General features: G+C 43.9%; 2 protein-coding genes and 1 long non-coding RNA gene across 8 annotated transcripts; 2 read left to right on the top strand and 1 right to left on the bottom strand.

The window, feature by feature from the left end:
• Window positions 1–30,346: 30,346 nt before the first annotated feature.
• LOC130276638 (uncharacterized) lies at window positions 30,347–67,266 on the bottom strand. Of its 2 annotated transcripts, none has more exons than XR_008845198.1 (3): window positions 67,140–67,266; window positions 33,207–33,291; window positions 30,347–31,230 (listed from the first exon to the last, which is right to left on the bottom strand). It is a non-coding gene; the product is annotated as an uncharacterized LOC130276638 (long non-coding RNA). The 2 variants fall into 2 exon arrangements; XR_008845199.1 differs by lacking the exon at window positions 67,140–67,266 and adding an exon at window positions 66,997–67,132.
• Window positions 67,218–136,158, top strand: DNAAF1 (dynein axonemal assembly factor 1). 4 transcript variants are annotated; one of them, XM_056526285.1, is made up of 13 exons: window positions 67,218–67,351; window positions 67,438–67,578; window positions 80,878–80,965; window positions 99,311–99,402; window positions 102,597–102,818; window positions 115,574–115,740; window positions 119,768–119,889; window positions 119,970–120,136; window positions 124,542–124,856; window positions 130,509–130,615; window positions 133,132–133,209; window positions 134,857–135,157; window positions 136,049–136,158. In XM_056526285.1, the coding sequence occupies exons 2-13, from the start codon at window positions 67,476–67,478 to the stop codon at window positions 136,135–136,137; spliced, it is 1,851 nt and encodes a 616-aa protein (XP_056382260.1). In that variant the 5' UTR covers window positions 67,218–67,351; window positions 67,438–67,475; the 3' UTR covers window positions 136,138–136,158. The 4 variants fall into 4 exon arrangements, with proteins under 4 accessions (XP_056382260.1, XP_056382259.1, XP_056382258.1 ...); XM_056526284.1 differs by having other exon boundaries at window positions 115,574–115,809; window positions 134,857–135,127; XM_056526283.1 differs by having other exon boundaries at window positions 115,574–115,809.
• Window positions 136,159–144,945: 8,787 nt separating this feature from the next.
• Window positions 144,946–205,971, top strand: LOC130276633 (5-hydroxytryptamine receptor 3A-like). Of its 2 annotated transcripts, none has more exons than XM_056526277.1 (9): window positions 144,946–145,401; window positions 162,804–162,949; window positions 171,225–171,269; window positions 176,263–176,372; window positions 186,154–186,326; window positions 191,540–191,700; window positions 200,271–200,478; window positions 203,715–203,921; window positions 203,995–205,971. In XM_056526277.1, the coding sequence occupies exons 1-9, from the start codon at window positions 145,332–145,334 to the stop codon at window positions 204,264–204,266; spliced, it is 1,392 nt and encodes a 463-aa protein (XP_056382252.1). In that variant the 5' UTR covers window positions 144,946–145,331; the 3' UTR covers window positions 204,267–205,971. The 2 variants fall into 2 exon arrangements, with proteins under 2 accessions (XP_056382252.1, XP_056382253.1); XM_056526278.1 differs by having other exon boundaries at window positions 203,976–204,113.
• Window positions 205,972–223,147: the final 17,176 nt, after the last annotated feature.

Raw genomic sequence — 223,147 nt, 5'->3', positions numbered from 1 at the left:
GCTTGCCATGCTTGGAACACTCCAATAAAGCTTCTTTGAATGGTAAGTGCAGTCCTGTCTTCTGTATTTGTATTGCTCCATATATCTATCGGGTCCTGCACCACCGCTGTCAACTTTCTTTTCGGTGTCGCCAACGCACTCCACTACCACATATTTCCAGACAGTCTTAGTCTTGTCAGTGCCGGACCATTCTATCCTCTCCTTTCCAATATACTGACAAGGATGGCAAGATTTTTTGATTTACCAGCTATCAGACCTTTTTACATCTAGCAGGAACAGAAGCCAGCAACAGATTTAGACAGCTGTGGTGTCCCGGTACAGGACTTGGTCCTGTCCCTCTGTCTAAAGTCCACAAAGCCAGAGTCCCTCCATGCTATCAGGGCTCTCCTGGAGGGCTAACCCCTAGTCGCCTCTTAATACTGTGTTTAATGTATATATTTATATATTTTTTCTATTATAGTATATTGATGTACAGGACCTTAGGTCATGTGACTGTTAATAAATTGTGTTATGCTAAGGTTCAAGGACCTTTGGGTCATGTGATATGCCCATAATGCTTCAGGTCAGGACTGACAGGTTTGCTAAACCAATGAGCTTTGATCCTGCCCCCTTCATATATAAGGGGCTGCTGCCACTTAATTCTCTCTCTTAGTTCCTGGTTGCAAAGCAAACAACAACTCTCTTGATTCCTGCTGACCTCTAGAGAAAGCACATCTCAGCACAATTCTCAAGTCAAGTTAGGCCTGAAGCCTATACTTCAGCAGCCATCAAAGTGAGTTAATCCTCCTCAAAACCTACAAATTCTGCGTGACTACTGAACCCAAAACCAACCCTAAATTCAGTGGCACAGCGGATAGCAAAATCCAAGCTCATTCAATTACCAAGTCCCAGCAAACCTGTGAGGAGCCTGAACCACGGTGCTCTTGCAAAAGACTGTATATTATCTGCCCTTGCATAAAATCTGCAGTAAAAATATTCCTGGTTTACTTCAACTCCTGCTGTGGACAATCCTTTATTCCTCCCTATCGTTTGTGGGACAGGTGGCGGTAGGACTAATTGCATTGAGGAAGCCGGTACCCTGGCATCACGACAATCAAGGGTTAATCCAATACCCTACACTACCACTCTGCAACGCCCCTGTTCACCATTACCCCTCAGGCTCACCACCCAGCCATGCGCAGACTGAATGAGCTTTTTGGGCCAAAGAAAAAACATTACAAATAAAAGACATACATTTAGACAGGCCTTGGTCTGGCTAACTGGGTAGAAGGTAAATCCCTGGGTTGGCCACTTAAGAAGTGACGTCCCTACAACTTATTGAAAACCCATTTGCCAGCACCAACAAGCATGGTTATACTGTGCAGTGTGCTTATGTAGAACTAGTACTGTATATGCGCCTTTTGTGGTCACTGTATTATTGTGTTCTGATTTGTAAGCCATTATTTAACAGTTACTTTTATACATTAGATGTCAAATTTATTTAGAGTAATTAGGTTGGTGAAATGAATTGCAATGACTTTGATTGAAACATTTTTAAAAGGGAGGTTATGCATGTGTTTGAGGAACAAGTAATGTTTCCGAGCAGCTTTAAGCTGGGTGCCCAAATCAGTTCTGCTGGTGGGCCCTAGGCACCCTAGTCCCACACAGAGTTTAGACACACAATACAAGAAGAGGGAAAAACCTTTGATGGTTGTTTGGTCAGGATAAAATGTTACGCATAGTCTTGTGATTTTTGTGTCGTAACAGAGGAAATTAGAGATCCAGCCAAATAAAAAAAGGAAACCGCTAAGAAAACTACATCTGATATTTCCTGGACTGAAGAGAGATTACAAGAACCTTTGAACCGCTGGATTTGCATATTGAAAAAAACTGCAGACTAACTTATGAAAATGGGCCAGAAAATCTATCACACAGTGTGTGCCACTGTAATAAATGTATTGTGTCTTCTGACTGTAAAATGTGTTTGTTTTTTTTAACCTGAAACCTTTCCTGTTGTATTGTGCTCCCAAGATGCAGTTTCTGTGGCATTTTATAAAAAAATTGGTGTTTTTGTCTTGTCTTTGGCGCTTTTTTACCTTGCAATTATCTCATGACAATGCATAGCATTTTTATGGTGTTTTTTTTTCCCTCCGACAGACTTCTATCAGAGAAAAAAGCCAAGATTTCTTATGAAAAAAAGCCATAGTCTCAACATTTTGGAGAACTACCACTGAGCCCTAAACCGCACAAAAAACGCCCGAGATGAGGAGGAAAAAAAACGTCTGCTTCTGGCTTTGTTTACTGTGTATGGAGGTGCTGCAGCTCTGGCAAACAGCTGATATGTGGGGCTAATGGGTGTCCTACCTCACTGATAAGATAAGTTGCAGAAATCACCTTTATGGACACGGACAATTTTGTTTATTCTTTTTTTAATCTTCTCCTTTCATAAGTCTTTGTATTTTTCTGCCAACATATCCATTTTTGGGTTTCATTTTGCAGCATTTACTGCCCAATAAAAATAATGTTAGCTTAATCCTGCAGGTCTGCATGATTGGGGCGACAAAATGTATGTAGATTTGCTATGTTTTACTACTGAAAGCAGGATCACCAGCATTCACCTGAATTTACAGGTAAATAGTGTGGGTGATCCTAATGAAAGCACTTTTTACCTTGTTCAAAATGTGAGCAGCCATTCCAGAGACATCCTTATTGCTAATATGCAAAAAAGGAATCTTTAACCCCTTAACGACGCAGGACGTATATTTACGTCCTGCGCCGGCTCCCGCGATATGAAGCGGGATCGCGCCGCGATCCCGCATCATATCGCGTCGGTCCCAGCGCTCATCAACGGATGGGACCCGCGGCTAATACCACACATCGCCGATTGCGGCGATGTGTGGTATTAACCCTTTAGAAGCGGCGGTCAAAGCTGACCGCCGCTTCTAAAGCGAAAGTGAAAGTGACCCGGCTGCTCAGTCGGGCTGTTCGGGACCGCCGCAGTGAAATCGCGGCATCCTGAACAGCTGGCAGGACACTGGGAGGGACCTTACCTGCCTCCCCGGTGTCCGATCGGCGAATGACTGCTCCGTGCCTGAGATCCAGGCAGGAGCAGTCAAGCGCCGATAACACTGATCACAGGCATGTTAATACACGCCTGTGATTGTCACGATTCGGCTGGCTGGAGGTGGATCCTCTGTGCCAGAGAGGGATTGGCGTGGACCGTGTCGGTGGACCGGTTCTAAGTTGCTACTGGTATTCACCAGAGCCCGCCGCAAAGCGGGATGGTCTTGCAGCGGCGGTAGCAACCAGGTCGTATCCATCGGCAACGGCTCAACCTCTCTGACTGCTGACATAAGCGCGATACAAGGGAGTAGACAAGAGCAAGGTCGGACGTAGCAGAAGGTCAGGGCAGGCAGCAAGGATCGTAGTCAGGGGCAACGGCAGGAGGTCTGGAACACAGGCTAGGAACACACAAGGAAACGCTTTCACTGGCACAATGGCAACAAGATCCGGCGAGGGAGTGCAGGGGAAGTGAGGTATAAGTAGGGAGTGCACAGGTGAAGGTACTGATTAAAACCTGCTGCGCCAATCAGTGGCGCACCGGCCCTTTAAATCGCAAAGACCCGGCGCGCGCGCGCCCTAAGGAGCGGGGCCGCGCGCGCCGGGACAGCACAGACGGGGAACGGGTCTGGTAAGGGAATCGAGATGCGCATCGCGAGCGGGCGCGTCCCGCATCGCGAATCGCATCCCGGCTGGGAGCAATATCACAGCGCACCCGGTCGGCAGGTCTGACCGGAGCGCTGTGAATAAGAGAACGCTGTGAGCACTCCGGGGAGGAGCGGGGACCCGGAGCGCTCGGCGTAACAGTGATCTGTGTAAAAGATCAGTGTCTGCAGTGTTATAGGTCCCTATTAAAAAGTGTTAATAAAGGTCATTTAACCCCTTCCCTAATAAAAGTTTGAATCACCCCCCTTTTCCCATAAAAAAAAATAAAACAGTGTAAAAAAAAAAAAAAATAAACATATGTGGTATCGCCGCGTGCGTAAATGTCCGAACTATAAAAATATATCATTAATTAAACCGTACGGTCAATGGCGTACGCGTAAAAAAATTCCAAAGTCAAAAAAAGCGCATTTTTGGTCACTTTTTTATATCATTAAAAAATGAATAAAAAGTGATCAAAATGTCCGATCAAAACAAAAATCATACCGATAAAAACTTCAGATCACGGCGCAAAAAATGAGTCCCCATACCACCCTGTTCGTGGAAAAATAAAAAAGTTATAGGGGTCAGAATATGACATTTTTTTACGTATAAATTTTCCTGCAAGTAGTTATGATTTTTTCCAGAAGTACGACAAAATCAAACCTATATAAGTAGGGAATCATTTTAACTGTATGGACCTACAGAATAATGATAAGGTGTCATTTTTACCGAAATATGCACTGCGTAGAAACGGAAGCCCCCAAAAGTTACAAAATTGCATTTTTTCTTCGATTTTGTCGCACAATGATTTTTTTTCCGTTTCGCCGTGCATTTTTGGGTAAAATGACTAATGTTATTGCAAAGTAGAATTGGCGACGCAAAAAATAAGCCATAATATGGATTTTTAGGTGGAAAATTTAAAGGGTTATGATTTTTAAAAGGTAAGGAGGAAAAAACGAAAGTGCAAAAACAGAAAAACCCTGAGTCCTTAAGGGGTTAAACTGTATTTGATGAAAAGATCTGCAGACACCACTGGATAGCAACCCGCACCTTTCCTGGGGCAGATGTTGCCGAACTTATAAAATCCTTTATCATTTTTAACCAAGTGTCAAGGAGTTGGTGTTGAGCTGCTCAAGTGTTGCAGCCTTGCACACCTTCTCCCCCACCTTCTAACCTCTCCTTAATTATAAGCAGAGATGTAACTTGTAGCTTCAGGGCCCCAATGCAAAATTTGTAATAAGGCCCCATGTCTACTGGGGGTCATTTATAATACTGGTGTTTTCTTATGGGTGTTCAGGGCCAGACTGGCCATGGGGCACTCCGGGCATTTTCCATTTGCATTGACATCTTAAAAACGCGCCTATAGTTACAGTAAATGCGGAGCTCTGCCGATTGATGGAATGAAGAGCCATTGGCTCCTCGCCCTGTCAATCACTCTTGCGGCCCCCGGCAAAACATGGGCGGCCACAAGAGGCCGAATATCTGGCCTTAGTGCTCAGTGCTCTGCACTACAACTACACTACAAGGGGGCTGCTGCACTACAACTACCTGAAGGGGGCTGTCGCACTACAACTACCTGAAGGGGGCTGCCGCACTACAACAACCTGAAAGGAGGCTGTCGTACCACACCTAAGAAGGGGGGCTGCCACTACATCTTCCTAAAGGGGGCCGCTACACAACAACTACATAAAGATGACTGCCACTACAACTACCTAAAGGGGGCTGCTACCACTATCTATCTACCACTATTGCTTCTGCTATATATGGGGAGGGCTGCAACTATATACAGGGGACTACACCTACAAAGAGTAACTATCTATAGGTGGCACCTACCTATCTAGGCCACCTGTGTAACGGGGAAAACTAGATAAAAAGAACCTTTCTACATAATGGGGGACACACACCTACTCTTCCCCTACCGCCTTATCTACCCCCGCTACTGTGTGAGAAACCAAGGGAGTTATTATTACTTTATAGAGAGCTATAGTTGCTGGAAAAGTGCAGAGCCTAAAATGTTTGTCTGGCAGGTTCTGTGGAGTTGTGGCTGGAAGAAATTGTCATGACAGTCTGGGCCAGATGGATAAGAAAAAGGAAAGTGAAGGACTCCAATTAGAGAAGACGTCCCCTGACTGTATGTAATCACTGCAGAGCCTGCGTAGAGCTTATCAACCACTTAATGAATACTGTATGGGGGTAATATTTCTTCCTTGTACACTGGTATTAATGGTAATAATTTTGGTCCTGGTACTCTGGATTTGATCAGTAACAGTATGATGGTAATATGTATGGTGATAATATTCTTCCTTGTATACTGGTATTATTGGTCTCAGTACACAGGATTTGGTCAGTAACAGTATGATGGTAATACGCAAGTTGATAAAATTCTTCCTTGCATACTGGTATTATTGGTAATATTGGTCTCAGTATACAGGATTTGGTCAGTACGATGGTAATATGTACAGTGATAATATTTCCTTCTTGTATACTGCTATTATTAGTCAGTATGCAGGAATTGTCAATAACAATTTAATGGTAAAAAGTATGGTGACAATATTCCTCCTTGTATACTGGCATTATTATTGATTAAATTGGTCTCAGTATACAGGATTTGGTCAATGACAGTATGATGGTAATATGTACGGTGATAATATTTATCCTTGTATTCTGGTATTATTGGTAATATTGGTCAGTATGCAGGTTTTGGTCAGTAACAGTATGGTGACACCTAAAATTAACAGTTGACCCCTGCCGTTTATGGCTCCGCATTTACATAGCCACACCCATGACTGAAATGGGCTGCTTAATATAAAGTGCCCTGGCCTATGGGTTTCCCAGTCCAGCCCTGTGGGTGTTTTATAATGTTGTTTTCTTAAGTTTGGCACCCCCTATCAGCTCCAGAAAAGGTAGTCTGCAGCTCCTAGTAGCAAATAGAGCCAACAGATCTCTCCTGCAGTTAGATTCAGCAGATTATTAAAGAGGACCTGCAACCAACCCCCAAAAAAAGAGACAATTACAGTTAAATAGCGTTGGGGGCCCTTATCACATGTTTTTCCAGTTTCTTGATATGGCCTTTTGTTTCTGAAATATGTGGGTTTATAATTTGTCTGAAAATTCAGGGAATTGGTCAGATGAGACTGGACTTAACGACAATTGGCGTAAATTTACGTCATAATGCAGTGGAACTTAACGCACCATGACGAACATTTACGTCAAGTACATGACGCGCGCACCGGACCGGAAAAAGGAGAAAGTTATAGGTTGTCAAATAGGGCAATTTTCAACATACTAATTTTGTTAAAGAAGTTTAAGATTTTTTTTAAAGCAGTACAATTATAGAAAAGCATATAACATGGGTATCATTTAATCGTATTGACCCACAAAATAAAGAAAACATGTCATTTTACTGTAAAGTGTACTCTGTGAAAATAAAACCTTTCAAAATTAGCTAAATTGCGGTTTTCCTTTCAATTTCCCCACATAAATAATATTTTTTTGGTTGCGCCATACATTTTATGGTAAAATGAGTGATATCATTACAAACTAAAATTGGTCACGCAAAAAACAAGCCCTCATATGGGTCTGTGGATGAAAATATTAAAAAGTTATGATTTTTAGAAGGCGAGGTGGAAAAAACAAAAATGCAAAAATAAAAATTAGCCTGGTCCTTAACCAGTTAAAGACCCAGGGCGTACAGGTACACCCTGACACCCTGGTACTTAAAAACCGAGGACGTACCTGTACGCCCATGGGAATTTCGGTCCCCGCCGTGCGCCGGACGGGGAGTGGACCGGGGTGACTGTGATATCGATCAGCAGGCACCCCGCGCAAATGCCCAGGGGGGTCATCAGACCCCCCCATGTCAGCGATCGCCGCAAATCTCCGGTGAATTCACATCGGCGATTTGTGGCGATTCCGGGTCATATGGGTTTCCGGTGACTCGGAAAATAAGGGGGATCGGGGTTGTCCAAGACACCCACGATCCCCCTGAAGGGATAGGAGTGAGGTGGAAGGGGTGCACCCCTCCTATCCCTGCTATTAATCGTTAAGAAGCGATGACCAATAGCAGATCGGGGGCTGGGGGGTTAACTTTCGGTTCCCCTGTTGTGCCCACCACAGTAGGCTGGGAAGAACAGGGAAACCAACAGGGACCGGCGCCGAAGTCCACTTACCCATCGGCGGCGGCGGAGGCGACGATCATCGGCAGCATGGCGATGCGGCTCCCTGGATCCTACGGAAGCTGATGAGTTGCCTAGCAACATCTGGAGGGCTACAGTTTGGAGACCACTATACAGTGGACTCTAAACTGTAGCCCTCCAGATGTTGCAAAACTACAACTCTCAGCATGCCCAGACAGCTGTTTGCTGTTAGGGCATGCTGGGATTTGAAGTTTTGCAATAGATGGAGGGATACAGTTTGGAGATCACTGTGCAGTGGTCTCTAAACTGTAGCCCTCCAGATGTTGCAAAACTGCAAATCCCAGCATGCCCAAACAGCTGTCTCGGCATGCTGGGAGTAGTAGTTGTGTACCTCCAGCTGTTGCATAACTACATCTCCCAGCATGCCCTTCGGCGATCAGTACATGCTGGGTGTTGTAGTTTTGCAACAGCTGGAGGCACACTGGATGGAAAATACTTTTTATTTTCACAAGCAGTAAAAGGAGAAAAAGACCCCCAAAATTTGTAATGCAATTTCTCCTGAGTACGGAAATACCCCATATGTGGTTGTAAAATGCTCTGCGGGCACACAACAAGACTCAGGAGTGAAAGCGCAGGCCTAAATTGGTGATTTGCACAGGGGTGGCTGATTTTAAAGCGGTTCTGACATAAATGCAAAAAAATAAATACCCACATGTGACCCCATTTTGGAAACTACACGCCTCACGGAATGTAACAAGGGGTATAGTGAGCCTTAACACCCCACAGGTGTTTGAAGAATTTTCATTAAGTTTGAATGGGAAAATGAAAAGAAAAATGTTTTTCATGAAAATGCTGGTATTACCCTAAATTTTTCATTTTCACAGGGGAAAATAGGAAAAAGCCTCCCAAAATTTGTAACCCATTTCTTCTGAGTAAGAACATACCCCATATGTGGATGTAAAGTGCTCTGCTGGCGATCTACAATGCTCAGGAGAGATGGAGCGCCATTGGGCTTTTGAAGAGAAAATTTGTCCGGAATTGAAGGCCACGTGTGTTTACAAAGCCCCTATAGTGCCAGAACATGGGCCCCCCCCCCCCCCCACATGTGACCCCATTTTGGAAACTACATCCCTCATGTAATGTAATAAGTGGTACAGTGAGTAATGTAATAAGGGGTACATGTGGGGGGGGGGGGGTCCACTGTTCTTGCACCACCGAGGGCTTTGTAAAAACACATGGCCCCTTGTTATGTTCCTTGAGGGGTGTAGTTTCCAAAATAGTATGAATAGGAAATTTGCCTTCCAAAAGCCAAATGTGACTCCTCTTCTGAGCATTGTAGTGCGCCAGCAGAGCCCTTTATGTCCACACATGGGGTATTTCCATACTCAGAAGAGATGGGGTTACACATTTTGGAGGCATTTTCTCCTATTACCCTTGTAAATATGTAAAATTTGGAAGAAAACTAGCATTTTAGTGGAAAAAAAACAAAAACAATTACACATCCAATTTACCGAAAAGTCGTCAAACACCTGTGGGGTGTTAAGGCTCACTGTTCCCATTGTTACGTTCCTTGAGGGGTGTAGTTTCCAAAATAGTATGCCATGTGTTTTATTTTTTGCTGTTCTGGCACCATAGAAACATAGAATGTTTCGGCAGATAAGAACTACCGTATATACTCGAGTATAAGCCGAGTTTTTCAGCACGATTTTTCGTGCTGAAAACACCCCCCTCGGCTTATACTCGAGTGAACTCCCCCACCCGCAGTGGTCTTCAACCTGCGGACTTCCAGAGGTTTCAAAACTACAACTCCCAGCAAGCCAGGGCAGCCATCGGCTGTCCGGGCTTGCTGGGAGTTGTAGTTTTGAAACCTCCGGAGGTCCGCAGGTTGAAGACCACTGCGGCCTTCAACATCATCCAGCCCCCTCTCACCCCCTTTAGTTCTGAGTACTCACCTCCGCTCGGCGCTGGTCCGGTCCTGCAGGGCTGTCCGGTAAGGAGGTGGTCCGGTGAGGAGGTGGTCCGGGCTGCTATCTTCACCGGGGAGGCCTCTTCTAAGCGCTTCGGGCCCGGCCTCAGAATAGTCACGTTGCCTTGACAACGACGCAGATACGTCGTTGTCAAGGCAACGGCTCTATTCCGGGCCGGAAGCGCGGAGAAGAGGCGCCCCCGGTGAAGATAGCAGCCCGGACCACCTCCTCACCGGACCACCTCCTCACCGGACCACCTCCTTACCGGACAGCCCTGCAGGACCGGACCAGCGCCGAGCGGAGGTGAGTACTCAGAACTAAAGGGGGTGAGAGGGGGCTGGATGATGTTGAAGGCCGCAGTGGTCTTCAACCTGCGGACCTCCGGAGGTTTCAAAACTACAACTCCCAGCAAGCCCGGACAGCCGATGGCTGCCCGGGCTTGCTGGGAGTTGTAGTTTTGAAACCTCTGGAGGTCCGCAGGTTGAAGACCACTGAGGGCGAATGATGAGAAGAGGATGATGAAGGGGGGGGGGGTGTGGGGATGATGAAGGGGGGTGGGGATGATGAAGGGGGGGGGTGTGGGATGATTACAAGGGGATGATGAAGGGGGGATGTGTGGGATGATAAGGGGATGTGTGGGATGATGACAAGGGGATGATGAAGGGGGGATGTGTGGGATGATGACAAGGGGATGATGAAGGGGGGATGTGTGGGATAAGGGGATGTGTGGGATGATGACAAGGGGATGATGAAGGGGGGATGTGTGGGATAAGGGGATGTGTGGGATGATGACAAGGGGATGATGAAGGGGGGATGTGTGGGATGATGACAAGGGGATGATGAAGGGGGGATGTGTGGGATGATAAGGGGATGTGTGGGATGATGACAAGGGGATGATGAAGGGGGGATGTGTGGGATGATAAGGGGATGTGTGGGATGATGACAAGGGGATGATGAAGGGGGGATGTGTGGGATGATGACAAGGGGATGATGAGGATGTTAATGACGGGTCTGGATGATGACAGGGGGGGATGAGGTATTTCCCACCCTAGGCTTATACTCGAGTCAATAACTTTTCCTGGGATTTTGGGTTGAAATTAGGGGTCTCGGCTTATACTCGGGTCGGCTTATACTCGAGTATATACGGGTATTTGGCCCATCTAGTCTGCCCAATAATCTGAATACTATCAATAGTCCCTGGCCCTATCTTATATGAAGGATAGCCTTATGCCTATCCCATGCGTGTTTAAACTTCTTCACTGTATTTGCAGCACTTCTGAAGGAAGGCTATTCCATGCATCCACTACTCTCTCAGTAAAATAATACTTCCTGATATTACTGTTACGCCTAGCGCTCCGGGTCCCCGCTCCTCCCCGGAGCGCTCACGGCGTCTTTCTCCCTGCAGCGCCCCGGTCAGTCCCGCTGACCGGGAGCGCTGCACTGTCTTGGCCGTTGGGGATGCGATTCGCACAGCGGGACGCGCCCGCTCGCGAATCGCATCCCAGGTCACTTACCCGTCCTGGTCCCCTGCTGTCATGTGCTGGCGCGCGCGGCTCCGCTCTCTAGGGCGCGCGCGCGCCAGCTCTCTGAGACTTAAAGGGCCAGTGCACCAATGATTGGTGCCTGGCCCAATTAGCTTAATTGGCTTCCACCTGCTCCCTGCCTTTATCTGACCTCCTCCCATGCACTCCCTTGCCGGATCTTGTTGCCTTGTGCCAGTGAAAGCGTTTAGTGTGTCCAAAGCCTGTGTACCTGAACTTCTGCTACCCATCCTGACTACGAACCTTGCCGCCTGCCCCCGACCTTCTGCTACGTCTGACCTTGCCTCTGCCTAGTCCTTCTGTCCCACGCCTTCTCAGCAGTCAGCGAGGTAGAGCCGTTGCTAGTGGATACGACCTGGTTGCTACTGCCGCAGCAAGACCATCCCGCTTTGCGGCGGGCTCTGGTGAATACCAGTAGCCTCTTAGAACCGGTCCACTAGCACGGTCCACGCCAATCCCTCGCTGACACAGAGGATCCACTACCTGGAAGCCGAATCGTGACAGTAGATCCGGCCATGGATCCCGCTGAGGTGCCGCTGCCAAGTCTCGCTGATCTTCCCACGGTGGTCGCTCAGCAATCGCAGCAGATTGCCCAACAAGGACAGCAGCTGTCGCAGTTGACCGCCATGTTACAGCAACTTCTGCCTCTGCTACAGCAGCAACCATCTCCTCCGCCAGCTCCTGCACCTCCTCCGCAGCGAGTGGCCGCTCCTAACCTCCGCTTGTCCCTGCCGGACAAATTTGATGGGGACTCTAAACTCTGCCGTGGATTTTTGTCTCAGTGTTCCCTGCATATGGAGATGTTGTCGGACTTGTTTCCTTCAGAACGGTCTAAGGTGGCGTTCGTAGTAAGCCTTCTTTCAGGAAAGGCCTTGTCTTGGGCCACACCGCTCTGGGACCGCAATGATCCTGCCACAGCCACAGTCCAGGCCTTCTTCGCTGAACTCCGGAGTGTCTTCGAGGAGCCAGCCCGAGCTTCTTCTGCCGAGACTGCCCTGTTGAACCTGGTCCAGGGTAATTCTTCAGTGGGCGAGTACGCCATCCAATTTCGTACTCTTGCCTCCGAGTTATCATGGAATAACGAGGCTCTCTGCGCGACCTTTAAAAAAGGCCTATCCAGTCGCATCAAGGATGTGCTGGCCGCACGAGAGATTCCTGCCAATCTGCAAGAACTCATCCATCTAGCTACCCGCATTGACATGCGTTTTTCTGAGCGACACCAAGAGCTCCGCCAGGAAAAAGACTTAGATCTCTGGGCACCTCTCCCACAGTATCCGTTGCAATCTACGCCTGGGCCTCCCGCCGAGGAGGCCATGCAAGTGGATAAGTCTCGCCTGACCCAGGAAGAGAGGAATCGCCGTAGGGAAGAAAATCTCTGTCTTTACTGTGCCAGTACCGAGCATTTCTTGGTGGATTGCCCTATCCGTCCTCCACGCCTGGGAAACGCACGCACGCACGCACCCAGCTCACGTGGGTGTGGCGTCTCTTGGTTCCAAGTCTGCTCCTCCACGTCTCACGGTACCCGTGCGGATTTCTTCTTCAGCCAACTCCTCCCTCTCAGCCGTGGCCTGCTTGGACTCCGGTGCCTCTGGAAATTTTATTTTGGAGTCGTTTGTTAATAAATTCAGCATCCCGGTGACCCGTCTCGTCAAGCCGCTCTACATTTCCGCGGTCAACGGAGCCAGATTGGACTGCACCGTGCGTTACCGCACAGAGCCCCTCCTCATGTCTATTGGACCCCACCTTGAGAGGATTGAGTTCTTCATTCTCCCCAACTGTACCTCTGAGGTCCTCCTCGGTCTGCCTTGGCTCCGGCTTCATTCCCCCACCATTGATTGGACCACCGGGGAGATCAGGAACTGGGACTCTGCCTGCCACAGGAAGTGCCTCTCCCCCCCTCCCAGTCCCGTCAGGCAAGCCTCTGTGCCTCCCCATGGCCCCCGTCCTGGTGTCACACTGCCCCGTGCCAGGCCTCGCCCTCTGCCCTCCCTCCCCATTCCCACTCCTGCTGTACTGCCTGCCGTTGAGGAAACCCTCCATTCTTTCCCGGTGTCCTCATCCCAGGGGAGGCAGTTACCGGACAAAGAGAAGGGGAGACCTAAGGGGGGGGGGTACTGTTACGCCTAGCGCTCCGGGTCCCCGCTCCTCCCCGGAGCGCTCACGGCGTCTTTCTCCCTGCAGCGCCCCGGTCAGTCCCGCTGACCGGGAGCGCTGCACTGTCTTGGCCGTTGGGGATGCGATTCGCACAGCGGGACGCGCCCGCTCGCGAATCGCATCCCAGGTCACTTACCCGTCCTGGTCCCCTGCTGTCATGTGCTGGCGCGCGCGGCTCCGCTCTCTAGGGCGCGCGCGCGCCAGCTCTCTGAGACTTAAAGGGCCAGTGCACCAATGATTGGTGCCTGGCCCAATTAGCTTAATTGGCTTCCACCTGCTCCCTGCCTTTATCTGACCTCCTCCTATGCACTCCCTTGCCGGATCTTGTTGCCTTGTGCCAGTGAAAGCGTTTAGTGTGTCCAAAGCCTGTGTACCTGAACTTCTGCTACCCATCCTGACTACGAACCTTGCCGCCTGCCCCCGACCTTCTGCTACGTCTGACCTTGCCTCTGCCTAGTCCTTCTGTCCCACGCCTTCTCAGCAGTCAGCGAGGTAGAGCCGTTGCTAGTGGATACGACCTGGTTGCTACTGCCGCAGCAAGACCATCCCGCTTTGCGGCGGGCTCTGGTGAATACCAGTAGCCTCTTAGAACCGGTCCACTAGCACGGTCCACGCCAATCCCTCGCTGACACAGAGGATCCACTACCTGGAAGCCGAATCGTGACAATTACTTTTAAACCTTTCCCCTAATTTTAAACTATGTCCTCTTGTGGTAGTTTTTCTTCTTTTAAATATGCTCTCCTCCTGTACCGTGTTGATTCCCTTTATGTATTTAAAAGTTTCTATCATATCCCCTCTGTCTCTTCTTTCTTCCAAGCTATACATGTTAAGGTCCTTTAACCTTTCCTGGTAAGTTTTATCCTGCAATCCATGTACTAGTTTAGTAGCTCTTCTCTGAACTCTCTCTAGAGTATCTATATCCTTTTGGAGATACGGCCTCCAGTACTGTGCACAATACTCCAAGTGAGGTCTCACCAGTGTTCTGTACAGCGGCATGAGCACTTCTCTTTTTCTACTGCTTATACCTTTCCCTATACATCCAAGCATTCTGCTAGCATTTCCTGCTGCTCTATTCCATCTTCCTACCTTTTAAGTCTTCTGAAATAATTACTCCTAAATTCCTCTCCTCAGATACTGAGGTCAGGACTGTGTCAAATATTCTATATTCTGCCCGAGGGTTTTTACGCCCCAGGTGCATTTTCTTGCACTTATCCACATTAAATTTCAGTTGCCAGAGTTCTGACCATTCTTCTAGTTTTCCTAAATTCTTTTCCATTTGGTGTATCCCTCCAGGAACATCAACCCTGTTACATATCTTTGTGTCATCAGCAAAAAGACACACCTTACCATCGAGACCTTTTGCGATATCACCAATAAACATATTAAACAAAATTGGTCCCAGTACAGAACCCTGAGGTACCCCACTGGTAACAAGAACTTGCTCTGAATATACTCCATTGACTACAACCCTATGTTGTCTGTCATTCAGCCACTGTCTAATCCACTCAACAATATGGGAGTCCAAGCTCAATGAATGTAGTATATTGATAAGTCTTCTATGTGGGACAGTGTCAAAAGCCTCACTTGCAATCCATGGGATTTTAGATGTTCCACAATCCTATCCTTTAGTAGGGTTTCCATTAATTTCTCCACTATTGATGTCAGACTATTGATGTTTTCCAGTTTATATCCGGAAGATTGAAGTCTCCCATAATGATAACTTTCATTGTCATTTTAGCTATTTCTTCAACTAGTAGATCATCTAATTCTTTAACTTGGCCAAGTGGTCTATATATCACAGGAAGTTCTTTTCTCCACAGAAGTTCTCTGCTCCACATGAAGTTCTTTTCTTTTAGAATTTCCTTTCTGTCTGACCACAGTGCTCTCTTCTGACACCTATGCCTATTTTAGGAACTGTCCAGAGCAAGATAGGTTTGCTATGGGGATTTTTGTCTACTCTGGACAGTTCCTAAAATGGAAGTGTCAGCAGAGAGCACTGTGGTCAGGCAGAAAGGAAATTCAAAAAGAAAAGAACTTACTTTCTATTATACAACAACTGATAAGTACTGGAAGGATTAAGATTTTTAAATAGAAGTAATTTACAAAACTGTTTAACCAGTTGATTAGAATAATTTTTTTCAGTGGAGTACCCCTTTAAGGGTATGTTCACACTGCGGAATTCCGCGAGTGAATTCAGTGCAGTGAAATTACCATCAGTGTGAATGGGTCTTCCGCAGAACTGTTCACACAGTTGAGGAATTTCAACAGCGGACAATTCCGCCGCTGAAATTGTTCCACGCAAAGTAGTAACATGTTCCTTCTTTGCACGGAAATCCGCGAGCACTGCATAGCCGTCAATGGTGAAGGCGCAGTGCAGTGCGGTCCTACCTCCGAAGTATTTTTAAGCGGCGGCCAGATGGAAACTCCGCTCGTGGATTTCTGTGAGCAGAGATTCCACAGTGTGATCATACCCTAAGTGGTTAAAAGGGCATGTTAAAAATGTAGAATGTGAGCAGACCCTTTATGGCAGTGTTTCTCAAACATGGAGCCTCCGGTCTTTGGCTTTCTGGGAGTGATGGGGGTTGTAGTTAAGCAACAGCTGAAGGCTCCCTGTTTGGGAAACACTGCTTTATACACTCTCCCCACGGGAGAATGTCTAAAATGTACTAACCCATTTTTGATGTTTTATTTTTTTCTTCTCATTTCAGATACATGAATGTGAAAGACTATGAGAGGACAAACATTTTTTTTTCAATAAAATTGTAAACAAGGGCTGTGGGTAAATGTTCTTGTAATAAAAAATGCTTTAACCCCTTAAGAACTCAGCCCATTTTCACCTTAAAGGGGTACTCCTGTGGAAAACTTTTCTTTTTAAATAAACTGGTGACAGAAAGTTAAACAGATTTGTAAATTACTTCTATTAAAAATCTTAGTCCTTCCAGTACTATTAGCTGCTGAATAATACAGAGGAAATTGTTTTCTTTTTGGAACACAGAGCACGGTGGTCATGATGTCAGCAGAGAGCTCTGTGTTCCAAAAAGAAAACCATTTCCTCTGTAGTTTACAGACCCTAAAAAGTACTGGAAAGATTAAGATTTTTTAATAAAAGTAATTTAAAAATCTGTTTAACTTTCTGGCACCAGTTGATTTAAACGAAAATCATAATTTTGCAAATTTGGGGGTTTTCGTTTTCCCACTGTACACTTAACGGTGTACTGCTTTTAAAAAAATCTCAAACTTTTTTGTACAAAATCAGTATGTTTAAAATTGCCCTATTTTCACCACCTCTAACTTTCTTATTTTTCAGTATTTAGGGATGTGTGAGGGCTCATTTTTGCACCATAAACTGTAGTTTGTTTTGGTACCAGATTTGCATATACTGTATGTGACTTTTTGATTATTTTTATTACTTTACTTTTTATTAAATTTTTTGCAGTGTCTGAAATTTTTGACTTTTTTTTTAAACATTTACGCCGTTCGCTGCAGGGGATCATTAACATTATATTTTTTATAGTTCTGACATTTACGCACGCAACGATACCAAATATGTTTATTATTTATCATTATTTTACGCTTTTATGTATTAATATGGGGGAAAAGGGTGATTTCAAACTTTATTTTACATTTATTTTACACTTTTTTAGTCCCCATAGGAGACTATTTATAGCAATCATTAGATTGCAAATACTGTTCTGTGCTATGCATAGGGCATAGCACTGATCAGTATTATCGGTGATCTTCTACTCTGGTCTGCTGGAAGGCAGATCAGTGTAGAAGACCCCAGGAGACGGACGGAGGCAGGTGAGGGGACCTCCGTCCGCCATCTTGGCCGATCTGCTCCCTGCGGCAGTGCCGAGGGCAATCAGATCAGTCATTATGAGTGCCGCACTGCCGCAGATGCAGTGATCTGTATTGATCACGGCACCTGATGGGTTAATGGCAGACATCATCATGATCGCTGATGTCCGCCATTCCCGGCGGGTCCGCAGCTGCTGACAGCCGCCGGCACCTGCCAGGAATGAAGCGGCACCTGCCAGGAATATGCTCGTATCACAGCCACACTGTAAATGTACGGTGCTAAGCGCTAAGAGGTGCTATGCAGCGCCATACATTTATGGCGTATGTCCTTAAGGGGTTAACATGTGTTGTGTTTTTTAAAATGACTTAACAGGCTTAGTAGTGGAAGCTGTCCACGGAGTCCATTACTAAGCTGGAGCTTAGTGTTAGCCTTAAAAACAGCTAGCGCTAACCCTCTATGATTAGCCTGGAATCCATGGCCACAGGGGTACCGGAAAGACCCAGAAGTAGCAGGACAGGGGTGTCATAAATGGCGCTCTTGGGCCTAGTCCTCAGCATTCACATATTGGAAAAGAGAAGAAAAGAAAACACAAAAAAATGGGTTGGTACATTTTGGGCGCTCTCCCCTGGGGAGAGTGTCCATAAAGTGACTAAAGCAGTGTTTTCCAAACAAGGATCCACCAGCTGTTGTAAAACTACAACTCCCACAGCATGCCCAGACAGCCTTTGGCTCTCTGGAAATGCTGGGGGTTGTAGAGTAAGGGCTGGTACCAAAAGGCCAGGAGCATCAAAAATGGCACTCCTGGGCCTAGACAGTAACAAACTAGCGCTATTTGGGGTGGTGAGAGCCATTAACAATGGCCTTTGCCCACCCAGCTAACATCAGGCTGCTACTGCTTAGTTGGTATCTGGCTGATAAAGAAAATAAGCAGAATCCCACACATTTTTTCCAAAAATAAATTTATAGATTTAGAATAAATGTACTTAGAAAACATGTGGGGTTCCCCTAGATTTATTGTCAGCCAGATGCCAACCAAGTAGCAACAGCCTTATGTTACCGGGGTGGGAGAGGGCCATAGTTATTGGCCCTCCCTAGCCTTAATAATACCAACCTGTTTCTGTCTAGGCCATGGAGCACCACCACTCTGGGGGTTAGTGCTAGCTGTTTTTGGGCCTAACGCTAAGCCCCAGCATAGCGCTCAGCCCAGCAAGAGGTTACAGTAAACCAGTGATCTATAAAGATCAATGGTTTACTGTATGTTCTTGCTAGACATGAGCTATACAATGTATATCTCCTCTCCAGCCATAGCTGAGGTGAGTACAGCCATAAAAAACACAATGGATCAAATCAAGTGACTATTTACACATGACTGACAGTGTAAGACATCTGCAAAAGCAAAGTGCACTGGGACACTGCACATGTACAGTCATAGCCGTAAATGTTGGCACCCCTGAAATATTTCTAGAATATGAAGTATTTCTCACAGAAAAGGATGGCAGTAACACATGTTTTGCTATACACATGTTTATTCTCACTGGGGGACATGTATCAAAGATTTTACCCCTGTTTTGTGTGTATTTTTTTGCGCAAAATTTTGCGCAAGCCCTTTTTTTTTGCGCATTTTTTTGCGCACGTTTAGGTAGAGCATATCCTCCAGATGTGGCTGAATCAGGGTACCTTGGAGTGACATCTATAGTACACATTGATTTATTACCTGCGTTCTTTTCCTTTGCACCAAAAATTTGACGCACGTGCGTCTTTTTCCCCATAAATATAAGCCATCTATAACTGCACGTAGCGATCCTTTCTATTTCTGAAGGAAAGTTCTACTAAGGAACCACCAGAATGTTTTAACTTTCCTATCTCAATTCCTCATTTGGTTTGCTTTATATTGCTTTTTACTCCTTGGTTATTCCAAAGCACTTTTTAAATAATTTGCGTATAGAATATTTGTTTCCAGTTCAGTTATTCATTAGATCACTTGTATATTGTTATTTTATGATCCAACAATTTAATACATTTACATAGGAAATGTTTGATAAGTTATCATTGAACAAGCTCCGTCACATTAAATAGCTTTGTAATCCACTTAACACTGTAGATCATTCTCCTTTTATTTTTACAATTTACTGCTTTCCGTTATACTTTTCCCCAGCGCCCGGTAAGATGGTGGCTATCACTGATAGCCAGCCATCTTACCATGTGACCACGGGGGGTTTCATCCCCCCCCCCCCCCAGCGATCGCTGCTATCAGCTAGTCAAATCTGACTAGCTGATAGCAGCGTTTCGCTATGAGAATACTTAGCAGCGCGGTGTGTGAGTCCAGATCACGGGGATCGGGACACACACCGCTCTGCTAAGTGTCCCTTACCCGTCCCCCAGCGTCACTTACCCGGCCATGCGGTGTCCTGAGCAGTCCCGATGCGAGCGGCGTCCTCCAGGCGGTCCCGGGGGTGGTGCGTCCCGGCGGTGAGTTTCCGGCAGCAGTGCGGCATCTTCATTGGCAGCAGTGAGATCGCCGTAAAGCGATCTCACTGCTGCCTCTGGGAGTTTCAAAACTGCAACTCCCAGCATGCCCAGACAGCCTTTGGCTTTCTGGGCATGCTGGGAGTTGTAGTTTTGCAACATCTGGAGGGCCACAGTTTGGAGACCACTGTATAATGGTCTCCAATCTGTGCTCTTCCAGATGTTCCAAAATTACAAATCTCAGCATGCCCACTCTGTCGAGGCATGCTGGGAGTTGTAGTTCTGTAACATCTGGAAGACCACAGATTGGAGACCATTTTACAGTGGTCTACAAACTGTGGACCTCCAGCTGTTGCAAAACTACAACTCCCAGCATGCCCAGACTGCCCAAGCATGCTGGGAGTTGTAGTTCGTCAACATCTGACCCTTCAGATATTGCCGAAATACAACTTCCAGCATGTCTGGCCATGCTGGGAATTATAGTTTTGCAACAGCTGGAGGCACACTAGTTGGGAAACATTGTTCGTTTCCTAACTCTTTTTTCCAACCCGTGTGCCTCCAGCTGTGCCTCCAAACTATAACGCCCAGCATGCACTGACAGATCATGCATGCTGGGAATTGAAGTTGTGCAACAGCTGGAGGCACACTGGTTTGGAAACACTAAGTTAAGTAAAAAACTTTCAAGTGTTTTGCAACCAGTGTGCCTTCAGCTGTTGCATAACTACAAGTTCCAGCATGTCCTTCTGCTGTCACTGCATGCTGAGATTTGAAGTTTTTGCAACAGCTGAAGGCACACTGGTTGCGAAACACTGAGTCTGTTTCCGTGTTTCGCAACCAGTGTGCCTCCAGCAGTTGCAAAACTACAACTCCCAGCATGCACGGACAGCCAAAGGGCATGCTCGGAGTTGTAGTTTTGCAACAGCTGGATGTTTCCCCCCCCCCCCCTCCCCCCAATGTGAATGGACAGGGTACACTCACATGGGCGGAGCTTTACAGGGAGTGCTGCAAGATTGAGATGCAGCAAACTCGCTGTCAACCCCCGCCCGTGTGACTGTACCCTAAAAACACTACACTTAAATAAAATAAGTAAAAAACACGATATATACACATACTGCTACACAGCCCCCCTCCCCTCCCCAATAAATATGAACAACGTCTGGTACGGTACTGTTTCCAAAATGGAGCCTCCAGCTGTTGCAAAACAACAACTCCCAGTATTGCCAGACAGCCATTGACTGTCCAGGCATGTTGGGAGTTTTGCAACAGCTGGAGGCACCCTGTTTGGGAAACACTGGCATAGAATACCCCTATGTCCACCCCTATGCAAAACCCTAATTTAGGCCTCAAATGCGCATGGTGCTCTCACTTTAGAGCCCTGTCGTATTTCAAGGCAACATTTTAGGGTCACATATGGGGTATCGCCGTACTCGGGAGAAATTGCCTTACAGATTTTGGGGGGCTTTTTCTCCTTTTACCCATTATGAAAAGGAACAGTTGGAGTCTGTATGTTAGTGTATAAACATAACCAGTATGTTAGTGTATAAAAATAAAATTATTTACACTGACATGCAGGTGTTGCCGCATACTTTACATTTTCACAGGAGGTAAATGGGAAAAAAGATCCCCATTTTTTGGGACACAATTTAGCCAGAGTACGGAGATACCACATATGTGGGCGCAAAGTGCTCTGCGGGCGCACAACAAGGCCCATAAGGTAGAGTGCACCATGTACATTTGAGGTGATTTGCACAGGGGTGTCACAGATGTTAAATGAAGAATAAGGACATTGGTAGAATTGATGTGTTATAATTGGGTGCAAAAAGTGGTATTATTGTGAGATTAAAACTCTACATAATGAAGAAAAAAATTCTAAAACTAATAACAAGGACACACTTACTGTTTAGGTGCAGATACGCTGCAGACAAAGCTCCTACTAAATAGAGCTGCGGTGTAAATTTATGCTCTGAGGAGAATTCTAAATTTAATTGCAATTCAAGAAAATAGCTGCACAAGAATGATAAATTTAACGCAGTTGCACCAAATTTACACAACAGGCAGAGGGGTAAAAAACTTCTATTATACACTGGAAATGATACATGTTCCCCTTTGTGTGTATTGGAAGTAAACCAAAAAAGGGAGGAAAAACAGCAAATTGGACATTATGTCACACCAAACTCCAAAAATGGTCTGGACAAAATGATTGCCACCCTTTCAAAATTGTGGAAAAATAAGATTGTTTCAAGCATGTGATGCTCCTTTTAACTCACCTGGGACAAAACACAGATGTGGGCAATATAAAAATGACACCTGAAGGCAGATAAAAAGGTGAGAAGTTCACTTAGTCTTTGCATTTTGTGTCTGTGTGTGCCACACTAAGCATGGACAACAGAAAGAGGAGAAGAGAACTGTCTGAGGACTTGAGAACCAAAATTGTGGAAAAATATCAACAATCTCAAGGTTATAAGTCCATCTCCAGAGATCTAGATTTGCCTTCTTCCACAGTGCGCAACATTATCAAGAGGTTTGCAACACATGGCACTGTAGCTAATCTCTCTGGGTATGGACGGAAGAGAAAAATTGATGAAAGGTGTAAACAAAGGATAGTCCGGATGGTGGATAAGCAGCCCCAAACAAGTTCCAAAGATATTCAAGCTGTCCTGCAGGCTCAGGGGGCATCAGTGTTAGCACAAACTATCCGTCGACATTTAAATGAAATGAGACGCTATGGCAGGAGACCCAGGAGGACCCCACTGCTGACACAGAGACATAAAAAAGCAAGACTACATTTTGCCAAAATGAACTTGAGTAAGCCAAAATCCTTCTGAGAAAACGTCTTGTGGACAGATGAGATTTTGGGTCGCACTGTACAGCCAGTGTCAGAAAGCTGGGGTTGAGTCCGAGACCTTGGGTCTTCCAGTAGGACAATGACCCCAGACATACGTCAAAAAGCACCCAGAAATGGATGGAAACGAAGTGCTGGAGAGTTCTGAAGTGGCCAGCAATGAGTCCAGATCTAAATTCCATTGAACACCTGTGGAGGGATCTTAATATTGCTCTTGGGAAAAGGCGCCCTTCCAATTAGAGAGACCTGAGCAGTTTGCAAAGGAAGATTGGTCCAACATTCCGGCTGAGAGGTGTAAGAAGCCTATTGATGGTTATAGGAAGCAACTGATTTCAGTTATTTTTTTCCAAAGCGTATGCAACCAAATATTAAGTTAAGGGTGCCAATAGGTTTGTCCAGACCATTTTTGAAGTTTGTTGTGACATTATGTCCAATTTGCTTTTTTTCCACCCTTTTTTGGTTTAGTTCCAATACACACAAAGGGAGAGATTTATCAAAACCTGTGTAGGGGAAGAGTGGTACAGTTGCCCATGGCAATCAATAAGATTGCTTCTTTCATTTTTCACAGGTCTCTTTGAAAATGAAAGAAGCAATTTGATTGGTTGCCATGGGCAACTGCGCCACTTTTCCCCTACACAGGTTTTGATTAATCTCCCCCAAAGGGAATAAACATGTGTATAGCAAAACACGTGTTACTGCAACCCATTTCTGTGATAAATACTTCATTTTCTAGAAAAATTTCAGGGGTGCCAACATTTACAGCCATGACTGTATGCGTTTAACATCAAGGTCTTTGGTAAGTCTTGAAAAAAAGAACTTTGGGAATGTGACTCATCTGATGTTCAGTGTTTTAAAGGGGTATCATGACTTCACGTTCCGTCCCCTCAAAGCAAGCCTATGGGAGGGGACGTGGCGGCCCTGTGATCGTGATTCATCAGACACAGAGCGATGTTTGCTCCGGAGGCTGATGATAGCGGGCTGCTGCATGAAAGATTGCGGGGGTCACCAGAGGCGGGACCCCCGCGATCAGGCATCTTATCCCCTATCCTTTGGATAGGGGATAAGATGTCTTAGGGCCGGAGTACCCCTTTAAGAAGGAAATTGCACTGATTTTCTGCACTTTCACAATTTTTTTTTTAAGATTATGATAACTTTTTGCAATTCTCTAAAAGATACGTCAGTGGAAAGACTTTAAAGGTTACATAAAGTTCAGTAGACACGTCATGACTTTCTGAAAAAGAGAAGGAAGTCATTGTGCAAATTCGTTGAGGATGAGTCACTTCAAGAGAGGGAGTTATTTCAATGAAACATTAAATAAAACCTAGTAAGTACCGGTACCTAGTAAGATACAGCTCCTTCTTCTACCTGCGCTCTCTAAAGCTGGATTGCAGATATGGCCACGATCCCGATCTTGTTTTAACCCCAGGATTCTAACCTGAGATAGAGCTGTGGCGACTACAAGGATGTTGAGGATGCTAACGATTATGATGAGGGCAGTAATCCCTAATGTTTGTGTCATATAGCTGGATAGAGTTAACCGAATGTTCCTTTTTCATCCCACAAATGTCCTTTTTTTTCTAAATGAAGCTGTTCCTGCATACAAAGCCCAGGATGGAGACCTCTAAAGCCAGTAAACGTTACTGAACTTCTTATGCAAATCCATTAAGACACAGACACTTAAAGGCAGCTTTTTGTAGCATGGACTTGGCATCAGGGAAGGAACAGCGACTTGGTAGCAGGTTACAAATTACCTATCTATAAGGGATGTCTAATATTATTCAGTGTATGCATAAGACTTATGGTGCAAGACAGAAAATTCATTCACAATACAGACATTCATATGCACATATTTAATGTAGATAAACACTTCTGCAATACTATTTAGTACTTAAAGGGGTTATCCAGGAAAAAAAAACTTTTTTTATATATCAACTGACTCCAGAAAGTTAAACAGATTTGTAAATTTCTTCTATTAAAAAAATCTTAATCCTTTCAGTACCTATGAGCTGCTGAAGTCGAGTTGTTATTTTCTGTCTAAATGCTCTCTGATGACACCTGTCTCGAGAACTGTCAAGAGTAGAAGCAAATCCCCATAGTAAACCTCTTCTATTCTGCAGTTCCTGAGACAAGCAGAGATGTCAGCAGAGAGCACTGTTGCCAGACAGAAAAGAACAACTCAACTTTAGCATCTGATAATTATTGGAAGGATTAAGATTTTTTAATAGAAGTAATTTACAAATCTGTTTAACTTTCTGGAGCCAGCTGATATCAAAATAAGTTTTTTTTTCCTGGAATACCCCCTTAATATAAACCAGAAGAATCCAACAAACCTTTAATTATTCAGCCACCTGACAACTCCAATGGATAGCAGCTAAAGATACTGTACTAGGCTACCACAGAGATATTAGTTGCAAGGACATATCTCACACATCCATGGCTGCAAATGTGCCTCCATAAGAAGTTGTTTAAGAGACATTGTTGGCGTAGAAAGAGTTAATTTTCCATGTCACTATTAATATAAAATAAAAATCGAGAAATTATGCCATTTTGTACACTAAACACTGAGCCTCATAATAGCTTGACACTTCTTGTTCTATCAGGAGAAAATCCTTGGTGAACCTCAGGTTGACCTGATCCACGTGAGCGCTTGTAACAGATGAACGTCTGGAGACGGTGCTCCTGGCTGTAAAATGTAAAAATGGTATCTATTCCTGAATGAGAGGACAAGTAACTGGCCGACCAAAGGAAGAGGGCTGGACCCTTAAAATATGTTATCCTCGTTTAAAATAAGCTTTTGTTATTTTTTATTTCCTATTCATTCAGAAGTAGATACCATTTTTAAATTTATGGCCAGGAGTGTTTTCCAGCAGTCTTCTCCTTCTGATTGCATTCACCACCTCAAAATCTCTGAGCTGCAATTGGATGAAGGCTGCTCCAGGCTTCCTGTATATTTACACACCAGTGTGGTGCAAGATGCATTTTGGTGTGTGCCCACAGCACATCAAGGTGAGTGTACTGTAAGGTTTCCACCTTGGGGATAGCTCTGGGATCTTCCTGGACACTGCCACGGGACACGTTTCTTCTCAATAAATCGGCAGACAACAGTTCATGATGCAAGTCTGGCACCTCGCCAGCTTTATTTATACAGGTTGCAGGAAAAAACAAACATAACACAGGAACAAAATAAAATCCTATATCAGCATGCCCTGACTACTAACTGGTGGGCTACCCTCAGCCAGTAAAACATGTGCCTCCTGCAACCTGTTAATATCAGTTCACGCCACATCTTGGACCACTCACAGCTCCAGCTGTGTGTTTCCTCAACAGGGCCCATGTCTCCCCCTTACAGCCAGCTTACTGTTTCCTTGGGAGAGTCTAGATCACACTGAGTCTCTTCCTTATAAAGACCTCCCCTCTCTGCTGACTAATTAATTAGGCCCCAGGTGAAGGTTTCTCCCGAGTGAGCCAAGGAAATACACCCTTTCCTTGCCACTTTATCACATATCCCCCCCTTTGGTCAGACCACCTCGAAGGAGCACTTGTGTTTGAAAGGCAGAGTCCATCTGCCTTTCCTTCTTTTTGGACAACTTTTGTCCAACAGACTCTGGAGTCCTTGACCTCTTTTTTTCCGTACTCTCACCAGCCACCAAGTACAAGTCTCCCGGTCTCCTTTGACCAACTCCCTGCCAGGGGTTCCACTCCGGTCACCCCTCTTCACCACCAGGTTCTTCACCCTGATGTGTGCAGGGCTCTTGCGACTAAGTAGGGAGAAGACAGATGCTCCCAACCTTTGTCTTCTTCTGTCCTCAGCTTGCCGGACCTCTGCTGTTACGTTAGGTCTATGGTCTGCTTCAGTGAATCTTTTGGCCTCAGTGACTTCAATAACTACCGTCCTTAATCGCTGTAGCTTCAGAGGACCTCCCACACGGTTTCACCTCCGTCACAGCCTCAGAGGATTTCCCACATGGTTTCACCTCATTCTTAGCTTCAGAGGATTTCCCACCTGGTTTCACCTCAGTCTTAGCTACAGAGGATTTCCCACCTGGTTTCACCTCAGTCTCAGCTTCAGAAGACTTCTCACATGGTTTCAGCTCATGGCGTTCAGACTCTGCTACTTTTAGAGAAAGCATCCCTGTATCCAGTAGCTTTAGCTTCAGAAGCCTTCTTTAGCCAATTCCACAATAGCTTGGTCTCTGCTCTCTGTTAGGACCTTCATGTCCTCTTCCATCTTTAAATATTCTCACTGCATACTCTTGAGCTTAGCGGAGTTTATCCTCTCACTGTCCAGCAACTCTGTCAAGTCCCTGACAGTATCTTCCAGAGTTAGCAATTGTTCTCTCAACTGCTCATTATCCGCCAGCAGAGCCTATTGTTTGTAGAGTTGCATTCCCAGCAAATCCAGGGCATCTGCATGGAACCTACTGTCCGTTTCGATCTGCGCTTCCAGGCTCTGCACTTTATGAGCCATCATCACTTTCTCTCTCCTGCTCTTCCATGGTTACCAGCTTAGCCTTGTGGTCACACCGTAGAGCCATGTAGAACACTCCCTTCTTCCACCTGGAAGGAGATCTGCTTGGCCAGACTCTCCACTTAATTCTTCTTGCTGGTCACCAGACTCTGGGAGCAGGACAGTTCATCCTGCAGAGCCACAAAATCACTTTTGTGGTGCTCCATGACTTTTTCAAGTTGAAGCTTCGCTTCCTGCTCTTTCTTAAAGTCTGCAAGCATTTTGTCCCTCTCCTCTGTCAAGCGCTGTACCTCTTCTTCTTTCTCGTCAACTTCACAGAAACCATCTGCAGGGTTTCTTCTAGATTCTGGATCTGCTCCAATCTCTTCCCAAGACCAGCTCTTCATTTCCGAGACTTTTTACTCACAGCAGTCTCCTCACTCTCACTGTTGGACCTTGAGACATTCTCTTGTCCTCTGTCAGACACTCGACCCGACTCTTCTCCATCTCTAGGTGAAGTCTCCCCCTTTTTCGGGGTTGCGGTCACTTGGGTCTCCTGGTGACTCCCGAAAAGTTACTCTGAACTGTCTCTGCTCCTTGGCAGACTTTTCTTTCGCCTTGACACAGTCTCTCCACGGCCTGGCAGAAATGGCTAGGGCTCCTGGGTCTGCAACAATATCTGGTCCAGCGGTTCGACCTTCCTGGTTTCGACCTCCTCTCTGGTCCAGATGCCACATCTCCTTCACTTAGGACTCTGTCTGTGACCGTAAGCGCAGCACCCAGCTCCACCTGTACTCTCTTCCGTAGTTTTGGTTTTTCCACAGCCATCTCCGTAGCTTCTTTTCGAGTCACCTTTTTAACTTGACTCACGGACTGTTCTTCAGCTCCCTTAGTGGTCTGGCACACTTGACAATCTTCCCACAACTGTTGAAAAAATGGAAAATCCTTCCCCAGTACTACATCATACTCCAAGGATGGTTCTATTGCAACCTTGTGACCTATAGTACCAAAGGAGTAGAAATACATACATTAACCGTTTTATAACCCCAAATACCGGCTTGTATAGACATTATAGCAGGGAGTGGCTTTCTGCAGCTGGTCTTCACCAGACTCATTACACATGTAAGTTCTAACAAAACCATCATCTTTTTACCTTCTACTGACGGCAGTGCCATCTAGTGGCTATAGAGCACATTTTCATTGGAAACTTTTAATGCAATATAATAAAAGTTATAACTTCAATAGCAATAGAAATAAGGAAGAATCGCACTCACCACGGCAATGATCCCAAGAAAGATGTTCTTTATTCTGAAGAGCAAATAAGGCAGCAGAACATATGAATAAGGCAATTCCAAAGTGCGGGGAGTGAGAGCGGCCGCTCTCAGGATGCAGGGGCACATTCTTGTGTGAAAAGACACAAAAGAAAAGGCAGCAGTAATAATAACTAATTAAAACTCAAATATGTATTAGTAAAAATGTATTAATAAATAACAAATCACATCACCTATCCTAGGACATCTAGGCAGAAATCCATATAAAATTACATAAATATGAAATGGCAGATATGTAACGTATTTAAATAGAATAAATAATTCACATAAAGAATTTATATAGAGTAAAGCTATTACATATATCCCTAGAGTCAAACAAAGTGCAAAGTTAAAAAAACAGATGACAACAGGATATTGTCATGTATCAAAAGAGGCATGGACTCAAGGGACAGGGACATAATACTCCCCCTTTATAAAGCATTGGTACGGCCTCACCTGGAATATGCTGTTCAGTTTTGGTCACCTGTCCATAAAAGGGACACTGCGGAGTTGGAAAGGGTGCAGAGACGCGCGACTAAACTAATATGGGGCATGGAACATCTTAGCTATGAGGAGCGATTAAAGGAGTTACAATTGTTTAGTCTTGAGAAGAGACGTTTAAGGGGGGATATGATAAACGTATATAAGTATATTAATGGCCCATACAAAAAATATGGAGAAAAACTGTTCCAGGTTAAACCCCCCCAAAGGACGAGGGGGCACTCCCTCCGTCTGGAGAAAAAAAAGTTTAGTCTCAAGGGGCGACACGCCTTCTTTACCGTGAGGACTGTGAATTTATGGAACGGTCTACCTCAGGAACTGGTCACAGCAGGAACAATTAACAGCTTTAAAACAGGATTAGATACATTCCTGGAACAAAATAAGATTAATGCTTATGAAGAAATATAAAATCTCATCCCTTCCCCAATATCGCGCCACACCCCTACCCCTTAATTCCCTGGTTGAACTTGATGGACATATGTCTTTTTTCGACCGTACTAACTATGTAACTATGTAACTATGTAACAGGAAAAAAATACAAATGGATTTACTGAAAGTAAACAACTGCTCTGGACAACTGCTCTGAAGCAGAACAAAAAACTATAAGCAACAAAAAAGAACTTCACAAAAAACTTAAAAAATGTAATGTTCACTGTTTAATCAAAAAATACAGCATTTCATAAAATCGAATTTATGAGATTATGGGAACAGAGGAAAGTTAGGTAGTATATTAAGGTAGGCTAGAGTCAAGATACATTATACACACAGAACCAGTTCATGTATTGGTTAACTTAATTAGGATAACCTGATTTGTGGGAGGATTCTTGTCTTTATAAATCCACCTGATCAACATAGGTGCTGTTGGCAGCATGCAAGGTGTCATTGCACCAGATGCTGTGGTCTTGGCGGGAGGTTTGAGTGCATACATTGCAGAGAGGCACTGTTCGCTAGCCTATGTGTCATGGTACCTTTCATGCTGCAGGCTTTGAAGCAGCTACATCTCGCTCCTACAATATGCTGTCTGGTCAGTATGGACCCTCGTTCAGTAAACACATGTAGCTGTGCAGTCTCCAGGGCTCCAGCTCTGACACGCATATTTCAGCCTGAGGTTAACTCTGGCGGAGGTTAATTCCTGCTTCAATCTCTTAGGGCTGGTTCACATCACGTTTTCTCCCATAGAAAGGCATACGGGAGCGTGAGGTTTTAGCTCCCCCCTGCTGTATGCGCTCCCGTATGCCTTTCTATGCGCTCCCGTATGTAATTAATTTCAATGAGCCGGCCGGAGTGAAACGTTCGGTCCGGTTGGCTCATTTTTGCGCTGTATGCGCTTTTTCCCCAGACCTAAAACTGTGGTCAACCACGGTTTTAGGTCCGGTTGTAAAAGTGCATACGGCGCAAAAATGAGCCGGGAGCTCATACGGGAGCACATAGAAAGGCATACATGCGCTCCCGTATGGGAGAAAACGCGATGTGAACCCAGCCTTAGTCTGCAGAGATCACTAGTAGTAGGTCTTTGTAAAGTCAGGAGGTCCCAGCTGTAGCTTAAACATAAAACTGACTGCAGCAGGAGGATGTGTTTGGCCTGACAGAGTGAGTGGCACAGGCTGCTGAATCTCCAGATGTATACATCTTAGCGTTGAGCTCCATATTCCTGCTAAGTGTTGTGTTTTGACTGTGTTCTTACATTCCCGAGATTACCTTTTCCTTTATATGTGACATTTTGTAATCCAGTTTTATGCTCACAACCGCTCTCCATACTGTCCCCTTGCTGGAGACTCTTCTTCTGTGTCCCTGCATCTGTACGCTCTTTCATGCTGCAGCCCAGGATAGAGTTCTATCTCAGACAGCATATCATCCATTTATAGGCCATGTATAAATTGTACATTATACATTGTACTGTTGTACATCACCAGTGCATTTATTTATGTACACCACATTTACAGTACAGACCAAAAGTTTGGACACACCTTCTCATTCAAAGAGTTTTCTTTATTTTCATGACTATGAAAATTATAGATTCACACTGAAGGCATCAAAACTATGAATTAACACATGTGGAATTATAGACATAACAAAAAAGTGTGAAACAACTGGCAATATGTCATATTCTAGGTTCTTCAAAGTAGCCAACTTTTGCTTTGATTACTGCTTTGCACACTCTTGGCATTCTCTTGATGAGCTTCAAGAGGTAGTCACCTGAAATGGTCTTCCAACAGTCTTGAAGGAGTTCCCAGAGATGCTTAGCACTTATTGGGCCTTTTGCCTTCATTGGGTTCAGGTCTGGTGACTGTGGAGGCCAGGTCATCAGGTGCAGCACCCAATCACGCTCGTTCATGGTCAAATAGCCCTTACACAGCCTGGAGGTGTGTTTGAGGTCATTGTCCTGTTGAAAAATAAATGATGGTCCAACTAAACGCAAACTGGATGGAATAGCACGCCGCTGCAAGATGCTGTGGTAGCCATACTGGTTCAGTATGCCTTCAATTTTGAATAAATCCCCAACAGTGTCACCAGCAAAGCACCCCGACACCATCACACCTCTTCCTCAATGCTTCACGGCAGTGGCGTTGCTAGGGTTGGTGTCACCCGGTGCGGTAGAAAATGGTGTCACCCCATACCTACCCCCTCCCCCCAGTAAGTTTTTAGCCTGTTGTGACAGACACCACCTGTTGTAGCGCATTGTGAGAAATTCCAGTATAATAATCAGATATACCAGTTGCCACAGAATAGGAAAGTGTTAAAGAAGTTTTCACCATTTAAATATACAGCTCCCAGAATTACTTAAAGGGGTACTCCACTGGAAAACATTTTCTTTTATATCAACTGGTGCCAGAAAGTTAAACAGATTTTTAAATTACTTCTATTTAAAATCTTAATCCTTACAGTACTTATAAGCTAGTGTATGCTCCACAGGAAGTTGTGTAGTTCTTTCCAGTCTGACCACAGTGCTATTTGCTGACAGCTCTGTCAAGGTCAGGAACTGTCCAGAGCAGGATAGGTTTGCTATGGGGATTTGCTCCTAATATGGACAGTTTTTGACATGGACAGAGGTGTCAGCACAGAGCACTGTGGTCAGACAGAAAATAAATTAAAAAAGAAAATAACTTCCTGTGAATCGCTTATACAGCAGCTAATAAGTACTGGAAGGATTAAGTTTAAATTAGTTTTTAAGTTTAAATTAATTTTTAAATAGAAGTAATTTACAAATCTGTTTAACTTTGTAGCACCAGTTGATTAAAAAAAATGTTTTACAGTAGAGTACCCCTTTGAGCAGTGGTGAGGACATGCTGGGAGTTGTAGTTTCACTCACCATAACTGTAGAACTGACATGCGACTACAGCTCTGATAGGACATAGAGAGGAGAATGTACAATGATATCAGTGACTACAGGTGATGTCTTCTCTAATGAGGAGAATACACAATGATATCAGTGACTACAGGGACGTCTTCTCTATAGTGAGGAGAATACACAATATCAGTGACTACAGGTGATGTCTTCTCTAATGAGGAGAATACACAATGATATCAGTGACTACAGGTGATGTCTTCTCTAATGAGGAGAATACACAATGATATCAGTGACTACAGGTGATGTCTTCTCTAATGAGGAGAATACACAATGATATCAGTGACTACAGGTGACGTCTTCTCTAATGAGGAGAATACACAATGATATCAGTGATTACAGGTGACATCTTCACTATAGTGAGGAGAATACACAATGATATCAGTGATTACAGGTGACGTATTCTCTAATGAGGAGAATACACAATGATATCAGTGATTACAGGTGACGTCTTCTCTATAGTGAGGAGAATACACAATGATATCAGTGATTACAGGTGACGTCTTCTCTATAGTGAGGAGAATACACAATGATATCAGTGATTACAGGTGACGTCTTCTCTATAGTGAGGAGAATACACAATGATATCTGTGACTACAGGTGACGTCTTCTCTATAGTGAGGAGAATACACAATGATATCAGTGATTACAGGTGACGTCTTCTCTATAGTGAGGAGAATACACAATGATATCAGTGACTACAGGTGACGGCTTCTCTATAGTGAGGAGAATACACAATGATATCAGTGATTACAGGTGACATCTTCTCTATAGTGAGGAGAATACACAATGATATCAGTGATTACAGGTGACATCTTCTCTATAGTGAGGAGAATACACAATAATATCAGTGATTACAGGTGACGTCTTCTCTATAGTGAGGAGAATACACAATGATATCAGTGATTACAGGTGACGTCTTCTCTATAGTGAGGAGAATACACAATGATATCAGTGACTACAGGTGACGTCTTCTCTATAGTCTTTCCTTATCTAATTCAGATGGTACATACCGCCTGGACTTGTTTCAGCTAAAACTTCTCTCTGTAGAATGTGACGCCCAGACGTCTCCTCACTATTTCAGCGCATTCTCATCCTCTATATGAAAACAAGTATTATTATAAACCTGCCAGACACTGTATCCTCTAAATATAATACTACTATACACTATACTCTTTGATTATAAACCTTCCATACACCGTACCCACTGAAAATAATACTGCCACACATTGTACATTCTGAATACCAACACATACTGTACCCTCTGAATATAAATCTGCCACATACTGTACCCCTGAATATAATACCGCCACACACTGTACCCACTGAATATAATACTGCCACACACTGTACATTCTGAATATAATACCAACATATATTGTACACTCTGAATATAAATCTGCCACATACTGTGCCCTCTTAATATAAATCTGCCACATACTGTACCCTCTGAATATAATACTACCACCCACTGCGCCCTCTGAATATAATACTTAGAGCTGAGCGAACTTACAGTAAATTCGATTTGTCACGAACTTCTCGGCTCGGCAGTTGATGACTTTTCCTGCATAAATTAGTTCAGCTTTCAGGTGCTCCGGTGGGCTGGAAAAGGTGGATATAGTCCTAGGAGACTCTTTCCTAGGACTGTATCCACCTTTTCCAGCCCACCGGAGCACCTGAAGGCTGAACTAATTTATGCAGGAAAAGTCAGCAACCGCCGAGCCGAGAAGTTCGTGACGAATCAAATTTACTGTAAGTTCGCTCATCTCTAATAATACTACCACAAACTGCGCCCTCTGAATATAACGTTGCCATACAGTGCACCCTCTGAATATAATACCACAACCGCAGTAACACCCCTCAACATCCATTAGCTGATGCTATTACCACGGGAGGGGGGTATTGGTGGTGTTGCTAGTGGATGATGGGGGTGCTACTACTGGGGGGGTGTTGCTGGAGGATGATGAGGGTGCTACTGGCCATCCCCCCTGGCAGTATCACCCCCATCATCCATCCGCAGGATCATCCTCCTGGCAGGAGCACCGCCATCATCCACCATCAGGATCTGCTGATGGAGGTGCTACTGCTGGGGGGGGGGGGGGGGGTTGCTGGTGGATAATGAGGGTGCTACTGCCGGGGGGGGGGGGGAGCATTAGGTAGGCAGCAGTTCCCCCACATTAGGTAGGTAGTAGTTTCCCCACATTACGTAGCATATTTTCCCCACATTAGGCAGCATAGATTCCCCACATTTGGTACCAGTTCCCCCACATTAGGTAGCAATTTCCCCACATTAGGTAGCACAGATTCCCCACATTAGGTAGCAATTTCCCCACATTAGGTAGCAGTTTCCCCATATTAGGTAGCATAGATTCCCCACATTCGGTAGCACAGATTCCCCACATAAGGTAGCTTAGACTCCCCACATTTGGTAGCACAGATTCCCCACATTAGGTAGCAGTTTCCCCACATTAGGTAGCATAGACTCCCCACATTAAGTAGCATAGACTCCGCACATTTGGTAGTAGTTTCCCCACATTAGGCCGCAGGTTCCCCACAATGGGTTAAAGTCTCCCCACATTAGATCGCTGGTTCAACCCTCCCCCCCCCCCCACACACACACACAAAGTCACACAGTCACAAACACACACAGTCACACAGAGTCGCACAAACACACACACGCAGAGTCACACAGTCACACACACACACAGAGTCACACAAACACACACAGTCACACACACAGAGAGAGTCACATACACACACACAGTCACTTACACACACACACAGTCACATACACACACACAGTCACACACACACACAGTCACATACACACAGTCACATGCACACACACAGTCACAAACACACACACACACACAGAGAGTCACATACACACACACACAGTCACATACACACACACACAGTCACACACACACAGTCACATACACACACAGAGTCACAAACACACACACAGAGAGTCACATACACACACACACACAGTCACATACACACACACACCCACAGTCACACACACACACACACACAGTCACACACACACAGAGTCACAAACACACACACACACACAGTCACAAACACACACACACACACAGAGAGAGTCACATACACACACACACAGTCACATACACACACACACCCACAGTCACAAACACACACACACACACACACACAGAGAGAGTCACATACACACACACACACAGTCACACACAAAGATCTCAAATTTGGACTCATCAGACCAAAGCACAGATTTCCACTGGTCTAATGTCCATTCCTTGTGTTCTTTAGCCCAAGTCTCTTCTGCTTGTTGCCTGTCCTTTAGCCCAAGTCTCTTCTGCTTGTTGCCTGTCCTTAGCAGTGGTTTCCTAGCAGATATTCTACCATGAAGGCCTGATTCCCACAAGCTCCTCTTAACAGTTGTTCTAGAGATGTGTCTGCTGCTAGAACTCTGTGTGGCATTGACCTGGTCTCTAATCTGAGCTGCTGTTAACCTGCAATTTCTCGGATGAACTTATCCTCCGCAGCAGAGGTGACTCTTGGTCTTCTTTCCTAGAATATGACATTTGTTCAGTTGTCTCACACTTTTTTGTTATGTATATAATTCCACATGTGTTAATTCTTAGTTTTGATGCCTTCAGTGTGAATCTACAATTTTCATAGTCATGAAAGTAAAGAAAACTCTTTGAATGAGAAGGTGTGTCCAAACTTTTGGTCTGTACTATACATACCATGTAAGTTGCTGTCAGTATACTGTTATACATCACCGTGGTTATGTCACTTATCATAGATACACCATATGTCTCTACTATACTGTTTTATGTCACCAATCATATAACTTGTGAATTTAACTAGAGAAAAAAACAGACATGGTCGCACATACACAACATGCACCGTGATCTAATGCTTCTCAGCAACATTTATTACACTAACAGGTCGTTAGTATACTTTATGATCATGAAGTGCAAGCCCGCTAGCCACGTCACGGCCTATAACTTGTATACTTTATTATTACATACACGTAGTCATGCATGTGCGCCCACCTGCTACATCAGTGTATGTCACGTTAGGCTTTTATTAACCCCTTAAGGACTCAGGGTTTTCCATTTTTTCACTTTCATTTTTTCCTCCTTACGTTAAAATTTTTCATATTCTGCCCCCTATAACTTTTTAATTTTTTCGCGTATGGGGCGGTATGAGGGCTCATTTTTTGCGCCGTGATCTGAGGTTTTTTGCAGTACCATTGTTGTATTGATCAGACTTATTAATCGCTTTTTATTCATTTTTTTATGATATAAAATGTGACCAAAAATACGCTATTTTGGACTTTGGAATTTTTTTGCGCATACGCCATTGACTGTGCAGTTTAATTAATTATATATTTTTATAATGCGGACATTTCCGCACGTGGCGATACCATATATGTTTATTTTTATTTACACTGTTTTTTCTTTTTTTTTTATGGGAAAAGGGGGGTGATTCAAACTTTTATTAGGGAAGGGGTTAAATGATCTTTATTAACTTTTTTTTTTTTCACTTTTTTTGCAGTGTTATAGATCCCATAAGGGGCTATAACACTGCACACACTGATCTTTTACATTGATCAATGGTTTCTCATAGGAAACCATTGATCAATGATTCTGCCACTTGACTGCTCATGCCTGGGTCTCAGGCACTGAGCAGTCATTCGGCGATCGGACACCAGGAGGCAGGTAAGGGGACCCTCCTCGTGTCCTACAGCTGTTCAGGATGCAACGATTTCACTACGGTGGTCCTGCACAGCCCCCTGAGCTAACCGGCAGCATTTTAATTTCACTTTAGACACGGCAATCAACTTTGAATGCCGCGTCTAAAGGGTTAATAGCGCGCGGCACTATTAGCCACGGGTCCCGGACGTTGTTAGAGGCCGGGCCCAACATGCTGTGGCCCCGCGTTATAGAACGGGAGCACGCCTATTACACTCGTGGCTCTCAGTTGAGTATGGTTATTAGGCTGTTATCATGGCATTGCTTTTACGTTTGTTCATGTTTGAGGTCAGGTGTGATAGGATGTCCTTGCTGACGTTACCACATAGTATTCCACATTTTAATTTCACAATATGCCACACTTATGTGTGGCATATTGTGGCACTTATGTTTCTTACACATGTCCTTACACTGTTCTGTGTTACTTTGCCATACACACCTATGTTTCCCTGCATTTATCACGCATACGGTTTATACAAGATAACACATATTCATTTCATTCAGGGTACTGACATCACTTAGCTTCCTGTGCCACGGCTACATTCTACACAACTGCACCATGATTGCGTTTCAACTCAGTTACAATAGCAGATAACAAGCAAAACCGCGTACTGCTATACGTTCCCACACAGTATACCACGCCTACCTTCCACATAGTGTTCCATGCTTATGTTCCACAGTATACCACGCTTTCCTTCCACATAGTGTTCCATGCTTATGTCCCACACAGTATACCACGCTTACCTTTCACAGTGTTCCATGCTTATGTCCCACAGTATACCACGCTTACCTTCCACATAGTGTTCCATGCTTATGTCCCACACAGTATACCACGCTAACCTTTCAGTGTTCCATTCTTATGTCACACAGTATACCACGCTTACCTTCCATAGTGTTCCATGCTTATGTCGCACAGTATACCACGCTTACCTTCCATAGTGTTCCATGCTTATGTCCCACAGTATACCACACTTACCTTCCATTGTGTTCCATGCTTATGTCCCACAGTATACCACGCTTACCTTTCACAGTGTTCCATGCTTATGTCCCACACAGTATACCACGCTTACCTTTACATAGTGTACCATGCTTATGTCCCACACAGTATACCACACTTACCTTTCACATAGTGTACCATGTTTATGTCCCGCTCGAATTTACATTACGTCACAACTTCTTTACGTTCAATGGGTCCCTCTACTTACAGCTCCAGGGGACAGCGATGGGGGCGGCTTGTGCGCCCTCATATGCTTGTCTTTTCCTGGGGCTATGGGAGAGGGACCCCTTCCTGTCGGATCGTGGAGATGTCGAAATGGGCTGCGTCCTTTTATGGGCACGGTACATTGATGACATCTTCATGATCTGGCAGGGAGACTCGGCCCAATTTGCCGAGTTCATGAATCATCTTAACAGCAACGACAAAAACATTGAACTTACCTATACTAGTGATCCCAATCGCATTGAACTTCTTGACGTTCTTTTGCAGAGAGATGAGCATGGCTATATACAAACTGATATCTACAGAAAGAAGACATCTGTCAACTCATACCTTCATGCATCATCATCACATCCTGAACATCTGATACGCGCCATCCCATACGGGCAGTATCTTCGTGCAAGAAGAATCTGCTCATCTGATAGTTCATTTCAACAACAGGCAGATGACCTACGGATAAGATTTGTAAACAGAGCATACAGTAATAAAACCGTGAAACGAGCATACAATCGTGCCAGACAACAATCACGTCAAGAATTACTGCAACCAAGCACAAGGGTCCCCTCGGACAAAAAGGTACGATTTGTGACATCCTATCATTCCCATTGGAAAAAGATGCATGAATGTCTTGACAAGTATTGACCTATACTGATGACTGATTCCACTTTACAACATTATGTGACACCCAGACCGGTAGTGACGGCCAGACGAGCAAAGAACTTGAGTGATACTCTGGCAAAAAGTGAATACCATCCAAAACCGAAAAATGCATTTGGGTCTAAAGGACCAAGGTGGGGTTGTGTACCCTGTGGTCAGTGTGTGGCCTGCCCGAATATTATACGTACAACTGAATTTTACAACTCTGACAGATCACGCACTTTCAAAATTACACATCATACTACCTGTACAACCCGCTATGTGGTATACTATTCCACATGCTCATGCCCAAAGATCTATATTGGTCCAACAACGAGAGCACTGAAGGTCCGCGTGAGAGAACAAGTCCGAGATATCTTAGCAGCTGCTTCAGCATGTGAAGGCGATGAACTCAAACCAGTGGCCCGTCATTTTAAAAGTTGTCACGGCTGCAATCCTTCGTGCTTTCAAATACGAGGGATTGATCGCATATATCCAAACATTCGGGGTGGGGACATGGCAAAACGTTTGGCCCAGTGTGAGAGCCAATGGATTTGGAAATTAAAAACAATGTTCCCACAAGGACTAAATGAGGTACTTAGCTTTGCACCTTTTCTCTGATAATTGGGGGTAAGGATGTCTTTCCTTTGTTCGCTCTTCTGTTTTTAACTGGTTTTATGTATTTTAATATACTTACCTCGTGTTCTCCATTTTTTTGTCATCCAGTGATCAAGTATGGATGTTTACGATGATTGATCAATATGCAGATATTTTTACTATGGCAGGGCTTTGTTGGATGCAACATGGTGTTTTCCTCCTATGGATTATTAAACACAAATGTATTTTGATATATGTATATATATATATATATATATATATATATATATATATATATACAAAGTAATTACTTCCGCCTTCTTCCTATTAATCTTATATTTACACTCATCCTTTATTTATTTATTTCTTCTTTATCTCATTTTCCTTTATTATTTTTTACTCAATTCTTAAGTTTATACCAATGTATGGATATAGTCCAATTGATTGATTTTTATTATTCATTATTTATTTTCTTTCCTCATTCTTTGTTATTTTCAAGCAATGGTGAAGTATCTTGTTCTTCTAATCTTCATGTTCTTTTTCTCTTCTTTCCTTTTTTTTACACTGTACTGTTCACTAGTGTGAGTTTTAGTGTGTTTTTGTTATTTAGCACGGTTTTTCTCTCTTTTTTCTTTTTCTTCTTTCCTTTTCCTTTTTTTCTTTTTCCTTTTCATTCAGCACCAATATAATGGTTTATTATGGTTTAGCACACTCTTTAGATTTTTGTGCAAATTGTAATTTTGTACAGATATTTAGGTTATACACTAATTAGTTCACAATTTTTATTGATCAGATATACACATATAATCATGTACTCTCACGAAAATTCTTATCAATATATTTTTTGCTTTAATATATATCTCATTGTCACTAGACACGCATATTAAGCACACTTTATTTGATTTAGATATCACTTTTTTCTTCCCCCTCTTCTCTTCTTTGCTTTTCTTTCTCTGCCTCTTCCCGACCTTGTCTCCCTCCCCTTTTCTTCCCTTCCCTCCTTTCCCCTCCTCCCCCCCCCCGCCCCCTTCCTTCCCCCCCTTTTTCTTCCCCTCCCCCTTCATTCCCTCTCTTTTTTTCCTTTCATTTCTCTGTTGCGATTATTGTTGTATTCATGTAATTTCTTTTGGGATATATCATATATGGATGCTCCCCTTATGAATTAATAAATTAGTTTATATTTATTTTTATATAATTGAATATGTTTGTACTTTTTGCACAAGAAATGATAATTTGTTCATTTATCCTAATTTCCAAAATTTTTGGACCTATATTGAAGTGATTGTAGTATTGGAATAATTATTAATTATTGCATATATTTAATTTATTCATTTATCTACTTCATTTTTGCACTAAAATAAATTATTTTGGTCCCAAGCACCTATTAATTATTTAATTTTTCATGATTAAGATATACACCATAATTGGGAATCCTCCATTTATGATAACCATGGTTAATACTAATTATAAATTTTATTTTATATTATATGTATATATTGGATGTTCATACTTCTTTGGGTATTCTTTTGTATTATTCTTAAATGCATTTTAATTAACCAATTTTTTTGGGTAGTATGATTTATTTGTGTTTATCATCATGTCTTTTTCCCGATACAATTATGTAATCATGTGATTTCATTATGATTATGATATGTCTGTCTGATATTTATGTATGCTGTAGTGTACTGCTGATGCATTCTCTATATGTACCACTAGATGGCGTAATATGTCTCTTCATCTGCAGTGGACTCTGGTGTTCCAAGCCACTGCTTCCCCTGTGTGTGCGCGTGCACCGCCCTTGGTCCTGTGCGGCGTCCCCGATGGTCGCGTCTCTTGCGCGATCTTGGTCACCTAACTTGTCATGTGATCGGGATCGCTGACGCGATCTTCCGGGACACCAGGCGGGTTTCCGGGGCGGCGTTCATGCGCCGCAATACACAGATGAATGGAGATACATATGAGGTAGGCGGATACTTGTTTTTAATTGGTGCAATATTGATATATATATATATATATATAGAAGGGGAACTGAGGGTAGCGTCACTCCCGGACGAAGGCTGTAACGTGCCGAAACGCGCGTTGGGGTGACGCTGCCCCGGACCCTGCTGACTGTTTGCTGCTATTCTTATTACTGTACTGAATACCTTGACATAAGTTGGTATATACTTTGTTCAGCACTTTATGCGCTGTTGCACATTGGTTTGTACTTATCCCCCCATACCTAATTGTGTGTGTGGAGGGTGGGGGATTATCATATCCCTATCCAGGCCATATTCAGTGCAATAGATCCATCATTAATAGTTTTTACCTCCCTTTTAAGCCTTTACTGTGGTGTCCTTTTTACCATATGTCAGCAGAGGTTTCGGTGCAGTGTTCTAGTGTTCCCATGTTTTGTGATTCCTCCTTATAATCATGTTTTTATCATTTACTATTTAATAAAGATTATTATGATTCACCTATGAAGGACTTCCTTTTCTATTTTTTGGTTTTCATGTTTATGTCCCACACAGTATACCACACTTACCTTTCACAGTGTTCCATGCTTATGTCCCACACAGTATACCATGCTTACCTTTTCCATAGTGTACCATGCTTATGTCCCACACAGTATACCACGCTTACCTTTCACATAGTGTACCATGCTTTTGTTCCACACAGTATACAACGCTTACCTTTCACATAGTGTTCCATGCTTATGTCCCACACAGTATACCACTCCTACTTTTCACATAGTGTACCATGCTTATGTTCCACACGGTATACCAAGCTTGTGTTCAACACAGTGTATCACTCAGGTTCCTACTCAGTGTACGTGCATATGCTTCCCTAGTGGTGTAACATGAGTACATCTTTCTTCAATGTGACCCACATGTTTCTTACATTATTGTCTTCATGGCTTATGGTCACGATTTTCATGTTCAGCGCTGTCATGTTACTCTTATGTTTCTCATTGAACACGAGTCATTTTACCCCATAACGTTCACACTATGCAAATGTTCCTATAGCAGGCACAATATGCATAAAATTACGTGTACCTTTCTGGAGCTGTCACATTGTGCATACGTGACTATGACATTTATGCTACATTAGGTCCGATGGCATGCGTTAACTGAGCTGATACCGTACTTCACTTTATTATATCCGGTATACATTACCAGGCGTTGATACCATAGCTGATGTATTGTGCTTGTTTTGGTATAGTTCATATACTGGGCTTTGTGTTAATATAGCCGATACTGTGTTTACATTTCCATAGCTGTCATATGGTGCATTATTGTTCCTATAGTGGTCATATGGTCTTATGTTACTATAGCTTCTAATTTGTGTTACGTGACTAGTAACTATATGCTATGCGTTAGTGTTAACTGATATACGGTACATTAATGTTACTTGGGACTTATGTTACTGCCGATATACTGGGCATTTAATGTTACATATGGGTTATTATTGCTGGTAATTTGTGTTTGTTACTGTTGCTTATATATACTGTGTATTAGTGGTTAATTTAGCTGGTATGCTGAACATTAACGTTATTCGGGGCTTACATTACTATAAGCTCATATACTGTGCCTTGATGTTATACATTGCTTACGTTACTTCAAGTTATATACCAAGCTTTAACGTTAACGGTTCCCTACAGTGTCACATACGTATGGTTCCTTACAGTGTGACATACATGACTTCCTACATTGAGACATACATACAGTTAACTACAGAGTGACATAAATACTGTTCCCTACAGGGTACTATGCATACAGTTCCTTACAGTGTGGCAAACATACGATACATACGTATGACTACCTACAGTGTGACATACATACTTTTCCCTACAGGGTAATACGCATACAGTTCCTTACAGTGTACGTTTCATAGTTTATTGTCCCGTTGTTTTCAGCTCTGTCAAGTTATGCTTACGTTATGTACACTAGTCAAGTATTTTCGGCTGTGGTCATAGTCACTCATGTTTTCATGTTCTTAGGTCGGGTATATTAGGCTGTTATAGCATCACGTTGTTCGTGTAGGCAGCTCAGGTATGGTAAACATTATTATAGTTGGAAACATTCCTAGGATACCCAAGCAGGTATTCTATGACCAGGTTGTTTTACCTCTTAGCTCTATACGTTTGGTTGGAGGCAGATTGCTATCGTGAATCCGTAAAGCCTCCTCTTTATAGTTTCCTTTCTGGTCATCACACACGCTTTGTTACAGCCAGTTTGACCTCGCCATTCCAGGTAAGCTTTAAGTAGTCACTTTACATGCCTTTCGTATGTCACGTTACAGTGAGAGATAGGCTGCCTGACAATCCTCGACCCTCATATCATTGTTATTCCTTTGTATGTTACAAACGTTCTTGTTTGGGGCAGATTGTATCATCAATCCATGAGCCTCTTGTCGTCATTTGTTTTTGTACGTTACATATGCCCATCAGAGGCAGATTGCTTGACAATCCACGAGCCTCGTGTTGTTTCCGTTCTGTGTTATATACGATTCTGTCTGAGGCAGATTGCATGACCCACACGTTGTTATCATCTCTATCTTCCTCTTACAGTCGTGGCCGTAAATGTTGGCACCCCTGAAATTTTTCTAGAAAATGAAGTGTTTCTCACAGAAAACGATTGTAGTAACACATTTTGCTATACACATGTTTATTCCCTTTGTGTGTATTGGAACTAAACCAAAAAAAGGGAGGAAAAAAAGTAAATTGGACATAATGTCACACCAAACTCCATAAATGGGCTGGACAAAATTATTGGCACCCTTAACTTAATATTTGGTTGCACACCCTTTGGAAAAAAAAATAAATAAAATCTTCCTATAACCATCAATAAGCTTCCTACAACTCTCAGCCAGAATGTTGGACCACTCGTCCTTTGCAAACTGCTACAGGTCTCTCTTATTGGAAGGGTGCCTTTTCCCAACAGCAATTTTAAGATCTCTCCACAGGTTTTCAATGGGATTTAGATCTGGACTCATTGCTTTCCACTTCAGAACTCTCCAGCGCTTTGTTGTCATCCATTTCTGGGTGCTTTTTGACGTATGTTTGGGGTCATTGTCCTGCTGGAAGACCCAAGATCTCGGACGCAAACCCAGCTTTCTGACACTGGGCTGTACAGTGTGACCCAAAATCCATTGGTAATCCTCAGATTTCATGATGCCTTGCACACATTCAAGGCACCCAGTGCCAGAGGCAGCAAAACAACCCCCAAAAATCATTGAACCTCCACCATATTTCACTGTAGGTACTGTGTTCTTTTCTTTGTATTCCATTTTCGGTAAACAGTAGAATGATGTGCTTTACCAAAAAGCTCTATCTTGGTCTCATCTGTCCACAAGACGTTTTCCCAGAATGATATTGGCTTACTCAAGTTCATTTTGGCAAAATGTAGTCTTGCTTTTTTATGTCTTTGTGTCAGCAGTGGGGTCCTCCTGGGTCTCCTGCCATAACGTTTCATTTCATTTAAATATCGACGGATAGCTCGTGCTGACACTGATGCTCCCTGAGCCTGCAGGACAGCTTAAATATCTTTGGAACTTGTTTGGGGCTGCTTATCCACCATCCGAACTATCCTGCGTTGACACCTTTCTTCAATTTTTCTCTTCCGTCCACGCCCAGGGAGATTAGCATCGGTTGCAAACTTCTTGATAATGTTGTGCACTGAGGACAAAGGAAATCTAGATCTCTGGAGGTGGAATTGTAACCTTGAGATTGTTGATATTTTTCAACAATTTTGGTTCTCAAGTCCTCAGACAGTTCTCTTCTCTTTCTGTTGTCCATGCTTAGTATGGCACACAGACACACAATGCAAAGACTAAGTGAACTTCTCTCCATTTTATCTGCTTTCAGGTGTGATTTTTATATTGCCCCCCAGAGGAGTTTAAAGGAGCATCCCATGCTTGAAACAATCTTATTTTTCCACAATTTTGAAAGGGTGGCAATAATTTTGTACAGCTCATTTTTGGAGTTTGGTGTGACATTATGCCCAATTTGCTTTTTTCCCTCCCTTTTTTGGTTAAGTTCCAATACACACAAAGGGAATAAACATGTGTATAGCAAAATGTGTTACTGCAATCCTTTTCTGTGAGAAATACTTAATTTTCTAGAAAAACTTCAGAGGTGCCAACATTTATGCCCATGACTGTATGTTTGTTACTATGTGTCTGATTGTGATGGTATTTTGGTGATATAGTTTTCTTTTTGCTTGTGCTGGGGAGAGGGGTTCATTGGCAACACATTTTGTGGGTGATTCTCCCCTCCTTTTGTGTTTTTCACTCTGTCCCCCCTCCATTCCATATCGCCTTTTGCCATTACTTCCAGTCACCTATACCATTTGTCCTTTTTTCTTTCTTTCACAGTACTAATATGGTTTATTAGCAAGTTTCCTTATGCCACTATCTCTTGTAAGCACTATGATCACATTGCTTTGTTCACATATGCTATGTTTCATAGCCTGATGGATACAGATTGCAATATATTGCCCACATGTGATATATTTCCTTTCTTTTTGCTATACAATCAATATTGATGGTACTGTCCCTGTGAGTCTATTTGTGCAGTCTAGATATATCCAAGCAGGGTCAGCACTGCACAAATTAGGTGCTCGTGGACAAGAGAATCCAAATAATCCAAAAAGAAAGTCCCGGCACTCCAAATGCTTGAATAATCTTAATATGTTTATTTCACATACATAGCATACAAACAGTACGCGTTACGGCTAAGCAGCCTTTCTCAACTGTTGAGAAAGGCTGCTTAGCCGTAACGCGTACTGTCTGTATGCTATGTATGTGAAATAAACATATTAAGATATACAAGCATTTGGAGTGCCGGGACCTTCTTTTTGGATTATTTGTGCAATCTGACTGTTTGCTGTTATTTTTAACTGATTTTATGTTTATGTAATATTTAATAAAATTATTATTCTTTTGCTATAAAGTGGCGTTCTGGTGTTATTATGTAGGTTTAATATTTAATTTATGGGACACCATGCCCTATTAAATTTGTGATCATTTAAGCCATTTTCTTGTTGGCAACATTTTTAGGTCCCTGTCCACCCTGTCCCTGTCCACCAACATAAAGTTTAAAAATTAACATTAACTTTTTTTTTTTTTTTTTTTTTGTCTTTCAATTTTCAGAGCGGGCAGGGACCAGAAAATTCAGCACTGAATATTAAAAAAGAATGAGGAGTGAATGTCAATTTTTTTTTCTAGTTTCCGTTCTAAATCATAATTTTTTTTTTCACTTTACTTTTTTAGCCCAATTTATTTTATTTTTTTCGGGCATGATGGCACTTCCTTCTCTTCAGGATCGCTGCTGTCTGGAACTGGGGGATATATCGGCGGTGATCATACAGCTCTGCCGGGAGAAGGTGGTGACTTTGTTCTATATCTGTTTTGCTTTGTTTTTGTATTTTTGTGTAGTTGGGGACAGTTGCCATTTGGTCCAATTTTTTCAAGTCAAAGCAAGTGTGCTGTATATGGTGACATGAGATTGGTAAATTTAGGTATAGAGGATGCTAGCTACAGCTATATTGCCAGTCTAGCAGTATCCATTGGTAATGTAGCTACAGGTTGATTTTATGCTCTTCAACTGAATATTTGCTACCTGTCATTGCCTGTAACTTGACACATGCTCTATATAATACGACCAGTTTATTTGTATAAAATTTAATATCATATAAATGTTATTAACCCCTTAAGGACCAGGCCAATTTTCACTGTAGGACCAGAGCATTTTTTGCACATCTGACCACTTTCACTTTAAGCATCAATAACTCTGGTATGCTATTACCTTTCATTCTGATTCCGAGATAGTTTTTTCATGACATATTCTACTTTATGTTAGTGGTAAAATTTTGTCAATACTTGCATCATTTCTTGGTGAAAAATTCCAAAATTTGATGAAAAAATTGAAAATTTTCTAACTTTGAAGCTCTCTGCTTTTAACCCCTTAAGGACGATGGACGTACTCCTACGCCCCCGTTTCCGAGTCCTTAAGGACCAAGGACGTAGGAGTACGTCCTGTCCTTTCCCGGCACCCTGCCGCTAGCCGGAGGGGAGCCGGTGCCCGATGCCTGCTGAAATCGTTCAGCAGGCATCGCGGCATATCGCCCAGGGGGGTCATTATGCCCCCCCCATGTCGGCGATGGCCGCAGATCGCTGGACAATTCAGTCCAGCGATCTGCGGCGATTCCGGGTCAATCGGGTCTCCAGTGACCCGGTGACCCGGAATTACTGGCTGATCGGGGCCGTCAGAGACGGCCCCGAACAGCCAGAGCCTGCAGGGGTGAGGTGGCACTGGTGCCACCTCACGATCGCCCTGATTCGTCGGCCGGATTACCGGCCGACCAATCAGGGCGCCTGCTGCGAGTGTCACTCCCGCACCCGCTCCGCCCCTCTTCCGGAGGACGTGAGCGGGTGCGGGACGTGCACCCCTGGTGCTGGGGACCCCGATCCCCGGCGTTAATGTTGGGATCGGGGCCCCAGGAGCGACGACGGCGGCGGCGGGACTGACCTGTGCGGCGATCAAGCAGCAGCAGGAGGTGAGCGACAGCCTCCTGCTGTTGCTTAGCAACAGCTCCCAGCATGCAAAAAGGGCATGCTGGGAGCTGTAGTTATGCAACAGGAGGAGGCAGACCACCACAACTCCCAGCATGCACTTATGGGCATGCTGGGACTTATGGTTTTGCAACAGCTGGAGGCACATTCTTTCTATGGAAAAGTGTACCTTCAGCTGTTGTGTAACTACAACTCCCAGCTTGCACAAACAGCTTAAGTGCATGCTGGGAGTTGTAGTGGTGCATCTGCTGGTTGCATAACTACAACTCCCAGCATGCCCATTGGCTGTCGGTGACTGCTGAGAGTTGTAGTTTTGCAACAGCTGAAGGCACACTGAGTTAAGTAGCAAACCAGTGTGTCTCCAGCTGTTGCATAACTACAATCCCCAGCATCCCCAGCCAAAGTAGTATGCCTCCGGCTGTTGCATAACTACAACACCCAGCATGCCCTTCCGCTGTCCGTACATGCTGGGGGTTGTAGCTTTTGCAACAGCTGAAGGCACACTGGTTGCAAAACACTGAGTTTGTTGCCAAACTCGGTGTTTCACAACCTGTGTGTCTCCAGCTGTTGCAAAACTACAACTCCCAGCATGCACTGATAGACCGTACATGCTGGGAGTTGTAGTTTTGCAACAGCTGGATGTTCCCCCCCCCCCCCAATGTGAATGTACAGGGTACACTCACATGGGCGGAGGATTACAGTAAGTATCCGGCTGCAAGTTTGAGCTGCAGCAAATTTTCTGCTGCAGCTCAAGCTGCCAGCGAGAAACTACTGTGAACCCCCCGCCCGTGCGACTGTACCCTAAAAACACTACACTAACACACAATAAAATAAAAAGTAAAAAAACACTACATATACACATACCCCTACAATAAAAATGAAAAACGTCTGGTACGCCACCGTTTCCAAAACGGAGCCTCCAGCTGTTGCAAAACTACAACTCCCAGCATGCACTGATAGACCGTACATGCTGGGAGTTGTTTTGCAACAGCTGGATGTTCCCCCCCCAATGTGAACGTACAGGGTACACTCACATGGGCGGAGGATTACAGTAAGTATCCGGCTGCAAGTTTGAGCTGAGGCAAATTTTCTGCCGCTGCTCAAACTGCCAGCGAGAAACTACTGTGAACCCCCCGCCCGTGCGACTGTACCCTAAAAACACTACACTACACTAACACACAATAAAATAAAAAGTAAAAAACTACATATACACATACCCCTACACAGCCCCCCTCCCCTCCCCAATAAAAATGAAAAACGTCTGGTACGCCACTGTTTCCAAAACGGAGCCTCCAGCTGTTGCAAAACAACTACTCCCAGTATTACCAGATAGCCACTGACTGTCCAGGCATGCTGAGACTTTTACAACAGCTGGAGGCACCCTATTTGGGAATCACTGGCGTAGAATACCCCTATGTCCACCCCTATGCAATCCCTAATTTAGGCCTCAAATGTGCATGGCGCTCTCACTTTGGAGCCCTGTCGTATTTCAAGGCAACAGTTTAGGGTCACATATGGGGTATCGCCGTACTCGGGAGAAATTGGGCTTCAAATTATGGGGGGGTATTTTCTGCTATTACCCTTTTTAAAAATCAAAAATTTTTGGGAAACCAACATTTTAGGTAAAAAATATATATATTTTTTTTACATATGCAAAAGTTGTGAATCACCTGTGGGGTATTAAGGTTCACATTACCCCTTGTTACGTTCCCCGAGGGGGTCTAGTTTCCAAAATGGTATGCCATGTGTTTTTTTTTTTTGCTGTCCTGGCACCATAGGGGCTTCCTAAATGCGGCATGCCCCCAGAGCAAAATTTGCTTTCAAAAAGCCAAATGTGACTCCTTCTCTTCTGAGACCTGTAGTGCGCCAGCAGAGCACTTCTCACCCCCATATGGGGTGTTTTCTGAATCGGGAGAAATTGGGCTTCAAATTTTGGGGGGTATTTTCTGCTATTACCCTTTTTAAAAATGTAAAATTTTTGGGAAACCAAGCATTTTAGGTAAAAATATATATATTTTTTTTAACATATGCAAAAGTCGTGAAACACCTGTAGGGTATTAAGGTTCACTTTACCCCTTTTTACGTTCCCCGAGGGGTCTAGTTTCCAAAATGGTGTGCCATGTGGTTTTTTTTTGCGGTTCTGGCACCATAGGGGCTTCCTAAATGCGGCATGCCCCCAGAGCAAAATTTGCTTTCAAAAAGCCAAATGTGACTCCTTCTCTTCTGAGACCTGTAGTGCGCCAGCAGAGCGCTTTTCACCCCCATATGGGGTGTTTTCTGAATCGGGAGAAATTGGGCTTCAAATTTTGGGGGGGTATTTTCTGCTATTATCCTTTTTAAAAATGTAACATTTTTGGGAAACCAAGCATTTTAGGTAAAACATTTTTTTTTTTTTTTTTTTTACATATGCAAAAGTCGTGAATCACCTGTGGGGTATTAAGGTTCACTTTACCCCTTGTTACGTTCCCTGAGGGGTCTAGTTTCCAAAATGGTATGCCATGTGGTTTTTTTTTGCTGTCCTGGCACCATAGGGGCTTCCTAAAGGTGACATGCCCCCCAAAAACCATTTGTCGCTCCTTCCCTTCTGAGCCCTCTACTGCGCCCGCCGAACAATTAACATAGACATATGAGGTATGTGCTTACTCGAGAGAAATTGGGTTTCAAATACAAGTAAAAATTTTCTCCTTTTTACCCCTTGCAAAAATTCTAAAATTGGGTCTACAAGAACATGCGAGTGTAAAAAATGAAGATTGTGAATTTTCTCCTTCACTTTTCTGCTATTCCTGTGAAACACCTAAAGGGTTAATACACTTATTGAATGTCATTTTGAATACTTTGGGGGGTGTAGTTTTTATAATGGGGTCATTTATGGGGTATTTCTAATATGAAGACCCTTCAAATCCACTTCAAACCTGAACTGGTCCATGAAAAATAGCGAGTTTGAAAATTTTGTGAAAAATTTCCAAATTGCTGCTGAACTTTGAAGCCCTCTGGTGTCTTCCAAAAGTAAAAACTCATAAATTTTATGATGCAAACATAAAGTAGACATATTGTATATGTGAACCCAAAAATGTTTTATTTTGAATATCCATTTTCCTTACAAGCAGAGAGCTTCAAAGTTAGAAAAATTCAAAATTTTCATTTTTTTCATCAAATTTTGGGATTTTTCACCAAGAAAGGATGCAAGTTACCATAAAATTTTACCACTAAGTTAAAGTAGAATATGTCATGAAAAAACTCTCTCGGAATCAGAATGATAACTAAAAGCATTCCAGAGTTATTAATGTTTAAAGTGACAGTGGTCAGAATTGCAAAAAAACGCTCCGGTCCTTAAGGTATAAAATGGCCTGGTCCTTAAGGGGTTAAGGAAAATAGACATTCCAAATAAATTATATTTTGATTCACAAATACAATGTCTACTTTATATTTGCATCATAAAGTTGACATGTTTTTACTTTTGGAAGACATTAGAGGGCTTCAAAGTTCAGCAGCAATTTTCCAATTTTTCACAAAATTTTCAAAATCGGAATTTTTCAAGGACCGGTTCCCGGTTTGAAGTGGATTTGAAGGGCTTTCTTATTAGAAATTACCCCATAAATGACCCTATTATAAAAACTGCACCCCTCAAAGTATTAAAAATACATTCAGTAAGTGTGTTAACCCTTTAGGTGTTTCACAGGAATAGCAGCAAAGTGAAGGAGAACATTCAAAATCTTCATTTTATACACCCACATGTTCTTGTAGACCCAGTTTTTGAATTTTTACAAGGGGTAAAAGGAGAAAAATCCTCTCAAAATTTGTAACCCAATTTCTCTCGAGTAAGGAAATACCTCATCTGTGTATGTCAAGTGTTCGGCGGGTGCAGTAGAGGGCTCAGAAGTTTTTCTGAGATGGTTTTTGAGGGGCATGTCACATTTAGGAAGCCCCTGTGGTGCCAGAACAGCAGAAAACCCCACATGGCATACCATTTTGGAAACTACACCCCTCAAGGCACGTAACAAGGGGTCCAGTGAGCATTACCACCCCACGGGTATTGGACGACTTTTCATTAAAGTCAGATGCGTAAATGAAAAAAAAAGGTTTTCACTAGAGTGCATTTTTCCCCAAAAAATTTACAATTTTTATAAAGGGTAATGGAAGAAAATGCCCCCCAAAATTTGTAACCCCATCTCTTCTGAGTATGGAAATACCCCATGTTAGGACATAAAATGCTCTGCGGGCGAACTACAATGTTCAGAAGAGAAGGAGTCACATTTGACTTTTGGAAAGCAAATTTTGCTGAAATAGTTTTGGGGGGCATGTCGCATTTAGGAAGCCCCTATGGTGCCAGAACAGCAAAAAAAAAAAAAAAAAAAAAAAAAAAAAAAACACATGGCATACTATTTTGGACACTACACCCCTCAAGGAATGTAACAATGGGTCCAGTGAGCCTTAACACCTCACAGGTATTTCACAACTTTTTGTTAAAGTTGGATGTGTAAATGAAAAAAAAAAATTTCACTAAAATGCAGTTTTTTCCCCAAATTTTACATTTTTACAAGGGGTACCGTATATACTCGAGTATAAGCCGACCCGAGTATAAGCCGAGACCCCTAATTTCAACCCAAAATCCCAGGAAAAGTTATTGACTCGAGTATAAGCCTAGGGTGGGAAATACCTCATCCCCCCCTGTCATCATCCAGACCCGTCATTAACATCCTCATCATCCCCTTGTCATCATCCCACACATCCCCCCTTCATCATCCCCTTGTCATCATCCCACACATCCCCTTATCCCACACATCCCCCCTTCATCATCCCCTTGTCATCATCCCACACATCCCCTTATCCCACACATCCCCCCCTTCATCATCCCCTTGTCATCATCCCACACATCCCCCCTTCATCATCCCCTTGTCATCATCCCACACATCCCCCCTTCATCATCCCCTTGTAATCATCCCACACCCCCCCTTCATCATCCCCACCCCCCTTCATCATCCCCACACCCCCCCCCCCTTCATCATCCTCTTCTCATCATTCGCCCTCAGTGGTCTTCAACCTGCGGACCTCCAGAGGTTTCAAAACTACAACTCCCAGCAAGCCCGGGCAGCCATCGGCTGTCCGGGCTTGCTGGGAGTTGTAGTTTTGAAACCTCCGGAGGTCCGCAGGTTGAAGACCACTGCGGCCTTCAACATGCGGACCTCCAGAGGTTTCAAAACTACAACTCCCAGCAAGCCCGGGCAGCCATCGGCTGTCCGGGCTTGCTGGGAGTTGTAGTTTTGAAACCTCCGGAGGTCCGCAGGTTGAAGACCACTGCGGCCTTCAACATCATCCAGCCCCCTCTCACCCCCTTTAGTTCTGAGTACTCACCTCCGCTCGGCGCTGGTCCGGTCCTGCAGGGCTGTCCGGTAAGGAGGTGGTCCGGTGAGGAGGTGGTCCGGGCTGCTATCTTCACCGGGGGCGCCTCTTCTCCGCGCTTCCGGCCCGGAATAGAGCCGTTGCCTTGACAACGACGTATCTGCGTCGTTGTCAAGGCAACGTGACTATTCTGAGGCCGGGCCCGAAGCGCTTAGAAGAGGCCTCCCCGGTGAAGATAGCAGCCCGGACCACCTCCTCACCGGACCACCTCCTTACCGGACAGCCCTGCAGGACCGGACCAGCGCCGAGCGGAGGTGAGTACTCAGAACTAAAGGGGGTGAGAGGGGGCTGGATGATGTTGAAGGCCGCAGTGGTCTTCAACCTGCGGACCTCCGGAGGTTTCAAAACTACAACTCCCAGCAAGCCCGGACAGCCGATGGCTGCCCTGGCTTGCTGGGAGTTGTAGTTTTGAAACCTCTGGAAGTCCGCAGGTTGAAGACCACTGCGGGTGGGGGAGTTCACTCGAGTATAAGCCGAGGGGGGTGTTTTCAGCACGAAAAATCGTGCTGAAAAACTCGGCTTATACTCGAGTATATACGGTAATTGGAGAAAATTACCCTCAAAATTTGTAACCCCATTTCTTCTGAGTATGGAAATACCCCATGTGTGGACGTCAAGTGCTCTGCTGGCGCACTACAATGCTCAGAACAGGAGGAGCGCCATTGAGCTTGTGGAAAAATAATTTGTTTGGAATGGAAGTCAGGGGCCATGTGCGTTTACAAAGCCCCCCGTGGTGCCAGAACAGTGGACCCCCCCACATGTGACCCCCTTTTGGAAACTACACCACTGTGAGCCTTTTACACCCCACTGGCGTTTGACAGATCTTTGGAACAGTGGGCTGAGCAAATGAAAAATTACATTTTTCATTTTCACGGACCACTGTTCGTACTCAGAAGAAATGGGGTTCCAAATTTTTGGGGGATTTTTTTCTATTTTCTAAATGAAATATTTAGGGTAACACCAGCATTGTAATGAAATTATTATAATTTTTTTTTATTTTCCCATCCAATTTGAACAATAATTTGTCAAACACCTCTGGGGTGTTAAGGCTCACTATACCCCTTGTTACGTTCCGTGAGGGGTGTAGTTTCCAAAATGGGGTCACATGTGGGTATTTATTTTTTTTGCGTTTATATCAGACCCGCTGTAAAATCAGCCACCCCAGTGCAAATCACCAATTTAGGCCTCAAATGTACATATGGCGCCCTCACTCCTGAGCCTTGTTGTGCGCCCGCAGAGCATTTTACGCCCACATATGGGGTATTTCCGTACATATGGGGTATTTCCTTTTACCTCTTGTGAAAATAAAAAGTATGGGGCAACACCAGCATGTTAGTGTAACATGTAGACCCCAACTTTTCCTTTTCATAAGGGCTAAAAGGAGAAAAAGCCCCCAAAATTTGTAGTACGGAAATACCCCATATGTGGCCCTAAACTGTTTCCTTGAAATATGACAGGGCTCCGAAGTGAGAGAGTGCCATGTGCATTTGCATAGGGGTGGACATAGGGGAATTCTACGCCAGTGATTCCCAAACAGGGTGCCTCTAGCTGTTATTAAACTTGTTGTTTTGCAACAGCTGGGGGCTCCGTTTTGGAAACACTGCCGTACAATACGTTTTTCCTTTTTATTGGGAGGGGGGGGGGGAACAGTGTAAGAGGGTGTATCTGTAGTGTTTTACCCTTTATTATGTGGTAGTGTAGTGTTTTTAGGGTACATTCACACGAGCGGAGGTTTACAGTGAGTTTGCCGCTAGGGGTTTGCACTGCGACGAAAAATTTGCCGCAGCTCATACTTGAAGCAGGAAACTTACTGTAAACCCGCCCGTGTGACTGTACCCTGTACAGTCACATGGGGGGGGGGCAAACCTCCACAGCTGTTTCAAAACTACAGTTGTACTTTTGTACTTTTGCAACAGCTGGAGGTACACTGGTTGGAAAACCTTCAGGTTCTGTTACCTGAATCAGTATTTTCCAACCAGTGTGCCTCCAGCTGTTGTAAAACTATAACTCCCTGCATGTACTGATCTCCAAAGGGCATGCTGGGAGATGTAGTTATGCAACAGATGGAGGTATGCAACTACAACTCCCAGCATGCCGAGACAGCTGTTTGTTGTTTGGGCATGCTGGTATTTGCAGTTTTGCAACATCTGGAGGGCTACAGTTTAGAGCCCACTGCACAGTGATCTCCAAACTGTAGCCCTCCAGCCGTTGCAAAACTACAAATTCCAGCATGCCCAAACAGCAAATAGCTGTCTGGGCATTCTGGTAGTTGTAGTTTTGCAACATCTGGAGGGCTACAGTTTAGAGACCACTGTATAGGCAACTCTAGGCAACTCAACGGCTTCCGTAGGATCCAGGGAGCCAGCCGCACGACATCCCCACCCGCCAATCACCGCCCGCTGCCGCCGGATGGGTAAGGGGATCTTCGGCGCCGATCTTCTGTTGGTTTCCCCATTCTGCCCCGCCTATTGTGGGTGGGCAGAACGGGGAAACCGTAAGTTAACCCCCCCGCCCCCGATCTGCTATTGGTCGTCGCTTCTAGATGACCAATAGCAGGCATAGGAGGGGTGGCACCCCTGCCACCTCACTACTATCCCTTCAGGGGGGATTGTGGGTGTCTTGGACAACCCTGATCCCCCTTATTTTCCGGGTCACCATAGACCTGTACAACCCAGAATCGGCGCAAACCGCCAGTCCGGCAATCGCCGACATGGGGGGGTCTGGTGACCCCCCTGGGCATTTGAGAGGGGTGACTGCTGATCGATATCAGCAGTCACCCCGGTTCGGTCCCTGCCCGGCGTGCGGCAGGGACCGAAATTCCCACGGACGTATGCGTACGTCCTTGGTCCTTAACTGCCAGGGAGCTTAGACGTACGCGTATATCCTTGGTCCTTAATTGGTCCTTTATTTCTTTTTCATGTCTTTGAAGAAGCCATGGGCATCGATGTGTATACAATGCTATATTTGGTATATTTAGGTCGATTGCCACAACCATGAGCTCCAGTTAGAGTAACCACTTAGGGACCCAGGGCATACAGGTACGCCCGACACCCTGGTACTTAAGGACCCAGGGCATACAGGTACGCCCGACACCCTGGTACTTAAGGACCCAGGGCATACCTGTACGCCCATGGCAATTTCGGGTGTCCAAGACAGCCCCATTCACCCTTTTCCAGCAGGAGTGAGGTGGACGGGTGCCACCTCACGATCACGTGATTGATCGGTCAGAACAACCGACCTATCACTGCCCTGCTGGGTGGTGATAGGGGCGGCAATCAGGGCCAGCGGGGGTCTCCTAACTCTCCCTGGTCCGGCAGGGGTCCCTTCAGAAGCGGTGGCCGAAGCAGTGGCAGCGGTCCCAGCACAGGATACAGCAGGAGGTGAGGTTTGTTCACCTCTGCTGTTGCTTAGCAACAACTCTCAGCATGCACAGCCAAAAGGAATGCTGGGAGTTGTAGTTTTGCAACAGCTGGAGGCACATTTTTTCTATGAAAAAGTGTGCATCCAGCTGTTGCATAACTACAACTCCCAGCATGCACAGACTACCAAAGGGCATGCTGGGAGTTTTAGCAGTGTGCCAAAATTACAACTCTCAGTATGCCCTTCGACTGTCAATGCATGCTGAGTGTTGCAGTTTTGCAACAGCTGGAGACACATTGGTTGTGAAACAGTTTGTGTCCTAACTCAGTGTTTCGCAACCAGTGTGCCTCCAGCTGTTGCAAAAATACAACTCCCAGCATGCACTGAGAGACTGTACATGCTGGGAGTTGTAGTTTTGCAACAGCTGGAGGTACACTGGTTTCGAAACACTGAGTGAAGTAAACTGTGTTGCGCAACCAATGTGCCTCCAGCCGTTGCATAACTACAACTCACAACTCCCAGCATGTATGGTCTATCAGTGCATGCTGGGAGTTGTAGTTTTGCAACAGCTTGAGATTTGCCCCCCCCCCCCCCTCCCCATGTGAATGCACAGTGTACATTCACATGGGAGGGGGTTTACAGCGAGCTTTCTGTGGCAAGTTTGAGATGCAGCAAATTTTCCACAGCAGCTCAAACTCCCAGCGAGAAACTCACTTTAAACCCCTGCCTGTGTGAATGTACCTTTAAAACACACTACACTACACAAAATAAAGAGTTAAGCACTGTTTCCAAAACGGAGCCTCCAGCTGTTGCAAGACAACTCCAAGTATTGACGGACAGCCATTGACTGTCCAGGCATGCTGGAAATTTTGCAACAGCTGGAGGCACCCTGGTTGGGAAACATTGCTATGGCGTATTTTGGTGGCGGATGCAAATCCCCATAATAGGCCTCAAATACGCATGGTGCTCTCTCACTTTGGAGCCCTGTCATATTTCAAGGCAACAGTTTAGTGCCACATATGGGGTATTTCTGTACTCGGGAGAAATTGTTACAAATTTTGGGGGGCTTTTTCTCGTTTTGCCCCTTATGAAAAGGTTAAGTTGGGGTCTACAGTTCATGATTAGACACACGTGTACAATTCCAGCTGACACGCCGGCAACAAAGACTCAGGTGAGTGTGCACATAAATGTTAGTGACTCACTGTTTAGTAGAAAGTTTCTTTCAGGTTTATTCAAGTGTATTCAGGTAGTTCGTTGTCTCGCAGAACATCAGGTTAGCAGCAATACATGCAAGCAGCAAAGGTGGAAAGAAGCTCCGTGCCCTATACACGTGTGTCAAATCATGAACTGTTGAACAGAGAGGCTGGAGCTCTGTTGTATGGGTGTTGTTCATACATTCAATGTATTGACATAACTCGGTTATAATCGTATATATTAAAGTTGGGGTCTACACCAGCATGTTAGTGTAAAAAAATGTAATTTTTTACACTAACATGCTGGTGTTGCCCCATACTTTTAATTTTCACAAGTGGTAAAAGGAAAAAAAGACCCCCAAAATTTGTAATGCAATGTCTCCTGAGTACGGAACTACCCCATTTGTGGGTGTAAAGTGATCTGTGGGCGCACAACATGGCTTAGAAGTGAGAGCACACCATATACAGTTGAGGTGCGATTTTTGGAACAGTGGTCCGTGTAAATGAAAAATTAAATTTTTCATTTGCACAGCCCACTGTTCCAGAGATCTGTCAAACGCCAGTGGGGTGTAAATGCTCACTGCACTTATTAAATTCTGTGAGGGGTGTAGTTTCCAAAATGGGGTCACGTGTGTGTGTGTGTGTGTGTTTGGGGTGTCCACTGTTCTGGCACCACGGAGAGCTTAGTAAACGCACATGGCCCCCGACTCAAAGGCGCTCCTTCTCTTCTGAGCATTGTAGTTTGCCCGCAGAGCACTTTACATCCACATATGGGGTATTTCCATACTCAGAAATAATTTTGGAAAGCTTTTTCTCCTATTACCCCTTTTGAAAATGAAAAATTTGGGGTAACACCAGCATTTTTGTAAACATTTTTTATTTTCACGTCCAACTTTAGCGGAAATTTGTCAAACACAAACACTTTGGGGTGTTAAGGCTCAATGTACCCCTTGTTACGTTCCTTGGGGGGTGTAGTTTCCAAAATAGTATGCCATGTGGGTTTTTATTTTGCTGTTCTGGCATCATAGGGGCTTCTAAAATGTGACATGCCCCCAAAAAACATTTCAGCAAAATTTGCTTTCCAAAAGCCAAATGTGACTCCTCCTTCTGAGCATTGTAGTGCACTCGTAGTGCACTTGACTTCTACACATGAAGTATTTCCATACTCAGAAGACATGGGGTTACAAATTTTTTTTTTGGGGGGGGGGGCATTTTCTCCTATTACCCCTTTTAAAAATGTAAAATTTGGGGGGAAACCAGCATTTTAGTGAAAAAAAAATCATTTACACATTCGATTTTAACGAAAAATCGCCAAAAACCTGTGGGGTGTTAAGGCTCACTGGACACCTTGTTATGTTCCTTGAGGGTTTTTTTTTTTTTTGCTGTTCTGGCACCATAGGGGCTTCCTAAATGTGACATGCCCCCCAAAAATCATTTAAGAAAAACTCACTCTCCAAAATGCCATTGTCACTCCTGTCACTCCTTCCCTTCTGAGCCCTCTACTGGGCCCGCTGAACACTTTACATACACATGAGGTATTTCCTTACTCGAGAGAAATTGGGTTACAAATTTTGGGGGCTTTTTCTCCTTTTTACCCAAAAAGGTAAAACATTTCAAAAACTGTGTCTACAAGAACATGCGAGTGTAAAAAATGAAGATTTTGAATTTTCTCCTTCACTTTGCTTCTATTCCTGTGAAACACCTAAAGTGTTAACAGTTTCTGAATGTCATTTTGAATACTTTAAGGGGTGCAATTTTTATAATGGGGTAATTTATGGGGTATTTCTAATATGAAGGCCCTTCAAATCCACTTCAAAACTGAACTGGTCCCTGAAAAATTCAGATTTAGAAAATTTCGTGAAAAATTGCTGCTGAACTTTGAAGCCCTCTGATATCTTCCAAAAGTAAAAACATGTCAACTTTATGATGAAAATATCAAAGTAGACATATTGTATGTGTGAATCAATATATAATTTATTTGGAATGTCTATTTTCCTTAGAAGCAGAGAGCTTCAAAGTTAGAAAAATGCGAAATTTTCTAATTTTTCATAACATTTTTGAATTTTCCACCAAGAAATGATGCAACTATTGACTATTAAAAAAGTAGAATGTGTCACAAAAAACTATCTCTGAATCAGAATGAAAAGTAAAAGCATCCCAGAGTTATTAATGCTTAAAGTGACAGTGGTCAGATGTGCAAAAAATGCCCGGGTCCTTAAGGCGAAAATGGGCTGGGTCCTTAACCCCTTAAGGACGCAGGACGTAAATGTACGTCCTGGTGCGGTGGTACTTAACGCACCAGGACGTACATTTACATCCTGAGCATAACCGCGGGCATCGGAGCGATGCCCGTGTCATGCACGGCTGATCCCGGCTGCTGATCGCAGCCAGGGACCCGCCGGCAATGGCCGACGCCCGCGATCTCGCGGGCGCCCGCCATTAACCCCTCAGGTGCCGGGATCAATACAAATCCCGGCATCTGCGGCAGTGTGCGATTTGAATGAATGATCGGATCGCCCGCAGCGCTGCTGCGGGGATCCGATCATTCAGAACGCCGCACAGAGGTCCCCTCACCTGCCTCTGTACGGCTCCCGGCGTCTCCTGCCCTGGTCTGAGATCGAGCAGACCAGAGCAGAAGATCGCCGATAACACTCATCTGTTCTATGTCCTATACATAGAACAGATCAGTAGTAGCAATCATGGTATTGCTATGAATAGTCCCCTATGGGGAAAATTTAAGTGTAAAAAAAAAAAAAAAATGTAAAAAAAATGTATAAGTAAAAGTAAAAAAAAAAAAGTTAAAAATCCCCTCCCCCAATAAAAAAGTAAAACGTCCGTTTTTTCCTATTTTACCCCCAAAAAGCGTAAAAAATAAATTTTATAGACATATTTGGTATCGCCGCGTGTGTAAATGTCCAAACTATTAAAATAAAATGTTAATGATCCCGTACGGTGAACGGCGTGAACGAAAAAAAAAAAAAAAAGTCCAAAATTGCTACTTTATTAATACATTTTATTAATAAAAAAAAATTATAAAAAATGTATTAAAAGTTTTTTATATGCAAATCTGGTATCAACAAAAAGTACAGATCATGGCGCAAAAAATGAGCCCCCATACCGCCGCTTATACGGAAAAATAAAAAAGTTAGAGGTCATCAAAATAAAGGGATTATAAACGTACTAATTTGGTTAAAAAGTTTGTGATTTTTGTTTAAGTACAACAATAATAGAAAAAGATGTAATAATGGGTATCATTTTAATTGTATTGACCCTCAGAATAAAGAACACGTCAGTTTTACCATAAATTGTACGGCGTGAAAACGAAACCTTCCAAAATTAGCAAAATTGTGTTTTTCTTTTTAATTTCCCCACAAAAATAGTGTTTTTTGGTTGCGCCATACATTTTATGATATAATGAGTTATGTCATTACAAAGGACAACTTGTCGCGCAAAAAACAAGCCCTCATACTAGTCTGTGGATGAAAATATAAAAGAGTTATGATTTTTAGAAGGCGAGGAGGAAAAAATGAAAACGTAAAAATTTAATTGTCTGAGTCCTTAAGGCCAAAATGGGCTGAGTCCTTAAGGGGTTAAAGGGGTTTTCCAGGCAAAAACTTTTTTATATATGTCAACTGGCTCCAGAAAGTTAAACAGATTTGTAAATTACTTCTATTAAAAAATCTTAATCCTTTCAGTACTTATGAGCTTCTGAAGTTAAGGTTGTTCTTTTCTGTCTAAGTCCTCTCTGATGACTCCTGTCTCGGGAAACGCCCAGTTTAGAAGCAAATCCCCATAGCAAACCTCTTCTAAACTGGGCGTTTCCTGAGACAGGTGTCATCAGAGAGGACTTAGACAGAAAAGAACAACCTTAACTTCAGAAGCTCATAAGTACTGAAAGGATTAAGATTTTTTAATAGAAGTAATTTACAAATCTGTTTAACTTTCTGGAGCCAGTTGATATATATAAAAAAGTTTTTGCCTGGAATACCCCTTTAAGGGGTTAATGTCAAGTAGACAACAGATTTGGTTTATTCCACAAGTTTCTCAAAAGGCGGCATTGTAATACCTACAGCTAGGAAAGAGAGAGATAGTAGAATATTTATATAAAGGGCTAAAAGATACAGAGAACTCCAAGGTTTGTGTCAGATAAGGAAAATGGGCATTTGCAGTGGTTTCCCAGTGTGATTCTGGGATTTTTGCTCACCGTACTTGTGATCATTTTGACACCACGGGGAGAGATCTTGCGTGGAGCCCCAGATTGAATGAGATTATTAGTGTTCTTGGATGTATTCCATTTTCTAATAATTGCTCCCACCATTGATTTCTTCACACCAAGCTGCTTGCCTATTGCAGATTCAGTCTTCCCAGCCTGCTGCAGGTCTACAATTTTGTTTCTGGTGTCCTTCGACAGCTCTTTGGTCTTAGCCATAGTGGAGTTTGGAGTGTGACTGTTTGAGGTTGTGGACAGGTGTCTTTTATGCTGATAAGTTCAAACAGGTGCCATTAATACAGGTAATGAGTGGAGAACAGAGGTCCCGCACCATATCAGAGGTCAGACCGGGAGGAAAGTCAGGGTGAAGACTGCAGAGGCGAAAAAGAGGAAAGGAGACTGAAGTCCAAACATAGCGAGAGAAGGACATTGGGCCCAGGAGAGGACAGGTAGGGGAGGGAAGAGGGCATGACCACAGGAGAGAGTTAGGATGAATAGGGGCAAACCACAGTTTTTCCAACTCTATCCATTTACTGTAGACGTGGTACGTAGACCAGGCCGCTAGGTGACTAAGATGAGCTGCCCAATAGTACTTAGTTACGTCCGGGACACCCAGCCCCCCAGAGGAGCGATTTGACAGCATCACGGATATTGGGAGACTGTGACGTTTGGAGTCCCAAATAAACCGAAAAATAGCTGACTGAAAAGAGCGTAGCACTGCGAGGGGAACCCGAACCGGTAGGGTCTTAAAAAAGTAAAGCAATTTTGGGAGGATGGTCATTTTTACTGCGCCAATATGCCAAAAAGGAGAAGAAACATGAACGGCCATCCCAGCCTATCAAAGGCCTTTTCAGTGTCTAAACTTAAAACTAGGGCCTGCTCCGTTCTCTGGTTTACCACATCAATCAGATCTACCACTCTTCTCGTATTGTCTCCCCCCTGGTGGCAGGGAATAAAGCCAACCTGGTCTTTGTGAACAAGAGAAGGCATAAAGTGACAGAGACGGTTTGCCAGGACCTTAGAGAAAAGTTTCAGATCTGAATTGAGGAGAACAATAGGCGGATAACTGTAGCAGTCGTGAGGGTCCTTACCGGGTTTAGGGATCAAGGTAATCAAGGAATGGAGAAAGGACTGAGGGATACCCCCACCCCCCAAGAATGAGTTAAACAGAGAGACCAAACGAGGGAGGAGAGCAGAGGAGTAGGTTTTATAGTACAGGTAGGTAAAAACATCAGGGCTCGGTGAGCGACCCACAGGAAGTGACTTGAGAACCTCTGACAGCTCCTCAAGAGTGATCAGGGCATTCAATAAATCTCAATCAGCCCCGGAAAGAGCTGGGGGGCCACAATTAGAAAGAAATGAGAAAGAAAGCACTGCAGAACGCTCACCCGGGTCCGAGGGAAGCTGAGAGGGAGTAAAGCTTAGAGTAATAGTCGAAGAACAGTTTAGCAATAGAGTCAGGATGATATTTCACCAACAAACATAAGAGGGGCCTAGCCATAAAGGGAAGGGCCACCACTAGTTTATGAATATACATATACACCAACGAAAAGAAAACTAGTAGTGAAAAATATATATTTTAACAAATATAAGAATAACAGACGTTTAAAACATGAAAGAATAAAAACAAGGCACTACAAGAACAACTGCAGGTAAGTGGAGGAGGTACAGCAGGCATGGAATACAGGGAAAGATATGTCATAAATCACAATAGAGGATTATAAGATCAGAATATGTATAATGAATGCTAGACAGATAGTATTCACAGGATTAATGGAAAGCTAAAAGTGAAAAGAGGTCATAACATCCTGCCATGCATTGCCTACCTATCAACTCCAATCCCAACGTACGTTACGCTTGTGCTTCGTCAGGAGGCGTGTCTAAAAAACCCCCAAACAGGTGGGTATATATATGCTGCTTACACCAATCACATATATGCAGGAATGAGTGGCAGATATATAAGCCACTCAGATCTGCATATATATCCCCATAGACCTCCTACCTGCCATCCTGGCCAATCATGTCTAAGTGGCTCCTACCTCATCTTGGAGGCTTAACTCGTGCCGACGGCGTCTGACGGTAATAGGAGTGGCCGCACCTTTAAATGAAGCATATCCGGTACTGTGACGGAATGCGGACGCTGCATAGGGGGCGGGCACCACCGATGGTCATGTGACCGCGGCGTGCTTTGATTACCGCACCCAAATAAGGACACGCCAAATGATGATCCGATGCGCGCATGAATGCCGGCGAAGTGTGCCAACGTAACAAATCATGTGATCGCTGGTATGAGTCGCATGACCGCAAGTACAAGTGCGAGTGACGCGGCTCTGATGACAGGCGCCTAAGGACAGCCCATTCACACTGATGTTATGCAGTGTGAATGGCTATTTTGCACGGAGGTCATTTAACCTCTCAGGGGGTGATATTGGGTTAATATCTTTCACCCCCTGAGAGGTTAAATGACCTCCGTGCAAAATAGCCATTCACTCTGCATAAAAGCAGTGTGAATGGGCTGTCCTTAGACGCCCGTCATCAGAGCCGCGATCACATGACCGGTACTTGCGGTCATGTGACTCGCATTCGCGACCATGTGACTCGTACCAGTGATCACATGATTTGTTACGTCGGCACACTTCGCCGGCGTTCATGCACGCATCGGATCATTTGGCGTGTCCTTATTTGGGGGCGATCAAAGCACGCCACGGTCACAAGATCAGCAGTGGTGCCCGCCCCCTATGCAGCGTCCACATTCCGGCACAGTACCGGATATGCATTATTTAAAAGTGCGGCCACTCTTATTGCCGTCAGACCACTGATGTGCCATGGCCATGCGAGATTCTCTGTTTTATATTCTCTCTTATTTATTTTAATTTATTTCATCATTATTTCTTTTTTAATTTTACTTTCTTTCTCTCCTCCTACTTCATCTCTACAGTGTTTCTCCTTTATATATAAGGTTGCAAATTTTGCTTTATATATTGCAGAGTACTCATGCTCATTGTACACGTCGTATTTTTCTTCTGTATTAACCCCTTAAGGACCAAGGACGTACCGGTACGTCCTTGGTCCTGCTCTCCTGATATAACGCGGGGTTACACGGTAACCCCGCATCATATCACGGCGGGCCCGGCGTCATAGTGAAGCCGGGACCCGCCGCTAATAGCGCGCGGCGGCGCGCACTATAAACCCTTTAGCCGCTCGCTCAGAGCTGAGTCGCGCGGCTAAAACCAAAAGTGAAAGCTGCCGGTTAACTCAGTGGGCTGTTCGGGATAGCCGCGGCGAAATCGCGGCATCCCGAACAGCTTACAGGACAGCGGGAGGGCCCCTACCTGCCTCCTCGCTGTGCGATCGACGAATGACTGCTCAGTGCCTGAGATCCAGGCATGAGCAGTCATGCGGCAGAATCGTCGATAACTGGTTTCCTATGAGAAACCAGTGATCAATGATGAAGATCAGTGTGTGCAGTGTTATAGGTCCCTATTGGACCTATAACACTGCAAAAAAAAAGTGAAAAAAAAAAGTGAATGAATATCATTTAACCCCTCCCCTATTAAAAGTTTGAATCACCCCCCCTTTTGCCATAAAAAAAAAAACAGTGTAAAAACATATATGAGAACAGAAGAGGTGATGGAATTCTCAGCTCACCCTCCAGGGCCCCAGGCGCACGGACTGTGCGAGGCAGCACTACTGTAGCAAAACAAGAAACTGGATGTCCAGCGCCAAGATTCGTGCAAAACGGATTCTTTAATGCTTAAAAAGCCATAACAGGGGTCAATGTGACGCGTTTCAGATGCGTTAGCACCCTTAATCGTACATTACGATTAAGGGTGCTAACGCATCTGAAACGCGTCACATTGACCCCTGTTATGGCTTTTTAAGCATTAAAGAATCCGTTTTGCACGAATCTTGGCGCTGGACATCCAGTTTCTTGTTAAAAACATATATGGTATCGCCGCGTGCAGAAATGTCCGAATTATAAAAATATATAATTAATTAAACCGCACGGTCAATGGCGTGCGCGCAAAAAAATTCCAAAGTCCAAAATAGTGCATTTTTGGTAACTTTTTATATCATTTAAAAATGAATAAAAAGCGATCAATAAGTCCTATCAATGCAAAAAATGAGCCCTCATACCGCCCCATACACGGAAAAATAAAAAAGTTATAGGGGTCAGAAGATGACAATTTTAAACGTATTCATTTTCCTGCATGTAGTTATGATTTTTTCCAGAAGTGCGACAAAATCAAACCTATATAAGTAGGGGATCATTTTAATCGTATGGACCTACAGAATAAAGATAAGGTGTCATTTTTACCGAAAAATGTACTACGTAGAAACGGAAGCCCCCAAAAGTTACAAAACAGCATTTTTTTTTCAATTTTGTCGCACAATGATTTTTTTTCCGTTTCACCGTAGATTTTTGGGCAAAATGACTGACGTCATTACAAAGTAGAATTAAGCCATCTTATGGATTTTTAGGTGCAAAATTGAAAGAGTTATGATTTTTTAAAGGCAAGGAGCAAAAAAACGAAAATGCAAAAACGGAAAAAACCCCGGTCCTTAAGGGGTTAAAATACAAAATCCTTTAAATAAACAGGTATTCAAAAAAAAAAGAATTTTGAGCCTTTTTTCTCAATAGTGGACACTTTAATTCCCTGTGAGTGTCCGCTATTAGGAGATTCTACCATATAAACACACAACCTACAGAGTAAAGATAACGATCATTTTACCATAAAGTGCACTGCTTAGAAACTAAACCCCCTACAAAATTGCAAAATGGGGTTTGGTTTTGCTTTTTCAATTTCATACCACAGAACATTGATTGGAAACATAAACGCAAAAAAACGATAAATCGCTGCGTTATTAAGGGGCTCATTTCCTTACAGGTGTTATACTTTTATATAAATATCTTCTGTTTCTTGGAGGTCTGTCTTTTCAGGGCGCACATTAGTGCCTATAGGAAATGGAATGTATAAACCGACGTCCTTTATCTCACTGCGCATTGTAGCCTCAACAAGCGAACACACCAGAAGCGCGGGAAGACTCCACACGACGTCACACACCAGAAGCGCGGGAAGACTCCATACAACGTCACTTACAGTGGGCGGAGACTTAAGGGGCGGTGTGAGGCGCAAACGTCACAGCAGCGTTCGCTAGCATAACCTCGCTGTGGCGTTACCAAGGGCGTCGTTGCTAAGGAAGAAGTTAGGGGCCCGCAGTGGCTGATGGGATAGGAGAGGTTAGTTTCCATGGTAACCTTGGACGCGCTCTGTTCAGTTTACAGTTAAGGGATTAAAGTTGCATATTATTTGCTCGTATGTGCAGGTTCTGAGGACGACTTGTGAGGATTGTGTCAGGGTGAAATGCAGCCAGCAATGGAACAGAGTCCTGAAGCGGGAGGGACAGTGGTATGTAACCGTAAGGACGACTATATGGAGAGCGGTGAAGGAGACGTGAGACTGCCAGGTAGGTGATACTCTGTCTCTTACATATACAGTTCTCCATACATTATGCCAATGTTTCCCAACCAGGGTGCCTCCAGCTGTTGCAAAACTACAACTCCCAGCATGTACGGTTTATCAGTGCATGCTGGGACTTGTAGTTTGCAACAGCTGGTGTGGCACTGGTTTTGAAACACGGATTTAAGTAACAAACTCAGTGTTTTGCAACCAGTGTGCCTTCAGCTGTTGCAAAAAGCTGCAACTCTCATGTCCGGACAAAGGGCATGCTGGGACTTGTAGTTATGCAACAACTGGAGGCACACTACTAAAACTCCCAGAATGCCGTTTGGCTGTCCGTGCATGCTGGAGGTTGTAGTTATGCAACAACTGGAGGCACAAAAATGCCTCCAGCTGTTGCATAACTATAACCCCCAGCATGCACAAACTACCAAAGGAGTTGTAGTTGTGCCTTCTGCTGTTGTCAGCCTTACCTCCTGCTGCTGCGCTGTGAGGATCCCCCTGCCGCTGCCGACTCCGCTCTTTGGGCCCCTATCCCGCCACCGATGCCGGGGATTGGGGGCCTCAGCCTCAGGTGAGGCCTCCCTACACCCGCTCTTGTCCTTCAGAACAGGGGCGGAGCGGGTGCAGTAAGGGGCACCCCCACAGCAGGCGTCTTGAATCACCAGTGCCACCTCACTCCTGCTTTTTTCCAGAATTACCGCAAATCGACAGACGATTTGCAGCGATCTCCGACATGGGGGGGGGGGTTGGGCACAGGACCCCCCCAGGCGTTGTCACGGGATACCTGCTGAATGAGCAATGCGTTCTTTATTCAGAAATTAGCCAACATCGGGAACAGGTGACGCGTTTCGACTATGGTGAGTAGCCTTAGTCATACAATGAACAGACATTTGTGAATTGTATTTATAGCGGAAAAGGTGGGGTCACCACCTGGAGGAAAAACCTGCTAGTGATTAACCCCATCATCTCCACTACTATAAAGATTAAAAAAAAAAAATCGCAATTGTCAATACATATAATGTGAATACAGTTATACAAAAAATAGTAAAAACATGTATAATATTATCTTTGTTTCTTCTAACACTTCTTGACCATGATGTTTTATAGTGTTCTACATATCGGAGGATACCATTGAATTTCTGGAAATCACACAAATATATTACTTGCCCCATAATTATGGGTAATATTCAAGACTATACATCCCATTAAATACGAGACTAATATATCAGACTATGTATTAAAAAATAAAACTAAATATGCAAATTGAAACCACCCAGTGCACAATGCATTATATTATTTTCAGTATATATTTATTGCATGGAGGACAGTGAAAGAAATGATTCTAATAACGTAGGATTACATCCTTTCTTTGATTCGGTTCTTTTGGGTACCTTGTTTGTTATTGTATTATCCAATAGACTTCTCTATCTAGTAATTTTAGCTTTAGACTAGGGATCGTCCGATATCGTTTTTTTAGGGCCGATACCGATAATCTGTGCAGGTTAGGGCCGATAGCCGATAACTTATACCGATATTCCGGTATACGTTATCGGCTATTTAACCCCCTGCAACACCGCTGCAGATCATTGATTTAAAGCGGGCGCTTTAAATCAATGATCTGCAGTGGCTTTTGCGGGGCCATAGGCCGCCGCCGCCACCTGCTTCTCTCCCCTACCTGCCAGGGTGGTCCGGGCCATCCTTCCTTCCTGTAATGTCCGGGGGCGTTCCGGGTGAAGAGTGAACCGGTCCGGGCTGTCCTTCTCCGGCAGTCATCTTCTCCACTCCGGGCAGGCTCCGGCCTAGTACGCTGCATAGATGCCGCTGCGCAGTGACGCCTGTGCGCAGCGACGCACCTGACGTCACGGCGTAGCGGTGTCTATGCAGTGTACTAGGCCGGAGCCTGCCCGGAGTGGAGAAGATGACCGCCGGAGAAGAAGGACAGCCCGTACCGGTTCACTCTTCACCCGGAACGCCCCCGGACACTACAGGAAGGATGGATGGCCCGGACCACCCCCATTACGGGTAAGTTTAATTTTTTTATTGACTCGGAGGGTGGGGGAGGGGATAATATCGGCCATACCGATATTCGGTCGATCCCTACTTTAGACCACCTCCTCTGATGGGAGTTGCAATTTTTTTAATCCCCTGGAGCAGGGCTCGAGTCCTGCAGGAACTCATAGGAACAGTGTCCCTGCACTTTTTTCACAGCAGGAACGCCGTTTCCTTTAGCAGTCGACCTGCAGGACCAACCCTGTACCCAAATCTTTTGGCTGCTGAACTGTGGCTGCCCTTCCTTGTCTTCCCCTGTACAGGTGGGTAGTACAGCCAGTGCACTGGGCAGGGGAAGAGCCGCATTTACATGGAGCAGTTTAGGAGGAAGATCATTCGCCACCATTAGGTCCGTAGCTCCTGGCATCGTGTTAGTGGCGGGGCCTATTTTGGAAAGGGGCGGGGCCTCCTGGGCTGCACTGTTATATAGTACTACAGCGTGCAGGAGGCAAGTGTGTGTAGGGGGCAGTGATATTATTTACATAGGCCTGTGTGCTAGACAGGAGGGGGTGTTATTTACATGGGACAGTTTTTTAGAAAGAGGGGAGTAGTCTAATTTACGTGGGACTGTATGTTGGAGAGGGAAGTGTTATTTACATGGGACTGCATGTTTGAGAGAGAGAGGAAGGGGGTGGTGTTATTTATATGGGACTGTATTCTAGAGGGGGGGTGTTATTTGCATAGGACTGTTTGTTGGATTGATGGGAGCAGTGTTATTTGCATGGAAATGTATGTTGGAGAGAGGAAAGTAGTGCAATTTACATAAGACTGTATGTTGAAGAGAAGGGGGTGGTGTTATTTACGTGCAACTTTATAGTGGAGGGGGATTGTGTTATTTACATAGGACTATGTGTAGGAGAGGGGAGTAGTGGTATTTACATGGGACTGTAAGCCCTAGCAGGGTTATGGGGTAGGGCTGCAATTTACATAGGACTATGTGTAGGAGAGGGGAGTAGTGGTATTTACATGGGACTGTAAGCCCTAGCAGGATTATGGGGTAGGGCTGCAATGGGGTAATCTGCTGGCGGACCGCGGTCCAGATCCGGACCGTGGCCGCCAGTAATGCCAGCAGACCCCACATGGCCACCACAGTAATGCCCGCAGACTGCACACACCTTCCCCCCCCCGGCCGCCACAGTAATGCCCACAGACCCGACACCGTGCCCGGCCACCACAGTGTGGTAATGCCCGCAGATTCCACATCCCCCCCCCCGTCCACCCCAGTAATGCCCGCAGACCCCACAGCCCCCCTCGGCCACCCCCCCTCCTCCTTTGGCTTGACCCGCGGCAAGTTAGCTTACCGTAATTCAGCCGGGGCAGGGACGCTGACGTTCTAAAACGTATGCACGGCCGACGTCACGGACGTGTCCCTGCCCCCGGCTGCTAAGCAACAGGAGAAGATCTCGCCGCAGGGTACCGTACAGTAAGAAAGTGAAATGAGTACCGGTACCCAAGTTTATTATGGCAGAGGGATGGGGGGCACTGTAGGGCAGTGTTTCCCAACCAGTGTGCCTCCAGCTGTTGCAAAACTACAACTCCCAGCATGCCCGGACAACCAAAGGCTGGAGGACATTGGTTGGGAAACACTGCTGTAGGGTACGGTAGGAGTGTGGAGGACGACAGGGGAAGGGGAGGATGGGGGGCTGAAGGAGTATGGCGGGCTGCAGGAGTGTGGAGGATGCCCCCTATCCTCCACACTCCTGCAGCCCCCCATCCTCCACACTCCTGCAGCCCCCCATCCTCTATACTCCTGCAGCCCCCCATCCTTCACACTCCTGCAGCCCCCCATCCTTCACACTCCTGCAGCCCCCCATCCTTCACACTCCTGCAGCCACCCATCCTTCACACTCCTGCAGCCCCCCATCCTCCACACTCCTGCAGCCTCCCATCCTCCACACTCCTGCAGCCTCCCATCCTCCACACTCCTGCAGCCTCCCATCCTCCACACTCCTGCAGCCTCCCATCCTCCACACTCCTGCAGCCCCCCATCCTTCACACTCCTGCAGCCCCCCATCCTTCACACTCCTGCAGCCCCCCATCCTTCACACTCCTGCAGCCCCCCATCCTTCACACTCCTGCAGCCCCCCATCCTTCACACTCCTGCAGCCCCCCATCCTTCACACTCCTGCAGCCCCCCATCCTTCACACTCCTGCAGCCCCCCATCCTCCACACTCCTGCAGCCTCCCATCCTCCACACTGCTGCAGCCTCCCATCCTCCACACTGCTGCAGCCCCCCCATACCTTAAATAAATAAGCCCTACCCTGAAAATAAGCCCTAGTGTGTTTTTTGTGACTAAAATTAATATAAGACCCGGTCTTATTTTCGGAGAAACACGGTATGTAGGAGAGGGGAGTAGAGGTATTTAAATAGGAATGTGTTAGGTTTAAGGTAGGGAAGTGATATTTACATAAGACTGTATATTGGAGGGGACTGTAGCTGGCTTTTCCCCCTGTACTTCAGTCTGCTGGGGGCACTATTTGAAGTATCATTACCGTTATTGGTAGGGGGAGGGATGCAGGCCTTCAATGGGTCTGCGGCTAATTTACCGCAGTGGAAATTCTGCTGCCGAAAATCTGCAATAGAGAGCCCACCCCCATTCAAACTCGCAGCAGGACGCACTTTGCTAATTCGCAATGAAATCCGCCCATGTGAACGAGCCCTTAGGGGCTGTAAACGCAAGCTGATTTCACACAGATTTTTGCTGCACAAAATCCGCAGCGGATCTTGCCACTATTGACTTTAATAGATTAGCAGCAGTAGATTTGCCGAAGCAGATTTTGCTGGTCATTGACTTCGATGGGTAGCAATATCTGCTACAGCAAATCTGCAGCAGAAAATATGCATGTGTAAATTGACTCTTAGAGCTCGTTCACACGGGCGGATATGCTACCAAACTTGCAGCGTGTTTCCCGCTGCGAGTTTGAATTAGGGCGGGCTGTAGGCAGCAGAATTTCCACTGAGGAAAATCCGCTGCAGACCCTATTGAAGTCATTTGGGTCTGTGCCATATTTCCTTCAGTGGAAATTCTGCTGCCAGCGCAGATGAAAGCCTGGAAAATCAAATCCCAGCCCTCGATCTGTGCCCACCTCAGTGGTGCTGGAGATATATAGAGATAAATATATACTGGGGGTGTGGTTAGGGGTAGGGGTGTGTCTGGAAATCTTGGGTGAGTTCCCATATTTTTTTTGCCCCAGGACTTGGCCCCTGCCCTGGAGGCTCAGAGAGGAAAAATCTCCTCCATGTCTCTCCACACAATGTCTAGTGGCCATGGACACGTCTGATAGGCGCTTCCTTATGCGAACCTTCAGGGCATTGGAAGTACATCCTACATATTGCACCTGGCACGTTTCACATGTCAAGAGACATGCTACATTCGCGGTGTTGCAGGTAATGTAATGTTTAATGTTATATTGTTGTTTAGTTACTGATGAGTTGAATGTTTTAGTATTTTTCATTAAACTGCAGCATATACATTTGTATGACCTGTAGCTTCCCTTGACATTGAGTAATGTAGTTTTCTTTTCACTTTGTGAACAGAAGAGGCTGGGCGAGATATACTGACCTATGGTTTTAGCTCTTCTCCATACACATTTCTATCCCGATTCAAATGCTTTAATATATGGTTGTCATTAGCTATCATAGGAATATATGTATCTATTATTTTACACACCTCTTTATAATTTTGGCTAAAAGAAATGGAAAATATTAACGGTTTTGCATTATTGTATTTTTGCGTACTCCCAAAAACCAGTTCTCTCCTATCCCTATTTTTGTCAATATTTTTAGCTCTATCTAGAGTTCATGCTTGGTAATCTCTTTGAGAAAATCTCATGGTTATGTCACCTGCCTCTTTTTCACTAAGGCTACTCACCGTAGCCGAAACGTGTAACCTGTTCTCTTTGTTGACTAATTGCTGAATAAAGAAACACGCTTTGCTCTGAGAATGCGCTGCACTTTGACTTCTTCCATAAATCCCATGAGATGTGGGTCCGCTCTCGTCCGTGTCGCAGTGAAGGCTGGTGGGTAAGCTGAACCGATCGTGGTGTTGGATGAAGGACTGTATTATAAATGAAATATGGATATTCTGTTAGATCAAAAAACATATCAAAAATTATCAGTCACTTCAACACCACAATTCAAAAGAATAATGTATGATTTGGGAGATCTTGGAGTAAAGGAAAGTCACTTGACAGCTAAAGGGATATTCCAGGCAAATCCTTTTTATATATATATATATATATATATATATATATATATATATATATATATATAAATAAAATCAACTGGCTCCGGAAAGTTAAACAGATTTGTAAATTACTTCTATTAAAAAAATCTTAATCCTTCCAATAGTTATTAGCGTCTGAAGTTTTCTGTCTAACTGCTCAATGATGATGTCACGTCCCGGGAGCTGGGACGTGAGTCATCAGAAAGCAGTTAGACAGAAAACAACAACTCAACTTCAGAAGCTAATAACTATTGGAAGGATTAAGATTTTTTAATAGAAGTAATTCACAAATCTGTTTAACTTTCCGGAGCCAGTTGATATATAAAAAAAAAAAGTTTTGGCCTGGAATACCCCTTTAAGGAAGCAGACTATATCAAAATACCACACCCTATTATGTCAATATTTCATTCACTACCAAAAATGTTACGCCGAGCGCTCCGGGTCCCTGCTCCTCCCCGGAGCGCTCACGGCGTCTCTCTCCCTGCAGCGCCCCGGTCAGACCCGCTGACCAGGAGCGCTGCTCTGACATTGCCAGCAGGGATGCGATTCGCATAGCGGGACGCGCCCGCTCGCGAATCGCATCCCAAGTCACTTTCCCGTCCCGGTCCCCGGCTGTCATGTGCTGGCGCGCGCGGATCCGCTCTCTAGGGCGCGCGCGCGCCAGCTCTCTGAAACTTAAAGGGCCAGTGCACCAATTATTGGTGCCTGGCCCAATTAGCCTGATTTGCTTCCACCTGCTTCCTGGCTATATCACCTCACTTCCCCTGCACTTCCTTGCCGGATCTTGTTGCCTTGTGCCAGTGAAAGCGTTTAGTGTTGTCCAAGCCTGTGTTACCTGATCTCCTGCTATCCATATTGACTACGAACCTTGCCGCCTGCCCCGACCTTCTGCTACGTCTGACCTTGCCTCTGCCTAGTCCTTCTGTCCCACGCCTTCTCAGCAGTCAGCGAGGTTGAGCCGTTGCTAGTGGATACGACCTGGTTGCTACCATCGCAGCAAGACCATCCCGCTTTGCGGCGGGCTCTGGTGAACACCAGTAGCCACTTAGAACCGGTCCACCGGCACGGTCCACACCAATCCCTCGCTGACACAGTGGATCCACAACCTGTAAGCCGAATCGTGACAAAAAATACACAAAGACACTTCCCCCCCCCCCCCCCCCCACAAAAAAAAATGTGCCCCATAGTTGCTGGGATAGGATCCCTAAATGGAAAAACTGTGCGACTGGCTGGATTCTAGACTGCAGCCTTTGATCCCCCACATGCCGGGTTTTCTCCAAGGTACCAGAGATGTTTTGGTTGCTATGAACAACATCAAGTCGGAGTCCTGCGTGAGGTCCATCACTGCTGATGTTACTGCATTGTATTCAGTAATTCCACACAAAGATGCCTTGAATGGTTCCTTTCCATCTATGCTCCCTAGTTCGGTGACTTGCAGAAATATATTATTTTGGTGGTGGAATATTTATTGTGACACAATTTTCTTATGTTTGATAAAAAAGCTTTTTCCTGCCGGTCACCGGAGCTTCTATGGGAGCTAAATTCTCAGTCATTGGCAAATATTTAGATGAGTTTGTAGGAAAAGGAATTTTTGTTTTCACATAACATCTATAACAAGGATATTGTGTGGTATGGTAGGTATATAGACGACCTCCTGTTTATCTGGGGGCTCATCTATGCTGACCATACAGCAATTTGAGGAATATTTGAATTGCAATCCACATAACCTTAAATTCACTGTACATAGCCATTTTCAGGAGATTAGCTTTTTGGATTTAAGATTAAGAGGGGATATAGAACAGGCTAAAATTACCACCTCTACCTATCAAAAAGAATTCTCTGCTAATTCCATTTTACAAGCAGGATCATGCCACTCGCCGCTTGTCATTAGAATTCTCCCAGTGGGAGAAAAGATAAGAGCCAAACGTAATTGCTCTTCTGATATAATATTTGAAAAAGAGGCAGGTGACGTAACCATGAGATTTTCTCAAAGAGATTACCAAGCATGGACTCTAGATAGAGCTAAAAATATTGCCAAAAAATAGGGATAGGAGAGAACTGATTTTTGGGAGTACGTACAAATACAGAAAGAATAATGCAAAACAGTTAATATTTTCCACTTCTTATAGCTAAAATTATAAACAGGTGTGTAAAATAATAGATACATATATTCCTATGATAGCTAATGACAACCATATATTAAAGCATTTGAATCGGGATAGAAATGTGTATCGAGAAGAGCTAAAACCATAGGTCAGTATATCTCGCCCAGCCTCTTCTGTTCGCAAAGTGAAAAGAAAACTACATTACTCAATGTCAAGGGAAGCTACAGGTGCGGTCATACAAAATGTATATGCTGCAGTTTAATGAAAAATACTAAAACATTCAACTCATCAGTAACTAAACAACAATATAACATTAAACATTACATTAACTACAACACCGCGAAGGTAGTATATCTCTTGACATGTGAAACGTGCCAGGTGCAATATGTAGGATGTACTTCCAATGCCCTGAAGGTTCGCATAAGGAAGCGCCTATCAGATATTCCACACTTTTTGTCCAGACACGTGTCCATGGCCACTAGACATTGTGTGGAGAGACATGAAGGAGATTTTTCCTCTTTGAGCCTCCAGGGGATTAAAAAAAATTGCAACTCCCATCAGAGGAGGTGGTCTACAGCAAACATTACTAGATAGAGAAGTCTATTGGATAATACAATTACAAACAAAGTACCCAAAAGAACCGAATCAAAGAAAGGATGTAATCCTACGTTATTACAATCATTTCTCTCACTGTCCTCCATGCAATAAATATATACTGACAATAATATAATGCATTGTGCACTGGGTGGTTTCAATTTGCATAATTAGTTTGATTTTATTTTTTAAGACATAGTCTGATATATGTCTGGTATTTAATGGGATGTATAGTGGGGAATTTCACCCATAATTATGGGGCAAGTAATTGATGTGTGATTACCAGAAATTCAATGGCAAACTATAAAACATCAAGGTCAAGAAGTGTTAGAAGAAACAAAGATATTATTATACATGTTTTTAGTATTTTTTTGTATAACTGTATTCACATTATATGTATTCACAATTGCGATTTTTTTTTTTTTTTTTTTAAATCTTTGTAGTAGTGGAGATGATGGGGTTAATCACTAGCAGGTTTTTCCTCCAGGTGGTGACCCCACCTTTTCCGCTATAAATACAATTCACAAATGTCTGTTCATTGCATGACTAAGGCTACTCACCATAGCCGAAACGCGTCATCTGTTCTTTATGTTGCCTAATTGCTGAATAAAGAAACACACATTGCTCTGAGACTGCACTGGACTTTGTCTTCTTCTTCCATATATCCCATGAGACGTGGGTCCGGTCTTGTCCGTGTCGCAGTGAAGGCTGGCGGGTGAGCTGAACCGATAAGCTTCGGTGCAATGTGATTTTATGGATTTTTTTTTTCTCATTATGTCTCTCATAGTTGAGACATAATGTTGAGGCATAATACAGGCCTCTCTCGTCTTTTTAAGTGGTAGAACTTGCACAATTGGTGGCTGACTAAATACTTTTTTGCCCCACTGTAACTACAGTCATGATCCAACTTAAGGATATTTGTTCAAATTTTCCCTGCACCTTTGTGGCCCAAGACTTGCCCAAGATTACAGATATCAGGATACGGATTAGGTGGACGTCCTATAGACGTTTATCCGTATCCTGATCACTGTAGTCTCGGGTAAGACTCTGGCTATGCAGGTGCAGCAAAAATGTAACCCCTTAACGACGCAGGACGTATATTTACGTCCTGCGCCGGCTCCCGCGATATGATGCGGGTTCGCGCCGCGATCCCGCATCATATCGTGTCGGTCCCGGCGCTCATCAACGGCCGGGACCCGCGGCTAATACCACACCGCCGATCACGGCGATGTGCGGTATTAACCCTTTAGAAGCGGCGGTCAAAGCTGACCGCCGCTTCTAAAGTGAAAGTGACCCGGCTGCTCAGTCGGGCTGTTCGGGAACGCCGCGGTGAAATCACGGCGTCCCGAACAGCTGACAGGACACCGGGAGGGCCCTTACCTGCCTCCTCGGTCTCCGATCGGCGAATGACTGCTCCGTGCCTGAGATCCAGGCAGGAGCAGTCAAGCGCCGATAACACTGATCACAGTCGTGTTAATACACGCCAGTGATCAGCATAGGAGATCAGTGTGTGCAGTGTTATAGGTCCCTATGGGACCTATAACACTGCAAAAAAAAGTGTTAATAAAGGTCATTTAACCCCTTCCCTAATAAAAGTTTGAATCACCCCCCTTTTCCCATAAAAAAAATAAAACAGTGTAAATAAAAATAAACATATGTGCGTAAATGTCCGAACTATAAAAATATATCATTAATTAAACCGCACGGTCAATGGCGTACGCGCAAAAAAATTCCAAAGTCCAAAAAAACATATTTTGGTCACTTTTTATACCATTAAAAAATGAATAAAAAGTGATCAAAAAGTCCGATCAAAACAAAAGTCATACCGATAAAAACTTCAGATCACGGCGCAAAAAAGGAGTCCTCATACCGCCCTGTACGTGGAAAAATAAAAAGTTATAGGGGTCAGAAGATGACATTTTTAAACGTATAAATTTTTCTGCATGTAGTTATGATTTTTTCCAGAAGTGCGACAAAATAAAACCTATATAAGTAGGGTATCATTTTAACCGTATGGACCTACAGAATAATGATAATGTGTCATTTTTACCGAAATATGCACTGCGTAGAAACGGAAGCACCCAAAAGTTACAAAATGGCGTTTTTTTCTTTTCGCCGTGCATTTTTGGGTAAAATGACTAATGTCACTGCAAAGTAGAATTGGTGACGCAAAAAATAAGCCATAATATGGATTCTTAGGTGGAAAATTGAAAGGGTTATGATTTTTAAAAGGTAAGGAGGAAAAAACGAAAGTGCAAAAACGGAAAAACCCTGAGTCCTTAAGGGGTTAAAGGGGTATTCCAGGCAAAACCTTTTTTTTATATATATATCAACTGGCTCCGGAAAGTTAAACAGATTTGTAAATTACTTCTATTAAAAAATCTTAATCCTTCCAATAGTTATTAGCTTCTGAAGTTTTCTGTCTAACTGCTCAATGATGATGTCTCGTCCCGGGAGCTGTGCATGATGGGAGAATATCCCCATAGGAACTGCACAGCTCCCGGCACGTGAGTCATCTGAGAGCAGTTAGACAGAAAAAAACAACTCAACTTCAGAAGCTAATAACTATTGGAAGGATTAAGATTTTTTAATAGATTTACAAATCTGTTTAACTTTCCGGAGCCAATTGATATATGAAAAAAGTTTTGGCCTGAAATACCCCTTTAAAGACGCAGCTCATTTTCACCTTAAGGACGCAGCCCTTTTTCGCAATTCTGACCACTGTCACTTTATGCATTAATAACTCTGAGAGGCTTTTACCGATTATTCTGATTCTGAGATTGTTTTTTCGTGACGTATTCTACTTTATGTTAGTGGTAAGTTTTCGTCGTTACTTGCATCCTTTTTCTGGTGAAAAATCCCAAAATTTCATGAAAATTTTAAAAATTTAGTTTTTTTTTCTAACTTTGAAGCTCTCTGCTTTTAAGGAAAGTTGATATTCCAAATAAATTTTATATTGATTCACAAATACAATATGCCGTCTTTATGTTGGCATCCTAAAATGGACATATTTTTACTTTTTGAAAAAATTAGAGGGCTTCAAAATATAGCAGCAATTTTCAAAATTTTCATGAAAATTGCAAAATCTGAGGGGACAGATGCTACAGAACTACAACTCCCAGCATGCCTTGGCAGCCTAGACATGCTGAAAGTTGTAGTTTGGCAACATCTGGAGGGCTACCGTTTGGACACCACTGTAATAGTGGTCTCCAGACTGTGACCCTCCCAGATGTTGCAAAACTTCAACTCCCAGTATGCCCAGACAGCCTTTAGCTGTCTGGGCATGCTGGGAGTTGTAGTTTGGCAACCAGTTTGGCAACCACTAGAAGGGCAGCAGTAAATATTGCTTTACTGCCAACGCCCCCCCCCCCCAACCGTTGCTTCCCTATCTGCGCCGCTGATCTCCGCTGTCTCCACCGATGATCAGTGGTCCCCACGGCATCTTCTTTCCAGGTACCGGCCGCCATCTTTTCCCCCCGTTCTGCCCGACATCCAGGGGTGGGCAGAGCGGGGGGTTTCCATGGCAACCTCCTGTCGTGCACTGCCGTTGGTCAGAACTAATTTCTGACTAATGGCAGGGGATAGGAGGAGATCGCAGGGCTGCAACCTCGCACCTATCCCTCAGGATGATCGGGGCTGTCACTGACAGCTCCGACCATCCCTATTTTCCGGGTGATCGGGTCACCAGAGACCCGATAAGCCCGGAATAGGAGAAAATTGCATGTCTGAATTGACATGCGATTTTCTCCTATCGTCGACATGGGGGGGTCTCAGGACCCCCCTTCGGCGATGTGCCGGGATGCCTGCTGAATGATTTCAGCAGGCATCCCGGTCCGGTCCCCAACCGGCTAGCGGCGGGGACCGGAATTCCCACGGGCGTATGCATATGCCCTACGTCCTTAAGGACTCGGGATGCAGGTTAAACACCTATCCTGCCGCTGGATTGCGACTGGAGTTATGATTTAACACTGTCAGATCAGGACTTGCAGCAGAAATGCGGACCCATATACACAACCATAAATCTGGCCTAAAGTCAATATGTCATCAGCTTTATTCTGCTTGAACCATAGACTTCAAGAAACAAGGACAGGCTCCCTTATTACAATGATGTATGATTCACTCTAACATGAAATGCTGCAGTGTTTCAAAATAAATCATTCATCATTGTCATGAAAGAGCCTTTCCTTGCTGCATGCAGCTCGTGGCTTGGGCAGCATGAAACTGGTGATGGGTTCCCTTTAAAATGATATTATTTTGCTGGAAGCAACAAGTGTTTTTGTTTGTCCCAAAAACCCTGTAATTTAGTTTTTCTTTGTTGTCCCTCACAGCTGGAAACCCTGCAGGTACAGAAACTGGTGATAACAAGGCAGTGGTGAGCTCTGAAAATACTTCAAAGGAGAAAGACAGCGGCCCCAGGTATTATTGTACATACTGGGGGACATGTATCATTTCCAGTGTATAATGGAAGTTTTTTACCCCTCTGCCTGTTGTCTAAATTTGGCGCAGCTGCGTTAAATTTATCATTCTTGTGCAGCTACTTTCTTGAATTGCGTTTAAATTTAGAATTCTCCTCAGAGCATAAATTTACACCGCAGCTCTATTTAGTAGGAGCTTTGTCTGCAGCGTATCTGCACCTAAACAGTAAGTGTGTCCTCATTATTAGTTTTAGAATTTTTTTTCTTCATTATGTAGAGTTTTAATCTCACAATAATACCACTTTTTGCACCCAATTATAACACATCAATTATACCAATGTCCTTATTCTTCATTTAACATCTGTGACACCCCTGTGCAAATCACCTCAAATGTACATGGTGCACTCTACCTTATGGGCCTTGTTGTGCGCCCGCAGAGCACTTTGCGCCCACATATGTGGTATCTCCGTACTCTGGCTAAATTGTGTCCCAAAAAATGGGGATCTTTTTTCCCCATTTACCTCTTGTGAAAATGTAAAGTATGCGGCAACACCTGCATGTCTGTGTAAATAATTGTATTTTTATACACTAACATACTGGTGTAGACTCCAACTGTTCCTTTTCATAATGGGTAAAAGGAGAAAAAGCCCCCCAAAATCTGTAACAGCTGGAGGCTCCATTTTTGAAACAGTGCCGTAGCAGACGTTGTTAATATTTATTGGGGAGGGGGGCTGTGTAGCGGTATGTGTATATATAGTGTTTTTTACTTATTTTATTTAAGTGTAGTGTAGTGTAGTGTTTTTAGGGTACAGTCACACGGGCGGGGGTTCACAGCGAGTTTGCTGCATCTCAATCTTGCAGCACTCCCTGTAAACCTCCGCCCATGTGAGTGTACCCTGTCCATTCACAATCCAGCTGTTGCAAAACTACAACTCCGAGCATGCCCTTTGGCTGTCCGTGCATGCTGGGAGTTGTAGTTTTGCAACAGCTGGAGGCACACTGGTGGCGAAACACGGAAACAGACTCAGTGTTTTGCAACCAGTGTGCCTTCAGCTGTTGCAAAAACTTCAAATCTCAGCATGCAGTGACAGTAGAAGGACATGCTGGAACTTGTAGTTATGCAACAGCTGGAGGCATACTGCTACAACTCCCAGCATGCCCTTTGGCAGTCCGTGCATGCTGAGGGTTGTAGTTATGCAACAGCTGAGGGCACACTGGTTGCAAAACACTTGAAAGTTTTTTACTTAACTTGTTTCCAAACCAGTGTTTCCAAACCAGTGTGCCTCCAGCTGTTGCATGGTCTGTCAGTGCATGCTAGGCGTTATAGTTTGGAGGCACACGGGTTGGGAAAAAGAGTTAGGAAACGAACAATGTTTCCCAACTAGTGTGCCTCCAGCTGTTGCAAAACTATAATTCCCAGCATGGCCAGACATGCTGGAAGTTGTATTTCGGCAATATCTGAAGGGTCAGATGTTGACGAACTACAACTCCCAGCATGCTTGGGCAGTCTGGGCATGCTGGGAGTTGTAGTTTTGAAACAGCTGGAGGTCCACAGTTTGTAGACCACTGTATAATGGTCTCCAATCTGTGGTCTTTCAGATGTTACAGAACTACAACTCCCAGCATGCCTCGACAGAGTGGGCATGCTGAGATTTTTAATTTTGGAACATCTGGAAGAGCACAGATTGGAGACCATTATACAGTGGTCTCCAAACTGTGGCCCTCCAGATGTTGCAAAACTACAACTCCCAGCATGCCCAGAAAGCCAAAGGCTGTCTGGGTATGCTGGGAGTTGCAGTTTTGAAACTCCCAGAGGCAGCAGTGAGATCGCTTTACGGCGATCTCACTGCTGCCAATGAAGATGCCGCACTGCTGCTGCAAACTCACCGCGGGGACGCACCACCCCCGGGACCGCCCGGAGGACACCGCTCGCGCCGGGACCGCTCGGGACACCGCATGGCCGGGTACGTGATGCCGGGGGACGGGTAAGGAACACTTAGCAGTGATCAGGACTCACACACCGCGCTGCTATCGGCTAGATTTGACTAGCTGATAGCAGCGATCGCTGGGGGGGGGACATGAAACCCCCCGTGGTCACATGGTAAGATGGCTGGCTACCACCATCTTACCGGGCGCTGGGGAAAAGTATAACGGAAAGCAGTACATTTTAAAAATAAAAGGAGAATGATCTACAGTGTTAAGTGGATTACAAAGCTATTTTAATGTGACGGAGCTTGTTCAGTGATAAGTAAGCTATCAAACATTTCCTATGTAAATGTATTAAATTGTTGGATCATAAAATAACAAAACCAATATACAAGTGATCTAATGAATAACTGAACTGTAAACAAATATTTTATATGCAAATTATTTTAAAAGTGCTTTGGAATAACCAAGGAGTAAAAAGCAATATAAAGCAAACCAAATGAGGAATTGAGAGTTAAAACATTCTGGTGGTTCCTTATTAGAACTTTCCTTCAGAAATAGAAAGGATCGCTACGTGCAGTTAAAGTTGGCTTATATTTGCGGGGAAAAAGACAGACTTGCGTCATAACTTTTGGTGCAAAGGAAAAGTACGCAGGTAATAAATCCATGTGTACTATATATGTCACTCCAAGGTACCCCATTTCGGCCAAATCTGGATGACATGCTCTACCAAAACTTGCGCAAAAAAAAGGGCTTGCGCAAAATTTTGCGCAAAAAAAATACACACAAAACAGGGGTAAAATCTTTGATACATGTCCCCCTCTGACCCCATGCACACCATACAACTGCATGTAGAAGTTCTAGAAGGACTATTAGGCTGGGTTTACACATGATCCTATTAAGACTCTAGAGTATATAACAGAAATTAAGCAAGCTAAAGAGGTTGTCTGGTTTATAAAATCCATTTAGGAATACGCTACCATATAAGTAATACTTAATAGTCTTCAATTATGGACCCTCATCTATTAATCGGCTGTTATTCTTGCTGGCCTGGCATGTATGATTGTCTAATAATTCAATGCATATCAAGGCCTATCAAAGAGAGTATTGTGCATGAAGGATTTCATTCTATCCAATTTTTTTAGTTTGGCCAGTAAGCTGTGCTTGGAGTGTCTGGCTGTAGCTTGAAATTCATTCCCTATTGAAATAAACATTGTTTTTTTTAGTTCTGTATAATTTGGTGACCATACACATTAGCATTAGCTGAAAGCAACAATTTTGACTTACTTGGTAGAACATGTTAGGCTGCTTTCACACTATGAGCATTCATCTGTTATTAAATTCAATTCTGTGTAAAAACGGTCGTTTAATAACGGATGAAATAAAGGGTGCTAACGGCTGAATAAATATTCATCCGTTAATACCCCCTTATCCCTCATGTATGGCCAAACACCTCTGCCTACAGACTCCCACAGCTGGGACTACTACTGCTCCCATCATGGAACAGACTTGTTTCCATGATGGGAGTAGTAATTCCCTGGCTGCAGGAGTCTGCAGACAGCTGGGGAGGCTACATTAGTGCTTGTACTACAACCCCCATCATGGAACAGACTCTGTTCCATGATGGGGGTTGTAGTACAGGGGCTGAGGGATTGATCGCACTGGGTCTCACTTCTGAGACCCAATGCGATCAAAAGTTATTAAGCAGGGGAGCGGGCAGCATGCTCCGCAACCCTGCAATGTATCAGTGTGTTTTAACTCTCATTTTTGAATCCCCCACGGGAATGGCCGGTACTGAGGAGCCAATCAGGGCTCTCAGCGAGAGATTGAAAAATTATCTTTGGGATTAGCAGGGGCCATATCTATATTAAAAGCTCTGTGGGGGGCAAGATATATAGCGCTGCAGAGGGGGCAGATATATAGCCTATATATCTAGCCCCCCAGCAGCGCATTAGAGTGGACATTAGAGTGGCCTGCGCATTAAATATATACCCCCGCAGCGCATGTGTTTGCTTCTATATACCTATGCCACTGCAACGCTATATGTGAAAAGCATCTTCGCCCGATGCTGCTGATAGAAATGCTTTTCTTACATAGTGCTGTAGTGGCATATGTATATAGAAGCGCTGTGGGGTTGCAGATAACGCTATTTGTCTGCCCCCCACAGCTCTTCTATATACATATGCCCCTACCGCCGTATGAATGAAAAGTATTTCTATTAGCAGCGCATAGTGCCGGGAGCCGGCTCTATGCGCTGCTAATAGGAATACTTTTCATTCATACGGCAGTAGGGGCATATGTATATAGAAGAACTGTGAGGGCACATATGCATGCGCTGCAGGGGTATATATTTAATGCGCCAGCGAATATATATTTAATGCGCAGGCGGAGGTCATATCTAATGCGCTGCTGGGGGGCTATATATATAGGCTATATGTCTGCCCCCCAACCCCCCCCCCCCCCCTCTGCAGCACTATATATCTTGCCCCCCACAGTGCTCTTTGGCCCCTGCTACTCTCAAAGTTCATTTTTCAATCTCTGGCTGAGAGCACTGATCGGCCATTCAGGGCTCCCCGCGGGGATTCAAAAGTGAAAGTTAAAACACACTGATACATCGCAGGGTTGCCGACCATGCCGCTCGCTCCCCTGCTTAATAACTTTTGATCGCATGGGGTCTCAGAAGTGAAACCCGGTGCGATCAATCCCTCAGCCCCTAAACTACAACCCCCATCATGGAACAGACTCTGTTCCATGATGGGGGTTGTAGTACAAACACTAATGTAGCCTCCCCAGCTGTCTGCAGACTCCCGCAGCCCTGGGGAATTACTACTCCCATCATGGAAACAAGTCTGTTCCATGATGGGAGTAGTAGTCCTCCCTCAGCACTGCAGGAGTCTTCTGATGTCACCTCTTCTGAGCATGCTCAGAAGTAATAACGGATATAATAAACTGTGTGCAAACGGATGACGTAAAGGCTCATCCGTCAGCCATAGACTTCAATGTTAAAAATAACGGCCGTTAATTTACCCGTTTCTTGTGACGGAAGAAAAATTTGTGCATGTGCCGTTATTTTTTCCGTCACAACTAACGGCCGTTATTCATGACGGACTATAACGGATCATAAAGGATAATCAAAAAATCCCATAGACTTTAATGGGATTGTTTAACGGCCGTTTACCAGGGCTTTTCTAACAGACGTTTGTAACGGATGAATTTTTATAGTGTGAAAGCAGCCTTACAGGAGATAAGCTGATATTTGAGGTGTCTTGCAGCAGCTTGTTCCCCGCTCCCTACTGAGAACAAGTGCTGAGCCAAGCATGCATGTGTATGTTGGGGCTAGGAAGAATAGCTGTCTTAACCCCTTAAGGACCCAGGACGTACTAGAACGTCCTGGCACCCTGGGCTTTAAGGACCCAGGACGTACTAGTACGTCCTGGTGTTTCTCCGGTCTCTGCCGCGCCCCGGGCAGAGATCGGAAGCGGATGCCTGCTGAAATGCTTCAGCAGGCATCCAGGGCAAACGCCGAGGGGGGCCATGTAGGCCCCCCATGTCGGCGATCGCCGCAAATCGCAAGGGAAATCGCCCTTGCGATCTGCGGCGATACCGGGCTGATCGGGTCTCTGGGACCCGACCGCCCGGTAATTTCGCATGATCCCGGCTGTCACAGACAGCCAGGACCATGCTAACGTATAGGAGCGAGGTGGCAAACCTGCCACCTCCTCCTATACCCTGCGATCTGTCGGTTAGTTAACCGACCAATCGCAGGAGGGGGGCGGTTACTTCCTCCCGTCCTGCCCGGCCCCTTGAAGTCCGGAGAGGACGGGAGGAAGACCGCAGGACGCGGCGGGGGACGGGGGAGTGCTGGGGACCGGCCCCGGTACTTACCTCGTCCCTGAAGACCCGGATCCCGGCGAGGAAGATGGCGGCGGTGGCGACAGGTGAGTAGATCTTCAGCCGCGGTCGGGCCCTTTACAGCAATGCACGTCGCCGTAAAGCGACGTGCATTGCTGTAATGGGACCCTGTAAACTACAACTCCCAGCATGCCCAGACAGCCCTTGGCGTCTGGGCATGCTGGGAGTTGCAGTTTTGCAACATCTGGAGGTCCACAGTTTGGAGACCACTGTGCCCTTCCAGATGTTGCAAAACTACACATCCTCAGCATGCCCTTACTGTCCAGGCATGCTGGGAGTTGTAGTGCTGTAACATCTGGCCCTTCAGATGTTGCAGAACTACAACTCCCAGCATGCCTGGACAGTTTTGGCATACTGGGAGTTGTAGTTTTGCAACATCTGGAGGGCTGCAGCTTGGACACCACTACACAGTGGTCCCCAAACTGTTCTCCTCCAGCTGTTACGTAACCACTACTCCCAATATGCCCTTCGGCTGCCTGGGCATGCTGGGAGTTGTGGTTTTGCAACAACTGGAGGCACACTGGTTGGGAAACATTGTCTGTTTCCTAACTCAGTGTTTCCCAACCCTTGTGCCTCCAGCTGTTGCAAAACTATAACTGCCAGCATGCACTGATAGACTGTGCATGCTGGGAGTTGTAGTTTTGCAACAGCTGGAGGTCCCCCCCCTTGTGAATGTACAGGGTACATTCACATGGGCAGGGGCTTACAGTGAGTATCAGGCTGCAAGTTTGCGATGCAGCAAATTTTGCGCGGCAGCTCAAACTCGCAGCGGGAAACTCGCTGTAATCCCCCGCCCGCGTGACTGTCTCCTAAAAACACTACACTACACTAACACAAAATAAAATAAAAAGTAAAAAACGCTACATATACACATACCCCTACACAGCCCCCCTCCCCTCCCCAATAAAAATGAAAAACGTCTGGTACGCCACTGTTTCCAAAATGGAGCCTCCAGCTGTTGCAAAACAACAACTCCCAGTATTGCCGGACAGCCGTTGACTGTCCAAGCATGCTGGGAGTTTTGCAACAGCTGGAGGCACCCTGTTTGGGAATCACTGGCGTAGAATACCCCTATGTCCACCCCTATGCAAATCCCTAATTCAGGCCTCAAATGCGCATGGCGCTCTCACTTCGGAGCCCTGTCGTATTTCAAGGAAACAGTTTAGGGTCACATATGGGGTATCGCCGTACTCGGGAGAAATTGCCTAACAAATTTTGGGGGGCTTTTTCTCTTTTCACCCCTTATGAAAAGGGGAAGTTGGGGTCTACACCAGCATGTTGGTGTAAAAAAAAATATTTTTTACACTAACATGCTGGTGTTGCCCTATACTTTTCATTTTGACAAGAGGTAAAGGGGAAAAAAGCCCCCCAAAATTTGTAATGCAATTTCTCCCGAGTACGGAGATACCCCATATGTGGGCGCAAAGTACTCTGGGGGCGCACAACAAGGCTCAGAAGGGAGAGTGCGCCATGTACATTTGAGGTGATTTGCACAGGGGTGGCTGATTGTTACAGCGGTTTTGACAAACGCAAAAAAAGAAAAAAAAAACACATGTGACCCCATTTCGGAAACTACACCCCTCACGGAATGTAATGAGGGGTGCAGTGAGAATTTACACCCCACTGGTGTCTGACAGATCTTTGGAACAATGGGCTGTGCAAATAAAAAATTTTGTACAGCCCACTGTTCCAAAGATCTGACAGACACCAGTGGGGGGTAAATGCTCACTGTACCCCTTGTTACGTTCCTCAAGAGGTCTAGTTTCCAAAATGGTATGCCATGTGGGGGTTATTTTGCTGTCCTGGCACCATAGGGGCTTCCTAAATGCGACATGCCCCCGAGCAAAATTTGCTCTCAAAAAGCCAAATATGACTCCTTCTCTTCTGAGCATTGTAGTTCGCCCGTAATGCACTTCATGCCAACTTATGGGGTACCTCCATACTCAGAAGAGATGGGGTTACAAATTTTGGGTTTTTTTTTCTGCTATTAACCCTTGCAAAAATGTGAAATTTGGGGGGAAACACACATTTTAGTGAAAATGTATTTTTATTTTTTTACATATGCAAAAGTCGTGAAACACCTGTGGGGTATTAAGGCTCACTTAATTCCTTGTTACGTTCCTCATGGGGTCTAGTTTCCAAAATGGTATGGCATGTGTTTTTTTTTGCTGTTCTGGCACAATAGGGGCTTCCTAAATGCAACATGCCCCCCAAAAACCATTTCTGAAAAACGTACTCTCCAAAATCCCCTTGTCGCTCCTTCCCTTCTGAGCCCTCTACTGCGCCCGCCGAACACTTTACATAGACATATGAGGTATGTGCTTACTCGAGAGAAATTGGGCTACAAATATAAGTATACATTTTCTCCTTTTACCCCTTGTAAAAATTCAAAAATTGGGTCTACAAGAAAATGCAAGTGTAAAAAATGAAGATTGTGAATTTTCTCCTTCACTTTGCTGCTATTCCTGTGAAACACCTAAAGGGTTAAAACTCTGACTGAATGTCATTTTGAATACTTTGGGGGGTGCGGTTTTTATAATGGGGTCATTTGTGGGGTATTTCTAATATGAAGACCCTTCAAATCCACTTCAAACCTGAACTGGTCCCTGAAAAATAGTGAGTTTGAAAATTTTGTGAAAAATTGGAAAATTGCTGCTGAACTTTGAAGCCCTCTGGTGTCTTCCAAAAGTAAAAACACGTCAATTTTATGATGCAAACATAAAGTAGACATATTGTTGTTACGCCGAGCGCTCCGGGTCCCCGCTCCTCCCCGGAGCGCTCGCTACACTTCCCTCACTGCAGCGCCCCGGTCGGTTCCACGGACCCGGGTCGCTGCGTTACCACCTCCGGCCGGGATGCGATTCGCGATGCGGGTAGCGCCCGCTCGCGATGCGCACCCCGGCTCCCGTACCTTACTCGCTCCCCGTCAGTTCTGTCCCGGCGCGCGCGGCCCCGCTCCCTAGGGCGCGCGCGCGCCGGGTCTTTGCGATTTAAAGGGCCACTGCACCGCTGATTGGTGCAGTGGTTCCAATTAGTGTTTACACCTGTGCACTTCCCTATATCACCTCACTTCCCCTTCACTCCCTCGCCGGATCTTGTTGCCCTAGTGCCAGTGAAAGCGTTCCTTGTGTGTTCCTTGCCTGTGATTCCAGACCTTCTGCCGTTGCCCCTGACTACGATCCTTGCTGCCTGCCCCGACCTTCTGCTACGTCCGACCTTGCTTCTGTCTACTCCCTTGTACCGCGCCTATCTTCAGCAGCCAGAGAGGTTGAGCCGTTGCTAGGGGATACGACCTGGTCACTACCGCCGCAGCAAGACCATCCCGCTTTGCGGCGGGCTCTGGTGAAAACCAGTAGTGACTTAGAACCGATCCTCTAGCACGGTCCACGCCAATCCCTCTCTGGCACAGAGGATCCACTACCTGCCAGCCGGCATCGTGACAGTAGATCCGGCCATGGATCCCGCTGAAGTTCCTCTGCCAGTTGTCGCTGACCTCACCACGGTGGTCGCCCAGCAGTCACAACAGATTGCGCAACAAGGCCAACAGCTGTCTCAACTGACTGTTATGCTACAACAGTTACTACCACAGCTCCAGCAATCATCTCCTCCGCCAGCTCCTGTACCTCCTCCGCAGCGAGTGGCCGCTTCTGGAATACGACTATCCTTGCCGGATAAATTTGATGGGGACTCTAAGTTTTGCCGTGGCTTTCTTTCCCAATGTTCATTACACTTGGAGATGATGTCGGACCAGTTCCCCACTGAAAGGTCTAAGGTGGCTTTCGTAGTCAGCCTGCTGTCTGGAAAAGCCCTGGCTTGGGCCACACCGCTCTGGGACCGCAATGACCCCGTCACTGCCTCTGTACACTCCTTCTTCTCGGAAATTCGAAGTGTCTTTGAGGAACCTGCCCGAGCCTCTTCTGCTGAGACTGCCCTGTTGAACCTGGTCCAGGGTAATTCTTCCGTTGGCGAGTATGCCGTACAGTTCCGTACCCTTGCTTCAGAATTATCCTGGAATAATGAGGCACTCTGCGCGACCTTTAAAAAAGGCCTATCCAGCAACATTAAAGATGTTCTGGCCGCACGAGAAATCCCTGCTAACCTACATGAACTCATCCATCTTGCCACTCGCATTGACATGCGTTTTTCCGAACGGCGTCAGGAGCTCCGCCAGGATATGGACTCTGTTCGCACGAGGCGTTTCTTCTCCCCGGCTCCTCTCTCCTCTGGTCCCCTGCAATCTGTTCCTGTGCCTCCCGCCGTGGAGGCTATGCAGGTCGACCGGTCTCGCCTGACACCCCAAGAGAGGACACGACGCCGCATGGAGAATCTCTGCCTGTACTGTGCTAGTACCGAACACTTCCTGAAGGATTGTCCTATCCGTCCTCCCCGCCTGGAAAGACGTCCGCTGACTCCGCACAAAGGTGAGACAGTCCTTGATGTCTACTCTGCTTCTCCACGTCTTACTGTGCCTGTGCGGATGTCTGCCTCTGCCTTCTCCTTCTCTGCTGTGGCCTTCTTGGACTCTGGATCTGCAGGAAATTTCATCTTAGCCTCTCTCGTCAGCAAGTTCAACATCCCGGTGACCAGTCTCGCCAGACCCCTCTACATCAATTGTGTAAACAATGAAAGATTGGACTGTACTATACGTTTCCGCACGGAGCCCCTTCTAATGTGCATCGGATCTCATCACGAGAGGATTGAACTGTTGGTCCTCCCCAATTGCACTTCTGAAATCCTTCTTGGACTTCCCTGGCTTCAACTCCATTCCCCAATCCTGGATTGGTCCACTGGGGAGATCAAGAGTTGGGGGCCCTCTTGTTCCAAGGACTGCTTAAAACCGGTTCCCAGTAAACCTTGCCGTGTCCCTGTGCTTCCTCATGTAACCGGTCTCCCTAAGGCCTATATGGACTTTGCGGACGTTTTTTGCAAAAAACAAGCTGAGACTCTACCTCCTCACAGGCCTTATGATTGTCCCATTGACCTCCTCCCGGGCACTACTCCACCCCGGGGCAGAATCTATCCTCTGTCCGTCCCAGAGACTCTTGCCATGTCTGAATACGTCCAAGAAAATTTAAAAAAGGGCTTTATCCGTAAATCCTCCTCTCCTGCCGGAGCCGGATTTTTCTTTGTGTCCAAAAAAGATGGCTCTCTACGTCCTTGCATTGACTACCGCGGTCTTAATAAAATCACGGTTAAGAACCGCTACCCCCCTACCCCTCATCTCTGAACTCTTTGATCGTCTCCAAGGTGCCCATATTTTTTCCAAACTGGACTTAAGAGGTGCTTATAATCTCATCCGCATCAGAGAGGGGGATGAATGGAAAACGGCATTTAACACCAGAGATGGACACTTTGAGTATCTGGTCATGCCCTTTGGTCTATGCAACGCCCCTGCCGTCTTCCAAGACTTTGTTAATGAAATTTTTCGTGATCTACTATACTCCTGTGTTGTTGTATATCTGGACGATATCCTGATTTTTTCTGCCAATCTAGAAGAACACCGCCAGCATGTCCGTATGGTTCTTCAGAGACTTCGTGATAATCAACTCTATGCCAAAATAGAGAAATGTCTGTTTGAATGCCAATCTCTTCCTTTTCTAGGATACTTGGTCTCTGGCCAGGGACTACAAATGGACCCAGATAAACTCTCTGCCGTCTTAGATTGGCCACGCCCCTCCGGACTCCGTGCCATCCAACGTTTTTTGGGGTTCGCCAATTATTACAGGCAATTTATTCCACATTTTTCTACCATTGTGGCTCCTATTGTGGCTTTAACAAAAAAAAATGCCGATCCCAAGTCCTGGCCTCCTCAAGCGGAAGACGCCTTTAAACGACTCAAGTCTGCCTTTTCTTCGGCTCCCGTGCTCTCCAGACCTGACCCATCTAAACCCTTCCTATTGGAGGTTGATGCCTCCTCAGTGGGAGCTGGAGCTGTCCTTCTACAAAAAAACTCTTCCGGGCATGCTGTTACTTGTGGTTTTTTTTCCAGGACCTTCTCTCCGGCGGAGAGGAACTACTCCATCGGGGATCGAGAGCTTCTAGCCATTAAATTAGCACTTGAGGAATGGAGGCATCTGCTGGAGGGATCAAGATTTCCAGTTATTATTTACACCGATCACAAGAACCTCTCCTACCTCCAGTCTGCCCAACGGCTGAATCCTCGTCAGGCCAGGTGGTCTCTGTTCTTTGCCCGATTTAATTTTGAAATTCACTTTCGGCCTGCTGATAAAAACATTAGGGCCGATGCTCTCTCTCGTTCCTCAGATGCCTCTGAAATTGAACTCTCTCCTCAACACATCATTCCTCCTGACTGCCTGATTTCCACTTCTCCAGCCTCCATCAGGCAAACTCCTCCAGGAAAGACCTTTGTTTCTCCACGCCAACGCCTTGGGATCCTCAAATGGGGTCACTCCTCCCATCTCGCAGGTCATGCGGGCATCAAGAAATCTGTGCAACTCATCTCTCGCTTCTATTGGTGGCCGACTCTAGAGACTGATGTGGTGGACTTTGTGCGAGCCTGCACTATCTGTGCCCGGGATAAGACTCCTCGCCAGAAGCCCGCTGGTTTTCTTCATCCTCTACCTGTCCCCGAACAACCTTGGTCTCTGATTGGTATGGATTTTATTACTGACTTACCCCCATCCCATGGCAACACTGTTATTTGGGTGGTCGTTGATCGATTCTCCAAAATGGCACATTTCATCCCTCTTCCTGGCCTTCCTTCAGCGCCTCAGTTGGCTAAACAATTTTTTGTACACATTTTTCGTCTTCACGGGTTGCCTACACAGATCGTCTCGGATAGAGGCGTCCAATTTGTGTCTAAATTCTGGAGGGCTCTCTGTAAACAACTCAAGATTAAATTAAATTTTTCTTCTGCATACCATCCTCAATCCAATGGACAAGTAGAGAGAATTAACCAGATCTTGGGTGACTATTTACGACATTTTGTTTCCTCCCGCCAGGATGACTGGGCAGATCTTCTACCTTGGGCCGAATTCTCGTATAATTTCAGAATCTCTGAATCTTCCTCCAAATCTCCGTTTTTCGTGGTGTACGGCCGTCACCCTCTTCCCCCCCTCCCTACCCCCTTGCCCTCTGGTCTGCCCGCTGTGGATGAAATTTCTCGTGATCTTTCCACCATATGGAAAGAGACCCAAAATTCTCTCTTACAGGCTTCTTCTCGCATGAAGAGATTCGCAGATAAGAAAAGAAGAGCTCCTCCCATTTTTTCCCCTGGAGACAAGGTATGGCTCTCCGCTAAATATGTCCGTTTCCGTGTCCCGAGCTATAAGTTGGGACCACGCTATCTTGGTCCTTTTAAAGTTTTGTGTCAAATTAATCCTGTCTCTTACAAACTTCTTCTTCCTCCTTCTCTTCGTATCCCTAATGCCTTTCACGTCTCTCTTCTTAAACCTCTCATCCTCAACCGTTTTTCTCCTAAATCTGTTCCTCCCACTCCTGTTTCCGGCTCCTCGGACATCTTCTCTGTCAAAGAGATTTTGGCCTCTAAAAAGGTCAGGGGAAGAACTTTTTTTTTAGTGGATTGGGAGGGTTGTGGTCCAGAAGAGAGGTCCTGGGAACCTGAGGACAATATCCTGGACAAAAGTCTGATCCTCAGGTTCTCAGGCCCCAAGAAGAGGGGGAGACCCAAGGGGGGGGGTACTGTTACGCCGAGCGCTCCGGGTCCCCGCTCCTCCCCGGAGCGCTCGCTACACTTCCCTCACTGCAGCGCCCCGGTCGGTTCCACGGACCCGGGTCGCTGCGTTACCACCTCCGGCCGGGATGCGATTCGCGATGCGGGTAGCGCCCGCTCGCGATGCGCACCCCGGCTCCCGTACCTTACTCGCTCCCCGTCAGTTCTGTCCCGGCGCGCGCGGCCCCGCTCCCTAGGGCGCGCGCGCGCCGGGTCTTTGCGATTTAAAGGGCCACTGCACCGCTGATTGGTGCAGTGGTTCCAATTAGTGTTTACACCTGTGCACTTCCCTATATCACCTCACTTCCCCTTCACTCCCTCGCCGGATCTTGTTGCCCTAGTGCCAGTGAAAGCGTTCCTTGTGTGTTCCTTGCCTGTGATTCCAGACCTTCTGCCGTTGCCCCTGACTACGATCCTTGCTGCCTGCCCCGACCTTCTGCTACGTCCGACCTTGCTTCTGTCTACTCCCTTGTACCGCGCCTATCTTCAGCAGCCAGAGAGGTTGAGCCGTTGCTAGGGGATACGACCTGGTCACTACCGCCGCAGCAAGACCATCCCGCTTTGCGGCGGGCTCTGGTGAAAACCAGTAGTGACTTAGAACCGATCCTCTAGCACGGTCCACGCCAATCCCTCTCTGGCACAGAGGATCCACTACCTGCCAGCCGGCATCGTGACAATTGTATTTGTGAATAAAATAAAATAAATATTTGGAATATCCATTTTCCTTACAAGCAGAGAGCTTCAAAGTTAGAAAAATGCTAAATTTTCAAATTTTTCATCAAATTTTGGGATTTTTCACCAAGAAAGGATGCAAGTTACCACAAAATTTTACCACTATGTTAAAGTAGAATATGTCACGAAAAAACAATCTCGGAATCAGATTGATAAGTAAAAGCATTCCAGAGTTATTAATGTTTAAAGTGACAGTGGTCAGATGTTCAAAAAATGGCCGGGTCCTAAGGTGTAAAATGGCTGGGTCCTTAAGGGGTTAAAGGGGTACTCCGGTGGAAAACATTTTTTTTTTTTTTTTTAATCAACTGGTGCCAGAAAGTTAAACAGATTTGTAAGTGACTTCTATTAAAATAATATTTATCCTTCCAGTAATTATTAGCTTATATATACAACAGACAAAGTTATTTTCTTTTTGGATTGCTTTTTTTTTTTTTTTTTTTTTCTGTCCACGGTGCTCTTTGCTGACACCTCTGTCCATATCAGGAACTTTCCAGACAAGGAGAAAATCTTCATAGCAAACCTACAGTTGCAAGAAAAAAAAAACCCTTTGGAATTATATTGATTTCTGCACAAATTGGTCATAAAATGTGATCTGATCTTCATCTTAGTCACAACAATAGACAATCACAGTCTGCTTAAACTAATAACACACAAACAATAACATTTTGCTATTTTTTTTATTGAACACACCATGTAAACATTCACAGTGCAGGTGGAAAAAGTATGTGAACCCTTGGATTTAATAACTGGTTGAACCTCCTTTTGCAGCGATAACTTCAACCAAACGTTTGCTGTAGTTGCAGATAAGACATGCACAACGGTCAGGAGTAATTCTTAATTTTACAGAACAGTTTCAATTCAGCAATATTCTTGGGATGTCTGATGTGAATCGCTTTCTTAAGGTCATGCCTCAGCATCTCAATCGGGTTGAGGTCAGGACTCTGACTGGACTAGTCCAGAAGGTGTATTTTCTTCTGTTTAAGCCATTCTGTTGTTGATTTACTTTTATGCTTTGGGTCGTTGTCCTGTTGCAACATCCAACTTCTGTTGAGCTTCAGCTGGTGGACAGATGGCCTTAAATTCTCCTGCAAAATGTCTTGATAAACTTGGGAATTTTTCCTTCGATGATTGCAATCTGTCCAGGCCCTGACGCAGCAAAGCAGACCCGAACCATGATGCCCCCACCACCATACTTCATAGTTGGGATGAGGTTTTGATGTTGGTGTGCTGTGCCTCTTTTTCTCTACACATAGTGTTGTGTGTTTCTTCCAAACAACTCAACTTTGGTTTAATCTGTCCACAGAATATTTTGCCAGTACTGCTGTGGAACATCCAGGTGCCCTTGTGCAAACTGTAAATGTGCAGCAATGTTTTTTGTTTTTTTTTTGGATATCAGTGGCTTCCACTGTCGTATCTTTCCATGAAATCCATTATTGTTTAGTGTTTTATGTATCATAGATTCGCTAACAGGGATGTTAGCATATGCCAGAGACTTTTGTAAGTCTTTAGCAGACATTCTAGGATTCTTCTTCACCTCATTAAGCAGTCTGTGCTGTGCTCTTGCAGTCATCTTTATAGGACGGCCACTCCTAGAGAGAGTAGCAGCAGTGCTGAACTCCATTTATAGACAATTTGTCTTACTGTGGACCAATTAACAGCAAGGCTTTTGGAGATACTTTTATAACCCTTTACAGCTTTATGCAAGTCCTTAACCTCTTAAAGGGGTACTCCACCCCTAGACATCTTATCCCCTATACAAAGGATAGGGGATAAGATGTCTGATCGCGGGGGTCCCGCCGCTGGGGGTCCCGCCCTGTATCTGCTTCCGGCAGCGCTGGAGGTTCTGGCTTCCAACCACGGGAACAGAAGCTGGTGACGTCACAACTCCACCCCTGTGTGACAATGCAAGTCTATGGAAGGGGGCGGGACCCCCGTAATCAGACATCTTATCCTCTATCCTTTGGATAGGGGATAAGATATCTAGAGGTGGAGTACCCCTTTAAGGACGCAGGGCGTGTACGCCCTGCACCCGGTCCCGGATATAACGCGGGGTCGGTTGCGGTGGCTAACGATAGCCGGGACCCTGTGCTAATAGCGTGCGGCACCGATCGTTGTGCTGCATGCTATTAGCCCTTTTGACGGGGCAATCAAAGTTGATCACCGCGTCTAAAGCGAAAGGGAAAGCTTCCCGGCAGCTCAGTCTGGCTGATCGGGACCAACGCGATAAAATCGCAATGTCTCGATCAGCTAGGACGCGAGCGGAGGTCCCCTTACCTGCGTCCGATTGCCGATTGATTGCTCCAAACCTGAGATCCAGGCTTGAGCAATCGACCGCCCATAACACTGATCAATGCAAAGCTATGGCTTTGCAGGGATCAGTGTAAAAGATCAGTAAGCGCAGTGTTATAGCCCCCTATGGGAGCTATAACACTGCAAATAAAAAGTGCAAAAAAAAATAAATAAAGTTAATAAAAGTCATTTAACCCCTTACCTTATAAAAGTTTGAATCACCCCCTTTTCCCATAAAAAAAAAAAAAAAAGTAAATAAAAATAAACATGTGGTATCGAAATGTCCGAATTATAAAAAAAAATTGCGTATTTTTGGTCACGCTTTATATCATGAAAAAATGAATAAAAAGCGATCAACAAGTCTGATCAATACAAAAAATGGTACCGATAAAAACTTCAGATCATGGCACAAACAATGAGCCCTCACACCAGCTCGTACACCTAAAAATAAAAAAAGTTATACGGGTGAGAAGATGACAATTTTTAACGTATACATTTTCCTGCATGTAGTTATGATTTTTTTCAGAAGTACGACAAAATCAAACCTATATAAGTAGGGTATCATTTTAACCGTATGGACCTACAGAAAAAAATAAGGAGTAATTTTTACCAAAAAATGCACTGCGTAGCAACGAAAGCCCTAAAAAGTTACTGCATGGCATTATTTCTTCAATTTTGTTGCACAATGAATTTTTTTTACCGTTTTTTGCCGTTGATTTTTGGGTAAAATGTAATGTCACTGCAAAGTAGAATTGTTGGCGCAAAAAATAAGCCATCATATGGAATTTTAGGTGCAAAATTGAAAGCGTTATGATTTTTAGAAGGTGATGAAGAAAAAATGAAAATGGAAAAACCCTGCGTCCTTAAGGGATTAATCGTAGGTCTTCTGAGAGCTCTTTTTTTTGCGAGGCATCACTCACACCAGGCAATGCTTCTTGTGAAAAGCAAACTAGAACTGATGGGTGTTTTTTATAGGGCAGGGCAGCTGTAACCAACACCTCCAGTTGGATGACACCTCACTCCATTTAGCTCTTGGAGATGTCATTAGTCTAAAGGTTTACATTCTTTTTCCACCTGCACTGTGAATGTTTACATGGTGTGTTCAATAAAAACATGGTAACATTTAATTTGTGTGTTATTAGTTTAAGCAGACTGTGATTGTCTATTGTTGTGACTTAGATGAAGATCAGATCACATTTTATGACTAATTTGTGCAGAAATCCATATAATTCCAAAGGGTTCACATACTTTTTCTTGCAACTGTATACTGCTCTGGACAGTTCCTGATATGGACAGAGGTGTCAGCAGAGAGCACTGTGGACAGATAAAAAAATAAAAAAATCCAAAAAAAAAGGAACTTTCTTACAAATCTGTTTTCACTTTCTGGCACCAGTTGATTAAAAAAACAAATGTTTTCCACCGGAGTGCCCCTTTAACTCATACATGTTTTTACAGCAATATCTTAGGGGCTTTGTGCTAAGCTGCATGCCTTTTACAGCAGCAGTGTAGCCACCCAGTATGACTGCTTTTCCCCTGCACTTTTTGGTGTGTTTTTATACTGCATTTGACCAACATTTCAGTTAATATGGCACATTTGACTGCAATTTACATATTAATGTAAAACACGTCCTTTTTTCAGAAATTTTGGTCAATTTGGGTCAGAAACTTGTGTGGTAATCAGCTCTGGTACCACTAATTTGCCACAATGTGTGAACACAGCCTAAGGAGTTATGTTCTTTTTGATTAAAGTTTTAAAAAGCAAAAAATATTTTCTACCTTTTTTTCTTGTCTTAGGTTAACCAAAAAGTACCTAAGAGAACTATGCAAGCAACAGAAATTGTATACAACACCATATCTCAATGACACTTTGTACTTACACTACAAAGGTAGGCAAAAAGACCAAAGATAATTGTTTAATTCTTTCACTTTTTGGCAAGTAGCTCTGATTAGATTTGAAAGTAAGACTGACAAAAAAAAAAAAAAGAACTTGATACGTGGTGTAAAACCTTCGGCACAGTGGAAAACGCTAATGTGAACTGCACTTACCATGGGTGGTTGTACTGCTGACCAAGTACAACAATGAGGTAGCATGTATCTAGGTCATGATCTCTGCAGCCACTCCACACTCAGATGAACAGCATACAACGATCTTTCCTCCATGGAAATAGCGGGATACATTAGGCACTGAGACGAGGTAGAAGGAAAGTAAGATTTATTACCCACAATGCAATGTGTTTCACGGATTGGCCGCTTCCTCAGGTATGCCTGAGAAAGTGGCCAGTCTGTGTTGCATTGTGGGTAATAAATCTCACTTACCCTTTACCTGGTCTCAGCGCCTGATGTATCCCGCTATTTACTTGGAGGAAAGATCGTTGTTGTATATTAGATTTGAAAGTATGCCAAATTAAAGTGCTGATAGGACCCTTTTTAAAAAGTCAACTTTAAAAAAATATTAAATGTAAAATATGTGTAGCTCACTTAGGATAAAAGAAATAATGTGCTTGAGGTTAAAGGTGTTGCCTTCACCCAAAAGGCCTAATGTAATATGTAGAAATTATAAATATAAAATATTTATGTGAACCAGTCCTCAAAAGCACAGGGAAGAGAAAAAGGAAAAGACTAGTGGAGATGGGATCCAAGAAATGGTCTTTATTATATAAAAAGGATATATATGACCAATCGCCTAGCAGGGCCCTTGCTAAAGGCGAATGGCATATACTGGGTAAAAAAAAAAATAGATATAATAAAAAATACAGAATATAGTAGGATTAAAATGAAATAAATATGATGGGTAAGTAGCACCAAAGAAAATTCATTAATTAAATATCTGCTGCATATATCAGGAGAAAACGTTCTCAGTCCATATAATTCATAGGGATATTTCAATGAAAAATACACAAGAAATGTCCAGAATGAAAAGTCACAATTAGTTTGGGTGTATCCGGAGTAACGGTATATGGTAGTGAATGTAGCGACAATAGCTACAATAGGAAATTCATGGACAGGTAATGCAGACAATGTGGCAAACACTGTCAGCGATGAAGATGTCAAGTCTCGGTGCACAGCACCACTCACCCTCCTTTGGAGTCCTCAGGTCCGGGCTGGCACGGCTGAGTCCGGCACTCTGGATATCAATGCCCGCCTGGGTGGTATGCTGGGTGAGTGGCTGAATCTCCGGGGGTCCGAGTGTCCTGGGCTGGCACGGGAGGCGTCCGGCCTTGGGGAGGATGATGTACAGTGACTTCTTTTATAGGAAGCTGGCTGGGTGCAGGGAATACTTCAGTAACTGGATGTTCGGCAGGACTCTGTGCTTCCTGGTCCCTGCAGACTCAGCCGACAGGAAGTTACACTGTGCGAGATCGTTCAGTGTAACGATCTCGCACAGTGTAACTTCCTGTCGGCTGAGTCTGCAGGAACCAGGAAGCACAGAGTCCTGCCGAACATCCAGTTACTGAAGTATTCCCTGCACCCAGCCAGCTTCCTATAAAAGAAGTCACTGGACATCATCCTCCCCAAGGCCGGACGCCTCCCGTGCCAGCCCAGGACACTCGGACCCCAGGAGATTCAGCCACTCACCCAGCATACCACCCAGGCGGGCATTGATATCCAGAGTGCCGGACTCAGCCGTGCCAGCCCGGACCTGAGGACTCCAAAGGAGGGTGAGTGGTGCTGTGCACCGAGACTTGACATCTTCATCGCTGACAGTGTTTGCCACATTGTCTGCATTACCTGTCCATGAATTTCCTATTGTAGCTATTGTCGCTACATTCACTACCATATACCGTTACTCCGGATACACCCAAACTAATTGTGACTTTTCATTCTGGACATTTCTTGTGTATTTTTCATTGAAATATCCCTATGAATTATATGGACTGAGAACGTTTTCTCCTGATATATGCAGCAGATATTTAATTAATGAATTTTCTTTGGTGCTACTTACCCATCATATTTATTTCATTTTAATCCTACTATATTCTGTATTTTTTATTATATCTATTTTTTTTTTTACCCAGTATATGCCATTCGCCTTTAGCAAGGGCCCTGCTAGGCGATTGGTCATATATATCCTTTTTATATAATAAAGACCATTTCTTGGATCCCATCTCCACTAGTCTTTTACTTTTTCTCTCCCCTGTGCTTTTGAGGACTGGTTCACATAAATATTTTATATTTATAATTTTTAAAAAAATATTATTTTGTAGCCATAGGTGCCCTGATTCTAGTTAGTTGACTCTACACTTTTCTCTGAATAGTCAGATGGGCTGGAACTTCAAATAGAGATGTGAATGCTAGGCTCAGAGGGGGTGTAAGCCTAATTCAGACCCCTTGAGCCTCCATATCCCCTTTAAAATAGATAAATAATTCACACCCACCTGACTTTAAAGCCTGGTGTAAAGGGGTATTTTTAGATTTTTTTTTTTTTATTTGACTGTGCTACTGGGGCTGTAGAGTTAGTGTAGTCCATAATATGATGTCTGTCCCTGTGTGTGATGGTTTTCTCACAATTCTAATGTGATTTTCACCCCCAATATTTATTTTTAACAGCATACAAAATGACTGTTTTCTCAGATTTTTCCCAGGTTGCAATGCGGCCGAGACCTGACTCACTAGGGAGCCTGTCTGCTTCAATGGGTGGAGGGATCGCCTGGTGGGAGAGAGATCAATCTGCAACTAATGCAACAGCTGTAGGCACCCTAATTGGAAACCACAGGTCTTTTGAATGGATGCAGCTCATTTATGTTTCAATGGGTGGGGTGGCTGATGTGTGGGAGGGAGGAAAATGGAATTATGGGATTTGTAGACCAAGAAGAAAACTCAAACAGGAAATACCAGTTCACAAAAAGCTAGCCACAGTGTTATGGTAATCTCACAACATAGCCATTTAGCCTCAAGACAAGCACAGATCCTTGTCTGCCAGGTACGTACTAAAATCACCTTATGATTGATAAAAAAAAAGAATGTTGTATTAAACTGTTTTGTAAAACATTGACTACAAGCTTCTCCACTAGATATTTTTGTGCTTTCTTTTCTGTGCTGCCAGATATTGCTCATAGAAGGTTTGTTCTCCACACTGTAGGATTTATGCGTTTGGAAAATCTGGAGGAATACACAGGTCTGAAATGCCTTTGGCTGGAATGTAACGGTCTGCAGAGAATTGAGAATTTGGAAGCGCAAAACGAACTGTGTTGTCTTTTTTTACATCAAAACATCCTTAACAAGATTGAGAATCTTGAACACCTTCAAAAACTTGACACCCTTAACCTCTCTAACAATTATATCAAGACTATAGAAAACCTATGTGAGTGCCAAACTTTTGCCTGTCTGTTTATCGATATGGGTGGAATGATAATGGTAATTAGAGATGAGCGAACTTACAGTAAATTCGATTCGTCACGAACTTCTCGGCTCGGCAGTTGATGACTTTTCCTGCGTAAATTAGTTCAGCCTTCAGGTGCTCCGGTGGGCTGGAAAAGGTGGATACATTCCTAGGAAAGAGTCTCCTAGGACGGTATCCACCTTTTCCAGCCCACCGGAGCACCTGAAAGCTGAACTAAGTTATGCAGGAAAAGTCATCAACTGCCGAGCCGAGAAGTTCGTGACGAATCTAATTTACTGTAAGTTCGCTCATCTCTAATGGTAATCTTATAGGTCTGGCTTATACTCTCATGTAAAACTAGAAAAATGAATAGATGGTAATCTAAGATGGCCATATATGGTACATTACTTAAAAATCAGGTGAGTTCATCTCATTTTGGTGGAGTCGGTGTGTATGAAAGTTTATAACTCCCCCAAAGAAGGGTTGAATTTCAGCATACCCCATCATTTTTAATTAGGGCCATATTACACAGAGCGATTATCAGCATGTGTAATAGGACATGAGATTGTCCGACAAATGAGCAAATGCTCCTTTGCCTGCAGATCGCTTTGCTCTGACTTTGCTCTGAAAAATAATCTTTCATTGGCTGCATATCTTCCCACGTAATAGGGGTGTGCGGCTGATGCATAATGAAAGCAGAGGGCAGCACAAATAATACAGTGATCATTCGTGCAGCCCTCCCTGCTTTGTGCTCCAGACTTGTAATAGGCTCAGTAAATGAATACCGATATACAAGATCAGAACTTTTTTAAATTGCTCACTGGCACATGTAATAGGCCCTATTCCCTCATTCTAATTTTTTTTTTAAATGCATGCACAGCCATGTTTTAGGATAGAAAAAATAGCTGTTGACTGAACTAACATTCGTCCAACACATTCAACACGTTCATCCAATGCATTTAAAAAGTCTTCAGACCCTTTCACTTTTTTCAAATATCGTTATGTTGAGACCTTGAGCCAAAATAATATGGCTGGCCGTCTCTCCAACCTGAGTAATCAGGGGAGAGGAGCCTTGATAAGAGAGGAGACCGAGAACACAATAATCATTCTGGCTGCGCTCCAAAGATCCTGTGTGCAGATGGGAGAAACTTCCAGAAGGTAAACCATCACTGCAGTGCTCCACCAATCTAGCTTTATTGCATGAACAGAAAGAAGCCTCAGTACAGTGTTTCCCAACCAGGGTGCCTCCAGGTGTTCCAAACTACAACTCCCAGAATAGTCCAGGCATTCTGGGAGTTGTAGTTTTGCAACCCCTGGAGGCACCCTGGTTGGGAAACACTGCCTTAGTAACAGACAAATGAATGCTGCCTGGACTTTACTAAAGAAAAAAAAAAAAAAAATAAAGGACTAAAGGACTTTCACAAAGTTGTAAAGGGTTGGCACTCAGGTGAGTAGCGGTGCTCGCGGAAAGCTGGGTACCTGAAAGGTGAAATAATCCCGACACTCGCTTGTTTCTTATGCAAATAGTAACGTGTTTTATTCACACAGTACAAATCACGTACAATAACATCGCGTTTCGGCCAATGCCTTTGTCAGTCTTAGAAAGGCATTGGCCGAAACGTGTTGTTGTAATTGTAAGTGATTTGCACCGTGTGAATAAAACACGTTACTATTTGCATAAGAAACAAGCGAGTGTCGGGATTATTTCACCTTCTAAAGGACTTTCAGACTGTAAGAAACAAGATGTTCTGGTCTGATGAAACAAAGAATGGCCTCAATTTTAAGCATCATGTCTGGGGGAGACCAGGCACTGGGAATAACCTACCCAATACCATTCCTACAATGAAGCATGTTGGTGGTAGCATCATGCTGTGGGGGTGTTTTTCAGCAACAGGGATAGTGAGACAGGTCATAAATGAGGGAAAGCTAAATGGAGCAAGCTAAGTGCAGAGATATTCTTAATGAAATCCTGATCCAGAGTGCTCTGGACCTCAGACTAGGTCGAAGGTTCACTTTCCAAGAAGACAATGAGGGGGATTTATCAAGACCTGTGTAGAGGAAAAGTTGCCTAGTTTCCCATAGCAACCAATCAGATTGCTTCTTTCATTTAAAAGCCTCTGAGGAATGAAAGATGTGATCTGATTGGTTTCTATGGGCAACAAGGGGTACTCCGGTGAAAAACTTTATTTATTTATTTATTTTTAAATCAACTGGTGCCATAAAGTTAAACAGAATTTTAAATTACTTCTATTTACAAATCTTAATCCTTCCAGTACTTTTCAGCTGCCCTATAATACAGAGGAAGTTCTTTTCTTTTTGAATTTTTCTGTCTGACCACAGTGCTCTCTGCTGACACCTCTGTTCATGTCATGAACTGTCCAGAGCAGGAGAGGTTTGCTATGGGGAATTGTTCCTGACATGGACAGAGGTGTCAACAGAGAGCACTATGGTCAGACAGAAAATAAATGAACTTTCTCTGTATTATACAGCAGCTGATAAGTACTGGATGGATTAAGATTGTTAAATAGAAGTAATTTACAAATCTGTTTAACTTTCTGGCACCAGTTAATAAAAAATAAAAGTTCCACGGAGTACCCCTTTAACCCCTTAAGGACAATGGACGTACTCCTACGCCCCCGTTTCCGAGTCCTTAAGGACCGAGGACGTAGGAGTACGTCCTGTCCTTTCCCGGCCCCCGCCGCTAGCCGGAGGGGAGCCAGTGCCCGATGCCTGCTGAAATCGTTCAGCAGGCATCGCGGCATATCGCCCAGGGGGGTCATTATGCCCCCCCATGTCGGCGATGGCCGCAGATCGCTGGACAATTCAGTCCAGCGATCTGCGGCGATTCCGGGTCAATCGGGTCTCCAGTGACCCGGTGACCCGGAATTACTGGCTGATCGGGGCCGTCAGAGACGGCCCCGAACAGCCAGAGCCTGCAGGGGTGAGGTGGCACTCACGATCGCCCTGATTCGTCGGCCGCCTGATCAGGGCGCCTGCTGCGGGTGTCACTCCCGCACCCGCTCCGCCCCTCTTCCGGAGGACGTGAGCGGGTGCGGGACGTGCACCCCTGGTGCTGGGGACCCCGATCCCCGGCGTTAATGTTGGGATCGGGGCCCCAGGAGCGGCGGCGGCGGGACTGACCTGTGCGGCGATCAAGCAGCAGCAGGAGGTGAGTGACAGCCTCCTGCTGTTGCTTAGCAACAGCTCCCAGCATGCAAAAAGGGCATGCTGGGAGCTGTAGTTATGCAACAGGAGGAGGCAGACCACCACAACTCCCAGCATGCACTTATGGGCATGCTGGGACTTATGGTTTTGCAACAGCTGGAGGCACATTCTTTCTATGGAAAAGTGTACCTTCAGCTGTTGTGTAACTACAACTCCCAGCTTGCACAAACAGCTTAAGTGCATGCTGGGAGTTGTAGTGGTGCATCTGCTGGTTGCATAACTACAACTCCCAGCATGCCCGTTGGCTGTCGGTGACTGCTGAGAGTTGTAGTTTTGCAACAGCTGAAGGCACACTGAGTTAAGTAGCAAACCAGTGTGTCTCCAGCTGTTGCATAACTACAATCCCCAGCATCCCCAGCCAAAGTAGTATGCCTCCCGCTGTTGCATAACTACAACACCCAGCATGCCCTTCCGCTGTCCGTACATGCTGGGGGTTGTAGCTTTTGCAACAGCTGAAGGCACACTGGTTGCAAAACACTGAGTTTGTTGCCAAACTCTGTGTTTCACAACCTGTGTGTCTCCAGCTGTTGCAAAACTACAACTTCTAGCATGCACTGATAGACCGTACATGCTGGGAGTTGTAGTTTTGCAACAGCTGGATGTTCCCCCCCCCCCCAATGTGAATGTACAGGGTACACTCACATGGGCAGAGGATTACAGTAAGTATCCGGCTGCAAGTTTGAGCTGCAGCAAATTTTGTGCTGCAGCTCAAGCTGCCAGCGAGAAACTACTGTGAACCCCCGCCCGTGTGACTGTACCCTAAAAACACTACACTACCACAAAATAAAATAAAAAGTAAAAAAACACTACATATACACATACCCCTACAATAAAAATGAAAAACGTCTGGTACGCCACCGTTTCCAAAACGGAGCCTCCAGCTGTTGCAAAACTACAACTACCAGCATGCACTTATAGACCCTACATGCTGGGAGTTGTAGTTTTGCAACAGCTGGATGTCCCCCCCCCCCCCCCCCAATGTGAACGTACAGGGTACACTCACATGGGCGGAGGATTACAGTAAGTATCCGGCTGCAAGTTTGAGCTGAGGCAAATTTTCTGTCGCTGCTCAAACTGCCAGCGAGAAACTACTGTGAACCCCCCGCCCGTGCGACTGTACCCTAAAAACACTACACTACACTAACACAAAATAAAATAAAAAGTAAAAAACACTACATATACACATACCCCTACACAGCCCCCCTCCCCAATAAAAATGAAAAACGTCTGATACGCCACTGTTTCCAAAACGGAGCCTCCAGCTGTTGCAAAACAACTACTCCCAGTATTACCAGACAGCCACTGACTGTCCAGGCATGCTGGGACTTTTACAACAGCTGGAGGCACCCTATTTGGGAATCACTGGCGTAGAATACCCCTATGTCCACCCCTATGCAATCCCTAATTCAGGCCTCAAATGTGCATGGCGCTCTCACTTTGGAGCCCTGTCGTATTTCAAGGCAACAGTTTAGGGTCACATGGGGTATCGCCGTACTCGGGAGAAATTGTGTTACAAATTATGGGGGGTATTTTCTGCTATTACCCTTTTTAAAAATCTAAAATTTTTGGGAAACCAACATTTTAGGTAAAATTTTTTTATTTTTTTTTACATATGCAAAAGTTGTGAATCACCTGTGGGGTATTAAGGTTCACATTACCCCTTGTTACGTTCCCCGAGGGGTCTAGTTTCCAAAATGGTATGCCATGTGGGTTTTTTTTTGCTGTCCTGGCACCATAGGGGCTTCCTAAATGCGGCATGCCCCCAGAGCAAAATTTGCTTTCAAAAAGCCAAATGTGACTCCTTCTCTTCTGAGACCTGTAGTGCGCCAGCAGAGCACTTCTCACCCCCATATGGGGTGTTTTCTGAATCGGGAGAAATTGGGTTTCAAATTTTGGGGGGTATTTTCTGCTATTACCCTTTTTTAAAAATGTAAAAATTTTGGGAAACCAAGCATTTTAGGTAAAAAAAATTTTTTTTTAACATATGCAAAAGTCGTGAAACACCTGTAGGATATTAAGGTTCACTTTACCCCTTTTTACGTTCCCCGAGGGGTCTGGTTTCCAAAATGGTATGCCATGTGTTTTTTTTTTGCTGTCCTGGCACCATAGGGGCTTCCTAAATGCGGCATGCCCCCAGAGCAAAATTTTCTTTCAAAAAGCCAAATGTGACTCCTTCTCTTCTGAGACCTGTAGTGCGCCAGCAGAGCACTTTTCACCCCCATATGGGGTGTTTTCTGAATCGGGAGAAAGTGGGCTTCAAATTTTGGGGGGTATTTTCTGCTATTATCCTTTTTAAAAATGTAAAATTTTTGGGAAACCAAGCATTTTAGGTAAAACATTATTTTTATATTTTTTTTTAACATGCAAAAGTCGTGAATCACCTGTGGGGTATTAAGGTTCACTTTACCCCTTGTTACGTTCCCTGAGGGGTCTAGTTTCCAAAATGGTATGCCATGTGGTTTTTTTTTTTTTGCTGTCCTGGCACCATAGGGGCTTCCTAAAGGTGACATGCCCCCCAAAAACCATTTGACGCTCCTTCCCTTCTGAGCCCTCTACTGCGCCCGCCGAACAATTAACATAGACATATGAGGTATGTGCTTACTCGAGAGAAATTGGGTTTCAAATACAAGTAAAAATTTTCTCCTTTTTACCCCTTGCAAAAATTCTAAAATTGGGTCTACAAGAACATGCGAGTGTAAAAAATGAAGATTGTGAATTTTCTCCTTCACTTTTCTGCTATTTCTGTGAAACACCTAAAGGGTTAATACACTTATTGAATGTCATTTTGAATACTTTGGTGGGTGTAGTTTTTATAATGGGGTCATTTATGGGGTATTTCTAATATGAAGACCCTTCAAATCCACTTCAAACCTGAACTGGTCCATGAAAAATAGCGAGTTTGAAAATTTTGTGAAAAATTTCCAAATTGCTGCTGAACTTTGAAGCCCTCTGGTGTCTTCCAAAAGTAAAAACTCATAAATTTTATGATGCAAACATAAAGTAGACATATTGTATATGTGAACCCAAAAATGTTTTATTTTGAATATCCATTTTCCTTACAAGCAGAGAGCTTCAAAGTTAGAAAAATGCAAAATTTTAATTTTTTTCATCAAATTTGGGGATTTTTCACCAAGAAAGGATGCAAGTTACCATCAAATTTTACCACTAAGTTAAAGTAGAATATGTCACGAAAAAACAATCTCGGAATCAGAATGATAACTAATAGCATTCCAGAGTTATTAATGTTTAAAGTGACAGTGGTCAGAATTGCAAAAAACGCTCCTGGTCCTTAAGGTGTAAAATGGCCTGGTCCTTAAGGGGTTAAGGACCAAGGACGTACCGGTACGTCCTTGGTCCTGCTCTTCTGATATAACGCGGGGTTACACAGTAACCCCGCGTCATATCACGGCGGGCCCGGCGTCATAGTGAAGCCGGGACCCGCCTCTAATAGCGCGCAGCGCCGATCGCGGCGCTGCGCGCTATTAACCCTTTAGCCGCGCGCTCAGAGCTGAGCCGCGCGGCTAAAAGTGAAAGTGAAAGTTCCCGGCTTGCTCAGTCGGGCTGTTCGGGATAGCCGCGGCTAATCGCTGCATCCCGAACAGCTGACAGGACAGCGGGAGGGCCCCTTCCTGCCTTCTCGCTGTCTGATCGCCGAATGACTGCTCAGTGCCTGAGATCCAGGCATGAGCAGTCATGCGGCAGAATCGTTGATCACTGGTTTCTTATGAGAAACCAGTGATCAGCATAGGAGATCAGTGTGTGCAGTGTTATAGGTCCCTATGGGACCTATAACACTGCAAAAAAAAGTGAAAAAAAAGTGAATAAAGATCATTTAACTCCTCCCTTGAATCACCCCCCTTTTCCAATAAAAAAAAAAAAACACAGTGTAAATAAAAATAAACATATATGGTATCACCGCGTGCGGAAATGTCCAAATTATAAAAATATATCATTAATTAAACCGCTCGGTCAATGGCGTGCGCGCAAAAAAATTCCAAAGTCCAAAATAGTGCATTTTTGGTCACTTTTTATATCATTTAAAAATGAATAAAAAGCGATCAATAAGTCCTATCAATGCAAAAATGGTACCGTTAAAAACTTCAGATCACGGCACAAAAAATTAGCGCTCATACCGCCCCATACACGGAAAAATAAAAAAGTTATAGGGGTCAGAAGATGACAATTTTAAACGTATTAATTTTCCTGCATGTAGTTATGATTTTTTCCAGAAGTCCGACAAAATCAAACCTATATAAGTAGGGTATCATTTTAATCGTATGGACCTACAGAATAAAGATAAGGTGTCATTTTTACCAAAAAATGTACTACGTAGAAACGGAAGCCCCCAAAAGTTACAAAACATCGGTTTTTTTTTTTCAATTTTGTCGCACAATGATTTTTTTCCCCACTTCACCGTAGATTTTTGGGCAAAATGACTGACGTCATTACAAAGTAGAATTGGTGGCGCAAAAAATAAGCCATCATATGGATTTTTAGGTGCAAATTTGAAAGAGTTATGATTTTTTAAAGGCAAGGAGCAAAAAACGAAAATGCAAAAACGGAAAAAACCCCGGTCCTTAAGGGGTTAAGCAAAGACACAGCCTCTCAACTCTGAATGTCCTTGAGTGGCCCAGCCAGAGCCCTGACTTAAACCCAGTTGAATACTCTGGAAAGACCTGAAAATGACTTTCATACAACAGTCCTCATTCAACCTGACAGAGCTTGAGATGATGTACCAGGAAAAGATCAGAAAACCCCTTAATCCGGGTGTACAAACCTTGTAGGACTGAAGGCTGTAATTGTTGCCAAAGGGGCTTTAATCCCTTCCCGACCCATGACATACATGTACGTCATGGTGTGGCCCCTCGTCATAGTGGATCAGGCCCGGCACCTAGCAACAGCCAGGACCCGTGGCTAATAGTGCGCGGCACTGATCGCGGTGCTGCATGCTATTAACCCTTTAGATGCGGCGTTCAAAGTTGATTGCCACGTCTAAAGTGAAAGTTAATAAATGCCGGTTAGCTAGGGGCAGTTTGGGATCGCTGCGGTGAAATTGCGGCATCCTGAACAGCTGTAGGACACGAGGAGGGTCCCCTTAACTGCCTCCTGGTGTCTGATCGCCGAATTACTGCTTAGTTTCTGAGATCCAGGCTTGAGCAGTCAAGCGGCAGAATCATTGAGCAATATTATCCTATGGGATAACAATGCTCAATGTAAAAGATCAGTGTGTGCAGTGTTATATGGGAGCTATAACATTGCAAAAAAAAGTGACAAAAAAAAAGTTAATAAAGATCATTTAACCCCTTCCCTAATAAAAGTAAGAATCATCCCCCTTTTCTTATTTAAAAAAAAACAACGGTGTAAATTATTATCTAAACTAGTACATGAATTGCAGGAGGAATTGGGGTCTAAAGTAGTACATGGATTGCATGATAAAACTTACCAGGAAAGGTTAAAGGACCTTAACATGTATAGCTTGGAAGAAAGAAGAGACAGAGGGGATATGATAGAGACTTTTATATACATAAAGAGAATCAACACGGTAATGGAGGAGAGCATATTTAAAACTACTACAAGAGGACATAGTTTTAAATTAGAGGGGCAAAGGTTTAAAAGTAATATCAGGAAGTATTACTTTACTGAGAAAGTAGTGGATGCATGGAATAGCCTTCCTTCAGAAGTGGTCGCTGCAAATACAGTGAAGAAGTTTAAGCATGCATGGGATAGGCATAAGGCTATCCTTCATATAAGGCTGGGTTCACACTACGTTTTGTCCCATACGGGAGCGCATACGGCAGGAGGGAGCTAAAACCTCGCGCTCCCGTATGTGACTGTATGCGCTCCCGTATGCCATTCACTTCAATGAGCCGACCGGAGTGAAACGTTCGGTCCGGTCGGCTCATTTTTGCGCCGTATGCGCTTTTACAACCGGACCTAAAACCGTGGTCAACCACGGTTTTAGGTCCGGTTGTAAAAGCGCATACGGCGCAAAAATGAGCCGACCGGACCGAACGTTTCACTCCGGTCGGCTCATTGACGTGAATGGCATACGGGAGCGCATACGGTTACATACGGGAGCGCGAGCTTTTAGCTCCCTCCTGCCGTATGCGCTCCCGTATGGGACAAAACGTAGTGTGAACCCACCCTAATATAGGGCCAGGGACTATTGATAGAATTCAGATTATTGGGCAGACTAGATGGGCCAAATGGTTCTTATCTGCCGACACATTCTATGCTTCTAAATAAAAATAAACATATATGGTATCGCCACGTGCGGAAATGTCCGAATTATAAAAATATATCATTAATTAAACCGCATGGTTAATGGCATACGCGCAAATAAATTCCAATAGTGTATTTTTGGTCACTTATTATATCTTGAAAATCAAAAAGTCCGATCAATGTAAAAAATGGTACCGCTAAAAACTTCACATCACGATACAAGAAATGAGTCCTCATACCGCCCCGTACGCGGAAAAATTAAAATGTTATAGGGGTCAGAAAATGACAATTTTAAACATAAAAATTTTCCTGCATGTAGTTAGGATTTTTTTTCCAGAAGTACGACAAGATCAAACCTACAAAAGTAGGGTATCATTTTAATCGTATGGACCTACAGAATAAAGATAAGGTGTCATTTTTACTGAAACATGTACTGTGTAGAAACGGAAGCCCCCAAAATTTACAAAATGGTGTTTTTTCTTCAATTTTGTCGCACAATGAATTTTTTTTTTCCATTTCGTCGTAGATTTTTGGGTAAAATGACTGATGTCATTACAAAGTAGAATTGGTGGTGCAAAAAATAAACTAACTCAGATTATATTCCCTAACTACTACTTACACCCCTCCTGCCTTCGAAAAAATTTCTGAGCTTTAAAAAGCTCTGTATCATACCTTCATCATAATTCACATTGTGTAAACTCCTGGCAGGAGAAAGTGCGTGTTCCCCAGCAGGCACGACATCACTGAAGCCTGCGAGAGCTGTGCCTTGCCATTCCCTGCACGTACTTCCTAAGTTTGGTCTCCTGCCAGGCTGGGAGGAGACCGATCTAACTGTTTGACAGAGAACAGAACAGAGCCACCTAGTAGACGTTTTTCAATTTCATTAAAATACATATAAAGGTTGCTATTTACTTGCTATTAAAATTTTCATACATAAGTGTCTTATAATTACATAAGGAACGATATAAAAGTTTAGTTTGGTGACAGGTACTCTTTAACTAAGAACGACAATGGACGTAAATGTACGTCATGGTGCCGTGGTACTTAACACACCATTACGTACATTTCCGCTCCGCCATGACCATGAGCATCATGTGTGGCAGGTCCCGGCTGCTATCAGCAGCCAGGGACCTGCCGGTAAAGGCAGACATCCGCGATTGCGCGGATGTCCGCCATTAACCCCTCAGATGCCATGATCAATACAGATCAGGGCATCTGCGGCAGTGCGGTACTTTTTAAATGGATGATCGGATCGCCCGCAGTGCTGCCGCGGGGATCCGGTCACCCATAATGGCTTCCGTCCATCTCCAAGGGTCTTCTGCTCTGGTCTGATATTGAGCAGTCCAGAGCAGAAGATCACCGATAACACTGATAAGTGCTATGCCCAATGCATAGCACTGAACAGTATTAGAAATAAAATTATTGCTATAAATAGTCCCCTATGGGGACTATTAAAGTGTAAAAAAAAAAAAAAAAAAAAAAACAAAGGGAAAAATAAAAAGTAAAAAAATTTGTAAAATCCCCTCCCCAATAAAAACGTAAATCATCCATTTTTCCCATTTTACCCCCATAATAGCGTAAAAAAAAAATTTTTATAAACATAATTTTGGTATAGAGGCGTGCGTAAAAGTCTGAACTACCAAAATATATTGTTAATTATCCCGTACGTTGAACAGCTTAAACGTAAAAAAATAAAAAATTGCTGCATTTTTGTCACATTTTTACAAAAAAAAAAAATTATAAAAAAATGTATAAATAGTAAAACCTAAGCAAAAGTAGTACCGATAAAAACTACAGATCACGGCGCAAAAAATGAGCCCTCATACCGCCCCATATACGGAAAAATGTTATAGGTGGTCAAAATAGGCCAATTTTAAACCTACAAATTTTGTTAAAATAGTTTGAGATTTTTTTTAAGCAGTACAATTATAGAAAAGCATACATCATGGGTATCACTTTAATCGTATTAACCCACAGAATAAAGAAAACACGTAATTTTTACCATAAAGTGTACACCGTGAAAACAAACCCTTCCAAAATTTGCTAAATTGCTTTTTTCTCTTCAATTTTCCCACATAAATAATATTTTTTAGGTTGCGCCGTACATTTTATGGTTAAATGAGTGATGTCATTACAAAGTAAAATTTGTGACGCAAAAAACAAGCCCTAATATGGGTCTATGGCTGGAAATTGGTGGAAAGAGTTATGAATTTTAGAAGGCGAGGAGGATAAAACGAAAATGCACGAAAAAAATTAGCTTGGTCCTCAAATTGGTACTCCCGTGGGAAACTTTTTTTTTTTTTTTAAATCAACTGGTGCCAGAAAGTTAAACAGATTTGTAAATTACTTCTATTAAAAAATCTTAATCCTTCCAGTACTACTAAAGAGAAATCCAAAAAATAAATGCATTTCCTCTGATGTCATGACCACATTGCTCTCTGCTGACCTCTGCTGTCCATTTTAGGAACTGTCCAGAGCAGAGGAAAATCCCCATAGCAAACATATGCTGCTCTGGACAGTTCCTAAAATGGACAGCAGAGGTCAGCAGAGAGCACTATTGTCATGACATCAGAGGAAATGCATGTCTTTTTTGGATTTCTCTTTAGTATACAGACCCTAAAAAGTACTGGAAGGATTAAGATTTTTTAATAGAAGGGATTTACAAATCTGTTTAACTTTCTGGAAACAGTTGATGTAAAAAAATAAAAAAAAAGTTTTCCACGGTAGTACCCCTTTAAGGCCAAAATGGGCCTGGTCCTTAAGGGGTTAAAGCGTCTGAATACTTATGTCCATGAAATATTTTGTTTTTACTTTGTCATTATGGGGTATTTAGTGCAGAATGATGAGAAAATGTCTTCTTTTTATTTTAGCACAAGGCTGCAACTTAACAAAAATGAAAGGGTCTGAAGACTTTAGTATCTCAAGTATGGCCAGTTCAAGTTTGCACTTACTAGCTGCATTCATATGTGACCTGAGCATTTATCACATTTCATTTAATGGTAATAGGGCATTCTGAATCTTGACATTTATGGCCTAGGATACATCATAAATGTAATATAGTAGGTGTTTCTTTCCACCTGTTACCACCTATTACCTCCTATTGAGAGAATGAGACTTAATGAGAAAGCAGCAAGCATGCTTAATCTTCTCTCTCTTAACAGTCTATAAATGTTATGTAAACCACAAAACTGTTATGTCTTTTTGTATTCTACACTAAGAGATATTCAGGCACAATAGTAAAAGTTTGGAGCTCAATTCTAACTTGATACTTTGTGATCTTTGTATTCCAGCTTGTCTTCCGGTCCTGAACACTTTACAGATCGCTCACAATCAGTTACATACAGTAGAAGATATAGAGCACCTTCAGGAATGTCCCAGCATTAGTATACTTGATTTATCCCACAATAAACTGGATGATCCTGCAGTAATCGATATCCTGGAAAAAATGCCTAACTTGGTAAATTGTAAAAGAAGCTGGAAGCAAGCATTATTCATCTTACTCTACTACCATTTTTCTACATTGCTTGTGAGGATTGATAAATACTGGGTGAATTAGGATGCATTAACACTACGTTTTAGCAATCCAGCTGCCATAACCGGTGGGGAAATTTAAACCTGCCACTGACGTATCCCCGTCGGACCCGCGCTGTATACCATTCATCTGAATGACCTGGACGGAGTCAGTTTTTTTTTCCAGACTGAAAACTGTGGCAGTCACTATATGACTCCGGTCAGCTCATTCAAATGAATAAAAAAAAAAAAGCACGGGTACGGCAGGGATACGGTAGTGGCTAGTTTTTAAATTTCCTTGCCAGATTGGTAAAACAGTGTGAATGTAGTCTAAAACAGACAGATTACTTTCAATACCAGTATATATATGGTTTTATTTATGATCTATTTCTTAAATGGTGTTTCAACCCCTTAAGGACATGCGCCGTAAAGGTATGGCGCAGCATAGTGTCACTTAGCGCACAGCGCCGTACATTTACGGCGCAGCTGTGCCGCAAGCGCAGGAGATGCGGTCTCCTCATTCCTGGCGGGTTACGGCAGCTGTCATTAGCCGCGGACCCGCCGGTAATGGCGGACATCATTGATCACGCTGATGTCTGCCATTAACCCCTCAGATGCCGTGATTATGGCATCTGCGGCACTTAAAATGGCTGATCTGATCGCCCGCGGCGATTGCTCTGTAGTCCCCTATGGGGACTAGAAAAGTGTAAAATAAACTATAAATATATAATGTTAACAATCCTGAACGGCGTAAACGTTAAAAAAAAAGTCAAACATTTCTGCTTTTTTGTCACATCAAACTGCAAATTTTTTAAATAAAAAGCAATCAAAAAGTCACATATATGCAAGCATGGTACCAAAACATACTACAGATCATGGCACAAAAATTAGCCCTCACACATCCCTGAATACGGAAAAATAAGAAAGTTAGAGGTGGTTAAAATAAGGCAATTTTAAACATACTGATTTTGTAAAAAAAAAAGTTTGAGATTTTTTTAAAGCAGTACAGTAATATAAATGCATGTAACCTTGGGTATCATTTTAATCGTATTGACCCAGAGAATAAAGAAAACATGTATTTTTACCGCAAAGTGTACAGTGTGAAAACGATCTACCAGGCTTGCTATCTTTGCTCTACTCCCGCTTAAATGCTCCGCCTGCTGATACCAAGCTGAGATTTATGTTAGCATGGGAAAGTGATTTACACACTACCATGACTATTACGCAATGGCTTGATGGGTGTGCGGTTCTGGGCAGGGGTAGCTGGCAGGTGTGCTTAATGGAGATGGCCCTCTAAGTCCTCCATCTGACCTATTTGGTACCAGTTAAGATTACATATTATTTACCCTTCAGTATCGCCACTATGTTTCCGTATGAGGGGTACGATCTACCATACATGGTGGTCTTGTCCAATAGTCTCTGCATTTTGGACACAAGTGTTAGACCTTCTTGATTCCGTTTTATCTGTACGAGTTCCTAGGACTCCTGCCTTCTGCCTGCTAGGCTGTAGACCCAATAGGATGCGATACAAGATTTTTCGACTTGCACAATATATCCTATCCTGGCAGCTAGTATACATATTGCCTCTCAATGGAAGCAAATGGTTCTGAGATTGGGGGAGGTAATCTCTAGAATTAACTTAATTTTACTGTATGAAAAGCTGTCAGAGAGGATACGGTAGATAGTTTTCATGCCTTGTGGGACCCTTGGTTGTCATCCCACCATTGCCATTATATGACTCATTGTCTGTCGCTGTATTAAACATCCTCTGTCTGATTTATCTGCAGGTGTCGGTCACTCTCGACTTTTGCCTACAGTGGGCATCAAAAGTTTGGGCACCCCAGGTAAAAATTTGTATTAATGTGCATAAAGAAGCCAAGGTAAGATGAAAAAATTCTCCAAAAGGCATCAAATTACAGATTAGACATTCTTATAATATGTCAACAAAAGTTAGATTTTATTTCCATCATTTACACTTTTAAAATAACAGAAAAAAAATGGCGTCTGCAAAAGTTTGGACACCCTGCAGAATTTATAGCATGCACTGCCCCCTTTGCAAAGCTGAGACCTGCCAGTGTCATGAATTGTTCTCAGTCATCATCTGGGAAGACCAGGTGATGTCAATCTCAAAGGTTTTAAATGCCCAGACTCATCTGACTTTGCCCCAACAATCAGCACCATGGGTTCTTCTAAGCACTTGACTAGAAATCTGAAACTGAAAATAGTTGACGCTCACAAAGCTGGAGAAGGCTATAAGAAGATAGTAAAACGTTTTCACATGTCAATATCCTCTGTTCGTAATGTAATTAAGAAATGGCAGTCATCAGGAACAGTGGAAGTTAAAGCAAGATCTGGAAGGCCAAGAAAAATATCAGAAAGAACAGCTTGCAGGATTGTGAGAAAAACTATTTAAAACCCACGTTTGACTGCACAATCCCTCCAGAAAGATCTGGAAGACTCTGGAGTTGTGGTACACTATTCCACTATAAAGATATACTTGTATAAATATGATCTTCATGGAAGAGTCATCAGAAGAAAACCTCTTCTACGCCCTCACCACAAAAATCAGCATTTGAACTTTGCAAATGAACAAATAGACAAGCCTGATGCATTTTGGAAACAAGTTCTGTGGACCGATGAGGTTAAAATTGAACTTTTTGGCCGGAATGAGCAAAGGTACATTTGGAGAAGAAGGGGAACAGAATTTAATGAAAAGAACCTCTGTCCAACTGTTAAGCATAGGGGTGGATCAATCATGCTTTGGGGTTGTATTGCAGCCAGTGGTACAGGGAACATCTCACGGGTAGAAGGAAAAAATGGATGCAATAAAATTTCAGCAAATTTTGGAACTTGATTTCATCTGTGAAAAAGCTGAAGTTAAAGAGAGGATGACTTCTACAAATGGATAATGATCCTAAACACACCTCGAAATCCACGGGGGATTACATCAAGAGGCGTAAACTGAAGGTTTTGCCATGGCCTTCACAATCTCCTGACCTCAGCATAATTGAAAATCTATGGATAGACCTTAAAAGAGCAGTGCGTGACAGACAGCCCAGAAATCTCAAAGAACTGGAAGACTTTTGTAAGGAAGAATGGGCAAAGATACCTCAAACAAGAATTGAAAGACTCTTGGCTGGCTACAAAAAGTGTTTACAAGCTGTGATACTTGCCTAAGGGGGCAGTACAAGATATTAACTCTGCAGGGTGCCCAAACTTTTGCAGATGCCATTTTTTTGTTTTCTGTTATTTTGAAAGTGTAAATGATGGAAATAAAATCTAACTTTTGTTGACATATTATAAGAATGTCTAATCTGTAATTTGATGCCTTTTGGAGATTTTTTCCATCTTTCCTTGGCTTCTTTATGCACATTAATAAATTTTTTTACCTGGGGTGCCCAAACTTTTGACCCCCACTGTATGTCTCATTATTCTGTACTTTGTGGCCAAAGGCCGCTCTTGTATTGAGCATTTTTATGCAGACCAGTTTTTTACTTCTCTGCTTTACATGTGTGCCAATGTACGTTGAGTTCCATCTGGTCCCCGGACCGGTATTATTTGTATTTTGAAAGCTGTAATTTTGACGTCTTTTAATAAAAGCTTCATGGTTTGACTATTAAAACAATCCCTCATATGGGTCTGGGAATGGAAATATAAAAGAGTTATGAATTTTAGAAAGCGAGGAGGAAAAAACGAAAACGCAAAAATAAAATTGGCTGTGTCCTTAAGGTCAAAATGGGCTGTGTCCTTAAGGGTTTAAAGTCTTAATTTTGAGGTATTTTGCAAAAGTCCCCAAATTATTTTCATTTTTGTTAATGGAGATTCAGGCCACTTCCAACTTATCTTCATGTCTATCAAAGACAATCTGGGTGTACAATTTACTGTCACACTACAAGCAATTTATCTAACCAGATTACACCTGTTCCCAATTTGACTGCCATCATCTTATCTTGCAATTGCTCTTTTCCTTGTAGCATGTATTAAACCTAATGGGAAATGGACTCATTAAAAAGATTCCTAATTACAGAAAGATGGTTACAGTGCGATTGAAAGGGTTAACATATCTGGATGACAGACCAGTATTTCCAAAAGACAGGTAAAAAAAAATCTAAACCAGATTTACTGCCAGAAAGAAAGTAGAGAATCTGCGACTTTATGACTATACTTTTCTGGCAGAGCATGTGCAGAAGCTTGGGCCAGAGGAGGTCGAGAAGCTGAAATCGAGGAGAGAGAGCGGTGGGAGACCAAAGAAAGGAAGAAAATACAAGACAGTTTTGATGCTTTATCTGAAGTCAGGAGGCAAGCTGAGGATAGGAAGTGCAGGAAGGAGATGGAAAAAGAAGGTATGAAAGCATTGTACAAAGTAATATTTGATCTCATCATATCTCTTATCTGCTTTTTTTGCTTACATAGGCACTGTCACTTAGAAAAACCTTTTGACATGTCACATGGACATGTGAAAAATTTTGATCGGTTGGAGTCTCTGAGACATCCACCAATCAGGAGAACGAGCCAGAAGAAGTGCGCTGCATTTCTGTTCATTCCTCTGTTTGTAGCTTTTTTTTTTTTTCTGTGCTGCTACATAGACTTATAATGGAGCAGCAAGACAAAGATCGCTACGAGCCTGGGATAGAAATTCTGTGCACTTCTCCCATCTCGTTCTCCTGATCTGTGAATGTCTCAGAGGCCTGACCGAACAAAACAGCGTGCTCTCTCCTGTCTGATAGCACTCCTCTGTGCTCTCTCCTATCTGATAGTACTCTTCTGTGCCCTCTCCTGTCTGATAGCATTTCTCTGTGCTCTCTCCTGTCTTATAGTACTCCTCTGTGCTCTCTCCTGTCTTATAGTACTCCTCTGTGCTCTCCCCTGTCTGATAGTACTCCTCGGTGCTCTCCCCGTCTGATAGTACTCCTCTGTGCGCTCTCCTGTCTGATAGTACTCCTCTGTACCCTCTCCTGTCTGATAGCACTCCTCTGTGCTCTCTCCTTTCTGATAGTACTCCTCTGTGCTCTTGCCTGTCTGATAGTACTCTCTGTGCTCTTGCCTGTCTGATAGCACTCCTCTGTGCCCTCGCCTGTCTGATAGCACTCCTCGGTGCTCTCTTCTGTCTGATAGGACTCCTCAGTACTCTCTTCTGTCTGATAGGACTCCTCTGTTCTCTCTCCTGTCTGATAGGACTCCTCTGTGCTCTCTCCTGTCTGATAGGACTCCTCTGTGCTCTCCCCTGTCTGATAGTACTCCTCTGTGCTCTCCCCTGTCTGATAGTACTCCTCTGTGCTCTCTCCTGTCTCATAGTACTCCTCTGTACTCTCTCCTGTCCGATAGCACTCCTCTTTGCTCTCTGCTGTCAGATAGCACTCCTCTGTGCTCTCTCGTGTCTGATAGTACTCCTCTCTGCACTCTCCTGTCTGATAGCACTCATCTGTGCTCCCTTCTGTCTGATAGTACTTCTCTGTGCTCTCTCCTGTCTGATAGTACTCTTCTGTGCCCTCTCCTGTCTGATAGCACTCCTCTGTGCTCTCTATTGTCTGATAGCATTCCTCTGTGCTCTCTCCTGTCTTATAGTACTCCTCTGTGCTCTCTCCTGTCTGATAGCACTCCTCTGTGCTCTCTCCTGTCTGATAGTACTCCTCTCTTCACTCTCCTGTCTGATAGCACTCATCTGTGCTCCCTTCTGTCTGATAGTACTCCTCTGTGATCTCTCCTGTCTGATAGCGCTCCTCTGTGCTCTCTCCTGTCTGATAGTACTCCTCTGTGCTCTCTCCTGTCCGATACGCTCCTCTGATCTCTCCTGTCTGATAGCACTCCTCTGTGCTCTCTCCTGTCTGATAGTACTCCTTTGTGTTCTCTCCTGTCTGATAGTACTCCTCTGTGATCTCTCCTGTCTGATAGCGCTCCTCTGTGCTCTCTCCTGTCTGATAGCGCTCCTCTGTGCTCTCTCCTGTCTGATAGTGCTCCTCTGTGCTCTCTCCTGTCTGATAGTGCTCCTCTGTGCGCTCTCCTGTCTGATAGGACTCCTCTGTGCTCTCTCCTGTCTGATAGTACTCCTTTGTGTTCTCTCCTGTCTGATAGTACTCCTCTGTGATCTCTCCTGTCTGATAGCGCTCCTCTGTGCTCTCTCCTGTCTGATAGCGCTCCTCTGTGCTCTCTCCTGTCTGATAGTGCTCCTCTGTGCTCTCTCCTGTCTGATAGTGCTCCTCTGTGCGCTCTCCTGTCTGATAGGACTCCTCTGTGCTCTCTCCTGTCTGATAGGACTCCTCTGTGCTCTCTCCTGTCTGATAGGACTCCTCTGTGCTCTTTCCTGTCCTATCAGAAAGAGGAGTGCTAGCCTACCCTCACTTACTGGACTTTGTCCATGCCTGTGCTTCAGCTTTGACAAAGCCATGATTTTATAAGCCATGATTTCTATAAAAAGGAAATAAAATATTCTTATGATGTTTATTAGAAAGGTTATTGTTTTGTACAACATATGTACAACGTATCAAAAGTTTTTGTATCTGACAGTGCCCATTTAAAAGAATGGGGTGTGGCACGGGTCCAGCAGGGATACGGCAGCAGCTGCTTTTAAAATTCTCCCACCGGATCCGGCTGCCGTATGTCCAAAACAAGATGTGAATGCTCCCTGAGTGACATGTCTCTGTCAATTAGCCTAATCTATGTCCATGAAAGCTAGTAAAATATGTGACAGAAATTCAACACTAACCTCAGAATTTCTGGCACATATTACGCCATGTGGATATGCCATAATGTGCACCATTCCTAGAAGGAAGGAACTGTGATTTAAATTACTCTTCACTTAACCTAAAAACTGCCCTCTATGTACATGGAAATTTAAAACACAATGGTAAGTAACCTTGAGGGACCCCCATTAGTGCTTTCTTTTAAACAACATGTCTATATATATATATATATCTATATATATATAAACTTAATGAGGGAGATTTAGCAACACCTGTCTAGAGGAAAAGTTTGCTGAGTTGCCCATAGCAACCAGATTGCTTTTTTTCATTTTTGAAAAGACCTCTGAAAAATAACTTAGCAAATCAGCATCTTTTCCTCTGGACAGGTTTTGATAAATCTCCCCCATGTTTGTGTATGTGTCTATATTCCAGCCTCACTTCCAAGGGGCTTAAGATATTTCTATTAAAACTTGGTACACATGTAACACTTACTCACCCCCATTTGTGAGGATTGGGGTTTTTGTTTAAAGTCCCATGCAAGTCTATGGAAAATGTATGTTGCAGCATAACTTCCGTACGGCTGGAAATATTTTGATAATACTTGGTACACATATTACTTATATGTCAAATAAAAATATAGGATAGTTAAATTAACCCTAACCTACCCTCTTATGTGAAGTCCTTTGCCAGTATATGGTGCTTCCAGCACCTTAGTCACCAAGCTCCGCTCTTGATCTCCTAGTGAGTGCGTCAGTCCGAATTGCAAGCCACACCCTCCAAGTATGCCACACCCCCTCACAAAGCCATGCCCACCCTTTAAGCCACACCCATTTTATTTTCTACCCTTTTTTTTGCATTGGTCTGGCTGGCAAATCATGCCCACTCCCACAAAGCCACACCCCTTCTATTTTCAGCTTGAAATATCTTCATTACAACTCAGCCCCACCTGACAACGGGATATTAGGAGGATATATGAGGACAAGATATGGGAACGGAATAAAATAATGGGACATTAGGATGGGATATAAGGGAGGGATATGAGGAGGGAGTATGAGGTCGGGATGTGAGGACGACATATGAGTTAAGGATATGAGGACGGGATATTAGGTCAGGATATGAGGACGGAATATAAGGTCAGGATATGAGGACTGGGATGTGAGGACTGGATATAAGGACAAAAGCTTCCTCCTTTGTTGCTTTTCCTCCCCCACAAGGATTAGGTAGGAAAAAACGGGCAAAGCCAGGGGACTCAGTTAGTAGATAGATAAAACTTGAGGCTCACTTTAAAGGGGATTTCCCACCTGGTTGTTTGTACTCATTGCATTGCTTCTCTCTTCCTGGCTTATTGGGGGTGGACATTCAAATTAGATCGGCAGCTAATCCCAGCATCTCTCTGTAGGCATAGCTGGTCTGAACTGATTTCCCCTACTCCTGTAGCACACATACTCATCTCTGCTGTGCCTGTAGCCCTCAGTGATGGTGTCTACAAACAGATAAGGTAATGGGGCAGGGGAGTCAGTGAAGCTCCGGCTTTCCATCCACCCCTCTTCTGCTATGCAGTGCAGTGGTCTGTAAACAAGTGAGATAGAGGAAGTCCAGAACAGGGAAAGGAGGCAAGTTACAAAAATGACATGTATTTGCAAAATGTATGGGGGAGTTTGATCAAGAGCTCTTTTTTGATCTTACACTTAGTCTTTTTTTTTGTCGCATGTGCGCATATGTAAGTTCGTATGCAACTCCTGAAGCAAAATAGTTCACACACGTATGCTCAAGTAATTTTGCATTAAAGTTAAAACTCTACACCAGCCCAGACTCGGCTTACAAAACTGGCTGTGGTGAGCACTTTTAAAAAGTAAAAAATTTTTGCACAACTGCAGGAGGGGGGAGAGAGGAGGAATCTTACAAAGTCGTGATCTGAAGTGATTGTTTTTGCTTACGTGTGGCACATTTATCGTTCCTCCCCACACACACGCACACACATTTTTTATTATTGAAAGGAGGTTAGTCTTCTAATGGAGCCCATTATGTCTCTTCATTCATATGTAATATGTTGTCATTCACTGCATAGGAAATGAACAAACAGATAACACAAGAGTCATTGAGGTGGAAGAGAAACAGTGCAGGAATGAAGAGTCTCAAGAGAAGATTCAGAGATTTGTTGAAGAGACTTTAGAGGCCTGTGAGGAGTTGACCACTGACATAAATTGTGAATCTCCAAGAGGTCCTCTTATACAGATTCTGAAGGCCGTTGAGCAGAAGCCGGTTGAGATGTGTCCTGATGTAGATCGTGATCAACATACATTTACAGACAGAGACTACAGGGCTGGAAATAAAAACAGGTTACCGAGTGTTGATGCAGATTCAAGCTGTGTCATGTCAAGTGGTAAGCAAAATGAAAAGGAAGTTCTGAAGAAAATAATGATGTCTGATATAGTTTGTTGTATCCTACCTGTTACTCTGCTGGCTTCGCCTTTTTTGAACACATAGTTAACTTAAAGGAAAACTGTCATCCTGTTTACCCACACTGAACCCAATACACTGGGTTATAGTGTGTGTGAGCAGTAGTCCGTTGAGTGGTCACTTACTAACATTTGTACCTTAGGTCTGTAGTTATGTCCCACTGAAGATCCTCTTTTATCTTCACCAAACTGCCCGCTGGGGACAGGCCCGTCAGCTGTATTTGCATATTTCTTCGGCGCTGGTCTCCACATCCTAGTTCTGGTCACATGAATGCTCAGTTGGTGCATGCGCTCACATGGCCAGCATTAGGACGCGGAGACCGGTGCCAATGAATATGCAAATACAACCAATGGGGCCCGCCTCCAGAGCGCAATTCAGTGAAGATAGAAGAGGATCTTCGGTGGGACATAACTCCGGACCTAAGGTACATATGTTAGTAAATGATCCCTCATCGGTCTCCTGTTCACCCACACTTTAACCCAGTGTATTGGGTTTAGTGTAGGTGAGCAGGATGACCGGTGTCCTTTAAGATTTCCAAAGCTTAACCCCTACAGGACCCATGACGTAACGTTACGTCACGACCCCCTGGGTCTTAAGGACCCATGACGTACAGTTACGTCATGGGCAGTTCCGGTCCCTGCCGGGCGGGGATCGGACCGGGATGCCTGCTGAAATCATTCAGCAGGCATCCCGTGCAAACGCCCAGGGGGGTCATCAGACCCCCCCATGTCGGCGAATCGCAAGTGAATTCACACTTGCGATTTGCGCGATTATGGGTCTATGGTGACCCGGAATATAAGGGGGATCGCGGTTGTCTAAGACACCTACGATCCCCCTGAAGGGATAGGAGTGAGGTGGCAGAGGTGCCACCCCTCCTATCCCTGCTATTGGTGGTCTAGACGCGACCACCAATAGCAGATCCGAAGATCCACTTACCCATCCGGGCGGGCGTTGGAGGCTGCGGGCAACAGAGATCGGCGGGCGGCGACGTCGTGCGGCTGGATCATACGGAAGCCGGTAAGTTGCCTAGCAACATCTGGAGGGTACAGTTCGAGACCACAAACGGTGGTCTCTAACTGTAGCTTTCCAGATGTTGCAAAACTACAAATCACAGCATGCCCAGACAGCTGTTTGGGCATGCTGGAATATGAAGTTTTGCCACAGCTGGAGGGATACAGTTTGACACCACTATATAGTGGTCTCTAAATTGTAACCCTCCAGATCTTGCAAAACTACAATTCCTAGCATGCCCAAACAGCTGTTTGCTGTCTGGGCATGCTGGGATTTGCAGTTTTGCAACAGCTGGAGGACCACAGTTTGTAGATCACTTTGCAGTGTTCTCTAAAACTGTAGCCCTCCAGATGTTGCAAAACTGCAAATCCCAGCATGCCCAAACAGTCTCGGTATGCTGGGAGTTGTAGTTGTGATCCCTCCAGCCATTGCATAACTACATCTCCCAGTATGCCCTTCGGCGATCAGAACTACAACTCCCAGCATGTACTGACAGACCGTGCATGCTGAGAGTTGTAGTTTTGCAACAGCTAGAGGCACACTGGTTGGAAAATACTGAGTTGGGTAACAGAACCTAACTGAAGGTTTTCTAACCAGTATGCCTGCAGCTGTTGCAAAAGTACAACTCCCAGCATGCACGGTCTGTCAGTACATGCTGGGAGTTGTAGTTTTGAAACAGCTGGAGGTTTGCCCCCCCCATGTGAACGTACAGGGTACATTCACACAGGCAGGTTTACAGTAAGTTTCCTGCTTCAAGTTTGGGCTGCGGCAAATTTTTCGCCGCAGCGCAAACTCCTAGCGGGAAACTCACCGTAACACGCCAGTGCAAATGTACCCTAAAAACACTACACTAACAGATAATAAAGAGTAAAACACTACATATACACCCCCTTACACTGTCCCAACCAATAAAAATGAAAAACCTATTGTATGGTAGTGTTTCCAAAACTGAGCCTCCAGCTGTTGCAAAACAACAACCCCCAGCATTTCCGGACAGCCACTGACTGTCCAGGCATGCTGGGAATTTAGCAACAGCTGGAGGCACCCTGTTTGGGAATCACTGGCGTAGAATACCCCTATGTCCACCTCTATGCGATCCCTAATTTAGTCCTCAAATGCGCATGCCGCTTTCTCACTTCGGAGCCCTGTCATATTTCAAGGAAACAGTTTAGGGTCACATATGGGGTATTTCCGTACTCGGGAGAAATTGCACTACAAATATTGGGGGGCTTTTTCTCCTTTTACCCCTTATGAAAAGGAAAAGTTGGGGGCTACACCAGCTTGTTAGTGTAAAAAAAATTAACATTTTTACACTAACATGCTGGTGTTGCCCCATACTTTTTTATTTTCACAAGCGTTAAAAGGAAAAAAAGACCCCCAAAATTTGTAATGCAATTTCTCCTGAGTACGGAAATAGCCCATATGTGGGCATAAAATGCTCTGCGGGTGCACAACAAGGCTCAGGAGTGAGAGTGCACCATGTACATTTGAGGCCTAAATTGGTGATTTGCACAGGGGTGGCTGATTTTACAGCGGTTCTGACATAAACGCAAAAAAAAGGAATACCCACATGTGACCCCATTTTGGAAACTACACCCCTCATGGAACGTAACAAGGGGTATAGTGAGCCTTAACACCCCACATGTGTTTAATGAAAATTCTTCAAAGTTGGATGGAAAAATGAAAAAATTAAATTTTTCACTAAAATGCTAGTGTTACCCTAAATTTTTCATTTTCACAAGGGAAAATAGGAAAAAAGCCCCCCAAAATTTGTAACCCCATTTCTTCTGAGTAAGAACATACCCCATATGTGGATGTAAATTGCTGTGAGGGCGAACTACAATGCTCAGAAGAGAAGGAGCGCCATTGGGCTTTTGAAGAAAAAATTTGTCCGGAATTGAAGGCCACGTGTGTTTACAAAGCCCCCATAGTGCCAAAACAGTGGACCCCCCCCCACATCTGACCCCATTTTGGAAACTACACCCCATTTTGGAAACTACACCCCTCACGTAATTACATTTTTCATTTTCACGGACCACTGTTCCAAAGATCTGTCAAACGCCAGTGGGGTGTAAATGCTCACTGTAACCCTTATTACATTACGTGAGGGGTGTAGTTTCCAAAATAGGGTCACATGTGGGGGGGGGGTCCACTGTTCTGGCACCACGGTGTAAACGCACATGTCCTCTGACTTCCATTCCAAACAATTTTTTTTCCCAAAAGCTCAATGGCGCTCCTTCTCTTCTGAGCATTGTAGTGCGCCAGCAGATCACTTGACGTCCACACATGGGGTATTTCCATATTCATAAGAGATGGGGTTTCAAATTTTGGGGGGCATTTTGTCCTATTACCCCATGTAAAAAAATTTAATTTGAGGGAAATCTAGCATTTTAGTGAAAAAAGAAATATTCATTTACATATCCAACTTTCACGAAAAGTTGTCAAACACCTGTGAGGTGTTAAGGCTCACTGGACCCCTTGTTACGTGCCTTGAGGGGTGTAGTTTCCAAAATAGTATGCCATGTGTTTTTTTTTTTTTTTTTGCTGTCCTGGCACCATAGTGGCTTCCTAAATGGGACATGCCCCCCCCCCAAAACCATTTCAGCAAAATTTGTTTTTCAAAAGCCAAATGTGACTCCTTCTCTTCTGAGCATTGTAGTTCGCCTGTAAAGCATTTTACGTCCTAACATGGGGTATTTCCATACTCAGAAGAGATGGGGTTACAAATTTGGGGGAGCATTTTGTCCTATTATCCCTTGTAAAAATGTTAAATTTGAGGGAAAACTAGCATTTTAGTGAAAAAATAAATACAATCATTTACACATCCAACTTTAATGAAAAGTCATGAAACACCTGTGGGGTGTTAAGGCTCACTGCCTTGTTATGTGCCTTGAGGGGTGTAGTTTCCAAAGTAGTATGCCATGTGTTTTTTTTTTTTTTTTTGTTTTTTTTTTGCTGTTCTGGCACCATAGGGGCTTCCTAAATGTGACATGCCCCCAAAAACCATTTCAGAAAAACTCACTCTCCAAAATCCCATTGTCGCTCCCTCCCTTCTGAGCCCTCTACTGGGCCCGCCGAACACTTGACATACACATGAGGTATTTCCTTACTTGAGGGAAATTGGGTTACACATTTTAGGAAGATTTCTCTCCTTGTACCCCTTGTAAAAATTCAATAACTGGGTCTACAAGAACATGCCAGTTTAAAAAATGAAGATTTTGAATTTTCTCCTTCAATTTGCTGCTATTCCTGTGAAACACCTAAAGGGTTAACAAACCTTTTGAATGTCATTTTTAATACTTTGAGGAGTGCAGTTTTCATAATGGGGTCATTTGTGGGGTATTTCTAATATGAAGGCCCTTCAAATCCACTTCAAAACAGAACTGGTCCCTGAAAAATTTCGATTTTGAAAATTTTGTGAAAAATTGGAAAATTGCTGCTATACTTTGAAGCCCTTTGATGTCTTCCAAAAGTAAAAACATGTCAAATTTATGATGGAAACATAAAGTAGACATATTGTATATGTGAATCAATATATAATTTTTTTTTTTGGAATATTCATTTTCCTTATAAGCAGAGAGCTTCAAAGTAAAAAAGAAAATGCAAAATGTTCAATTTTTTCATCTAATTTTGGAATTTTTCACCAAAAAATTAAGCAAGTATCAACAAAATTTTACCACTAACATAAAGTAGAATATGTCACGAAAAAACAATCTCGGAATCAGAATGAAAGGTAAAAGCATGCCAGAGTTATTAATGTTTAAAGTGACAGTGGTCAGATTTGCAAAAAATGGCCAGGTCCTACAGTGAAAATTGGCTGGGTCCTTAAGGGGTTAAAGGGGTATTCCAGGAAAAAACTTTTTTATATATATCAACTGGCTTCAGAAAGTTAAAAAGATTTGTAAATTACTTCTATTTAAAAATCTTAATCCTTCCAGTAGTTATCAGCTTCTGAAGTTGAGTTGTTCTTTTCTGTCTGACAACAGTGCTCTCTGCTGACACCTCTGCTTGTCTCAGGAACTGTCCGAAGCATTAGAGGTTATGGGGATTTGCTCCTACTCTGGACAATTTCTCAGACAAGCAGAGGTGTCAGCAGAGAGCACTGTTGTCAGGCAGAAAAGAACAACTCAACTTCAGCAGCTGATAACGGCTGGAAGGATTCAGATTTTTTAATAGAAGTCATTTACAAATCTGTTTAACTTTCTGGAGCCAGTTGATATAAAAAAAAATAGTTTTTTCCTAGAATACCCCTTTAAGATTTCCAAAGCAACAAAACATAAAGACCAATATTTACTAAGACATGCCTCAGTCTATATAAAGGAGAGTATTTGGAGTCATTTGCACCAAATTTGTTAGAGGTGCTGGTCTCTTAATCAATTTGGCACCCGATATAAAAAAAAAAAATCATCAAAAATTCTTTCATTTACATTTTTTTTTCCCCTCTTAATAAAAATGTGACAAACTGGAGACCATTGTCTCAAATTGCGCTGCAAGTTTACCCTACATGCCTGCAACCTTTTGAATGTAGTTTACTTCAAAAAGTTATCACATACATTGTCTTTAGAATTACAGGAAGTGATGAACACGGAAGGTTCTCTGACCACTGGACTGATTGATGTTGAAGATATAGAGATTGTTCCTCTGAAGGCCACAGAAAAGCTGTATATTAATGTATGTAACACTAACCTTTCAATTTAACAGTCAACTCTGGTGTTTACTTGTAAACCTGACAACAGCCTCAGAAGTGAAGATCTTCCAGAACTAGTGCCCATAGTTACCAATAAAGGAGAAGTCTCATGGATAAAAACTTATCCCCAATACGCAGGATAGGGTATACGTTTTAGATCGCGGGGGGTCCAAGCACTGGGGGCCCCCGTGATCTCCTGTATGGAGCCCGGGCTTTCTCCTGCAGCAGCAGGTCACGCCCCAGCCTGAAGCAGGGGCCACCATGCCCCCACCATCTATCTCTATGGGAGAGCCTAAGATAGCCTAATGGCTCTCCTGTAGAGATATATGGAGGGGGCATGGCGGCCCCTGCTTCAAGCTGGGGACGTGACTTGCTGCTCCAGGGGAAAGCCGGGGCTCCATACAGGAGATCGCGGGGCCCCAGTGCCCTGCAGATAGATGAGATATCTCCTTTAAGAAATTTGTTTTACACATCTTTTTGAAAAAATTTTTGCCAGATTTTATTTTTTAATGTGCTTCCTGTATTTGTGATCTGTTCCTGGATTAAGCTTCAGAAACTGCATCTTGAAACCAGAATGTGTAAACATACTCTGTATTTTCTAAAGTGTCTGAGGGCTATACTTCTCATAATGAAAATCGCAAGTGTAAATGCATATTCCAGATAAATAGTGTAATGTATATAAAAAAATGAATTTGAATTTGTTGCATACATGAAGGAAACTGGTCATCCCTTCAGTTATGTATGCTGTTGCTTTAATCTACACAAGACCACTTTATTGTGGGCCTAAAGTTTTAAAAAGGCCAGGGTCCGCTGTGCCCTTGGGCCTCAACTCCTCTCTGATTTGAAGCCTCCCCTGTTTCCTGATTAATAGATATGCAGGTCACAGATTCCTGTGCCGAGCCTTGCTAAAATCTGCCATGTGCCAAGGATACAGATTGCAGCGCACATGTGAGTAAGTGATGCAAATCCCAGACATGGCAAAACCACTGCTTGTGCCGTAATCTGTATCAATGGTGCATGGCCATATTTCAGCAGGGCTCAGAGCAGGAAGCTGAGCCTTATTTGTTTAGCAAACAGGGATCAGGTGGGCTTCAGAGTGGAGAGGTGCTGCCATCCAAGGGCACAGCAGACCCCTAGGCCACGTCTCTTTGACATTCCAATAAAGTAATTTTTTCCACAAATTGAAGCAACATTATTCATAACTGAAGGTATGATCAGTATTTTTTACTATTATACTGTGTTTGTTGTTTGGTAAGTGTTTTGCAGGTGACAAATTGACTTTTCAAATCTGGAATGTGTCTCTTTAAGTGGTAATACTTCTGACACGCTTAGTGACACGATTCTAACATTGTTTTTTCATGAAATATTGTACTTTATATTAGTGGTAAATCTTTGTTCATTCAGGCAGCTTTTTTTGTGAAAAAATGGAAGATTTCTGGCGTTTTTAAATTTTTTTTTTTATGGCATTCACTGTATGATAAAAATTATTATTTTGATTTTGTGGTTCGGTACGATTATGGCGATACCCAATTTATATAGCTTTTTTATGTTCTTTTTCCTTTTCTAAACAAAATCCTTTTTTCCCCTTTTTTGTTTTGTCATCTTCTGACAGCCATAACTTTTTGCGGGAAGAGCATTACTTTTTATTGGTACTATTTTTGCAATTCATGCTACCTTTTGATATTTCTTATTCTATGTTTTGGAACAAAACAAAATTTGTGTTTTTTTTATTTGTTTTTTTACAGTGTTCGTGCAACATAAATACCATTATCAGTTTATTGTACCAGTCATGGACGTAGCAATTCCTATTATGTATAGGTTTGGGCATTTTTTTGGGGGGGGGGGTGATAATATAGGGTTTTATTGGGAAAGGGGCATTTATTTTGTATTTTTTACACTTTATTAATTTATTTAGAAACCTTTTTTTTTTTTACTTTTCACTTTTTACAGGTTATGTTATGTTGCAGGGGGAGCACCCTTCCCCTGTCAACCCTGTAGTTTCCACGATCAGGACTGATCACGGCATCTATTGGGTTAATGTTGCCGAGACCGGTGCGATCCCGGGCTCGGCAGGTGCGGCGGGACCCCGGCTGTGATTGACAGCTGGATCTCACCGGCAATCTCCTGCAGCACATAGCGCTGAGTAGGATATCGCCATGACGTATGCATACATCCAGTTGCGCTAACAAGCTAGCAAATTGGATGTATGCATATGTCCTGGGGCGGGAAGGGGTTAAGGTAGATTTTACTGGTAAATGGTCTATGGCATAGAAAATGGTGTTTACGGCTTAAATCACACAAGTGTTCGTGTTGGTTTTTTAAGTCAAAGCCAGAGTAGCTTCAGATGGAATATGATGTCTACTTTTCCTTTCCAAGGCATCCATTTCTGCCTTTGGATAAAAAAAATGGCATCAAACTGAAGCCCAAACTGCAAATAAAATGGCATGTGTATTTTCTGCCTAAATTGCGAAAGTGACAAACATTTTGCTCTCTCATATAGGATTTGCCAGACTTGGAAGATGTGACCAATGATGATCTGACCCCAGACATGCAGGACATCATTACTACTAGTAATAAGGCAAGTATTACTGTTGGAGATTTCATTTTTTAACATGTGAAAACAGGAGTGTTTCCCTAAATGTTTACTAGGGTCTGACACAAAGTTATATTATTTCTAAATTATACGGCTGACTGGATATTTATTGTCTGAAACATTAGATGCCAAACAGGGTTCATGGGTGCATTAGGTTTGTATGATCAGTTATGTGTTAGAGAAGTGGTCTTCAACTTCCAGCATGCCTGGACAGGTGTTGGCTGTCCACGCATGCTGGGAGTTGAAGTTTTGCAACATCTGGAGGGCCACAGTTTGAGACCACTGTTTAGATTCTGTCTGCTGGTGATCATTCCTCTGACCTGTCTAATAAATCTTCTGGTGGTGTCTATAAAGTGAATCATTCTCTGCGTCTGGATACATCAGGGAGTGCCAAATTCAAAAAACATTTCTTCACCAATTGTTATTTTTGTAATTACTGTTATTTTCAAATTACCCCTAGTTAGTAAAAGCAATAAAAAAAAACGATATGTTTGACACTAGCATAAAATGCCCCCTGCAATCTCGGTGCAGCCCCCGGCATTCTGTGCCGGGCGCTGCCTCCGAGATTGGGACGTGACATCACGGCCACGAGCCCTTGTGATGTCAAACCACGCCCCCTCCATTCATGTCTATGGAAGGGGGCGAGGCGGCGGGACCCCCGTGATCATACATCTTATCCCCTTTCCTTTGTATAGGGGATAAGATGTATAAAGCCAGAATACCCATTTTAAGTCAGTATTGAGTAAATATGCAGTGATGTGTGCCATGTTTCCAGCATATAAAGAAACTATTCTAAAACTGGTCCAGCAGAGGAGAAGATGTGAATCGGCACTAGTACATTTAACGCATGTATAGTGTGAATATAGGGCTGCGAACTGAGAGAAGCTACTTCTAATCCTGCAACGCCAGGTGTGGACTAGAGGGAACAAAAAATTTTTGCAGGTGCTCACGTTTAAACCAATATGGGTATAGACATAACTAGAACAGAGTAGATAATGGAGCACTCACGATGACATGTGTCCAAGGCAGGAAGGTCTTCTTCGATCCCAGTCTTCCGTAGTGGGGAGGCGGCAGATGGTACTGGGGGAGTCTCAGACGCTGGTCACTGACCATATCACGCCTTCTGGCGCTTAGCCAGGCCATGTATTCTAAAACTGGTCATATATTTTAGTTAGAAAGCGGACACATTGTGCCTGATATGACAGATCTTTATTTTTTTTTTTTTTTAAGTAGTCCCTCTAGATAACAGACCAGACAGCATTGCCTGTTACAGCTATATAGGGGTTCAATAGATTGACTACATAATCGTATACAGTCACTGTTAGAATGCTGGAGGCATAACATAAAGTAAATGCAATCAGAAAGATAATATCAATATATTCCCTGGCAAATGTTTTAGCAGAGTTGCCTTTAGGTCAGGCCCCAATGTATGTTTCATCCTACAAGCTTCCTTACTTTACTGCGCAACACATATTAACACATATTAAATCCTGTTATCTTTGTATCTGTGTACACTGTGATTCTCACTGATCAAAACTTGCAATGTTTCCCCCTTATTCTGGACAGTTTTGATATGAGGCCCAGAGTTTTGTCTTTGTCTTTTATGTCCCTTGTTTACTTGTCTTGTAACAGGTATATCGACCAAAGATTGAAGTGATATCTGCAGAGAGTGATGAAAGTGATGGTGAATGGGAGAAAGAAGACTTGATCACAAGCATGGGGGACAATGAGCAGCCTAGACAACACTTAATAAGTTTATTTACAAAAAATACTGATGACTTGTCAGTATCTACAACTATTCAGCCCAAGTTGACATTCAAGCCTAAAGGACCTCTCATCCAGGAAATTGTTCAGGAACATGTGGATGAAAGAGACCACAGAGATGGTCAAAATGGGAACCTTGGTGAGGACTTACTGGATGCACCAATGTTGGGTAAATGTCTAAGAACTTGACAAAATGTAAATATGCAGCTTTGTAATGTCATGCGTAGAACAAAACCATATGAAAAACTGTATGAGGTGACATACTGTATATTCAATTACATTGAACCCTGAGAGACTGAAAACTTTGCTTCTTGTGAAAACTTAGTCTGATACAATTTATCTTTAAGAACATGCTGCTGCATTAAACATTTACATTTCCAATCTCCAAAAGGTATCCCCTATCCACAGGATTGGGATAAACAAGCTGATCACTGGAGGCTCAATCACTGCCAGCATTCTATTCATTTCCTATGGGGAGACCGAACGTTGCTAAGCTCAGCATTTGGCAATGTTTGGAAGAACCATAATTAACCACATGTGTGTGGTGCCCTCTGTTTATTCCGGATTCCATTTTTCACTGTTGGGAGTCCCAGCAACCAGAACTTGAATCAGCTTGTTATCACCTATCCTGATGATATTTTGTGAATGGGAATACTTCTTTAAGACTCACTGCAATCATATTGTAAAACCTGCATAAGGCCTAAGGATATACATTTTAGAAGTGTCCCAGTTTTAGTTTGAGAACATATAGATTCATCGTAAAACAGGAAACTTTTTAGCTATTTTCAAGAATATGGAACAGATCCAATAAATCCAAAATGAGATACAGGATAGGACAGCACTAGTTATGGAAAAAATATAGATACAGTCACAGAAGGGAAACAGTATATCTATTCCTCCTAATAACATAATCCACAAAATATGAAGAGTGCAAAAACATCCAAAGTAAATATTATATTTTTATAATACATATCTGCAGTTAGTGAATTTTGAACATCTCCCCAGCCTACTTAATTAACATTTAGAGCTTTATGAACTCTGTTTTATTTCCTATTTGCAGAGAATATCAACAATGTGGATAAGACAGCTGAAGATTCATCAACCCCTGGAAAGGAGACTACAGAAAACTGCTCATATGATTTGGATTAAAATATAAAATAAATAGCTTAATTTGTTTACTGTTTTCAAAAAGAGACAATTTTTTAAATTATATCAGCCTGTTGTTACAGAATGGTGACTGACCAGTATCTTCTGTGATGTAGGTGCCAAACACTTTCAATATAGTATACATACATAAAAATCATACACAAATAACCCACCTCAGAGGTAACCCACCTCAGTCAGTATATTTAAGATGGACCTTCCTTCACCAAAAAAAATGATCTTGAGCATTCTTTCAGTGGAATCCACACAGAATACATTGTAGGCTATGGGAATGACAATGTCTGTACAGTCCTAGCCACCCTCTGAATCTCCAACGGAATAATTCCAGTTTGAGATTCCTCAGTCTGAACCTAGCCTAAATGTAATTTTGAAAAAAACTTTTGACATGTTAAAGGAGAACTGTCAGACTGTTCACCCACACTAAACCCAATACACTGGATTATACTGGGTGAATAGGATTCCAACAGGGGTCACTTACTTAAATATGTCCAGTAGGTCCTGACATATGTCCCCCAGAAGATCCTCTGCTAAATTCAGTGAATCTCTCACAGGGGCGGGGCTTTGCCGACTCAATTTACATATTCATTGTCTGTCATTCCACTTTACTAGGATGTAGAGTCACAGACAATGAATATGCAAATGGAGCGGGCAGAGCCCGGCCTCCTGCACGCGATTAACAGAATTTAGAGGATCTTCTGGGGGACACATCTCAAGACCCAATGGACATATTTAAGTAAGTGACCCCTCGTTGGACTCCTGTTTACCCACACTATAATCCAGTGTGGATTAGTGCGGGTGAACAGGCTGACAGTTTTTCTTTAAACAGTCAAAAATTTTGATTGGTTGAGGTCTGGGTACCCCCACCGATCCAGTGCGGCTGAGAACACCCTACCTTGCTGCAGAATCAAGCTTCATAGACCTACTATAAAGCTTATTTTATTAAATAAGCCAGAGAGAGGTGCACTCAGTCACAACCTTCTCCTGGCCCTATCTAGCGATTAGTGGGCATATAAACCCCCCAACTATGACCAAGTCTGTAAAAACAACTTTTGATGTCAATGACAGTAACACTCTAAGGTAAGCCAAAGGAGTGTAGCCTAAGAATTTGCAGGGGTCTCAGTGCTGACATGCATCGATAACAGATATTTCTCCATCATATTGACACATTACCCTTGGCCGATGACCAAGACAAAAAAAAGCCCTTGAAGGTGCAATCTTATTTGTATCAATTGGGAAAAAGCGGTGCTCTATCTCTCTCATAGCTCCATTTTTACTTTTCATATTACATTCTGTCCATTTTCTTCTTTTTACTACAAGTTATATATATGTTATGCAGAAGACTTAATGACATTGGAAGTTTGCCATCAGGTTGCATACATTTTGAAACTAACTTATCCAATTGTACAGAAACGTAATGGGGTATTCTGTAGCCATAATTTTACACCTATAAGAGTTCAGTGTGGGATGATAAAGAAAAGAAAACCTTTCTCACTTGCAGCTGATCCCTGGTGATGCTGTTTCAGCAAGGCTTGTATTCACAGCTAAGTGCATCCTGGTCGCTTAACACCAGAAAGGGTCTGCTCGGCCAATCACTGGCTGAGAAGGGTTACCACTATGGTCAGTAATTGGCTGAGATTACCTTACTTTTTCTCCCTGAATGTGGATATTCAATGCTCAATAAAAGGCATAAACAGTTGTACTGTTTATGTCTTTTATTGAACACTATAAGTAAAAATCCACAGCGCAAGGAGAAAAAGTAAGTTAACCACTGTGTTAATGACTTCTCCAAGAGCTAAGGGGCAATAGATCTTCAAATTAAAGGGTTAATACCAAGATTATAAATCCTGTTTAAAACGATGCAGTACCATGTCTGACTCAATGTGTATCATCATAATTCATATTTATATATATATATATATATATATATATTTTTTTTTTTTTATTAACATATATAATACAAATATAAAAATAAATCACCTATTGCTTTTTTGTTTAATTTATTAACTCATTTTCTTCATTTTTTTAACAGATGATGGACTTATAATTGTGCTAGTATACATGCTATACATAGCATGTATACTTATTAGCAGTCATTGTTTATTTAAAAAAAAAAAAACAGTCTTCTATTATTATGATGGAGGAACTTTATCAAAACCAAGTAGACCAGTTGCACATAACAACCAATCAGATTGCTTCTTTTTAACCTGTTAATGACAAAGAGGGTACCTGTAAGCTGCGCTTGCTTCAGAACAGTGATTGTCGGCTACTATCAGTAGCCGGACACTCACTGCTCACTGGCGGTCATTAACCCTTTAGACACCATTATCAATGCTGATCACGGTGTCTAAAGTGAAAGATCTTCAGTGACTCAGAGGTGCTCAAGGTAAAATGAAAGATGTCATTACAAAGTACAATTGGTCACACAAAAAAACAAGCCCTGATATGGGTCTGTAGGTGGAAAAATAAGAGTTATGGATTTTAAAAGCAAAGGAGGAAAAAACAAAAATGCAAAGATAAAAATTGGCCTGGTCCTTAAAGGGGTACTCCGCCCCTAGACATCTTATTCCCTATCCAAAGGATAGGGGATAAGATGTCAGATTTCCGCGGTCCCACTGCTGGGGACCCCCGGGATCCCCGCTGCGGCACCCCACTATCATTACAGCACAGAGCAAGTTCGCTCTGTGCGTAATGACGGGCGATACAGGGGACGGAGCTGCGTGACGTCATGGCTCCGCCCCTCGTGACATCACGACCCCTCCCCATAATGCAAGTCTATGGCAGGGGGCGTGACGACCGCCACGCTCCCTCCCATAGACTTGTATTGAAAGGGGCGGACCGTGACCTCATGAGGGGTGGAGCCGTGACATAACGATGTTCCAGTCCCTGTATTGCCCGTCATTACGTGCAGAGCGAACTCTGCAGCGGGGGTCCCCAGCAGCGGGACCGCGGCGATCTGACATCTTTTCCCCTATCCTTTGGATAGGGGATAAGATGTCTAGGGGTGGAGCACCCCTTTAAGGCCAAAATGGGCCATGTCCTTAAGGGGTTAAAAAATAACAGAAACAATCGTATTGGTTGCTGTGGGCAACTGGTAAACCTTTTCTCCACACAGGTTTTAATAAAGCTCCCCCAAGGGATGCAATGATAGAAAATGGCCATTAGATGCCACAGCTGTACTGAAGTATACTAATATACTCATCAATGTAAAAAAAAATTCATAGCATCTCTGGTTACTAAACCCACAGGAAAGAAGGTAATGTGTTTTAACCCCTTCCCTCCCCAGAATGTATAAGTATATCGTGGAGGGTCCAAATCAGCTAACATGAACCATCCGATCTCTCTGCTTCTCCAGCAAAGCAAAATTTGATGTAATTACAAAGTACAATTAGTGGCACAAAAAACAAGCCCTCGTGGGTCTGTAGGTGCAAAATTGAAAGCATTCCGATTTTTAGAAGGGAAGGAGGAAAAAAACCAAAGTGCAAAAACGAAAAAAAATGCATCCTTAAGGGGTTAAAGATGCTTACCCACCTTAATTTGGAGTCAGCTCTGGTAAATGTAGTTGTTGAACATGTTTTGGAGAGACATTCCCCTGTTTATATAAGGTCTCACAGCTGACAAAGTATATCAGAGCATAAACCAAGCAATAGAGGCGAAGGAACTACCTGTAGAGCTCAGAGCCCGAATTGTGGGGAAGAAAGATCTGAAAAGTGTACAAAACACATTTCTGCTATGCTGAAAGTTCCCGAGCACAGTGGCCTCCATAATTCGTAAATGGCAGAAGGTTGAAACAACGAAAGAAGTCTCTCCTCAGATATAGACACATGGAAGCCATCCCCCACCCCTGGAGTTTGCAACAAAAAAGGACCGAAATGAGTTTTAGACTGTGAAGCAATCTTATCTGGGTCTGATGAAACCAAAATTGAACTTTCTAGAATCATCTCTAGAGAAAAATGTCTGGAGAAAAACACGCACTGCTCATCACCTTCCCAATAACATCCTTAGAGTGAAGCATGGTGGTGGCAGCATCATGCTGTGGGGGTGTTTATAAGCGGCTGGGTCAGGAAGACTGGTCAGGGTTGAGGGAAAGCTGAAAAGAGCAAAGCACAGATATATTGTTAATGAAAACCTGATTCAGATTGCTGTGGGCAATTAGCAAAATCTTAGAAGCTTCCCAAAATAACATTATGCACGCCTAATGTTTTATTTATTTGTCTATTTATGAAATACTCATAGTGATATTATGTTCCAGTAAGTGTAAGTTCACACCAGGAAAACTGACCCACTAGTATCCCTACATATACCTAAAACTGACTACATTCTATTCATTTGTGTGCATATAACCGTGGGTATGTTGTGTATTCATGTCAGTATCTGAGATGTAAACAGATATAAATTTTTCAAGATGCAAGAAACTTCTGCACAGCAAGCTCCCATACAAAGGACCTTCAATATTGAACATATAATTCACTTTCAGGTGGTGCAAACTCATAGAAAATGGATCAGGCAGCAAAAGTTCAACAAAGTGTAAATGAAAGCCCTCACCACGTCATTCTGCAAAAGCTGTTCTTCAATCTTTATTCTTAGAACATAATGCACAGGGGGAGTTGAGGGTGCAGGGCGGCAGGATGATTTAGGCAGGGAAAAGGACTGTGCATTATGTTCTAAGAAAAAAGATTGAAGAACAGCTTTTGCAGAATGACATGGTGAGTGCTTCCATTTACACTTGTTGAACATATATTCATTTTTTTTAACCTGTTAAGGATGAACGGCGTACTGGTACGTCCCTGCGTCCTAGTACTTAAGGACCAAGGGCGTACCTGTACGCCCTATGTCCATAAGAGGTTTGAAGCAAACGCGAGAGCTGCGCTTACTTCGGAGCAGAGAGTGTCGGCTACTATTAGTAGCCAGACACTCGCTGTTAATGACTTACTGTTAACAATCCCACCCCTGCCGGTCATTGACCCTTTAGACGTGGTGATCAATGCCGATAACGGCGTCACAAGTCAAACTGCAAATCTCATTCAGAGGGGCTCATGGAACCCCTCGATCACGTGATTGCGGAGGTTCCGTGAACTAAAACACCTTTTACTGCCAATCGCAGATTCAATGATTTAGCCAGGCTATTTCAGTGGATCTCCAATCACACTGTATAATGTTATGTTATAGGCATAGCATTATACAGTAAATGCAATCTAATGATTGCATATCAAAGTCCCCTTTGGGGACTTTACCCCCCTAAATGGGCACTGTCAGATACAAAAACTTTTGATATGCTGTAAAGGTGTTGATATGCTGTAGGTTTTGCAATTGCTTTCATTAGAAAATTTTCAGTATTTCATACTGAAAAAGCCAGTCAAACCACTGCCCCCCTGCCTGCTTGGACACATACTAGTCCTGCTGTGTCCTTGCATCATCACCTATGTCATGGACACACTTCCTTGATTGACAGCTGTGAGTGCAGGGCTCACAGCTGGAGGAAAAATCCTCCCACTGTTAGCTTGTGTGCAACTACTGTCAGTGAGGACAACCTTGGAGTTGTAGTTTTGTTAATGCTAGGGGAGATGTGAGCAGACAGCATACTGAGGGAGGGGGCGGAGACCAAATCAAATCTAATGAACTCCAGGCCGGACACCAGGGTGAGGAATAGGGTGAGATGATCATGGCTGCAGACCAAGGCATTCTTGTAGTAGTATTTCTGTAGGAGACTTTGGTTCTCCTGGAATAACCTAGGGTAACTCTCCAGGGAATTCTCATTGAGGGCCATGCCCCCTCCCTTTGAGAGGAATTCAGACTAGTGAGCTAAATTAAAAGTGTAATAAAAAAAAAAAAAGGTGCTAGACACAAAAATTAGATGTACATGGTCATGATTAGGTACTGAATGATATATTAAAAACATGTTTTTATGTTGGAACTGACGGGTACACTTTAACCCCTTAAGAACTGAGCCCTTTTTCACCTTAAGGACTGAGCCCTTTTTCACCTTAAGGACTGAGCCCTTTTTCGCAATTCTGACCACCGTCAATTTAAGCGTTAATAACTCTAAAACACTTTTACCGAATATTCTGATTCTGAGATTGTTTTTTCGTGACATATTCTACTTTATTTTGGTGGTAAATTTTCGGCATTACTTGCATCCTTTCTTGGTGAAAAATCCCAAAATTTCATGAAAATTTAGAAAATTTTGCATTTTTCTAACTTTGAAGCTCTCTGCTTGTAAGGAAAATGGATATTCCAAATACATTTTATTTTTATTCACAAATACAATATGTCCACTTTATGTTGGCATCATAAAATGGACATATTTTTACTTTTTGAAAAAATTTGAGAGCTTCAAAGTAGAGCAGCAATTTTCAAAAATGTCATAAAAATTGCTAAATCTGAAGGGACAGATGTTACAGAACTACAACTCCCAGCATGCCTGGGTGGTCTAGGCATGCTGAGAGTTGTAGTTTGGCAACATCTGGAGGGCTACCGTTTGGGCACCACTGTAACAGTGGTCACCAATTGCTGGCAGTTGCAGTCCGGCCTTCCTAGTGGTTGCCACAGTAAAGATCACATTACTTTCGCTTTTATTTCATTTCATTTTTTTGTGCCATCAATTCTACTTTGTAATGACATCAGTCATTTTACACAAAAATCTACGGCGAAACGGAAAAAAAATAATTGAGCAACAAAATTGAAGAAAAAAATGCCATTTTGTAACTTTTGGGGGCTTTTGCTTCTACGCAGTAAATTTTTAGTTAAAAGTGATACCACCTCATTATTCTGAGGGTCCATACGATTAAAATGATATCCTACTTATATAGGTTTGATTTTGTCATACTTCTGGAAAAAAAAATCGCTTTTTGTTCATTTTTTCATGAGATAAAACGTGACCAAAAATACGCTATTTTGGACTTTTGAATTTTTTTGCGTATACTCCATTGATTTAATTAATGATATTTTTTTTATAATTCTGACATTTCCACACGCAGCGATACCATATATGTTTATTTTTATTTACACAGTTTTTTTTAAATAAATGGTAAAAGGGGAGTGATTCAAACTTTTATTAGGGGAGGGGTTAAATGATCTTTATTAACTTTTTTTCACTTTTTTTTTTGCAATGTTATAGGGGGCTATAACACTGCACACACTGATCTTTTACATTGATCATTGTTATCCCGTAGGATAACATTGGTTAATGACTCTGCTGCTTGATTGCTCATGCCTGGATCTCAGGAACTGGGCAGTCATTCGGCGATCGGACACACAGGAGGAAGGTAGGGACCCTCCTTGTGTCCTACAGTTGTTCAGCTGTTCGCGTCTAAAGGGCTAATAGCGTGTGGCACCGCAATCAGTGCCGCACACTATTAGCCATGGGTCCCAGCTGTGGCCCTGTGTTATAGAAAGGGAGCGGACTCAGGGCGTACAGATATGCCCTGGGTCCTTAAGAGGTTAAAAAGTGTTAAAAATTTTTTTTTTTAAAGTTTCTGATATTATATGAAACTTTTAATTACCCTTATGTTCCCATTTTATAAAAAAAAAGTTAACATATTTGGTTTTGCTATGTGCTTAATGTCCAAACTATTAAAATATAATGTTTATGATCCCGCACAGTAAATGGCGTAAACATAAATGAATATGAAACACCAAAAATATAGATTTTTGTCACATCGTATATCAGATAAAAACATTATAAAAAACAATCAAAGTCACATCAAAGCTTCCCATCAAATATCCCCATATACAGAAAAATTAAAAAAAGTTAGAGGGGTCAGAAATGGGACAATTTCATGCATATGAATTTTGTTGAAACAAAGTTAGCATTTTTTTAAAGTAGTACAATAAAAGAATAACTATATAAATTGAGTATTGTTTTAATTGCATTGACCTACAGAATAAACATAATGACCCTGATTTACTAAGAGTGGAGTGTAGGTTTCTTTGTGGGTTTTAAATCACCTACAATTTTTTTACACATGTTCTGATCTGTCTGGTTTTCCTCAGCTGTTATCCACCACATTTTCTGTGGAAACCTTAGTAAATATGTTGGGTTTTTGTGAAAATGTTGGGAAAACGCCCCTTTTCTGTGACCACGCCAGCTTTTCCCGACAGACACGCCTCTTTTTCGGCTTTTCCCAGTGATCAGGTTTTTTTATTTATTTCTGGCACAGACAGAATCTGGCACACAAGCAAAACATGTTGTGTTTACAATAGTAAATTAGTAAATTTTACCATAAAGTGCACTGCGTAAAAAACAAACCCTCCAAAATTAGCTAAATTGCAGTTTTCTTATAAATTTCCACCCGCAAATATACATTTTTTGGTTTCATGATACAGCTTATGGTAAAATAAAAAAAAAGAGGTAATTTTTGACCAACTTGTCCATAAAAAACGTGTGTCGTCTTTTTTGGATAAGTTGTCCAGGATAAAATAAAAAATAAATCAGGTTGGCAAGTCCTGCAGGAACGCATGCAAACGGAGTTCCTGCACTTTTTTCACAGCAGGAGCACCGTTCCTTTTAGTAGGAGTCCTGCAGCGCCAGCCCTTTGGTGGAAATCTAGGGTGAGTTCCTTCCAATAGTTATTAGCTTCTGAAGTTGAGTTGTTGTTTTCTGTCTAACTGCTCTCTGATGATGTCACGTCCCGGGAGCTGTGCAGTACCTATGGACATATTCTCCCATCATGCACAGCTCCCGGGACGTGACATCATCAATGAGCAGTTAGACAGAAAACTTCAGAAGCTAATAACTATTGGAAGGATTAAGATTTTTTAATAGAAGTAATTTACAAATCTGTTTAACTTTCCGGAGCTAGTTGATATATATATAAAAAAAAGTTTTTGCCTGGAATACCCCTTTAAATAAGCCTCTCTACCTAAAGCTGCCACTAGGGGAGATAGTACAGAGGAGAACATGGCTTCTTTTGAACTCAGTAATAAATCTTTATGTAATAAGCTCCCATTACTGGCCACAGGAAAAATTTGTTATTTCTTCTTCCCTAAACCACCTATAGGGGTTCTGTGTTATAGGAAATGTTAACGTTTATCATGTTTTTAATTCTTTGACATCTGTGACATTTAGGAATCTTATTCTTCAACAAGTTTATCAACTTTTTTTTTTTTTACTATCTACAACATCCTCAGAAAAAGAATAACTCCACCTCCAAACAAATAGAAGTATTATCACTTACAGTAGAATGTGCATTTCCTCTTGTCTCTCAATGTCTCCACACACCATGACTCTCCTGCTTACATGCACCTTGTTCGGTAGGTTTTGTATATGTTTAATATATTTAAAATTAGTTGTCATGGTCTGCATCAATATTATTGGTTTAACTACTTTTATCGAAATCCCTGGTGCTGGAACCAGTCAGTACTGTCCTTAATGTAGATTTCTAGTGGGAACAGTTGCTAGTTTTTTTTTTTTTTGGTGGCAACCTAGGTATGAGAAATGGGTTCACTGGCTTCATATGAATATGGATATGATTTGTTAAGGTTTCTGTTTGGACCTATGATAAGCACAGGTAGACAAAGAGGAGAACTATTAAAAGTGCATAGAATACCTGCATTTATGAGTCTTTAGAAATGGCATCATAGGCATTTTAGAAAATGTTCACAACTTTATGTCACCTGATTGCTGGCATGCAAAGATAAGTGTATGGTACATTTAATAATTTATTAATAATTTGCTACATTTAACCCCTTAATGACCCAGCCCATTTTCACCTTCAGGACCTGGGCATTTTTTGAAAATCTGACCACTGTCACTTTAAGCATTAATAACTCTGGAATGCTTTTAGTTATCATTCTGATTCCGAGATTGTTTTTTGTGACATATTCTACTTTATGTTATTGGTTAAATTTCACTGATATTTGTATCCTTTCTTGGTAAAAAAAATCTAAAAATGTCATGAAAATTTTGAATTTTTCTAACTTTGAAAGTCTCTGCTTGAAAGGAAAATGGATATTCCAAATAAATTACATATTGATTCACATATACAATATGTCTACCTTATGTTTGCATCAAAAAATTGACAAGTTTTTACTTTTGGAAGACACCAGAGGGCTTCAAAGTTCCGCAGCAATTTTCCTCAAGATTTTCAAAATCGTACTTTTTCAGGGCCCAGTTCAGGTTGGAAGTGGATTTTAATGGTCTTCATATTAGAAATACCCCATAAATGACCCCATTATAAAAACTGCACCCCCCAAAGTATTCAAAATGACATTCAGTAAGTGTTTTAACCCTTTAGGTGTTTCACAGGAATAGCAGCAAAGTGAAGTTGAACATTCTAAATCTTCATTTTTTACACTCGCATGTTCTTGTAGACCCAATTTTTGAATTTTTACAAGGGGTAAAAGGAGAGAAATCACCCTAAAATTTGTAACCCAAATTCTCTCGAGTAAGGAAATACCTCATATGTGTATGTCAAGTGTTCGGCGGGCGCAGTAGAGGGCTCAGAAGGGAAGGAGCGACAATGGGATTTTGGAGAGTGAGTTTTTCTGAAAGGGTTTTTTGGGGGCATATCCCATTTAGGAAGCCCCTATGGTGCCAGAACAGTGGACCCCCCACATGTGACCCCATTTTGGAAACCACACCCCTCATGGAATTTAATAAGGGGTGCAGTGAGCATTTACACCCCACTGGCGTTTGACAGATATTTGAAAGAGTGGACTGTGCAAATGAAAATTTTTATTTTTCATTTTCACAGACCACTGTTCCAAAAATTTGTCATACACCAGTGGGGTGTAAATGCTCACTGCACCCCTTATTACATTCCGTGAGGGGTGTAGTTTCCAAAATGGGGTCACATATGGATATTTATTGTTTTGCGTTTGTCAGAACTGCTGTAATAATCAGCCACCCCTGTGCAAATCACCTCAAATGTATATGGCGCACTCTCCCTTCTGGGCCTTGTTGTGCGCCCCCAGAGCACTTTGCGCCCACATATGGGGTATATCCGTACTCGGGAGAAATTGCACTACAAATTTTGAGGGTCTTTTTTCCCTTTTACCTCTTGTGAAAATGAAAAGTATAGGGCAACACCAGCATGTCAGTGTAAAAATTTGTTTTTTTTACACTAACATGCTGGTGTAGACCCCAACTTCACCTTTTCATAAGGGGTTAAAGAAGAAAAAGCCCCCCAAAATTTGTAAGGCAATTTCTCCCGAGTACGGCGATACCCCATATGTGTCCCAAAACTGTTGCCTTGAAATACGACAGGGCTCCAAAGTGAGAGAGCGCCATGCGCATTTGAGGCCTAAATTAGGGGGCTGTGTAGGGGTATGTGTATATGTAGTGTTTTTTACTTTTTATTTTAGGTTAGTGTCAGTGTAGTGTAGTGTTTTTAGGGTACAGTCACATGGGCAGAGGTTCACAGCAAGTTTGCCGCTGGAAGTTTGAGCTGCAGCGCAAAATTTGCGCCATCTCAAACTTGCAGCACTCATTGTTAACCTCCGCCTATGTGAGTGTACCCTGTCCATTCACATTGGGGGGAGGGGGCAAACATCCACCTGTTGCAAACTCCGAGCATGCCCTTTGGCTGTCCGTGCATGCTGGGAGTTGTAGTTTTGCAACAGCTGGAGGCACACTGGTTTGGAAACACTAAGTTAAGTAATAAACTTTCAAGTGTTTTGCAACCAAACTTAGTGTTTCCAAGCCAGTGTGCCTCCAGCTGTTGCAAAACTACAACTCCCAGCACACTGTCAGTGCATGCTGGGAGTTATAGTTTTGCAACAATTGCAACAGCTGGAGGCACTGAGGTAGGAAACGGACAATGTTTCCCAACTAGTGTGCCTCAAGTTGTTGCAAAACTACAACTCCCAGCATGCCCAGACTGTCCAGGCATGCTGGAAGTTGTAGTTCGGCAATATCTGAAGGATCAGATGTTGCCGAACTACAACTTCCAGCATGCTTGGGCAGTCTGGGCATGCTGGGAGTTGTAGTTTTGCAACATCTGGAGGTCCACAGTTTGGAGACCACTGTATAATGGTCTCCAATCTGTGCTCTTCCAGATGTTAGAGAACTACAACTCCCAGCATGCCTGGACAGACTGAGCATGCTGAGATTTGTAGTTTTGCAACATCTGGAAGAGCACAGATTGGAAACCATTATACAGTGGTCTCCAAACTGTGGACCTCCAGATGTTGCAAAACTACAACTCCCAGCATGCCCAGAAAGCCAAAGGCTGTCTGGGCATGCTGGGAGTTGCAGTTTTGAAACTCCCAGAGGCAGCAGTGAGATCGCTTTACGGCGATCTCACTGCTGCCAATGAAGATGCCGCCCTGCTGCTGCAAACTCACCGCCGGGACGCAGCGCCGCCGGGACCGCCTGGAGGACGTCGCTCGCGCCGGGACCGCTCGGGACACCGCATGGCCGGGTAAGTGACGCCGGGGGACGGGTAAGGGACACTTAGCAGAGCGGTGTGTGTCCCGATCCCCGTGATCCAGACTCACACACCGCGCTGCTATCAGCTAGTCAGATTTGACCAGCTGATAGCAGCGATCGCTGGGGGGGTGGGGGATGAAACCCCCCCCGTGGTCGCATGGTAAGATGGCTGGCTATCAGCCACCATCTTACCGGGCGCTGCGGGATGCCGCGAGTAGCAGCAAAAATGTTCATGACGTACCTGTATGTCATGGGTCTGGAACACCTTGCCACCCATGACGTACAGGTATGTCATAGGTCGGGAAGGGGTTAAAGGACATCTGCAGCGTGATTAACACTTATCCCCTATCCACAGTATAGGGGATAAGTGTTTGATCGCGGGGGGTCCGACCGCTGGGACCCCCTGTGATCTCCTGTACAGGGCCGCGGCTGTCCCGTGCTGGGGGCTTGCCAGCCGCAGCATGACGTTGCAGCCGGCACGCCTCCTCCATACATCTCTATGGGAGAGGCGGGGAGGCAGCGTTCGTGCCTCCCCGTCTCACCCATAGAACTGTATGGGGACGGGGAGGAGACGGGGCGTCACCGTTGACCTCTAGGTCGACGCTACGTCACCATGAGCGCTAATGGCGGCGCCCCATTAGGGAGATCGAGGGGGGGTCCCAGCGGTCGGACCCCCCGCAATCAAACACTTATCCCCTATCCTGTGGATAGGGGATAAGTGTCATACCGCTGCAGTTGTCCTTTAATAATCTCTTCTTTTTTAGACACTTTGTAAAACTGTTAAAGTGAATGTAAAAATTTTTAAGCATAGAATACATTTTAGATGTACTTTTCTCACTAAATCTTCCACATTATGTGGGACATTTATCATTGTAGGTGGAAGTGAAGCATTTTTCTACACTTTTTTTGTGTGCTGATAATGTGTAGGAGCACCAAATTTATTAAATGGTCACAGAGCATTTGATAAATTTTGTGCAGGTCACATTTTCTGAAATTTCACTCTTTACATACACCAAAAAGCTAAGTCTGGGCTGGTGTAGTTTAGAGACTTTTAGGTGATTTAGCACCTTTTTTTTGTGCCTTTTCACAAAAAGGTGCAGTTCATAAAACCTGTCCATATCATGTGTATTGCCAAAATCAGTGGAAATGTGTAAACTAAAAGGTGCAAAAATAAAAAAATAAAAAAAAGGACACTAGTGCCAAAATAACCCCAAATATAGATAGAAAAAAAAAGGTAAACACAATGATAAATGCCGGCCTATGTGTACATTGATGTTATAGATGTATTTAGTGGAATGTTCAGGTCTCTTCTCTCCTACCCCATCTGACATTAGGCATTAAGAGACTCTGCTGCACACCCTCCTATTCTTATTAGGAGAACACATGCACAATATTTGCTGTGCATCATACAGTGGCTCAGCAACTGTCCCTGCAGCATCTATAAAGGAAAGGGGCTTCACAACACTTTTAGGGCTAAGGTTAATTCTGACTTAATCAGTGTACATTTATTAAGATTTGGCCTCAATGATAAATTATATATGTATGTATATATATATATATATATATATATATATATATATATATATATATTAACAGAGCTGATAAGGAATAATATACAATAATTTACTTTACATGGGCTTCAGGCCAAAAATATTTGATATAGGAGAATCCAACAGAACCCCTATCTATCAGCACAAAGAAGAGGTCACATCTCTCCAGCGAGTGCTGTGCCCCCTTCATAATTTGCAGAGGCAGAGTGCCTCATCTGTACATAGGGGCAGATCAAGAACTGAAACATAGGGAAGCTCAGAGAAATAGCAACACACCAGGTGCATATTCTGCTTATTTTTTGGCAATGGCCCACACAGCATAAAAACAACATAAAAACATCCAAAATGACATGGTCAAGGAGCTGCACTCTTGCTTTTTTCAGGTCCATAAGTCATTACCATTATAAAAGCACTATTAAAACCAATAATACCATCTTACAGTCACCATATAGTGTCAGATCCAAGCTCTCTCCAGACGGTTACAGACTATATATACAGTAATGAGCAGATACAGTTACAAGTAGAATACATAGTTACATAGTTAGTATGGTTGAAAAAAGACATACGTCCATCAAGTCCAACCAGGGTACTTGATAGTATCATATGATCCTTGTTTTACATTTTTTTATTCTCGCATTTCCCAGTATTACAAGATATGCCATACACTTTTACTAGCCCCAAACCTAATCATAATGGCAGGTACATATTAGCTATTTAGTAGTTTTCCATCACACATAGAACATCATAATTATATTTCATAGAGTTATCACACATAAAGTTTTCACAAGCAATCCTCTTCTATTTTTACTCAGTTTAATTGTGATCATCCTCACTTATTTTGGTTATTTAATTTTATAACATGATTTATCACTACACATGTATTTATTTTCATCCTCTTTTTCACCATTTAAATTTATTTCCATCCTTATGATGGTCTTACTATTTTTATTTTTTTGTTATTATTTTATCATGTATATAAGCACATATTAATATTTAACAACATCTTTACACTCTCACTTTTTCCTACACCTTGGTTTAGGGTTATTATGCACATATCCCTTTTAGTGATTTCACATATGGGTCAAAATTTATTACAATTTATTAAAATGTATTAAAATTTACTAATATTAATTCTTGATAATATTCTATTATGCCCCAATTATTATTTCTATTATTATGTATCAATTGTAGTAGTTGCTGGCAGATTACTTAACCCCTTAAGCAGGGACGTGCACACATAGGAGTGAAAGGGGGCTGGAGCCCCTGCCCTTTTCCTCACCTGCCCCTCTAATGCCCTCACAAAAGGAGGTGCAGACTCAGGGTGACAGGTGCAGTAAAAAGGATCCATTGCTGGAGAGTTGTATGTGGTTTAATGGAGGGTGCTGTGCCCTCCCTGCAGCAAGGGGGCGCCACTCACCCTGTCATTATCTGCCATTTCTTTGCTTCTCTCCACAAGGAGGAGACAGGAGGAGAGGAGGCAGAGAGAAGCCCCGCCCACAGCATGTCCGGCCACAAACTTCAGTCTATGCAGCCCTTACTGTAAGTGACTGTAAATATATGTGAGTGATTGTATGTCAGTGTGTGTGTGTGTCTATCTCTTTGTATGTGCAGAGAGTAATGGCTGGGGCCTTACTGTAAGTAACTGTAAAATATGTGAGTGATTGTATGTCAGTGTGTGTGTATGTGTATATATATATATGTGTGTGTGTATGTATATATATGTGTGTGTATGTATGTATATGTGTGGGTGTGTGTGTGGGTGTCTATCTCTATGTATGTGCAGAGAGGGCTGGCTGGGGCCTTACTGTAAGTGACTGTAAATATATGTGAGTGATTGTATGTCAGTGTGTGTGTATGTATATATGTGTATGCATGTATGTGTATATATATATATATATATATATATATATATATATATATATATATGTGAGCAAGTGAATCTATGTATGTGTGTATGTTTGTGTGTATATATATATATATATATATATATATATATATATATGAGCAAGTGAATCTATGCATGTATGTATGTGTGTGTATATATATGTGAGCAAGTGAATCTATGTATGTGTGTATGTATATATGTATGTATGTGTATTTAAATATGTATGTATGTGTGTGTATATATATATATATATGTGAGCAAGTGAATCTATGTATGTGTGTATGTATGTATGTATGTGTATGTATGTATGTGTATGTATGTATGTGTGTGTATATGTATGCATGTATATATGTATGTATATATGTGTGTGTATATGTATGTGTGTGTATATATGAGCAAGTGAATCTATGTATGTGTGTGTATGTATGTGTGTGTATATATATATATGAGCAAGTGAATCTATGTGTGTGTATGTATATATGTATGTGTGTATGTATGTGTGTATATATGTATGTGTGTGTATGTATGCATGTGTGTGTGTGTATATATATATATATGAGCAAGTGAATCTATGTGTGTGTGTGTGTATGTATGTGTGTATGTATGTGTGTATATATATATATATGAGCAAGTGAATCTATGTATGTGTGTATATATCTGTGAGTGATTGTATGTGTGTACCTGTATGTATGATGTGCTTATTGCCTATATATGTGTGTCTGTGTATTTATGTTTCTTAATGTATATTTGTACCTGTATCTATGTGTCAAAGTGTCTTTTTGTATGTGTGTATATTACCTATGTACTGTATGTGCCTTTATGTTATGTGCTTGTATTTATTGTATTAAGCACATTATTAGGGAATGATTGGAGGAATGTAAGCACAGTATATAGGGAATTTATGGAAGCACAGTATTTATTTCATTATATTGGAACATTATATTTTTATGAATGCTGGCACTGTGTATAGATCCTTAGGGTGCGTTCACATGTGCCTATTTTTGCTGCAGATTTTGCTTCCCATTGACAATGGGAAGAGAAATCTGCTAAAGCAAATCTGCAGCAGATCTGCAGCAGAATATACGCACGTGTGAACGCACCCTTAGTGGTGGCACAGTATAGTTAAATAATAGTGGCACAGTATATAGTTCATTAATGGTGGCACAGTATATAGGGAAATAATAGATGAATGGTGGCACAGTATATAGTTCATTAATGGTGGCACAGTATATAGGGAATTAATAGATGAATGGTGGCACAGTATATACCGTATTTATCGGGGTATACCACGCACCGGCCTATAACACGCACCCTCATTTTACCAAGGATATTTGGGTAAAAAAAGTTTTTTACCCAAATATCCATGGTAAAATGAGGGTGCGTGTGTGCGCGTGTATACCCCGATACACCCCCAGGAAAGGCAGGGGGAGAGAGGCCGTCGCTGCCCGCTTCTCTCCCCCTGCCTCTCCTGGGGTCTAGAGCCCTGGTGCCGGCCCTTCTCTCCCGCTGGCTATCTGCGCCGCTGCCCGTTCTCTCCCCCTGACTATCGGTGCCGGTGCCCCATTGCCGGCGCCGATAGCCAGGGTGAGAGAAGCGGCGCCGACAGCCAGGGGAAGAGAAGGGGCAGCAGCACCCATTGCCGGCGCCGCTGCCCCGTTGCCTCCCCCCATCCCCGGTTGCATAATTACCTGTTGCCGGGGTCGGGTCCGCGCTGCTTCAGGCCTCCGGTGTGCGTCCCCTGCGTCGTTGCTATGCACTGCACAGCGCGGCGCACTGACGTCATGCGCCGCGCCGTGAAAGCTCATAGCAACGACGCAGGGGACGCACACTGGAGGCCTGAAGCAGCGTGGACCCGACCCCGGCAACAGGTAATTATGCAACCGGGGATGGGGGGAGGCAACGGGGCAGCGGCACCGATAGCCAGGGGGAGAGAAGGGCCGGCAGCAGGGCTCTAGGCCCCAGGGCAGGCAGGGGCAGAGAAGCCGGCAGCGCTGGCTGTCTCTGCACCTGCAAAGCCGCTGCAGTTCATTGATTTAAAGCGCCCGCTTTAAATCATTGAACTGCAGCGGCTTATTGGCGTATAACACGCACATAGACTTTAGGCTAAAAAATTTTGCCTAAAAAGTGCGTGTTATACGCCGATAAATACGGTAGTTCATTAATGGTGGCACAGTATATAGTTCATTAATAGTGGCACAGTATATAGGGAATTAATAGATGAATGGTGGCACAGTATAAAGGTAATTAATAGATGAATGGTGGCACAGTATATAGTTCATTAATGGTGGCACAGTATATAGGGAATTAATAGATGAATGGTGGCACAGTATATAGGTAATTAATAGATGAATGGTGGCACAGTATATAGTTCATTAATGGTGGCACAGTATATAGTTTATTAATAGTGGCACAGTATATAGGGATTTAATAGTGGCACAGTATATAGGGAATTAACAGATGAATGGTGGCACAGTATATAGTTCATTAATGGTGGCACAGTATATAGGTAATTAATAGATGAATGGTGGCACAGTATATAGGTAATTAATAGATGAATGGTGGCACAATATATAGGTAATTAATAGATGAATGGTGGCACAGTATATAGGGAATTAATAGATGAATGGTGGCACAGTATATAGGGAATTAATAGATGAATGGTGGCACAGTATATAGTTCATTAATGGTGGCACAGTATATAGGGAATTAATAGATGAATAGTGGCACAGTATATAGGTAATTAATAGATGAATGGTGGCACAGTACGGTATATAGTTAATTAATGGAAGCACAGTATATAGGGAATTAATAGATGAATGGTGGCACAGTATATAGTTAATTAATGGAAGCACAGTATATAGGGTATTAAGGGGGGTACGGTATATAATTAAAGGGAAACTGACAGGTTACAGTGCATGTATACAAAAATTGGTCTTTCCATTTTCTAGGTGTTGCCCCACATTGCTAGTATGCGAAGTCAGTCTTGTGCGCAATGGAGGCGGAGCTTCCCTGCCTCCATCCTGTATGCTGTGCTATGCCCGGCCGTCTTTGTATATTTATAATTCTTTTTTTTTTGCCAACTCTTGTATATTGTAGCATGTAAGCATATATTAGTGTGGTGTCCATCTCTTCAGTGTAAGAACCAGAGGTGCTGGGTGATTGGGGAGGGGTGATAGGTGCTGGGTGATAGGTGCTGGGTGATTGGTGCTGGGTGATTGGTGCTGGGCGATTGGTGCTAGGTGATTGGTGCTGGGTGATTGGGGATGGGTGCTGGGTGATTGGTGCTGGGTGATTGGTGCTGGGTGATGGGTGCTGGGTGATTGGTGCTAGGTGATTGGGGATGGGTGATGGGTACTGGGTGATTGGTGATGGGTGCTGGGTGATTGGTGCTGGGTGATGGGGGATGGGTGCTGGGTGATTGGTGCTGGGTGATTGGTAATGGGTGCTGGGTGATTGGTGATGGGTGATTGGGGATGGGTGATTGGGGATGGGTGATAGGTGATTGGTAATGGGTGCTGGGTGATTGGTGCTAGGTGATTGGTGCTGGGTGATTGGGGATGGGTGATAGGTGATTGGTAATGGGTGCTGGGTGATTGGTGCTAGGTGATTGGTGCTGGGTGATTGGTAATGGGTGCTGGGTGATTGGTGATTGGTGCTAGGTGATTGGTGATGGGTGATTGGGGATGGGTGATAGGTGATTGGTAATGGGTGCTGGGTGATTGGTGCTAGGTGATTGGTGCTTGGTGATTGGGGATGGGTGATAGGTGATTGGTAATGGGTGCTGGGTGATTGGTGATTGGTGCTGGGTGATTGGTGCTGGGTGATTGGTGCTGGGTGATTGGTAATGGGTGCTGGGTGATTGGTGCTGGGTGATTGGTGATGGGTGCTGGGTGATGGGTGCTGGATGATTGGTGATGGGTTCTGTGATATAGAGGTCAGACCGGGGCATATAGGGGGAGATTTATTAAAACTTTTGCAGAGGAAAATCCGTCTGCAAAATGATGATTGGTGCTGGGTGATTGGTGCTGGATGATTGGGGATGGGTGCTGGGTGATTGGTGCTTGGTGATGGGGATGGGTGCTGGGTGATGGGTGCTTGGTGCTGGTTGATTGGGGATGGGTGATGGGTGATTGGTGATGGGTGCTGGGTGATTGGTGCTAGGTGATTGGTGCTGGGTGATTGGTGCTGGGTGATTGGTGCTGGGTGATTGGTGCTGGGTGATTGGGGATGGGTGATTGGGGATGGGTGATTGGTGATGGGTGATTGGTGCTGGGTGATTGGTGATGGGTGCTGGGTGCTGGGTGATTGGTGCTGGGTGATGGGTGATGGGTGATTGGTGCTGGGTGATGGGTGATTGGGGATGGGTGATAGGTGATTGGTAATGAGTGCTGGGTGATTGGTAATGGGTGCTGGGTGATTGGTGATTGGTGCTAGGTGATTGGGGATGGGTGATAGGTGATTGGTAATGAGTGCTGGGTGATTGGTGATTTGTGCTAGGTGATTGGTGCTGGGTGATTGGGGATGGGTGATAGGTTATTGGTAATGGGTGCTGGGTGATAGGTGATTGGTAATGGGTGCTGGGTGATTGGTGCTGGGTGATTGGTGCTGGGTGATTGGTGCTGGGTGATTGGTAATGGGTGATTGGTGATTGGTGCTGGGTGATTGGTGCTGGGTGATTGGTGATGGGTGCTGGATGATTGGTGATGGGTTCTGTGATATAGAGGTCAGACCGGGGCATATAGGGGTAGATTTATTAAAACTTTTGCAGAGGAAAATCCGTCTGCAAAATGATCTGATTGGTTGCTATGGGCGACTGCACCGCTCTTTCTCTGCACAGGTTTTGATGAATCTCCTCTATAATAAAGTATATTATAGGGCAGCTGTCACATGTTTTCTGTAAATAAGACTGACAGCACAGCCAAAGTATATATACACATGGCAGACCTCAGAGAAACTGTTCTTGACTCGATTTTACAAAAACACCTTTTATGGGGGATAGGAATGTCGAGTAGGCCCGGCGGGAGTCCACTGTGTCCCTGGGCCGCAGCACATCTGCCCATTAAGTCTGGCAGACGTTTTTTAAATTATGAAAAGTGCCCTCTTTTTTTTACTTGAGCCCCTGCTCTTCAAAATGTCTGTGCACGTCCCTGCCCTTAAGGACCGGGGGTTTTTCCGTTTTTGCATTTTCGTTTTTTGCTCCTTGCCTTTAAAAAATCATAACTCTTTCAATTTTGCACCTAAAAATCCATATGATTGCTTATTGTTTGCGCCACCAATTCTACTTTGTAATGACATCAGTCATTTTGCCCAAAAATCTACGGTGAAACGGGAAAAAAAATCATTGTGCGACAAAATTTTTAAAAAAAAAGCTGTTTTGTAAATTTTGGGGGCTTCCGTTTCTACGTAATACATTTTTCGGTAAAAATGATACCTTATCTTTATTCTGTAGGTCCATACGATTAAAATGATACCCTACTTATATAGGTTTGATTTTGTCATACTTCTGGAAAAAATCATAACTACATGCAGGAAAATTAATACGTTTAAAATTGTCATCTTCTGACCCCTATAACTTTTAAATTTTTCCGTGTATGGGGCGGTATGAGGGCTCATTTTTTGCACCATGATCTGAAGTTTTTAATGGAATGGTACCATATTTGCATTGATAGGACTTATTGATCGCTTTTTCTTCATTTTTAAATTGCACTATTTTGGACTTTGGAATTTTTTTGCGCGTACGCCATTGACCGAGCGGTTTAATTAACGATATATTTTTATAATTCGGACATTTCCGCACGCGGTGATACCATACATGTTTATTTTTATTTACACTGTTTTTTTTTTTACACTGTTTTTTTTTTATGGGAAAAGGGGGGTGATTCAAACTTTTAATAGGGGAGGGGTTAAATGATATTCATTCACTTTTTTTTTTCTCTTTTTTTTTGCAATGTTATAGCTCCCATAGGGACCTATAACACTGCACACACTGATCTTTATCATTGATCACTGGTTTCTCATAGGAAACCAGTGATCGATGATTCTGCCGCTTGACTGCTCATGCCTGGATCTCAGGCACTGAGCAGTCATTTGGCGATCGGACAGCGAGGAGGCAGGTAGGGACCCTCCCGCTGTCCTGTAAGCTGTTCGGGATGCCGCGATTTTGCCGCGGCTATCCCGAACAGCCCACTGAGTTAACCGTCACTTTTTACTTTCACTTTTACTAAAGGGTTAATAGCGCGCGGCGCCGGCTTCACTATGACGTCGGGCCCGCCGTGATATGATGCGGGGTTACCGTGTAACCCCGCGTTATATCACGGGAGCAGGACCAATGACGTACCTGTACGTCCTTGGTCCTTAAGGGGTTAATACATACCACATAACTTGATAAATAGCCTATATAAAGGTGGTATATTTTTTGTATCCTACCTCTTAGTACTGCCTGTTGATTCGTATTAGATTGTATCTATGTAATCCTTAATTCCCTATGTTGCACTGTTTACATGTTGCAGATAACAATAGATGCTGATGTCAGCATATACATTAGGGTGGATGAGTAATAGGAGGCTTTATCTAATGACAGGATAGTCCTGTTACGTCGGTAGCGCAGATAAGGGAAATACCTGTTTGTCATCATATCTTATGTAATGCGACGATTCCTGCTTGTGCGCATGCGTGGGGCCCTCTTCCTGGCACGGACTCCCCGGACGTCAAGAGGCCGAGCACGCAGGTCCGGATGTGATGCATCCGGGACCTGCGTGTGGCGGCTGTGACGCGGCGGCGAGTGCCGATCACTTTTGGGATTCATCCTGTGCTGATCCCTATAAATGGTAGCCATCATTTTAGAGAGCAGATGATCATATCTCCCTCCAGCAGAGCCAGTAATGATGGACTATAGGAGTCAAATCCACTATAAAACAGCCCAACCAGGAAATGCTGCTTCTTTGTGGGGATACAAATACAGTAAGGGAATGAGGAACTCAGTTATAAGAAATGGTATAACACAGAATACAGATAAACAATGGATTCATGTCAGTGAGGAGAAGAGAATAGTAGGCTGTTATAGATAGATTTTGGACTGTATTAGTGTTAGGTAGGCACAGACAGCCATTCTTTGAGCGAGTGTTGTTGCAGGTTCATTAAAACCTTTTTTTGATATTGTTAATCCTGGTGCTGTCACCTTCTGAAACCGACGCCAGTGCATCAATGAGGTGATGTCACTCATTATTTTGCATACACATCTAATAGTGCCACCAACATTGATGTATTGTTCTGCATTAGCCATTTAAATATCACTGCTATACGTTAGCCCTACCCAAGTGACCTTTTCTTTTCAAGTTTAATTTTAGTTTAATTTCTTGTGCTGACAGGGTGCCACTGTCTGCTAACACAGACCTCACAACACGATATCACTTATTGTTTTGTATATATCTAATTTCTTATGGTGTCATCAAAAATTGGTGGTGGGGGGAGGGTTTTTTGGTTTTTGACAGTTTTGTTGACCATTTTTTGTTTTAAAGTGCATAAAAATCTTCCAGTGCCATGTGTTTTAAACAGGTTGTGTTTTAGCTCCATCTACCATCCGTACATTCATAGCCATTTATGTTGCTGTTACTTTGACGTTATTACTACTGTCTTGACATTAAAACCTGAAAGGAAATACAGTCCTACATGACTTTAAGGGCAGTCTTCCAAAACTTTTCATGTCAAATGTTTTTTTTATTAAACTTTTCTTTCTTTTACTTTTAAACACAAATGTAAGAATAGAAGTGCAAATAGAAATAATATATATGCAAAGATAAACAGATTGATACAGCCAATATAACAGAGAAGATTGTAAAAACACAAAGGATAGTAAAATATGCATAAGTACAATATTAAACTTACATGAATCAATGACATAAAGTAAATTAACAAACATATATATTCTAATTGAGAATATGAGAATAATTCATTTAAAAGACTAAACTATTGCCAGTTGAATATTTCCAGTACATAGAAACCATGTGCATATTAGAAAAGAAAGAAATAAAAATAAAAGAAAATGCTTGTCTAAGTGATAAAGGTTAGCACAAACTAATGGAATCAATTAAATAAATACATTTGCTGCTTACAGTTTTCCAAAATTAAGACAGCTTACATTTGAAAATGAACATAGTATAAAATATTTTTAAAGTACAATAAATTTAACCCCTAGAGGATGCAGGGCCTACACGTACGCCCTGGGACTTAGGACATGTACGTCCTGGTTAACAGAGTCCTGTTGCATCATAAACCAAGGGTCCCTTCTGCTATCAGCAGGTGGGAACCCACCGGTAGGTGCAGACATCAGCGATCGTACAGATGTCGCCATTAAGCCCTCAGATGGCGTGATCATTACGTGATCAGAATATTGATCACGGTATCTGTGGCAATGCTTCGGGTCGGATGGCCAATCTTATCGCCCGCAGCACGACCATGGGAATCAGTATTTGCAATCTAAAGATTGCAATAAAAAGTCTCCTGTGTGGACCAAAAAGGCATAAAAACAAGTCAAAACAAAGTTTTAATAAAAGTGATTAAACCCATCTCTCATTATAAAAAACATAATCATGCTTGGTATCGCTGCATGCGGCAATGTCTGTCTATTAAAATATTATGTTAATGATCCTTTACGGTGAACATTGTCAACATATAAAAAATACCAAAGTCCAAAATTGCTGATTTTCGATCACATCACATACAAGAAGAACATACAAGAAGAAAAATATATAAAGTAATCAGATAGTCACATATACACAAACGTAGTACCAATAAAAACTACAGATCAGGGTGCAAAACAGAGCCCTCATACAGCCCCATTTACAGAAAATAAAAAAGTTATAGGGGGTCAGAAATGGGGACATTTTAAACATACTAATTTTGCTAAAACGTTTGAGTTTTTTAAAAGTAGTACAATAGAAAAGTGTGTGTAAACATGGGTATTCTTTTAGTTAAATTAACTAAATGATTAAAGTAACCCACAGAATAAAGAAAACATGTCAGTTTTACCATGCGTGAAAACAAAAACCTTCAAAAGTTGATAAGTTGCGTGTTTTCGACCATAAATAAAAAAATTTTTGGTTGCACCATAGATTTTATGGTAAAATAAAAGGTGTCATTACAAAGTAAGTGCAATTGGTTGTGCAAAAATCAAGCCCTCATATTGGTCTGTAGATCGAAAAATAAAAGAGTTATGGCTCTTAGAAGGAGAGGAGGAAAAAACAAAAACACAAAAATAAAATATTTCCTGTGTTCTCAAGGCCAAAAAGGGCTGTGTCCTTAAAGGGTTAAGGACATAAAGGATATAAATATATACAGGAAAAATAAACTCAACAGACAAAACTGGTTCCGTGGTAGACCTTAACAAGTATATAGCTTTCCTTAGATAGCTCCTGACTTTTCTCCTTACTAGTGTGCCAAGTCTCCACATTGACTTGTCAAAAAATTGTGGGTAACATCATGTCTGATAGGAAATAATTTCAATCACGAATCCCATCCAAGACTTTTCAGGGCATGTTAGATTGGGATTAACTATTTTTGGACTAATCCCTACATAACAGTAAAAGAGGATCTGTCAGCTCTTCTGGCCTGTATGTGTTAATAAATCCGCCCTTGTCCTTACAGGTGGTTGTTCATGGTACTGCAGCTCAGTTCCACTCAACCAGGCTTTGCCTGTGTAAACACTGATTATGGGGGTCCCAGAGATTATATCCTAGAGAACTAAGAATAAAATAGAATAATCCTTCTACTAAAGAGGTTATCTGGTGGGAGTTTTTTTTTTTTTATAACAATACCCCTTCTACAGTGAATAGAAAAATAAATAAACCTCTACTCACTTCAAGTGAACCTGCTGTGCTTCCGGTGTCCTGCTCCATTGCCCGATGCAATCCCTTTTCAAAGCTGCAACATGACCCTTGGGCCCAGAGTGACGTTGGGACCCAGAGTGTCATATAGCTGCACAGCCAATCATTGGCCAAAGTGATGTCCAGCTCGGCCAGTAGTTAACTGTGCAGCAGTATGACACATTGGGCACCAAAGTCATCCCAAGCCCAAGAATCACACTTCAGCTCAGGACACCTGGGGAACAGAGCAGGACACCAGAAGCCACGCGAGAGTGCTGGAGTTTTTTTTTTTTTCCTAATAATGTAGAATGGGCATTGTTATATAAATATATGTGTATATATATATATATATATATATATATATATATATATATATAAACTCCCACCAGTTAACCCTTAAACTCTTGCATGGGGAATGCCGAATTTTTTTTATGAAATACCAGAATTTCAGTTTTTGCTCATCTTGCCTCCTAAAATATGGAATATAAAGTGATTATATGTTCCCCCAAAATGGTATCTATTAAAACTACAGCTTATCCCACAAAAATTCAAATGGTGGGGATCCTAGAATGTAGCAAAAGTAGAAAATAAATCATATTTTTTTTTTTTTATTGCAAATACCTTTAATGTGTTATGTATTCCATATGATAGACAGTGAAACATTTATGATAAAAAAAACAACAACTAATTTTGGATTTTTTAAAATCCTAGGTAGAAAGTTAAACATTAACCAATAAGCTATATTTAAATGGGGACATTGAAGATGTTATGTTGGCTACAAAAAAAATCAAGCACGTTGATAGAAAAATATAAACGTTATGTGTGTCACTTAGTATGCAGAGGTGGAATTGCTGCAGCCGTGGGGGTTTACAATCCAGGAAAACCTGTGAAACGGTTTATAGATAAGGCTCACAATACTGGTGCCATTCTGCATGTGAGAATACCCATTTTCTTTTTTTGTATTTAATTCTGCCTTCTCTGTTTCCTAGGTGTAGGTTACGGCCAACTCAACTGTAGTTTTGATATTCTGATCAACAATTTGTCCTTCCCAAGCTTAAGTATTCGACCAGTAAAAAACTGGAGAACTGCAACCGAAATACAAATTGAAATGGCTCTGTACAACATCATTGATCTGGTAACTTCATGGTAGTACTTTTCCTTCTGAAAAATGTTTACAATTTGCTTGAGAGGAAATCTTATAATTTTTGCTGTCTTGTAAATCTGTTAATGTAAAATACAAGGGCTGTAACATTCTTTAACTCTGTTCCCTTATAATGAAAGTTTATAGGGAGCTCTGTACACTGTAGTGCCTATTGCTTTAAAAAAAAATATATAATAATATATATATATATATATATATCTGATAATGGCTGCATGTCACATGGAACAGCAAGAAAACCTGGCAACTCATCCACACGGGTGATACTGTTTTTAAATTAATCTTTATCTTCCATAAATGGAATGATTATTTAAAATCTGTATTTATGTTATGTTTAAGTAAGGCTGGGTTCCCATTACGTTTCCCCCCATACGGGAGTGCAAATGGCAGGGGAGAGCTAAAAACTTGCACTCCCGTATGCCTTTCTATGCACTCCCGTATGTAATTCATTTCAATGAGCCGACTGCAGTGAAACGTTCCGTCCGGTCGGCTCATTTTTGCCCCGCATGCGCTTTTTCTCCGTGCTTAAAACCGTGGTCGACGGTGGTAAAAGCGCATACGGGGCAAAAATGAGCCGACCGGACGGAACGTTTCACTGTGGTCAGCTCATTGAAATTAATTACATATGGGAGCGCATAGAAAGGCATACGGGAGTGCAGGTTTTTAGCTCTCCCCTGCTGTATGCGCTCCCGTATGGGGGAAAACGTCATGGGAACCCAGCCTTAGTGTTACGCCGAGCGCTCCGGGTCCCCGCTCCTCCCCGGAGCGCTCGCTTCACTCCCTCCGCTGCAGCGCTCCGGTCACGTCCTCTGACCCGGGGCGCTGCGATCCTGCTGCCAGCCGGGATGCGATTCGCGATGCGGGTAGCGCCCGCTCGCGATGCGCACCCCGGCTCCCCTACCTGACTCGCTCCCCGTCTGTTCTGTCCCGGCGCGCGCGGCCCCGCTCCCTAGGGCGCGCGCGCGCCGGGTCTCTGCGATTTAAAGGGCCACTGCGCCGCTGATTGGCGCAGTGGTTCCAATTAGGGTTTTCACCTGTGCACTTCCCTATATTACCTCACTTCCCTTGCACTCCCTTGCCGGATCTTGTTGCCTTAGTGCCAGTGAAAGCGTTCCTTGTGTGTTCCTTGCCAGTGTTTCCAGACCTTCTGCCGTTGCCCCTGACTACGATCCTTGCTGCCTGCCCCGACCTTCTGCTACGTCCGACCTTGCTTCTGCCTACTCCCTTGTACCGCGCCTATCTTCAGCAGCCAGAGAGGTGAGCCGTTGCTAGTGGATACGACCTGGTCACTACCGCCGCAGCAAGACCATCCCGCTTTGCGGCGGGCTCTGGTGAAAACCAGTAGTGGCTTAGAACCGGTCCACTAGCACGGTCCACGCCAATCCCTCTCTGGCACAGAGGGTCCACTACCTGCCAGCCGGCATCGTGACAGTAGATCCGGCCATGGATCCCGCTGAAGTTCCTCTGCCAGTTGTCGCTGACCTCACCACGGTGGTCGCCCAGCAGTCACAACAGATAGCGCAACAAGGCCAACAGCTGTCTCAACTGACCGTTATGCTACAACAGTTGCTACCACAGCTTCAGCAGTCATCTCCTCCGCCAGCTCCTGCACCTCCTCCGCAGCGAGTGGCCGCTCCTGGGATACGCTTATCCTTGCCGGATAAATTTGATGGGGACTCTAAGTTTTGCCGTGGCTTTCTTTCCCAATGTTCCCTGCATCTGGAGATGATGTCGGACCTGTTTCCCACTGAAAGGTCTAAGGTGGCTTTCGTAGTCAGTCTTCTGTCCGGAAAAGCCCTGTCATGGGCCACACCGCTTTGGGACCGCAATGACCCCGTCACTGCCTCTGTACACTCCTTCTTCTCGGAAATCCGAAGTGTCTTTGAGGAACCTGCCCGAGCCTCTTCTGCTGAGACTGCCCTGTTGAACCTGGTCCAGGGTAATTCTTCCGTTGGCGAGTATGCCGTACAATTCCGTACACTTGCTTCAGAATTGTCCTGGAATAATGAGGCCCTCTGCGCGACCTTCAAAAAAGGCCTATCCAGCAACATTAAAGATGTTCTGGCCGCACGAGAAATTCCTGCTAATCTACATGAACTTATTCACCTAGCCACTCGCATTGACATGCGTTTTTCTGAAAGGCGTCAGGAACTCCGCCAAGATATGGACTCTGTTCGCACGAGGCGTTTCGTCTCCTCGGCTCCTCTCTCCTCTGGTCCCCTGCAATCTGTTCCTGTGCCTCCCGCCGTGGAGGCTATGCAGGTCGACCGGTCTCGCCTGACACCTCAAGAGAGGACACGACGCCGTATGGAGAACCTCTGCCTGTACTGTGCTAGTACCGAACACTTCCTGAGGGATTGTCCTATCCGTCCTCCCCGCCTGGAAAGACGTACGCTGACTCCGCACAAGGGTGAGACAGTCCTTGATGTCTACTCTGCTTCTCCACGTCTTACTGTGCCTGTGCGGATGTCTGCCTCTGCCTTCTCCTTCTCTACAGTGGCCTTCTTGGACTCTGGATCTGCAGGAAATTTTATTTTGGCCTCTCTCGTCAACAGGTTCAACATCCCAGTGACCAGTCTCGCCAGACCCCTCTACATCAATTGTGTAAATAATGAAAGATTGGACTGTACCATACGTTTCCGCACGGAGCCCCTTCTTATGAGCATCGGATCTCATCATGAGAGGATTGAACTTTTGGTCCTTCCCAATTGCACCTCGGAGATTCTCCTTGGACTTCCCTGGCTTCAACTTCATTCCCCAACCCTGGATTGGTCCACTGGGGAGATCAAGAGTTGGGGGTCCTCTTGTTCCAAGAAATGTCTAAAACCGGTTCCCAGTAACCCTTGCCGTAACTCTGTGGTTCCTCCAGTAACCGGTCTCCCTAAGGCCTATATGGACTTCGCGGATGTTTTCTGCAAAAAACAAGCTGAGACTCTACCTCCTCACAGGCCTTATGATTGCCCTATCGACCTCCTCCCGGGTACTACTCCACCCCGGGGCAGAATTTATCCTCTCTCTGCCCCAGAGACTCTTGCCATGTCCGAATACGTCCAGGAGAATCTAAAAAAGGGCTTTATCCGTAAATCCTCCTCTCCTGCCGGAGCCGGATTTTTCTTTGTGTCCAAAAAAGATGGCTCCCTACGTCCTTGCATTGACTACCGCGGTCTTAATAAAATCACGGTTAAGAACCGCTACCCCTTACCCCTCATCTCTGAACTCTTTGATCGCCTCCAAGGTGCCCACATCTTCACTAAATTGGACTTAAGAGGCGCCTATAACCTCATCCGCATCAGAGAGGGGGACGAGTGGAAAACGGCATTTAACACCAGAGATGGACACTTTGAGTATCTGGTCATGCCCTTTGGACTGTGCAATGCCCCTGCCGTCTTCCAAGACTTTGTCAATGAAATTTTTCGTGATCTGTTATACTCCTGTGTTGTGGTATATCTGGACGATATCCTAATTTTTTCTGCCAATCTAGAAGAACACCGCCAGCATGTCCGTATGGTTCTTCAGAGACTTCGTGACAACCAACTCTATGCCAAAATTGAGAAATGTCTGTTTGAATGCCAATCTCTTCCTTTTCTAGGATATTTGGTCTCTGGCCAGGGACTACAGATGGATCCAGACAAACTCTCTGCCGTCTTAAATTGGCCACGCCCCTCCGGACTCCGTGCTATCCAACGCTTTTTGGGGTTCGCCAATTATTACAGGCAATTTATTCCACATTTTTCTACCATTGTGGCTCCTATCGTGGCTTTAACCAAAAAAAATGCTGATCCCAAGTCCTGGCCTCCTCAAGCAGAAGACTCCTTTAAACGACTCAAGTCTGCCTTTTCTTCGGCTCCCGTGCTCTCCAGACCTGACCCTTCCAAACCCTTCCTATTGGAGGTTGATGCCTCCTCAGTAGGAGCTGGAGCTGTTCTTCTACAAAAAAATTCTTCCGGGCATGCTGTCACTTGTGGTTTTTTCTCTAGGACCTTCTCTCCAGCGGAGAGGAACTACTCCATCGGGGATCGAGAGCTTCTAGCCATTAAATTAGCACTTGAGGAATGGAGGCATCTGCTGGAGGGATCAAGATTTCCTGTTATTATCTACACCGACCACAAGAACCTCTCCTACCTCCAGTCGGCCCAACGGCTGAATCCTCGCCAGGCCCGGTGGTCTCTGTTCTTTGCCCGATTTAATTTTGAGATTCACTTTCGTCCTGCCGATAAGAACATTAGGGCCGATGCTCTCTCTCGTTCCTCGGATGCCTCAGAAGTTGATCTCCCTCCGCAACACATCATTCCACCTGACTGCCTGATCTCCACTTCTCCTGCCTCCATCAGGCAGACTCCTCCAGGAAAGACCTTTGTTTCTCCACGCCAACGCCTCGGAATCCTCAAATGGGGTCACTCCTCCCATCTCGCAGGTCATGCGGGCATCAAGAAATCTGTGCAACTCATCTCCCGCTTCTATTGGTGGCCGACTCTGGAGACGGATGTTGGGGACTTTGTGCGAGCCTGCACTATCTGTGCCCGGGATAAGACTCCTCGCCAGAAGCCCGCTGGTTTTCTTCATCCTCTGCCTGTCCCCGAACAGCCTTGGTCTCTGATTGGTATGGATTTTATTACTGATTTACCCCCTTCCCGTGGCAACACCGTTATTTGGGTGGTCGTTGATCGATTCTCCAAAATGGCACATTTCATCCCTCTTCCTGGTCTTCCTTCTGCGCCTCAGTTGGCTAAACAATTTTTTGTACACATTTTTCGTCTTCACGGGTTGCCTACGCAGATTGTCTCGGATAGAGGGGTCCAATTCGTGTCTAAATTCTGGAGAGCTCTCTGTAAACAACTCAAGATTAAATTAAATTTTTCCTCTGCATATCATCCCCAGTCCAATGGACAAGTAGAAAGAATTAACCAGATCCTGGGTGATTATTTGCGACATTTTGTTTCCTCCCGCCAGGATGACTGGGCAGATCTCCTTCCATGGGCCGAATTCTCGTATAACTTCAGGGTCTCTGAATCTTCCTCCAAATCCCCATTTTTCGTGGTGTACGGCCGTCACCCTCTTCCCCCCCTCCCTACCCCCTTGCCCTCTGGTCTGCCCGCTGTGGATGAAATTTCTCGTGACCTTTCCATTATATGGAGAGAGACCCAAAATTCTCTCTTACAGGCTTCTTCACGCATGAAGAGGTTCGCGGATAAGAAAAGAAGAGCTCCCCCCGTTTTTTCCCCTGGAGACAAGGTATGGCTCTCCGCTAAATATGTCCGCTTCCGTGTCCCTAGCTACAAGTTGGGACCACGCTATCTTGGTCCTTTCAAAATTCTGTGTCAAATTAATCCTGTCTCTTATAAACTTCTTCTTCCTCCTTCTCTTCGTATCCCTAATGCCTTTCACGTCTCTCTTCTCAAACCACTCATCCTCAACCGTTTTTCTCCCAAATCTGTTCCTCCCACTCCTGTTTCCGGCTCCTCGGACGTCTTCTCGGTCAAGGAAATTTTGGCTGCCAAAAAGGTCAGAGGGAAAAAATTTTTTTTAGTAGACTGGGAGGGTTGTGGTCCTGAAGAGAGATCCTGGGAACCTGAGGACAACATCCTTGACAAAGGTCTGCTCCTCAGGTTCTCAGGCTCCAAGAAGAGGGGGAGACCCAAGGGGGGGGGTACTGTTACGCCGAGCGCTCCGGGTCCCCGCTCCTCCCCGGAGCGCTCGCTTCACTCCCTCCGCTGCAGCGCTCCGGTCACGTCCTCTGACCCGGGGCGCTGCGATCCTGCTGCCAGCCGGGATGCGATTCGCGATGCGGGTAGCGCCCGCTCGCGATGCGCACCCCGGCTCCCCTACCTGACTCGCTCCCCGTCTGTTCTGTCCCGGCGCGCGCGGCCCCGCTCCCTAGGGCGCGCGCGCGCCGGGTCTCTGCGATTTAAAGGGCCACTGCGCCGCTGATTGGCGCAGTGGTTCCAATTAGGGTTTTCACCTGTGCACTTCCCTATATTACCTCACTTCCCTTGCACTCCCTTGCCGGATCTTGTTGCCTTAGTGCCAGTGAAAGCGTTCCTTGTGTGTTCCTTGCCAGTGTTTCCAGACCTTCTGCCGTTGCCCCTGACTACGATCCTTGCTGCCTGCCCCGACCTTCTGCTACGTCCGACCTTGCTTCTGCCTACTCCCTTGTACCGCGCCTATCTTCAGCAGCCAGAGAGGTGAGCCGTTGCTAGTGGATACGACCTGGTCACTACCGCCGCAGCAAGACCATCCCGCTTTGCGGCGGGCTCTGGTGAAAACCAGTAGTGGCTTAGAACCGGTCCACTAGCACGGTCCACGCCAATCCCTCTCTGGCACAGAGGGTCCACTACCTGCCAGCCGGCATCGTGACACTTAGTTGGCTGATTTAAGACATGACAAATTAGCAAAAATATAACAAATGGTGTGCAACAGTAATATAACTCAGTAAAAGAACCCAATTATTTATTGCAATTTCATATAGAACCTACAAAGGAAAAAAAGACGCAAATAAAAAGGAATATAACTTTATTATATGATTCACTAATTTGATTCCTTAAAAATAGGGTAGGCACATGGTAGATACATTGTTGCACTACAAGATTGAAACAAATATAGAATTCTTAATTGTGCATATATCGCATACAATTCATCAAATTTATGAGTCCGCTCCGATTGAAAAATAGGCTAAAATCCTAGTAATATGTAAGTATATTCCAGTAGGTTTGACTAGTATCCTTGAACACGTTCTTCACATCTACTGTACCACAGCTTACAGTGCTGATAAGGAAGAAGTCTGTAATATTTTAGATGTTAATCAAGTGTATGAGTTCACACATAGGATTTATGCTGCAGATTTTATGCTGTGTTTAATTATTTATGTGTTTGGCATAGAATCTGTAGCATAAAAGCTATATGTGAACTGTCATGAAAGTGCGTCATCAAATGTCACGTAGGCCAGGGAAAAGTGATCCCTTAGCTAACCCTCAACCTCTTTCCCTGCCTACTTGCACAACTGCCCTAAAATGGCGGCTCACAACTAGGCGACATCCCATACTCTAAGGAGCAGGAGTGTCATGATCAAAACAACAAACGGAACAGTACAAGGTCGAGAATAAGTCAACAAGCAGCAAATATATAGTGTACAGACAACAAACTAGAAACCAGAGAAAGATAAATGGTAGATATGATCATATGAACAACACAGGATAACTAGGAAAAATATAACTGCCAAATGAAAAACAGAAATCCAGGGGGTTACAGGGTTAAACTAAAGTAAGGCAATTTATAGTTCAAGGATAAGCAAATACTAGATAACAAAAACAGAAACAAAACAGCTTAAAGACCCACATGCCGAACAAGATACACTAGAACTAAGGCTACGTTTCCACTTGTTATTTTTCTTGGCAGTTTTTGGAATACTGCCACTGCAGTTTTTGAGCCAAAGTCAGAAGTGGATCCATAAGGGAGAAGAAGTGTAAGTTCTTCCTTTATATGTCCTTTTCTTTTTGAATACATTTCAGGCTTTGGCTCAAAAACTGCAGGGGCAGTATTCCAAAAAACTGCCAGAAAAAAAAACACCAAGTGGAAACCTAGCCTAAGAACCAAAACTGACTTCTATGTTAGAGAAAAGAGAAGCTCAGGAAACGGATCTAACACTAGGAGGAACCGGATAAACTACAAACCCAACTACAATCATGGAGGGACACAGGAATAAATCCAACACACTACACAATACAAAATCCAAATAGGCTCCAAGTTAGGGGGCACACCACTGTGTGAGACTGGATCTAACCTTGGAGGAAACTCAAAATCCAAAACACATATAAACGTGCATGAGCGTAAAAAGAGCTGGGATTTAGATATCCCATCCTATGCTGCTGACTGGCTAGGATCTGTAACTCTTACCTGACCAGGGAACAGATAGCATAGACTGGTCAGGAACAGACATTACATGAACAAACCCCCCTTCCCTAAAAAAGGCAAAAATAATATCCATAGACTATACAAGACTTTTACATGAGGCCAGCATGTGAATAAACTAAAAAAAATTCCCACAGTTATCAAGAGCAACATTCATCTGAACTATAACATAAAGTACATTAAGATATTATTGAGAACCTGGAACAGTATATCTGTTATCCCTGTATTCTAGGAAAACACTTTAATCAACTAAACATAACTTTACATTGTGATATTCACCAGTGTACAACTCAAATATCATATTTATGAAATAAATCATTTCACTTAACCTTGTTTCTATTTCTAGGATACAAGCTTGCAATCTTTTACTACATTAGTTTGGTTCACCATGGTAAGATATGTATTATTATACATAAAATATATATACACACTGTAGGTTGGTAGTAATCCAATTAATAATCTTCTTGCTCCATACTAAATGCACAAAATATAAGTACTTAGCTACGGTATATAAGAATTTGGTGCAAGATCTGCATGTTGCTCACGTGGTTGGGCAAATCTTTGCAAGCTTCATAATTTTCCCTTTTTCTATATGTTATCTTATTCATTTAAAGGGTTTCTCTAAGGCTAAGTTTCCACTTAGAATGCCCCAAAAAATCCCAAACTGTCCTGCAGCATTTTTTTAATTTCTTTTTATGTTAGCAGGGAGTCAATAGGGAAATACTCCTGACCCCAGTGTTTTTCTGCAATCTGGCTGTTTTGCCAAATCGTAAGCTTGCTGAGACTATGGCGTTTTTTTTTAAAGCAAAAAGTGCGATAGTTTTATCATCCTTGGAGGGAAGTAGTGATGCATAGCATCACTACTGCCCTCTGCAGCCATACAGTTTTCAGCACAGCATAGTGCTGCGCTTGAAACTATCACTGCAAAAATAAATAAACAGATTGAAAAAACACATAGGATTCCCCGTTTTTTCATTTTCAGCCAGTTACCAATCAAGCATCAGTCTGACATTTCCAGGGTGGGCAAGAACAATTGTTATTGGCCCTCCTCAACCTAAATAATGCCAGCCTGTAGCTATTTAGGCCCAGGGGAACCATTTTTGGCACTCCAGGCTTGTTGGTACCTGCTCTTCCAGGTACCCCTGTGACGGTGGGTACCAGGGTAATAAATGGGGTTAGCGTTAGCAGTTTTGGGGGCTAACAATAACCCCTGGCTTAGCATTGGATTCCGTCTATTAGACGACTAATTAAATATAAAAAAAATGACATATTGAAAAACGCTGGTTATCGACATAGTCAACGGACCCCGGTGTAGTCCTTTGCATACACAAATCTGAAACTAGAAGAGGAAAAAACACGAAAATTGGGTTAGTACATTTCTAGCATAATGCAATGTCTTCCCAAACAGGGAGCCTCCAATTGTTGCAAATATACAACTTCCAGCATGCCTTTGGCTTTCTGGGCATGCTGAGACTTTTAGTTTAGCAGTAGCTGGAGTCTCTCTTACACTTACCACCCACGGCACCCGGCTGTAGCTCCACCCCTGATGATGTCATCAATAGGGGCAGAGCTACACAGACTCTGCCAGAGCAGCAGGATGAGGTAAGTGGACATTGGCTTCTGTAAGCAGTACATACATCTAACTATAGATAGCTGGATAAACTGCATAGCCCCCAAAAGGGCTATAGGAGCAGAGAATCCTGTCAGTATAGTGTCAGGATTCCTGACTCCTGTCTATTATACATGTGTACACTATGCTCCTATGTATACAATATGGCCGGTGAAGGTAAGTAGTGATGCTATGCATCATTTCTCATCTCCTTACACTCCGTGGGCCAGGTGCTCTGCATCTGACCCATGAAGTAGTACCCTAAAGGAAGTGAAAAACTGCCAAAGGGTACACACCAGCAGAAATGCCAGAAAAACTGCCAAACTCAGGAAAAAGCTGTGCCAGTTTTTCTGGCCTTTTTTCATGGAAAAAAAAAAAGTGGAAACTTAGCCTAATGACTACAAACCCTGTTGTCATTCAACAACTCTCATCACTTGTACCTACTTGAAGTTTGCAGGAGAAATGTACACTACAGACCCTGGTTTATAGTTTCAGTCACTAACTGACTCAACCTACAGTGGAAAAGGGAAAAGAAAAAACAGACCGGAAGGCGGCGCCTCGTGCTTTACACTGGATAGAGGGAGGGGGATTTTCCCTTGCGGGATGGGGTTATTGCAGGCTCTATAAATTAGCCGCTTACCTTGAGCATATAGGAAATATGCGTATCACCCCCTATGGGGTTGGTAAAGATGGTGTGGATCTGTGCAGCCCAAAGGTCCCAGGTGCAACCGGATGGTGTCCTGTAGATAAATTGGATACGAATAGGAAAAAAACAACCTTGGCCGCAGGCGCTCAGGATCCCAGAGGAAGTGGTCACACTCAGGTCATAAAGTGGCAAAGTGCAGCAACTTTATTTGGTGTACAGCATTAAAACAATGAGGCGGTTCGGGGTGAAACTACCCCTTCATCAGATTGACTGTAGTACAGTCAATCTAATGAAGGGGTAGTTTCACCCCGAAACGTGTCATTGTTTAATTGCTGTACATCAAATAAAGTTGCTGCACTTTGCCACTTTATGACCTGAGTGTGACCACTTCCTCTGGGATCCTGAGCGTCTGCTGCCAAGGTGTTTTTTTTCCTATTCGTATCCAGTCAACCTACAGTGGTAACATCCCCTTGATTTCACCTGCATGGGCTCCATGGATCCCCACACTAGCTTACACCATCATACATGGCAGCCACCTATGACTTGTACTACTTTTACTTAGTCTTTGCTCTCTCCTTCCCCTCAACCCACTGGCTTGTTCCTTGTTGGCTGGAATAGGCACAGACCTCTTCTTTCACAACAGGTCTCTCTATTCATCATCTTCCTAGCTACACACACACTCTGACACACAGGGCCGGATTAAGAGCACATTGGCCTGGTGCTGAGAATTTTAATGGGCCTACAAGTGGTCGCGACCTGACAGCTGGGTTGTTTGCTAACTAGGCACAGAGACAGCTAGGTAGCTAGCTAGCTAAATTGATTGTTTGCTAGCTAAGTATGTAGCCAGGTAGCTAAATACGTATGTAGCTAGATAATGCACCCAGCTTCCCCATGTGCTAGGCCCCAGCACTGACCTCTCCAGCTCCTGCAGATGATCGCTGCCACCTAATGCCATCCCCCAGGTGACAAGGCTGGCTGTAGAGCAGGGAGCACCAGGAAGGCTTCAGTCCTTTTTCCGTGCTGTCTGCCACTTCCCCACTGTGCTTCCTGGGTCCAAGAATAAAATTCGCCCCCCCCCCCTCCCTTTGCTATAAAATAACAAAAATCAAAACGCCTTAATATCCATTATTTTATATGATTAAATAGACTAGCAACACTTGGGGCCCCCGGACCAAAAAAACAAGGGTCCCCTGCGAAACTCCAGATAATACCAATATATAAGGAGGACTATTATCACCATACATATTACCATCATTCTGTTACTGACTAAATCCTGTATACTGACCAATAATACCAGTATACAAGGAGGAATATTATCACCAAACATATTACCATCATACTTCTACTGACCAAATCCTGTACACTGAGACCAATATTACCAATAATACCAGTATACAAGGAGGAATATTATCACCATACATATTACCATCATACTGCTACTGACCAAATCCTGTACACTGAGACCAATATTACCAATAATACCAGTATACAAGGAGGAATATTATCACCATACATATTACCATCATACTGCTACTGACCAAATCCTGTATAGTGACCAATATTACGAAAAATATTAGTATACAAGGAGGAATGCTATGACCGTATATATTACCAGCATATTGTTACTGACTAAATACTGTAAACTGCAACCACTTTTACCAATAAGATAGTGTAATGAGAATAAAGACAGTCGGCAACTGCTGTACCCCCTGTGCATGTATTTGTGAGTATTTCAATAAAGAAGAAATAAGAAGAAGAACTGGTGAGTTGCCGACTGTCATTATTCTCATTACACTATAGTTATTGACTCTGGTTAAAGTCTGATCACCACCTTTTACTTATACAAGCAGCTATCTACTCTTTCCAGCATAAGCTCCAAACGGTGGTCTTTACAGCAGTGCTGAACTATCAGTCTCTTTTCCTTACTACAATATTACCAATAATACTAGTATATAAGGAGGAATATTATTACCATACATATTACCAAATCCAAAGTACTGGGACCAATATTACCTAAAATTACAGTACATGAGGCCAATTATACCACCACACAAAGACTAAATCACAATACTGAGTAAAAACCACTATACACAGACTAACAATACCAATAATGCCAGTATACAAATAATACAAAGGCCAAATAATGCCGATGCATCAGGAAGACACTATACATCACACAGTGACTGACTAATGCAACGTACTGTTACTAAATAAAAGCACTGTACACAGACTGATATCCCCCCCATACAATGCCCATATAGAAGTAGATACCAGCTGTACACAGGATCTGTATACCATATAAGTGATTATATACAGGACTATATACAGGTATATACCATCTGTCGTTAGGGTCAGTATACCATATAAGTGATTAAATTGGTAGGCAGGTAGACAGCCAGGTGTATATGTGGGTGGGTAGGTAGCTAGTTAGGTAGGTACCTAGCTAGATAGCCAGGAAGGTAGCTAGCTAGGTAGGTGAACAGCCAAGTAGGTAGGTTAGTAGGTAGACAGCCAGGTCGGTAGGTGGGTAGGAAGGTAGATAGCCAGTTAAGTAGGTAGGTAAACAGCCAGGTGGGTTGGCAGGAAGTTAGGCAGCCAGGTGGGTGGGCAGGTAGTAAGACAGCCAGGTGGGTGGGCAGGTAGTTAGACAGCCACCCAGGTGGCTGGGTGGGCAGGTAGGTATACAGCCAGGTGGCAGGGTGGGCAGGTAGCTAGACAGCCAGGTGGGAGGCGCATACAGTTAAAAGCGGCACTAGTTTGCTTGGGGATCTGGGACAAGTGTCCTATATCCCCAAGCATAGGCTGCAAAAATAGAAAAAATTCATAAAGGATGGCCGGGCCTATTTTCAGGTAGGGGCCTGGAGCGGTAGCTCCATCCGCCCCTACGTTAATCTAGCCCTGCTGACACAGTGCTGAAGACAACTTATATGGACGTACCTAAACCCTGTCTTGCATTACATATGGAAGCTGGTCCAAAAAATACAAAATATTTTTTTCTACCCCTGCATGATGTAGGTCATTGTCTTCTGTAAATTATTATTTATGTTTGTTCTTAATCATGAAGTTAAAACATAATCAGTGCAACCACAGAAAAATTCAGTGTTATGAACAACTAATGTTCTGTTGCAGATATGGAATAATGAATTCATACAATGGGAGCCACAACAATATTGTTCCATCGAGAAAATCTTTTTGTCTAACGTTTCATATTGGCAGCCAGATCTGTATATTTATGAGAGGTAGGTCTAACAGCATGTTGCATACACATCATTATGAAATCATGTCCGAGAGCAAAAGAGTCCATAAAACCTTGTCTAGGTATCCTGCTTCTGTCTGTCAATAAAAGCAAGTAAGGGCATTAAGATAGATATTTTATAGGCAGAGGGATACCTTGCTGGGCTAGTACATAAATGGAATCTGTTAGCTGTAATTCACATTCCAAAATACTGACACTGGTAGATAGCTGTTAGAACAAGAAGACACATGGTAGCTTTCATAAATCTGTCTGTGCTCCCATAACATAGAAAAATGCTTTTATTTTCTCATTCAAAGTGTCAAAGAGGCATTCCCAATGTGCCTGAAGTGCTAAGGGCTAGAATGCCTCCTCGCTCCCTCTTCCATCCTTGTTCCTGCTTAATTGACAGTCAGCCCTGTTTACAAATCTCATGCTTGCTCTTTGCATTTAAATTGTCCAGAAGTGTAATATTCCCTTTAATACTGCTAAAAGTAGCCCACAAATTCATTTTATAAAAGATCCATGGGCCAACCCATAGGTTAAAGAAAAATGTTTTGTTACACTTTACAAGTGCACATGTGGTAAAGCTTCTCCTCATGTGAAACACAGAATTTTTAGGACATAACCAGATCCTCCAAAAGTGTCAGAGGTGGGGGTTAAATGTCTTTCAATTTCAATATAATTGTTTTGATAAATTTGGAGTTATGACAACATCTAAGGCTGGCTTCACATTTGTCTGGGACAAGCACTAGAGATGAGCGAACTTTTGAAAAATTTGATTCGGCCGATTCGCCAAATTTTTTCCAAAAATTTGGTTTGATCCATATCTATATTAAAAATGGCTATTTCTGGACTACAGAGAGCCCCAATAGGGGTGTAGAACACTTTGGTTTGTTCCAACACACATATGGAGTGTGCTGGGGTAGTGAAATAATACTGTTATTTTAAATGACATGCAGATTACAGGCATCGCTTTTAGAATCACCGCCCCAGAGCGGCACGATGACAGAGCCTGGAGGTGGCATCAGTATGAGGAGACTATACAGTAGCTAAATGACACAGCGTGGAGGTGGCGGCAGCATTAGGAGACCATATAGTGGCCGAATGGCACAGCATGGTGGTGTTGGCAGCATGAGGAGACCATACAGTGGCTGAATGACACAGCGTGGAGGTTTTGGCAGCATGAGGAGACCATATAGTGGCTGAGTGACACAGCTTGGATGTGGCTGAAGCATGAGGAGACCATATAGTGTCTGAATGGCACAGCCTGGAGTTGGCAGCAGCATGAGTAGACACTAGGGCTTCGCAATCCCTAAGATTAAAAGATGGATTTTGAAATTTACATTGAAGATTTAGGGTAGCTAGTGCTACCATAAAAAAATTTTTAGGCCCAGCAGCATCAGTAAACCATATATATTGGCTGAATGACACAGCCTGGAGTTGTCTGAAGCATGAGGAGACCATATATTGGCTTAATGACACAGCCTGGAGTTGGCTGAAGCATCAAGAGACCATATAGTGTCTGAATGGCGCAGCCTGGAGTTGGCAGCAGCATGAGGAGACACTAAGGCTTTACTATCCCTAAAATTAAAAGACAAATTTTGAAATTTAAATTGAAGATTTAGGGTAGCTAGTGCTACCATAAAACTTTTTTAGGCCCAGACCCAGGCCCAGCAGCATCAGTAAACTATTTATTGGCTGAATGACACAGCCTGGAGTTGGCTCAAGCATGAGGAGACCATTGAAATTTAAGATTTTGAAATTGAAATTTAAGATTTTGAAATTCAAATTAAGGATTTTGAAATTGAAATTTCACTACTCTGCCTGACATACTTCTTGTGTATATGAGGGGAGTACAATACAATTCACTACACTTAAGACAGTATTTGTCTAGAACAGCAGCAGGTGTGTACTATTGGTTGTCCTTTCACAGTATATAGACCCTTGACAGATTAACAGGTACAAAATAGTGCACTACTTAGATGTAGGTATGTGGTATGCACTAATGAGGGCAGAAAAATGTACTACAGTACGCTTAAAAATACTTATTTTTACCTGTGTCCCAGATTTCAAAATTCCTTTATAATGAGAAATTGTCAGAATGCAACCTGACATTCAAAATAATAAAATGATACATACGTTCTCTGAAGAAAATGATCCTTCATTAGATGACAATATGAGTATTGTGTGTTCCAGTGACATTAGCTCATCGGAGGAATAGGAAAACATGATACAACTTAATTCTGCAACTGAAGAACCACAACAAAGAATGAACGACTTAAAGCCTACTGTAACTGAGGAACTTCAAAATGGTAAATCTACCACCTGGGATAAGTCAGTCAATTCCAACAGCCGGTGGTCAGTATCCACAGTTCCCTGTTTCTGCTAGTCCTTGGCAATATTCCTTTTATTACTGGTATCAACATGGCAATAATGCTGGGAGAATAACTTAAAGGGGTACTCCGCCCCTAGACATCTTATCCCCTATCCAAAAGATAGGGGATAAGATGTCTGATCTTGGGGGTCCCGCTGCTCTGGACTCCCGGGATCTCGGCTGTAGCACCCCTCTGTCATTACTGCACAGAGCAAACTCGCTCTGTGCATAATGACAGGCGATACAGGGGCCGGAGCATTGTGTCGTCACAGCTCCTCCCCTCATGACGTCACGGCCCACCTCCTTAATGCAAGTCTATGGGAGGGGGCATGACCGGTGCCACGCCCCTCCCATAGACTTGTATTGAGTGGGTAGGCCATGGCGTCATGAGGGGCGGGGCCATATCGTTATTATGCTCCGGCCCCTGTATTGCCCGTCATTACACACAGAACGAGTTTGCTCTGTGCAGTAATGACAGAGGGATGCTGCAGACGAGATCCCGGGGGTCCCCAGTGGCGGGACCCCCGCGATCAGACATCTTATCCCCTATCTTTTGGGGAGTCAGCTGGAGTACCCCTTTAAGGATAACCACATGTCCCCACATGTACCCACATGTTTCCTGCAATACACAGTCAATATATGGAGACCATATACAGTAGTGGCTGAATGACACAGCCTGGAGGTGGCTGAAGCATGAGGAGACCATATAGTGTCTGAATGGCACAGCCTGGAGTTGGCAGAAGCATGAGGAGACCATTGAAATTTAAGATTTTGAAATAGAAATTTAAGAAATTGAAATTGAGGATTTTGAAATTGAAATTTAAACCCCCAAGTTTTAGTCTCCCGGGCCCCGGCATGTGGGTACAAAGGACCAAATCTAACAAGAAGTCATATGTCACATGGCAGCACAATGACAGAGCCTGGAGGTGGTATCAGTATGAGGAGACCATATAGTGGCTGAATGACTGCCTGGAGTTTGTGGCAGCATGGGGAGACCATACAGTGTCTGAATGGCACAGTTTGGAGTTGGCTGAAGCATGAGGAGACCATATAGTGTCTGAGTGGCAAAGCCTGGAGTTGGCAGAAGCATGAGGAGACCATTGAAATTCAAGATTTTTAAATAGGAATTTAAGAAATTGAAATTGAGGATTTTGAAATTGAAATTTTAACTCCCAAGTTTTAGTTTCCCTGGGTACAAAGGACAAAATCTAACAAGGAGTCACATGGCAGCACAATGACAGAGCCTGGAGGTGGCATCAGTATGAGGAGACCATATAGTGGCTGAATGGCACAGCCAGGAGTTGACTGAAGCATGAGAAGAGACCATATAGTGGTTGAAAGAGACAGCCTGGAGGAGGCATCAGTATGAGGAGACCATATAGTGGCTGAATGGCTGCCTGGAGTTTGTGGCAGCATGGGAAGACCAAAGAGTGTCTGAATGGCACAGCCTGGAGGTGGCTGAAGCATGAGGAGACCATATAGTGGCTGAATGGCACAGCCTAGAGTTTGTGGGAGCATGAAGAGACCATATAGCCTTTGAATGGCACAGCCTGGAGTTGGGGGCAGAGGAGGAGACAATAGGGCCTCACAATCTCTAAGAATAAAAGATGAATTTTGAAATTTCCATTGAAGATGTATGGTACCTAGTGCTACCATAATCATATATAAGTAATGTCCTAGGCCCAGCAGCATCACTAAACCATGTAGTTTCTGAATGACACAGACTGGAGCTGGCTGAAGCATCAGTAAACCATATATTGGATGAATGGCATAGCCTGGAGGTGGCTGAAGCATGAGAAGACCATATAGTGGCTGAATGAAACAGCCTGGAATTGGGAATTTGTAACTGGGGAACAGCACCTTAAATCTGTTTGGCACTATCCATATTTGTGAAGTGTTGGTGTGGCACCATGGTCAATCTACTCTCATGCATCAGTCATTGGTGGTTGGAAATCCTGGCTGATCCATGCCTGATTCATCTTTACAATGATCAGTCTCTCCACATTTTTCGTGGACAGACGAGTTCTCCTAGGGGTGACTATGGCCCCCGCTGCACTAAACACCTGCTCTGATGGCCCACTACTGGCCAGGCAGGGCAGCTCTTTCAGGGCAAACTCTGCTAGTTGCGGCCACAAATCAAGTTTGGCTGCCCAGAATTCCAGCGGATCTTCAAGGTGTGTTGGCATGGGTATGTCAAGGTACGTCCCCACCTGCTGGTTTATGTCCTGCTCCAGGTCTACCTTCTGCTGATGAGTTGCTTCACTATGTGGGTGAAGAAAGCTACTCATCAGCGACTGTAGACTCCAGCTGCTGCTGATGGAGCTGGGACTGCTCCTGCCACCCCACCCCTCCCCAGTAGCCATGGCAGTGGAAGGTGAGCGCAGGGGGCCCCCCGATTCAGACCTGCGAGAGGATGGACGATGGCGCCAATAGGCATCAGCCAACTGACTACATAGGATTCCTCTGTAGCAGGTCACTTTGTCCTCCCTCTCAGTGAGTGTAAAAAAGGCCCCTATTTTGTGGCAGTAGCGAGGGTCCAATAAGGTGGAGAAGTCCAGAAGTCATCCCGTTGCCAAATGGTGACAATTCAGCTGTCACTACGCAAGCAAGTGAGAATGCATCGTGCCATTTGTGCAAGTGACTCGGAGGGACTCCCTGCCTCCATCTCCACTGCATACTGCCAAGGTGTGTCTGGGTCCTCTGTCTCGCCTTCCTCATAACCCTCTAGCTCCTCTGGCTGCTCCTGCTTCTCTCCTGTCAGATTACTAGAAAAACCGCCCATTTGGTGAAACCTAACCTGTGCTTCACTGTGCCCCTCCCCCTCCTCTTCCTCCAGTTCAGCTCCCACAGGGCTCATGTGGCCGTGAGATGTAGGCGCCACGTCTCCAGTGCCCTGACCAGCCATCGTTTCCAACACCTGCTGTAAGAAATGAAGCAATGGAATGACGTTGTTCACCCCGTAATCCTGGCGACTTACTAATAATGTGGCTTAATCAAAGGGCCTGAGCAAACGGCAGATGTCACGTATGAGCTGCCACTGGTTGACATTGAAGTTACACAGGGGAGTACCCCTATCCGCTTGGATCATCAAGAAATCGGTGATGGCTTTTCTCTGTTCGTACAGTCGGTCCAACATATGGAGGGTGGAATTCCAACGTGTCGCAACATCACTAATCAGACTATGTTGGGGGATACCGTGCTGACGCTGCAGCTCAAGGAGGGTGTGATTTGTGCTGTACAAGTGACTGAAGTGCATGCAAAGTTTTCTTCCCATTATTGGGATGTCTTGCAAATGGAGGGAACACTTCAGGAACTGCTCCACAACCAGATTGAACATGTGTGCCATACAGAGCGCATGGCTCAGCCTTCCCAGCGCATGCAAGATGTTCTTCCCATTGTCAGTCACCATGGTTCCCATTTCCAGTTTTCCAGGAGTAAGCCATGCTCTGATATATTTATGAATTACATTTAGCATTTCCTCCCCCGTGTGACTCTTTTTGCCAAGGCAAACCATGTGAAGAACAGCGTGACACCGCCGTGCCCTGCACACATGGTATGCTGAAGGGCCACTTAAACTTGTCTGGGCAGTGGAGGCTGATGACACAGTGGAGGATGAGGAGGCAGAGTCGCACACTGTCCCAGGACCAATGGCCTGAGAGCGTGGAGGAGGAAGCGGTGTGACCTGTCCAAGTTGGTGTTGTGGCTGTGCAGGAGCCACATTCACCCAGTGAGCCATAAAGGACATGTATTGTTCCATAGTTACAGCTCGAGATGTTGGCACTGCCGTGCACTTTGGCACACACCGACAGGCTCAAAGACTGGACTACCTTCTCTTCCACAAAATTGTGCAGGGCTGGTACTGCCTTCTTCTCAGAGAAATTACTGCTTGGCACTCTCCACCTAGGCACAAGCCATCAGTTATCTGAAAGGTGAAGAGTCCACCACCTCAAAAGGGAGGGACTGCAGCACCATGAACTTGGACAGGAGCACATTTCAGCTTCTGCACCATTGGATGAATGGGCACATACTGTTGTCTCTTGGACATGGCTTCACCGATGGATTGTTGGCAGAATGGCTGACTAAAAGTAGGAGGAGCAGGAGCATCTGGAGCGACAGAAGGAGGGTATGACACACAGCTCCCTTCGGCTGAGGTGGTGGAGCCTTGGCTGGCTGAAAGAGGGAGCGGTGTGCCACTGGGTGATGCAGCAGGCTGGACCACTACATTGGAGCTACGGTTCTCATAGGCCGCTTTATGGTGCCGAAGCATATGCTGATGCAGGGCCGTGGTGCCAACATTGGGACCCTGGCCACACTTCACCTTCTACCGACATATCTTACATGTGGCTATGTGAACCTCCTCGGATGCTTGATGAAAAACTGCCACACCACCGAATAGCTGATTTTCCTACCAACAGTCCGCACTAATTGACTGCTACTGCCGCCGTCTCCAGGAACCCCTGTTCCACTACCTTCCGGGAAGGTAGGTTGCCGCCAAGCAGGTGGTTTCCCCCCAGGCAACCTGCAACTCTCTTCTCCTGATGATGATGATGAAGCCCCTTCTGCACCCGGCTCCCAATTGCGATCGGCTTCATCATCATCAACAAGTGTCTGCACGTCACTGATGTCCTCCTCAGGTTCCTCAACAGTGTCTGCTTCAGGACCCTGAACCCTGACAACACCGCCTCCCAAGTCACTCTCCTCATCACTACTTGCCCGCCTAGCGGAGGAAGCAGCGGATGTCTCCTCCACTTGTTGGCTGGACAGTATCTGTTGACTGTCCTCTATTAGATCGTCCTCAGTGAATAGTGGAGCTGAACCCACACAATAAGATACTTCTGTAGGGGAGGAAACAGCATAGGACAGAGGCTCTGGGAGGACAGGGACTGCTCCCGGGCCATGCCAACTGAGGGTTGTGTCTGATGAACCCACCGACTGTTGACTGGGGGTATCAGATGTCACTTGTGATGAAGTGGATGACCGTATTAACCAATTGACGATGGCAGATGGGTTGCTGGTCGAGACACGACCGCTAGCTGATATCGGGAGCTCTGGCCTCTCGCTGCGACTCCTGCTGCCACTCGCCCCTAGTCTGCTGCGACCTTTGCTTGATGAAATTAGGCCTCTACTGCTCCTCTGTGCATGTCCTGGCACTTCTCTGCATGACATACTTAGTGCATATATGAGGGGAGTACAATACGCTTTACTACGCTTAAAACAGTATTTGTCTAGAACAGCAGCAGGTGTGTACTTTTGCCTGGACTTTCACATTATGTAGGCCCTTGACAGATTAACAGGTACAAAATAGTACACTACTTAGATGTAGGTATGTCGTGTGCACTTATGAGGGCAGAAAAATGCGCTACAGTGCGCTTAATAAACGTATAGGAGTAAAACACCAACCAGTGATTACTTTTGGCTGTCCTTACACAGTATGTAGGCCCTTGACAGATTAACAGGTACAAAATAGTACACTACTTAGATGTAGGTATGTGGTATGCACTTATGAGGACAGAAAAATCCGCTACAGTATGCTTAATAAACGTATTGGAGTAAAACATCAGCCGGTGATCATTTTTGGCTGTCCTTTCACAGTATATAGGACCTTGACAGATTAACAAGCACAAAATAGTACACCACTTAGATGTAGGTATGTGGTATGCACTTATGAGGGCACAAAAATGTGCTACTGTACGCTTCAAAAATTATTTGAGTAAAACACCAGCCGGGGATTACTTTTGGCTGTCCTTTCCAGGATGTAGGCCCTTGACATATTAACAAGCACAAAATAGTACACCACTTATATGTAGGTATGTAGTATGCACTTATGAGGGCTGAATAATGTGGTACAGTACACTTAAAAAAAATTATTTTAGTAAAACACCAGCCAGTGATTCATTTTGTCTTTCCTTTCACAGTATGTAGGCCCTTGACCGATTAACAGGTACAAAATAGTACACTACACTATTTAGATGTATGTATGTGGTATGCACTTATGTGGGCAAAAAAATGCGGTACTGTACGGTTAAACTAATTTTGCACAACACCAGCAGAACACAACAGTGCTGCAGCACAAAAAAAGCTGCGTACTAAACTCAAAATTTCACTCAAAGACTATTAGGAATGGACTGCTTGGTATTAAACTGTCTACAGACTAGTATAACCAGCAGATGATTTGTTGTGGAACAAAGACACAGAATTGCGCTGAAAAATTATTCCTGCCTCCTCTGCTAAGGTTTATGAAGTTGAGGCAGCTTGTTGAAATGTATGAGGCAACACACAGCTATCTGCCCTCTCTGTAATACTATGCTGAATAAAGTAACTGGGAAGTTAATGGCTGCAGTAAAAATCTATTTCAGTGAAAAAAAAACACTGATCTCTGTCCACCAGAATGCTGATGTGACTAGGATGTGAAACGCTGCTGGATTGAGCTTTTCTTTGTAACACACACACAGCGATGTCCGTCCTATCTCTATGCAGTGTAATGAATGATATCACAAGCCGCAAAATGACTACCAAATATATAGGGCTGTGACATCACAGGGGTCTATGTCCTGCATGTGATTCAGGGTCATCCCACCCACTTCCCTTCCCTCCTTGCCTTCCCGCTATTCCCAGCGTTCCTTGACCCATGTACTGTCATATGGACGTAGCAGGAGTTCAGTAGGGAGGCGGCAGAGGAGCAAGGTCAAGTCACAAGAGCAGGAGATCTGGTACATGGCAAGGCAATACAAAGGAACGCTTTCTCATGGGCACAAGGCAACACAAAGATCCGGCAGAGAAATGAGGTGGGTGGAGGAATTTATAAACAAGCCACAGGTGGTTACACTATTGAGCTTACTGGCCCTTTAAATCTTAAAGCTCCGGTGCGCGCACGCCCTAAGGTTCAGGGACACGTGCACCAGAGCAGAGGTGGAGGCAGAAGCAGGAGAAACACCCGGAGAGTGACGGACTGGGGCTCGCATGCGGGCGCATCCCACGATTAGAGTCCCAGCCCCGTCGGCAGCAGAAGCTAAGGGGACCATGCGCTCACGGCCAGCGTGTGAGGCCGGAGTGCATAGTGTAACAACCAGTTTATTTAGACTAGTGATACAATGTTGTTGGAAAAAGGGGGCCAGCCCGGATAAATCCCAGTCCCTTTACTAATGGGAGACAAGGACATATGCAGGCTTCCCTCCCCCATTGTTGTATTGTTTGGTAAAACATGGGTAAAAGATATCACTGCCCAAGGGCAGTATGGAGTGAAAAACAAACACCAGGTTCTGCTGTACTAGGTGAATAACCCTGTAACATTTCTGGGGTGCTCTTTTTATTCTCTTCTATGGGGTTCCCTCTCCTCTATTTACAGATAAATGCATAATTTAAGACTAATGACATTGTGTAGTGAATTGTCAAATTGATCTATATTTTCTAGGATACAAAGTGAAGACAAATCTCCCTCAGTGCCATTCTATTCTATTCAGTACAATGGATTAACTACAAGAGCAATGCCACTTCGGATTGTTAGTTCCTGTACAGTAGACGTCTTCAAGTTTCCCTTTGACATCCAAAAGTGTAACATTACATTTGGTTCATATATCCACCCAGGTATGTTTATTTATATCGTAAAGTCATATACTGCATATGTCTGTGTCTGCATGTGATTATCTGGTATGGACAACAAGACTTGATACATCAGACTTAACATATTAATATACAGTAAATTTACAAACACACACAAGCCTGTCATATATCAAGCCTAGGATTTCGAACATTGTGCATGCAAACCATCAAAATATTCTTGCATGATAAATTCATATGAAAGCTACGGTAATTAGGCACTGCAGCAGTAGGGACTTCCACATTCACAGAATAATTTCATGTCAGTATAGACGCTTCTTCCGGTCAGCAGCACTGCTGACCGGAAGAAGCGTCTATACTGACGTGAAACTAGTCGTCACCCTGTGGTACACCCCCCGCACCTGAGAGCGCGGTCTCTCGCTCCCCGCACGTCTAACTACCTATATACCATGCTAGTTGACACCGAAAATAAAGATCTTTTTTCTGGCAATCAAAATCCAGGGTGATTGCAGCTTTCTTCACAATATCGTTTCTGCTACATATATTGTATTCTTGCATGACATTGTATTGGGCTATGAGCCAGATGTCCAGCTAAAGGTGTTCCATTGACCTCACGCCGCCACTCTTAAAGGCTATTATGGTGCAAAGTAAGATGGTGATGGAAGCTACAATGGGGGTCTATCTTCTTCAATGATGTGTCCCCCGTTTGTCTGAAGACCACATAGGCAACACCATGAAGAGGTCTTCATGAGGGAACATCACACTGGCATATTATACCATTCCAGGTACACTATCAGCTCGTCTTCACACCAGATACACTAACAGCTCAGTATAAAATTTATTTGGTCATGGGCCATTTCTCCTAAATGTTTCCAGAGTCGTTTTTCAACTCAACAATATCAGGTAGCATGTTGCTTGTGCTGCTGTGAGCAACCTGCATGGCCTAAACATCCTACCATGGCCTGCAGCACCTCCAGACTTGTCTCCCATTGAGCATATCTGGGACGTCATTGGTAAGCAATTTTGAAGGAAGCTGCCATCAATGGATCTTGTTGATGTGCATTCCCAAGTGCATTAAGCATGGCAGAACATTCCTCAGACAACCATTAATAGCCTTTTTGATAGCATGGCAAGGTGTGAACGTGTGTGTATATATCTGTGCATGATGCTGATACGTGATACTGAATAAATCTGATGTATTAAATATTTTTTTTTCCCTTTTATTTTCATGGGCTTATCATTGACATATATATCAGTCCTGTAACACACTCACACATATATATATATATATATATATATATATATACACATACAGTATGCAAGCATCTGGTAAAATGGTTATTGGAGGTATGTATCACTAAAGCTTGTTGCCTCCGTGACTTAAAGGGGTACTCCAGTAAAAAAATGTTTTTAAATTAACTGATGCCAGAATCACCCTGTTGTAACTTTAATTCACAAATGGCCAAGCTGTTGGGGGTGCAGGCACTCCCGTAATATCTTGTTGACTTCACAGCCTTTAGGTAACTAATAGGGTGTGCCCAGTCCAGGTGGCACATATCTTGTCACCATTATTTTGCCAAGAAAGTCCTGTCTGCTTTGTACAATTATGTGAGATGGTGGGCCACTCCATACAGTTGTCCGTATGCAGCACAGTGCATGCCACAGTAGAAACTTGGAGTAGTAGTTATGGTCAGGGCTAATACATGTTTTTAAGGCCCACTGGCTCAACATCCTGCAATAACTAGGCTCCACCGCAATGAGGCCAGGAAATAATAGTGACCCCTCCCCAGTTGCGCTGACCTGGTTCAACTACTGACACCAGCCGTCTATTCTCCTTCACAGACATCTTGCATCCCCCAGAAGGAAGAATGTAGCTTAACCTTCTCCTCCTTCCTTTTATCAGTGCAAAGTCAAGCACTGCCATGCTGTATTACATCTGCTGAGCCTGGGAGAGAAAATCCACACATCGGAGAAATTGCTGCCCTGTCTGCAACAGGTTTCCCCCCAGCTCTATACTTGTAATCTGATATTGGGAAACGTTGTCATCCATAATGGCACAAACATCGTAAAAGCGATGTGTTGAGGTGGCATGACACATTCTCCATACTTGGGCCATGGATCCCACCCCCCTGGGCACTCAAATCCCAATACTGTGTGTGCAACTGTCCCCAATAAACTGCCTGTTTATTATGCAGTCCTATGTAAATCCAACTCCTGCCTAGTAGAACCCAGTCATAGTTAAATAACTACTAATGATATATAACCTCACAATTGCAGGGGTCAAAAAATAGTAGACATCAGACCAGTAGGGTTAATTCAAAAAGTGCACCAGTAGGTGATTGCCCAGCTGAAACCTCCACGTGTTCCGTTGTCCTAAGACAACTTCCTCAGGAGTCGTGTAGAGTCTAGAATTTCCAAGTGTCCATAATTACACATATTCAATTAAACATCATAACTAGTTAATTGCCTTGCAGCCAATCTGGACCAATGAATGCCAGTGAACCTTACAATTCCCTGCTCGAGGTATACTATGGTAGTGTAATCATTTCCAGCCTGTGCAGCAGGTCACCTGATGTGACACATCAACCATGTGATCCTACTAGATTAGTCACATGATTACAAACGCCGTCACATGATTACAGACTCTGGTTTAGTCCTATATCAGTCACATGATTCCCAGATCTGTCACATAATTCCATCACGTGATTGCAAACTTAGGATCAGCCCAGTCAGTCACCTGATACATACTACGTGATCTTCACATGATCTAGATTATTCACAGTGTAAAGTACATAATTAGATACCGCATGAAATGATGAACAACTAATCTACCACATAAAATAAATAACAAACCTACTGCATAACGTAAGAATTGCGTCATTACAGTCGCAGTTCCTGTGTTGGCTATAGCCAATACTAAGTCATGCTATCCCTTGATATACAATAAAAAAAAAAAAATTAAAAAAAAAACCTTATATAAAAGAAGGAAAACTAATTGCAAGTGCAAAAAATACATGTATTTATTTTAAAAAGTTAGTTTTTTTCCCCTCATAAAACTACTATCCATCCATAGATGTTGCTTATATACATAGACTACACCATCTGTTTTATTATACCCTTTGTCCGCAAGTTACTACAACTCTCACCAGTCTGCTACCTCCTGCTGTACGCTGTCTAAAGTCTAACATTCTTGCATGCTTGGGGGTCAGTCTAGCAGTCCAGGCCCAGCAGGTACAACAATGGACATTCTACAAGGATAAACCACCAAGTTCACAAATGTTTGATTTGTTCCATTTGGTGCTGAAGTTGTTGCAACCTGCGTCTCTTATGCAAAGTAGATGTTAGAGAGAGTGTATAGCCATGCTCTGCCTATGCCAGCACAGTTCTGGGTTGTCCAGGGATATCCCCAGAATGCAGACAATCTAGTAAACCTGGTGGAAGTATATACTCCCGCTGATGACTTCCTCTCTGGGGCTGATATAACAAAAATGTTTCCTTGGGGTCAGTAAGAGGTCATTAAATCAAAGGGAAGACTGGAGACAAATGGCTGGGAAAAAGCCAAGGGGGAGCTGGAAACCAGTTTCAAACCTTAAGTCAACCAAATAATTTGTTGAAGGTGTCATAATCACGGGCACATAGCAACACAGCACCAAACAGGGGGACCTCAGTTGGGCCAGGTGACTGCACTCCTGGCCCAACTGGAAGCCTGGTAACCCTGCTTAAAAGAGATCTGCGGTGTATAACACTTATATCCTGTATGAGGTCCAGGCATTGCCGCGGCTGTGCACGGCTAATGCGCATGTTGTTGACCTCACTGAGGTCGCCGACACGCCCCCCTCTCTCATACAGCTCTATAGGCGCATCATGCTGCAGCCGACACGCTACTGTATGGGAGAGCTGCGGCAGAGCTGGGGCCCCATACAGGAGATCACGAGGGATCCCAGTGTTTGGACCCCCCGCCATCAGACACCTACCCCTGTCCTGTGAATAGGGGATAAGTGTTATACACTGCAGATCTCCTTTAAAGCCAATGTTTTTCAGTTACTGTTTATGGTGGTGATGTAAAAGACTATTCTCTTGCTCGAGTTACTTTAGACATTGGGTGTGGTCATGTATCGCATCAAGTGGGCATAGTCATGTAATTATTATAGCACATGATTTTTCTTTATTCTGGGAGCCTTGGGGTAAAGCCACATCTCACAATGCCAAGGTTATCACAGCTAGAGATGTGTCTTCAGTGTGTAAAAGTTTGAATAATGGTCTGCCCACTGTGGTGGTAGGGGAAATTACTGGCAGAAGATGACACAGACCACAGACCTCCTGCTGTTAGATCCCTCCGCCGAAGACCGCGGGACCGCTGCTGCTGGGGTCCACATCACCGCTAGGGACCACACCACCGCTGGTGACCGCCTCCCGGCTCCCGCCGATCACCCCCTCCCTCCACCGCCTATGCTCCGCCGATGACGCCCAGCAGGATGGGTGATAGGTTGGCCGGTTCGGCCGACTAATCACGCCGATCATGAGGTGGCAGCGGTGCCACCTAACTCCAGCTAGGCAAGGGGGATTGTGCCGGCTTCACCAATCACCCTTTTTTGCTGGGTCACTTGGTTACTGGTGACCCAATTGACCTGGAATTGCCGCAAATAACCAATCTGAATAAATACATTTTTATATATGTATAACATAAAACTATTTCAGCAATAGGTTTTACAGGCTATAGTCTGTTCCTAAGGTGCTGCTATAGGTCTCTGCAAATCCTGACCTCCCTTGCCCGCAAGGGCATGAATAGTCATATTAATGCTTCCAGCTTTGAAGAAAACGGCCCCAGATCCAACAGGGGAATTAGAGTTTCAGTTGAAGTCCTAACAATTAAAAACTGAGGGTTCTGCATAGTAATTTAATTATTGTTGCAACTGTAATTTGCCAAGTTCTGGGCAGGTTACAAATAATAACTCTTTTAAACAACATGGTTTGTAACACAGGAGGAGAAATACTCCTTCAAGACAATAATTCCTTTGCCGCACCAGTTCACTTTCATAATTTCACACAGCCAAAAATGTGCAGAATGTCAGCTCTCTGTATAAATCTCTGTCCATCACTCTCATTACAAGGGGCTCCCCTGCTCACCGGTTCATCTTGTAGGGGTTGAACGAGGCCTACTGCAGCAACAGCTCTCTCAGCAGGACCCCACTTAAACACTACTAAACTCTGTTTTTAACAATATTATCGTTACTTTACAGTTCAACAGATTTTCATGTATACATCACTTAACTCCGCTGAGGTTCTCAGTTCTACAAAAAGTGTAATAGTTACCAATGACAACTGGGACCTATTAAGTATCACAGTGACAAACAATACTTTGGATATTAAAGGAGAAATCTACAGTACAGTAAGCTATGAGGTAAGAGATCATTGTAATTATTTGTGCATTTCTTTCTTTGTGATAAGTGAACTGATTTTTCTTTCATATATTTATTTTTTGGCCTGGTGGGTTTTCTCAGGTCAACCCACCTAAAGCCTAGTTGGACTAGTTTTTTTTTCTTTACTTTTTAGACAGTTTTAGACTGTGCGTCAGCTGTTGCTCAAGTCTTTGTGGCTGACTGGGCTGACTGTGCAGTAAGTGTACAGTACAGTGCTCCCTCAATATAATACTGTATATTAATTGGTTCCATGATGACCATTTTATATTGAAACCACAACTCTATGGGAAACTGGTAACTGGATCCAAAGCCAACAAAATGTCAACCAGTAATAAGAAAAAATAAGAATGATGAAAAATAAGCACAAAAATGCCAGTCAAGAGAACAAAAAGAGAGTGCTCCATGTACATGGAGCCATATCATGCCTAAATGACTTATTTTCTATTCACTGTCTATGAGACAATTACAAGGTTATCTTCATCAGTGCTACTAGCAGTCCTAAAGTTGTTCATAAAGTGCACAGCGATTAGCTAAAACTCCCACCCATTTTTCACTGATGGAGCTGTATGAGAGCTTGATTTTTGCGGGATGAGTAGACAATTTTTTAGGTAATATTTTGGGGGTACGTATGATATTTTTATCACTTTTTATTTCATTGTTATTGAGGCCATATTAACAAAATATTTTGCCTATTTTTTTTATACATTTTTTATGGTATACATCGTGCGGTACAAATGACATGACAATTTTATCTGCAGGTCAATATGATTATGGTGATACCTAATTTATATACTTTGTGTGAGGACTTTTTTTTGTTGGATGGGTTGCCGTATTAAAGGAGTACTCCAGCGCAAAATAACTTATCCCCTATCCAAAGGATAGGGAATAAGTTATAGATCGCGGGGGGGTCCGAGCGCTGGGGTCCCCCGGGATCTCCTGGACGGGGCCGCGGCAGTCTGCAGGACGTGTACCAGATTTTGCAGGAAGGGGTTAAGGGTGCCCATAATAAATACCTAGGGACCCTACATCCATACCCATCTCTGTCCCCAAATATATCATGACAAAACCAGGCTCACATCCTGAGCAATCAACTCATGCAATAGATTCAGAGGGCTTTTGAACTTTTTTTTTCCCGTCATATTTCTTTTTTCATGTAATAAATAAAACCTTATTAATACCAAGATACTGAGTACATTGGTTGGACCAGGACATCTTAATGTCATTATTTTGTATGTTACAATTCCCTAAGGAGTTGTATTATAAGTAGACCTCTCAGGGGTAAACCTTGTCTCACCCCATCTCTCAGTTAAAGTTAAACTAACTTCTTCCCAGCAAAAGGCAATTCCTATTAATTTCCCATACCAATGTGCAAGTGCGTATTGGGTGCAGCTTGACCAACTGAGGGAGTAGGTTTATCTCAAATTGTTCTCTGGGCCTCCAGAAAAGATATTGCTATATTAGAGTTAACCTTTTGTTCTGCAAATGATATCTGCTCACATATAAGTATATTTAAGTGTTAGAGAAACCATAAAGCATAATGTAACTCTTAAAGATACTGTTACTATTAAGCTTAGGTGTCTCTTTGAAAAAGAGAAAAATTAATTTTTCTTGTTTTACGATCAAAAAGTGTGTGACATTCTAGTAGAACATGGACCCCTTGCATCCTTAAAGGGGTTATCCAGAAAAAAAAACTTTCTTTTATATATCAACTGGCTCTAGAAAGTTAAACAGATTTGTAAATTACTTCTATCAAAAAAGAATGCACCTGGGGCATAAAAACCCTCGGGCAGAATATAGAATATTTAACACAGTCCTGACCTCAGTATCTGAGGAGAGGGATTTAAGAATAATTATTTCAGAAGACTTAAAGGTAGGAAGACAATGTAATAGAGCAACAGGTAACGCTAGCAGAATGCTTGGGTGTATAGGGAGAGGTATAAGCAGGAGAAAGAGAGAAGTACTCATACCGCTGTACAGAACACTAGTGAGATCTCACTTGGAGTATTGTGCGCAGTACTGGAGGCTGTATCTCCAAAAGATATAGATACTCTAGAGAGAATTCAGAGAAGAGCTACTAAGGTTAAAGGACCTTAACATGTAAAGTGGGGATCAAAAGTTTGGGCACCCCAGGTAAAAATTTGTATTAATGTGCATAAAGAAGCCAAGGAAAGATGGAAAAATCTCCAAAAGCCATCAAATTACAGATCAAAACACAGTAGATAACACATTTAAAGGACAACTGCAGCGGCATTACACTTATCGCCTATCCACTGCATAGGGGATAAGTGTTTGATCGCGGGGGGGTCATTCGCCTCCCCCCCCCCCCCCCCCCCGATGCGCTCCACGGTGAAGCGCAAGCCATTATCGGGCGTGCGCACACACAGAGGGACATCGTGTGCTCCACTGTGGTACGCAAACCGGAAGTGACCTCACTTCCGGTCTTCGTGCGCCCGTACACGCCCGCACGCTGGGGATATTTAAAGAAGCAGGATGCCAGCACATGGCAGAGGCTGCACCATCCTGCACCCCTGCATTTGCTGACCACCTAATCAGCCAACTGTAAGTAGATTACCTGGAATACATACTATCTATGCCTATCTGGTCTTAAACCATTCCCTAGGTAAAGATTACTTTGTTTTGTAGGCAGGTACAAGGCATCCAAAGAACGCCATATGGTAGGATATCTATATATTTATATACTATTTTGCCTACTCCCTTAAATGGTACTCCCACATTTATACCTATTTATTCACCCACAGATATTGCCCTAATCTTTATGTGGGAACATCATCCTGTGGGTGAATGCTATGGGCCCTCCTATACGAGGTAAATGGAATTATTCTCTATTTCCCTATATACTATATCAACCTCACCTACGGTAGTTTAACAATACTATTTTCCTCCCTGTTAGGCTTATTTTTATCAGCCTAAAACAAGTGACTAGAATCAAATAAAGTTACTGTATCCATGCATTTATCGTCTCTGCACCTGTACATCTGCCGTACCAATCTAAGTTAGGCTATAATGATCATTTAAAATCTCAAACAATATGTACAAAACAATACTCTACATACAGTATTTCTATTTACCTACAGGACGGTATTTATCTAAATACAAGAGGGAACACAAGCTTTGGATCATTACCTACATAATCTTATCTGGGCCTTTTTATCTAAGCACACCAGAATATCTATCTATACCTCTATGTCGTATCACGATTATACTACTATTCAGTGAGATAGGTGACGGGAGAAACTATACTCCTGCCCTCTAAACACTTGTCCCTGAAGAGTTGCGCCGCTTGAAACTCTGCCGCAACGAAACGCGTTGGAAATATGTGGCTTGAACTGTACTAAACTTGTATGCAATCATTGTACCAAATTTTGATGTGCCTACAAATTGTATACTCCCCAAATAATCCAGCTGATATAAAAAATATCATTAAGGAAAGAAAACATAAGCAATATCGCCATGACCTAACTGAGTTTCAAGAGAAGCGAGCCTATACTCATCTAGATAGTAACATCCGAAACTCGGATACTGAACAATCAGGATCAGAAGTTGAAGGCTCGGACACTAAACAAAGGGAAGAAATTAACCCACAAAGAGAAACATGGGCAAGAGGAAGAGCAGGCGGACGAGGCCAACGAGGACGCTTTACATACAAAAAAAGAGGAATGCCAAGCAACATGTCTATGAGAGGAGGAGCCCCCCCCCCCCCCCCCCGCACGGAAGGAATTGAAAAAGAAAGAACCATCCCTCCAAATACCTGTCCGACGGGATCAGGAAAAGACAGGACAACTGGTCGAGCAACGGAACCTACCTCCAATCCACAGGGACCCTCATCATCTTCTGCTGCTTCTTCATCATCATCGGAACCTTTTTTACAGCAGCTGCCACAGACATACAGTCTGCGGGACCGATTGATGGCGGCACGGAAAACGTAGGATGCACAATCATTAATCTTACCCAAAAATCCTTCAGTACAACAGAACTATCACTAATTAAGAAAGGACTTAGTGCATCATTAGGAGCATCCATTTATCATACATGTACTCTACACTGTTGTTAAACATTTAGATAATGGCCCACTCCTCCCCGACCTTCCCCCTCTAATCCCATACTCTCCCCCTTCCCTCCCTCCTTTCCCTGTTTCCCCCCCCCTCCTTCCCCCTACACTCTCCCTTATCCTCTAGTTCCCCCTAGTCCAACCGTCCTGTAAACTCATCAATTATCACTTATTATCTGCTATATATATATAGCTGGGAGACCATGTTTTATCCTGGCCACCCCAATACACAACGGAGTTCCCCCCCCCCTTTTTTTATAACCTGGATAATGTAAGTTAAGTCCATACCTATAATCAATGGCCACTTATCACCTAGATGGTCGCTGTAATAAGAGTAATAGCACCCTGTAACAGTATTAGATTAAGATTACTGCGCCCTTACACTGAGACAGAGATATATTGTTAACCTGCGCCTAGATGCACATATTTGCGGACACTGTCTCCCATGTGCTCTCTGTTTGCGTCCCACTGTGGAACGCAAGTGAGATTTGGCCGACGGGAGCATGCGCACCTCTGATGCGCTCCATTGTGAGACATTCGCCTCCCCCCGATGCGCTCCACGGTGAAACGCAAGCCATTATCGGGCCTGCGCACACACAGCGGGACATCGTGTGCTCCACTGTGGTACGCAAACCCGAAGTGACCTCACTTCCGGTCTCCGTGTGCCAGTACACACCCGCACGCCAGGGATATTTAAAGAAGCAGGATGCCGGCACATGGCAGATGCCGCGCCATCCTGCACCCCTGCATTTGCTGACCACCTAATTAGCCAACTGTAAGTAGATTACCTGGAATTCATACTATCTATGCCTGTCTGGTCTTAAACCATGCCCTAGGTAAAGTTTATTTTGTGTAACCATCAAAAGGAGGCCATATATTTATATACTATTTTGCCTACTCCCTTAAATGGTACTCCCACATTTATACCTATTTATTCACCCACAGATATTGTCCTAATCTTTATGTGGGAACATCATCCTGTGGGTGAATGCTATATGCCCTCACATACGAGGTAAATGGAATTATCCTCTATTTCCCTATGTACTATATCAACCCCACCTACGGTAGTTTAACAATACTATTTTCCTCCCTGTTAGGCTTATCTTTAGCAGCCTAAAACAAGTGACTAGAATCAAATAAAGCTACTGTATCCGTGCATTTATCGTCTCTGCACCTGTAAATCTGCTGTACCAATCTAAGGTAGGCTATAATAATCATTTAAAACCTCAAACAATATGTACAAAACAATACTCTACATACAGTATTTCTATTTACCTACAGGACGGTATTTATCTAAATACAAGAGGGAACACAAGCTTTGGACCATTACCTACATAATCTTATCTGGGCCTTTTTATCTTAGCACACCAGAATATATATCTATACCTCTATGTCGTATCACAATTATACTACTATTCAGTGAGATAGGTGACGGGAAAAACTATACTCCTGCCCTCTAAGCACTTGTCCCTGAAGAGTTGCGCCGCTTGAAACTGTGCCGCAACGAAACGCGTTGGAAATATGTGGCTTGAACTGTACTAAACTTGTATGCAATCATTGTACCAAATTTTGATGTGCCTGCAAATTGTATGCTCACCGAATAATCCAGCTGAGGTTCTACAAACCAGCTGAGTTGTTGCTGGTGACGTGCTATACGTACTGCACCCGGTGCCTCCATTCCCTCCAGAACCAGGGAGAGATAGGAGGTTCCTGTTGCAGGTTGGCGTTCTCTGGGAAGGCCTCCCTGCAGTAACAGGTAGGGGGTCCTATGTGACCAGTAGGGCCAGTATAACCTTACTCTAGCAAGTTATCCACAGACTAGGATAAGCTGGGTTTGTGAATAATATTATAAACACTGTATTGTATCTTTATTTGTTTAATTTTTGAATTTTGTATGCCTATATTTTAAATGTACGCCAATAAAAGTGTGTTTTTATGATCCTAGTGTTTTTCCTATTGCAAATCAATAATTACACATAGGTCTACACGTATCATATGCTCCTTCCTATTTTATAAATTCTTGTTTGAGGTATCTTTTCCCATTCTTCCTTACGAAAGTCTTCCAGTTCTTTGAGATTTCTGGGCTGTCTATCGCGCACTGCTCTTTTAAGGTCTATCCATAGATTTTCAATTATGTTGAGGTCAGGAGATTGTGAAGGCCATGGCAAAACCTTCAGTTTACGCCTCTTGATGTAATCCCCCGTGGATTTTGAGGTGTGTTTAGGATCATTATCCATTTGTAGAAGCCATCCTCTCTTTAATGTCAGCTTTTTCACAGATGGCATCAAGTTAGCATCCAAAATTTGCTGAAATTTTATTGAATCCATTTTTCCTTCTACTCGTGAGATGTTCCCTGTGCCACTGGCTGCAATACAGCCCCAAAGCATGATTGATCCACCCCCATGCTTAACAGTTGGCAGAGGTTCTTTTCATAAAATTTTGTTCCTCTTCTTCTCCAAACGTACCTTTGCTCATTCCGGCCAAAAAGTTCAATTTCAACCTTATCGGTCCACAGAACTTGTTTCCAAAATGCATCAAGCTTGTAAATATGTTCATTTGCAAAGTTCAAGCTCTGATTTTTGTGGTGAGGACGTAGAAGAGGTTTTCTTCTGATGACTCTCTTCCATGAAGACATATTTGTACAAGTATCTCTTTATAGTGGAATAGTGTACCACAACTCCAGTGTCTGCCAGATCTTTCTGGAGGGATTGTCCAGTCAAGGGTGGGTTTTGAATTGGTTTTTCTCTCAATCCTGCAAGCTTTTCTGTCTCATATTTTTCTTGGTTTTCCAGATCTTGCTTTAACTTCCACTGTTCCTGATGACTGCCATTTCTTAATTACATTCCGAACAGAATATATTGACATCTGAAAACATTTTGCTGTCTTCTAATAGCCTTCTCCAGCTTTGTAAGCGTCAACTATTTTCAGTTTCAGATTTCTAGACAACTGCTCAGAAGAACCCATGGTGCTGAATGTTGGGGCAAGGTCAGATGAGTCTGGGCATTTAAAATCTTTGAGATTGACATCACCTCCTCTTCCCAGATGATGATTGAGAACAATCCATGACACTGTCAGGTCTCAGCTTTGCAAAGGGGGCAGTGCATGTTATAAATTCTGCAGGGTGCCCAAACTTTTGCAGATGCCATTTTTTTGTTTTCTGTTATTTTGAAATAAATGATGGAAATAAAATCTAACTTTTGTTGACATATTATAATAATGTCTAGTCTGTAATTTGATGCTTTTTGGCGATTTTTCAATCTTTTCTTGGCCTCTTTATGCACATTAATGCAAATTTTTACCTGAGGTGCCCAAACTTTTGATCCCCACTGTATAGCTTGGAAGAAAGAAGAGACAGAGGGGATATGATAGAGACTTTTAAATACATAAAGGGAATCAACACGGTAAAGGAGGAGAGCATATTTAAAAGAAGAAAAACTACCACAAGAGGACATAGTTTTAAATTAGAGGGACAAAGGTTTAAAAGTAATATCAGGAAGTACCGTATTTTTCGTCCTATAGGATGCACCGGCGTATAAGACGCACCCTATTTTTAGGTGCAAAATCTAAAAAATTAAAGATTTTGAACCCAATAGTGGTCTTCAACCTGCGGACCTCCAGATGTTGCAAAACTATAACTCCCAGCATGCCCGGACAGCCGACATCTAGAGGTCCACAATTGAAGACCACTGCATAGGATTTAATACTCACGTGTCCCCGCCGCTCCGGACCCGTCACCGCTGCCCTGGATGTCGCTCCATCGCTGTCGCCTTGTCCCTGTCGCTCCGGAACGTCTCTGCTGCCGGCCGGGTATCCTCGCTCTCCGTCGCCATCATCACGTCATTACGCACGCCGACTCACGTACGCGACGACGTGATGACAAGGAAGGAGAGCGCCGGCCATACAGGGGATCCCTGAACGGAGAAGACACCAAGGAGGCAGGTAAGGTCCCTCCCGGTGTCCTGTAAGCACTAACCCGACTATTCAGTCGGGCTGTTCGGGACCGCCGCGGTGAAATCGCGGCGGTCCCGAACAGCCCGACTGAACAGCCGGGTTAGTGTCACTTTCCCTTCAGACGCGGCGGTCAGCTTTGATCGCCGCGTCTGAAGGGTTAATGCAGGGCATCACCGCGATCGGTGATGTCCTGTATTAGCCGCGGGTCCCGGCCGTTGATGGGCGCAGGGACCGCCGTGATAGGTGTGTATTCGCTATATGAGACGCACTGAGTTTTTCCCCCCAGTTTTGGGGAAGAAAAAGTGCGTCTTATACGGCGAAAAATACGGTATTACTTTACTGAGAGAGTAGTGGATTTAGTAGGTAAAGAAAATACAAGAAGTTCAGTTTTAGATATACCAGATATATGAAGGTCAACCAGAAATGCATTAAATTCAATTTCCATGATTGCAAGCAGATTTTTGAAATATGTTTCTCACTTGTACTGAACTGTACTGTACTAAACTGAATTTCTTCTTTTTTTTTTATTAGATAACAATAAAGCGAGAACCTGCAATTTACATTATCACACTTATAGCCCCAGCTTGCTTCATGGTTATTTTGGATCTAGCAAGCATGTTCATACAAATGGATTCTGGGCAAGGACTTGGTTTCAAAATAACCATTGTGTTGGGCTTCTCTGTGCTCCTTTCAATTTTGAACACCATGCTCCCAACTTCTGACATGGTTCCAGTTTTAGGTATGTTGTCCTTTTAATATTTGTTGTTTAACATCAGAGGGTCATGGATAGGTACAATATTTGTGGTCCAAACTGCAAAGTGAATCACTTTTCTACTTCACCTGCAGTTTTGCAAGTATAGAGCTTATATTGGGGATGTTTGCAGAATTTTTTATGGCTATGGTGGGGGTGGCATGTCATTGTGAGAAAGTCCATTTGCCGTGAGACAAGCCATTGATCAGAAAACAGAGCAGGGGACTGAGAAAGCCTGAATGGTGCTGGACATAACCTGAGAGACCTGATCATCCTGACATGTGAAGCAATGCGTGCAGCCTCTGTAAGAGACAGTAAGCAGATAAAGAGACTGTGATAAAAGAAGCCACTGTTGGGGCAGAAATGTAGATCTGCCGCTCAAAAGTTGTAGTAATTGGTGAACAGTAAGACATTGGCTCCTCTGAGACCTGCTGAGCCTAACTAGCCATGTCCTGCAGAGTAAGTGGACTGATGGGTTAAAAGGGTTAGTAACAAGCTAAGAGTAAAAATAGAAGACAAATTATAATATAAGAGTGATGAATGTAAAGAAAGAATTCACATATCACTATCACTCACCATATTATGATATAAGCTTGGTCACTTCTGTCATTTATTGGAAGAACTAGCTGAATACCCAGCGTTGCCCGGTTTTTCCTTCCTAATCCTTGTTGGGGAGGAAAATAAACAAAGGAGGAAGCTTTTGACTTCATATCCCGTCCTCATATATTGTTGTCATATCCTGACCTCCTATCCCGTCATCATATCCCGACCTCCTATCCCGATCTCCTATCCCATCCTCCTATCCCGTCCTCCTATCCCATCCTCATATCTCGACCTCCTTTCCCGTCCTCCTTTCCTGTCCTCCTATCTCGACCTCCTTTCCCGTCCTCCTATCTCGACCTCCTTTCCCGTCCTCCTTTCCTGTCCTCCTATCCCGTCCTCCTATCCCGTCCTCCTATCCCGTCCTCCTATCCCGTCCTCCTATCCCGTCCTCCTTTCCCGTCCTCCTTTCCCGTCCTCCTTTCCCGTCCTCCTTTCCCGTCCTCCTTTCCCATCCTCCTTTCCCGTCCTCATATCTCGACCTCCTTTCCCGTCCTCCTTTTCCGTCCTCCTATCCCGTCCTCCTATCCAGTCCATCTATCCCGTCCTCCGATCCCGTACTCCTATCCCGTCCTCCTATCCCGTCCTCCTATCCCGTTCTCCAATCACGACCTCCTATCCCGTCCTCCTATCACGACCTCCTATCCCGCCCTCCTATCCCTTCCTCCTATCCCGACCTCCTATCCCGACCTCCTATCCCGTCCTCCTATCCCGTCCTCCTATCCCGCCCTCCTATCCCGTCCTCCTATCCCGTCCTCCTATCCCGACCTCATACCACGACCTCCTATCCTGACCTCCCGACCCGTAATATGTGTACCAGATATTATTGAAATATCTCCAGCCGTACCGAAGTTATGTGGGAACATACATTTCCCATTGATTTGCATGGGACTTTAAACAAAAAACCCCGACCCTCACAAATGGGGGTAGTTAAGGGTTAAATTAACTATCCTATATTTTAAGTGGACATATAAGTAACATGTGACCAAATATTATTGAAATATCTCCAGCTGTTTGGAAGCTATGCAGTAACATATATTTCCCATTGACTTGTATGGGACTTTAAACATAAACCCCGCCCCTGGCAAATGGGGTGAGTGAGGTTTAAATCACCTATCCTATGTTTGTTGTTGACATATAAGTAACATGTGTGCCAAGTTTCATGGAACATACATACACACACACACACTAGTGTTGCTCGCGAATATTCGCAATGCGAATTTTATTCGCGAATATAGCACTATATATTCGTAATTACGAATATATATATATTTTTTTCACAGTACACATCACAGTGATCATCCCTCTCTGCTTCCAGCTTGTGTGGTGTAAAGAAGGCTCTAATACTACTGTGTGAGACTGGTGTGCGAATTTTCGATTATGCTAATTTTTGCATATGCTAATTTTTGCATTTGCGACTTTTCGCTCATGCTAATTTTCGCATATGATAATTTTCGCATACGCGAAGTTTTGCATATGCAAAATAAAATGCGAATATTACGAATATGCAAATTTAGCGTATATATGACGAATATTCGTCCATATATTTGCGAAATATCGCGAATTCAAATATGGCCTATGCCGCTCAACACTAACACACACACACGTTGAGTTTTATATATATATATAGATTTCATCAGTACAGCAGACGCCAAACCATGTAGCTAAGGTGCTGGGAGGGAGAACCAGTGCAGGGAAGAGATGAGACAGAAACAGACAGAACGCTTCTATTATATAAGAGCGTTTTCCCTCTTCTAGTGTACAAGCTAAAAGTAATGATACTCTTCCTGCACAACGAAATGGCTTTATAAAATTGATTTTATTCTGTAACCATCAAGGTTAGTCAGCAATTTCCATAAAAGGTTGTTGCATAGTGGCTATGAGGGTCCACAGAGTCACAGGACAACACCCCTTCTTAGTGACTTTTGAGTTGCTTAAAGATGGGGCAGGCTGTGGCAGAAGGTAGCCTTTCAGAACCATTCTTCCTCGTGAATTAACATATCAGTGGATCAGCAGCAGAAATTTAGGCACTGAAATTACCATGTTTGAACATCATTGTGAAAATCATATTGAAATCAATAGGAGTCAAATTCCAGGCAGAATTCATACTGAATTAGAACCGGAATATGCATCAAATTCAGTGTGGATTCTATCTGAAATTACTCAGTGTGCACATATTTTAAGGGTGTTATTACATTTACAAACGACTCACCTAGATCAGTACTTGGTGAACAGGCCTTTTATAAGGCTTAGGTTTTGTGTGGGCTGGAATTGGTGGGCACATTATACAGACTGACTATTGTAGCTACCCCATGCAATAGGGCCCCAATGATTTATGCATTCTAGAAAAAATATTGCTAGTTGTCCAAAGCAGTCTATGAATATTTTGTTTTCAATTACTAAACTTTGCTGAGAAGCATACAGTGGTTTTGTAGGTATGGATAAGTAGCCCTTATATTCTCTCAGACATGCTTGATACATTGTGTCAAGAGCTCCTCTGTTATCGGTCATGGAAACTTTGCTTCTATAAGGTCTGTACATAGATATTTTGAACAATTTAGGAGTAGAACATATATCTACATTTTCTAGCAAGTCATTGTATAGTATTTCTTTCTTTTTGGCAGGTATATTTTGTTGTGTGGTTATGGCTGTCATGGTGTTCAGTATAATGGAATCCATTGCTATCTCCTACATGTTAATCCTATCTAAATCTCAATCTACTGTCCCATCCTGGATAAAAACCTGGATCTTGAGGTACTTGGCACGTGCTCTCTTCTTTAAAGAAAAATTCTTCATGGAATATGGGATCAAGATTTCACAAACAGAAACAAGTAAGTAGTTGGTTGTAGGGGGAGAAGGGATAATATATTGGCTTCCATCTTAAGTGAGCATATTTCTTCTTAGATGTTAATCCAAGGGTTCTAGAAGAGCAAAGCATGGAAACTAAAAGAAAGCCTCAAAATGACAAGGAAGACAAGATGGTGAAAAAACTGTTAAAGATGCTCCTGCAAGAGGTCAAGAAGATCCATGATAAAATTGTTGATTCTAATGATATGGATGACCTCAAGACAGAATGGCATGCTGTAGCCCTTGTATTGGAGCGACTTGTCCTCTTAATATACCTCCTTACTGTAGCCATTTTGTTTGCTGTTGTGCTCATTATCTGGTTGACATAAAGCACCTAGGTAAACTATGGTACTACAAATAGGTTCTGGCACCAACTGTTATCAACTAAGGATATTAAGCAATAAACTGTACAACTTTTCTGTAAAATATGATACCTTAAAGGGATCTTGTCAACCCGTATGCATGCTAAGATCTGCAGACTTAGTTTTTAAAATAAAAATCATACATTTTTTGAGGGGATAGCCTTTTTACACACACATCCTCATATCCTCTCACAAGCCACGCCCCTTCTTTTTTCAGGCTTATTTTGGTTCCCACTCAAGGCCAAAAACCCCATTATCACCTTATACACCCATATCACAGGTCGTTCAACAAGAATCTCTTCATCACAGCTCTGCCCCACCTTACACCATAAGCTTCACATATTCAGGTGAATGTGTCTATTGGGCTTGCAATCCACACCCCCTCCTACAAGCCACATTGCCTTCTATTTTTGACCCCTTTTGTGCCTTGGTATAACTTGCAAGTCAAACTCACTGACCAAAATCCACACCCCCTTCTGTTTCCAACCAACAATCTCTTTATCACAACATCTGAGGACAGGATATGAGGAAGGGCTATCAGGACAGGATGTGAGGTCTGAATATGAGGTTGGGATATGAGAACAGGATACAGTGGTCCCTCAACATATGATATTAATTGGTTCCAGGAGAACCATCATATGTTGAAACCATCATATGTCGAGTACATATGTCAATGTAAAAATGGTAATTGGTTCTGGGGCCTCGGAATCATTGTATGTTGAATACATATCTCTATGGGAAACTGCTAATTGGTTATGGGATGACCATTGTATGGGGAATGTTTAACAAACCAGGGTGCCTCCAGCTGTTGCACAACTACAACTCCCAGCATGCATGTACAGCCATTGACTGTCTGGGCATGCTGGGAGTTATAGTTTTGCAACAGCTGGAGGCACACTGATAGGGAAACATTGATGTATGGGGTGTGTTGTGTGTATATGTATTGTATGTGATGTGTGACATTGCATACAGTACTGTACAGTTCTTTAAATACCTTCAGGGGGGACAGAATGTCCTCCATTAAGATCCTGCCGACTACAGCTCTATAGGAAAGGAAGGGGAGGGCAGCCAGCAGCTCATTGGATGCCTGCAGCAAGAGGCTGCATGTTATTGGCTATGGCTGCACTGGGGGGGCTGGGCTTACACGGAGCTCACAGTGGAAGCCTGCGTGAGTTAGCAGGACAGCATGTGAGTAACAGGAGGCAGAATGGGGCACATGGGGCACATTATACAACTATCTGTCAGTTGCTGAAGTTGTCAGCGCTGTCAGATAGCTGTTTGTACGATGGCCCCAACACCCAGCAGCATCATATGTCGAGGCTGCCTTCAACATACGATGGTCTCTGAGAGGCCATCATATGTTGAAATTATCATATGTCGGGGCCATCATAAGTCGAGGGGTCACTGTATGTGGACGGGAGGAAAGAATGGTATATGAAGACCTGATATAAGGTTGGTATATGAGAACGGGATCTGAGGACGGAATTTGAGGACAAGGTATGAGGTTGGGATATGAAGACTGATATGAGGTCGGGATATGAGGAATGAGATATGAGGACAAGAGCATCCTTTTCCTCTGGGTTCTCTGGTAGTACGTATATAAAACTAAGTATGTGTCTGTATGTGTTTAAGTATCATACACATGTACATAAAATCTAACCTAATAAAAGTAAGTGAGTCAGTTTATGTTGCAGTTTGGTAATTATACAGTAACTCATGTTGGTGTGACACCTAAACCTCCTGGCTAAGTAAAATAATTAGATGATCTACTAGTTGAGGAATAACTAAAAGGAAATTGAAAGGAAAGTTATCATTATGGACTTAAATCTTTCTGATGTGAACTGAAAACCAAAAAAGCCAGTTCTGCCAGGAGTATAGATATTCTAAATTCCCAGCTGGGATTATTTCTACAACAAGTAGTTGAGGAGCCAACCTGTAAGGAGTCCATCTTAGATTTAGTATTCACAAATAAGGATTTGCTATTGTATTTTACTGTAGGTGAAAGCTTGGGAGTTAATGATCAGCAGTCAGTGTGGTTTAACCCCTTAAGGACCAAGCCCATTATGACCTTAAGGACCAGCATTTTTTGCACATCTGACCACTGTCACTTTAAGTATTAATAACTCTGGGATGCTTTTACTTATGAATTTGATTCCGAGAATGTTTTTTTCATGACATATTCTACTTTAACATAGTGGTAAATTTTCGTCAATACTTCTGTCGGCGTAGTAGAGGGCTCAGAAGGGAAGGAGCAACAATGGGATTTTGGAGAGTGAATTTTGTTTAAATGTTTTTTGGGGTCATGTCGCATTTAGGAAGCCCCTATGGTTCCATAATAGCAAAAAAAAAAACACATGGCATACTATTTTGGCAACTACACCCCTCAAGGCACGTAACAAGGGGTACAGTGAGCCTTAACACCCCACAGGTGTTTGGCGACTTTCCGTTAAAGTCGGGTGTGTAAATGATTTATTTTTTTCACTAAAATGCTTTTTTCCCCCCAAATTTACCATTTTTACAAGAGGTAATAGGGGAAAAATGCCCCCCAAAATTTGTAACCCAATTTCTTCTGAGTATGGAAATATCCCATGTGTGGATGTAAAGTGCTCTGTGGGCGAACTACAATGCTCAGAAGAGAAGGAGCGCCATTGGGCCTTTGGAGAAATAATTTGTTTGGAATGGAAGTCGGGGGCCATGTGCATTTACAAAGCCTCCATGGTGCCAGAACAGTGGACCCTCCCCCATGTGTGACCCCATTTTGGACTACACCCTTCACGAACTACACCCCTCACGAAATGTAATAAGGGGTGCAGTGAGCATTTAACCTGTTGGGGACGGAGGGCGTACGCCCTCCGCCCACTCCCTTTCTATTTCATAGCAACGGCCGGGACCTGTGGCTAATAGTGCGCGGCTCTGATCGCGGTGCACACACTATTAACCCTTTAGACGAGGAGTTCAAAGTTGAACGCCGTGTCTAAAATGAAAGTAAACTGCTTCCGCCTAGCTCAGTGGGTGCAGTGAGCATTTAACCTGTTGGGGACGGAGGGCGTACGCTCTCCGCCCACTCCCTTTCTATTTCATAGTGACGGCCGGGACCTGTGGCTAATAGTGCGCGGCTCTGATTGCGATGCACACACTATTAACCCTTTAGACGAGGAGTTCAAAGTTGAACGCCGCGTCTAAAATGAAAGTAAACTGCTTCCGCCTAGCTCAGTGGGCTGTTCAGGAACCCAAACAGATGTAGGAAAGAAGGAGGGTCCCCTACCTTCCTCCTCGCTGGAATAGGAATAGGACTACCTAAAGGGGTATTATAGGATTATTTTTTTTGACTGTGCTACAGGGTCTGTAAAGTTAGTTTTGTTCATTACATAGTGTCTGAACCTGTCTTTCATTGCTGGTCTCACACTTCTTATGTGATCTGTGCCCCATGTTCCCTTTTAGCAGCATTCAAAATAAGTGTTGTCTCAGCTTTTCCCAGGTTGCAGTGCCTCCCCAGACATTATATCACTAGTTAGGTGTTGAAAGGGAGATCATTCTCCACAGGGATGCAGAAAGTTGTAGTTTTAATCACACCACAACATCCAAGGCAGCTGTGCTGCAATGGGTGGGGTGACTGATGGGTGGGAGGAAGTAAAGTCACCACACTCTTACAAACAAAGGATCCTTGGACTTGTAGTTGGAGGGAAGGAACTCCAACAGGAAATAGCCATTTCACAAAAAGCAGCAACATTATGGTGGACTCACAACACAGCCATTTAGCCACAAGATAAGCACAGATTGTTCCTAATTATGTCCATTAGTGTCTGGCAGGTAAGTACTAAAGTCACCTTATGTTAAATAACAACTTTAAAAGTTGCATTATTAAAGGCTACAGATAATTGCATTAGACTTGTCAGTAACAGCAAAAAAGGAAGAGACTACTGTGGTAGCAGAAGTGGCCATAAAAAAGGGACTAGCTGACTGCCTCAATAAATACTTCTGCACAGTTTTTACTGCAGAAAATAGAGGAAAAAGACCTCAGTTACAGAGGAAGACTAATGAATATTTTGATGCATGTGTCTTTACAGATAAAGAGGTTCTAAGTCAGCAGTCTAAAGTTAAGACAAAAAAGTTACAGCAGTGAACTAGCAAAACCGTTGCCAGATTTATTTAACCAATCACTGGTAACAGGAGTTGTCCCAGAAGATTGGAAATTAGCAAATGTACCCATTCACAAAAAAGTTAGTAGGGAGGAATCGGGCAACAATAGGCTGGTACATATAAAATCTGAATGGATTGCAAGTTGAAAAACAACATGGATTTACTTCAGGGAGATCATATCAAACTAATGTTATTGATTTTTTTTTGGTGACTAAAATAATAGATGGCGGAGGGGCAGTAGACATCGCTTATCTAGATTTTAGTGAGGCTTTTTACCCTGTACCACATAGAAGACTTATCAATAAATTATAGTCTTTGAGCTTGGATTTCCATATTGTTGAATACTTTAGGAGTGTCAGACAACAGAGGGGGTTAGTCAATGGAGTATATTCAAAGCAAGTTCTTGTTACCAGCAGGGTGCCTCATGGATCTGTCCTGGGACCCATTTTGTTTAATATTTTATAAATAATATTGCAGAAGGTCTCAATGGTAAGGTGTGTCTTTTTGCTGATCAGGGGGGCAATATTGTCTTTATGGATAAATCAGAGTATTAGAAAATTGTGATGGCACTTTTGGAAGACAAGTCTACTTACACCATTTTACCCAAGAATCAAGTAGACGAGTTCAATCGTGAGTTGAGAAAGATACTTATCAAGAGTGACAAACTGATCTCTGAGGATGAATTTAAAATACTTTACAATCCTACATATACAATAGAAACTATGTATGCACTCCTCAATTTCATTAAAAAAACTTGCACTATTCCTGGTTGTCCCATTATTTTGGGAAATGATAATATTACCCAAGGAGCCAGTCTTTACATTGATCAATTTCTTGCACAGTTCGTCACAAGTTTACCATCATATCTCGTGACATGAAAGATGTAGTGACCAAATTACAAGAGTTAACTTTTCCTGTTACATAGTCAGCTGTTGAAAAGTCAGGCAAAATCTCTGATGGAGACTAACAGAATTATTAGATGTATAGGAACTTTTGATTCTTACAACAAACAAGTTGTTAAAATAATGTAGAAATATTGATCACTTCTTACTGATGATACAGAAGTTGAAGGAAGTTTTGCCCCTCAAACCGGCTATCATGTATCGCCTGGGAAATAATATGATGGAATCCCTAGTTCATAGCTTCACTTTTTGTAAATTCATGCCAAGGATAAAAGAGATTGAAAATCCAGTGGGCAGAAGGAAATGTACCATCAAAACATTAATTAATTGTCACACTACAGGGGTGATATATGTGGCATAATGCCCTTGTCCCAAATTATATGTGGGAAAGACTCTACAACAGGAAAATATCCATGCATATTAGTACCATTAACACTAATATGGACACCCCCTTGTCTAGACATGTTAGGGAATTTCATGGGGGAAATACTATGTCATTAAAGGGGTTATCCAAAGGGGGAAAAAAAAAAACTTTTTTTTTATATAGTAACTGGCTCCAGAAAGTTAAACAGATTTGTAAATTATAGCACATATAGAAGAGGGTATTCATCGGAGCACTCACCTCGGACACCAGGTACGTTGTGCAGAAAAAATATTTTATTGTATATTTCCAAGCTGGATACAATAGCAGGGAGGAGGAGATGTTAACATGCGGGTGGACTCCAACCGATGGGCGACAGTCCGTTATCGTGCCTTAGCGCTTCGTCAGGCCCCTTCTGGCAGGTGGGTTGCAACAAGGTAAGTACAAAAGACAAAGGGAGGGGTCACAGTCCCACACCAATAGAAACAAACATGTTCAAATTAACTATGTGAGTACCAATGACAAACAAATAAAAAAACAGGTGTGTCTTTAATACCAAGTCTGAACATGGAGCAGCGTTATGCAGGCGGAAAAAACACATGGAGGGATAATTTATAAGAGCGCACTTAATTCATTACAATCATTCAGTCCCAGGGGTCCCGTTGCATTGCACCGGATTATCCACCTGGCTTCTTTTTTCATTAAGATTAGATTTTAGTTTTTACCTCCATATGCTTATTCCACCCTTTCAAGTCCAGCGAGGGCTTTTGGGTCTCCATTATGGACTCTAAGCACATGTTCTATTAACCGGGTTGATCCCTTCTTTGTTTTCATAGAGTACATATGCTCCCTCACCCTATGAAACAAAGGGCGGATTGCTTTCCCTATGTAATAGAAGCCGCAATCGCATATCAAACTATATACTACATGGTCCGTCCTACATGAAATAAAATGTTTCAAATATACAATAACATCTCCCAATTTAACAATTTTAGTTTCCATGTTGTATTTACAATAGGGGCACGTTCCGCACTTAAAATTCCCTATGGGTCTCGTATCTGTAAGCCAATCTTTTTTAGTAGCGTTATTCTGGGCACATTTTTTTATAAAGTCGTGTATAGTGAAATTCTTTCTATATGTAATGATAGGAGGATTTTTTGTCACTACAGTAAGATCTTCGTCTGCTTGCAAAATGTGCCAGTGCTTAAGTATCGCTTTTCTTAGGGTGTTGTTCATATTGGTGTTCTTGAACGAAAAAATTGCCTGTTCATCATTAACTTTTTTGCTATGACTTTTTTTAAGCTCTATTCTTGGAACCATATCAATTTTCTTTTTTGCTTGTTCACACACTTTCCTGGGGTAGCCCCTATTCTTTAATCTTACGATTAACTCTTTGGCTTGTTCATTAAATTTCTGCTCTGTATTTTTAATACGTTTTAAACAGACCATCTGTCCATACGGGATACTATATCTTACCTGGGAGGGGTGGGAGGACTCGTAATGCAATAGAGCGTTTTTAGAAATTAGTTTACGAAAACCTGAAGATTGTCTACAATATCAATTTTAATATCCAGGAATTCCAGAGATTCGCCTCCAAAAGTATAAGGGAATATCATATTGACATCATTAACGTCATTCAAATGAGCAACGAATTCCTGGAATTCCTGGTGGGTCCCGTCCCATATAAGTAGTAGATCGTCCACATAACTCAAAAGAAGTTTGATATGGTGTGTGAAGGGGTTAAGTGAGGTAAAGACATAATTATTTCAAAGATTGCCAAAAAAAATGTTGGCAAATGAGCATGACATGGGCGTGCCCATCACCGTACCTGTTTTTTGATTGAACCATTGTGATTCGAACTGGAAGTTATTGTTGGAAAGAACAAATTGGGTAGATTCGGTGATGAAATCTATAAAATCAGTGGACTTATCGGTAAGCAGCAGAAATTCTTCGAGAGCCTGAACACCGGCATCCTGAGGGATGCGGGTATACAGGCTCTCTACATCAATAGATGCCAGCGTAAACCCTGGTTGCCATGAAAAATTCTCCAGAACAGATATTACATCCCCCGTATCCCTTACATATGTAGGTATATGTTTCAACAGGGGAGATATGAGCCATTCGATATAGCTTTATAGATATTCTGTGGGGGAACCTATCCCTGCCACTTGTCACAGATCGGCAGGCTGGAGGTGGATCCTCTGTGTCAGAGAGGGTTTGGCGAGGACCGTGTCGGTGGACCGGTTCTAAGTAGCTACTGGTTTTCACCAGAGCCCGCCACAAAGCGGGATGGTCTTGCAGCGGCGGTAGCAACCAGGTCGTATCCACCGGCAACGGCTCAACCTCTCTGACTGCTGAGATAGGCATGGTACAAGGGATAAGGCAAGAGCAAGGTCGGACGTAGCAGAAGGTCAGGGCAGGCAGCAAGGGTCGTAGTCAGGGGCAACGGCAGGAGGTCTGGAACACGGGCTAGGAACAAACAAGGGAACGCTTTCACTAGGCACAAGGGCAACAAGATCCGGCCAGGGAGTGCAGGGGAAGTGAGGTATAAGTAGGGAGTGCACAGGTGGAAATTAATCAAGCTAATTGGGAAGATTGGGCCAGGCACCATCATTGGTGCACTGGCCCTTTAAATCTAGAGAGCTGGCGCGCGCGCGCCCTAGAGAGCGGAGCCGCGCGCGCCAGAGCATGACAGCCGGGGACCGGGACAGGTAAGTGACCTGGGATGCGATTCGCGAGCGGGCGCGTCCCGCTGTGCGAATCGCATCCCCAACGGCCATGACAGTGCAGCGCTCCCGGTCAGCGGGACTGACCGGGGCGCTGCAGGGAGAGAGACGCCGTGAGCGCTCCGGGGAGGAGCGGGGACCCGGAGCGCTCGGCGTAACAGTACCCCCCCCCCTTGGGTCTCCCCCTCTTCTTGGAGCCTGAGAACCTGAGGACAAGACTATTGTCCAGGATGTCGTCCTCAGGTTCCCAAGATCTCTCCTCTGAGCACTCGACTACAAAGGGTCCAAGATAACGTGGTCCGAGATACAAACTGGGGACACGGAAGCCGAAATACTTGGCGGAGAGCCACACAAAAACAGGAGGAGCTCTTCTCTTTTTTCCGGCAAGCTTCTTCACCCGGGATGAGGCCAGCATGAGGAATTTCAGAGTCTTTTCCCAGATGGTGGCGAAGCCCCGGGAAGCCACATCAACAGCGGGCACACAAGAAGGCGTGGGGGTGGGGAGGGAGGGAAGAGGGTCAAGCCCGGCACGGGGCAGAGTGTCAACAGGACGGGAGCCGTGAGGAGGAGACACAGCATAGTCCAGACAGGCCTTGGGGAGGCCAGGTAAAGGGGGAGACACAGAGGCTTGACTGACGGGACTGGGAGCAGACGTGAGGCACTTCCTGTGGCAAGAAGCACCCCAGCTCCCGATCTCCCCGGTGGTCCAGACAAGGGCAGAAGATGGGGGTTGGAGCCATGGCAGACCGAGGAGGACTTCAGAGGAGCATTTGGGCAAAACAAAAAGTTCCATGCTGAAGAGCAGGGGTTCTGCGCGGTAACGCACAGTGCAGTATAGAAGTAAATCTTCTTTCTTCCTGCGGCGAGTCCTCTCTTCAGGGGTCAGGCGGAACCGATCCACTTGCATAGCCTCCTCGGCGGGAGGCACAGGGGTGGATTGCAATGGATACTGTAAGAGAGGTGCTCCGGGCGGTGTGGCACATGGCAGGGCCTTCCCAGGCAGGAGACCACGGCAGAGTCTAGAGTCCCCATCAAATTTGTCCTGCAGGGACAAGCAGGGGTTAGGAGCGGCCGGTTGCTGCGGAGGAGTTGCAGGAGCCGGCGGAGGAGATGGTTGTTGCAGCTGTAGCTGTGACTGAAATTGTGACTGAAGCTGCTGTAGCTGCGACTGGAGTTGCTGTGTCATGGTGGTCAAGTAAGCCAGCTGGTGATTTCGTTGGGTGATCTTTAGGGCTTGCTGGGCGATCACCGTGGAAATGTCGGCAAGACTTGACAGCGGCACCTCAGCGGAATCCATGGCCGGATCTACTGTCACGGATCGGCAGGCTGGAGGTGGATCCTCTGTGTCAGAGAGGGTTTGGTGAGGACCGTGTCGGTGGACCGGTTCTAAGTAGCTACTGGTTTTCACCAGAGCCCGCCGCAAAGCGGGATGGTCTTGCAGCGGCGGTAGCAACCAGGTCGTATCCACCGGCAACGGCTCAACCTCTCTGACTGCTGAGATAGGCATGGTACAAGGGATAAGGCAAGAGCAAGGTCTGACGTAGCAGAAGGTCAGGGCAGGCAGCAAGGGTCGTAGTCAGGGGCAACGGCAGGAGGTCTGGAACACGGGCTAGGAACAAACAAGGGAACGCTTTCACTAGGCACAAGGGCAACAAGATCCGGCCAGGGAGTGCAGGGGAAGTGAGGTATAAGTAGGGAGTGCACAGGTGGAAACTAATCAAGCTAATTGGGAAGATTGGGCCAGGCACCATCATTGGTGCACTGGCCCTTTAAATCTAGAGAGCTGGCGCGCGTGCGCCCTAGAGAGCGGAGCCGCGCGCGCCAGAGCATGACAGCTGGGGACCGGGACAGGTAAGTGACCTGGGATGCGATTCGCGAGCGGCGCGTCCCGCTGTGCGAATCGCATCCCCAACGGCCATGACAGTGCAGCGCTCCCGGTCAGCGGGACTGACCGGGGCGCTGCAGGGAGAGAGACGCCGTGAGCGCTCCGGGGAGGAGCGGGGACCCGGAGCGCTCGGCGTAACACCACTATTGGCCTCCCAGGGGGGGAATTACCCCTTTGTGGACTTTTGGTAGTATATACTATTTGGGTTTCGTGGGCGCCTCTGGTAGTAATTTCTCTGCTGTCTTAATGGAAATCAGACCTTTCTTTGTATATCTCCTTAGGTGACTACGTAGATTATCTATGTTTTTTTAGTGGGATCTTGAGTAAGCTTTTGATAGACATTCACATTATTCAGTTGTTTTAGAGATTCATTAACATAATCCTCCTTTTTCCAAACAACCACCCCGTCCCCTTTATCAGCTTTAGAAACTACTATGTCTTTTTGGGTACCCAGCCATTCTAAAACTTTTTTTTCTTTATTAGTAATATTGATTCGACTAGGTGGATAAATTAATGCCCTAACTTCTTGACATACAGATTTATAAAATAAATCTATTGGGCTTCCTGGTGCGATAGGGGAGCTAAATTTAGAAGGATTCCCTCCTGGGAAATATTGGGGAGGTGTTCTTTGTGGGTCAACTGGATTGTCAGTACTGTAGTGAGGGTCCCTGCTCAAATCTACCAATTCATTAACTACCAGTTTATCTTGAGTTTTCATGTCGGCTACTGGGCTAAAACCTGATGCCCCTATTGTGCATGGTATCTCTCCTTCTTTCGCATCCATGATGGTATTTGCTGTGTTTGTATTAGTTTTAACTCTATCTGTGGTAGCAAATGATTTTTTCAGGTTGATTTTCCTGACAGATTTGAACAAGTCCTCCTCAAAGGAGACATACTCGAAAGGTTCATTCAGTCCAAAATTAAGTCCTTTATTTAAGGCCGATATGCAATCTTTATTCAACTCTGTTCCCGTCAAATTCACTACAATGTCTTTTATCTCCAAGTTACTTTCTAACTCTTGGGTGTACTTTTCATGGGAATCAAATTTCCTCCTCCTTCTTCCTCCACGTCGGGTTTTACTCCTAAAGCGTGGCGGTTACCACTGATTACCGCCGATCTTGTTTCAGGTGTCACGGGATCGTCCGACGGGCTCAACTCCGATTCTGTCATGAGGTAGTCCATTACTTTTGGTTTATTCTTACTAGCCTGCCCTTTCTTTCTTTGTGGATAAGTATAATTCATTTTCCGAGGGTGCTCTTTGTTCCATGTGAAATCCTGGTCACTTTCAAAATCTTTTTTGTCTCTTAAAAACTTATCTCGCTTATTCTCTTTAATGGTGCTCTGAAGGATAGTGAGTTTCTTTTCCAGGTTTGCAGAAAAAGTGGTGAATTGTTGCTCTGTCAGGCGTGATCTTAGTTCCAATCGGGCTTTACACAGGCTAGTTGTAATAGCCTCATATTCTGCTCTATTCGTCTCTAGCACCAGGTTTTGTAATTTGAGGGAGTGCTGGAGATGTAATTTATTCCATGCCTTGTCACGATGCCGGCTGGCAGGTAGTGGATCCTCTGTGCCAGAGAGGGATTGGCGTGGACCGTGCTAGTGGATCGGTTCTAAGTCACTACTGGTTTTCACCAGAGCCCGCCGCAAAGCGGGATGGTCTTGCTGCGGCGGTAGTGACCGGGTCGTATCCACTAGCAACGGCTCAACCTCTCTGGCTGCTGAAGATAGGCGCGGTACAAGGGAGTAGACAGAAGCAAGGTCGGACGTAGCAGAAGGTCGGGGCAGGCAGCAAGGATCGTAGTCAGGGGCAACGGCAGGAGGTCTGGAACACAGGCTAGGAACACACAAGGAAACGCTTTCACTGGCACGATGGCAACAAGATCCGGCAAGGAAGTGCAGGGGAAGTGAGGTAATATAGGGAAGTGCACAGGTGATCAGACTAATTGGAACCACTGCGCCAATCAGCGGCGCAGTGGCCCTTTAAATCGCAAAGACCCGGCGCGCGCGCGCCCTAGGGAGCGGGGCCGCGCGCGCCGGGACAGGACCGACGGAGAGCGAGTCAGGTACGGGAGCCGGGGTGCGCATCGCGAGCGGGCGCTACCCGCATCGCGAATCGCATCCCGGCTGGAGGCGGTATCGCAGCGCCCCGGGTCAGTGGATCTGACCGGAGCGCTGCAGTGAGGAGAGTGTAGCGAGCGCTCCGGGGAGGAGCGGGGACCCGGAGCGCTCGGCGTAACAGTACCCCCCCCCTTGGGTCTCCCCCTCTTCTTAGAGCCTGAGAACCTGAGGAGCAGACTTTTGTCTAGGATATTGTCCTCAGGTTCCCAGGATCTCTCTTCTGGACCACAACCCTCCCAATCCACTAAAAAAAAGGTTTTTCCTCTGACCTTTTTGGATGCCAGAATCTCTTTGACGGAGAAGATGTCCGAGGAGCCGGAAACAGGAGTGGGAGGAACAGATTTGGGAGAGAAACGGTTGATGATAAGTGGTTTAAGAAGAGAAACGTGAAAGGCATTAGGAATACGAAGAGAAGGAGGAAGAAGAAGTTTGTAAGAGACAGGATTAATCTGGCACAAAATTTTGAAAGGACCAAGATAGCGTGGTCCCAACTTGTAGCTAGGGACACGGAAGCGGACATATTTAGCGGAGAGCCATACCTTGTCTCCAGGGGAAAAAATGGGAGGAGCTCTTCTTTTCTTATCCGCGAACTTCTTCATGCGTGATGAAGCCTGTAAGAGAGAATTTTGGGTCTCTCTCCATATGATGGAAAGGTCACGAGAAATTTCATCCACAGCGGGCAGACCAGAGGGCAAGGGGGTAGGGAGGGGGGGAAGAGGGTGACGGCCGTACACCACGAAAAATGGGGATTTGGAGGAAGATTCAGAGACTCTGAAGTTATACGAGAATTCGGCCCATGGTAGAAGATCTGCCCAGTCATCCTGGCGGGAGGAAACAAAATGTCGTAAATAATCACCCAAGACCTGGTTAATTCTTTCTACTTGTCCATTGGATTGAGGATGATATGCAGAAGAAAAATTTAATTTAATCTTGAGTTGTTTACAGAGAGCCCTCCAGAATTTAGACACGAATTGGACGCCTCTATCCGAGACGATCTGCGTAGGCAACCCGTGAAGACGAAAAATGTGTACAAAAAATTGTTTAGCCAACTGAGGTGCTGAAGGAAGACCAGGAAGAGGGATGAAATGTGCCATTTTGGAGAATCGATCAACGACCACCCAAATAACAGTGTTGCCACGGGAAGGGGGTAAGTCAGTAATAAAATCCATACCAATCAGAGACCAAGGCTGTTCGGGGACAGGCAGAGGATGAAGAAAACCAGCGGGCTTCTGGCGAGGAGTCTTATCCCGGGCACAGATAGTGCAGGCTCGCACAAAGTCCACAACATCCGTCTCCAGAGTCGGCCACCAATAGAAGCGAGAGATGAGTTGCACAGATTTCTTGATGCCCGCATGACCTGCGAGATGGGAGGAGTGACCCCATTTGAGGATTCCGAGGCGTTGGCGTGGAGAAACAAAGGTCTTTCCTGGAGGAGTTTGCCTGATGGAGGCTGGAGAAGTGGAAATCAGGCAGTCAGGAGGAATGATGTGTTGCGGAGAGAGTTCAATTTCAGAAGCATCCGAGGAACGAGAGAGAGCATCGGCCCTAATGTTCTTATCGGCAGGCCGAAAGTGAATTTCAAAATTAAATCGGGCAAAGAACAGAGACCACCTGGCCTGGCGAGGATTCAGCCGTTGGGCAGACTGGAGGTAGGAGAGGTTCTTGTGATTGGTGTAAATAATAACTGGAAACCTTGATCCCTCCAGCAGATGCCTCCATTCCTCAAGTGCTAATTTAATGGCTAGAAGCTCTCGATCCCCGATGGAGTAGTTCCTCTCCGCCGGAGAGAAGGTCCTAGAAAAAAAACCACAAGTAACAGCATGCCCGGAAGAATTTTTTTGTAGAAGGACAGCTCCAGCTCCCACTGAGGAGGCATCAACCTCCAATAGGAAGGGTTTGGATGGGTCAGGTCTGGAGAGCACGGGAGCCGAAGAAAAGGCAGACTTGAGCCGTTTAAAGGCGTCTTCCGCTTGAGGAGGCCAAGACTTGGGATCGGCATTTTTTTTGGTTAAAGCCACGATAGGAGCCACAACGGTAGAAAAATGTGGAATAAATTGCCTGTAATAATTGGCGAACCCCAAAAAACGTTGGATAGCACGGAGTCCGGAGGGGCGTGGCCAATCTAAGACGGCAGAGAGTTTGTCTGGATCCATTTGTAGTCCCTGGCCAGAGACCAAGTATCCTAGGAAAGGAAGAGATTGGCATTCAAACAGACATTTCTCTATTTTGGCATAGAGTTGATTGTCACGAAGTCTCTGAAGAACCATACGGACATGCTGGCGGTGTTCTTCTAGATTGGCAGAAAAAATCAGGATATCGTCCAGATATACAACAACACAGGAGTATAAGAGATCACGAAAAATTTCATTAACAAAGTCTTGGAAGACGGCAGGGGCGTTGCACAGGCCAAAGGGCATGACCAGATACTCAAAGTGTCCATCTCTGGTGTTAAATGCCGTTTTCCATTCATCCCCCTCTCTGATGCGGATGAGATTATAAGCACCTCTTAAGTCCAGTTTGGTAAAGATGTGGGCACCTTGGAGGCGATCAAAGAGTTCAGAGATGAGGGGTAGGGGGTAGCGGTTCTTAACCGTGATTTTATTAAGACCGCGGTAGTCAATGCAAGGACGTAGGGAGCCATCTTTTTTGGACACAAAGAAAAATCCGGCTCCGGCAGGAGAGGAGGATTTACGGATAAAGCCCTTTTTTAAATTTTCCTGGACGTATTCAGACATGGCAAGAGTCTCTGGGGCGGACAGAGGATAAATTCTGCCCCGGGGTGGAGTAGTGCCCGGGAGGAGGTCGATAGGACAATCATAAGGCCTGTGAGGAGGTAGAGTCTCAGCTTGTTTTTTGCAAAAAACATCCGCAAAGTCCATATAGGCCTTAGGGAGGCCGGTTACAGGAGGAACCACAGAGTCACGGCAAGGGTTACTGGGAACCGGTTTTAGGCAGTCCTTGGAACAAGAGGGCCCCCAACTCTTGATCTCCCCAGTGGACCAATCCAGGGTTGGGGAATGAAGTTGAAGCCAGGGAAGTCCAAGGAGAATTTCAGAAGTGCAATTGGGGAGGACCAAAAGTTCAATCCTCTCGTGATGAGATCCGATGCACATTAGAAGGGGCTCCGTGCGGAAACGTATGGTACAGTCCAATCTTTCATTGTTTACACAATTGATGTAGAGGGGTCTGGCGAGACTGGTCACTGGGATGTTGAACCTGTTGACGAGAGAGGCCAAAATAAAATTTCCTGCAGATCCGGAGTCCAAGAAGGCCATAGTAGAGAAGGAGAAGGCAGAGGCAGATATCCGCACAGGCACAGTGAGACGTGGAGAAGCAGAGTAGACATCAAGGACTGTCTCACCTTTGTGCGGAGTCAGCGTACGTCTTTCCAGGCGGGGAGGACGGATAGGACAATCCTTCAGGAAGTGTTCGGTACTAGCACAGTACAGGCAGAGATTCTCCATGCGGCGTCGTGTCCTCTCTTGAGGTGTCAGGCGAGACCGGTCGACCTGCATAGCCTCCACGGCGGGAGGCACAGGAACAGATTGCAGGGGACCAGAGGAGAGAGGAGCCGGGGAGAAGAAACGCCTCGTGCGAACAGAGTCCATATCCTGGCGGAGCTCCTGACGCCTTTCGGAAAAACGCATGTCAATGCGAGTGGCTAGGTGAATGAGTTCATGTAGATTAGCAGGGATTTCTCGTGCGGCCAGAACATCTTTAATGTTGCTGGATAGGCCTTTTTTAAAGGTCGCGCAGAGGGCCTCATTATTCCAGGATAATTCTGAAGCAAGAGTACGGAATTGTACGGCATACTCGCCAACGGAAGAATTACCCTGGACCAGGTTCAACAGGGCAGTCTCAGCAGAAGAGGCTCGGGCAGGTTCCTCAAAGACACTTCGGATTTCCGAGAAGAAGGAGTGTACAGAGGCAGTGACGGGGTCGTTGCGGTCCCAGAGCGGTGTGGCCCAAGACAGGGCTTTTCCAGACAGAAGGCTGACTACGAAAGCCACCTTAGACCTTTCAGTGGGAAACTGGTCCGACATCATCTCCAAGTGCAGGGAACATTGGGAAAGAAAGCCACGGCAAAACTTAGAGTCCCCATCAAATTTATCCGGCAAGGATAGGCGTAGACCAGAAGCGGCCACTCGCTGCGGAGGAGGTGCAGGAGCTGGCGGAGGAGATGATTGCTGAAGCTGTGGTAGTAACTGCTGTAGCATAACGGTCAGTTGAGACAGCTGTTGGCCTTGTTGCGCTATCTGTTGTGACTGCTGGGCGACCACCGTGGTGAGTTCAGCGACAACTGGCAGAGGAACTTCAGCGGGATCCATGGCCGGATCTACTGTCACGATGCCGGCTGGCAGGTAGTGGATCCTCTGTGCCAGAGAGGGATTGGCGTGGACCGTGCTAGTGGATCGGTTCTAAGTCACTACTGGTTTTCACCAGAGCCCGCCGCAAAGCGGGATGGTCTTGCTGCGGCGGTAGTGACCAGGTCGTATCCACTAGCAACGGCTCAACCTCTCTGGCTGCTGAAGATAGGCGCGGTACAAGGGAGTAGACAGAAGCAAGGTCGGACGTAGCAGAAGGTCGGGGCAGGCAGCAAGGATCGTAGTCAGGGGCAACGGCAGGAGGTCTGGAACACAGGCTAGGAACACACAAGGAAACGCTTTCACTGGCACGATGGCAACAAGATCCGGCAAGGAAGTGCAGGGGAAGTGAGGTAATATAGGGAAGTGCACAGGTGATCAGACTAATTGGAACCACTGCGCCAATCAGCGGCGCAGTGGCCCTTTAAATCGCAAAGACCCGGCGCGCGCGCGCCCTAGGGAGCGGGGCCGCGCGCGCCAGGACAGGACCGACGGAGAGCGAGTCAGGTACGGGAGCCGGGGTGCGCATCGCGAGCGGGCGCTACCCGCATCGCGAATCGCATCCCGGCTGGAGGCGGTATCGCAGCGCCCCGGGTCAGTGGATCTGACCGGAGCGCTGCAGTGAGGAGAGTGTAGCGAGCGCTCCGGGGAGGAGCGGGGACCCGGAGCGCTCGGCGTAACATGCCTGTACGAACCCAGGATCCTCCATAAACTGCAACGGATTTTTGTAAATCCTTAGTCTCCTCGGGACCCAGCCATTATCAGCATAGGCTTCTAGGGAGGAAATAGTCCAATAAGTTCTCATTTCCCTTTCTGCAAGATTTTGTAACTTAAATTCAAGATTCTTAGTGCTGAGCACTTGGATCTCATCTTGCTGCTCACATGCAGAAAAAAATCCCCCCTCATCCATCCTCCCTGCATTTCTAGCACTGGTAGTAGGCTGTGGCTGGGATATCCATATCCATATTAGCGACGGAATCTAGCAACGTGCTCTAGGACCAAGGAACACAGGCATAAGGTATATTACAAAAAGAGATGTCCTGGAACCGTATTGATTCGTTGTCTCGCACAGTGTGTCTCCCGCTGGCAGGCAGGTGACACGCAGCCACTATTGTAGTCACTAGGTGTCTGTGGTGCTTCACAATGACAAGCAGAGTTCAATCATAGCACATATAGAAGAGGGTATTCATCGGAGCACTCACCTCAGACACCAGGTACATCGTGCAGGAAAAAATCTTTTATTGTATATTTCCAAGCTGGATACAATAGCAGGGAGGAGGAGATATTAACATGCGGGTGGACTCCAACCAATGGGCGACGGTCCATTATTGCACCTTAGCGCTTCGTCAGGCCCCTTCCGGCAGGTGTGTTGCAACTAGGTAAGTACAAAAGACAAGGGGAGGGGTCACAGTCCCACACCAATAGAAACAATTACTTGTAACGATTTGTAAATTACTTCTATTAAAAATCTTAATCCTTTCAGTACTTATGAGCTGTTGAAGTTGAGTGGTTCTTTTCTGTCTAAGTGCTCTCTGATGACACCTGTCTCAGGAACTGTCCAGAGTAGAAGCTAATCCCCATACCAAACCTCTTCTACTCTGTGCAGTTCCCGAGACAAGCAGAGATGTCAGCAGAGAGCACTGTTGCCAGGCAGGAAACAACAACTCAACTTCAGCAGCTGATAATTATTGGAAGGATTAAGATTGTTTTAATAGAAGTAATATAGGTAGGCATATACACAATCATGTGTATATAGAATACGTATTCCTCAAGGCTGGGCTTGATTGTAGTATATTTTAAAAGCTTGTATATCAAAAATAAATATTAAAGAAATGTGTATATATATATATATGTACAATAAGTATATGTGAAAAATGTAAAAATATAATAGGATTCGGTCTGTATATATTAATTAGTTTTTATTTATAAAAATATATATATAATATAAAAATATTGGTTATTAGCTTGCTGCACCCTCTGCAGGGCCCTTGCTCGGGGCAGTATAGGCTATTTATAAAATAAAGTAAAATAGAATAAAGTAACAGATAACAATTAAAAGAATAGGCCAAAACTACCAACTTTGTACTGGTATCTTGGTACAATAGTGAATCGATATACAGTTAGTATATAATGCAACAAAGTATATAGTTAGTATAAAGCAACAAAGTTCCTTAGACACTCGTTGGGGATACAGTGGTAGTTTCTGTGTCTTTTATGAATGTGGAAAAACGTTTTCCAAAATGGTACAATAGTCTTGTATATTGTTGGTGCACAGCACCACTCACCGCCCTGTTCCTGTAAGGTCCCAATAGCTTGTAGACGGAGCTGGCACGGAGCACCGGCCCTGGGGAA

Source organism: Hyla sarda, chromosome 6 (assembly GCF_029499605.1).
Source record: "Hyla sarda isolate aHylSar1 chromosome 6, aHylSar1.hap1, whole genome shotgun sequence".
NCBI lineage: Eukaryota > Metazoa > Chordata > Amphibia > Anura > Hylidae > Hyla > Hyla sarda.
The sequence above is the reverse complement of the archived record's forward strand: the minus strand, read 5'-3'. Positions and strand labels throughout refer to the sequence as shown.

What these genes read in the sequence shown, in the direction of transcription:
- DNAAF1 (XM_056526283.1), top strand. Translation starts at nt 67,476, where the DNA reads ATGCAGCCAGCAATGGAACAGAGTCCTGAAGCGGGAGGGACAGTGGTA. An exon ending in AGGAGACGTGAGACTGCCAG is followed by an intron (nt 67,579 to 80,877) that starts GTAGGTGATACT and finishes TGTCCCTCACAG; the next exon opens with CTGGAAACCCTGCAGGTACA. An exon ending in ACTGGATGCACCAATGTTGG is followed by an intron (nt 135,158 to 136,048) that starts GTAAATGTCTAA and finishes TCCTATTTGCAG; the next exon opens with AGAATATCAACAATGTGGAT.
- LOC130276633 (XM_056526277.1), top strand. Translation starts at nt 145,332, where the DNA reads ATGTGCATTTCCTCTTGTCTCTCAATGTCTCCACACACCATGACTCTC. An exon ending in CATTAGTTTGGTTCACCATG is followed by an intron (nt 171,270 to 176,262) that starts GTAAGATATGTA and finishes GTTCTGTTGCAG; the next exon opens with ATATGGAATAATGAATTCAT. An exon ending in TGACATGGTTCCAGTTTTAG is followed by an intron (nt 200,479 to 203,714) that starts GTATGTTGTCCT and finishes TCTTTTTGGCAG; the next exon opens with GTATATTTTGTTGTGTGGTT.